At 38.3% G+C, this 257,912-nt stretch overlaps 3 protein-coding genes, 5 long non-coding RNA genes and 10 pseudogenes across 27 annotated transcripts; 13 read left to right on the top strand and 5 right to left on the bottom strand.

Moving 5' to 3' along the window:
- Positions 1-10,741: 10,741 nt before the first annotated feature.
- LOC147871293 (uncharacterized) lies at positions 10,742-15,918 on the bottom strand. Its single transcript, XR_015532479.1, has 3 exons — positions 15,865-15,918; positions 14,658-14,754; positions 10,742-12,037 (listed from the first exon to the last, which is right to left on the bottom strand). It is a non-coding gene; the product is annotated as an uncharacterized LOC147871293 (long non-coding RNA).
- An 11,342-nt stretch (positions 15,919-27,260) lies between these two features.
- On the top strand, positions 27,261-199,909 carry LOC147871278 (uncharacterized). 16 transcript variants are annotated; one of them, XM_087340026.1, is made up of 10 exons: positions 27,261-28,179; positions 30,288-30,518; positions 32,453-32,535; positions 185,491-185,664; positions 188,449-188,588; positions 191,753-192,048; positions 192,809-193,842; positions 195,790-195,908; positions 197,421-197,614; positions 198,223-199,909. In XM_087340026.1, exons 3-6 carry the CDS (start codon positions 32,489-32,491, stop codon positions 191,773-191,775), a joined length of 384 nt encoding a protein of 127 aa, XP_087196152.1. In that variant the 5' UTR covers positions 27,261-28,179; positions 30,288-30,518; positions 32,453-32,488; the 3' UTR covers positions 191,776-192,048; positions 192,809-193,842; positions 195,790-195,908; positions 197,421-197,614; positions 198,223-199,909. The 16 variants fall into 16 exon arrangements, with proteins under 16 accessions (XP_087196152.1, XP_087196155.1, XP_087196153.1 ...); XM_087340029.1 differs by lacking the exon at positions 30,288-30,518 and having other exon boundaries at positions 27,907-28,179; positions 188,461-188,588; XM_087340027.1 differs by lacking the exon at positions 30,288-30,518 and having other exon boundaries at positions 27,907-28,179; positions 188,458-188,588.
- LOC147871292 (uncharacterized) lies at positions 51,645-52,965 on the top strand. Its single transcript, XR_015532487.1, has 2 exons — positions 51,645-52,794; positions 52,852-52,965. It is a non-coding gene; the product is annotated as an uncharacterized LOC147871292 (long non-coding RNA).
- Positions 90,826-91,081, top strand: LOC147871291 (signal recognition particle RNA; annotated as a pseudogene).
- Positions 96,568-96,828, top strand: LOC147871290 (signal recognition particle RNA; annotated as a pseudogene).
- On the top strand, positions 102,328-102,588 carry LOC147871289 (signal recognition particle RNA; annotated as a pseudogene).
- On the top strand, positions 108,113-108,373 carry LOC147871288 (signal recognition particle RNA; annotated as a pseudogene).
- LOC147871287 (signal recognition particle RNA) lies at positions 113,857-114,117 on the top strand (annotated as a pseudogene).
- On the top strand, positions 119,606-119,866 carry LOC147871286 (signal recognition particle RNA; annotated as a pseudogene).
- On the top strand, positions 125,381-125,641 carry LOC147871285 (signal recognition particle RNA; annotated as a pseudogene).
- Positions 131,078-131,338, top strand: LOC147871284 (signal recognition particle RNA; annotated as a pseudogene).
- Positions 136,847-137,107, top strand: LOC147871283 (signal recognition particle RNA; annotated as a pseudogene).
- LOC147871282 (uncharacterized) lies at positions 138,155-143,424 on the bottom strand. The gene is made up of 3 exons (XR_015532480.1): positions 143,211-143,424; positions 139,777-140,016; positions 138,155-139,379 (listed from the first exon to the last, which is right to left on the bottom strand). It is a non-coding gene; the product is annotated as an uncharacterized LOC147871282 (long non-coding RNA).
- Positions 144,238-144,498, top strand: LOC147871281 (signal recognition particle RNA; annotated as a pseudogene).
- LOC147871280 (brefeldin A-inhibited guanine nucleotide-exchange protein 1-like) lies at positions 153,880-187,633 on the bottom strand. Of its 5 annotated transcripts, XR_015532484.1 has the most exons (8): positions 187,277-187,625; positions 186,921-187,068; positions 185,454-186,827; positions 182,606-182,765; positions 182,011-182,287; positions 160,376-160,509; positions 159,372-159,525; positions 153,880-154,530 (listed from the first exon to the last, which is right to left on the bottom strand). XR_015532484.1 is itself a non-coding variant. In XM_087340036.1 (6 exons), the coding sequence occupies exons 2-4, from the start codon at positions 187,035-187,037 to the stop codon at positions 185,609-185,611; spliced, it is 276 nt and encodes a 91-aa protein (XP_087196162.1). In that variant the 5' UTR covers positions 187,038-187,068; positions 187,277-187,619; the 3' UTR covers positions 179,152-182,287; positions 182,606-182,765; positions 185,454-185,608. The 5 variants fall into 5 exon arrangements, 3 of the variants coding, with proteins under 3 accessions (XP_087196162.1, XP_087196163.1, XP_087196164.1); XM_087340036.1 differs by lacking the exons at positions 153,880-154,530; positions 159,372-159,525; positions 160,376-160,509 and having other exon boundaries at positions 179,152-182,287; positions 185,454-185,644; positions 186,705-186,827; positions 187,277-187,619; XR_015532483.1 differs by lacking the exons at positions 153,880-154,530; positions 159,372-159,525; positions 160,376-160,509 and having other exon boundaries at positions 179,152-182,287; positions 185,454-186,747; positions 187,277-187,633.
- On the bottom strand, positions 190,928-192,813 carry LOC147871279 (uncharacterized). The gene is made up of 2 exons (XR_015532485.1): positions 192,505-192,813; positions 190,928-191,990 (listed from the first exon to the last, which is right to left on the bottom strand). It is a non-coding gene; the product is annotated as an uncharacterized LOC147871279 (long non-coding RNA).
- On the bottom strand, positions 199,658-201,636 carry LOC110838892 (uncharacterized). The gene is made up of 2 exons (XR_015532486.1): positions 201,503-201,636; positions 199,658-200,935 (listed from the first exon to the last, which is right to left on the bottom strand). It is a non-coding gene; the product is annotated as an uncharacterized LOC110838892 (long non-coding RNA).
- On the top strand, positions 200,114-204,916 carry LOC147871277 (uncharacterized). Its single transcript, XM_087340019.1, has 4 exons — positions 200,114-201,766; positions 201,857-201,952; positions 202,651-202,775; positions 203,205-204,916. The coding sequence occupies exon 1, from the start codon at positions 200,114-200,116 to the stop codon at positions 200,783-200,785; it is 672 nt and encodes a 223-aa protein (XP_087196145.1). The 3' UTR covers positions 200,786-201,766; positions 201,857-201,952; positions 202,651-202,775; positions 203,205-204,916.
- The last annotated feature ends 52,996 nt before the right edge of the window (positions 204,917-257,912 follow it).

The following is a 257,912-nucleotide window of genomic DNA, read 5'->3' as shown; positions in this document are numbered from 1 at the left end:
TCAGGTTTCCCAAATAGTGGTCCCAACCAACCAGATGGCTTACCGAACCCGAAGGTTCATCACCGAATTAACCAAAGCCCTCCACCGGACCCTGTCCTGGGCCAACAAAATCCAGTCTCCTTCGACTCCTATCTCCCATAGATCCCGCCTGAGATTATCCTCCCATCTACGTCTAGGTCTCCCCAGTGGTCTCTTCCCTTCAGGTTTCCCAAATAGTGGTCCCAACCAACCAGATGGCTTACCGAACCCGAAGGTTCATCACCGAATTAACCAAAGCCTTCAACCGGACCCTGTCCTGGGCCAACAAAATCCAGTCTCCTTCAACTCCTATCTCCCATAGATCCCGCCTGAGATTATCCTCCCATCTACGTCTAGGTCTCCCCAGCGGTCTCTTCCCTTCAGGTTTCCCAAATAGTGGACCCAACCAACCAGATGGCTTACTGAACCCGAAGGTTCATCACCGAATTAACCAAAGCCCTCCACCAGACCCTGCCCTGGACCAACAAAATCCAGTCTCCCATAGATCCCACCTGAGATTATCCTCCCATCTACGTCTAGGTCTCCCCAGAGGTCTCTTCCCCTCAGGCTTCCCAACTAGTGGTCCCAACCAACCAGATGGCTTCCGGAACCCGAAGGTTCATCACCGAATTAACCAAAGCCCTCCACCAGACCCTGCCCTGGACCAACAAAATCCAGTCTCCCATAGATCCCACCTGAGATTATCCTCCCATCTACGTCTAGGTCTCCCCAGAGGTCTCTTCCCCTCAGGCTTCCCAAATAGTGGACCCAACCAACCAGATGGCTTACTGAACCCGAAGGTTCATCACCGAATTAACCAAAGCCCTCCACCAGACCCTGCCCTGGACCAACAAAATCCAGTCTCCCATAGATCCCACCTGAGATTATCCTCCCATCTACGTCTAGGTCTCCCCAGAGGTCTCTTCCCTTCAGGTTTCCCAAATAGTGGACCCAACCAACCAGATGGCTTACTGAACCCGAAGGTTCATCACCGAATTAACCAAAGCCCTCCACCAGACCCTGCCCTGGACCAACAAAATCCAGTCTCCCATAGATCCCACCTGAGATTATCCTCCCATCTACGTCTAGGTCTCCCCAGAGGTCTCTTCCCTTCAGGTTTCCCAAATAGTGGACCCAACCAACCAGATGGCTTACTGAACCCGAAGGTTCATCACCGAATTAACCAAAGCCCTCCACCAGACCCTGCCCTGGACCAACAAAATCCAGTCTCCCATAGATCCCACCTGAGATTATCCTCCCATCTACGTCTAGGTCTCCCCAGAGGTCTCTTCCCCTCAGGCTTCCCAAATAGTGGACCCAACCAACCAGATGGCTTACCGAACCCGAAGGTTCATCACCGAATTAACCAAAGCCTTCAACCGGACCCTGTCCTGGGCCAACAAAATCCAGTCTCCTTCAACTCCTATCTCCCATAGATCCCACCTGAGATTATCCTCCCATCTACGTCTAGGTCTCCCCAGAGGTCTCTTCCCCTCAGGCTTCCCAACTAGTGGTCCCAACCAACCAGATGGCTTCCGGAACCCGAAGGTTCATCACCGAATTAACCAAAGCCCTCCACCGGACCCTGTCCTGGGCCAACAAAATCCAGTCTCCTTCGACTCCTATCTCCCATAGATCCCGCCTGAGATTATCCTCCCATCTACGTCTAGGTCTCCCCAGAGGTCTCTTCCCCTCAGGCTTCCCAAATAGTGGACCCAACCAACCAGATGGCTTACCGAACCCGAAGGTTCATCACCGAATTAACCAAAGCCCTCCACCGGACCCTGTCCTGGGCCAACAAAATCCAGTCTCCTTCAGCTCCTATCTCCCATAGATCCCGCCTGAGATTATCCTCCCATCTACGTCTAGGTCTCCCCAGAGGTCTCTTCCCCTCAGGCTTCCCAAATAGTGGACCCAACCAACCAGATGGCTTACCGAACCCGAAGGTTCATCACCGAATTAACCAAAGCCCTCCACCGGACCCTGTCCTGGGCCAACAAAATCCAGTCTCCTTCAACTCCTATCTCCCATAGATCCCGCCTGAGATTATCCTTCCATCTACGTCTAGGTCTCCCCAGTGGTCTCTTCCTCTCAGGCTTCCCGACCAACACCCGGTGCACACCTCTTGCCCCATCCATGCGCGCTACATGTCCCGCCCATCTCATTCTTCTCGACTTAATCACCCTGACAATACTGGGTGAGGAGTACAGATTTTTAAGCTCATCATTATGCAGTTTTCTCCACGCCCCATCGTCTTCTCTCCTAGGCCCAAATATCCTCCTCAACACCCGATTCTCAAACACCTGCAGTCTGTGTTCCTCCCTCTGAGTGAGAGACCATGTTTCGCACCCATACAAAACAACAGGCAAAATTACTTTAATTTCCAGGTTCTTAGAAATCAGACGGGAAGACAAAATATTTTGAAATGAAAAGAAGCAAGCATTTCCGGAATTTTAACATTGTTTATAATATTTTTATTGTAATTATACGTTTCAGTTTAGACCTGTTTGATATCATAGATGAATTTTTATAAATCATTTTAAATAATTGTGATTTCTCTGCGAATAAAAGGATAAGCCATTTGCTAGGTTTCGTACGACCGGAAATCAGTTTCTGGTACGGGCGTTTCATACTGAACAGTAGTCGTTAACCATCCATTCTCTTCAAAGGACCCTGGTAACTTCCTCGTTAATAGAATATTCTTGCCGGAGCATGAAGACGATAATTTAACTTCAGCCGTCTTCAAGATCCCAGAGCAGTTCTGGATTTTAAATCCAAATCTTGTCGAAAGCTTGGTAATGTTATGCACGTACATGCAGGCCTATAAATATAAAAGAATACTAATGAATTCCTATAGGAGTCGTAAATATTTCGTAAACTATTATGTTTATTCTTAGACACGTATTAAAATATATTTGCATGTGTGCAAACTGGGGAACATAAATTTGTGTTCCTTAGGGATTATTTGTTCTTATGAGAGATGGAGTAACAAGAGGAGGGGACATTTTCAAAATGTAAAGCTTTATTATTTTTGATATTAGCCCATTAATCTTATCGTAGAAGTTGCTTAGTGTCCGCAGTGACCGCGCGGTCTGAGGCGTGGGCCTTGTATGGCTTGGTCGCTGGGACCGTGGGTTCGAATCCCACTCAAGCCATGGATGTTTGTCCGCGTTTTTCTGTGTTGTGCTGTCCTGTGTACAGGCAGAGAGAGGCCTTGAGAAGGGCCGATTCCTCGTCCAAGGAGTCCTACCGAATGTCTATAGATCGAGCCAACGAAAAATTGGGACCCGCAGTGCTCAGGCACTTGAAGAACGGGTCGTTCCCTGTATCCCAGTATCCAGAAGTTGATTAAGGATGTTGGCATGGAAGTTATATATTTCAGGGTTAGAAGGAATTAAAAATTAATGCAGAATTTTTAACAGCCACTTTTGAAACTTAGCGTAGATGGGAGAAGAATAATATGTATTGGGTCTTCGATATGTAGGGAATGAATTTTCAGAATTGATTCACATGACTAAGTATAGGTTGCAATGGCGAACCTTCTAGAGATTATCTTGACTAAGTATATTCAGTATCAAAAGATAACTGAAAACTAAAATGTTACATGTATTAATTTAGGATTTAAGTCAAAGCGACATTTATGTTGTCTTACCAGGTTTATAATTTAGTAATCCATTCGCATAATGTGTCGGCTATGGGATGGAATACGTTTATCGTTATAACTATTAACACATTGAGGTGTTTTAAACGTTACAGAATGAAAGTCCGAAATAATTTGACAGAATATGTTATGTAACTATTAGGAATTTTCGTGATAAACTTGAGAGATTTGAACCTTTGTTAATATATTATAATTTTTTGTTTATCTTAGTATGCGAATTAGTTAATGCGATTTTTAAATAAAATTTGCAAGTCATATTTAAACAACATCCAGTACAGCTCATTAATCGAAAGGCGAGACCGACGGTGATCTCATAAAGTCCTTGTAATAGTTGCGCAGATTGGTCTGCATGAGAAGAAACGACCTTCGTGTGCATTATTCGGTGGTCAGCCCATGAGACCATGATGGAATGCATCCAGTATGCTACATACTGTTGCGTGTTTTCCCGCGGCTGGCCATGTGTTGCAACCGCAGTGTAATTATTAGCCCACGTAACAGAACCTCCGCTCTTCACACCTTTGGTATCAGTGGCATAATTCCACTTCACTAATATCAGAAACACTATATTTGAAAATTTGCTATTATCCGTCGATTCTTTGGAGTATCACTGTCACTAATTGCTTGTACGTACAATATCACTTCTTATGATTGATATTCAACACAATAAAATCTGTGCAACTGTTGTTACTAAAAGTTACTTTGTAATTCCATTCATAACAATTTACAAAATTTAAATATATTGCTTAAATTAGCCTGTTTTATAAGCTTTTAGGATACAGCTAAGATAACAGCGTTTGTTAATCATGTACTAAGTTACATGCATTATAATATTTGCTTTGGAAAAAATGAATATCAGATATGCTGTAGTATTTTAATATCTAGCTTGTGATTTTGCTTTGGATAAACCTGTAGTCCTGTAAATCTCATTAGTTCGTAATTAAATTGTATATATTAGTGGGACAATAGTAGCCGTAAAAAATTGTATGATGTGAGTTCTGTGTTGTATTTACTCGCTTGGGGTACTCTGTTTGTATCCCAACGGTACATGAAATTGCTATGTCCTTGAAGCACGAAATTTAATGACGGATACTATAGGAAAGGGATGGATGGGTTTCTAGTCGTAATAATAAACTCTGTGTAGCTGTTAGAAATAATTCTATGAGACTGTGTTTTGCGAAAAAATCCTAGTGTTAGACGGATAAAGTCTTCTGTGTAGAGAACTCAAATTTACAAGTGAATGAATAATTAAATAAATAAATTTTTGCTTTTTTAATGTAAAAAATGATCTCATGCAGTTAAATTTTGAAATGTTGAGGATAAATCTGTCTAGATTTTTTTTTCACAGTTCTATCTTGACATTCGTTTGTAACGATTGACAAAAACTACAAATAATCTCATAGACTGTAATGGGCGTCCTGGTCGGTTATCGAATTGGGAATTTCTGTAAACCCAGTAAGAAGAGTCAGATTTTAAAAGTACTTAATTAATTTACATTTGTAGACTATGTGACAAGAGTTGTATCAACTGTCGGAAATTTGTAGCATCAACGAGACTTTGGAGAAGAAATTAATTTTGCGTGAACACACCGAGGAATACCACCGTGTCAGATTTGACAGCGATGAACAACTGATAAGGTTATTATAATGAACATAATTTTTTTTTTTGGAATATCTCTTACATATTTATCGTGACCAGTTCACTTCGACGTGAAAATTATTGCCAAATATCATTACATCCACAAAGTATTTTAGAAATAATTTCGCAGCGCACCTTGTGTCAATGTTCACAAAGAATGTTTTAACATAGTAGGAAGTGGAGTGTCATAAGCGTTTACACGTGTGGTTAACTTTATACTGTTGTTGTATCCCGGGGGATCGGCCAGTCCCGCAGGATTCCAGTATTCCCGAGCGGCTAGGAATGATGGTCGGCGATGGTAGGTTTGAATACACAGCTTAAAAGATGACTGCCTAGTCTGACGAGAAGACGTTCGAAAGTTGATGATTTATTTAATAATACAGATGAATACAAGAAAGTTGGCTATGTATAAATGCATAGACCAGCAGAGTTTCCTCCTGACGAGTAAAATGAAATGTCTAATGTGTCTTCGAAATGCACTGGATATAAGCAAATCTCCATATCGCCCTTGTGACGTCAGTGACGGCTTTTTACATGCAAGCTGTAACGTCGTCCCAAGGCGTGGTTCTGGATCCAATTAGAGGACACGATAACCCCCGGGGACCGCGACCCTTTGCCCCTGTCAAAGTTCGGGCGTCCTGACCTCGGCAGGCCTTCTCTGTCTGTGAATATAATTGGAACCCTTTTCAATAAACTTATCTGAAGCAGACACCATAATGGCTTCCTGTCGCCCCTACTTACAACAGCTGGAAATGGAAAGTCTTGGTTTCTGTACAAAGTATACAATATAACTATTACACTTTATCTAGTAACCTACTGATTGTACCTTATAATTAATCATATATGTGCTATATGTGATTATCATGATTCCCGTAATTAGCTTATAGGTATACAACACTGTGATATCCGTTTTGGAGCATTTCTTTGTGTTTCAGAGGGTGAAACACAGCTGAGGTTTCACGGCGACATAGTTTCACCATGATATATCATGAGCACCACCTGGTAACACGATTGTGAATTAGTCACCCATGTCAGTGTGGTTATAGGAATTAATTAGAAGCAAGCCTACGATACATGTGCAGACATTTAATAATGTGTTATTTGCCATAGCTTCCTCGTTATGCAAACATGCCTTGTGTAACGAAAGCTCTCACAATCGTTAATTATATGTTATCGAGACGAAACAAGTTTAAACTCAAGGAAAACACTTATTGAAATCATTGTAATTCAGATATTGTTTTAATTTCGTATGATCTCAGAATTTCACGTAAATTTTTACGGTACAATACAAAACTAAATATAACTTAACTCTCATAATTACACACAAAATTAAGGATAATATGTTTTCATAATTACTGACATCATGGAGCACAGTACGTTTTTGAGAAGCTGATACTCGCTCAGTTAGTAAAATAAATTTATCTGCGTTTATGTGGCATATATGTCCATTAAAAGTCACCGCCATTGGATACTACTCTGAACCAGATGAATTCAGTCCTTTAGATCCAGTTTAATGTTGTTTTGTCATCCAGGAGTGGACTCTCTTGTGTCCGCTGAGCGTCCCGCCAATTTCAATCTCGTTTGTTAGGCTGCTCCTAACAATTCTTAGTGAAGACATATAAAGCTCCACATTTCTCATTTCCTAACTCTTGCATCCTGTCTCTTATAAATCATCCATTTTGTTGATACACCATTCTGGCATCATACGCTCGAAATAATTTTTCTAAATAGTTTTAGGGAGGAATTTCTTTATTTACTAAATTCAATTTATATCGTACGAAGCTTACGACCGAGGTATATTTAAGTTTCCCCACTAATTTTTTTAGGCTGACTGTAAGCCAGTGGATGTCGGTTCCTGTTTCCATGGAGTTGACCACGTCCATATAGAGTCGATAAGTACACTCACAACTTTACCTCCGCCCATCCGTAACGTGGTTTTTGTGCACAGGGCAACTTCACTCTTTACATTTAAATTCAGGCTATTGTTTTCTAGTTCCTCAGTTTAACGATAAATCCTGGCAAATCTTTATTGTTCGTGAGCATGAGTTCTTATGTACATGTACACAATAGAAGCTTAGTTGTAAGCTACTTAAATGCTTATGAGAACATTTTTGGGAAAGCAAGAGATAATGAAGATGTTTCAAAACAAAAGCTTAGAGAATTTCAGCTCCCAAGGGGAATGAAGAGAATTATGAGTCGAGATGCCTAATAATAATTCGATTAAATCAATCAGATATATGTTTGGATCGATTCCGCTGTACTGTAATTATTGTTTACTGCTCGGATCAAATACTTTAATCACAGTATTAAATACGTTGTCCGGGTTGTATTTCTTTGAAACTTGAAAGCAGTATAATTTTCCTTGTCATTTGGTCGCTGGCCGAAATGCAGCAAGTCCAGCCTCTGGACAGGCTTTATTCAGGTGGTATTTACCCAAGCCGGATGAAATGGTTATACCGCCATGACTTGGTTGTCAGAGCCTCGTTTGTGGTAACAGGGTGCACCGCGAGAAGGTGAGGTTGACAGTAAGGTAGGAGAGGATATAGGAGAATCCCAAACCAACTTTTGAACTACAGACCGAATAGAATGACAAGTCTGGGAAGACCATGAAAAAGATGGAATGAAACCGCAAGAGGCCACTTGGCCTTATATTTGATGAATATGGTGATGATTAAATAAGTTTATGTAATAAAACATTTCCTTTATGCATTTTCAGTTAACCGATAACCGATTACCCAATTTATGTTCTGTTCCATGGTTGCTAACATAAGAGGTCTGTAGTTAATTACTTATTTTAAGTATATATTAAATTAAATCTTGTCCGTCTAATCACAATAAAATTCTTTTTAAATATTAAAATATTACAATAATTAACATTAAAAAAATATTTAAAATATCAAATGATGTTCTTTATCGAAATATTCGATTTACATTAGATCATCATTTTTCCACGACATGTTTCAGTTCCTAAAAGAACCATCCTCAGGTGTATACAATATATAAAGATTCAAATCAATAAACGACTCAAATACAACTTCTATATATTATTTTAGCGTACATTTTTTATCAGATTTTACCAGATATCAAACGATGTTCTTTTCCAGATTTTTATTCCATTTTAATAACATATTCGATGTTGTTCTGTATATGTACGTCGTGCTCAATATGACTTTAGTGTGGGTCAACGTTTTGTTGTTTTGTGTATCAGCCTGTAATGTAAATAATATAAAGGCTACTTATTTTAATCTGAAGTCGATAATATTGTAGAGGTTTAACTTTGAAATATTTCAATTTATAATAGCAGGCAACTCAGAAATGTTTTATACCATATTAGCTGAACGTTACTGATGTAACTTTGCGGCCATGTTTTCAGTACTAGAATATTAATTTTTTTCGTTTTAAAAAAACTTCTAACATATTTATTTTGTAATAAACGTAAACCACATCTGTTGTTCAATAAAAAAATGAAACCCATCCTCTGATTTTAAAGAAGAACATGATTTAAGAGAGTCAGAGAACGAAATGCTGTGGAGACTGTTGGACTTACGAGGAAATAAGTTATAAAAGGATGCAGAAAGTTATGTAAGTTAATGAAGAATTTCGTAATTTGTTCTCATCTCGAAATTATTACTGATAAAATCAATAAGGATGAAATTAATGAGATATAGAGCACATATTGGAATATGAGTTACTAATATATGTCGTTATTGATTAATTACGCGATGAAGACGTATGACGAACCCAGGCACTACTACGTACTTGCTGCTTCTCTCTCTCTCCCCCCAGAATGAGCCCCAGTTACTCATTAAGTTAGAGGCTGAATGATACCCAGGGCGGTCAGGACCTAATAGAGAAATCTGTGGAATATTTACATATGAAAGCCGCAAAGGGATGCTCTATTAAACAAGATAATTAATTAATCTAAAGTTTCAATAAAAGCGAAGAATTCTTAACCATGATGGCATAAAAAGACTATTTAAGTCGGTTCTAGACAAAGTAACAGTGCTTTGACAGTCTGGCGACGATCATAAAAGTTTAAATACTTTATAACAGTGTACTCTGAGTCGGTTAGCTCAGTCATTATAGTGATTGACTACGGGCTAGACGATTAGGGTTCGATCTCCGAATTGTTTCATAGTATTTAGGCGTTGCATTCTGCGCGTCGGTCTGTGTATATTGGTGTGTTTTATGACATCAGAGCTTAGAAGGAATCAAATTAATATCGAGCTACAGATAATTCCGTTTTCCTAACACTGCAAATAACAATAAGTCGCAAAATCTTCGAATCTGGTTGGTGGTTTCTACAGAAGCAAAAGTTTTATCGTATAAACGAATCAGATCGAACAATGATTAGAGTCATTAAATTTCCTGGGTCTTTATACATTATTTTATCATTCGTTTGTTCCGCTGTGCGAATTATGAAGTTCAGATCCTCAGGGGAAGCAAACCGAAGCCCCTCTCACGTCCTTAGGGAGTCCTAAATTCCTTACTCAATCTGCGTAAGGTAAATGCCTACGTATAATCGTATTTCGTCTCTCTTGGAGACTATTTTCCTTCAAGTTTTATAATAGGCTAGGTAACACCACACGAAGCATCGCCCGACCTAAATCCATTCCGTTTTAACGCTAGAATTTCACCGGTGCTTGAGAACCAGATCACGAGCGAGTTATAGGCGCGCTGGTGAAGACCACGTGACAATCACTGCGCGCGCACCGTCATGCTTTGTCTTCCCGGCCGTTCCGAGCACCGACCAGGCCGTGCCGAGTGCAACTATCCACAGCACGAGGGAGATCAGCAAGCAGGTAGCCTGGTCCCTGCTGTACATGGCCATTGTTAGGTTCCAATGTGATGAGTGAGTGACTGAGAATAATCATGAAGAATGATCGTAACACATGGGTGTTGCGCAACAGTATTTGTATCCAGCTAATGGATCATGCTCGGAGCCAGATTAATCCAATCCTGTCACGACCAATTTCTCCAAGAAACGTTTTAATAGTGTACTCCAGTCTACTTCTGTGATCATTCCTTTATATCTACTCTCACAAGTACTCTGTAATTTTGAAAGTAACAGGGCTACGCTCAGGCTTCTGAAAGAAAAAATGTGCAATAAAAGTTGCTCCTTCTGTTCCGGAGAATTTTCTTGTCGGTGGACGTCAGGTAGTTTGGCGTTGCTAGTGGCCTGTCCGAGTACGAGCACGTGACCTCGAATGCCAGTTCCCATCAGGCAGCGCGCAACAGAGTATCGGATACGTTACCCAGCAGCTCTGAGGATGAGAGCAGAGATTGTTCTCGAAACGTTGTATGAAGATGTGGTTCATTCAGCCACCTGACGCGGCTTGTAACCCGAGAATCTTTCATCAGCTTCAGTCGCCGCGAAAGCTTCACTTCATACATTAGTGTAGTACTTCCTTACATTGCGTTCTTCAGTAGCTACTGTAATGAGTCTCAGGGACAGAGTTTGATCCTAGTGCATGAACAAATATTCTACAAAACTTTGCGAAAAGAAATAATAATCTCAAAGGCTTCGAATGAGAGGCTAAAATAAAAATTGAATTAATAATCTTCGTATGGAAACCTCTTCGTGTCCGAGACACGGGAAAAATAGGTCATTTTAGACGAGGAGTAGACTGTCTTAAACCAGTTTCGAAAGTCGAACAGCCGATGAATATTTATGAGATCAGCCATGTTTCCCACACTTGAACCCTGACCCCCCACGTTCGACGACAGCTACGCCGAGACTCCCATCAGTGGCGCCTGTCGTCTACATGTTTCTTGTCACCATTCGGGGATCGCGTCTATCTGCAACAAGTCTTCAGCATTCTTCTACAACGAAAAGAGTTTGAAGTTAAAACTGCTGCATTGTTTCTACTGCAGTTGGAAACTTACACAAAACTGGGGAAAACAAAAATAAAAATGTGAGCGGGTCCTTAAAAATGTAATGTAAAATGCGTGTCATAACTCAGAATAACTATGGATTTATGTAAAGCGTTTGAACCCGAAGAGAGAGAGAGAAGATGGGTGGGGGGGGAGTAGCATTAGACACTACTGTTATAAATGGGGGGCATAAAGTTGATTTGAGGTTACGAATGTTCCCAGACAGTGCCCGCTCGTCCTTCTGGTATGGATAGGTTTAGTAAGGTCAAGGGATTTAGAAGGAGACAGGATGGGTTAAGAAATGGAGTAGGGGGGGAGTTGGTTGGGGTCTTTGCGTTAATTTTGAATTTTGATATTGGCCTTGGAAGGGTGTCGCTAGGGAAAATATTTATTTTGATGTGGGGGGAGGGGCTATTATGGAGCGGAATTTTTATGTTAGCACTGGGAGGACTGCATGGGAGACATGCAGAGCAATGTGGAATTTGAGTACCAACTCAGCATTTGCTCTAGTACCGAGGAAAGACCATGGAAAACCATGGTCCAGTTGGCCGGTCGCAGGACCTTCCGGATGCGTTCTGACTTCTAGCCAGCAGTCAGGCATTTAAGCCCTGTCCGCGCTCCTCCTTTATTAAAAATTGATACTTTTTAATTTTTTAACATAGATATGTTTTGGATAGGAATCGACCAACTTGGTTAGCTGCTTATCCAATTACAAAAAAGTTTACAGTCATTCCAGAAATAACTTTTCCATTTTCTTGCCGCGGTCGTCTTGAGTCTTTTGGCTCACGGTCAGTCCAGCGTAGGGGATTGGTCGATGTGACAACCTGTGGACTGGACACTCCGGGGTACCTGAAACAGACTGGTGTTGTTCTGTATTCTGAATTACTTTTAAGAATTCGGTCCGTACCGCGAAGAAAACACGTCACTTCACCATTAAAAAGATCAACTGTTTAACCTTTTGAAGTCAAAGCTCATCTAAATATTACGTATTTAAGAATTCGGTCCATACCGCGAAGAAAACACGTCACTTCACCATTAAAAAGATCAACTGCTTAACCTTTTGAAGTCAAAGCTCGTCTAAATATTACGTATTTAAGAATTCGGTCCGTACCGCGAAGAAAACACGTCACTTCACCATTAAAAAGATCAACTGCTTAACCTTTTGAAGTCAAAGCTCGTCTAAATATTACGTATTTAAGAATTCGGTCCGTACCGCGAAGAAAACACGTCACTTCACCATTAAAAAGATCAACTGCTTAACCTTTTGAAGTCAAAGCTCGTCTAAATATTACGTATTTAAGAATTCGGTCCGTACCGCGAAGAAAACACGTCACTTCACCATTACAAAGATCAACTGGTTAACCTTTTGAAGTCAAAGCTCGTCTAAATATTACGTATTTAAGAATTCGGTCCGTACCGCGAAGAAAACACGTCACTTCACCATTAAAAAGATCAACTGGTTAACGCTGTTTAAGGAAATAATCGCTGTTTATTCCGAGAATCATAGTTCGTCTGAATAATATTTAAGAATCCAGTCCGTACCGCGAAGAAAACATGTCACTTCACCATTAAAAAGATCAACTGGTTAACGCTGTTTAAGGAAATAATCGCTGCCATCTAAGTAATGATTAAAGATTCAGTCCGTAGCGCAAAGTAAACACAACACGTCACCGTTAGGTAACGATGTTTGGGTAAATGATATCTGTTTTCTATGAAGTATGCAAAACCCATAAATTTATTCCGTAGTGAAAATTCAGAGTTATTGAAGATTTCTGTCTTCTGGGTTGTTGCGCTGTGTAGTCTGATGACGGAGGCAGTGTGACCTCTGAAACGTTGGTTAACATCGACCAGACTACACAGCGCAACAACCCAGAAGACAGAAATCTTCATACTCATCACCCTGATGACGGAGGCAGTATGACCTCAGAAACGTTGGAGGACATCTACCAGACTACACAGCGCAACAACCCAGAAGACAGAAATTTTCATACTCATCACCCTGATGACGGAGGCAGTATGACCTCAGAAACGTTGGAGGACATCTACCAGACTACACAGCGCAACAACCCAGAAGACAGAAATCTTCATACTCATCACCCTGATGACGGAGGCAGTATGACCTCAGAAACGTTGGAGGACATCTACCAGACTACACAGCGCAACAACCCAGAAGACAGAAATTTTCATACTCATCGCCCTGATGATGGAGGCAGTATGACCTCCGAAACGTTGGTTAATATCGACCAGACTACACAGCGCAACAACCCAGAAGACGGAAATCTTCATATTGAACGTTGTGAAAACCTCAAATCTTCAGAGTTATTGATTGTTAAAGTACGTGGTGCATATATTTACCAGTGCACCTGAAATTTTTAAAAATATAAACAATGTGTTGACTAGCACAAGAATCAAGTGCGAACATTTTCATATAAACTCACACGTTGAGCGTTTTCAATGAAATAGTATTTTATAAGTGAGCGAGCCGAGATTAGAGAGGCGACCGATCGGACGTGTTTGTATGTGAATGACGTCTCTTGCTGTCTTTTCGATTCTGTTGTCAGTTCATCAGTGGTAGGTCTGAATGCTCTCCTAAACAAATTCCAACCTGTACTTTTACTCACAACAGAGCGCGACAAATACACAAAATCCTTTTTGCTAATCATCGAATTTCCACAGACTCAGATTTCAGTTTCTTATGACAGCGAGTAATGAGATGATTGTCTTCTGGATTGTTCCGTTTAGTCAGGTAAATGTTTAACGATGTTTTAGGAGTGTTTGCTGCCGCCATAATTGGGACGATGAAGTGTTACCGTTTTGGTGCGGATCACATGCAATATTTTGTTTAGCCTACACGCGACTCATCAGAGACGGAGAAGTTGCCGCTGCATCACGGCGCTCCGTATGTGGACTATAGGTCAGCATGTTTGTGCCTTAAGTTTTGAACAGACTGTTGAAATATCGTGCACCACAAAATACAATTTGGAGAGCACATTTTGAAAATATGATTTGATAATATGTGGCTTTAAATATCTCTTTGCCCCTTTATTGTAGATACAGACTGATTTAAAAATACTTGAAATGCATTAAAGATAACATCGATGGTGGGTAAGTTTTTCTGTTTATCTTTTCTATGTCGAATAAACATTGTACGTTAACTCATGTACATTCGGCATACACGATATTTTGGGAGTTTGCATTACTTTCGTCTCCGGATTAAATAACAAAAGTGTCATTATAGGGACAAATTATTTATAATTTAAGATGAATTTAGGATGTTGGACTCGAATTGGGGACAATTAAAATATAATATAATTTAAATAATATAAAATATAATATAATTTTTAAATAAAATATTTGTCTTTAAAATGATGGCTTATCATCCTAACAAAGTATTAGAGTCAAGTCCCAGAACGTCGTGTATATCAAATATACAACTGAAATTAGAGTGCCCAACACAGTGTTGTCGTACCTGTCTCTTTATTTCCTTTGCTTGGGCGTTTTGTCGTAGCTTAACTCAGCCAGGTTCTTTGGGTTTTCAACAGTTCTTCAGCCTCTCCATGAGGACCCTGTAAATGCGCTTAGGATTAGGCAACTCCCACTTCCTCACAAATTCTTTCAACTACAATTAAAAAATTTCAAATAAAAAATATTAGTAATATACCGTTCTTTCCTTCATTTTATCTTTTGCTGTTATATTTTATTTTATTTGTGACCTTTCTTTAAATGTATATTTAAGAATCTACTTTTACTATGTGGACTGGATTAGACTGCCTGAGGATTGGATCAAGTGGCGAACTCTTATAAACAATGTAATGAACCTCCGGGTTCTGTTAAGGGCTGGGAATGTATCGAACATTTGAGCAAATAAAGCTTTTAAAGGCGTTCTGTGTTACACAACATTGCTTATTTTCATTTTCTTCTCCTTCTGCGTTTCACATCTATTTTTGATATAAATTCTTTCAGTATCTGCTCCTAAAATAAATATCGGTAATCCTTATGCGTCCCAAAATTTAGATTAACTACTGACTCCAGTGCGTTCAATTTCTTTTAAATATAACTAGATCTTAATTCTTTCCCAGAGCGTCTGATTTTTAGATGTAAAGTGTACCAGGACAGATTGACCCATGTTTCTTCTAATTACTGGGTTACTGGGAACGACCCGTTCTTCAAGTGCCTGAGCACTGCGGGTCTCATCTTTTTTGTTGGCTCGATCTATGGACATTTGTTAGGATTCCTTGGACGAGGGATAGGCCCGTCGCAAGGCCTCTACCTGTACTCAGGACAGCACAACATCCATGGCTTGAGTGGGATTCGAACCCACGGTCCCAGCGACCAAGCGGCACAGGGCCCACGCCTCAGACCGCGCGGCCACTGCGGACCCCTATGTTTTAGACACCGACCACAAATCTGTGAAACATTCCGAAACGTCGTGAAAAGAGAGAACTTTGGATATACTATTAAAAAGACATAAAAACAACTAGGATCGTGATCGTGATTAATTAGTCAAATAATTAGTCTTACAAGTAACGAGTTATTGACCGCGTACATAGGTAATTAGTTACCTGGACTGGTGTTTATTCAGCTAGATATAAAGTTAGGGAGTCTGAATTTATTAGTCATGTGTGCAGTTCTTAATCAAGTAGTTACTTAACTAATCAACAAATCTTGTACTTAACCCGTCATGTAGAGTATTCATGATTCAGTCTTACAGTTGTAAGACTTGAGGTTCTCACAGCGGTGAGTCTGAAGATTTCTGTCTTCTGGGTTATTGCGCTGTGTAGTCTGGTCGATGTTAACCAACGTTTCAGAGGTCATACTGCCTCCATCATCAGGGCGATGAGTATGAAGATTTCTGTCTTCTTTGTTGTTGCGCTGTGTAGTCTGGTCGATGTTAACCAACGTTTCAGAGGTCATACAGCCTCCATCATCAGGGCGATGAGTATGAAGATTTCTGTCTTCTGGGTTGTTGCGCTGTGTAGTCTGGTCGATGTTAACCAACGTTTCAGAGGTCCTACTGCCTCCGTCATCAGGACGATGAGTATGAAGATTTCTGTCTTCTGGGTTGTTGCGCTGTGTAGTCTGGTCGATGTTAACCAACGTTTCAGAGGTCCTACTGCCTCCGTCATCAGGGCGATGAGTATGAAGATTTCTGTCTTCTGGGTTGTTGCGCTGTGTAGTCTGGTCGATGTTAACCAACGTTTCAGAGGTCCTACTGCCTCCGTCATCAGGGCGATGAGTATGAAGATTTCTGTCTTCTGGGTTGTTGCGCTGTGTAGTCTGGTCGATGTTAACCAACGTTTCAGAGGTCCTACTGCCTCCGTCATCAGGACGATGAGTATGAAGATTTCTGTCTTCTGGGTTGTTGCGCTGTGTAGTCTGGTCGATGTTAACCAACGTTTCAGAGGTCCTACTGCCTCCGTCATCAGTGCGATGAGTATGAAGATTTCTGTCTTCTGGGTTGTTGCGCTGTGTAGTCTGGTCGATGTTAACCAACGTTTCAGAGGTCATACTGCCTCCATCATCAGAGTATGAAGATTTCTGTCTTCTGGGTTATTGCGCTGTGTAGTCTGGTCGATGTTAACCAACGTTTCAGAGGTCATACTGCCTCCGTCATCAGGGCGATGAGTATGAAGATTTCTGTCTTCTGGGTTCTTGCGCTGTGTAGTCTGGTCGATGTTAACCAACGTTTCAGAGGTCCTACTGCCTCCGTCATCAGGGCGATGAGTATGAAGATTTCTGTCTTCTGGGTTGTTGCGCTGTGTAGTCTGGTCGATGTTAACCAACGTTTCAGAGGTCATACTGCCTCCGTCATCAGGGCGATGAGTATGAAGATTTCTGTCTTCTGGGTTCTTGCGCTGTGTAGTCTGGTCGATGTTAACCAACGTTTCAGAGGTCATACTGCCTCCGTCATCAGGGCGATGAGTATGAAGATTTCTGTCTTCTGGGTTATTGCGCTGTGTAGTCTGGTCGATGTTAACCAACGTTTCAGAGGTCATACTGCCTCCGTCATCAGGGCGATGAGTATGAAGATTTCTGTCTTCTGGGTTCTTGCGCTGTGTAGTCTGGTCGATGTTAACCAACGTTTCAGAGGTCCTACTGCCTCCGTCATCAGGGCGATGAGTATGAAGATTTCTGTCTTCTGGGTTGTTGCGCTGTGTAGTCTGGTCGATGTTAACCAACGTTTCAGAGGTCCTACTGCCTCCGTCATCAGGGCGATGAGTATGAAGATTTCTGTCTTCTGGGTTCTTGCGCTGTGTAGTCTGGTCGATGTTAACCAACGTTTCAGAGGTCCTACTGCCTCCGTCATCAGGGCGATGAGTATGAAGATTTCTGTCTTCTGGGTTGTTGCGCTGTGTAGTCTGGTCGATGTTAACCAACGTTTCAGAGGTCATACTGCCTCCATCATCAGAGTATGAAGATTTCTGTCTTCTGGGTTATTGCGCTGTGTAGTCTGGTCGATGTTAACCAACGTTTCAGAGGTCATACTGCCTCCGTCATCAGGGCGATGAGTATGAAGATTTCTGTCTTCTGGGTTGTTGCGCTGTGTAGTCTGGTCGATGTTAACCAACGTTTCAGAGGTCCTACTGCCTCCGTCATCAGGGCGATGAGTATGAAGATTTCTGTCTTCTGGGTTGTTGCGCTGTGTAGTCTGGTCGATGTTAACCAACGTTTCAGAGGTCCTACTGCCTCCGTCATCAGGACGATGAGTATGAAGATTTCTGTCTTCTGGGTTGTTGCGCTGTGTAGTCTGGTCGATGTTAACCAACGTTTCAGAGGTCCTACTGCCTCCGTCATCAGTGCGATGAGTATGAAGATTTCTGTCTTCTGGGTTGTTGCGCTGTGTAGTCTGGTCGATGTTAACCAACGTTTCAGAGGTCATACTGCCTCCATCATCAGAGTATGAAGATTTCTGTCTTCTGGGTTATTGCGCTGTGTAGTCTGGTCGATGTTAACCAACGTTTCAGAGGTCCTACTGCCTCCGTCATCAGGGCGATGAGTATGAAGATTTCTGTCTTCTCGGTTGTTGCGCTGTGTAGTCTGGTCGATGTTAACCAACGTTTCAGAGGTCCTACTGCCTCCGTCATCAGGACGATGAGTATGAAGATTTCTGTCTTCTGGGTTGTTGCGCTGTGTTGTCTGGTCGATGTTAACCAACGTTTCAGAGGTCCTACTGCCTCCGTCATCAGGGCGATGAGTATGAAGATTTCTGTCTTCTGGGTTGTTGCGCTGTGTAGTCTGGTCGATGTTAACCAACGTTTCAGAGGTCATACTGCCTCCATCATCAGGGCGATGAGTATGAAGATTTCTGTCTTCTGGGTTATTGCGCTGTGTAGTCTGGTCGATGTTAACCAACGTTTCAGAGGTCCTACTGCCTCCGTCATCAGGACGATGAGTATGAAGATTTCTGTCTTCTGGGTTGTTGCGCTGTGTAGTCTGGTCGATGTTAACCAACGTTTCAGAGGTCCTACTGCCTCCGTCATCAGGGCGATGAGTATGAAGATTTCTGTCTTCTGGGTTGTTGCGCTGTGTAGTCTGGTCGATGTTAACCAACGTTTCAGAGGTCCTACTGCCTCCGTCATCAGGGCGATGAGTATGAAGATTTCTGTCTTCTGGGTTGTTGCGCTGTGTAGTCTGGTCGATGTTAACCAACGTTTCAGAGGTCCTACTGCCTCCGTCATCAGGACGATGAGTATGAAGATTTCTGTCTTCTGGGTTGTTGCGCTGTGTAGTCTGGTCGATGTTAACCAACGTTTCAGAGGTCCTACTGCCTCCGTCATCAGTGCGATGAGTATGAAGATTTCTGTCTTCTGGGTTGTTGCGCTGTGTAGTGTGGTCGATGTTAACCAACGTTTCAGAGGTCATACTGCCTCCATCATCAGAGTATGAAGATTTCTGTCTTCTGGGTTATTGCGCTGTGTAGTCTGGTCGATGTTAACCAACGTTTCAGAGGTCATACTGCCTCCGTCATCAGGGCGATGAGTATGAAGATTTCTGTCTTCTGGGTTGTTGCGCTGTGTAGTCTGGTCGATGTTAACCAACGTTTCAGAGGTCCTACTGCCTCCGTCATCAGGGCGATGAGTATGAAGATTTCTGTCTTCTCGGTTGTTGCGCTGTGTAGTCTGGTCGATGTTAACCAACGTTTCAGAGGTCCTACTGCCTCCGTCATCAGGACGATGAGTATGAAGATTTCTGTCTTCTGGGTTGTTGCGCTGTGTTGTCTGGTCGATGTTAACCAACGTTTCAGAGGTCCTACTGCCTCCGTCATCAGGGCGATGAGTATGAAGATTTCTGTCTTCTGGGTTGTTGCGCTGTGTAGTCTGGTCGATGTTAACCAACGTTTCAGAGGTCATACTGCCTCCATCATCAGGGCGATGAGTATGAAGATTTCTGTCTTCTGGGTTATTGCGCTGTGTAGTCTGGTCGATGTTAACCAACGTTTCAGAGGTCCTACTGCCTCCGTCATCAGGGCGATGAGTATGAAGATTTCTGTCTTCTGGGTTGTTGCGCTGTGTAGTCTGGTCGATGTTAACCAACGTTTCAGAGGTCATACTGCCTCCATCATCAGAGTATGAAGATTTCTGTCTTCTGGGTTATTGCGCTGTGTAGTCTGGTCGATGTTAACCAACGTTTCAGAGGTCATACTGCCTCCGTCATCAGGGCGATGAGTATGAAGATTTCTGTCTTCTGGGTTCTTGCGCTGTGTAGTCTGGTCGATGTTAACCAACGTTTCAGAGGTCATACTGCCTCCATCATCAGGGCGATGAGTATGAAGATTTCTGTCTTCTTTGTTGTTGCGCTGTGTAGTCTGGTCGATGTTAACCAACGTTTCAGAGGTCCTACTGCCCTCGTCATCAGGGCGATGAATTCATACATACGTACTTAGTTACTCAGTTGATTACTTAATCAGTTAGTCACGTAGTTAGTTGGTAGTTTAGTAAATCAGTTATGAGGTTAGTTAATCAGCCAATAATATCGTCAGTCAGCTAGTCAGTGAAGTAGCTACAAATTCTTTTCTCATTACACTTGAACTCCGCTAATTTAGTGTGGTTTTTAAATTAATGTAGTATTGAAGCTTCTCTGCTAACTCAACTGTTAGTAAAGCAGACCACGAGTACGTGAACCACGTGAAATGTGTGCTTCTCCATTACAGTCGCTGTGATGTAATATGCATAAGGCCTGTTAACCAGAAATCTGTTGCAGTGGAATTGTCTGCTTCTCGCTGTTTCGTTTCTCTGATTTAACTGCCTCTCGGAACTACGCATCTCATGTGAAAAATTTAATTTCGGATTAATCTTTCTCTTTCAAGATTAAGTTTTAGTATGAAGGTGTCTAAATGAATATTTGGTCTCTTTACTAGTTTGTTTCTAATGCACTAGTCATAATGAATGCTTAAATATAAAATTAAATTTTCTTTTTTAGGCAATACGCCATGATCCCTTATAAGGAATATTTCGAAAAATCCAAGAGTATACGTACATTTTAAATCACATAAATAATTTGTTAAACTTCTGATAAAATTTGGTATTTAGTTATGGACATTGGGCGACAGAGACAGAAGAAGGACTGAGAAATTTAAAATAATTTGCTCGATATAAACAGACAAATAAAAACAAAGTAATTGAAAAAAAATTGTTACAGCGTATAGGAGGCGAAGATCAGAGAATGTGGATAAAATTAGTAAAGATAAATAGCCCGGTGTGGTATGGAATTATAAACCTAAGAAGAAAAATGAGACCCTGACAATGGTGTAAAGTGGATCATAGGCCGGTGCAGGTACTCATTTTTTAAATTTAAGAGTATCTGAAGAATACGAAACGCAAAACTATCAGTGTGCATGGTTTAGGGCGTTGTCGATGTACTTAATTTTGTCTTGGTGTGTACTGGAAATACAACGGGATTAAATTTCTCAATTCTCGAAGCACAGTTATGGTACCATCATTGTGTTTTACTACAAAGTATTTCTGCTGAATGCTCCATATACTAAATACTTATTTAATAATCGAGTAATGATAATTATTTGAGCTCAGAGTAAATCTCACAGAAGTGTTTCTGTGAGAAATTTGACAAATGAATTACCATGGAAACCAGATGCAAAGGAACGATCGGGTAATTTAATTTGCAGTGTGTTTGTATTGCTGTGTACTGTACCATCAGGCACCTCTGGCCCCTGATAACCTATCGAGGGCAGGACTTTAGATGCGAGTAACTACAGCGTGAAGTTTCCATTTTCCTCTCAATGATAGGATGAGAGTAAAGATAAAATTGTTGCCCAGTAAAGGGGACGTGCGACTTACCGGGACATTCGAACCTAGGTCGGGGGTGGTGGGTCATTTCAACCTAGTCGGCTGTCAGGGGAAGGCAATGCGGTTTCGAACCCGAGACATGAATGAATAGACTAACAAGCGCTTCAACTCTGAACCATTTACATACTCCCAATATCATAATTTAGTCGAATGTGAAATAACAGGAGTTTATAGCAGAGAAAATCGATCATGAATACTAGGTTGAGATTTGGAAGAAGTTTATTGTAATCTGTGACAAGATTCTGTACCGGCATTGCCGTATAGAAACGGACAAATCCAGCAAAACACAAAAATCTGTCTTTTGTAACATTTTTCGTGTTTTTAATACCTCCAGGAGAATGTTGAGTAAGCAAATCAGATATGATGTTTTCACGGCGGTGAGTCTGAAGATGGCTGTCTTCTGGGTTGTTGCGCCGTGTAGTCTGGTAGAATATTACCGACGTTTCAGAGGTCTAACAGACTACACTGCGCAACAACCCAGAAGACAGCCATCTCCTTAATCAAATGAAGCAAAATATATGTCCTTTTCTTTTTCCACCTTCTTCATGTCTCATTCGTTATTCTGCTCATGTACCCGAAATTCGTTAATGTTAGAAGGATAATAAATGAACAAAAGTTACATTTACAAAGAAGCTAACTGGACTTAGTCTGTATTCTTTTATCAAAATGTATGAGATAGTCTTCAGTAGGGGATCCACGGTGACAGAAATGTTGTGGAACACTGAATTAAGATACAAAGACAGGCGTACAAATGACTTTTATAAATCACTCAGTATTGTGCCAGTCCGGGTCTGTGGTTCAATTCCCGAACGGACTGAGCCTTGAGATGAAAGGTAAACCAGGCTTCGGCATGTTGATCTGGCTTATAAGAAAAACGAAGAAGGTGTAATTACATGATTTCTGGAACGCCTTACTTCACCTAAATTAGACTGAATGATTAATTTTGGCTTTGTGGAACACATTGAGTTGAAGGAATGTGGCCCACATGGCCACTTGCGGGTCACCCTCCTCGGCCTCCCTTCTGTACCAAGGGAGCCTGAAGTAGAAAAAAAAAGGGGGCAAACATAAACCAACAAAGAAAATACTTAAGCCAGCCCACACATGGTGTGCATCCCTTCCAGATGCGGGGTGATGACTGCATTACGACCATCGCATCATTGCGATGGACCAATTGACTTTGAGCTCAGCTTAAGGCGCGTTCCCGCCGTTGTGGAGGAACTAATCAGGTCGCAGCTGTTAAGCCAAATTCAATGACAAATTACGTAATGCAGGGGTATTTAAGCGCAACCGTGGTTGCGGGGCGCAATCAAAAGTTTTGGTCCTTCAGTCGTGCGGGGGTGTTTTTCTTAACAAACGTACGAAGGAACAAAGGAACAGCCGAGCCATCCAGCTGCCTCCGTGAATAGTGCTTAGGATATATATGTTCCTGCGCGTATTAAGGAAAAATAAAGTGTCGTCCATCAGTGCAACACAGAAAACCTGCTCCACCTTCGAATTCCCGTATATTCCCAGGGAGTCGGAAACTCGTGCTCACCGACAACCTCACACCATCATCAACAATCCCTTTCTGTATCTTTACACATCCCACGTCAAGAAGCTGTAACCATATGAGCAAACCAGGCTACGACTACGAGTATACTAAACAAGCAGTGTGACGTGTGGTGGAAGGAAAGGGGACGGTTACAATATATTGTTGAAGTTGTGATATTTCTTGTACCTCCATTCCTTTTGTAAGACAATTCAGGATGAACTTTAAAAGTATAATGAGAAAGAGGTGTCGGAAAGCAGTGGTCCCCTCTTTCCACATGTCCTTCTAGTCTCGACATTTAAATGTTAACCGAGTCGGCATTACAACCACGCCTATCTAATGGTTTATGCTGGACTCAATTGCACGTCTGTGACATTATCTGTATTTGGGGGAATATAATACGACGCGCGTCCACAAAGTAAGTTTCCCACTCGTCCCACAGCTAGCAAACCTTATATTGATCGAAGCGACTGTGCGTACGTGATAGAGCAATGACGTAGCATGGCGCATGCACTAACGGCACTTCCCGCGTTTTCACAGTAGCATCGTTGCAGCTGTTGAAGATGGAGGTTCTTATTCCAGCTCCCGCCGACTGTGAAGTGCGGTCAGTGATAACGCTAGGCCGCACACGGCTCGACGGACAGCAAGTCTCCTGCAGGAGTTCAGCTGGGAGGTGTTTAATCATCCACCCTACAGCCCGGACCTCGCTCCCAGTGATTTCCATCTTTTCCTACACCTCAAGAAATTCCTGTCCGGTCAGCGTCAGCGTTTTGAGAATGACAGAGAGGCGATGATGGTCGTCACACAGTGGTTCCAATCCCAGGCGGCAGACTTCTACGACACAGGTATTCAAAAGTTGGTCCCACGGTATGACCAATGTCTCAATTCCGGTGGCGAATATGTTGAAAAATAGCTGGACACTTGCTGTATCTGTTGCAATAAATATTTCCATGAAATTGTGTTTTGGAGTATGTAATGATTACATTTTTTTCTCTGTACGAAAGTTGTTAAACTAACCTCTTCACACAACTACATGAACGTGGTAATGGAAAGGGAATCTTTGGCAGATTAATGCTTTGTGTTTTCAAGAATAATTTCTTGGCATTATCTGAAATTTACGCTAGTGGGTTTGTAATGATTCAAATATACGAGATTATGGAGATAGGATTTCTTACAAAAGTGCTCTGAAATAATAAATGCGCATGCACATTTCGTCGTAGGCCAATAACTGGTAGATTTTTGAGCACTTACGAGCGGTTCTTTATTAGTAATAGCCGAAATAACTGTTTGTATTACACAATTGCCTTTAAATTAATTTTACATTTGTGGAAAATGTAAATATCTCTAAGGTTATAATGGAAAAATTAAGGTTTCTGTATATAACTTAGAGGCCATAACATTAGTTATCCTAATATTTTAATATTTTCCGTCAAATCACAATTTTTAATAAGATAATAAAATGTAAAATATTTACAAGTTGGAACGTTCCAACTTGTAAATCGATCATTCGATACGGAACGAGAAATGATATTTTAAATATTTTACATTTTATTATCTTATTAAAAAATGTGATTTGACGGAAAATATTAAAATATTAACTTAATTCACAATATGACGCAAATATACTATCTTATTAGTTATCCTATTAACGTGTATAAATTAAATTATGTAATGAAATACATTAGTATTGACAAGGCTGGTGATAAATCTGTGTCTGAAATCATATAAAAATTTACATAATAATTTTTCTTTTCAGTATTTAAAATATATCTTCTTCCTTAAAAATTGCCGAAGCATATTCGAGTTATCTTCTGCGTTTGCCGTTTATAAAACTTTATAACGACGTAAGCAGTACACTTTAGCCCCTTAACAGATACTGCATTAAAAACAACCTAATTATTCTTAATTATCATTTAATTTAGATCGTCAAAATGATGTACTACATTAGAAATCTTTTACATTATTTGCCGCCGTAAGAGCCAAAGAAGACTGCATTCATTAGGTCTGTATTTTATATGGCGGCCTAGCGACGGTACAGCGATTCAGATATCGCTTAAAATATTATATGGTCTCCTAGTTGCAGCCGGGCAGGTAGATTGGAAGAAATTTTAGGGAGATCAAAGCTTGTACACGAAAATGAAGTGTATGTGTACTTATTTAATAATAGCACAACTAATTGTTATTTTAGAATGGGTTTTATTTGTTTGATAAAAATGAGAAAACAGAACTGTTTCTTTGCTTTCATAGGTTTTCATTTATAGATTCATACAGTGATCGACCTATCGAATGACCCCATACCATGTTTTTCTTTTTGTGCTCAGAGTGAAAGTCTCAGCGTTTGATGCAATTGGCTCAACTTTGCATCATAAAAATGCTAATTAGAACTAATAGGAAGCATTAAGTATCATTCCTCTCTTAAGATTTGCAATAAAGTATCGAGTTGAAATCAAGATTTATAAATGCAGTGGTAACAGAATTAGGACTTGGTTATGTGCGCTTTTCAGGCATTTTCCAGCATTTTTGATTTTTCGAAAATTTTGAAATTTTTCAAAATTCTTTGAAAAATTTGGAAAATATTTGAAAGTGAAATTTTTAAAAAAATTTACATTTTGTTTGCTTTTTGAATAATTTCCTGCATGTTTTGATTTTTCGAAAATTTTCAAAATTTTGAAAAATTTCAAAATTTTCGAAACATCAAGAAATGCTGGAAAATGCCTGAAAAGCGCACAAAACCCAAACATTTTGAAAAATTTGAAAGTGAGTTTTCAAAAAATTTACATTTTGTGCGCTTTTTGAATAATTTCCTGCGTATTTTAATTTTTCGAAAAATTTTCAAAATTTTGAAAAATTTCAAAATTTTCGAAAAATCAAAAAATACTGGAAGATGCCAGAAAATTGCACAAAACCAAAATTTTATTTGAAAAATTTGAAATTGAAATTTTAAAAAAAATACGTTTGGTGCGCTTTCTGAATAATTTCCTGCATATTTTTATTTTTCGAAATTTTTTCAAAATATTGTAAAATTTCAAAATTTTCGAAAAATCAAAAATGATGGAAAATGCCTGAAAAGCGCACAAAACCAAAATTCTTTGAAAAATTTGGAAAATATTTGAAAGTGAAATTTTTTAAAAAAATTACATTTTGTTCGCTTTTTGAATAATTTCCTGCATATTTTGATTTTTCGAAAATTTTCAAAATTTTGAAAAATTTCAAAATTTTCGAAAAATCAAGAAATGCTGGAAAATGCCTGAAAAGCGCACAAAACCCAAAAAATTTGAAAAATTTGAAAGTGAGTTTTCAAAAAAATTACATTTTGTGCACTTTTTGAATAATTTCCTGCATATTTTAATTTTTCGAAAAATCAAAAAATGTTGGAAGATGCCTGAGAATTGCACAAAACCAAAATTTTATTTGAAGAATTTGAAATTGAAATTTTTAAAAAAAGTTTGATGCGCTTTTTGAATAATTTCCTGCATATTTTGATTTTTCGAAATTTTTTCAAAATATTGTAAAATTTCAAAATTTTCGAAAAATCCAAAATGCTGGAAAATGCCTGAAAAGCGCACAAAACGAAATTTTTTTGAAAAATTTGGAAAAATTTGAAACTGAAATTTTTCAAAAAAATTACGTTTTGTGCGCTTTTTGAATTATTTCCTGCATATTTTGATTTTTTAAATAATTTTTCAAAATTTTGAAAAATTTCAAAATTTTCGAAAAATCAAGAAATGCTGGAAAATGCCTGAAAAGCGCACAAAACCCAAAAAATTTGAAAAATTTGAAAGTGAGTTTTCAAAAAAATTACATTTTGTGCACTTTTTGAATAATTTCCTGCATATTTTAATTTTTCGAAAAATCAAAAAATGTTGGAAGATGCCTGAGAATTGCACAAAACCAAAATTTTATTTGAAGAATTTGAAATTGAAATTTTTAAAAAAAGTTTGATGCGCTTTTTGAATAATTTCCTGCATATTTTGATTTTTCGAAATTTTTTCAAAATATTGTAAAATTTCAAAATTTTCGAAAAATCCAAAATGCTGGAAAATGCCTGAAAAGCGCACAAAACGAAATTTTTTTGAAAAATTTGGAAAAATTTGAAACTGAAATTTTTCAAAAAAATTACGTTTTGTGCGCTTTTTGAATTATTTCCTGCATATTTTGATTTTTTAAATAATTTTTCAAAATTTTGAAATTTTTCTTCAAACTTTTTCTAACCTGATGCTTTGCAGAACCGGACTCTGTCTCTGAGGAACGCGGTCGTTACCTCACACGGCCTCTGATGCGCAGTCTCTGAAAAGACCGGGTGTGGCACTTGGAACTTTTAAAGGCCCGTTTCTCTTCCCAAATAACCTTCTCGGAACCCGTTGCTGCCCGCCATCCCGCTGTCATGGACCAACGTCGGAGAGTGAAAAGTGTCAGAACGAAGAACAGAGTTATTGCATTAAATTAAATTAACATTCCTGAAGATTAAGGCACGGAGAAGAAAACTATGACCCACGGGCCGAATGCGGCCCGAGAAGAAATTCAGTCCGAATCTTACGTTGCTTGGATTTTATTAACCACACGATCTGCTATGACATTTACTTTCTACGTTTGCCGTTTAGGGAGCGCATAGATTCATGAAAGCAGTCAACATGGCTAATATTGTGGGCACTGTTGGTTTTATAATTACATGACATCCACATGCATAATATTTATGTCAAATGTTGTGTCAGTGTGATTTCCATACAGCACCCCTGGAGGTGAAATCCGTAATCTACGACGAATAGCCAACGCGTCTTAATTTAGTTGCACCGTACGCCAGCGCCATCTGTGCCGTGGTATGGCAACTCGAAGAACCACGCGATTACCCATCATGCATTGCTAGAGAGAACGAAGTGGTTGCAGATTTGTTGTTGGCTGTTAGTAGAGAACGCAAGGTCAGGTTGTTCGTACATACCACGACCTATAAAGTGCTCGCCTTGGATTAAGTTTTGTGTGATACGCTTGTGGGTGGATAAACTTGTGTGATGGCAATACTTCTATTACCCGAATGTTTGATATTATGTGCAGTGTTTGTAACTTAATAATAGAATTAAGCGTGTGTATTTGTGGCTGTAAGCTGGACCCACTTTTCTAGTAAACCTGTCACCAGTGACATTGGAGCAGATTGCAAAACGAAGGTAGGAACTCATTTTTAAGTAGAGTGTGATGTGTGTTAATTCGCCTTGTGTCGGTCCACACCAAGACTATCAAAATAAAAGCCAGAGAGCCAAACGCATTATATTTTCCGTATATTATGAGAGTAATTTGCAATTACCTATGTGTTTTGAAATCAAATTCAGTGATTTTAAACGAAGCTCAAAGGTCTGATTTTTATGGCAGACCAATTTTTTACTACCATGAAGGTACAAAGATGGCTGTCTTAAATTTTGTTTTCGTGACTATTCAGAATAACTCCCCCTAGCAGAAGGACAGCAAGATATGTTGAAACGCTACTGAAGTGTACTAAACGTTTACTTTAAGCCTGCTGATGCAAACACGGTCTAATATTACTCAGTAGTTTTATTTCCACAGAGTCATTAACGAAGTTTTCGAGACATATTTCATGCTGCTCTAACACGAGTAATCTTTGAGTGCGTGTAACGTATTACAAATATTTTAATACCAATATTTGCATGATTTTATACCAACTTTAATAAAAATCCCGTCAGTTAAGAGAGGGCAGACTGGCACGTGAGCATTATAAAAAAATTGAAAGTGGAACCACGGTTCCCTATTTAACGTTGAAGAACGTTTAACTGTATAAGGTATATTTGTACTGAAATACAATTCTAATGTATACCTTTACGTCTTATCTATACGTGACGTCATCCGCCGACAGCTAATCTAAGTGTTGCCAACGCACTCACTAGAACCGTTCTTTGTCACGAAATAAATGGGCCAAAACGCCTAAATCGTGAGAGTTAGCTGAAATCTGTTTGCAAATTTGAAAAGCTCGTGTTTATTTACGTATTTCACTCGCAATATGTCTGGATCTAACTCTTACGCTTTAGACGTGGCAAGCGGTTGAATTTAAGGAACGAGGGTATAGTTATTACGTGTTTTGGGTAATTATTTCAACAATGTGTAAAATATGCATTATGGAATAAAGTAAACATCATTATTGGCGTTTGAATAAGTTACACACCAGCGTTACAGTTTCTGTCGAGTGTATAGCGTGATTTTATAAACGTTAAAAAACTATAAATGTCATGACAATAACCGTCTAGCAGCCCAGTACAGTGAAGTTTGTAGCCGAGTTTCGAGGTTTGACGTAGCAAAACGAAACATTTGCAACGCTGTCAATGGCCCTGAGCTATTCTTGGCTCTGCAGTGAATGCACGTGCGGTAAGTAGGTCACTCCTGGAGTGCGGGGGGCGGGGGGGGGCCTCACCTGTAATCTGTGTGTTAAGGAAGAAAAAGTTGTTTATTCCTTGTTCTATCTGGTTGAGAACAACCGCGTTACTTGATTTTACGTCGCGGAAGTTGTGATTATCCAGACCGACTGTCATTTGTCAAGTGATCAGTCAGGGAAACAGGCAACATGGGGGGTGGGGGGGGGGGGGGAGTAGTTTATTTATTACAGGGATTATAATTTTTTTAAAGATATTTAATTGCATAGAGATTTAAATTATTTTGAGGTTTATTTCGTTAATCGAGCCATACTAAGTTTTCGATACGGTGTCTTAATGGTAAATAAATCGTATATACTTTGCGCCAATATTAAAACGATCCCAGAGGCCGGGAGGTGGTGCGGTCGTAGGATAAGAGTAGCAGTTAAGACAAAAAAAACCGATTAACCAAAACGTATATTTAATAAAAATTAAATAATCATAGAAATAAAAGGAACAATCATCCCAGGGCTCAGTCCTCGGTTGGGTATACGAATAGACACGTCAAAACAGACCTGCCTTCAACCTTTCGCCTCGATGGCGCGCTGCTGTCTCGCGCATGCGCTGTGGCGCGAATTTTAAATATACGTACCAACTTTGAGCAATTTTTTTTTCGCATCAGCAGCTGGAATTTTGTGTACAATCATTACTAGACGAGCAAAATTTCAGGTGAGGTTTCGGCACGACCAACCTAACCATTCCCTTGTGTGAGAGAACATTATTAAGCGTGGTATCGCACTAGGGTAGCAACGGGAGGCCATGGCACAGCTGCGAGCATCTCGGCCAAACTCAAGTGTATTATTTATTAATTTGGTAGTCGTGTACATATATCGCATCTGGCATCCGTCTTGCTGCAGCGCCTCCAACTTGGCAACGCTGCCACGGCGAAGGCCGAATCAACATCACACGACATGAGGCCAGTCCATTGTCGTCTGTGTGTATTTCTACTTCTTTCAAACATGGACCATCACTATGGGATTCATCTGCTATTGAATACGCAAACCGGGACTTGAAAATAAGAAACTGGGAAGATATTGTGGAAATATTTGGAGGAGGAGATTTATCTACAGTAGAAAAGAAAGAATTAGGTAAGAAGTGTTTCTATGGCTTCATTTGTGGGGCCGCTTTCCAATATGGCAACTTGATTTTTAATTTTTTGTTTTGTTTAGCAATCTATATATCTATCTATATATCACCACTTTAACAGTATATGTAATAATGAAAAATAATAATGTAATTCTGTTCACGATTGCAAAATTTGTGTGAACAGAAATAACTCCTATCTGCGTTGTCACATTGATGCAGTGGTTCAGGGTTGTCCATAATCCCCCCTCTGCATTGTATTCATGCTGTTTGAACGTGGAATTAATTGTTTCTGCAAGAATATCACTGGAGCCAACACTCGTCTGAATAATATTTTGAAATGCAGCCCCTGTAGCAAAGAAAACGTCTCACCAGATTCTAGGCTGTGAAGATGTCGATTTTGATGTTCTCCGTCCGAATTTGTTGGTAGATGGCGATGTTTCGGAAGTCAAGTTTACGAACTTCTTTGCTCAGTGCGTCTGAATATCGCGTTACGTAATCGAACTGATAAATATTTGTGTGTGTATATACAGTGGCCTGAATTTCAGCTGAAGAGCTTTAGATTCTGTTCTGCAAAGAGCACGAATGACCATCGCTGCTTTTGGAGCTTACTGCCCCTTGTTGTCCCCCCAAAGGTCCTCCCCCTCTCTCTCTTGCTTTCAGTTCTTTCAGGGGATTCTCTTTTCCTCAGTGGAATAGAAAGATACGTCCCGTAGGATTCAGTCTTTTAACCAGCACCTGCCAGACCTTCTTCAGCGATGCCAGATTTCAACATACGCGCATCGTGCGGACCGGACTGAACGTATTTCAGATCGGGATTGCGCTACACCAAAATCACTTGTTTTACGTGAGCATTTGTTGATTTGTTTCAGTAGGGGGCCCAGTAATTCCACAGAAAGTTTAGATATGGGCCGTCTTGTACTCTTTGCTTCGTTTCGCGTGAAATGAGGTTTGTTTTTTCAGATAAGTGGGAAGCGTTGGTGCAGTTATGATCCCTTGTTAGTCGAGGTGTATCATTTGCGTTAGACGTTGAAACTTCGGAATTTTTAGTGTGGATTTTCTTCCGTCTAGTTTCAAACAAGGAACCCTCATTCAAAAGGAGCAGTGTGCGACATGTTTTACTTTATTTCCCTAAATGTTGAGGAGGGCCGGGCCCTTCTCGAGGTTTAGTCCCCGCGATTAATACGGTGTCCGCCAGGGATAGAATTATGATGTTGGTACTTTGTTTATAATCTCAGGACAGCATTCAGTTGTGCCATGTTGCCGGACCTCACCAAACCGCCCCTTTAAATATTAACCGCTCCGTGGACTCAGTTAAATACAACACATTCTAGTCCTTCACACCTTTAAAGCACAGTGGTAACTATATGTACCACAGCTCACTAAACTCCGTATTTTGTCCACATCGTATACCTAAAAGATTGTCAAAATAAACACAGATTATTTCTTTAAAAGTTGCTCTTTGTAATGGTGAAGTGTCGTGTTTTCTTCGCGGTACGGCCTGATTCCTTAAGTATTAGTTAGATGAGCTCTGGTTTCAAAGGGTTTGGTAATTATCTTTTTGCTGAAATCAGCTTCAGGAACGAAGTCACAACCTTCTGATATATTAAATATTAAGTCTATGACATATTATTTTACTGTTAGCTTTCAGAATTAAAATAGACACTGACGTGTCATCATGCTTAATAATTCTTGATATTTATTTGTACTAAGAACCACAGCCAGAAACCTTACTTATGTAAATGAATAAACGTGTGTGGAGAGTCGAATGATGTCATAAATGATGTGTGTTATCGTCAGTTGTCCGATTGAGGGGAGAGACTATTTTGAATTACATAGGAAAATACTTAGACAATCCACACAAGACGAAAAAGCCGTCGATAAGTCATCTTGACGTATTCAGATCTTGTAATAACACGCCCGTACGTGCGTTTTGCAGAGGCCAGGATGGGAGGAGACTCCACGGATTGGGATCATGAATTATCCTCCAGTCTGCAGTCGTTACCTCCAACAACCTCCAGGGTGAGTTTGTATTATTATTATTATTATTATTCCTCTTGGTAATGTTTATAAAAATTGTAAATGTTACTGTGTTTCTTTTGTCATTGTATTTCTTCTCCGTCACAATGTTCAGCGTGAGAACAAAAGTGGATTATGTAGTCTGTTGTAACCAGAAGGATATAATTTGAAATGGCCGTCGAAGTCTGAAGATTTCTGACGGTGATGCCTTGTTCTTTTAAACTCTGTGTGCATTGCCTAAATGATAAAATTATAAAACTGAAGCATCTGGCTTACGTGATTCAATCTGAAGACGGAATCACAATCCAGCATATATATATATATATATATTGTTATAAGCTGGTCTCTGAGTTCTCGTACAGGAATCTTACTTGTACAAAGTATGAATTTTAAAGCAAATTTCTGTTAGCTGTGAATTTAAATCGTTTCTTAGAACGTTATTAACTAACGGTTCCTTATTTCCATGGAGAATATTCTTCTTATTATTATTATTATTAACTACCGAAGTACAAATTCATGTGACGTTTCTGCCCTTTGGAAAGTTCTATGCACATGTAATATTAATATGTGGGTTCAAGGTACAGTATGCGAAGCTTATTTGTGTTCTCATTATCCTTGGTTCGTATTATTTTGAAAATTTCACTTCTGCTGCTATTTTGTCATCAGAGAAAAAAACCTAGGCATTAATTGTCACATTAGAGAGAAAATTAATTTTAATTCGTTACAATTTCTTGAAAATCAGGATCTATCAAGTATACCTAAATCATTTTATTTTCCAAATATTTTTTAAACCATATACTGAAATTCTCAAGAATTGAAACAGTCGTTTACAGATTATGTTGGATGTACTCCACACTATTAAGAATTAGTAGGAATTTTAAGTACTTGAAACGTAATTAACGAAGTCAGTGAGAGACGTTTGTAATGAGTGACCGAGTCAGGTTAATTTGGGGTGTATTAATCCAGATTTACAATTTCCTTAAACGAACCAGTTCATGGGCTGGTGAATTGTTTTTAAAATTGTTACAATCTCGCATCCAAAGTTGTGTTTCCGCAGTTCGGACTCGAATCGTTGTGTAAGCACTAATTTTTGTCTCCTGGATGACTTTCGTTTTGCATGGGTGCAAAACCTGATCTCTCATTTTAAAAAGAGGAATGTAGACTGAGAGTGTTTGATCCCAAGAGAAAGGAAGTGACTGGAGAATGGAGACAATTACAAAGTCAGGAGCCTACGTATTTCTAGGCCGACCCTTCAACAAGATTTCCACATTACATCAAGATCAGGAGACTAATATTTAACATTTCGATAGAAAGAGCATTATTTTAATATTTTAATATATTTTAAATATTAAATATTAATTGTAGTAATAATATTTTAATACTCAATAAAATATTTTATTGTGATTAGACGGTTAAAATTAAACAATTATAATTTATCACAATATGACGCAACATTATCATGTCTTGCTGTAAGAATTTAAATTTATATCGATTATACACCTGAAGATGGTTCATTGAAAACCGAAACATGTGAAAAAGATGACGCTCTAATTTAAAAATCGAACATTTCGATAGAAAGAGCATCATTTTAATATTTTAATATATTTTAAATATTAAATGTTAATTGTAGTAATAATATTTTAATATTCAATAAAATATTTTATTGTGATTAGACGGTTAAAATTAAACAGTTATAATTCATCACAATATGACGCAACATTATCATCTCTTGCTGTAAGAATTTAAATTTATATCGATTATACACCTGAAGATGGTTCATTGAAAACCGAAACATATGAAAAAGATGGCGCTCTAATTGTAAATCGAACGTTTCGATAGAAAGAGCATCATTTTAATATTTTAATATATTTTAAATATTAAATGTTAATTGTAGTAATAATATATTAATATTCAATAAAATATTTTATTGTGATTAGACGGTTAAAATTAAGATATTATAATTCATCACAATATGACGCTACATTATCATCTCTTGCTGTAAGAATTTAAATTTATATCGATTATACACCTGAAGATGGTTCATTGAAAACCGAAACATGTGAAAAAGATGGCGCTCTAATTGTAAATCGAACATTTCGATAGAAAGAGCATTATTTTAATATTTTAATATATTTTAAATATTTTAAATATTAAATGTTAATTGTAGTAATAATATTTTAATATTCAATAAAATATTTTATTGTGATTAGACATTTAAAATTAAGCAATTATAATTCATCACAATATGAAGCTACATTATCATATCTTGCTGTAAGAATTTAAATTTATATCGATTATACACCTGAAGATGGTTCATTGAAAACCGAAACATATGAAAAAGATGGCGCTCTAATTGTAAATCGAACGTTTCGATAGAAAGAGCATCATTTTAATATTTTAATATATTTTAAATATTAAATGTTAATTGTAGTAAAAATATATTAATATTCAATAAAATATTTTATTGTGATTAGACGGTTAAAATTAAGATATTATAATTCATCACAATATGACGCTACACTATCATCTCTTGCTGTAAGAATTGAAATTTATATCGATTATACACCTGAAGATGGTTCATTTAAAACCGAAACATGTGAAAAAGATGGAGCATTAATTGTAAATCGAACATTTCGATAGAAAGAGCATCATTTTAATATTTTAATATATTTTAAATATTAAATGTTAATTGTAGTAATAATATTTTAATATTCAATAAAATATTTTATTGTGATTAGACGGTTCAAATTAAACAATTATAATTCATCACAATATGACGCAACATTATCATCTCTTGCTGTAAGAATTTAAATTTATATCGATTATACACCTGAAGATGGTTCATTGAAAACCGAAACATGTGAAAAAGATGGCGCTCTAATTGTAAATCGAACGTTTCGATAGAAAGAGCATCATTTTAATATTTTAATATATTTTAAATATTAAATGTTAATTGTAGTAATAATATTTTAATATTCAATAAAATATTTTATTGTAATTAGACATTTAAAATTAAGCAATTATAATTCATCACAATATGAAGCTACATTATCATATCTTGCTGTAAGAATTTAAATTTATATCGATTATACACCTGAAGATGGTTCATTGAAAACCGAAACATGTGAAAAAGATGGCGCTCTAATTGTAAATCGAACGTTTCGATAGAAAGAGCATCATTTTAATATTTTAATATATTTTAAATATTAAATGTTAATTGTAGTAATAATATTTTAATATTCAATAAAATATTTTATTGTAATTAGACATTTAAAATTAAGCAATTATAATTCATCACAATATGAAGCTACATTATCATCTCTTGCTGTAAGAATTGAAATTTATATCGATTATACACCTGAAGATGGTTCATTTAAAACCGAAACATGTGAAAAAGATGGAGCATTAATTGTAAATCGAACATTTCGATAGAAAGAGCATCATTTTAATATTTTAATATATTTTAAATATTAAATGTTAATTGTAGTAATAATATTTTAATATTCAATAAAATATTTTATTGTGATTAGACGGTTAAAATTAAACAATTATAATTCATCACAACATGACGCAACATTATCATCTCTTGCTGTAAGAATTTAAATTTATATCGATTATAAACCTGAAGATGGTTCATTGAAAACCGAAACATGTGAAAAAGATGGCGCTCTAATTGTAAATCGAGCATTTCGATAGAAAGAGCATCATTTTAATATTTTAATATATTTTAAATATTAAATGTTAATTGTAGTAATAATATTTTAATATTCAATAAAATATTTTACTGTGATTAGACGGTTAAAATTAAGCAATTATAATTCATCACAATATGACGCTACATTATCATCTCTTGCTGTAAGAATTTAAATTTATATCGATTATGCACCTGAAGATGGTTCATTGAAAACCGAAACATGTGAAAGAGATAAAGCTCTAATTGTAAATCGAACATTTGGATAGAAAGAGCATTATTTTAATATTTTAATATAATTTAAATATTTTAATAATTAATTTGTTAATTGTAGTAATAATATTTTAATATTCAATAAAATGTTTTATTGTGATTAGACGGTTAAAATTAAACAATTATAATTCATCACAATATGACGCAACATTATCATCTCTTGCTGTAAGAATTTAAATTTATATCGACTATACACCTGAAGATGGTTCATTGAAAACCGAAACATATGAAAAAGATGGCGCTCTAATTGTAAATCGAACGTTTCGATAGAAAGAGCATCATTTTAATATTTTAATATATTTTAAATATTAAATGTTAATTGTAGTAATAATATTTTAATATTCAATAAAATGTTTTATTGTGATTAGACGGTTAAAATTAAACAATTATAATTCATCACAATATGACGCTACATTATCATCTCTTACTGTAAGAATTTAAATTTATATCGATTATACACCTGAAGATGGTTCATTGAAAACCGAAACATGTGAAAAAGATGGCGCTCTAATTGTAAATCGAACGTTTCGATAGAAAGAGCATCATTTTAATATTTTAATATATTTTAAATATTAAATGTTAATTGTAGTAATAATATTTTAATATTCAATAAAATGTTTTATTGTGATTAGACGGTTAAAATTAAACAATTATAATTCATCACAATATGACGCAACATTATCATCTCTTGCTGTAAGAATTTAAATTTATATCGATTATACACCTGAAAATGGTTCATTGAAAACCGAAACATATGAAAAAGATGGCGCTCTAATTGTAAATCGAACGTTTCGATAGAAAGAGCATCATTTTAATATTTTAATATATTTTAAATATTAAATGTTATTTGTAGTAATAATATTTTAATATTCAATAAAATATTTTATTGTGATTAGACGGTTGAAATTAAACAGTTATAATTCATCACAATATGACGCAACATTATCATCTCTTGCTGTAAGAATTTAAATTTATATCGATTATACACCTGAAGATGGTTCATTGAAAACCGAAACATGTCGTGAAAAAGATGACGCTTTAATTGTAAATCGAACATTTCGATAGAAAAGCATCATTTTAATATTTTAATATATTTTAAATATTTTAAATATTAAATGTTAATTGTAGTAATAATATTTTAATATTCAATAAAATATTTTATTGTGATTAGACGGTTAAAATTAAACAATTATAATTCATCACAATATGACGCAACATTATCATCTCTTGCTGTAAGAATTGAAATTTATATCGATTATACACCTGAAGATGGTTCATTTAAAACCGAAACATGTGAAAAAGATGGAGCATTAATTGTAAATCGAACATTTCGATAGAAAGAGCATCATTTTAATATTTTAATAATTAATTTGTTAATTGTAGTAATAATATTTTAATATTCAATAAAATATTTTATTGTGATTAGACGGTTAAAATTAAACAATTATAATTCATCACATTATGACGCTACATTATCATCTCTTACTGTAAGACTTTAAATTTATATCGATTATACACCTGAAGATGGTTCATTGAAAACCGAAACATATGAAAAAGATGGCGCTCTAATTGTAAATCGAACGTTTCGATAGATAGAGCATCATTTTAATATTTTAATATATTTTAAATATTAAATGTTATTTGTAGTAATAATATTTTAATATTCAATAAAATATTTTATTGTGATTAGACGGTTGAAATTAAACAGTTATAATTCATCACAATATGACGCAACATTATCATCTCTTGCTGTAAGAATTTAAATTTATGTCGATTATACACCTGAAGATGGTTCATTGAAAACCGAAACATGTCGTGAAAAAGATGACGCTTTAATTGTAAATCGAACATTTCGATAGAAAAGCATCATTTTAATATTTTAATATATTTTAAATATTTTAAATATTAAATGTTAATTGTAGTAATAATATTTTAATATTCAATAAAATATTTTATTGTGATTAGACGGTTAAAATTAAACAATTATAATTCATCACAATATGACGCAACATTATCATCTCTTGCTGTAAGAATTGAAATTTATATCGATTATACACCTGAAGATGGTTCATTTAAAACCGAAACATGTGAAAAAGATGGAGCATTAATTGTAAATCGAACATTTCGATAGAAAGAGCATCATTTTAATATTTTAAATATTAAATGTAAATTGTAGTAATAATATTTTAATATTCAATAAAATGTTTTATTGTGATTAGACGGTTAAAATTAAACAATTATAATTCATCACAATATGACGCTACATTATCATCTCTTACTGTAAGAATTTAAATTTATATCGATTATACACCTGAAGATGGTTCATTGAAAACCGAAACATGTGAAAAAGATGGCGCTCTAATTGTAAATCGAACGTTTCGATAGAAAGAGCATCATTTTAATATTTTAATATATTTTAAATATTAAATGTTAATTGTAGTAATAATATTTTAATATTCAATAAAATGTTTTATTGTGATTAGACGGTTAAAATTAAACAATTATAATTCATCACAATATGACGCAACATTATCATCTCTTGCTGTAAGAATTTAAATTTATATCGATTATACACCTGAAGATGGTTCATTGAAAACCGAAACATGTCGTGAAAAAGATGACGCTCTAATTGTAAATCTAACTTTTCGATAGAAAGAGCATCATTTTAATATATTTTAAATATTAAATGTTAATTGTAGTAATAATATTTTAATATTCAATAAAATATTTTATTGTGATTAGACGGTTAAAATTAAACAATTATAATTCATCACAATATGACGCAACATTATCATCTCTTGCTGTAAGAATTTAAATTTATATCGATTATAAACCTGAAGATGGTTCATTGAAAACCGAAACATGTGAAAAAGATGGCGCTCTAATTGTAAATCGAGCATTTCGATAGAAAGAGCATCATTTTAATATTTTAATATATTTTAAATATTAAATGTTAATTGTAGTAATAATATTTTAATATTCAATAAAATATTTTACTGTGATTAGACGGTTAAAATTAAGCAATTATAATTCATCACAATATGACGCTACATTATCATCTCTTGCTGTAAGAATTTAAATTTATATCGATTATACACCTGAAAATGGTTCATTGAAAACCGAAACATATGAAAAAGATGGCGCTCTAATTGTAAATCGAACGTTTCGATAGAAAGAGCATCATTTTAATATTTTAATATATTTTAAATATTTTAAGTATTAAATGTTAATTGTAGTGATAATATTTTAATATTTAATAAAATATTTTATTGTGATTAGACGGTTAAAATTAAACAATTATAATTCATCACAATATGACGCTACATTATCATCTCTTGCTGTAAGAATTTAAATTTATATCGATTATACACCTGAAGATGGTTCATTGAAAACCGAAACATGTGAAAAAGATGGCGCTCTAATTGTAAATCGAACATTTCGATAGAAAGAGCATCATTTTAATATTTTAATATATTTTAAATATTAAATGTTAATTTTAGTAATAATATTTTAATATTCAATAAAATATTTTATTGTGATTAGACGGTTAAAATTAAACAATTATAATTCATCACAATATGACGCTACATTATCATCTCTTGCTGAAAGAATTTAAATTTATATCGATTATACACCTGAAGATGGTTCATTGAAAACCGAAACATATGAAAAAGATGGCGCTCTAATTGTAAATCGAACGTTTCGATAGAAAGAGCATCATTTTAATATTTTAATATATTTTAAATATTAAATGTTATTTGTAGTAATAATATTTTAATATTCAATAAAATATTTTATTGTGATTAGACGGTTAAAATTAAGCAGTTATAATTCATCACAATATGACGCTACATTATCATCTCTTGCTGTAAGAATTTAAATTTATATCGATTATACACCTGAAAATGGTTCATTGAAAACCGAAACATATGAAAAAGATGGCGCTCTAATTGTAAATCGAACGTTTCGATAGAAAGAGCATCATTTTAATATTTTAATATATTTTAAATATTAAATGTTATTTGTAGTAATAATATTTTAATATTCAATAAAATGTTTTATTGTGATTAGACGGTTAAAATTAAACAATTATAATTCATCACAATATGACGCAACATTATCATCTCTTGCTGTAAGAATTTAAATTTATATCGATTATACACCTGAGAATGGTTCATTGAAAACCGAAACATATGAAAAAGATGGCGCTCTAATTGTAAATCGAACGTTTCGATAGAAAGAGCATCATTTTAATATTTTAATATATTTTAAATATTAAATGTTATTTGTAGTAATAATATTTTAATATTCAATAAAATATTTTATTGTGATTAGACGGTTGAAATTAAACAGTTATAATTCATCACAATATGACGCAACATTATCATCTCTTGCTGTAAGAATTTAAATTTATGTCGATTATACACCTGAAGATGGTTCATTGAAAACCGAAACATGTCGTGAAAAAGATGACGCTTTAATTGTAAATCGAACATTTCGATAGAAAAGCATCATTTTAATATTTTAATATATTTTAAATATTTTAAATATTAAATGTTAATTGTAGTAATAATATTTTAATATTCAATAAAATATTTTATTGTGATTAGACGGTTAAAATTAAACAATTATAATTCATCACAATATGACGCAACATTATCATCTCTTGCTGTAAGAATTGAAATTTATATCGATTATACACCTGAAGATGGTTCATTTAAAACCGAAACATGTGAAAAAGATGGAGCATTAATTGTAAATCGAACATTTCGATAGAAAGAGCATCATTTTAATATTTTAAATATTAAATGTAAATTGTAGTAATAATATTTTAATATTCAATAAAATATTTTATTGTGATTAGACGGTTAAAATTAAGCAGTTATAATTCATCACAATATGACGCTACATTATCATCTCTTGCTGTAAGAATTTAAATTTATATCGATTATACACCTGAAAATGGTTCATTGAAAACCGAAACATATGAAAAAGATGGCGCTCTAATTGTAAATCGAACGTTTCGATAGAAAGAGCATCATTTTAATATTTTAATATATTTTAAATATTAAATGTTATTTGTAGTAATAATATTTTAATATTCAATAAAATATTTTATTGTGATTAGACGGTTAAAATTAAGCAGTTATAATTCATCACAATATGACGCTACATTATCATCTCTTGCTGTAAGAATTTAAATTTATATCGATTATACACCTGAAGATGGTTCATTGAAAACCGAAACATATGAAAAAGATGGCGCTCTAATTGTAAATCGAAAATTTCGATAGAAAGAGCATCATTTTAATATTTTAATATATTTTAAATATTTTAAGTATTAAATGTTAATTGTAGTGATAATATTTTAATATTTAATAAAATATTTTATTGTGATTAGACGGTTAAAATTAAACGATTATAATTCATCACAATATGACGCTACATTATCATCTCTTGCTGTAAGAATTTAAATTTATATCGATTATACACCTGAAGATGGTTCATTGAAAACCGAAACATGTGAAAAAGATGGCGCTCTAATTGTAAATCGAACATTTCGATAGAAAGAGCATCATTTTAATATTTTAATAAATTTTAAATATTAAATGTTAATTGTAGTAATAATATTTTAATATTCAATAAAATATTTTATTGTGATTAGACGGTTAAAATTAAACAATTATAATTCATCACAATATGACGCTACATTATCATCTCTTACTGTAAGACTTTAAATTTATATCGATTATCCACCTGAAGATGGTTCATTGAAAACCGAAACATGTGAAAAAGATGGCGCTCTAATTGTAAATCGAGCATTTCGATAGAAAGAGCATCATTTTAATATTTTAATATATTTTAAATATTAAATGTTAATTTTAGTAATAATATTTTAATATTCAATAAAATATTTTATTGTGATTAGACGGTTAAAATTAAACAATTATAATTCATCACATTATGACGCTACATTATCATCTCTTACTGTAAGACTTTAAATTTATATCGATTATACACCTGAAGATGGTTCATTGAAAACCGAAACATATGAAAAAGATGGCGCTCTAATTGTAAATCGAACGTTTCGATAGAAAGAGCATCATTTTAATATTTTAATATATTTTAAATATTAAATGTTATTTGTAGTAATAATATTTTAATATTCAATAAAATATTTTATTGTGATTAGACGGTTGAAATTAAACAGTTATAATTCATCACAATATGACCTAACATTATCATCTCTTGCTGTAAGAATTTAAATTTATGTCGATTATACACCTGAAGATGGTTCATTGAAAACCGAAACATGTCGTGAAAAAGATGACGCTTTAATTGTAAATCGAACATTTCGATAGAAAAGCATCATTTTAATATTTTAATATATTTTAAATATTTTAAATATTAAATGTTAATTGTAGTAATAATATTTTAATATTCAATAAAATATTTTATTGTGATTAGACGGTTGAAATTAAACAATTATAATTCATCACAATATGACGCAACATTATCATCTCTTGCTGTAAGAATTGAAATTTATATCGATTATACACCTGAAGATGGTTCATTTAAAACCGAAACATGTGAAAAAGATGGAGCATTAATTGTAAATCGAACATTTCGATAGAAAGAGCATCATTTTAATATTTTAAATATTAAATGTAAATTGTAGTAATAATATTTTAATATTCAATAAAATATTTTATTGTGATTAGACGGTTAAAATTAAGCAGTTATAATTAATCACAATATGACGCTACATTATCATCTCTTGCTGTAAGAATTTAAATTTATATCGATTATACACCTGAAAATGGTTCATTGAAAACCGAAACATATGAAAAAGATGGCGCTCTAATTGTAAATCGAACGTTTCGATAGAAAGAGCATCATTTTAATATTTTAATATATTTTAAATATTAAATGTTATTTGTAGTAATAATATTTTAATATTCAATAAAATATTTTATTGTGATTAGACGGTTAAAATTAAACAGTTATAATTCATCACATTATGACGCTACATTATCATCTCTTACTGTAAGACTTTAAATTTATATCGATTATACACCCGAAGATGGTTCATTGAAAACCGAAACATATGAAAAAGATGGCGCTCTAATTGTAAATCGAAAATTTCGATAGAAAGAGCATCATTTTAATATTTTAATATATTTTAAATATTTTAAGTATTAAATGTTAATTGTAGTGATAATATTTTAATATTTAATAAAATATTTTATTGTGATTAGACGGTTAAAATTAAACAATTATAATTCATCACAATATGACGCTACATTATCATCTCTTGCTGTAAGAATTTAAATTTATATCGATTATACACCTGAAGATGGTTCATTGAAAACCGAAACATGTGAAAAAGATGGCGCTCTAATTGTAAATCGAACATTTCGATAGAAAGAGCATCATTTTAATATTTTAATATATTTTAAATATTAAATGTTAATTTTAGTAATAATATTTTAATATTCAATAAAATATTTTATTGTGATTAGACGGTTAAAATTAAACAATTATAATTCATCACAATATGACGCTACATTGTCATCTCTTACTGTAAGACTTTAAATTTATATCGATTATTCACCTGAAGATGGTTCATTGAAAACCGAAACATGTGAAAAAGATGGCGCTCTAATTGTAAATCGAGCATTTCGATAGATAGAGCATCATTTTAATATTTTAATATATTTTAAATATTAAATGTTAATTTTAGTAATAATATTTTAATATTCAATAAAATATTTTATTGTGATTAGACGGTTAAAATTAAACAATTATAATTCATCACATTATGACGCTACATTATCATCTCTTACTGTAAGACTTTAAATTTATATCGATTATACACCTGAAGATGGTTCATTGAAAACCGAAACATATGAAAAAGATGGCGCTCTAATTGTAAATCGAACGTTTCGATAGAAAGAGCATCATTTTAATATTTTAATATATTTTAAATATTAAATGTTAATTTTAGTAATAATATTTTAATATTCAATAAAATATTTTATTGTGATTAGACGGTTAAAATTAAACAATTATAATTCATCACAATATGACGCAACAATATCATCTCTTGCTGTAAGAATTGAAATTTATATCGATTATACACCTGAAGATGGTTCATTGAAAACCGAAACATGTCTTGAAAAAGATGACGCTCTTATTGTAAATCGAAAATTTCGATAGAAAGAGCATCATTTTAATATTTTAATATATTTTAAATATTTTAAGTATTAAATGTTAATTGTAGTGATAATATTTTAATATTTAATAAAATATTTTATTGTGATTAGACGGTTAAAATTAAACAATTATAATTCATCACAATATGACGCTACATTATCATCTCTTGCTGTAAGAATTTAAATTTATATCGATTATACACCTGAAGATGGTTCATTGAAAACCGAAACATGTGAAAAAGATGGCGCTCTAATTGTAAATCGAACATTTCGATAGAAAGAGCATCATTTTAATATTTTAATATATTTTAAATATTAAATGTTAATTTTAGTAATAATATTTTAATATTCAATAAAATATTTTATTGTGATTAGACGGTTAAAATTAAACAATTATAATTCATCACAATGGGGGAGGGCACGATCCCAGTGGACAATTTTATATTTTTCTATGGAAAGGGGAATGACAATCATCAGTTGGGGATGGGTTTTTTTGTTCATAGCAGAATTAGGGCAAAATTTAAGAGAGTAGAATTTGTTAGTGACAGGTTGTCTTACGTAATTTTGGAAGGACGTTGGTGCGACATCATTGTCCTTAATGTTCATGCCCCAACTGAAGACAAAAGCGATGATATCAAGGATAGGTTTTATAAAGAATTGGAATCAGTATTTGATACATTTGGCAAGTATCACATGAAAATTCTGCTAGAAGATTTCAATGCAAAAATTGGGAGGGAGGATATCTTCAAACCCACAATAGGCAGCGAGAGTCTCCATGCACTTAGTAATGATAACGGTGTTAGAGCAGTAACCTTTGCTACGTCAAAAGATTTAATTGTAAAAAGTACAAAATTTCCACACCGTGATGTTCATAAATACACTTGGACTTCTCCAGATGGCAGAACACACAATCAAATAGATCATGTTTTAGTAGATAAGAGAAGGCAGACAAATGTAATTGATGTGAGATCAGTCAGAGGAGCAGATTGCGACACTGATGATTATCTGGTGGTAGCAAAAGTGAGGGAGCGGCTTTCAGTAAGTAGACGAACTAAACAAAGTTTTGACACAGAAAGATTTGATTTGAAAAAATTAAGTGAGGGAGAGGCAAAGGAACAATATCAAGTTGAAATTTCGAATAGGTTTCAAATTTTAGAGACAAATGAGGATAATGAAAGTGTGGACATCAACAGGGAGTGGGAAAATGTCAGAAACTGCATCAACATTTCAGCAAAAGAGAAACTAGGATACTACAGGAGAAAGCAAAATAAACCGTGGTTTGATGAAGAATGTTCAAAATTAATAGATCGAAGGAAGCAAACAAAATTTCAATGGTTGCAGAACCCAAACAAAACAAATGCGGATAATCTATGTAACGTGAGACGTGAGGCTAGTAGAACCTTTAGGACTAAGAAAAGGGAATACCTGAAGGGCAAAATTGCTGAACTTGAGACAAATAATAAGGGAAAAAAACATCAGAGACCTGTACAGAGGCATTAATAACTTTAAGAAAGGATATCAACCCCAGACCAATTTGGTAAAGGATGATAGTGGCTATTTGCTTGCAGATCCAATAAAAATTGTGAATAGGTGGAAAAATCTCTTTAGCGAGCTCTTAAATGTTCATGATACTGGTGATATTAGACAGTTTAAAATGCATACAGCTGAACTGTTGGTGCCAGAACCTAGCTTAGATGAAGTGGAACTAGCCATTGGGAAGTTGAAAAGTTATAAATCTCCAGGAATTGATCAGATTCCAGCAGAATTAATTAAATCAGGTGGCAAAGGGTTGCATATGAGGATCCATAAGCTTATTCAGTTAATTTGGGATAAGCAAGAGATGCCACAACAATGGAAGGAATCCATAATTATTCCTATTCATAAGAAGGGGGACGAGACTGAGTGTGGTAATTACCGAGGAATTTCGCTGCTATCAACCTCATACAAAATTCTATCCAACATTCTTTTGGCAAGATTAACCCCATATGCGAATGAAATTATTGGGGATCATCAGTGTGGGTTCAGACGAAACAGATCAACGATTGATCAGATCTTTTGCATTCGTCAGATACTAGAGAAAAAATGGGAGTTCGGTGGGACCGTACATCAGTCATTTATAGATTTCAAAAAAGCCCATGACTCTGTGAAGAGAGAAGTGCTATATAATATTCTTATTGAATTTGGTGCACCAAAGAAGCTAGTGGGTCTAATACAAATCTGCTTAAATGAAACCTGTAGCAAAATTCGAGTAGGTAAATATGTATCTGAGACATTCCTCATCAAGAACGGTCTAAAACAAGGAGATGCTTTGTCTCCCTTGCTCTTTAACTAGAATACGCCATCAGGAAGGTCCAAGGTAGGCAGGAGGGTTTGCAATTGAATGGGACACATCAGCTATTGGCATATGCTGATGATGTTAATTTATTTTGGGACGATATGAATGCAATAAAGAGGAACGCAGAAGTTTTACTAGAGGCTGGTAGACAAGTGGGGCTGGAAGTCAATTCAGAAAAAACTAAGTACATGTTAGTATCTCGTCATCAGAAGACAGGCGAGCAAAATTATCTTAGGGTGGCTAATAAATCCTTTGAAAGGGTTACAAAGTTCAAATATCTGGGAATAACAATAACAAATCAAAACGATACTTGTGAGGAAGTTAGGAGGAGACTAAATTCCGGAAATGCTTGCTACTTCTCAGTCCAAAATATTTTGTCTTCCCGTCTGATTTCTAAGAACCTGAAAATTAAAGTATACAAAACAATAATCCTGCCTGTTGTTTTGTATGGGTGCGAAACATGGTCTCTCACTCAGAGGGAGGAACACAGATTGCAGGTGTTTGAGAATCGGGTGTTGAGGAGGATATTTGGGCCTAAGAGGGAAGACGATGGGGCGTGGAGAAAACTGCACAATGACGAGCTTAAAAATCTGTACTGCTCCCCCAGTATTGTGAGGGTGATTAAGTCGAGAAGAGTGAGATGGGCGGGACATGTAGCGCGCATGGATGGGACAAGGTGTGCACCGGGTACTGGTTGGGAAACCTGAAAGGAAGAGACCGCTGGGGAGACCTAAACGTAGATGGGAGGATAATCTCAGGCGGGATCTATGGGAGATAGGAGTTGAAGGAAACTGGATTTTGTTGGCCCAGGACAGGGTCCGGTGGAGGGCTTTGGTTAATTCGGTGATGAACCTTCGGGTTCGGTAAGCCATCTAGTTAGTTAGTTAAACAAGACTGGGTGGTATTAAGCATGAACCTCTGATACGTCGGTAAATGTCTAACAGACACGGCGCAGCATCCCAAAAAACATAAGTCTTCTTATTCTCCGCGTTAGAAACTTAAATTTTGTGGAGAAAGTAGCGATATCACATATTTTTAAAAAGTTGTATATCATAAACTTGCTGTGGATACTCCATTTTCCAGTCTCCGGATAACAAGAGGAGGAAAAAGGACGTATTTGAACTTTGCTGTCGTGTCGTAATTCAATGGAAGAGTACGTCTTGGGACGCCGTAATCCCTCAGCTTATCGATGAGACACGCATATTTTGTGGAAACAGTTCATTAAAGTGTTTACTATGGCCAACCATTTGGTCCATCCTGAGCTAGACGAATCCACTCAGTATCCTGTTTATTTAAAATCGATTATATTACGCGCACGTTTAAAATGTTGTATATATTTCTCATTTCCCCCACACGTAATCGTCATTTTATTAAAATTGAATTTGTTGAAATATTTTCTTTGTTATTTTTAAAATTTGTATAATGTAATTGTTTGATGCTCGGGGTCAGAGGTCTGATAAAACCGACTGAAGAATATCGATTTATAAAAGTCCACATCTGTGCATGTAAAACATTATCAGCAGCAGCAGCAGTAGTATCAGAATAATCTTCATTTACATGCATTTATAATATTAATCTTTTTTTATTATAGAGCAATATGATAAAGAGAGAGACGCATTATGTCATATGGCATGTAGGAAAGTAATATATTCTAAAATTTTTGTATTAATTATTACTCAGTTCAGAAATCGTTATTAGGCTGCAATCTAAACTTTTCAAAGTTGTTTGCTAAGATAATCTTTTGGGCCCAAACCATATTATCTTGGTACACAAAGGATTTTTATTATAATCAAGACAGTTGTCTTTTAGTTTCTAAAGGATACGACTTGCTGAATTACAGTTCTTTGCTTTAAATCAACAGTTTTTAAGAACTGGCCCGAGGTAACTTAATCCATATCAACGTGGAATATGATTTATTTCCACAATGAAAGTCAGTCTACAAACGTTTCTGCGCCCTAATGTTGAATGTCACGCTAATTTGAATTTAAAAGACGTTTGCAGGAATGGAAGGGCGAGTTTGAAGTTGGGGTGATCCCAAACTCTTTGAAAGACAAACAGACACAGAGCATGCGCACGCTTGCCAACACATTTTATATCATTCCTTTTATGTTTCTTTTTCGTGTCCTCTCACCCTAGAGGGAAACAAGTTTGTTATTTTAGGATTTGGTTTCTTTGAGATGAGAGAGTTGGTAAGAAAACAGTGCTATAAACTTGATTGATTCTCATAAAATCTTAGCTTTCTTTCCGCAAGAATATTTTGATGTCTGGAATTGTGTGTGCATTTATGTAGTTCTGATCCTGTGGCTTTTTGGTATTGTATTTTTTACACTTGCGTTTTCTGTTTTCAGTGAATTATGTCAATTTAATTGAAGTTAGACTGGAAATTTCCATTTTAGTGCACATTTTGGGGTTATAGGTAAGTCTTTTTGGATAAATATTTTGGAAATTTTATTACAGACGTCCAGTTTCGTAATGAAGTGGACAACTCTGTTTCCATTTATATGTCAAATATTCGAAATTACAAGCTTTATTGTACTATTATTGAACGGAACACGAATAAAAATGCAGAAAATCAATTTATTTTTCTTCTGAATTATTCAACATTTGATAGTGAAATTAATTACTCCCCAATATCACCCATCAATCTTAGCAACTTTTGTTTCGTCCCTAAGCTCATATCGACCAGGGTTCGATTTCTGATAGGGTCAATGACTTATTTTTATCTTAGCTCAGTCGGGATAACGATGACTACGGGCTGGACTACCGGGGTTCGCTCCCCGACGTGGGCAGAGGACTTTTCCTCTAGCCTCTGCGTTCAGACCGGCTCTGGGGCTCACCCATCCTCCTATCCAATAGGTACCAGGGTCCCTTCCCGGGGGTAGAGCTCGGCCGGGGCGTGACCCTAACCACTCACCCTTATCTAGTGCCGACGTCAAGAATGAGTAGAAGCGATACCACCTCTCCCCTGTGCGTTTACATGGCGCGTAATTTTTTACCGAGTCCATGCCGACTTTGGGACTTCAACGGGTATTTGGGGATCTTTTATTTTGGGTAGAGTCGCCAGAGTGTGAAGGCGACTGTCTAGTACGAACGTTAAGAATACATGGACCTTTGCCGCCACTTTTCCATACATCCTTATGATTTGGTGTTTAATTAAGCACAGAGATACCTTTGAGTCTACTAGAGGAACAAATAGTCCGCACTGTACTTGCAACCAAAAACATAAATTAGAATTGGTTTCAATTATTATTACATTATAATTGATTTTGTAATTTTTTTATTAGATTCCTGTACACGCTGTGGTACAAGTACTCACTGTCAGTACTTTTTTTTTATTTTTGCACTTTTGCAGAACTCGTTTCTCCTTAAATTCCTGGGAGAGGACTTAGCACTATCAAAAGCCTTCCTTTAATTACATTTAGCCCTGAGCAGATCCTTTTATATGCCTCAGAGGCTTTTGGAAAGAAAGTTATCTGCCTTCACTGTGCTTCACCGTTTCTACTTCATCTTACGGAAGTCTGCATCATTTTTGAACTTAATTTGCAGTCATTAATCATGTCGCAGATTTCATGACACTTTTGGAAATGAGAAAAGTTATTTCTTCTCTTTTTATATTTTACGTTATTTTTATGTTTTGAAGTCATTCGTTTCGCAGAATCCTTTACAGTCTGAAGTAAGGTTAGTTGTGTGAAACAATGAAAGAAGGTCAGTTAATTTGTTATGTAGGCTATAAAGTTTCGCAGAGAACGAATAAAGTATGGACCAGAACTTAAGCTGCAGTTTCTCTTGGTAAAGCTGTCATTCACTGAACTGTCAGTCAATTGCCTGATTGGAGCAAAGCTTTGGCTGCAAAAATTCTCAGTAGATTTAAGTATAAGGCTCGTTTGTAAATGAATTATCAAGCCGTATCCTCCTTTTCAGAGATCAAATACGATGGAAAGGCAATGTCGGGGCAAATTGTGTAGAGCCATTAGATTTGATGCACGCAGTTTTCAGAATGAAGGCCCCGCGTCGTTTCCTGTAACATCTGAAGCCACTATGAGGTCACATGAACTGAGTCGAGATAGGTGACGTCATGTTTCGTGCCTTAATTGTTAAAGTCTGCTTAAACCGATATTTGCACAGCAAACAACCGTCCATAACAATCCTCTGCAAAAATATTAAAATATTTTTTCGTAATTGATCTTTCTTGTAGCAGTCAAATCAGTCGCGCTTCATCGTTTCCTGCACAAATTAATCGCGGCTGTAAGAGTTGAGTGTGAGAGCCAAAAAACCCCTCATTTTAAAAACTTACTTTGGTACTGAGTGTTTAAAAGCGCCACGGACCTGGACGGATACCTTGGCTGACACACATGCTGCCTTTATTGTTACTGGTTTACAGTCATAAAGTTTTAACTGCAGGTACGCATCATCGAAGCTTCAAGCCAGAAGTCCTTACTGCCTGCATCAACAGGGCGATCTTCCTGATAATGGTGATGCCGATTGACCTCTAAAACGTTGTTTAACTTCTACCAGACTACACGGTGCTACAACCCACAAGACAGCCATCTTTGTACTATACTCCGTGAGAACCTAAAATCATCCTCTGAGGTACATAATTTGTACATTTACCAAATAATATTATGGCGATGACATGATTGGCGCGGAATGTAGCAAGTAAAGTATTTATTCGGGAAACCTGAAGGTACAATACCATGTGTGATATGTGTTATAGGTGTGAAGTTAATAATTAAATTGATATTAAGGATATAATATATGAGGGTTTGGACAAGATTTATCTGGCTTAGGTTTCTGATCTGATCTGTTGTGAATTGTTTCATAAAACTTAAAACTGAATAAGGCGGGAAATTTTTTGACGAGCTTGTGAGTATTAGCTTCTCTAGGAGGACTCTGCCCCATGGAGGTGGTAGACTCAGTCTAACACTTACGAGAATTAAAAATAATTATATTAGCTTGCTACATTTCAGATAGGCTGAACAGTTTAAATTTCATGCATATTTGGGGTTCAGAAAATATATCCTTCACCCACAATACTCACAACACTCACAACGTACCTCAAGAACATCTAATTCTCATCACATACGGAAACAGGCATTTTTAGTCAAACATTCCCTTTAAAGATTAACGTCTAGTCTTGTGTATGGATAGAATATAAAGTTAGAGTCTCAAAGTTTAGGAATGTTTTTAAATATGATTTGATCAGCGGTGTGACTCCAGTTTAACAAGGGGCTTACTGTATTTTCTTATTCATTTTGGAATTTTGAAGAAGGGACAGGCAAATATATCGATATGTGGATATATGTGTATCGATATTTTGATACTGATGTATCGCCTAGGTATCTTATATTTTCTGTGCCAAGGGGTCAGATAAAATGAACAAAATTATCAACGGGTTTGTGTGAGCCCCCCGGTTACACACGTCTGGATTTTAATTTAGAATTCGTTGTAATTTTATTTTTTTTCATACGTGTATCGATAGTTTTCAGGTAAACTTAGGCCTATAGTCTTTGATTACCGGAAGCCAGGAGACGAATAGTCTGACTGGAATTGCCCTTGCATCCGGTCAAGTGCGTGTTTTGAATTAATTTGGCCTTTTAGTCAGGTAGAATGTTTGTGTGTACTTATCCTGGATCTCAATTGTATTTCATACTATCCCACATTCTTAATGTGTGAGATTTTTGGTTCTCACGGCGACGTGTATGAACTTTGCTGTCTTCAAGGTTATTTACCGTGAAGTATGATAGAAGGTTTCGGAGGTACTTGCTGCTTCCATCATCAGGGAGTTCTTATGTTGGAAGCAGCAGGTACTTCTGAAACGTCGGTGAACTTCTACCAGACTACACAGCACAGCGACCCAAAAGATATTCATATTGAATGTGATGTAGACTTACTACTCATTAAACTCAACATAAGCCATTTATGTAGACTTTGGATAAACGTTTGATTTAGTTATGAGGGAAGTGTTCTATTTTATTCTATTATTGAATTCCGTGAACCAATTAAGCTGGATGGACTCTTTAAAATGTTTGTAAATCAAAAGTGTATTCCGCATATTTAAACACGTCTGATGAAATTTCCTATTCAGAATGGTTTAGAATAGGAAACGAAGAGTTTGTATGCCGATGATGGATTTTTCCCCTGAGAACGTATATATCAGTAATAAAAATGTAGAATCGTTGTTAGATGCTTTTAAAGAAGTTGGTATAGAAGTAAACGCAGAGAAAACTAAGCTTAAGAGTGATGTGAGAAATGTGTAGAAACTTTTAGTCAGGAAATCTGAATGAAGTCGACCTAGTCGTAGATGGGGAGATAATACTAAAATGGATCTTAGGAAATAGAATGTAAAGATGTGGACTGGATTCAGAATTTGGATCAGTGTCGGGGTCTTGTGGACACTGTAATGAACCATCGGGTTTTATAAAGGTCTAGAATTCTTTTAACCAGCTGAGTGATTGTTAGCTGTTCAATATAAACCCCGCTTCATTGGATTGTTTCAGGTAAATTACATATTACGTATACTTAATAACATTTAGGTTGAAGAGTTTCTGAGAAATGTGAGAGCTGTTTTCAACGTAAGCCTTAGGCGTATTAAAATGTCGTTGAAGCACTTTCGTCTCAAGTTGAAGTACTTACTACCATCCATTCACTTGGTCTTTGCTAGTACACGTGTTCTGCATTTATTAAGACAGAGAATATTATGTAAATTCTTCTTGACTTACAGGTATGTAGAATCGTTATGTGGTCGGTTGAAAGTCGTGTTCTTTATTAGACGAGGACGTCGGTATCTAGACAAAATTAAAAGCAATCGTGTCATCTGTCTTCATAATTGTCTACCAGCAGTAATTGGCTTGTAGACTTGAGACTTTCTGTTAAGTACACAAGTGATTAATCGTTTAATATGAAAGAGTGGAGTTTGTATGGAGCTGTTCCTTAGAAATCTCTGAACGCAAGAAAACTTGAAATATTCTGTCAGTATGGAGATACTACCTACAGCATTGATTTATACACGAAAGACGTATGTTTCTGATAAGGGGGCTTATTCAAAATTCTCATGTTCTAGTAGAAAGACAATAAATAACAAAAATGTTTCTCCATGAATTTTTATTCTGGGTACAAGATGGTTAGCTTCACACCCCGGCTAGAACCCCGGTACCTACTGTATAGGAAACCGATCTGGACGTGGCGGGAAGATAGAAATCCTGTCCTGTCCGAAATCGAACACCGGACGTTCTGTCCTGACTATAGCAAGAGTCTTTATACTGACAAAAGGTGGGAAAGTAATGCGAACTCACGTTCATCTGATATGGCGCAGAGCGTGATGATCTTGTTTCATACCCACAGATCAAATGTAGATTGAAGATGGCTGTCTTTCTGGGTCGTTGCGGCGTGTAGTTTGGTAGAAGTTTACCGATGTTTCAGGAGTCCTTGCCCTGATGATAGAGGCAGCAAGCATCTCTGAAACGTTGGCAGATTTCTACCGGACTGTTGTTTGTTCATCAGGATAAAACTCTTGACAATGATAGTGTTGACCCAAGCAGAAGTCTGATGACAGTAAATCTGTGGATAAAATTTATCATGTTGAACTTATTCGTTAAAACGCTACGTTATGAGAGTTGAAGAATTATATTTTTTAATAAAGTCCAGATGCTCTTCCGCATTGCCTAGGTCGAAACTTTTCTCCTGCAACCCAGGTGACAGTCGTCTTAGCCTGACTGAGGTGATATATTCGTGTCGGTTAACTGTGGATTTTTCTAGCCGTCTCGACGTGACGGTACCCTCAGTACCCTATTGTGAAACACCCTTGATTTATATATTTCGTTTCTCATAATTGCGCCTGGCGATTCTTAACCCTTTTCAGACTCCCAACGAGTACAGCGCCATGACAGTTTATTAAAAACGACATTAAGTTAGGATATGTGGTTTAAACAAATTCACATGTTACTCAGTGTTTATCGGAATTCTACCATGGAAAATCGCTACCAGGGGAAATGGATTTCGAATAGATGGATCAGTGTTGAAGGGTTTGAGTTTTTCACGGCGATGAGTCCGAAGACAGCTATCTTTGGATCAGTGTTGCTTGAACACTTGAAAAGGGAGCTTATAAGGGGAAATCAAGTGGAAAAAAAAAGTTTCGAACACGTTAAATATAAGTGTTATTTTCTGTTTCTGTTACACAGTGTGGAACCGGAACAATTTTTACAGGTTTATTTTCCCATTCATATGTTTAATGTTGCTTAAAATGGAAGTAAAGAAAATTTTGATGTTTTTCTGTATCATCTGAATAACGTTACAGTATGTAAAAGTGGTTGAATTCCTAAACATTAGAAATTGAAATTACTTATTTCACGAAAACCTTACATGAAACAGAATTCTTTATTCCAGATTCGGAATCAGATAGAGATTACAAAGAACGTCAAATACTATTCAGGAATCAGGAAGGACAACAGGTAAAATTGTAATCTGCCGTCATTACATACCAGGCACTGCTTTAGTTTGAATACTTTTTGAGTATCAGTGTTTCTTTTTCTATTTGCATTCAACCCTCCAGTTGTTTGTCAGACGCCATACTACCTGTACTTAGTTTTTGATTTGACGTTCGACAATCTGTACAGTCGCTCACAGTTATAAGTAGACCTGCTGTTATTTATTTACGATATCAATAAAGAGTGTTTTCTGATGTAGGTAACTATTTTGGATCGTAGAGTGATAGAATATTACAAATATGTACACTGGCCGTACAAAACACGTAGGCGGACCACGGGTTAACAACCCCACGTCCAGGGCGTCATTTCGGTTCCGTCACCGGGCCTTGTTGTGCTGTGTTCTAGTTGCAGGGTTTTACCCTAGGTTCGCTGCAGTTCCTTATAGCCGCGGGGCTCAGTCATTTGGCTCCCAGTGTTAAAGCTCGCACTCGAAGAAATTAAAATGAAAATGACTAGCTTCTTCGAGGATGTTGCACCGTGTAATCTTGCAAGGTTACAGAGTTACTGCCTCCATCAATAAGAAACCAAATTGTTTCTTTGATACAGAAGTCAAGTGAGAATCAGATGAACCGAAGATATGAATAGAAACTGTTGAAAACAACTTTCTTCCAAGTAGTTACGAATAATAAGATGTCCTTCGTTGATTCTTTCTAAATACCGAGTTACCCTCCTCTCTTTGAGAAGTTCGCCTGCAATTCACAAGGGAGCAGCAGTTTCTAAGCCAGGCGACCTGTTTTACCCAGCTCTCCCCTACAATTACATAAAGTAAATCCAGCCCACGTTAGGAGGAAGACACGATTACAAGGGGTGACGTAACTTAATGCCGACAGATACCCACCGGGGCACAGTAAGAAATGAAGTTTTCATAAGACTATTGAAAAATATATGGCATTGGTCTATTGTTATACTAATTATGTTCCAGGTAAGTAACCAAATAGGAAGAAATGACTGTCGTTATTAAAATATAATATTTTAGTCGACTTCAGACTTGCCGTTCTGAAAGTTTTGTGCTTTTTCCAGATTATATTTTTTTTATAATTGGCCTCTACATCTTTAGCTCGCGTTATTTCGACTGACAAGACGAATAGTCTAAATAACTCTATAGAATGTTACAATTCTTTCCTTTCATATTTTGTCTGCTTTATAAGATGTGAAATAAATTATCTTCTTGTCCTCATTTTACGGAATAACACGATCGCAGACAATGCTAATTGGAATACAGTTCAAATGTTCAAACCTGGTGTTGCTTGAATTACATTGTTTCCATTAAAGAGTTCCAGTTTTTAAAATGTAAATATTTATTTAATGTTAACAAAAACTTGACTTTTCAATTGACAGTGTAAAATGCTTATTTTGGATATATTTTTTTTATATTATAACACACAAAACACATTTGTAATGTATCATGTTGCTTTGTGTTGGTTTCTCACCGCGGAAACGCGAAGTCAAGCTGGCTTTCAACACGCGTATGTTTATAAAATTGTAATTGGTGAATGAAATGATAGGGCATTAATTGAATAATTAACGTCATGATATGAGGAAAGGTAGCTCATAATCTTTTCTCGCTATATTTTATTAACAGTAATTGCTTGCAGTGGAATATCAAAAACCTAATTTCACTCTGTCATTTAATTGTGTAAAGTACTGGATGAATTATATTTAAGACAATATAGGATTATTTTTTCTAATAAGTGAACAGATTTAATATCTTGTCTGTTATTACTTTATACCTGAAAAGAGTTTCTTCACGTTAGTTTATACATATTACATTAACCGCGCGGTCTGAGGCATCTTGCTTCGGACTGGCGATACGGAATGCTCGCTGGTTCGAGTCTCGGGGAAAGAAATTTCTCATGAGCTTTCGTCAGTGTATGGGACCGGTGCCAACCCAGCATCGTGAGGAAATTGGGGAGCTACAATCCGGTCATGAAAGCTAGCAATGGCTGGGGGTTCGTCGTGCTGACCACACGTCACCCTGCGTCTGGTTGGTTGATCGTTTACCTCTGCTTAGGCATGTGAACGCCAGCTAGTCGGCCTTGGCTCTCAGAGGGCTGTACGCCACGGATTATTATTATTATTATTTGGAAGTATGTAGTTCTTTTGTTTTTTCTGTCTCGATACATAATGTGAGCTCTCTGTACTTGGATCCCTCTCTTACGGAGGCAAATGATAAATATCGGATGACTCCGAGCTGTTTTGTGGTTGACGAGGTGTGCGATAGCCCGTACTTAGCAGCACGTAATTTTGCCCCCCGTCTTGGAGTCGCAAGCTTTATTTCTGACCCGGCACGTGACTAGTCTTGTAATAGTCAGCTTATTTGTTAGTCACAATTGTTTTGTTATTATTCAGACAAGTATTTAAATTTGAAGTATCAGTACCGGTTTGTGTAGTAAAAACTTTATTGGAATCTGGAAACCGAAGCGACAGCATTGAAACATTTTGTTACTTTGGCGACGGACCGTAACTAGATCTTTCATCCGTTGTAGCTCTTTTATCAGATTACGTCTACAGTGCAGTTGACGACATGGACCCGGCAGGAGATGAGTGTTTGTTTGTTTGTCTTACTGAGAGTTTGGATGATGTGACTACACAGGACATTCTTAACGACAGGAGAGTTTCCGGATTGAATCTCCGGTTAGTACTGCGTGTTCCACGTGATAATTGCAGTATTTCAGAGAGCCACTGAATTTGCTTGTTCTAATTTTAATTGATACAGAGGTTCTGTTTTAAAGACGATAGAACTGAAATTTACTACGGTTGGTTTAGATGTTTAATATTTGTTTGTTTGTTTGTTTGTTGCCCGGAAAAATGTGATTAAAACATTTTTTATACAACTTTCCTTTTCAAGGAAGAATGTGGGTAATGAGATCACCATTCTGTCTGTGTAAGTCTATGTGTTCCATTTTAATTTTGAACTGATTTTCATCAAATGTATTATAAACATTGCCCTCGTCTTGTTTGATTTGATTACCCAATTAATATTTGGTAAAGAGCATAAGTTATGGAGCTCCGCATGATATCCGGTTGTTTCTTAGTTCATAGGACCAAAAATTCTTCTCAGAACTTTCTTCTCAGACAGCTTAAATCTGTGTTCTTCCCTCAGGGTGCACAAGAAACTCCACACCCATACAAAACCATTGTCTTTCGCTCTACAAGGAAGAATACATTTTAAAAACATCCATCTCTAGGAATGTTGAAAGTGTGTGTGTGTGTGGGGACCATTGAATACGTATAGCCATAACTAACGTCTATCATCAGGAAACCATATATTCCGCCCACATCTTTGTGAGCTGATCTGAATAATACAACATAAGTCCTTAGCGCTTACACACGTCAGGTGATATACTTACTCACACAAACATAAATTATATCATTTTTATATTATTGGGTATTGTTCTCTCAGTTAATACATTAGTGCCGTGCTGTGTTTTTGGACAATCCTTGGTTTGTCATTTTGGTCATTCCTATTTCTAGTGGTTCCCTGCATGTAGTTGGATGCGTGACTTAAATTTGTACACTGTACTCCTGCATAAATAACTTGTGTAGTTGATAAGTTTAATGATATTTGACAACCAATAAAAGTATCGCTTGCTCTCGTTTTGCGTTCTTTTATGTGATTCTCTGTCAGATATTTTCCTTTGTTCTACAACCACGTTTTTCATCAATTTATTACTGAATAACAGCCATTATACGAGTTATTATTAACTGTTATTGAAATACATATCCCAAGGCCTCTTTTATGCTAAATTATAGCTGAAAGTAACCATTAATTTGGTACGTATTAATCATATCACTTTTATTACTATTACACAGCGAAACTAATCTTTATTTGTTCTTGTTTGTGGCATGCGTTAACCCGTGGTTGTAATATTTTTTTCTCCATAGAATGTTGGATAATGGCTGTGGTGTGCTTTGACTAACAGCCGGAGGACAAAATGGTGACTAATTACGCCACTGATTAACGTTGCATTAGTATCGGGTCGTGACACGAGTTGCGACGTATCCGATTCTTGTGTTACGAATAGTCTGGCAAACCCATTTACACGTGTTCACTGAGGGCTTGGAAAATGCGCTTACCGTCGGTTGCTGTGTGTAGATTCTCTGCAAGTTCCATTTCAAGGCTGCGTCAGAGTTCAGAGATGTTTCCACCGCGCACTCACTCAGTTCTGATGCATGTTTGCCATTTCTGTCTAGTGTAGAGACCCGGTGTGTATTTTCGCCAGTCACTTTTTTTTACACTACGTGTTATCGAATAATTACGTGTTTCGGACAAGCGCCCGTCTTTTGTCATGAACACGTAATATTTTGGAAAATATATGTTGGCTAAGAAGAATTATAGGGATTTGTGGTTCTTGAAAACATGATTACAGTAACTGCCTAGACAAAAACAACCTCAAGATTAGCGCATGCGCACGAAACGTACTGAGGCATACATTAAGTAAGTGTTCCCTACAATTCGTGTTGTGTATCTTTCAATATCCTTCGCTTATGATCCGGGCATCGTTTGTTTAGATAGGCTTTTAACACCGTTCCATGTAAATTTTTCACCTTGATAGAATTTCCTTGTCCTATTTTTTTTTCCCCCTTTGCAGAGTATAGCTTTGCAGATTAAATTTAAAGAGATTTAAGCCATGAAAGTGCAGAAGAATGACACTGTCAAGAGGTTATCCTGTTAAGAGAATGGCTTTGGGCTTCCAACTTTTCACTCTCTAAATGGTTCGAAGGTAATACAGGGAGTTCTGAAAGTTTCTCTACAGTAAAAACTAAATATTTACCTACACTTAGAATTATTTACGAAGAGTGATTGGAAGTGTTGTCTAACTTGTAAACACTACTCGATACGCCGAACTGTAACGAATGAGTACTACCAACGGTGACAAGAAATAACAATGTTACCAATCTCTGCATGTTGTAGGCCCGCAACTAGATAACTCTTTTCTTCTGTTTTTGAACATTGTGTAAAAGGCGAAGAATTCACGGTGGCTTGGTTGCGTGAGTCTTTGTCATTACATATAACACAGCACAACATACCTGAGTCTCGCCATATCACACGCCCTTATGATCCCTTGCTATAACTGTCTTTATATCCTATTACACCCACAAAGCCATTCTTTATTTTCTCATGTAGATGCTATTGTCCTGTGATGCGCTTATATGTCGTTGATATGAAGACTGTGCTGCTGTGTGTTTACTGTCTTACGGGACACTCGGAAACTAAATTCAGGTGGAGGTAACCCAGTGGTGGTGTTTAGTGGATAGCTTGTTTGGTCGTCGTGTTATAGTTGAAAGCCATGTTAAGAATGTTGAACCATAAGCGTAGTTCAGTGCGACAAGCTTGTCATTCACATGATTTATGATTAATTTAACTGAATTCAAAATAGAAGATTAGTCTGTAACATTTGTATCGTGGTTCTTTAGCGAACAGTGACAGATAAAAATTACAAACAATAAAGATCAGTTTACATCTTTTCGCACAATATGCTTCTATGTTACTTTATATTGGTAATTGAATAAATAATCCGGGCAGTTGATTGAGGCTCTTATCTGGATTGGGGGTTCGTTATAATAGCTATACTGTTCAGAAATATTATATAGGACCTCAGTGTTGAATGTATTTTTAGGGTGATAAAAGTGTAAATTATTTATTTTAAGCGATAAAAATTAGATTTGAGCTCGATGTGAAATAAAGTTTAGAGGCCTGATTGATTTTATACACTTTGTTCAAACAACGCCTAAAAAAGTGACTGAATATTAAACACTTTTAAGTGGTTGGTAAACATATGTAATGAAAAATATTAATCATCTGTTTGGTTAATTTGATTTTTCGATGAAATGGCACAGACTCGAACCTGAATGATGTGTTGCATTTGTCGGTACTAGATGGTGTGCTGTATTAAAGGAACCAGCGCACAACGTGCTACGTCAATGGTACCCGGTGGTAATAAAATTAATCTTGTTCAAAAGTGGTTTTTCTAATTCGTCCTACCCTGCAGAAGGTGCTTTGACAATGAACGCACATTAAACATCGAGCCACGTATCACAACATAGGAACTTAATTTGGATTTTAAATCTCAGTGGTAACTATATGTACCGCTATATTATAATGCAGGAACTTTGAATTTTTCCGAGGCTATGTGTGTGTTTAGTATGCTTCTCAGACTAAAGAGTAATCATTTTCTTAAACAATGTTAACCATAAAACTTTGCCCACCTTGTAGTGCAGGGGTGGCCAACCCGCGGGCCGCATGTGGCCCGCCTTGAACATTTTTCCGGCCCGCGAGATTCATCACACTTTTACAAAATATATTTATTTTATAATGGCCAAAGTAGTGAAAACCAATGTATTAAAAAAATACATTATTTGTGCATCCATATATTCAAAAATTATCTGTCGAAATTATGAGAAAAAATTAACTTTGATTTTAAAATAATATTCTTGCGAATATATAGTGTATCTAAATCTAATATGGGGATATATAATTTTATATGTGGCCCGCGGAGTTATGATGCATTTCCAAAGTGGCCCGAAAGATCATTTGGGTTGGCCACCCCTGGTGTAGTGTATTAGAATATAAAATAAGCAAACCATTAACACTATAAATGACACTAGTGCCAAACACGTTTCGACCTCAAGAGGTCATCATCAGTGGCAAAAGGGAATTAATTCACATAATCAAAAATGGTTTTAAAAAATCTAGTGTCATTTATAGTGTTAATATTTGTTTGCTTATTTTATACTCTAGTGTTAGTGTTAAAGTGTTGAATTTTGTACTTTAGACGCGTTGTGTTTTCTTAGAGGTAGGAACTGAACATCTAAATCTTATTTGTGTAAACTTTGGATAGATATGCTGGTTTGTGGTCTTGATAAAATTGCTGGGACGTTCTGGCATGTTCCAGGTTGAAAGAGATGGTCATGAATCGTTGCTAAATTGCGTAGAGATAGGGAAATAAACAAAATATTGCATTCCGTTGTATGTGAAGCCTTTTAAAGTCTCTCCTTTTAAGTTTTTTTTTAAAATAACATTTTGTGATCGAAATGAAATAATTCTCTTTAATACTGGAGCAAACCGTTACGTATTTTGCCTGACTCCTATACTACATAATAATTGTTCTAAGTTTGTAGAAAGATCTTCTCCGTATAGACTTATTATAATCTGGGAGATAGGGTCTTACAGTGTCCTTGTATTTCTGCTGACCATTGTATTTCTGACATTTGTCTTCTTGAGAAAATTTCCAAGGGGATTTACTGCCTCAATAAAACGCCAGGAAGCCGCCATACATCGGGTATGGCTTTGTAGGTATGAAGGTCACTAGGTGACCGTCTGATGTCACTACGGTCTCTCATTTTCTGAAGTGAAAAATTGTGTAATTATGATGACTGAACTGACATATGTTACTGGTCATTACATCGTGGACCCTCGTAACGAGCTGGTTCCAGCCTGTTTCCGGGGGAGGTGATGTGAAGTGATGTACTAAGGTTTGGGGTCCGGAGAGAGAGAGAGAGAGAGAGAGCGACCAAACCTACAGTTGTAGCACCGCGGATTCTCCGTGCACAGACGTCGGAAAATTGCTGTCTCTCATTATATTCAGTAATCGGAAATGAAATAAATAAATGTTGATAATGTGTCCATCTTGTTCATGCACGCACGCACACATAATGGACGACCAGACGCTGTGTGTGTGTGTGTGTGTGTGTTCATTGCCTCATAATTTTGGAACAGCTGGTCCAATTTAAACAATATTTCCAGTTCGTCAGCTGTGATCTAAGTAAGGAAGAGGGAAGTTTGTAGTTTCATCATGGGTGAGAATTATTTGTACAGGATTTTTAATTTAATTTAACACGAACTGCCCCTCTCCCACCCTTACCCTTCTCCGTGCGACTTCGATTCTCGACGCTTGTCATTATTTGGGTTTTTAGTTATTTTCATCTGTACATCCAACGCTTCGTTTTTAGAACGAGAGAATCGTTTTTCAGGTCAAGGAATCCGCCTTGTTTTATGGGACACAGAATAATTACTGCAGTAATTGGCCTTATCCTGAACTGATTGAACCCCCCCCCCCTGACATCTTCACGCCTTCATTGAGATCTATTATAAAATTGTTCTCTGTGTTCAGATTTCCGTAGTGGTCTTTGAGCTTCGAGTTTCTTAGACTATATTTTTGTGTACATTTCTCATTTACCAGGAGCTGGATTAGTAATTTGTAAAATAGGCCACTCACTTTTCTCCACAGGCATCCAAATTTATCATTTAGTGTATTTTCTTATTCGTCTCAGTATTTCGGATTTTGGTAAGGAGTTAAACGAATACAAATTACGTTCCACTTGATCCCTTCCTGCTGAGAATCAGAGATGTAGTGTATGCGATTGGTGTCTTGACTGCAGTTTCATACGACAAGATCTCATGGTGACATACGTGTACATTAATAACACGTTCTACTATATGTTCACTTAATACAAGCATTTCGCTTAGAATGATTGAAGAATGTAATTTTCCCTATATTTGTTCAGATATGGGTATTTATCTGAATTATATTAGTGCTTATTATATTATTAATAAACATTTATTTCTATACGTGTGCCAATGACGGTTTTACAGAGGATGCAGTGATAAAAGTACGAACGTTTTTACAGAGTGTGTCAAAGATTGTACGTAAAAATGTAAAGCTGTCCCACTATACGCCATGTAGGCGTTTGGGGGAAGAGTAAGCTCCTACTTACTCTCAGCCTTGGCACTAGAAGGGGGTGAGTGGTCAAAAGAAAAAATAAATCGAATAGCTCATTGATGTTAGAATAATTTATTTCGTGTCTCATTATCAAACCAACTCGACTGAACAGAGTTCTTGAGAAGCAAAAATAATCTGTAAATTTCCCGCTTTCTTTGGAATGATAAGATTTATTACCGTATTCACAAGAGTCCATCACTGATCTAGGATCTTTTATATTCCCCCATCTTTGCTTTGGTCTTCCCAGTTGTCTCTTACCTTTTTTTTATTAAATGCCTGTAAGGAATGAAAAATAAGTACTTGAAATCTGACCTCGAGATACGATTGAGGAACGTTTGTAATGCCTGTCTTATCCGTTAACCCTAATTAATAAATCCCACGTAACCAATTTGTATTTTCATTCTCTGAACTCACTGAGTTTCCCCATCTGTGTTGGCTCACATTTATAAACCTGTGTTACTTGGCAACACTCTATATATCACAGTGACAAACCAGTAGTTATGAACATTAATATTAACCTCGATTAAAGGGGAGATAATGGGCTGAGTCAAGCGTTTTACATGTGAAGTGCTGGGCGTGTAGGGGTTCGAGGGTATCTTGTTCAACACCCTCTTAAATAACAAAAAGGAATTACGTGGGTGGAGGGATACATCAATGGTAAGAGGAGGAACACGTAAAGAAAAATCACTTTGTGTGCGTGTAAGTTTAACAGCATAAGTGATTTGTGTTGGAGTACACACGAACTCTGACGCATCGGGGACTCGTTTGTGGTATGAAATGACGTAAAATCGAATGCAGTGTGAAGGTAAAAAGAAAATGAGCAGTTTTGAGCGTTACAATAACAGATTCGCTATTGACTTTCGGAAATTTCTGGGAAGGGGGGGGGAGGAAATTAACATTCTGTGGTACTTTCAGAAAATGTAACTGCAGTTTCAACCGACATAAATGTTTTTATTTTCATGCGTGTACGGTCGATTGCCAATGTTGCATCATGTTCAGGAGGAAATAAATTCGAGCCTCTACCGAATCACCGGCCATCGTGACATTTATTGTTTCCCTAAGTCGTTTCAGAAAATATTAGAGTGAGTGTATGGAAATAGGCTAGACAGCTTCCTTCCACGTAGTTTCCAATGTAAAAACTTACTATCATCCGGTAATACTAACGCCTTATTTGTTTAACAATAAATAATTAATATTTGCATTCACGTAATAAGTGTTTCTTGTTATTTGTGATAGAGTATTTCTATTTGAAGAGTAAATTATATATCAAGAGAGTTATAAAGTTGTCTTTGTTGTTGTTATCGATATAAGAATATCGAAAGTACTGGAGCGTGATGAGTCGGGATTGGTCAGTCGTGTTGGCTGGGCGACCTGGGTTTGATTCCTGGCATGGGATGGTCGTTTTTCCCTTTACAACCGCGTCCAGACCGTCTCTGATACACGCCACCTGTCCAGTGTCTACCCGCCACTTCTCCGGAGCTAAAGTGGCCGGAGATCATTTCTTAGTCTCCATCTATAGTCTCTCATACTTCTTCACGGCTTTGCGTTTTTAGGTACAGTGAGACGTTTGCTATAAAATTTATGTAGTATGTGTGAAGTAATTCGTTGGAAATTGGTTCCATTTAGTTATGTTAACATTGAATAAAAATTTACTTGGATATTATCCATCGTCTAGTATATATAAAACGTAAAACGACGTTTCGGAGATGGGGCTCTATCTCCGTCTTCAGGTTCCTACTCAGTTCGGCCCACTAGATAGAGCTAATCCCTATCTCCGGACAAATTAAAAAGTGAAAGTCCCAGAATAAAAAGGCATTACCACACCGTGGGACGTAAAAGAATAAATAGTAGAAATAAAATTCGTTAAACACGATAAAACCAAAAGACAAAAGCTCACAACAAGTGGGAATAAATACACATGAATATTAACTTGAAACTCGATGCCCACCTTGGATTTCTTGAGAGATGACAGGTATCCAAATAGGAGATAAGTCCAAACTAGGCTGGCTGATAGGATTGGCGAGTAGTGCCATGTGTGCAGCCTCCTTGTATTTTCTGTAGATGGTATTGGGTTCAGTTAATAATACTCTGGCCCCATCCAAGTAAATTTTTATTCAATTGACTCTTCACCATCGTCAAGAAGTTTTAGATTTGATATATGCTAACATTCTTTTGGCTGAAGTAAAATTGATTATTTATAAGGCTCAAACGTTCACACAGATGATTACGGTATGGAAATGTGGTCCTAAAATAAGTGTATGACGCGCGGCTTTTAAATGTGACGTCATTTCAGAATGCAGTACGCCACGCATTGGTGAAACGGAGCTAGCCGTGTGTTAAGGCTGTGACCGGGTTGTTCTTTTGTTAAATCTTACGTGGTACCGCCTGATTCGACTTCTAATGGTTAAGTGAAGTGTTTTCTTCGCGGTACGGTCTGGATTCGTAAATATTATGAAGACGAGCTTTGGCTTCGAAGGGTTAACCAGCTGATTTTTTGTAATGGTGAGGTGTAGTGTTTTCTTCGCGGTACGGACTGAATTCATAAATAATATTCAGACGATCTTCGGCTTCGAAGGGTTAACCAGCTGATTTTTTGTAATGGTTAGGTGTAGTGTTTTCTTCGCGGTACGGTCTGGATTCGTAAATATTATGAAGACGAGCTTCGGCTTCAAAGGGTTAACCAGCTGATTTTCGTAATGGTGAGGTGTAGTGTTTTCTTCGCGGTAGGGTCTGGATTCGTAAATATTATGAAGACGAGCTTCGGCTTCGAAGGGTTAACTGCAGATTTTTTGCGTCACGCCCAACCAAGCCATGTTTTGCACCTTATCTCTTATATTTATTCAGTCGGAGAGACGGGAATTTGACGCTTTGCGCGGTTCATTTTAAGTTTTAAGTCTTTCTCATAACGTGATCTATATCTTCGGTTAACAGTTGGTTTAAACATTCAAAGCCGCCTAAATATTATTACAGAATTGAGCCCGTACCGCAAATAAAACATAACAAATCGTCATTGCAAAAATAAACTAGTAAATGCTTTTAAAGGAAACAATCGCTGTTTACATTGAGATTCAGACGAAATCTGTAAAACAAAATGCAGTTACTGGTACCTACGAGTGTCAGAGGGCTTTACAGGTTTAATTTTGTATCATATTGTTAATTAGGTTTTCTTTGCCACGTTTGGTTTGTGTATCAAGTTTACATCCTCGCGTCATCCAGCTCTATAAACTTTTTAATAATATCCTGTAATCTGCTTGTGCGTCTTAAAACAGAAATGTTCCTGTCATGTTCCGATTAAGATTTTGCATAATTTTTCATCTCCCACATGCCGTGTTATTTTCCTTAATTTTCTAACGGGAGCTCTGCACAAAACGTAAAAATATTCTGACACTGTGTATGAAGATGACTCTTATCGGTTGTTACGTCGTGTAATCTGGTAGAAGTTTAGTGATATTTTTTCAGGGGAGTTGCCGTGATACTGGAGGCACCAAGCATGTCTGAAACGTCGGTATACTTGTACCAGACTACACTACGCGCTATTCCATGACGCATTCATCTCCATCTGTTTGTGGTAGCCGATAGATTTGTAAGACATACCTGAAGATTATGGATTTCGGTTATTTAACTTCATTGAAATACTGTGAGAAAGTTCAGGTACATTTGTTCCTGCTACTAATGCTTTTTTTTAATATTCCTTACCCTGATAAGATTTTAAACGCTGTCATCAGCAAGTTTCTGATAACGTATTGAAATAGAGACACGGATTTCAGGTAATTACATCATTGTTACTTCAAATATTGATTATATTCGTCTCTTCTGTTTGGTTTCCGTCTTTCGACTCTCGACTTAGAACTTCCGTTTCGTGGTCTTTGTTTCGTTTTTGATTGTCAGAATGTGATTCTCGTGGACCCAGGGGGATACAAGAATACAGTTTAATATCTGTGTCATTATATGAAGGCAAAGGTGTAAAAAATATGATATTTAATACCCTTCTGTCTTTATTTCTTTATTCAGGAGAAATATCGTCTCACTAGCTTCATTTTCTTTAACTTAAATTTTTTGAAACACCGTGTAAACTTTATTTTTCGCGTTGAAACACCATTACTTTTCTGTACCTTCTATTTTGTTTTCACACAATTTTCACTACTGTGAAATATCTATTTGGTGTTCGGCTACATGTTTCGACTAATAATTGGTCATCATCAGGTCTGTAACTTGTACTTAATTTCGTGCACATTTGATTAAATATGAGATGGTTCTATATTAACCCTTTGAAGCCGAAGATCGTCTGAATATTATTTATGAATTCAGTCCGTACCGCGAAGAAAACACTACACCTCACCATTACGAAAATCAGCTGGTTAACCCTTTGAAGCCGAAGCTCGTCTTCATAATATTTACGAATCCAGACCGTACCGCGAAGAAAACACTTCACTTAACCATTAGAAGTCGAATCAGGCGGTACCACATAAGATTTAACAAAAGAAAATCCCGGTCGAAGCCTTAAAGTGTTAATTAATGCGCGTATGTTTATATATATATATATATATATATATATATACACATGATTTGTTTATTTTTGGATTATGATTGATTGTGTGCGCCAGAGCTGTGTTCAGTAGCTATTCCATTGTTTCTCTGAAGTCGCTGTGTCCGCTGCTTCGTATGTCGTTGCGTCGTTTCATACCATAACAAGGTAAGGAGCGACGGTCACAACATTACACAGACCACACAGCGACTTGGGAAAAACAATGGAATAGCTGCAGAACACACCATTGGCATAGAATCAACCGTCATGAATAAATCGTGCGCGTAGATATTTTAAAAGATTTTTAAACATTTTAGTTAAAACATTTTGTATTGCATCGAACGTACAAAACATGTAGTCTAACACAAAACGGACATTTCTCAATCCTGAAAATTGGGCATAAACAAAAGAGAGTTATGTTTTTAAGTGGCGGTGAAAACACATGAGGATAATATAGTCCAGAGCAGTTGGAATGTTTACTTGCGTGGTGATGAACAACAGATGGGTATCTGGGAGGTCACGTCAGTACAGACGTGAATTATCAAAGACTGATTTGGAAAGAATCTGATTCATAACGTAATTAAGCTAAAAGGTAAAGTTGTCGTTTTGCTTAAATTAAACATTACACAATGTAGACGTAAGGGGCAGTGGAGGAATAGCTCCACGCTTTCGAAACTAATGGTGTTGAGTGGTTAGCTTTACGTCCCAGCCAGCTTTTACATTGTAAAGAACGCCGGTACCCATTTGATGTCAGGCTGGGTGGGCACGTTGTGACGAAGATAAAAATTTTGCCCTGCTGGGAATCGAAATCCGACCATCCAGTTAGTAGTCTGTCACAATACCAACCGAGGTATTAAAATACGGAAAGCGCTGCTTAAAAGCTATTATTAGCTTCTAAGAAGGACTTTTATCAATTGAGGTAATAGCATAATTGTTCGTAATTAATCTGAACGTTTATACGGCGCCATTTTGATGTGTCTGAGTAAAAAAAGTCGTTACCGAAGCACGTTCTTAAACCAGATGTAATTTTGAGCATCCAAATGGGAATTGCTTATTTATTTGTGTTTTTCATACAAGTGCGTTCATGGAATAGCTTTTCTAATTCATTCTTTGATTTCGTTCGCCCAGAGCAGACAAAACAGATTATGGTAGAGTGATTAAGTCACAGGTTCAAATTGTAGACCGCGCATTTCGACATTTTTAGTATAGTTTACATCAGGGGTGGCCAACCCGCGGGCCGCATGTGGCCCGCCTTGAACATTTTTCCGGCCCGCGAGATTCATCACACTTTTACAAAATATATTTATTTTATAATGGCCAAAGTAGTGAAAACCAATGTATTAAAAAAAATACATTATTTGTGCATCCATATATTCAAAAATTATCTGTCGAAATTCAGTAATTTAGAGTTAGACAAATACAACAAAATTTTTGAAATATATTCATCTCCCTTTCATGTTAAAATCGAGTCGGCCCCAGAATATCTCCAAATGGAACTGGTTGACTTACAGTGCAATATTGAATTAAAACACATTTTTGAAACATCAGAATCAAAAATAGATTTTTATAACACTTACGTCACAAAAGAGAAATTTTCCAATTTGAGAAATCTGGCACAAAAAGTTGTTAGCGCTTTTGGTTCAACTTACACCTGTGTATCGTTTTTTTCGAAAATGAAATTGACCAAACACAAAACACGCTCAAACATAACGGACGCTAACCTGCAACACCAATTACGATGTGCAAATACCCAAATTGAGATCGATTTGCAAAAGCTAAGTGAAAGAGTGGAGAAACAAATATCGCACTAGTAAAATAAATATTTTTTAATGATTTCATTATTTTTATTTCATTCATATTTATATATTTTTTATATTTAATTTTTAGTGCTATATATTTCTTTACAATGTACGCTTAGTATCATTATTATTATTATATTATCTATGTTTACATGTAAGAATAATAGTAAACACAATAATAATAACTCATTATGTTTCAATTTTTCACTCCAAAAAATTTCTATAGTGTGTCTAAATCTAATATGGGGATATATAATTTTATATGTGGCCCGCGGAGTTATGATGCATTTCCAAAGTGGCCCGAAAGATCATTTGGGTTGGCCACCCCTGGTTTACATGATTGTAAACTTGCGTCGTGAAGCTTGTTTTAAGACAGGTGGGTCTTCTTAGGAGTAATTTACTTACGTCTTGACGGAGTATAAACCCGATAAGACGGGGTCACATGTCTGGGTACATGAACACGCAACCTTCCCTGTCTGAGAGAATTTAAAAGGGACTGAGGACAAGGTTATGGAGATGGTTGTCTTCTGAGTTGTAACTCCGTGTAGTCTGGTGGTTTACTAGTATTTAACGTACGTGCTGCCTTTATCATCAGGGCTATGATGCCCCATCATCGTTATTATTTCCGTAAACAGGATTAACCACTCGATCTTTGTAACGGAGATAGATGGTATTTTATTTGCGGTGAGAACTGAGTTATGAAATATTGTTTAGATGAGCTTCAGGCTGGAAAAGGGTTAGTGTTAGATTCTGTATATGTGCATATACAAAGGATGAAGTAGCAGCTACTGCATAGACCGATGTCTTGATATTTTGTATTCTGTATAATACCGTAATCCCTGTGTCTCTTTGCTCCATTTGTTGCTGTCTTTTATCTACTGCCTTCACTCTGTCTGTTGCACACACTTCATTTTCGTCTTATAAAAAGGGTTGTCCAGCGTGATATTCGACAAATAGCGAATTTTGAATTGCCACCTTTTCATATATTTATCCAAGCAATTAGCACAAGGATGGCCGTGCTTGGAGCGTGTGAAAATCTGTTCTTGTCGCAAAATATCTCCGAGCTTCGTTGTCCGTTACACGTACATACGATGATGGCCAGGAGGGAGGGTAAGCGATAGCGCATGCGTATTTCCCCCCTCTTTACATTTCCATGTTTCCTTCCCCTTCATACTGTGACCCAGTTCAGGCTCGCAGATATTTTGTGTCCAGAATAAATCTCCATCAAACGAATTCTATGACATGTCAGAACTCAGCATTAACTGTGAGTCAGGAAGGGTTATCAGTGACAGTATAAGAAGAAGAATGGCTTGCATAACCAATTATTTATTTAATTTTCTTGAATGATGCCAGGTAACTTTTCTGTCCATCAGATGTGACTGTGTTTTGGAGACCAGTTTGCTTCAGGTACTGATTCCACAATAAATCGAAAATGGAATGTTTCCTACCAGACTCAAAGCCAGCGAAAGATTTTCCGTCGATTGAATAATCGATTGCGGTAACGCAGGCATTCCCCCGCAGTCTCTGTATGCTTTGAAATGTCGTCGATGAATGCTGATCCAGTGCACCGAAATTTCAGAATTTCATGTGCTGTGGTTTTTATTTTCTACTTTCGACGTATAGACCACGTTATTTATCATTTATCCTGTTACAAAAAGGAAACTGGAAATAACTTTGTGTAACACGCTCTGTAGTGCTGTCCAAAAATTTCTGCGTTGTACGCAAGGTTTGAGCAGTATTCTGGAATAGCAGTAGAAGGAAAACTCGCATGTCCTTGCTTTCCCGAGCCGTTGTATAAGCCAGAGAGGAAAATGGATATTATGAGCTTGATTTACGTGACGCGTGGTAACTCATTGGCCACCCCTGTTACAGGACAATGTGGCGCCGCACAGAAGACGCCAACAGCTGACTTCGAGTAAAGCGAATATTGGGATGGGAGTAAGTGGGGTGAGGAAACACAAACACAGGATAACAGTAACAGTGAACATGTTTTGCGATACGTGGATGATATTGAAGAATATTGTAATAAGAAATATATGAAATCTCATATTCTGTCTTCAAATTTGCGAAAGGATTCTTTGGATATAAAATACGTTGTACTCTCTTTCGTTTTCTTTATTTTATTGAACGAAAGCTGAACAGACCTTTGTATTTTTTTGTTTTTTTATCTTAATTTAAAATTTCAACTCACAAAGACGTGCATTATTGAAAATTCAGTGTGGCAGTCTTGCCTATGGGAGTAATTCTGCACGTAAAATACGAAACATTGCAAAGTATCGATTTATTATTGTTCCCGGAAAATTCCATAAATCATTCCTTTAGAAATGTGACACAGTTAAAATGTATTTGGAAGACAGTGATAAATTATAATTACATTTACGAATAAATGAATAGGAGATTAAATATGGACAGTGTTTGTCAACGCTACTACTGTCTAGCATTGAAAATATTAAAATATAGACCAAACTTAGATGTTTCGTATGAGTAAAGGAAATCACTGCCCAGTCTTTTGTGTATGCAGCTGACACGACCATTCCATGAAATAATTCTGATCTATCAGTACTCGTTAAAAATTCCCGACTAATTGTATAAGTAGCAACTGAGAAAGAACAAGATGCAGTCAGAGGGGAAAATACGTATGTTTCTAATAGCTCCCCTCCATCCACAATGGCAGTTACTAGGTGAGCGTATACGGTGTAATGCATAAAACGATCTGTGCCAACAAGTGCTAGGATACCATGTGGTATAATGCATGAAAAAATATTAGTTTTGTATTAACATACACGGCCATATCAGTAAACCGCAGATCAAATGTGAGATGTCATTTTTTTTACGTCAGGAGCTTAATGTGTCATGTGATTCTTTATGAAGTTCAACAAAGATGTGTGTAGAATATTAAGCTGACATAACGCGCAACGTTTCGGAGGAAATTATCGCGTTCATCTCCAAACTAGAACACGGAGAAGTGATATTGTACTCCGAAACGTCGGTATTTACCTTCAACTGTACACGACGTTGCAACACAGAAGACCACATTTGATATTGCCGCTGTGAGAACCTCAAATGGAAGGTAATACATAGTTTTAGTCATTAAACAAGGAATTGTAAGATTTGAGGTTTTCACAGCGGTCAGTATGAAGATTTCCGTCTTCTCGGTTGTTGCGCTGTGTATTCTGGTAGATGTTTAACAACGTTTCGGAGGTCATACGGCCTCCATCTTCAGGGCGATGAGTATGAAGATTTCTGTCTTCTGGGTTGTTGCTCTGTGTAGTCTGGTCGATGTTAACAAACGTTTCAGAGGTCATACTGCCTCCGTCATCAGAGCGATGGGTATGAAGATTTCTGTCTTCTGGGTTGTTGCGCTGTGTAGTCTGGTCGATGTTAACCAACGTTTCAGAGGTCATACTGCCTCCATCATCAGGGCGATGAGTATGAAGATTTCCGTCTTCTAGGTTGTTGCGCTGTGTAGTCTGGTCGATGTTAACCAACGTTTCAGAGGTCGTACTGCCTCCGTCATCAGGGCGATGAGAATGAAGATTTCTGTCTTCTGGGTTGTTGCGCTGTGTAGTCTGGTCGATGTTAACCAACGTTTCAGAGGTCATACTGCCTCCGTCATCAGAGTATGAAGATTTCTGTCTTCTTTGTTGTTGCGCTGTGTAGTCTGGTAGCTGTTTAACATCGTTTCGGAGGTCATACTGCCTCCATCTTCAGGGCGATACTTGAAGTTTTCTCAGCGATGAGTATGAAGATTTCTGTCTTCTAGGTTGTTGCTCTGTGTAGTATGGTAGCTGTTTAACATCGTTTCGGAGGTCATACTGCCTCCATCTTCAGGGCGATACTTGAAGTTTTCTCAGCGATGAGTATGAAGATTTCTGTCTTCTGGATTGTTGCGCTGTGTAGTCTGGTCGATGTTAACCAACGTTTCAGAGGTCATACTGCCTCCGTCATCAGGGCGATGAGTATGAAGATTTCTGTCTTCTGTGTTGTTGCGCTGTGTAGTCTGGTCGATGTTAACCAACGTTTCAGAGGTCATACTGCCTCCGTCATCAGAGTATGAAGATTTCTGTCTTCTGTGTTGTTGCGCTGTGTAGTCTGGTAGCTGTTTAACATCGTTTCGGAGGTCATACTGCCTCCATCGTCAGGGCGATACTTGAAGTTTTCTCAGCGATGAGTATGAAGATTTCTGTCTTCTGGGTTGTTGCGCTGTGTAGTCTGGTCGATGTTAACCAACGTTTCAGAGGTCATACTGCCTCCATCATCAGGATGAATTGTGCATTGTCAGTTATCACTCAGTAAGATGTGTGATACAGCAAATTGAATCGGTCATTTACAAAACCACACTTGTCCACAAAACCTGCGGTCGAAGTAACTTTAAAAGAAACATATCAGCAAGCACAATGTTTCCCTACAATAATAGGCTTATATAACATATTTTCATACAGTTACAATTCATTAACACCTCTTTCTTCTATTTTAATATTTTCCGTCAAATCACAATTTTAATAAGGTAATAAAATATAAAATATTTAAAATATCATTTCACGTTCCGCATCGAATGATCGATTTACAAATTGGAACGTCTCTTACGACATGTTTCGGTTATATTTAACCGTCCTCAGGTATAAATTAGATTGGTAAAATTTAAAACTCGAATTACAGTCATTTACAATGTTATGCAATATTTTTTTTAATAACCCCATCTTCAATGTCCTCCAGATCCTTGACCCCAACCATAACAACCTCCTTTCACCTACGCAATCCACGAGCAACCGCAATTCAGTATTAAACCTCGACCCGACACAGTAATACTTCTAGATGTCTTCCACCAGACACGTCATGTCTCTATCAACTCATCAGGTCTGATGAGGTGAAGTTCCATGTGAGAAGAATTTGAAGTAACATTTTTATTTTTTATTAAATTAATAAATTTTACTTATACATTCTACTATTTATTTACTTCAATCATTTTGTTTTCTATATTACTCCATATTTATTAATGTTTTATTTATTTAAATCATTGCTTTACAGACTAATATTGAACATCAGATGAACCACGCCATATAAAAAACAATACCTTCGTTCTAATATATAAGAGTAATCTGATAAGAACATGTCAATAAACTGCATAAAGAGACGTTCCAATTTGTAAATCGATCATCGATGCGGAACGTGAAATTATATTTTAAATATTTCATATTTTATTATCTTATTAAAATTGTGATTTGACGGAAAATATTAAAATATTAACCTAATTCACAATATGACGCAAATATGCTACCTCTTTCTTCGACAATTGTAGGCAGAAGTTTATTTGTACCTGTTTTTGCAAATATCCACAAAATACTGAAGTAACATAGCATGACTTAAGTGGTCACATGTTTTTGTCACTGCTGGAGTAATCTATTTAAATCACTGTAGGTTTTAGTGGTTTCTTTATGGTCAAAGCCTTACAATATAACACGAGTCCAGGACTCGTGTTGCTTTGACAGGAAACCGACTGTATGTGTATATAAGGCTTCTCTATACGCGTAGTAAATGCAAGGACGGATGTGGTTCTGGTGGAAAAAGACGCATTTGTAATTCGTGATTGCCATGGTAACATTCCCTCAATTATCTCAAAAAGCTGACGTATGGAAATGACCGATTTTATTCAAAATTGTTCAAAATACTATATTTTAATGTAAGCCCAGGTGAAGAACGTGTAGACTCCACAACCCGAATTATAACCTTTACCTTCGCCATGGTGTACCATCCAAGAATTTCCGTGACGGACACGGGTAATACAATGTACTGTTATTTGTAGATGACGTAAAATGCACGTTCGTCTTGAAATACGAAAACAGTTAAGACCCGATAAAATGTGAAGCAAACGCCATTACGAGTTTCTTTATAAGAAAAGTTCAAAACATGTTTTCTCGCGTAAGTTGTTGAGAATGACCTTACGTCCAAATTTCTTACGTAGCAGGCCTACAATTTACATTACAGTATTCCGCCCATACCCTGTTTTACGACCCGATCTCACGCCGTTAGCTTCAATCCTGACTTTTATGATATTAGGCAAAAATACTAGCTGTCATGTTGGTAGGAATTCTTGATCACGTGTTATTATTTTGAAATACTGTAACTCCATGAAACAGAGTCCTTAGTCTTTTATTCATTAACTTGTTCACTCTGTCCTTGAACCTTATTGTTTATCTTGTTCAGAATAACCCGCCATTGGGCACTGCCTCAAACCGGTATATTTAACTCCAGATTCTAACAACCTGTTATAAAAATTCATTTTAATATTATCCTCCTATATACGCCGAGGTCTCCGAAGTGGTATGTTCCCTCCACGTTTTTCGGCCTCCCCCCCGCATATCCTTCATCTGACCACCAACATTTGTGTGTAGAGTATATTATTCCATCACAATTAGAGCTAAAGTTACAGAATACACACACAAAGTAAGACAAGTAATAAATAATACAGTTTTCCGTACTGACGTTTTTAATCTTACAATTTTTACATACGTATTAAAGGGGGAGAATGATTATGCTCTTTGGAACTAGACGATAATATTTCAGTCTTTTTCTGATGCTCTTCATTAATGTAATCTTGATTTATAATTGAATTTCCCAAATGTTTGAAGTTCGACGCTTTTAATGAATAATTTTTTTAGCTCCGTTTATATTATGATGAGTTGAAGTTCTTTTAAACTGGTAATCTTTATATTCAATTCATTTTATTTATTTAAGTGTTTGCCAACAGCAAGAAGCCAATAACAGGCAAGCACTGATAATACACACAATAACAATAACATAATGAAAAATATTACACAGATTAACTAAACATATACATGTACAGTATTAAATATAACAGACAAACCCAAAATAGAAACAATATTATACGCAAGACGATGGGGCATGGAGAAAACTGCAAAATGAGTTTAAAAATCTGTACTGCTCCCCCAGTATTGTCAGGGTGATTCAGTCGAGAAGAATGAGATGGGCGGGACATGTAGCGCGCATGGATGGGACAAGAGGTGTGCACCGGGTACTGGTTGGGAAGCCTCAGGGAAAGAGACCGCTGGGGAGACCTAGACGTAGATGGGAGGATAATCTCAGGCGGGATCTATGGGAGATAGGAGTTGAAGGAAACTGGATTCTGTTGGCCCAGGACAGGGTCCGGTGGAGGGCTTTGGTTAATTCGGTGATGAACCTTCGGGTTCGGTAAGCCATCTGGTTGGTTGGGTCCACTATTTGGGAAGCCTGAGGGGAAGAGACCGCTGGGGAGACCTAGACGTAGATGGGAGGAGAATCTCAGGCGGGATCTATGGGAAATAGGAGTTGAAGGAGACTGGATTTTGTCGGCCCAGGACAGGGTCCGGTGGAGGGCTTTGGTTGATTCGGTGATGAACCTTCGGGTTCCGGAGGCCATCTGGTTGGTTGGGACCACTATTTGGGAAGCCTGAGGGGAAGAGACCTCTGGGGAGACCTAGACGTAGATGGGAGGATTATCTCAGGCGGGATCTATGGGAAATAGGAGTTGAAGGAGACTGGATTTTGTCGGCCCAGGACAGGGTCCGGTGGAGGGCTTTGGTTAATTCGGTGATGAACCTTCAGGTTCCGCAAGCCATCTAGTTAGTTAGTTATTATATACAGAGAGAAAAATAAATGAAGAAATATATTATTAATATTGTTTATTCTATTCCGTGGATTGTGTATAGAAACTGCGTACAGACTTTGACAAAGCGTCTGCATGTGAAGTTTGTAGTGAAGACGGAATGATGCCTTGAAGGCAGAGAGGTGTAAGTACCAAAATTATATTATTGTCATTCAGAGCCAGTTTTGCATGAAGCCTTCCACCCCTTCTGTACAATTTCCCTCCACCATTAGATTTTCATGAAACAATAAAGCTGACAATGTAAGGGAAGTTGTGGTACGCTTTCTCTTTCCGTCCCATAGGACTGACGATAGGCGTCTTTTATGTAGGCGCCCAACCATCCTCGATATTGCTGTCCCTTCATGTCATGTTTTACATTTAGGTCCCCGTCTCAATTACTGTCTTACGCGCTCCGCTAGCCAGAAAACTGTCGCTTTGATTAGGAAACGTCACAAGGACTTGATCCTTTGTGAGGCTGGCCACACACGCTGCTTGCACGCCAATTTGTCCGCGTTCGTGGGATTGAGGATGGAGGCAATATATTCTTCCGAAACGTTGAAAGATGGCCGTCATCTGGGAATTTGCGCCGTGTAATCTGGTAGATATTTACCAACGTTTCGGAGGTATTTTCTGCCTCCATCATCAGGGCGGTGAGTACACGGCGATACAACCCAGAAGATAGCCATCTTTATACTCGCTGCCGTAAGAAATTTAAATACCATTTTATAGTCGTATATAAGCTGTAAAATGTGGAGAAATCGTTCTTCAGGGAGTCTGAAGGGACGAGGCGACGAGGAAGACGTAGGTGGAGGATAATATTAAAATGAATTTGAAGGGAAAATGGAAGGGGTGTGTTTCTCTTCTTCATGAACATGGTAATGAAAATTTGGATTCGAAAAAAAGACGGGGAATTTTTTAACTAATTGAGCGACTATCAGCTTTTTACTGAAGGTTTCGTTTTTGGGGATAGGTAGTAGAAATTGTGTTATGGCCACAGGAAATGTCTTTGGTTCACATAGTACGTGCGCTTGTTTTCCTTCTACCCATAAGATAGTGACGTAGGCGAAACGCACGGTTTGGTCCCTTCTACTGTAACTAAAGAGTTTGGTGGACGTGGGAGGGCGGATTTCTTATCACAGGCAACGTTTTGTTTCCATTTTCAGTAGATTTTTCTTTACGTTATCGTGTCTTCAGCGCATGAAAGAACAACTAACGCTTTGTACGAACTTTTGTTGTGATATCTTACATTTTTGTTGACGTGCCGGAGTCTGTGAAATTCCAAGAGAACGCAAAGAACAAAGTCTCCTACAAGCGTTATCAGTAATTTGATTCTGGGCAGACTTGACTTGACTTTGTTCCAATGAATGCTCGACCAATGAATGTCTAGGGAAGGGGCCGTTTTTTCTGATGAAAGTCTGATATTGAAGACAGATGATGGACGTTACCACAGTATGTGGCGGGGGAGGGGGGGTGAAAAATAGAGGGAGGAAGGAGCAAGGACTGTCTTGCAAATGATTGAAGACCTACACATTCTCTGTCACACTGGGCTTATGTTTTTTTTTTGTGTTTAAAACGTGTCGTTCATTTTTGTGTGTGTTACATTTCGTATTCCTGACACTGTGAACGTGAACGTCACTGAAGACATGTAACCCGACACTGTTCATTGTGTATTTTGTTCGGCTGTCATATTTCTATGATTTCTACATCTTATTTCATTTTTGTAAAATAGTTTATCAAGATACCGCGTGTAGTTTGCCACAATCACGTTTAAAAGTGTATTTAATTTTCTCTTAACTGTTTAAATCAGGGGTACCAACCCGCGGCCCGCCTTGAACATTTTTCCGGCCCGCGAGATTCATCACACTTTTACAAAATATATTTATTTTATAATGGCCAAAGTAGTGAAAACTAATGAATTAAAAAAATACATTATTTGTGCATACATATATTCAAAAATTATCTGTCGAAATTATGAGAAAAAATTAACTTTGATTTTAAAATAATATTAATATTAATATTAATAATAATATGGGGATATATAATTTTATATGTGGCCCGCGGAGTTATGATGCATTTCAAAAGTGGCCCGAAAGATCATTTGGGTTGGCCACCCCTGGTTTAAATCACAGTGAAATATATGTATGTACCACATTGAAATAAACTTCATATTGTCCACAGAGTATAATGGATTCCATATGATTCTCAGAATAAACATCGATTTTTTTCCATAGACATCATTGACCTGTTACATTTGTAATTGTGGCGTGTTGTGTTTTGTTTGAGGTAGTGTCTGGATTTTTAATTCAAAAAGGCAACAACGCACAGGTATCATGATGAAAGCCATCGCTAAGGTAGGAAGTTTCTGCGACCGAACAACTCGATCAAGGTTTTCCATAGTTTTTTATGTAAAATTTCGTGCCTATAATGCAGTCCTCGCAATATTAACATAATAATTCCGCCCTAAAATTGCTTTCCATGTTAACTTCAAAAGTTTTTTTCCCAAAGTTGATATCAGAGTTCAAAATGGTGTACGAATAAAGTTTGAACCCGCTAAAAATCTCTTCTTGATACAGTTTTCGCCTTTTACTTGTACTTACCTTTAGTAGAAGGACGAGCGGGTACTGCCTGGAAACCTTCATAGCCGTAAATTGATCTATCTTGCCGTGTCAAATGTGTCTTCAACTTCTCCCAGTTTTATTCTGTCTCCCGTTTATCACTGTGTTAAAGTGTTAAAGGGATAGTGTCGTCATGGCTTTGCAGGCCACAAGTACCAGTATCAAATATGTCCCTCTACATTCTCTTCGAGGTCCTGGTTAATTACGTCATTGAGATCGAGACCGAGAAGTATTGAAATAAAACTAGAATAAATTACAGACCATCTTGAAAGATATTTATTATTAATATCCATGTGAGGAATACGAGCGACGAATCATTAATTTTTTGATAATTAAGCTTGTTTGTTTGTTTGTTTGTCGTCAGTCTTTCGATTGCTTTGATGCGGTCCTACGTTTTCGCCTATCTTGCGCCAGTCTCTTCATTTACAGCTCACAGCTTCAAAAAATTGCGTCACATGTTCCAATCTTTGTCTCCCCCTACAATTCCTCCCTTCAACTGTTCCTTCCATTACCAAATTAACCAATCCTGGGTGCCTCAGAATGTGTCCCACCGTCCTCTCTCCTCTTCTCGTAAGATTTTTCCTTCGCCTATCCTGTCTAAGACCAGCTCATTTCGGACTTTATCAATTAAGCTTACTGTCTGGGATATTTGCTTGGCAGGAACAAATTGCTTTCTCATATGTGATGTTTATTTTAAATGGGACTTTTAAGTGAAGAATATTTAAATGGATTTGTATTGTTTTACCAAAACGTTCCTCTCTCATATGCTAATGAACTAACAGAATGAATGATATAAAACATATAAAAACCAGCTCTATTCTCAAGGACTTTATTTTATGGATTACATAATTCATTCCTTCAGCGCACTGTAATCGCGTTTTGTTTTAAGTTTAAAAGAGCGCCATATTTGAACTTTGACGCAAGTCAATTTAATCCTCTCCCTCGCGTCCTTTTTCCTTTCAGATTTTTTAAATATTATGCTATAATCAAAGAGAATATTTTCCAAGTGGCCATACCGTCCTGGCTGAAATTTGTCATATTTTACTCAGTACCTCCACGCAGGCACCGATATAGTACTTTGAGTTAGGCCCCTACCTTCTACGTTCTTTCGTGTTCCTGTGTTTTCGCTGGTTATCATATCATCGCTTGCTTTCTTTAATCTTACATGACTGTAACAGAAACTATATACACGTTGTTTCTATGTACAAAGTCTGAAACGGAGAACTGTTGAAGTAATAGCACGCGCGTGCGCACGAACACACACACAGGTACAGTTAAGTGACATCTCGAGTGTCCGGAGGTCAGCTGACGGTCGTGTCATCGTTTTATGTCGTTTACGCATGACTCAACTTCGTAGCCACCTCGTCGCTCAAAGGAGTAAAGTCCCCGCCGTTTATGGAATCTTCGTGTTCACAAGAACCACGGGCAGCTTCCTGAGCTGTATGAATCCAATCAGCAGCTCCCCACCATATTTCTTTTCGAGCATTTTTTTTTGTTTTAGCTCAGAATAACGTCGAATGACAAGAAGATTAAGGAAGCGTTTATCGGACTGAGATTTGAACCTGGGACATCTCAAATTTGATAGAATACTAACCAGTACGCCGCTACGTTCCGTAGGATTCGTTTTAATATTATTCGAAGTCTCCTAAGGGACCCTTCAACTCTCTGACCATGACTTTGTTTGAATTGTGCTCATTTCCCCATGTGTGTTACATGGTCCGCCCATCTCATTTTCATTGATTTTTACATATTACAATACTTGGTGATGTTCCACCTGATAAGGCTCTTTTAATGAAGTAGATTAAGCGGAAATTATGTCTGATAAGCGAATAGCATTTGGAATTTCATGAGAAGCTGAGATGGAATGATCAGTTAAAATTTACAGTGCTACTTAAGGTTCTCACGGTGGCAAATAAGATTATTACGGCCTTCTGGTGTACTGCGCCCCGTACTCTTATAGACTTGACCGACCGACGTTTCAGAGTCGCGTACTACTGCCTACGTTATTACGGCTATCATCGGGCCATTGCCTCGATGATGGTGGAAATAAATACCTTTGAAACTTCGCTGAACTTCTACGAGACTTCAATGCTCAATATTAGAGATATTTCTCAGATGTTCTAAAACACAGGTTCTGATTAAATGTTCCAGCGTGTGTTTATTTAGGTTCTAGTAGTTTGTATTGAGATAAATACCTCTCGACATCTCCGCTTCGCCTCGTCCACGGCTTTCTGCGCGAGTTATTTGCTAAGCTGCGCGTTTGTGACGCTGCCTTAGTAAGCCGGCATCTCAAGGCCGGCAACTCTAATTAATTAACCCTTTGAAGCCGAAGATCGTCTGAATATTATTTATGAATTCAGTCCGTACCGCGAAGAAAACACTACACCTCACCATTACGAAAATCAGCTGGTTAACCCTTTGAAGCCGAAGCTCGTCTTCATAATATTTACGAATCCAGACCGTACCGCGAAGAAAACACTACACCTCACCATTACGAAAATCAGCTGGTTAAAAGACGTTTTATTATTTCAAATGTCTCCGCGGGCAACAAATAAAGAAGCAGGGATTGGGGAGGTGACTAGTACAAAATTTTGTTTGGGGAACGCGAGTGGAAGAAGCCACGTGGAGGACCTCGGAGCTGATGATGGATGTCATATTAAGTGGATCATAAATCCGGGTTTCGTGAATCCCGGAGGGACAGTTGCGTCTTGAGGAAGGACTCTGCTCGGTGGAGCTTGAAGGTCCTTTAGTTCACATCAGAATTGTTGCTAGGAGCACACTAAAAGACGACGGCCCTGATGACGGAGGCAGCAAGGACGTCCGAAACGTCGGTAAAATTCTACGAGACTGCACGGCGTCATCTTCAGAGTCACCGCCGTGAAAGCCTCGAACCTAAGCGTCTTAACCTTCACGCATTTAATCGTTTTGCGTTCCAGCGTCTTTGACCGTTGAACTTTGTGAATTGGAACCTCGGAGCGAGTCAGTTACCAGACGTTTGACGGAATTGATGGGAGCAGGTCGCGTACAGTGCACTCCAAATAAAATATCACCACGTTATGTAGCACGGGAAAGTCGATTTCATTAAACTACACATCACTAGAAAATTAACACCGCGGAGAGTATTAGATAATTTTATCTTCTGTCCTCTTCCAATTCTTCCACTCCTCACATATCACTCGATTCATCAACTACCGCTGCGGTTGTCCACTCCATTATCTTCGATTACGCCTTCTTGCTCATAATAAATCTGTTCTAGTCTTTCCACATGCCGACATACATTCTCCCATTCCTCTTGCCCAATTTCTTCGACTCTCTGGCGACACAGACGCTCGACGTCCTTAATTTTAAATGTCGTGTTCTTGCTTGCAACCCATTGTCTTACATTTGCCGAAATAAGTTCAGTGGGGTTTAAATCGGGAAGTCTCAGCACAGGACGTTCTTTGTCTGCTAAAATCTGACCAATCACATATTGTTCGTTCTTTGGCTTAATTAATTTGATTAAATCGTACAGTTGTCACAAAATACGACGAAGATTTTCAATAGCCAGGCTTCAATTTCGTCCGTCTTTGAGTGAGACGTCGGTGGTTTGTCTGTCTGAGTGTTGTGATACGAGGCGATGTCAATGGCCAGAACGGAGTTTGGTTTTAAATTTGGTATTAGCAATGTTTTCAACCAAGGGGCAGAATTTTTACTGTGACAATTTCTCGGCTCTGACTGCGTAATGTTTTGGAACGAGCAGGTGGCGTGTTGTCAACCCAGCGCAGTCACAAGACAGCAATTATCGGGCTTCTGCACTGACCGACGGAAACTCCTTCCTTCCTTCATTGAGAGGGCTCTCCCTGTAAGGTCAGCGGCCATGGTCGGTGGATCCTGTTCTAGAAGTTATAATGCTGTTACGCGTTTGGAGTTTTTGTGCGCCTGAGGAAGCACACGGCATGAGGTAAAGCTACGGGGCGGAAAGACGCTTCAGAAGTGGGGCGTGACAAAGAAACGTCGAGGCAGAGCAGATCGATCGGTGTTCGGGAGAACCCGAAGATTGATCGATGTGAGGCCGTCGCTTGTGCCGGTCTTGCAGGCATTTTTGCTTTGCTGTCTCACCTTTTATTTACGAAGTTACGGAAATTCGTTAAACTTTTTCGATTCCGTTCACGTGTATCGGAAAGCGAACAGTTTTCCTCCGTGTCGGCGAGTAACATCAGAGACCGGAAGAGTGCATTCCGTCACAAAGGAATTTCTGTGGCGGATTTGTTCGGAAACCTGATGTTAGTTCATTTATGCCTTGACAGATCGGAAAGTTGGATTTAGCCGCAAGATGGCTGTCTCGTAGAAGTTTACCGACATTTCGTAGGTCCTCGATGACTCCGTCATCAGGGCGACGGGGAAATTGTTCAGCGGGACACGTGACATTGATGATCGTCGTGAAAGTGCCCGGAGCCGTGCCGGAGGATTCGACGTCTTAAGTGACGTCTGAGGCAACCGGATTATTTGTGTATGGAACGCGTCAAAAACTGTTATCTCGTTTTCTATCAAAAACGCCAAAGATCAGGATATATAACGCAATAATTTTGCCTGTTGTCTGGTATGGTTGTGAAACACGGTCTCTTACTTTCAAGGAAGAACGTAGATTACATTTGTTTGAAAATAAAGGCGCTCAGGAGGATATTTGGACCTGAGAGAGATGACATAAATAGGGAATTTAGAATATTAACATAACGAATTGTAAACATAGCACAGTGAGGATAGTTAAATGTAACAAAGCTCCGATGGGCTGGACATATAGCACGCATGGGGAGAGGCTAAGGGGTGGTAGGGAATTCTTCTGGAAAATGACCACTGGGCAGTCCAAGAAGAAGATGGAAGGATAAAATCAAGATGAATCTTAGGGAGTCGGCCGTGAGGATGGCAAATGGACGGAGTTGGCTCAGGATCGTGTCTGATCGCGGGCTTTGGTGTTGTCGGCGTTGGACCTGCGGGAGTTAGTTATATTATGGTGAAGATGAACGTAAATATTGGCGAAGAACACGCGGTTAACATCTCCACAGTGAATCACCGTTCATCGCTTGTGCAAGCGTCGGGGAGTTTCTTTATGACAGTTTATTTCTCTGGTTATTGATAGAATTTCTGCGAAACTTCCGACATCTCCGGTGGGCGTTTTTGCGCTGATTCAATATAATTTTGTGCGGCGTGCTGACCGCGTCCCGCTGCTTCCTCGGAAACGGCTTCTTCCGCAGTTGGCGAAACGCGAAGTCTGTTACACGATTAGGACTTGTTCCCATGTCTGGCCGTTTTCAATTCCCGAGGTCAAACTCAGCGTCGTTACGCGAATTATGCGTGAATTTAAATGACGCTGGTCCGAACTCCCCGGGGTGAAATGTTGCAGTGGCCTGTGAAAGAATCGAGCTTCGAGAAGTTCTCTGATGACGAGCTGAGTGACAAGCGGTCGATAACTGCTAACATCTGCCTTACCAACATCGCAAATGGCTCCGTTGACATGTGTACGTGCTCTTCGGAAATCCATCTTATTTGATCCGTTCCGTGTCTGGAGTCTTACTCAACTTCCTGTGGCGCCTGACGGGAAGTTGAGGCACCGAAGAGGGAAGTGTGTTGGGGAGACGTCGTCAGTCGATCCAGCGCCGTTTAAATGCGGTTCTCTTTCAACAGTAAACCAGCTCTGACTTCCTCTCTACCGAATGACTTTCGAAACTCCAGGTGAACAAATTTCGAAAAAACCTTTTGATATTATTTGTTGCATAACCTAAAAATACGATGCTCCAAATATTTTGATAAATACAGCGCACAAAAGTGTTTTCGCTCCGTCAGAATGCGATTTACTTTGGAGAAACGCACGTCTTTACAATTCGAATACGAAAAACATCTTTAAGAAAATATCGTGTTTTCGCTCCTTTTCTCGCGTGATGGTTGACTTCTTCGAATTTCTATTAGTGTCACTGCCGCGTTCTTGCAGTCGATGTCGAATGAGAAGCCATTTTACTGTCCTGCAGTAGCGACTGACTCCATAATAGACGGGAGAGGCAGTCATTAACTTTGAAAGGAACGAGGTAATTAATGCTCCTTCAGTTTTCAGGGACACACAGCGTCGTCCTTATTAAGACTGCGACATCCTGAACGCCGCGCTGCAAAGAAATCTCAAGGTGCAGTGGTTAGCACTCCTCCTCCCACATGGATCGCACTCAGCTAGGTTCTTGGTCCGTAGAGTCGATATTCCGATGTTTCTGTGCAAGTGTCACGACCACGTCCACTTTTTACTCGACGTAACACAAATTAAGAAGCAAAATTATTACCTTCCGCGGCGTCCACTTCTACACCCCCTCGCCCCTCTTTACCAGCGTCAATTAGAGCTTCTGTGTTTTATTCAGGCACTCCCAGCAGATTTACGTCATCAGCGCAGACCCATTGAATTTTGGTCTCGCCTGGTTCACTTGGACATTGCTAATTGCATGTTCTGACTCAAGGTTAAAAAGCAATGGAGATAAAGCATCGCCTTCTTTTAGAGCGTCTTGAATAGGAAACTGTCAGACATGTTTACCCGTACGGACTTTTCTATGGGGTTCATTTAAACACATTTTAATGAACCTGAATCACTTCATGGCTCTGCCAAACTCAATGAGAATATTTGAGAATGCTTCTCTCCTAACTGAATTATAGCCTTCCACTTTCCTGTGGAAATATGAGGTACTTGAAAGACTTTGCAAGCTTCAGTCTGAAATCAAGGGATTCGTGGATGGTGACGGTTCAGAAAGCTGATGAACCAGCGACATAATGCTCACATTAATTATCAAATCTTCCCGTATTCTGAGAGAAATTACCCACCAAGAAGAAGTACAGTCACAACTAAAAGCTTCCCAGCTCCTCTCGTGTTCTCGGTAAGTGTAAGCGACTGGCGCGAGTTTTGTTGATCTTGATCTGGGTTGGGCGCCATCGGTGCATGAGCCGTGAAGTAGAACCAGCCACGCCCCCTCCTTTGACGATCATGGGCCTCAGGCACTACAGTTGCATTTTATTTCGAATCCGCAGGTTAGGTCAGGTCAATAATTCTGCCTGTTGTTTTGTATGGGTGCGAAACATGGTCTCTCACTCTGAGGGAGGAACACAGATTACAGGTGTTTGAGAATCGGGTGTTGAGGAGGATTTTGGGCCTAGGAGGGAAGACGATGGGGCGTGGAGAAAACTGCATAATGACGAGCTTAAAAATCTGTACTCCTCCCTCAATATTGTCAGGGTGATTAAGTCGAGAAGAATGAGATGGGCTGGGCATTTAGCGCGCATGGATGGGACAAGAGGTGTGCACCGGGTACTGGTTGGGAAGCCTGAGGGGAAGAGATCACTGGGGAGACCTAGACGTAGATGGGAGGATAATCTCAGGCGGGATCTATGGCAGATAGGAGTTGAAGGAGACTGGATTTTGTTGGCCCAGGACAGGGTCCGGTGGAGGGCTTTGGTTAATTCGGTGATGAACCTTCGGGTTCGGTAAGCCATCTGGTTGGTTGGGTCCACTATTTGGGAAGCCTGAGGGGAAGAGACCCCTGGGGAGACCTAGACGTAGATAGGAGGATAATCTCAGGCGGGATCTATGGGAGATAGGAGTTGAAGGAAACTGGATTCTGTTGGCCCAGGACAGGGTCCGGTGGAGGGCTTTGGTTCGTTCGGTGATGAACTTTCGGGTTCCACTATTTGGGAAGCCTGAGGGGAAAAGACCTCTGGGGAGACCTAGACGTAGATGAGAGGATAATCTCAGGCGGGATCTATGGGAGATAGGAGTTGAAGGAGACAGGGTCCGGTGGAGGGCTTTGGTTAGTTCGGTGATGAACCTTGGGTTCCGTAAGCCATCTAATTACTAATTAGTTAGGTGGGTGTCGTATTTTACACAGCCCCCCGGTATTTGCCACCGGAAGGACGCATTGGGTTACCGCCGTAGCCACGCGTCGTCATTTTTATTGCGACAGGAAATACCAAGGTTCATCTCGGATGAGCTCGCGTGGCCATATAAGGTGTAGTGCCTAGCGTAAACCACGATGACGCCTGTCAGAATCGTACCATTCGGGCAATGTGCATAAAAAAGGGTTAAGAGCCCGCCAGTTCTTGTGGAGACGAGATGTAAAAAGACACCTTGTCGCCCAGATGTTCGTAATTCTTATCTTCTGCGAGTAACGTCTGGCCACTGCATTCAACTAATTGGCCGGAACGTGTCTGGTTGTATTTTGAGTTTTACTTGAGTTTAATTAATTTGATTTATGTGCCCTAATTACTTTCCTGGGTTAACTAATCATCGTTTGCTTTATCGTTACTCGTGTTATTAATTATTGTTTTCTTGGACTGTGACTAATTAGTGGGCAAGGCAAACTCTCTTGTCGCCTCCCTTAAAATTCATGTACAGAACAGTAATTATAGTGTAGCTAAGTCGGTTTGCACGTTCTCTGTCCTGAGGACGTGCAACGGCCGAATTGGCCACGGCGACGGAGGTAATTAAGTTCGTCGATTATCGTAGTTACGTACAGACACAAATATTGGTTAAAACATCTCAGATTCAATTCGCAATCGGCCTTTGGTTGACACATTGCACTTGGTGAGTTTCACTGAACTACGTTGGTAACACTTGATTTGCGTTTTCATTTTCACACGTTGGCTGTCGTGCCTGCCCTCCTCCTGCGTTCCTCAGGCCACTTATGCGTGAAATACACGAAGCATTTGCGTCTCCTGCCTTCCTATTAAAATCAGAATTGTTGATAGGAAAGACAAAAAACTTGGTCTTCGTAGTTGATGATCGTAACATTACAACAAATGTTGAACTGAGCCGTCATCCACTCTCACGCGCATGCGCCACCAACTCACAGCCACGCATGCGCGCGCATACAAATTACAAACCAATTAAAGGTGCAAGGCATGTTTCGGATGAATGTGTAGGTCTCGGACGCAATAATGGAAGGTTATAAATTTTTTATTGGCAACAGATGGCTTTCTAACGACGCACTGTCAATTAAATTACGTATTCTCGTTGCAAATAAGTTTGACGTTTTGTATTCTCGTCATATGATCAGCCAAATCAGGAAATGGCAATGTCGTGTCATCAGTCAGCCTGCAAGTTTGGTTTCAGTGATTGCTTGTTAAAAACACCTTCCAATTTCCCATTTAGATCCGAGATCACGTACGCTGATGGTGGTATATTTATAGTAAGACTAGAGCAGGGCGTTCCTTTCGGAGCGCGTTCTCTAATCTGATATTCTACGTCTTTACGTCGATGTTCTTGTTCAGTCAACCTTCCACGTCTCTCTCCACCCTTGCAAATCTTCGTCTTAAAATCGATCATAATAGTTTTCGTAATCGTAATATATCGAATGAGTATCAGTTTACTTTGTTGAAGTTGTTGGAGTCGGTACTTCAAATACTTGATGACGTCTTCTTTCGCTTTTCTGATGTTTTAAGCCAACTGTCAGTCGATAATCAAGAATGCGGTCTGCTGCTTCTGGAGCAGTGATCATGCGACTGGCTTGATATTTTTTGATTTCTTTGTTGTGAAGCGTTATTTGTTTACTCGGCATTGTTGTGTTTCTATACCAACACAACAATGCAGAGTATAAACAAATATCTGTTGACATTGTTGATTGATGACGTAATTTATTGACGACGACGAAATCACAAATTTTTATAGTAAAATAAAAAAAAGATATTTCAGCTACCACAGACCCATCTTAAGCGTAACTAATTCAGGTTAAATAAGCAAAGTCTTAATCAAACTTATCTCAATTGTAAAGCATGTATGAAGGAAATATTTAGCAGAAAGCCAGTATATAAACTTCCTTTCCGTAAAGACGTATTTACGTCAAATTCTCCGGAACCGTGGTTCCACTATCACTTTCTTTTTTTTTCTTTTTCTTTTTTTTTGGGGGGGGGGGGTGTCTACTCGGTCGTGACTCTGCGTATGCACTTTCGGTGCCCACAACGAAGCTGAAAGCCAGGGCTGGGGCTCCGACGTGCTGGGAGTGGTGACGAACTCCTGTAATCCAACTACTTAGAGGCTAAGTGTTGAGAAATGACTTGAGGTTGGGAGTTCTGGTGTTTTGTGTCCCACAGCTAAGCTCGGTATCAATATGGACACCCTGGGGGAGCCCGGGGTGGCCAGGTTGTTTAAGGAGGGGTGGATCGGGCCAGAGAGGAAACTCACCCGTATGATGCTGTAATGGGATCGCGCATGAAGACTGGGAGCTGCTTTAGAGCAGACCGGAAGTCACCTGTGATCGGAGCTACCGGCACCTGTACTACGACAACCCCGGCCCTGGGATCTTTTTTTTTTGGGGGGGGGAGGATGAGCCATGTCTCATGGCTCGAGTAGCCTATCTGCTCTCTCGAAGTTCTTTGGAGTCGGCGGCTTCGAGACCCAGATGAGACAGCAGGGCAGACAGTCTGTGTGTGTGTGTCCGCCGGGCAGAGAACGACTCAGCTTGGAGACAGATAGGTCTGATATTTTTTGGGTTGTAACCCCCTACCGGAGCCTGAGCCTTGGGAGTTTGTTCTCCTTTTGAATTTATATATATTTTTATTAAATATCCCTTGTTGTTTAATCGGGGGTTCATTTATTAAGTTTTTTGGCTTAACCGCTATTACCATCCCACAACCGTACCACCTCCCGGCCTGGGATAATTTGGTCCAGTCACGAGAGCCAGTAGGGCTGAATTGCCACCTCACAGATTTTGCAATTATGGAGAAGAATGTTCATTCCAAATTAAAACAAATATATTCTGCAGAGAACTTGTGAGACCTACTGATGTTTTAATACTCCAATTTATATGATGAACTATCATTATTTATAAATTAACAATCATTCCATTTATTTAACTATTTCCATGCATAATTTATCAAATTTAACTTTAAATTCACATAATCTGTATGTATGCTTTTTAACCTATGAAAAAGCATTTTTTAAATATATATCATAATAGAAAATTTCAAAGCCTAACTCCACTAATCAAACATAAAAATGAAAACTAAAAACTAAAAGGTAGATTTCCTGTTCCACATTCTAATAAATATGAAATCTGAATATTCTTCAAACATGGCCACTCTCCAGCAATAAAACTTGGTTTCTGGAGACCACAGCCCAAAATTGGAAGAAATCTGTACAATATTTATGACAATGGAAATAAAACAATTATATCAATTATTTATTTTAATCCGTCTGATCACAATATAATTTTATTTAAAATTTATTATAATTAAGATAATAAAATATCATTCATATTCCTTATCGATTGATCGATTTACATTTCGGAACAAACAAACAAACAAAACAATTACTTCTTTAAAACAGGGAAGGAAAACCCTGACAGAAAACCAAGGGTTGAAGGGGCTGCATAGGAAAAGAGAAACCAATCCTTCTAAGGGAAAGAACCCGGAATAAAAACTTCTGGAGGACTATGGGGGTTGGACATCGGGCTAAGAACCCAATTCTGGAAGAAGCTGACACACTGAAAGGGCCGTAGTGGTAAAGAAGAAGAAGAAGGACATGTATGAATATCGAAACTTTCATTAGGTTTGTACGTCTTCCTCCTCTGTGTGTGTGTGTGCGTGTGCGCGCGCGCTTGGGTGTGTGTGTGGCGTGTGGGGCGTCTGGGGCGTGGTGTGGGGGTGGTGTCTTGTCGTGTGGTGTGGTGTGGTGTGGTGTGGTGTGGTGTGCAGTCGTGTAGTGTCGTGTCGTGTGGTGTGCTGACGTGTCGCGTGGTGTGTCGTCTCGTGTGGCGTCGTCTCGTGTGGCGTCGTCTCGTGTGGCGTCGTCTCGTGTGGCGTCGTCTCGTGTGGCGTCGTCTCGTGTGGCGTCGTCTCGTGTGGCGTCCTCTCGTGTGGCGTCGTGTCGTGTGGCGTCGTCTCGTGTGGCGTCGTCTCGTGTCGTGTGGTGTCGGCCCACACCACAGTACACCACACGACACGACAGCACACGACGACACGACACGACGCGACACGACTGCAGAACACACCACACAACACACCAAACCACACGATACAACACGACAGGACACCAGGCCCCACACGCCCCACGCCCCACGCCACATACACACACCCAAACGCTCGCGCGCGCACGCAGACACACACAAAGGAAGAATACATACAAACAAAATGAAAGTTTCGAATTTCTTCATTACATGTGCGCTTCTGCTCCAACCTCTTCTTCTCTAGCACTACGGCCCTTTCAGTGTGTGAGCTTCTTCCAGAATTGGGTTGGTAGTCCGATGTGCACCCCCCCCACCGTCCTCCATAAGTTTTTATTCCGGGTTCTTTCCCTTAGAAGGACTGGTTTCTCTATCCCTATGCAGCCCCTTCTACCCTTGGTTTTCTGTCAGGGTTTTCCTTCCCTTAGCCTTTGGGGATTCCTCCCCTACCCACAAGGCAGTGGGGGCACTGAGCTCATGTGGTATTTGATGGGTGTAGCCTGCCACCAGCTACACTCCCACGCTCTCCGGTCTTGCCGCCTCGGTCCGGGACTGCCCCTTATTCGCAGCTAACCCTCATATCACTATCCGCCACCTGTCGCCCGCCCAGTACCTGAGGCTCGCCCTGGATTACGACTGAAATAAACAAACACGACGTTACGGATACGGATCCTACACATCTCCGTTACACTTTTTCGCCGAATGACCCTTCCGTGTAGACGTATTTACGTCAAAATCATTGCTTTATATTATGGAACTCTTAAGGTTCATTGTCGTGTTCAGATCATCCACCTACCTAAAGTCAATTGAATCTGTTAAATTTTGTGCGGTACATGTCTTAACCATCTCATACTCCTTGAATTAATCACTCTAAAATGTTAAATTGAATCATAAGTATGAAGTTCCCCATTGAGTAAGAAACTAAACTAACCCCCCCCCCCCCAAAGGGGTGGTTAGTTTTGTGTCTTATCCAAGTGTTTTAACCCTTGAATGCGCAGTATGACTTGAATGAGTATTCTTATCAGTATCAGATTACCTTGTTGGTGTTAGTACGTCTTCTCTCACTTTTCTTCATTTCTTAAATAGTTTTCTGTCGCTGTTCGGAGACGATGTGCTGCTTGTAGAGCAGTGATCATGCGACTGGCTTGGTATTTGTTTATTTATTACGTTATTTGTTTACTCGGCATTGTTGTGTTTCTATACCAACACAACAATGCAGAGTATAAACAAATATCTGTTGCCATTGTTTGAAGACGTCACCTTCTGTCACCGGGATCTAAAAGACACACAATTGAAAATATATAAATCACTTTTATATTACTGTTAATTAAATTAAGCAATGAAGCTATAACACACCCATCACAGTTTCTAGAGTTCACCTCAGTGAACAATACAAAACACATACGGATGTGTTCAAGGTCGTATTTTTCTGTGTTCATTGTACACGTTTTTCAGATTCTGTAATACTACAGATTCAGAAATATAAGATATGAAATGTTGACAGAGGAACTACGGTTCCGGAGAATCTGACGTAAATACGTCTCTATAATGTAATGTAATGTAATAATTCTTACATAAGATAAGTACCTGTGATATTCTAAAACGTTTTTACCAGCACAAAATTATCTATTCTACGACGCACTTATTCTACAGCCGATTCACAGCTCAGTTCTTTCCGCAATAACGAAAGCGGATTGTTGACGGCAGTAATGTAACACAACAATGCCGAGTAAACAGATCACGTAGCAATTAGTTTCTTAGGTAACATAACCATTGTTATGTTACCTGGGAAACGTCAAACTTCATTGATATGTTACCTGGGAAACGTCAAACTTCATTGATATGTTACCTGGAAAACGTCAAACTTCATTGATATGTTACCTGGGAAACGTCATCTGTTTATCAACAAATAAACAACAATGGTTACCTACATAGTTACCTTACATTACATTACATTACATTCATCTACCACAGACCCATCTTAAGCGTAACTAATTCAAGTTAAATAAGCAATGTCTTAATCAAACTTTACTCGATTGTAAAGCAAGTGTGACGTATTTACGTCAAATTATCCGGAACCATGGTTCCACTGACAACTTTTTACATGCAAAACAAATTAATTAGAATAATGGCCGGTGTCAAAAGCAGGGTATCTTGTAGAAAATTATTTCGTAAATTTAATATACTTCCACTTGCAAGTGAATTTATACTCTGCTGTCTATCATGTGTGGTGGAAAACTTAGATAAATTTAAAAGAAATACAGATGTACATAATTTAAATACAAGATGGAAACGTGATCTCTATGTGCCAAATCCTAACCTTACTAAATATCAAAAAGGAGTCTACTATACAGGTATCAAGTTGTTTAATAATCTTCCAACAGTTAAAAGTCTAAGTTATTATATAAAGGTATAAGCCTGCATTGAAATATTACCTCTTCACTCACTCTTACTATTCCGTAGATGCTTTCATCTCTGCTGAACATTTTTAAGCTTTATGTATAGCTATAATCTATACGTAAAGCAAGTTTTGCATTTCTTTTTAAAATTTAAAATTCTGAGGTTTTTGTATATTAATTTGTTAAAATCTTGAGTAAGAAACTAAACTAACCCCCCCCCCTTCGGAGGGTTTTTTTTGTGTCTTACTCAAGTCTTTTAACCCCTTCCTTTCATTGTATTTATCGCCTAAATATAATTTAAACACAGAGGCGTCAGTTTTCGTAAGCAGTTTGACTTGAATGAGTATTATTATCAGTATCAGATTACCTTCTCTCACTTTTCTCCATTTCTTAAATAGTTTTCTGTCGCTGTTCGGAGACGATGTGCTGCTTGTAGAGCAGTGATAATGCGACTGGCTTGGTATTTTTTGATTTCTTTGTTGTGAAGCGTTATTTGTTTACTCGGCATTGTTGTGTTTCTATACCAACACAACAATGCAGAGTATAAACAAATATCTGTTGACATTGTTTGAAGACGTCATTTCCTGAAGGCAACGAAAATCACAAATTTTTATAGTAGAAGACTAGAGCAGGGCGCTCCTTCCGGAGCGCGTTCTCTAATCTGATATTCTACGTCTTTACGTCGCTGTTCTTGTTCAGTCAACTTTCTACGTCCATCCCCACCCTTGCAAATCTTCGTCTTAAAATCGATCATAATAGTTTTCGTAATCGTAATATATCGAATGAGGATCAGTTTACCTTGTGAAGTTGTTGGAGTTGGTACTTCAAATACTTGATGACGTCTTCTTTCGCTTTTCTGATGTTTTAAGCCAACTGTCAGTCGATAATCAAGATTGCGGTCTGCTGCTTCTGGAGCAGTGATAATGCGACTGGTTTGATATTTTTTGATTTCTTTGTTGTGAAGCGTTATTTGTTTACTCGGCATTGTTGTGTTTCTATACCAACACAACAATGCAGAGTATAAACAAATATCTGTTGACATTGTTGATTGATGACGACGAAATCACAAATTTTTATAGTAAAAATAAAAAAAAGATATTTCAGCTACCACAGACCCATCTTAAGCGTAACTAATTCAGGTTAAATAAGCAAAGTCTTAATCAAACTTATCTCAATTGTACAGCATGTATGAAGGGAATATTTAGAATAAAGCCAATATATAAACTTCCTTTCCGTAAAGACGTATTTACGTCAAATTCTCCGGAACCGTGGTTCCACTATCACTTTCATTTTTTTTTTTGTGGGGGTGGGGGGGTTGTCTACTCGGTCGTGACTCTGCGTATGCACTTTCGGTGCCCACAACGAAGCTGAAAGCCAGGGCTGGGGCTCCGACGTGCTGGGAGTGGTGACGAACTCCTGTAATCCAACTACTTAGAGGCTAAGTGTTGAGAAATGACTTGAGGTTGGGAGTTCTGGTGTTCTGTGTCCCACAGCTAAGCTCGGTATCAATATGGACACCCTGGGGGGAGCCCGGGGTGGCCAGGTTGTTTAAGGAGGGGTGGATCGGGCCAGAGAGGAAACTCACCCGTATGATGCTGTAATGGGATCGCGCATGAAGACTGGGAGCTGCTTTAGAGCAGACCGGAAGTCACCTGTGATCGGAGCTACCGGCACCTGTACTACGACAACCCCGGCCCTGGGATCTTTTTTTTTTGGGGGGGGGGGGAGGATGAGCCATGTCTCATGGCTCGAGTAGCCTATCTGCTCTCTCGAAGTTCTTTGGAGTCGGCGGCTTCGAGACCCAGATGAGACAGCAGGGCAGACAGTCTGTGTGTGTGTGTGTCCGCCGGGCAGAGAACGACTCAGCTTGGAGACAGATAGGTCTGATATTTTTTGGGTTGTAACCCCCTACCGGAGCCTGAGCCTTGGGAGTTTGTTCTCCTTTTGAATTTATATATATTTTTATTAAATATCCCTTGTTGTTTAATCGGGGGTTCATTTATTAAGTTTTTTGGCTTAACCGCTATTACCATCCCACAACCGTACCACCTCCCGGCCTGGGATAATTTGGTCCAGTCACGAGAGCCAGTAGGGCTGAATTGCCACCTCACAGATTTTGCAATTATGGAGAAGAATGTTCATTCCAAATTAAAACAAATATATTCTGCAGAGAACTTGTGAGACCTACTGATGTTTTAATACTCCAATTTATATGATGAACTATCATTATTTATAAATTAACAATCATTCCATTTATTTAACTATTTCCATGCATAATTTATCAAATTTAACTTTAAATTCACATAATCTGTATGTATGCTTTTTAACCTATGAAAAAGCATTTTTTAAATATATATCATAATAGAAAATTTCAAAGCCTAACTCCACTAATCAAACATAAAAATGAAAACTAAAAACTAAAAGGTAGATTTCCTGTTCCACATTCTAATAAATATGAAATCTGAATATTCTTCAAACATGGCCACTCTCCAGCAATAAAACTTGGTTTCTGGAGACCACAGCCCAAAATTGGAAGAAATCTGTACAATATTTATGACAATGGAAATAAAACAATTATATCAATTATTTATTTTAATCCGTCTGATCACAATATAATTTTATTTAAAATTTATTATAATTAAGATAATAAAATATCATTCATATTCCTTATCGATTGATCGATTTACATTTCGGAACAAACAAACAAACAAAACAATTACTTCTTTAAAACAGGGAAGGAAGACCCTGACAGAAAACCAAGGGTTGAAGGGGCTGCATAGGAAAAGAGAAACCAATCCTTCTAAGGGAAAGAACCCGGAATAAAAACTTCTGGAGGACTATGGGGGTTGGACATCGGGCTAAGAACCCAATTCTGGAAGAAGCTGACACACTGAAAGGGCCGTAGTGGTAAAGAAGAAGAAGAAGGACATGTAATGAATATCGAAACTTTCATTAGGTTTGTACGTCTTCCTCCTCTGTGTGTGTGTGTGCGTGTGCGCGCGCGCTTGGGTGTGTGTGTGGCGTGTGGGGCGTCTGGGGCGTGGTGTGGGGGTGGTGTCTTGTCGTGTGGTGTGGTGTGGTGTGGTGTGGTGTGGTGTGCAGTCGTGTGGTGTCGTGTCGTGTGGTGTGCTGACGTGTCGCGTGGTGTGTCGTCTCGTGTGGCGTCGTCTCGTGTGGCGTCGTCTCGTGTGGCGTCGTCTCGTGTGGCGTCGTCTCGTGTGGCGTCCTCTCGTGTGGCGTCGTGTCGTGTGGCGTCCTGTCGTGTGGCGTCGTGTCGTGTGGCGTCGTCTCGTGTGGCGTCGTCTCGTGTGGCGTCGTCTCGTGTCGTGTGGTGTCGGCCCACACCACAGTACACCACACGACACGACAGCACACGACGACACGACACGACGCGACACGACTGCAGAACACACCACACAACACACCAAACCACACGATACAACACGACAGGACACCAGGCCCCACACGCCCCACGCCCCACGCCACATACACACACCCAAACGCTCGCGCGCGCACGCAGACACACACAAAGGAAGAATACATACAAACAAAATGAAAGTTTCGAATTTCTTCATTACATGTGCGCTTCTGCTCCAACCTCTTCTTCTCTAGCACTACGGCCCTTTCAGTGTGTGAGCTTCTTCCAGAATTGGGTTGGTAGTCCGATGTGCACCCCCCCACCGTCCTCCATAAGTTTTTATTCCGGGTTCTTTCCCTTAGAAGGACTGGTTTCTCTATCCCTATGCAGCCCCTTCTACCCTTGGTTTTCTGTCAGGGTTTTCCTTCCCTTAGCCTTTGGGGATTCCTCCCCTACCCACAAGGCAGTGGGGGCACTGAGCTCATGTGGTATTTGATGGGTGTAGCCTGCCACCAGCTACACTCCCACGCTCTCCGGTCTTGCCGCCTCGGTCCGGGACTGCCCCTTATTCGCAGCTAACCCTCATATCACTATCCGCCACCTGTCGCCCGCCCAGTACCTGAGGCTCGCCCTGGATTACGACTGAAATAAACAAACACGACGTTACGGATACGGATCCTACACATCTCCGTTACACTTTTTCGCCGAATGACCCTTCCGTGTAGACGTATTTACGTCAAAATCATTGCTTTATATTATGGAACTCTTAAGGTTCATTGTCGTGTTCAGATCATCCACCTACCTAAAGTCAATTGAATCTGTTAAATTTTGTGCGGTACATGTCTCAACCATCTCATACTCCTTGAATTAATCACTCTAAAATGTTAAATTGAATCATAAGTATGAAGTTCCCCATTGAGTAAGAAACTAAACTAACCCCCCCCCAAAGGGTGGTTAGTTTTGTGTCTTATCCAAGTGTTTTAACCCTTGAATGCGCAGTATGACTTGAATGAGTATTCTTATCAGTATCAGATTACCTTGTTGGTGTTAGTACGTCTTCTCTCACTATTCTTCATTTCTTAAATAGTTTTCTGTCGCTGTTCGGAGACGATGTGCTGCTTGTAGAGCAGTGATCATGCGACTGGCTTGGTATTTGTTTATTTGTTACGTTATTTGTTTACTCGGCATTGTTGTGTTTCTATACCAACACAACAATGCAGAGTATAAACAAATATCTGTTGCCATTGTTTGAAGACGTCACCTTCTGTCACCGGGATCTAAAAGACACACAATTGAAAGTATATAAATCACTTTTATATTACTGTTAATTAAATTAAGCAATGAAGCTATAACACACCCATCACAGTTTCTAGAGTTCACCTCAGTGAACAATACAAAACACATACGGATGTGTTCAAGGTCGTATTTTTCTGTGTTCATTGTACACGTTTTTCAGATTCTGTAATACTACAGATTCAGAAATATAAGATATGAAATGTTGACAGAGGAACTACGGTTCCGGAGAATCTGACGTAAATACGTCTCTATAATGTAATGTAATGTAATAATTCTTACATAAGATAAGTACCTGTGATATTCTAAAACGTTTTTACCAGCACAAAATTATCTATTCTACGACGCACTTATTCTACAGCCGATTCACAGCTCAGTTCTTTCCGCAATAACGAAAGCGGATTGTTGACGGCAGTAATGTAACACAACAATGCCGAGTAAACAGATCACGTAGCAATTAGTTTCTTAGGTAACATAACCATTGTTATGTTACCTGGGAAACGTCAAACTTCATTGATATGTTACCTGGGAAACGTCAAACTTCATTGATATGTTACCTGGAAAACGTCAAACTTCATTGATATGTTACCTGGGAAACGTCATCTGTTTATCAACAAATAAACAACAATGGTTACCTACATAGTTACCTTACATTACATTACATTACATTCATCTACCACAGACCCATCTTAAGCGTAACTAATTCAAGTTAAATAAGCAATGTCTTAATCAAACTTTACTCGATTGTAAAGCAAGTGTGACGTATTTACGTCAAATTATCCGGAACCATGGTTCCACTGACAACTTTTTACATGCAAAACAAATTAATTAGAATAATGGCCGGTGTCAAAAGCAGGGTATCTTGTAGAAAATTATTTCGTAAATTTAATATACTTCCACTTGCAAGTGAATTTATACTCTGCTGTCTATCATGTGTGGTGGAAAACTTAGATAAATTTAAAAGAAATACAGATGTACATAATTTAAATACAAGATGGAAACGTGATCTCTATGTGCCAAATCCTAACCTTACTAAATATCAAAAAGGAGTCTACTATACAGGTATCAAGTTGTTTAATAATCTTCCAACAGTTAAAAGTCTAAGTTATTATATAAAGGTATAAGCCTGCATTGAAATATTACCTCTTCACTCACTCTTACTATTCCGTAGATGCTTTCATCTCTGCTGAACATTTTTAAGCTTTATGTATAGCTATAATCTATACGTAAAGCAAGTTTTGCATTTCTTTTTAAAATTTAAAATTCTGAGGTTTTTGTATATTAATTTGTTAAAATCTTGAGTAAGAAACTAAACTAACCCCCCCCCCCCTTCGGAGGGTTTTTTTTGTGTCTTACTCAAGTCTTTTAACCCCTTCCTTTCATTGTATTTATCGCCTAAATATAATTTAAACACAGAGGCGTCAGTTTTCGTAAGCAGTTTGACTTGAATGAGTATTATTATCAGTATCAGATTACCTTCTCTCACTTTTCTCCATTTCTTAAATAGTTTTCTGTCGCTGTTCGGAGACGATGTGCTGCTTGTAGAGCAGTGATAATGCGACTGGCTTGGTATTTTTTGATTTCTTTGTTGTGAAGCGTTATTTGTTTACTCGGCATTGTTGTGTTTCTATACCAACACAACAATGCAGAGTATAAACAAATATCTGTTGACATTGTTTGAAGACGTCATTTCCTGAAGGCAACGAAAATCACAAATTTTTATAGTAGAAGACTAGAGCAGGGCGCTCCTTCCGGAGCGCGTTCTCTAATCTGATATTCTACGTCTTTACGTCGCTGTTCTTGTTCAGTCAACTTTCTACGTCCATCCCCACCCTTGCAAATCTTCGTCTTAAAATCGATCATAATAGTTTTCGTAATCGTAATATATCGAATGAGGATCAGTTTACCTTGTGAAGTTGTTGGAGTTGGTACTTCAAATACTTGATGACGTCTTCTTTCGCTTTTCTGATGTTTTAAGCCAACTGTCAGTCGATAATCAAGATTGCGGTCTGCTGCTTCTGGAGCAGTGATAATGCGACTGGCTTGATATTTTTTGATTTCTTTGTTGTGAAGCGTTATTTGTTTACTCGGCATTGTTGTGTTTCTATACCAACACAACAATGCAGAGTATAAACAAATATCTGTTGACATTGTTGATTGATGACGACGAAATCACAAATTTTTATAGTAAAAATAAAAAAAAGATATTTCAGCTACCACAGACCCATCTTAAGCGTAACTAATTCAGGTTAAATAAGCAAAGTCTTAATCAAACTTATCTCAATTGTACAGCATGTATGAAGGGAATATTTAGAATAAAGCCAATATATAAACTTCCTTTCCGTAAAGACGTATTTACGTCAAATTCTCCGGAACCGTGGTTCCACTATCACTTTCATTTTTTTTTTTGTGGGGGTGGGGGGGTTGTCTACTCGGTCGTGACTCTGCGTATGCACTTTCGGTGCCCACAACGAAGCTGAAAGCCAGGGCTGGGGCTCCGACGTGCTGGGAGTGGTGACGAACTCCTGTAATCCAACTACTTAGAGGCTAAGTGTTGAGAAATGACTTGAGGTTGGGAGTTCTGGTGTTCTGTGTCCCACAGCTAAGCTCGGTATCAATATGGACACCCTGGGGGGAGCCCGGGGTGGCCAGGTTGTTTAAGGAGGGGTGGATCGGGCCAGAGAGGAAACTCACCCGTATGATGCTGTAATGGGATCGCGCATGAAGACTGGGAGCTGCTTTAGAGCAGACCGGAAGTCACCTGTGATCGGAGCTACCGGCACCTGTACTACGACAACCCCGGCCCAGGGAGCATTTTTTGGAGGGGGGGGGAGGATGAGCCATGTCTCATGGCTCGAGTAGCCTATCTGCTCTCTCGAAGTTCTTTGGAGTCGGCGGCTTCGAGACCCAGATGAGACAGCAGGGCAGACAGTCTGTGTGTGTGTGTGTCCGCCGGGCAGAGAACGACTCAGCTTGGAGACAGATAGGTCTGATATTTTTTGGGTTGTAACCCCCTACCGGAGCCTGAGCCTTGGGAGTTTGTTCTCCTTTTGAATTTATATATATTTTTATTAAATATCCCTTGTTGTTTAATCGGGGGTTCATTTATTAAGTTTTTTGGCTTAACCGCTATTACCATCCCACAACCGTACCACCTCCCGGCCTGGGATAATTTGGTCCAGTCACGAGAGCCAGTAGGGCTGAATTGCCACCTCACAGATTTTGCAATTATGGAGAAGAATGTTCATTCCAAATTAAAACAAATATATTCTGCAGAGAACTTGTGAGACCTACTGATGTTTTAATACTCCAATTTATATGATGAACTATCATTATTTATAAATTAACAATCATTCCATTTATTTAACTATTTCCATGCATAATTTATCAAATTTAACTTTAAATTCACATAATCTGTATGTATGCTTTTTAACCTATGAAAAAGCATTTTTTAAATATATATCATAATAGAAAATTTCAAAGCCTAACTCCACTAATCAAACATAAAAATGAAAACTAAAAACTAAAAGGTAGATTTCCTGTTCCACATTCTAATAAATATGAAATCTGAATATTCTTCAAACATGGCCACTCTCCAGCAATAAAACTTGGTTTCTGGAGACCACAGCCCAAAATTGGAAGAAATCTGTACAATATTTATGACAATGGAAATAAAACAATTATATCAATTATTTATTTTAATCCGTCTGATCACAATATAATTTTATTTAAAATTTATTATAATTAAGATAATAAAATATCATTCATATTCCTTATCGATTGATCGATTTACATTTCGGAACAAACAAACAAACAAAACAATTACTTCTTTAAAACAGGGAAGGAAAACCCTGACAGAAAACCAAGGGTTGAAGGGGCTGCATAGGAAAAGAGAAACCAATCCTTCTAAGGGAAAGAACCCGGAATAAAAACTTCTGGAGGACTATGGGGGTTGGACATCGGGCTAAGAACCCAATTCTGGAAGAAGCTGACACACTGAAAGGGCCGTAGTGGTAAAGAAGAAGAAGAAGGACATGTAATGAATATCGAAACTTTCATTAGGTTTGTACGTCTTCCTCCTCTGTGTGTGTGTGTGCGTGTGCGCGCGCGCTTGGGTGTGTGTGTGGCGTGTGGGGCGTCGGGCGTGGTGTGGGGGTGGTGTCTTGTCGTGTGGTGTGGTGTGGTGTGGTGTGGTGTGGTGTGCAGTCGTGTGGTGTCGTGTCGTGTGGTGTGCTGACGTGTCGCGTGGTGTGTCGTCTCGTGTGGCGTCGTCTCGTGTGGCGTCGTCTCGTGTGGCGTCGTCTCGTGTGGCGTCGTCTCGTGTGGCGTCGTCTCGTGTGGCGTCGTCTCGTGTGGCGTCCTCTCGTGTGGCGTCGTGTCGTGTGGCGTCCTGTCGTGTGGCGTCGTGTCGTGTGGCGTCGTCTCGTGTGGCGTCGTCTCGTGTGGCGTCGTCTCGTGTCGTGTGGTGTCGGCCCACACCACAGTACACCACACGACACGACAGCACACGACGACACGACACGACGCGACACGACTGCAGAACACACCACACAACACACCAAACCACACGATACAACACGACAGGACACCAGGCCCCACACGCCCCACGCCCCACGCCACATACACACACCCAAACGCTCGCGCGCGCACGCAGACACACACAAAGGAAGAATACATACAAACAAAATGAAAGTTTCGAATTTCTTCATTACATGTGCGCTTCTGCTCCAACCTCTTCTTCTCTAGCACTACGGCCCTTTCAGTGTGTGAGCTTCTGCCAGAATTGGGTTGGTAGTCCGATGTGCACCCCCCCACCGTCCTCCATAAGTTTTTATTCCGGGTTCTTTCCCTTAGAAGGACTGGTTTCTCTATCCCTATGCAGCCCCTTCTACCCTTGGTTTTCTGTCAGGGTTTTCCTTCCCTTAGCCTTTGGGGATTCCTCCCCTACCCACAAGGCAGTGGGGGCACTGAGCTCATGTGGTATTTGATGGGTGTAGCCTGCCACCAGCTACACTCCCACGCTCTCCGGTCTTGCCGCCTCGGTCCGGGACTGCCCCTTATTCGCAGCTAACCCTCATATCACTATCCGCCACCTGTCGCCCGCCCAGTACCTGAGGCTCGCCCTGGATTACGACTGAAATAAACAAACACGACGTTACGGATACGGATCCTACACATCTCCGTTACACTTTTTCGCCGAATGACCCTTCCGTGTAGACGTATTTACGTCAAAATCATTGCTTTATATTATGGAACTCTTAAGGTTCATTGTCGTGTTCAGATCATCCACCTACCTAAAGTCAATTGAATCTGTTAAATTTTGTGCGGTACATGTCTCAACCATCTCATACTCCTTGAATTAATCACTCTAAAATGTTAAATTGAATCATAAGTATGAAGTTCCCCATTGAGTAAGAAACTAAACTAACCCCCCCCCAAAGGGTGGTTAGTTTTGTGTCTTATCCAAGTGTTTTAACCCTTGAATGCGCAGTATGACTTGAATGAGTATTCTTATCAGTATCAGATTACCTTGTTGGTGTTAGTACGTCTTCTCTCACTATTCTTCATTTCTTAAATAGTTTTCTGTCGCTGTTCGGAGACGATGTGCTGCTTGTAGAGCAGTGATCATGCGACTGGCTTGGTATTTGTTTATTTGTTACGTTATTTGTTTACTCGGCATTGTTGTGTTTCTATACCAACACAACAATGCAGAGTATAAACAAATATCTGTTGCCATTGTTTGAAGACGTCACCTTCTGTCACCGGGATCTAAAAGACACACAATTGAAAGTATATAAATCACTTTTATATTACTGTTAATTAAATTAAGCAATGAAGCTATAACACACCCATCACAGTTTCTAGAGTTCACCTCAGTGAACAATACAAAACACATACGGATGTGTTCAAGGTCGTATTTTTCTGTGTTCATTGTACACGTTTTTCAGATTCTGTAATACTACAGATTCAGAAATATAAGATATGAAATGTTGACAGAGGAACTACGGTTCCGGAGAATCTGACGTAAATACGTCTCTATAATGTAATGTAATGTAATAATTCTTACATAAGATAAGTACCTGTGATATTCTAAAACGTTTTTACCAGCACAAAATTATCTATTCTACGACGCACTTATTCTACAGCCGATTCACAGCTCAGTTCTTTCCGCAATAACGAAAGCGGATTGTTGACGGCAGTAATGTAACACAACAATGCCGAGTAAACAGATCACGTAGCAATTAGTTTCTTAGGTAACATAACCATTGTTATGTTACCTGGGAAACGTCAAACTTCATTGATATGTTACCTGGGAAACGTCAAACTTCATTGATATGTTACCTGGAAAACGTCAAACTTCATTGATATGTTACCTGGGAAACGTCATCTGTTTATCAACAAATAAACAACAATGGTTACCTACATAGTTACCTTACATTACATTACATTACATTCATCTACCACAGACCCATCTTAAGCGTAACTAATTCAAGTTAAATAAGCAATGTCTTAATCAAACTTTACTCGATTGTAAAGCAAGTGTGACGTATTTACGTCAAATTATCCGGAACCATGGTTCCACTGACAACTTTTTACATGCAAAACAAATTAATTAGAATAATGGCCGGTGTCAAAAGCAGGGTATCTTGTAGAAAATTATTTCGTAAATTTAATATACTTCCACTTGCAAGTGAATTTATACTCTGCTGTCTATCATGTGTGGTGGAAAACTTAGATAAATTTAAAAGAAATACAGATGTACATAATTTAAATACAAGATGGAAACGTGATCTCTATGTGCCAAATCCTAACCTTACTAAATATCAAAAAGGAGTCTACTATACAGGTATCAAGTTGTTTAATAATCTTCCAACAGTTAAAAGTCTAAGTTATTATATAAAGGTATAAGCCTGCATTGAAATATTACCTCTTCACTCACTCTTACTATTCCGTAGATGCTTTCATCTCTGCTGAACATTTTTAAGCTTTATGTATAGCTATAATCTATACGTAAAGCAAGTTTTGCATTTCTTTTTAAAATTTAAAATTCTGAGGTTTTTGTATATTAATTTGTTAAAATCTTGAGTAAGAAACTAAACTAACCCCCCCCCCCCTTCGGAGGGTTTTTTTTGTGTCTTACTCAAGTCTTTTAACCCCTTCCTTTCATTGTATTTATCGCCTAAATATAATTTAAACACAGAGGCGTCAGTTTTCGTAAGCAGTTTGACTTGAATGAGTATTATTATCAGTATCAGATTACCTTCTCTCACTTTTCTCCATTTCTTAAATAGTTTTCTGTCGCTGTTCGGAGACGATGTGCTGCTTGTAGAGCAGTGATAATGCGACTGGCTTGGTATTTTTTGATTTCTTTGTTGTGAAGCGTTATTTGTTTACTCGGCATTGTTGTGTTTCTATACCAACACAACAATGCAGAGTATAAACAAATATCTGTTGACATTGTTTGAAGACGTCATTTCCTGAAGGCAACGAAAATCACAAATTTTTATAGTAGAAGACTAGAGCAGGGCGCTCCTTCCGGAGCGCGTTCTCTAATCTGATATTCTACGTCTTTACGTCGCTGTTCTTGTTCAGTCAACTTTCTACGTCCATCCCCACCCTTGCAAATCTTCGTCTTAAAATCGATCATAATAGTTTTCGTAATCGTAATATATCGAATGAGGATCAGTTTACCTTGTGAAGTTGTTGGAGTTGGTACTTCAAATACTTGATGACGTCTTCTTTCGCTTTTCTGATGTTTTAAGCCAACTGTCAGTCGATAATCAAGATTGCGGTCTGCTGCTTCTGGAGCAGTGATAATGCGACTGGTTTGATATTTTTTGATTTCTTTGTTGTGAAGCGTTATTTGTTTACTCGGCATTGTTGTGTTTCTATACCAACACAACAATGCAGAGTATAAACAAATATCTGTTGACATTGTTGATTGATGACGACGAAATCACAAATTTTTATAGTAAAAATAAAAAAAAGATATTTCAGCTACCACAGACCCATCTTAAGCGTAACTAATTCAGGTTAAATAAGCAAAGTCTTAATCAAACTTATCTCAATTGTACAGCATGTATGAAGGGAATATTTAGAATAAAGCCAATATATAAACTTCCTTTCCGTAAAGACGTATTTACGTCAAATTCTCCGGAACCGTGGTTCCACTATCACTTTCATTTTTTTTTTTGTGGGGGTGGGGGGGTTGTCTACTCGGTCGTGACTCTGCGTATGCACTTTCGGTGCCCACAACGAAGCTGAAAGCCAGGGCTGGGGCTCCGACGTGCTGGGAGTGGTGACGAACTCCTGTAATCCAACTACTTAGAGGCTAAGTGTTGAGAAATGACTTGAGGTTGGGAGTTCTGGTGTTCTGTGTCCCACAGCTAAGCTCGGTATCAATATGGACACCCTGGGGGGAGCCCGGGGTGGCCAGGTTGTTTAAGGAGGGGTGGATCGGGCCAGAGAGGAAACTCACCCGTATGATGCTGTAATGGGATCGCGCATGAAGACTGGGAGCTGCTTTAGAGCAGACCGGAAGTCACCTGTGATCGGAGCTACCGGCACCTGTACTACGACAACCCCGGCCCAGGGAGCATTTTTTGGAGGGGGGGGGAGGATGAGCCATGTCTCATGGCTCGAGTAGCCTATCTGCTCTCTCGAAGTTCTTTGGAGTCGGCGGCTTCGAGACCCAGATGAGACAGCAGGGCAGACAGTCTGTGTGTGTGTGTGTCCGCCGGGCAGAGAACGACTCAGCTTGGAGACAGATAGGTCTGATATTTTTTGGGTTGTAACCCCCTACCGGAGCCTGAGCCTTGGGAGTTTGTTCTCCTTTTGAATTTATATATATTTTTATTAAATATCCCTTGTTGTTTAATCGGGGGTTCATTTATTAAGTTTTTTGGCTTAACCGCTATTACCATCCCACAACCGTACCACCTCCCGGCCTGGGATAATTTGGTCCAGTCACGAGAGCCAGTAGGGCTGAATTGCCACCTCACAGATTTTGCAATTATGGAGAAGAATGTTCATTCCAAATTAAAACAAATATATTCTGCAGAGAACTTGTGAGACCTACTGATGTTTTAATACTCCAATTTATATGATGAACTATCATTATTTATAAATTAACAATCATTCCATTTATTTAACTATTTCCATGCATAATTTATCAAATTTAACTTTAAATTCACATAATCTGTATGTATGCTTTTTAACCTATGAAAAAGCATTTTTTAAATATATATCATAATAGAAAATTTCAAAGCCTAACTCCACTAATCAAACATAAAAATGAAAACTAAAAACTAAAAGGTAGATTTCCTGTTCCACATTCTAATAAATATGAAATCTGAATATTCTTCAAACATGGCCACTCTCCAGCAATAAAACTTGGTTTCTGGAGACCACAGCCCAAAATTGGAAGAAATCTGTACAATATTTATGACAATGGAAATAAAACAATTATATCAATTATTTATTTTAATCCGTCTGATCACAATATAATTTTATTTAAAATTTATTATAATTAAGATAATAAAATATCATTCATATTCCTTATCGATTGATCGATTTACATTTCGGAACAAACAAACAAACAAAACAATTACTTCTTTAAAACAGGGAAGGAAAACCCTGACAGAAAACCAAGGGTTGAAGGGGCTGCATAGGAAAAGAGAAACCAATCCTTCTAAGGGAAAGAACCGGGAATAAAAACTTCTGGAGGACTATGGGGGTTGGACATCGGGCTAAGAACCCAATTCTGGAAGAAGCTGACACACTGAAAGGGCCGTAGTGGTAAAGAAGAAGAAGAAGGACATGTAATGAATATCGAAACTTTCATTAGGTTTGTACGTCTTCCTCCTCTGTGTGTGTGTGTGCGTGTGCGCGCGCGCTTGGGTGTGTGTGTGGCGTGTGGGGCGTCTGGGGCGTGGTGTGGGGGTGGTGTCTTGTCGTGTGGTGTGGTGTGGTGTGGTGTGGTGTGGTGTGCAGTCGTGTAGTGTCGTGTCGTGTGGTGTGCTGACGTGTCGCGTGGTGTGTCGTCTCGTGTGGCGTCGTCTCGTGTGGCGTCGTCTCGTGTGGCGTCGTCTCGTGTGGCGTCGTCTCGTGTGGCGTCGTCTCGTGTGGCGTCCTCTCGTGTGGCGTCGTGTCGTGTGGCGTCGTGTCGTGTGGCGTCGTCTCGTGTGGCGTCGTCTCATGTCGTGTGGTGTCGGCCCACACCACAGTACACCACACGACACGACAGCACACGACGACACGACACGACGCGACACGACTGCAGAACACACCACACAACACACCAAACCACACGATACAACACGACAGGACACCAGGCCCCACACGCCCCACGCCCCACGCCACATACACACACCCAAACGCTCGCGCGCGCACGCAGACACACACAAAGGAAGAATACATACAAACAAAATGAAAGTTTCGAATTTCTTCATTACATGTGCGCTTCTGCTCCAACCTCTTCTTCTCTAGCACTACGGCCCTTTCAGTGTGTGAGCTTCTTCCAGAATTGGGTTGGTAGTCCGATGTGCACCCCCCCCCCGTCCTCCATAAGTTTTTATTCCGGGTTCTTTCCCTTAGAAGGACTGGTTTCTCTATCCCTATGCAGCCCCTTCTACCCTTGGTTTTCTGTCAGGGTTTTCCTTCCCTTAGCCTTTGGGGATTCCTCCCCTACCCACAAGGCAGTGGGGTCACTGAGCTCATGTGGTATTTGATGGGTGTAGCCTGCCACCAGCTACACTCCCACGCTCTCCGGTCTTGCCGCCTCGGTCCGGGACTGCCCCTTATTCGCAGCTAACCCTCATATCACTATCCGCCACCTGTCGCCCGCCCAGTACCTGAGGCTCGCCCTGGATTACGACTGAAATAAACAAACACGACGTTACGGATACGGATCCTACACATCTCCGTTACACTTTTTCGCCGAATGACCCTTCCGTGTAGACGTATTTACGTCAAAATCATTGCTTTATATTATGGAACTCTTAAGGTTCATTGTCGTGTTCAGATCATCCACCTACCTAAAGTCAATTGAATCTGTTAAATTTTGTGCGGTACATGTCTTAACCATCTCATACTCCTTGAATTAATCACTCTAAAATGTTAAATTGAATCATAAGTATGAAGTTCCCCATTGAGTAAGAAACTAAACTAACCCCCCCCCCCCCAAAGGGGTGGTTAGTTTTGTGTCTTATCCAAGTGTTTTAACCCTTGAATGCGCAGTATGACTTGAATGAGTATTCTTATCAGTATCAGATTACCTTGTTGGTGTTAGTACGTCTTCTCTCACTTTTCTTCATTTCTTAAATAGTTTTCTGTCGCTGTTCGGAGACGATGTGCTGCTTGTAGAGCAGTGATCATGCGACTGGCTTGGTATTTGTTTATTTATTACGTTATTTGTTTACTCGGCATTGTTGTGTTTCTATACCAACACAACAATGCAGAGTATAAACAAATATCTGTTGCCATTGTTTGAAGACGTCACCTTCTGTCACCGGGATCTAAAAGACACACAATTGAAAATATATAAATCACTTTTATATTACTGTTAATTAAATTAAGCAATGAAGCTATAACACACCCATCACAGTTTCTAGAGTTCACCTCAGTGAACAATACAAAACACATACGGATGTGTTCAAGGTCGTATTTTTCTGTGTTCATTGTACACGTTTTTCAGATTCTGTAATACTACAGATTCAGAAATATAAGATATGAAATGTTGACAGAGGAACTACGGTTCCGGAGAATCTGACGTAAATACGTCTCTATAATGTAATGTAATGTAATAATTCTTACATAAGATAAGTACCTGTGATATTCTAAAACGTTTTTACCAGCACAAAATTATCTATTCTACGACGCACTTATTCTACAGCCGATTCACAGCTCAGTTCTTTCCGCAATAACGAAAGCGGATTGTTGACGGCAGTAATGTAACACAACAATGCCGAGTAAACAGATCACGTAGCAATTAGTTTCTTAGGTAACATAACCATTGTTATGTTACCTGGGAAACGTCAAACTTCATTGATATGTTACCTGGGAAACGTCAAACTTCATTGATATGTTACCTGGAAAACGTCAAACTTCATTGATATGTTACCTGGGAAACGTCATCTGTTTATCAACAAATAAACAACAATGGTTACCTACATAGTTACCTTACATTACATTACATTACATTCTTCTACCACAGACCCATCTTAAGCGTAACTAATTCAAGTTAAATAAGCAATGTCTTAATCAAACTTTACTCGATTGTAAAGCAAGTGTGACGTATTTACGTCAAATTATCCGGAACCATGGTTCCACTGACAACTTTTTACATGCAAAACAAATTAATTAGAATAATGGCCGGTGTCAAAAGCATTGTATCTTGTAGAAAATTATTTCGTAAATTTAATATACTTCCACTTGCAAGTGAATTTATACTCTGCTGTCTATCATGTGTGGTGGAAAACTTAGATAAATTTAAAAGAAATACAGATGTACATAATTTAAATACAAGATGGAAACGTGATCTCCATGTGCCAAATCCTAACCTTACTAAATATCAAAAAGGAGTCTACTATACAGGTATCAAGTTGTTTAATAATCTTCCAACAGTTAAAAGTCTAAGTTATTATATAAAGGTATAAGCCTGCATTGAAATATTACCTCTTCACTCACTCTTACTATTCCGTAGATGCTTTCATCTCTGCTGAACATTTTTAAGCTTTATGTATAGCTATAATCTATACGTAAAGCAAGTTTTGCATTTCTTTTTAAAATTTAGAATTCTGAGGTTTTTGTATATTAATTTGTTAAAATCTTGAGTAAGAAACTAAACTAACCCCCCCCCCCCCTTCGGAGGGTTTTTTTTGTGTCTTACTCAAGTCTTTTAACCCCTTCCTTTCATTGTATTTATCGCCTAAATATAATTTAAACACAGAGGCGTCAGTTTTCGTAAGCAGTTTGACTTGAATGAGTATTATTATCAGTATCAGATTACCTTCTCTCACTTTTCTCCATTTCTTAAATAGTTTTCTGTCGCTGTTCGGAGACGATGTGCTGCTTGTAGAGCAGTGATAATGCGACTGGCTTGGTATTTTTTGATTTCTTTGTTGTGAAGCGTTATTTGTTTACTCGGCATTGTTGTGTTTCTATACCAACACAACAATGCAGAGTATAAACAAATATCTGTTGACATTGTTTGAAGACGTCATTTCCTGAAGGCAACGAAAATCACAAATTTTTATAGTAGAAGACTAGAGCAGGGCGCTCCTTCCGGAGCGCGTTCTCTAATCTGATATTCTACGTCTTTACGTCGCTGTTCTTGTTCAGTCAACTTTCTACGTCCATCCCCACCCTTGCAAATCTTCGTCTTAAAATCGATCATAATAGTTTTCGTAATCGTAATATATCGAATGAGGATCAGTTTACCTTGTGAAGTTGTTGGAGTTGGTACTTCAAATACTTGATGACGTCTTCTTTCGCTTTTCTGATGTTTTAAGCCAACTGTCAGTCGATAATCAAGATTGCGGTCTGCTGCTTCTGGAGCAGTGATAATGCGACTGGCTTGATATTTTTTGATTTCTTTGTTGTGAAGCGTTATTTGTTTACTCGGCATTGTTGTGTTTCTATACCAACACAACAATGCAGAGTATAAACAAATATCTGTTGACATTGTTGATTGATGACGACGAAATCACAAATTTTTATAGTAAAAATAAAAAAAAGATATTTCAGCTACCACAGACCCATCTTAAGCGTAACTAATTCAGGTTAAATAAGCAAAGTCTTAATCAAACTTATCTCAATTGTACAGCATGTATGAAGGGAATATTTAGAATAAAGCCAATATATAAACTTCCTTTCCGTAAAGACGTATTTACGTCAAATTCTCCGGAACCGTGGTTCCACTATCACTTTCATTTTTTTTTTTGGTGGGGGGGGGGGTCTACTCGGTCGTGACTCTGCGTATGCACTTTCGGTGCCCACAACGAAGCTGAAAGCCAGGGCTGGGGCTCCGACGTGCTGGGAGTGGTGACGAACTCCTGTAATCCAACTACTTAGAGGCTAAGTGTTGAGAAATGACTTGAGGTTGGGAGTTCTGGTGTTCTGTGTCCCACAGCTAAGCTCGGTATCAATATGGACACCCTGGGGGGAGCCCGGGGTGGCCAGGTTGTTTAAGGAGGGGTGGATCGGGCCAGAGAGGAAACTCACCCGTATGATGCTGTAATGGGATCGCGCATGAAGACTGGGAGCTGCTTTAGAGCAGACCGGAAGTCACCTGTGATCGGAGCTACCGGCACCTGTACTACGACAACCCCGGCCCTGGGATCTTTTTTTTTTTTGGGGGGGGGAGGATGAGCCATGTCTCATGGCTCGAGTAGCCTATCTGCTCTCTCGAAGTTCTTTGGAGTCGGCGGCTTCGAGACCCAGATGAGACAGCAGGGCAGACAGTCTGTGTGTGTGTGTGTCCGCCGGGCAGAGAACGACTCAGCTTGGAGACAGATAGGTCTGATATTTTTTGGGTTGTAACCCCCTACCGGAGCCTGAGCCTTGGGAGTTTGTTCTCCTTTTGAATTTATATATATTTTTATTAAATATCCCTTGTTGTTTAATCGGGGGTTCATTTATTAAGTTTTTTGGCTTAACCGCTATTACCATCCCACAACCGTACCACCTCCCGGCCTGGGATAATTTGGTCCAGTCACGAGAGCCAGTAGGGCTGAATTGCCACCTCACAGATTTTGCAATTATGGAGAAGAATGTTCATTCCAAATTAAAACAAATATATTCTGCAGAGAACTTGTGAGACCTACTGATGTTTTAATACTCCAATTTATATGATGAACTATCATTATTTATAAATTAACAATCATTCCATTTATTTAACTATTTCCATGCATAATTTATCAAATTTAACTTTAAATTCACATAATCTGTATGTATGCTTTTTAACCTATGAAAAAGCATTTTTTAAATATATATCATAATAGAAAATTTCAAAGCCTAACTCCACTAATCAAACATAAAAATGAAAACTAAAAACTAAAAGGTAGATTTCCTGTTCCACATTCTAATAAATATGAAATCTGAATATTCTTCAAACATGGCCACTCTCCAGCAATAAAACTTGGTTTCTGGAGACCACAGCCCAAAATTGGAAGAAATCTGTACAATATTTATGACAATGGAAATAAAACAATTATATCAATTATTTATTTTAATCCGTCTGATCACAATATAATTTTATTTAAAATTTATTATAATTAAGATAATAAAATATCATTCATATTCCTTATCGATTGATCGATTTACATTTCGGAACAAACAAACAAACAAAACAATTACTTCTTTAAAACAGGGAAGGAAAACCCTGACAGAAAACCAAGGGTTGAAGGGGCTGCATAGGAAAAGAGAAACCAATCCTTCTAAGGGAAAGAACCGGGAATAAAAACTTCTGGAGGACTATGGGGGTTGGACATCGGGCTAAGAACCCAATTCTGGAAGAAGCTGACACACTGAAAGGGCCGTAGTGGTAAAGAAGAAGAAGAAGGACATGTAATGAATATCGAAACTTTCATTAGGTTTGTACGTCTTCCTCCTCTGTGTGTGTGTGTGCGTGTGCGCGCGCGCTTGGGTGTGTGTGTGGCGTGTGGGGCGTCTGGGGCGTGGTGTGGGGGTGGTGTCTTGTCGTGTGGTGTGGTGTGGTGTGGTGTGGTGTGGTGTGCAGTCGTGTAGTGTCGTGTCGTGTGGTGTGCTGACGTGTCGCGTGGTGTGTCGTCTCGTGTGGCGTCGTCTCGTGTGGCGTCGTCTCGTGTGGCGTCGTCTCGTGTGGCGTCGTCTCGTGTGGCGTCGTCTCGTGTGGCGTCCTCTCGTGTGGCGTCGTGTCGTGTGGCGTCGTGTCGTGTGGCGTCGTCTCGTGTGGCGTCGTCTCGTGTCGTGTGGTGTCGGCCCACACCACAGTACACCACACGACACGACAGCACACGACGACACGACACGACGCGACACGACTGCAGAACACACCACACAACACACCAAACCACACGATACAACACGACAGGACACCAGGCCCCACACGCCCCACGCCCCACGCCACATACACACACCCAAACGCTCGCGCGCGCACGCAGACACACACAAAGGAAGAATACATACAAACAAAATGAAAGTTTCGAATTTCTTCATTACATGTGCGCTTCTGCTCCAACCTCTTCTTCTCTAGCACTACGGCCCTTTCAGTGTGTGAGCTTCTTCCAGAATTGGGTTGGTAGTCCGATGTGCACCCCCCCCCCCGTCCTCCATAAGTTTTTATTCCGGGTTCTTTCCCTTAGAAGGACTGGTTTCTCTATCCCTATGCAGCCCCTTCTACCCTTGGTTTTCTGTCAGGGTTTTCCTTCCCTTAGCCTTTGGGGATTCCTCCCCTACCCACAAGGCAGTGGGGGCACTGAGCTCATGTGGTATTTGATGGGTGTAGCCTGCCACCAGCTACACTCCCACGCTCTCCGGTCTTGCCGCCTCGGTCCGGGACTGCCCCTTATTCGCAGCTAACCCTCATATCACTATCCGCCACCTGTCGCCCGCCCAGTACCTGAGGCTCGCCCTGGATTACGACTGAAATAAACAAACACGACGTTACGGATACGGATCCTACACATCTCCGTTACACTTTTTCGCCGAATGACCCTTCCGTGTAGACGTATTTACGTCAAAATCATTGCTTTATATTATGGAACTCTTAAGGTTCATTGTCGTGTTCAGATCATCCACCTACCTAAAGTCAATTGAATCTGTTAAATTTTGTGCGGTACATGTCTTAACCATCTCATACTCCTTGAATTAATCACTCTAAAATGTTAAATTGAATCATAAGTATGAAGTTCCCCATTGAGTAAGAAACTAAACTAACCCCCCCCCCCCAAAGGGGTGGTTAGTTTTGTGTCTTATCCAAGTGTTTTAACCCTTGAATGCGCAGTATGACTTGAATGAGTATTCTTATCAGTATCAGATTACCTTGTTGGTGTTAGTACGTCTTCTCTCACTTTTCTTCATTTCTTAAATAGTTTTCTGTCGCTGTTCGGAGACGATGTGCTGCTTGTAGAGCAGTGATCATGCGACTGGCTTGGTATTTGTTTATTTATTACGTTATTTGTTTACTCGGCATTGTTGTGTTTCTATACCAACACAACAATGCAGAGTATAAACAAATATCTGTTGCCATTGTTTGAAGACGTCACCTTCTGTCACCGGGATCTAAAAGACACACAATTGAAAATATATAAATCACTTTTATATTACTGTTAATTAAATTAAGCAATGAAGCTATAACACACCCATCACAGTTTCTAGAGTTCACCTCAGTGAACAATACAAAACACATACGGATGTGTTCAAGGTCGTATTTTTCTGTGTTCATTGTACACGTTTTTCAGATTCTGTAATACTACAGATTCAGAAATATAAGATATGAAATGTTGACAGAGGAACTACGGTTCCGGAGAATCTGACGTAAATACGTCTCTATAATGTAATGTAATGTAATAATTCTTACATAAGATAAGTACCTGTGATATTCTAAAACGTTTTTACCAGCACAAAATTATCTATTCTACGACGCACTTATTCTACAGCCGATTCACAGCTCAGTTCTTTCCGCAATAACGAAAGCGGATTGTTGACGGCAGTAATGTAACACAACAATGCCGAGTAAACAGATCACGTAGCAATTAGTTTCTTAGGTAACATAACCATTGTTATGTTACCTGGGAAACGTCAAACTTCATTGATATGTTACCTGGGAAACGTCAAACTTCATTGATATGTTACCTGGAAAACGTCAAACTTCATTGATATGTTACCTGGGAAACGTCATCTGTTTATCAACAAATAAACAACAATGGTTACCTACATAGTTACCTTACATTACATTACATTACATTCATCTACCACAGACCCATCTTAAGCGTAACTAATTCAAGTTAAATAAGCAATGTCTTAATCAAACTTTACTCGATTGTAAAGCAAGTGTGACGTATTTACGTCAAATTATCCGGAACCATGGTTCCACTGACAACTTTTTACATGCAAAACAAATTAATTAGAATAATGGCCGGTGTCAAAAGCAGGGTATCTTGTAGAAAATTATTTCGTAAATTTAATATACTTCCACTTGCAAGTGAATTTATACTCTGCTGTCTATCATGTGTGGTGGAAAACTTAGATAAATTTAAAAGAAATACAGATGTACATAATTTAAATACAAGATGGAAACGTGATCTCTATGTGCCAAATCCTAACCTTACTAAATATCAAAAAGGAGTCTACTATACAGGTATCAAGTTGTTTAATAATCTTCCAACAGTTAAAAGTCTAAGTTATTATATAAAGGTATAAGCCTGCATTGAAATATTACCTCTTCACTCACTCTTACTATTCCGTAGATGCTTTCATCTCTGCTGAACATTTTTAAGCTTTATGTATAGCTATAATCTATACGTAAAGCAAGTTTTGCATTTCTTTTTAAAATTTAAAATTCTGAGGTTTTTGTATATTAATTTGTTAAAATCTTGAGTAAGAAACTAAACTAACCCCCCCCCCCCTTCGGAGGGTTTTTTTTGTGTCTTACTCAAGTCTTTTAACCCCTTCCTTTCATTGTATTTATCGCCTAAATATAATTTAAACACAGAGGCGTCAGTTTTCGTAAGCAGTTTGACTTGAATGAGTATTATTATCAGTATCAGATTACCTTCTCTCACTTTTCTCCATTTCTTAAATAGTTTTCTGTCGCTGTTCGGAGACGATGTGCTGCTTGTAGAGCAGTGATAATGCGACTGGCTTGGTATTTTTTGATTTCTTTGTTGTGAAGCGTTATTTGTTTACTCGGCATTGTTGTGTTTCTATACCAACACAACAATGCAGAGTATAAACAAATATCTGTTGACATTGTTTGAAGACGTCATTTCCTGAAGGCAACGAAAATCACAAATTTTTATAGTAGAAGACTAGAGCAGGGCGCTCCTTCCGGAGCGCGTTCTCTAATCTGATATTCTACGTCTTTACGTCGCTGTTCTTGTTCAGTCAACTTTCTACGTCCATCCCCACCCTTGCAAATCTTCGTCTTAAAATCGATCATAATAGTTTTCGTAATCGTAATATATCGAATGAGGATCAGTTTACCTTGTGAAGTTGTTGGAGTTGGTACTTCAAATACTTGATGACGTCTTCTTTCGCTTTTCTGATGTTTTAAGCCAACTGTCAGTCGATAATCAAGATTGCGGTCTGCTGCTTCTGGAGCAGTGATAATGCGACTGGTTTGATATTTTTTGATTTCTTTGTTGTGAAGCGTTATTTGTTTACTCGGCATTGTTGTGTTTCTATACCAACACAACAATGCAGAGTATAAACAAATATCTGTTGACATTGTTGATTGATGACGACGAAATCACAAATTTTTATAGTAAAAATAAAAAAAAGATATTTCAGCTACCACAGACCCATCTTAAGCGTAACTAATTCAGGTTAAATAAGCAAAGTCTTAATCAAACTTATCTCAATTGTACAGCATGTATGAAGGGAATATTTAGAATAAAGCCAATATATAAACTTCCTTTCCGTAAAGACGTATTTACGTCAAATTCTCCGGAACCGTGGTTCCACTATCACTTTCATTTTTTTTTTTGTGGGGGTGGGGGGGTTGTCTACTCGGTCGTGACTCTGCGTATGCACTTTCGGTGCCCACAACGAAGCTGAAAGCCAGGGCTGGGGCTCCGACGTGCTGGGAGTGGTGACGAACTCCTGTAATCCAACTACTTAGAGGCTAAGTGTTGAGAAATGACTTGAGGTTGGGAGTTCTGGTGTTCTGTGTCCCACAGCTAAGCTCGGTATCAATATGGACACCCTGGGGGGAGCCCGGGGTGGCCAGGTTGTTTAAGGAGGGGTGGATCGGGCCAGAGAGGAAACTCACCCGTATGATGCTGTAATGGGATCGCGCATGAAGACTGGGAGCTGCTTTAGAGCAGACCGGAAGTCACCTGTGATCGGAGCTACCGGCACCTGTACTACGACAACCCCGGCCCTGGGATCTTTTTTTTTTTGGGGGGGGGGGGAGGATGAGCCATGTCTCATGGCTCGAGTAGCCTATCTGCTCTCTCGAAGTTCTTTGGAGTCGGCGGCTTCGAGACCCAGATGAGACAGCAGGGCAGACAGTCTGTGTGTGTGTGTGTCCGCCGGGCAGAGAACGACTCAGCTTGGAGACAGATAGGTCTGATATTTTTTGGGTTGTAACCCCCTACCGGAGCCTGAGCCTTGGGAGTTTGTTCTCCTTTTGAATTTATATATATTTTTATTAAATATCCCTTGTTGTTTAATCGGGGGTTCATTTATTAAGTTTTTTGGCTTAACCGCTATTACCATCCCACAACCGTACCACCTCCCGGCCTGGGATAATTTGGTCCAGTCACGAGAGCCAGTAGGGCTGAATTGCCACCTCACAGATTTTGCAATTATGGAGAAGAATGTTCATTCCAAATTAAAACAAATATATTCTGCAGAGAACTTGTGAGACCTACTGATGTTTTAATACTCCAATTTATATGATGAACTATCATTATTTATAAATTAACAATCATTCCATTTATTTAACTATTTCCATGCATAATTTATCAAATTTAACTTTAAATTCACATAATCTGTATGTATGCTTTTTAACCTATGAAAAAGCATTTTTTAAATATATATCATAATAGAAAATTTCAAAGCCTAACTCCACTAATCAAACATAAAAATGAAAACTAAAAACTAAAAGGTAGATTTCCTGTTCCACATTCTAATAAATATGAAATCTGAATATTCTTCAAACATGGCCACTCTCCAGCAATAAAACTTGGTTTCTGGAGACCACAGCCCAAAATTGGAAGAAATCTGTACAATATTTATGACAATGGAAATAAAACAATTATATCAATTATTTATTTTAATCCGTCTGATCACAATATAATTTTATTTAAAATTTATTATAATTAAGATAATAAAATATCATTCATATTCCTTATCGATTGATCGATTTACATTTCGGAACAAACAAACAAACAAAACAATTACTTCTTTAAAACAGGGAAGGAAGACCCTGACAGAAAACCAAGGGTTGAAGGGGCTGCATAGGAAAAGAGAAACCAATCCTTCTAAGGGAAAGAACCCGGAATAAAAACTTCTGGAGGACTATGGGGGTTGGACATCGGGCTAAGAACCCAATTCTGGAAGAAGCTGACACACTGAAAGGGCCGTAGTGGTAAAGAAGAAGAAGAAGGACATGTAATGAATATCGAAACTTTCATTAGGTTTGTACGTCTTCCTCCTCTGTGTGTGTGTGTGCGTGTGCGCGCGCGCTTGGGTGTGTGTGTGGCGTGTGGGGCGTCTGGGGCGTGGTGTGGGGGTGGTGTCTTGTCGTGTGGTGTGGTGTGGTGTGGTGTGGTGTGGTGTGCAGTCGTGTGGTGTCGTGTCGTGTGGTGTGCTGACGTGTCGCGTGGTGTGTCGTCTCGTGTGGCGTCGTCTCGTGTGGCGTCGTCTCGTGTGGCGTCGTCTCGTGTGGCGTCGTCTCGTGTGGCGTCGTCTCGTGTGGCGTCCTCTCGTGTGGCGTCGTGTCGTGTGGCGTCCTGTCGTGTGGCGTCGTGTCGTGTGGCGTCGTCTCGTGTGGCGTCGTCTCGTGTGGCGTCGTCTCGTGTCGTGTGGTGTCGGCCCACACCACAGTACACCACACGACACGACAGCACACGACGACACGACACGACGCGACACGACTGCAGAACACACCACACAACACACCAAACCACACGATACAACACGACAGGACACCAGGCCCCACACGCCCCACGCCCCACGCCACATACACACACCCAAACGCTCGCGCGCGCACGCAGACACACACAAAGGAAGAATACATACAAACAAAATGAAAGTTTCGAATTTCTTCATTACATGTGCGCTTCTGCTCCAACCTCTTCTTCTCTAGCACTACGGCCCTTTCAGTGTGTGAGCTTCTTCCAGAATTGGGTTGGTAGTCCGATGTGCACCCCCCCACCGTCCTCCATAAGTTTTTATTCCGGGTTCTTTCCCTTAGAAGGACTGGTTTCTCTATCCCTATGCAGCCCCTTCTACCCTTGGTTTTCTGTCAGGGTTTTCCTTCCCTTAGCCTTTGGGGATTCCTCCCCTACCCACAAGGCAGTGGGGGCACTGAGCTCATGTGGTATTTGATGGGTGTAGCCTGCCACCAGCTACACTCCCACGCTCTCCGGTCTTGCCGCCTCGGTCCGGGACTGCCCCTTATTCGCAGCTAACCCTCATATCACTATCCGCCACCTGTCGCCCGCCCAGTACCTGAGGCTCGCCCTGGATTACGACTGAAATAAACAAACACGACGTTACGGATACGGATCCTACACATCTCCGTTACACTTTTTCGCCGAATGACCCTTCCGTGTAGACGTATTTACGTCAAAATCATTGCTTTATATTATGGAACTCTTAAGGTTCATTGTCGTGTTCAGATCATCCACCTACCTAAAGTCAATTGAATCTGTTAAATTTTGTGCGGTACATGTCTCAACCATCTCATACTCCTTGAATTAATCACTCTAAAATGTTAAATTGAATCATAAGTATGAAGTTCCCCATTGAGTAAGAAACTAAACTAACCCCCCCCCAAAGGGTGGTTAGTTTTGTGTCTTATCCAAGTGTTTTAACCCTTGAATGCGCAGTATGACTTGAATGAGTATTCTTATCAGTATCAGATTACCTTGTTGGTGTTAGTACGTCTTCTCTCACTATTCTTCATTTCTTAAATAGTTTTCTGTCGCTGTTCGGAGACGATGTGCTGCTTGTAGAGCAGTGATCATGCGACTGGCTTGGTATTTGTTTATTTGTTACGTTATTTGTTTACTCGGCATTGTTGTGTTTCTATACCAACACAACAATGCAGAGTATAAACAAATATCTGTTGCCATTGTTTGAAGACGTCACCTTCTGTCACCGGGATCTAAAAGACACACAATTGAAAATATATAAATCACTTTTATATTACTGTTAATTAAATTAAGCAATGAAGCTATAACACACCCATCACAGTTTCTAGAGTTCACCTCAGTGAACAATACAAAACACATACGGATGTGTTCAAGGTCGTATTTTTCTGTGTTCATTGTACACGTTTTTCAGATTCTGTAATACTACAGATTCAGAAATATAAGATATGAAATGTTGACAGAGGAACTACGGTTCCGGAGAATCTGACGTAAATACGTCTCTATAATGTAATGTAATGTAATAATTCTTACATAAGATAAGTACCTGTGATATTCTAAAACGTTTTTACCAGCACAAAATTATCTATTCTACGACGCACTTATTCTACAGCCGATTCACAGCTCAGTTCTTTCCGCAATAACGAAAGCGGATTGTTGACGGCAGTAATGTAACACAACAATGCCGAGTAAACAGATCACGTAGCAATTAGTTTCTTAGGTAACATAACCATTGTTATGTTACCTGGGAAACGTCAAACTTCATTGATATGTTACCTGGGAAACGTCAAACTTCATTGATATGTTACCTGGAAAACGTCAAACTTCATTGATATGTTACCTGGGAAACGTCATCTGTTTATCAACAAATAAACAACAATGGTTACCTACATAGTTACCTTACATTACATTACATTACATTCATCTACCACAGACCCATCTTAAGCGTAACTAATTCAAGTTAAATAAGCAATGTCTTAATCAAACTTTACTCGATTGTAAAGCAAGTGTGACGTATTTACGTCAAATTATCCGGAACCATGGTTCCACTGACAACTTTTTACATGCAAAACAAATTAATTAGAATAATGGCCGGTGTCAAAAGCAGGGTATCTTGTAGAAAATTATTTCGTAAATTTAATATACTTCCACTTGCAAGTGAATTTATACTCTGCTGTCTATCATGTGTGGTGGAAAACTTAGATAAATTTAAAAGAAATACAGATGTACATAATTTAAATACAAGATGGAAACGTGATCTCTATGTGCCAAATCCTAACCTTACTAAATATCAAAAAGGAGTCTACTATACAGGTATCAAGTTGTTTAATAATCTTCCAACAGTTAAAAGTCTAAGTTATTATATAAAGGTATAAGCCTGCATTGAAATATTACCTCTTCACTCACTCTTACTATTCCGTAGATGCTTTCATCTCTGCTGAACATTTTTAAGCTTTATGTATAGCTATAATCTATACGTAAAGCAAGTTTTGCATTTCTTTTTAAAATTTAGAATTCTGAGGTTTTTGTATATTAATTTGTTAAAATCTTGAGTAAGAAACTAAACTAACCCCCCCCCCCCTTTCGGAGGGTTTTTTTTGTGTCTTACTCAAGTCTTTTAACCCCTTCCTTTCATTGTATTTATCGCCTAAATATAATTTAAACACAGAGGCGTCAGTGTTCGTAAGCAGTTTGACTTGAATGAGTATTATTATCAGTATCAGATTACCTTCTCTCACTTTTCTCCATTTCTTAAATAGTTTTCTGTCGCTGTTCGGAGACGATGTGCTGCTTGTAGAGCAGTGATAATGCGACTGGCTTGGTATTTTTTGATTTCTTTGTTGTGAAGCGTTATTTGTTTACTCGGCATTGTTGTGTTTCTATACCAACACAACAATGCAGAGTATAAACAAATATCTGTTGACATTGTTTGAAGACGTCATTTCCTGAAGGCAACGAAAATCACAAATTTTTATAGTAGAAGACTAGAGCAGGGCGCTCCTTCCGGAGCGCGTTCTCTAATCTGATATTCTACGTCTTTACGTCGCTGTTCTTGTTCAGTCAACTTTCTACGTCCATCCCCACCCTTGCAAATCTTCGTCTTAAAATCGATCATAATAGTTTTCGTAATCGTAATACATCGAATGAGGATCAGTTTACCTTGTGAAGTTGTTGGAGTTGGTACTTCAAATACTTGATGACGTCTTCTTTCGCTTTTCTGATGTTTTAAGCCAACTGTCAGTCGATAATCAAGATTGCGGTCTGCTGCTTCTGGAGCAGTGATAATGCGACTGGCTTGATATTTTTTGATTTCTTTGTTGTGAAGCGTTATTTGTTTACTCGGCATTGTTGTGTTTCTATACCAACACAACAATGCAGAGTATAAACAAATATCTGTTGACATTGTTGATTGATGACGACGAAATCACAAATTTTTATAGTAAAAATAAAAAAAAGATATTTCAGCTACCACAGACCCATCTTAAGCGTAACTAATTCAGGTTAAATAAGCAAAGTCTTAATCAAACTTATCTCAATTGTACAGCATGTATGAAGGGAATATTTAGAATAAAGCCAATATATAAACTTCCTTTCCGTAAAGACGTATTTACGTCAAATTCTCCGGAACCGTGGTTCCACTATCACTTTCATTTTTTTTTGTGGGGGGGGGGGGGTTGTCTACTCGGTCGTGACTCTGCGTATGCACTTTCGGTGCCCACAACGAAGCTGAAAGCCAGGGCTGGGGCTCCGACGTGCTGGGAGTGGTGACGAACTCCTGTAATCCAACTACTTAGAGGCTAAGTGTTGAGAAATGACTTGAGGTTGGGAGTTCTGGTGTTCTGTGTCCCACAGCTAAGCTCGGTATCAATATGGACACCCTGGGGGGAGCCCGGGGTGGCCAGGTTGTTTAAGGAGGGGTGGATCGGGCCAGAGAGGAAACTCACCCGTATGATGCTGTAATGGGATCGCGCATGAAGACTGGGAGCTGCTTTAGAGCAGACCGGAAGTCACCTGTGATCGGAGCTACCGGCACCTGTACTACGACAACCCCGGCCCAGGGAGCATTTTTTGGAGGGGGGGGGGGAGGATGAGCCATGTCTCATGGCTCGAGTAGCCTATCTGCTCTCTCGAAGTTCTTTGGAGTCGGCGGCTTCGAGACCCAGATGAGACAGCAGGGCAGACAGTCTGTGTGTGTGTGTGTCCGCCGGGCAGAGAACGACTCAGCTTGGAGACAGATAGGTCTGATATTTTTTGGGTTGTAACCCCCTACCGGAGCCTGAGCCTTGGGAGTTTGTTCTCCTTTTGAATTTATATATATTTTTATTAAATATCCCTTGTTGTTTAATCGGGGGTTCATTTATTAAGTTTTTTGGCTTAACCGCTATTACCATCCCACAACCGTACCACCTCCCGGCCTGGGATAATTTGGTCCAGTCACGAGAGCCAGTAGGGCTGAATTGCCACCTCACAGATTTTGCAATTATGGAGAAGAATGTTCATTCCAAATTAAAACAAATATATTCTGCAGAGAACTTGTGAGACCTACTGATGTTTTAATACTCCAATTTATATGATGAACTATCATTATTTATAAATTAACAATCATTCCATTTATTTAACTATTTCCATGCATAATTTATCAAATTTAACTTTAAATTCACATAATCTGTATGTATGCTTTTTAACCTATGAAAAAGCATTTTTTAAATATATATCATAATAGAAAATTTCAAAGCCTAACTCCACTAATCAAACATAAAAATGAAAACTAAAAACTAAAAGGTAGATTTCCTGTTCCACATTCTAATAAATATGAAATCTGAATATTCTTCAAACATGGCCACTCTCCAGCAATAAAACTTGGTTTCTGGAGATCACAGCCCAAAATTGGAAGAAATCTGTACAATATTTATGACAATGGAAATAAAACAATTATATCAATTATTTATTTTAATCCGTCTGATCACAATATAATTTTATTTAAAATTTATTATAATTAAGATAATAAAATATCATTCATGTTCCTTATCGATTGATCGATTTACATTTCGGAACAAACAAACAAACAAAACAATTACTTCTTTAAAACAGGGAAGGAAAACCCTGACAGAAAACCAAGGGTTGAAGGGGCTGCATAGGAAAAGAGAAACCAATCCTTCTAAGGGAAAGAACCCGGAATAAAAACTTCTGGAGGACTATGGGGGTTGGACATCGGGCTAAGAACCCAATTCTGGAAGAAGCTGACACACTGAAAGGGCCGTAGTGGTAAAGAAGAAGAAGAAGGACATGTAATGAATATCGAAACTTTCATTAGGTTTGTACGTCTTCCTCCTCTGTGTGTGTGTGTGCGTGTGCGCGCGCGCTTGGGTGTGTGTGTGGCGTGTGGGGCGTCTGGGGCGTGGTGTGGGGGTGGTGTCTTGTCGTGTGGTGTGGTGTGCAGTCGTGTAGTGTCGTGTCGTGTGGTGTGCTGACGTGTCGCGTGGTGTGTCGTCTCGTGTGGCGTCGTCTCGTGTGGCGTCGTCTCGTGTGGCGTCGTCTCGTGTGGCGTCCTCTCGTGTGGCGTCGTGTCGTGTGGCGTCGTCTCGTGTGGCGTCGTCTCGTGTCGTGTGGTGTCGGCCCACACCACAGTACACCACACGACACGACAGCACACGACGACACGACACGACGCGACACGACTGCAGAACACACCACACAACACACCAAACCACACGATACAACACGACAGGACACCAGGCCCCACACGCCCCACGCCCCACGCCACATACACACACCCAAACGCTCGCGCGCGCACGCAGACACACACAAAGGAAGAATACATACAAACAAAATGAAAGTTTCGAATTTCTTCATTACATGTGCGCTTCTGCTCCAACCTCTTCTTCTCTAGCACTACGGCCCTTTCAGTGTGTGAGCTTCTTCCAGAATTGGGTTGGTAGTCCGATGTGCACCCCCCCCACCGTCCTCCATAAGTTTTTATTCCGGGTTCTTTCCCTTAGAAGGACTGGTTTCTCTATCCCTATGCAGCCCCTTCTACCCTTGGTTTTCTGTCAGGGTTTTCCTTCCCTTAGCCTTTGGGGATTCCTCCCCTACCCACAAGGCAGTGGGGGCACTGAGCTCATGTGGTATTTGATGGGTGTAGCCTGCCACCAGCTACACTCCCACGTTCTCCGGTCTTGCCGCCTCGGTCCGGGACTGCCCCTTATTCGCAGCTAACCCTCATATCACTATCCGCCACCTGTCGCCCGCCCAGTACCTGAGGCTCGCCCTGGATTACGACTGAAATAAACAAACACGACGTTACGGATACGGATCCTACACATCTCCGTTACACTTTTTCGCCGAATGACCCTTCCGTGTAGACGTATTTACGTCAAAATCATTGCTTTATATTATGGAACTCTTAAGGTTCATTGTCGTGTTCAGATCATCCACCTACCTAAAGTCAATTGAATCTGTTAAATTTTGTGCGGTACATGTCTCAACCATCTCATACTCCTTGAATTAATCACTCTAAAATGTTAAATTGAATCATAAGTATGAAGTTCCCCATTGAGTAAGAAACTAAACTAACCCCCCCCCCAAAGGGTGGTTAGTTTTGTGTCTTATCCAAGTGTTTTAACCCTTGAATGCGCAGTATGACTTGAATGAGTATTATTATCAGTATCAGATTACCTTGTTGGTGTCAGTACGTCTTCTCTCACTTTTCTCCATTTCTTAAATAGTTTTCTGTCGCTGTTCGGAGACGATGTGCTGCTTGTAGAGCAGTGATCATGCGACTGGCTTCGTATTTGTTTATTTATTACGTTATTTGTTTACTCGGCATTGTTGTGTTTCTATACCAACACAACAATGCAGAGTATAAACAAATATCTGTTGACATTGTTTGAAGACGTCACCTTCTGTCACCGGTATCTAAAAGACAGATACAATTGAAAATATATAAATCACTTTATATTACTGTTAATTAAATTAAGCAATGAAGCTATAACACACCCATCACAGTTTCTAGAGTTCACCTCAGTGAACAATACAAAACACATACGAATGTGTTCAAGGTCTAAAATTTGGGTTTGTATTTTTCTGTGTTCATTGTACACGATTTTCAGATTCCGTAATACTACAGATTCAGAAATATAAGTTATGAAATGTTGACAGATGAACCACGGTTCCGGAGAATCTGACGTAAATACGTCTCTATAATGTAATGTAATGTAATAATTCTTACATAAGATAAGTACCTGTGATATTCTAAAACGTTTTTACCAGCACAAAATTATCTATTCTACGACGCACTTATTCTACAGCCGATTCACAGCTCAGTTCTTTCCGCAATAACGAAAGCGGATTGTTGACGGCAGTAATGTAACACAACAATGCCGAGTAAACAGATCACGTAGCAATTAGTTTCTTAGGTAACATAACCATTGTTATGTTACCTGGGAAACGTCAAACTTCATTGATATGTTACCTGGGAAACGTCAAACTTCATTGATATGTTACCTGGAAAACGTCAAACTTCATTGATATGTTACCTGGGAAACGTCATCTGTTTATCAACAAATAAACAACAATGGTTACCTACATAGTTACCTTACATTACATTACATTACATTCTTCTACCACAGACCCATCTTAAGCGTAACTAATTCAAGTTAAATAAGCAATGTCTTAATCAAACTTTACTCGATTGTAAAGCAGGTGTGACGTATTTACGTCAAATTATCCGGAACCATGGTTCCACTGACAACTTTTTACATGCAAAACAAATTAATTAGAATAATGGCCGGTGTCAAAAGCAGGGTATCTTGTAGAAAATTATTTCGTAAATTTAATATACTTCCACTTGCAAGTGAATTTATACTCTGCTGTCTATCATGTGTGGTGGAAAACTTAGATAAATTTAAAAGAAATACAGATGTACATAATTTAAATACAAGATGGAAACGTGATCTCTATGTGCCAAATCCTAACCTTACTAAATATCAAAAAGGAGTCTACTATACAGGTATCAAGTTGTTTAATAATCTTCCAACAGTTAAAAGTCTAAGTTATTATATAAAGGTATAAGCCTGCATTGAAATATTACCTCTTCACTCACTCTTACTATTCCGTAGATGCTTTCATCTCTGCTGAACATTTTTAAGCTTTATGTATAGCTATAATCTATACGTAAAGCAAGTTTTGCATTTCTTTTTAAAATTTAAAATTCTGAGGTTTTTGTATATATTAATTTGTTAAAATCTTGAGTAAGAAACTAAACTAACCCCCCCCCCCCCCTTCGGAGGGTTTTTTTTGTGTCTTACTCAAGTCTTTTAACCCCTTCCTTTCATTGTATTTATCGCCTAAATATAATTTAAACACAGAGGCGTCAGTTTTCGTAAGCAGTTTGACTTGAATGAGTATTATTATCAGTATCAGATTACCTTCTCTCACTTTTCTCCATTTCTTAAATAGCTTTCTGTCGCTGTTCGGAGACGATGTGCTGCTTGTAGAGCAGTGATAATGCGACTGGCTTGGTATTTTTTGATTTCTTTGTTGTGAAGCGTTATTTGTTTACTCGGCATTGTTGTGTTTCTATACCAACACAACAATGCAGAGTATAAACAAATATCTGTTGACATTGTTTGAAGACGTCATTTCCTGAAGGCAACGAAAATCACAAATTTTTATAGTAGAAGACTAGAGCAGGGCGCTCCTTCCGGAGCGCGTTCTCTAATCTGATATTCTACGTCTTTACGTCGCTGTTCTTGTTCAGTCAACTTTCTACGTCCATCCCCACCCTTGCAAATCTTCGTCTTAAAATCGATCATAATAGTTTTCGTAATCGTAATATATCGAATGAGGATCAGTTTACCTTGTGAAGTTGTTGGAGTTGGTACTTCAAATACTTGATGACGTCTTCTTTCGCTTTTCTGATGTTTTAAGCCAACTGTCAGTCGATAATCAAGATTGCGGTCTGCTGCTTCTGGAGCAGTGATAATGCGACTGGCTTGATATTTTTTGATTTCTTTGTTGTGAAGCGTTATTTGTTTACTCGGCATTGTTGTGTTTCTATACCAACACAACAATGCAGAGTATAAACAAATATCTGTTGACATTGTTGATTGATGACGACGAAATCACAAATTTTTATAGTAAAAATAAAAAAAAGATATTTCAGCTACCACAGACCCATCTTAAGCGTAACTAATTCAGGTTAAATAAGCAAAGTCTTAATCAAACTTATCTCAATTGTACAGCATGTATGAAGGGAATATTTAGAATAAAGCCAATATATAAACTTCCTTTCCGTAAAGACGTATTTACGTCAAATTCTCCGGAACCGTGGTTCCACTATCACTTTCATTTTTTTTTTTGGTGGGGGGGGGGGGTCTACTCGGTCGTGACTCTGCGTATGCACTTTCGGTGCCCACAACGAAGCTGAAAGCCAGGGCTGGGGCTCCGACGTGCTGGGAGTGGTGACGAACTCCTGTAATCCAACTACTTAGAGGCTAAGTGTTGAGAAATGACTTGAGGTTGGGAGTTCTGGTGTTCTGTGTCCCACAGCTAAGCTCGGTATCAATATGGACACCCTGGGGGGAGCCCGGGGTGGCCAGGTTGTTTAAGGAGGGGTGGATCGGGCCAGAGAGGAAACTCACCCGTATGATGCTGTAATGGGATCGCGCATGAAGACTGGGAGCTGCTTTAGAGCAGACCGGAAGTCACCTGTGATCGGAGCTACCGGCACCTGTACTACGACAACCCCGGCCCTGGGATCTTTTTTTTTTTTGGGGGGGGGAGGATGAGCCATGTCTCATGGCTCGAGTAGCCTATCTGCTCTCTCGAAGTTCTTTGGAGTCGGCGGCTTCGAGACCCAGATGAGACAGCAGGGCAGACAGTCTGTGTGTGTGTGTGTCCGCCGGGCAGAGAACGACTCAGCTTGGAGACAGATAGGTCTGATATTTTTTGGGTTGTAACCCCCTACCGGAGCCTGAGCCTTGGGAGTTTGTTCTCCTTTTGAATTTATATATATTTTTATTAAATATCCCTTGTTGTTTAATCGGGGGTTCATTTATTAAGTTTTTTGGCTTAACCGCTATTACCATCCCACAACCGTACCACCTCCCGGCCTGGGATAATTTGGTCCAGTCACGAGAGCCAGTAGGGCTGAATTGCCACCTCACAGATTTTGCAATTATGGAGAAGAATGTTCATTCCAAATTAAAACAAATATATTCTGCAGAGAACTTGTGAGACCTACTGATGTTTTAATACTCCAATTTATATGATGAACTATCATTATTTATAAATTAACAATCATTCCATTTATTTAACTATTTCCATGCATAATTTATCAAATTTAACTTTAAATTCACATAATCTGTATGTATGCTTTTTAACCTATGAAAAAGCATTTTTTAAATATATATCATAATAGAAAATTTCAAAGCCTAACTCCACTAATCAAACATAAAAATGAAAACTAAAAACTAAAAGGTAGATTTCCTGTTCCACATTCTAATAAATATGAAATCTGAATATTCTTCAAACATGGCCACTCTCCAGCAATAAAACTTGGTTTCTGGAGACCACAGCCCAAAATTGGAAGAAATCTGTACAATATTTATGACAATGGAAATAAAACAATTATATCAATTATTTATTTTAATCCGTCTGATCACAATATAATTTTATTTAAAATTTATTATAATTAAGATAATAAAATATCATTCATATTCCTTATCGATTGATCGATTTACATTTCGGAACAAACAAACAAACAAAACAATTACTTCTTTAAAACAGGGAAGGAAAACCCTGACAGAAAACCAAGGGTTGAAGGGGCTGCATAGGAAAAGAGAAACCAATCCTTCTAAGGGAAAGAACCCGGAATAAAAACTTCTGGAGGACTATGGGGGTTGGACATCGGGCTAAGAACCCAATTCTGGAAGAAGCTGACACACTGAAAGGGCCGTAGTGGTAAAGAAGAAGAAGAAGGACATGTAATGAATATCGAAACTTTCATTAGGTTTGTACGTCTTCCTCCTCTGTGTGTGTGTGTGCGTGTGCGCGCGCGCTTGGGTGTGTGTGTGGCGTGTGGGGCGTCGGGCGTGGTGTGGGGGTGGTGTCTTGTCGTGTGGTGTGGTGTGGTGTGGTGTGGTGTGGTGTGCAGTCGTGTGGTGTCGTGTCGTGTGGTGTGCTGACGTGTCGCGTGGTGTGTCGTCTCGTGTGGCGTCGTCTCGTGTGGCGTCGTCTCGTGTGGCGTCGTCTCGTGTGGCGTCGTCTCGTGTGGCGTCGTCTCGTGTGGCGTCGTCTCGTGTGGCGTCGTCTCGTGTGGCGTCCTCTCGTGTGGCGTCCTGTCGTGTGGCGTCGTCTCGTGTGGCGTCGTCTCGTGTGGCGTCGTCTCGTGTCGTGTGGTGTCGGCCCACACCACAGTACACCACACGACACGACAGCACACGACGACACGACACGACGCGACACGACTGCAGAACACACCACACAACACACCAAACCACACGATACAACACGACAGGACACCAGGCCCCACACGCCCCACGCCCCACGCCACATACACACACCCAAACGCTCGCGCGCGCACGCAGACACACACAAAGGAAGAATACATACAAACAAAATGAAAGTTTCGAATTTCTTCATTACATGTGCGCTTCTGCTCCAACCTCTTCTTCTCTAGCACTACGGCCCTTTCAGTGTGTGAGCTTCTGCCAGAATTGGGTTGGTAGTCCGATGTGCACCCCCCCACCGTCCTCCATAAGTTTTTATTCCGGGTTCTTTCCCTTAGAAGGACTGGTTTCTCTATCCCTATGCAGCCCCTTCTACCCTTGGTTTTCTGTCAGGGTTTTCCTTCCCTTAGCCTTTGGGGATTCCTCCCCTACCCACAAGGCAGTGGGGGCACTGAGCTCATGTGGTATTTGATGGGTGTAGCCTGCCACCAGCTACACTCCCACGCTCTCCGGTCTTGCCGCCTCGGTCCGGGACTGCCCCTTATTCGCAGCTAACCCTCATATCACTATCCGCCACCTGTCGCCCGCCCAGTACCTGAGGCTCGCCCTGGATTACGACTGAAATAAACAAACACGACGTTACGGATACGGATCCTACACATCTCCGTTACACTTTTTCGCCGAATGACCCTTCCGTGTAGACGTATTTACGTCAAAATCATTGCTTTATATTATGGAACTCTTAAGGTTCATTGTCGTGTTCAGATCATCCACCTACCTAAAGTCAATTGAATCTGTTAAATTTTGTGCGGTACATGTCTCAACCATCTCATACTCCTTGAATTAATCACTCTAAAATGTTAAATTGAATCATAAGTATGAAGTTCCCCATTGAGTAAGAAACTAAACTAACCCCCCCCCAAAGGGTGGTTAGTTTTGTGTCTTATCCAAGTGTTTTAACCCTTGAATGCGCAGTATGACTTGAATGAGTATTCTTATCAGTATCAGATTACCTTGTTGGTGTTAGTACGTCTTCTCTCACTATTCTTCATTTCTTAAATAGTTTTCTGTCGCTGTTCGGAGACGATGTGCTGCTTGTAGAGCAGTGATCATGCGACTGGCTTGGTATTTGTTTATTTGTTACGTTATTTGTTTACTCGGCATTGTTGTGTTTCTATACCAACACAACAATGCAGAGTATAAACAAATATCTGTTGCCATTGTTTGAAGACGTCACCTTCTGTCACCGGGATCTAAAAGACACACAATTGAAAGTATATAAATCACTTTTATATTACTGTTAATTAAATTAAGCAATGAAGCTATAACACACCCATCACAGTTTCTAGAGTTCACCTCAGTGAACAATACAAAACACATACGGATGTGTTCAAGGTCGTATTTTTCTGTGTTCATTGTACACGTTTTTCAGATTCTGTAATACTACAGATTCAGAAATATAAGATATGAAATGTTGACAGAGGAACTACGGTTCCGGAGAATCTGACGTAAATACGTCTCTATAATGTAATGTAATGTAATAATTCTTACATAAGATAAGTACCTGTGATATTCTAAAACGTTTTTACCAGCACAAAATTATCTATTCTACGACGCACTTATTCTACAGCCGATTCACAGCTCAGTTCTTTCCGCAATAACGAAAGCGGATTGTTGACGGCAGTAATGTAACACAACAATGCCGAGTAAACAGATCACGTAGCAATTAGTTTCTTAGGTAACATAACCATTGTTATGTTACCTGGGAAACGTCAAACTTCATTGATATGTTACCTGGGAAACGTCAAACTTCATTGATATGTTACCTGGAAAACGTCAAACTTCATTGATATGTTACCTGGGAAACGTCATCTGTTTATCAACAAATAAACAACAATGGTTACCTACATAGTTACCTTACATTACATTACATTACATTCATCTACCACAGACCCATCTTAAGCGTAACTAATTCAAGTTAAATAAGCAATGTCTTAATCAAACTTTACTCGATTGTAAAGCAAGTGTGACGTATTTACGTCAAATTATCCGGAACCATGGTTCCACTGACAACTTTTTACATGCAAAACAAATTAATTAGAATAATGGCCGGTGTCAAAAGCAGGGTATCTTGTAGAAAATTATTTCGTAAATTTAATATACTTCCACTTGCAAGTGAATTTATACTCTGCTGTCTATCATGTGTGGTGGAAAACTTAGATAAATTTAAAAGAAATACAGATGTACATAATTTAAATACAAGATGGAAACGTGATCTCTATGTGCCAAATCCTAACCTTACTAAATATCAAAAAGGAGTCTACTATACAGGTATCAAGTTGTTTAATAATCTTCCAACAGTTAAAAGTCTAAGTTATTATATAAAGGTATAAGCCTGCATTGAAATATTACCTCTTCACTCACTCTTACTATTCCGTAGATGCTTTCATCTCTGCTGAACATTTTTAAGCTTTATGTATAGCTATAATCTATACGTAAAGCAAGTTTTGCATTTCTTTTTAAAATTTAAAATTCTGAGGTTTTTGTATATTAATTTGTTAAAATCTTGAGTAAGAAACTAAACTAACCCCCCCCCCTTCGGAGGGTTTTTTTTGTGTCTTACTCAAGTCTTTTAACCCCTTCCTTTCATTGTATTTATCGCCTAAATATAATTTAAACACAGAGGCGTCAGTTTTCGTAAGCAGTTTGACTTGAATGAGTATTATTATCAGTATCAGATTACCTTCTCTCACTTTTCTCCATTTCTTAAATAGTTTTCTGTCGCTGTTCGGAGACGATGTGCTGCTTGTAGAGCAGTGATAATGCGACTGGCTTGGTATTTTTTGATTTCTTTGTTGTGAAGCGTTATTTGTTTACTCGGCATTGTTGTGTTTCTATACCAACACAACAATGCAGAGTATAAACAAATATCTGTTGACATTGTTTGAAGACGTCATTTCCTGAAGGCAACGAAAATCACAAATTTTTATAGTAGAAGACTAGAGCAGGGCGCTCCTTCCGGAGCGCGTTCTCTAATCTGATATTCTACGTCTTTACGTCGCTGTTCTTGTTCAGTCAACTTTCTACGTCCATCCCCACCCTTGCAAATCTTCGTCTTAAAATCGATCATAATAGTTTTCGTAATCGTAATATATCGAATGAGGATCAGTTTACCTTGTGAAGTTGTTGGAGTTGGTACTTCAAATACTTGATGACGTCTTCTTTCGCTTTTCTGATGTTTTAAGCCAACTGTCAGTCGATAATCAAGATTGCGGTCTGCTGCTTCTGGAGCAGTGATAATGCGACTGGTTTGATATTTTTTGATTTCTTTGTTGTGAAGCGTTATTTGTTTACTCGGCATTGTTGTGTTTCTATACCAACACAACAATGCAGAGTATAAACAAATATCTGTTGACATTGTTGATTGATGACGACGAAATCACAAATTTTTATAGTAAAAATAAAAAAAAGATATTTCAGCTACCACAGACCCATCTTAAGCGTAACTAATTCAGGTTAAATAAGCAAAGTCTTAATCAAACTTATCTCAATTGTACAGCATGTATGAAGGGAATATTTAGAATAAAGCCAATATATAAACTTCCTTTCCGTAAAGACGTATTTACGTCAAATTCTCCGGAACCGTGGTTCCACTATCACTTTCATTTTTTTTTTGTGGGGGTGGGGGGGTTGTCTACTCGGTCGTGACTCTGCGTATGCACTTTCGGTGCCCACAACGAAGCTGAAAGCCAGGGCTGGGGCTCCGACGTGCTGGGAGTGGTGACGAACTCCTGTAATCCAACTACTTAGAGGCTAAGTGTTGAGAAATGACTTGAGGTTGGGAGTTCTGGTGTTCTGTGTCCCACAGCTAAGCTCGGTATCAATATGGACACCCTGGGGGGAGCCCGGGGTGGCCAGGTTGTTTAAGGAGGGGTGGATCGGGCCAGAGAGGAAACTCACCCGTATGATGCTGTAATGGGATCGCGCATGAAGACTGGGAGCTGCTTTAGAGCAGACCGGAAGTCACCTGTGATCGGAGCTACCGGCACCTGTACTACGACAACCCCGGCCCAGGGAGCATTTTTTGGAGGGGGGGGGAGGATGAGCCATGTCTCATGGCTCGAGTAGCCTATCTGCTCTCTCGAAGTTCTTTGGAGTCGGCGGCTTCGAGACCCAGATGAGACAGCAGGGCAGACAGTCTGTGTGTGTGTGTGTCCGCCGGGCAGAGAACGACTCAGCTTGGAGACAGATAGGTCTGATATTTTTTGGGTTGTAACCCCCTACCGGAGCCTGAGCCTTGGGAGTTTGTTCTCCTTTTGAATTTATATATATTTTTATTAAATATCCCTTGTTGTTTAATCGGGGGTTCATTTATTAAGTTTTTTGGCTTAACCGCTATTACCATCCCACAACCGTACCACCTCCCGGCCTGGGATAATTTGGTCCAGTCACGAGAGCCAGTAGGGCTGAATTGCCACCTCACAGATTTTGCAATTATGGAGAAGAATGTTCATTCCAAATTAAAACAAATATATTCTGCAGAGAACTTGTGAGACCTACTGATGTTTTAATACTCCAATTTATATGATGAACTATCATTATTTATAAATTAACAATCATTCCATTTATTTAACTATTTCCATGCATAATTTATCAAATTTAACTTTAAATTCACATAATCTGTATGTATGCTTTTTAACCTATGAAAAAGCATTTTTTAAATATATATCATAATAGAAAATTTCAAAGCCTAACTCCACTAATCAAACATAAAAATGAAAACTAAAAACTAAAAGGTAGATTTCCTGTTCCACATTCTAATAAATATGAAATCTGAATATTCTTCAAACATGGCCACTCTCCAGCAATAAAACTTGGTTTCTGGAGACCACAGCCCAAAATTGGAAGAAATCTGTACAATATTTATGACAATGGAAATAAAACAATTATATCAATTATTTATTTTAATCCGTCTGATCACAATATAATTTTATTTAAAATTTATTATAATTAAGATAATAAAATATCATTCATATTCCTTATCGATTGATCGATTTACATTTCGGAACAAACAAACAAACAAAACAATTACTTCTTTAAAACAGGGAAGGAAGACCCTGACAGAAAACCAAGGGTTGAAGGGGCTGCATAGGAAAAGAGAAACCAATCCTTCTAAGGGAAAGAACCCGGAATAAAAACTTCTGGAGGACTATGGGGGTTGGACATCGGGCTAAGAACCCAATTCTGGAAGAAGCTGACACACTGAAAGGGCCGTAGTGGTAAAGAAGAAGAAGAAGGACATGTAATGAATATCGAAACTTTCATTAGGTTTGTACGTCTTCCTCCTCTGTGTGTGTGTGTGCGTGTGCGCGCGCGCTTGGGTGTGTGTGTGGCGTGTGGGGCGTCTGGGGCGTGGTGTGGGGGTGGTGTCTTGTCGTGTGGTGTGGTGTGGTGTGGTGTGCAGTCGTGTAGTGTCGTGTCGTGTGGTGTGCTGACGTGTCGCGTGGTGTGTCGTCTCGTGTGGCGTCGTCTCGTGTGGCGTCGTCTCGTGTGGCGTCGTCTCGTGTGGCGTCCTCTCGTGTGGCGTCGTGTCGTGTGGCGTCGTCTCGTGTGGCGTCGTCTCGTGTCGTGTGGTGTCGGCCCACACCACAGTACACCACACGACACGACAGCACACGACGACACGACACGACGCGACACGACTGCAGAACACACCACACAACACACCAAACCACACGATACAACACGATAGGACACCAGGCCCCACACGCCCCACGCCCCACGCCACATACACACACCCAAACGCTCGCGCGCGCACGCAGACACACACAAAGGAAGAATACATACAAACAAAATGAAAGTTTCGAATTTCTTCATTACATGTGCGCTTCTGCTCCAACCTCTTCTTCTCTAGCACTACGGCCCTTTCAGTGTGTGAGCTTCTTCCAGAATTGGGTTGGTAGTCCGATGTGCACCCACCCCACCGTCCTCCATAAGTTTTTATTCCGGGTTCTTTCCCTTAGAAGGACTGGTTTCTCTATCCCTATGCAGCCCCTTCTACCCTTGGTTTTCTGTCAGGGTTTTCCTTCCCTTAGCCTTTGGGGATTCCTCCCCTACCCACAAGGCAGTGGGGGCACTGAGCTCATGTGGTATTTGATGGGTGTAGCCTGCCACCAGCTACACTCCCACGTTCTCCGGTCTTGCCGCCTCGGTCCGGGACTGCCCCTTATTCGCAGCTAACCCTCATATCACTATCCGCCACCTGTCGCCCGCCCAGTACCTGAGGCTCGCCCTGGATTACGACTGAAATAAACAAACACGACGTTACGGATACGGATCCTACACATCTCCGTTACACTTTTTCGCCGAATGACCCTTCCGTGTAGACGTATTTACGTCAAAATCATTGCTTTATATTATGGAACTCTTAAGGTTCATTGTCGTGTTCAGATCATCCACCTACCTAAAGTCAATTGAATCTGTTAAATTTTGTGCGGTACATGTCTCAACCATCTCATACTCCTTGAATTAATCACTCTAAAATGTTAAATTGAATCATAAGTATGAAGTTCCCCATTGAGTAAGAAACTAAACTAACCCCCCCCCCCAAAGGGTGGTTAGTTTTGTGTCTTATCCAAGTGTTTTAACCCTTGAATGCGCAGTATGACTTGAATGAGTATTATTATCAGTATCAGATTACCTTGTTGGTGTCAGTACGTCTTCTCTCACTTTTCTCCATTTCTTAAATAGTTTTCTGTCGCTGTTCGGAGACGATGTGCTGCTTGTAGAGCAGTGATCATGCGACTGGCTTCGTATTTGTTTATTTATTACGTTATTTGTTTACTCGGCATTGTTGTGTTTCTATACCAACACAACAATGCAGAGTATAAACAAATATCTGTTGACATTGTTTGAAGACGTCACCTTCTGTCACCGGTATCTAAAAGACAGACACAATTGAAAATATATAAATCACTTTATATTACTGTTAATTAAATTAAGCAATGAAGCTATAACACACCCATCACAGTTTCTAGAGTTCACCTCAGTGAACAATACAAAACACATACGAATGTGTTCAAGGTCTAAAATTTGGGTTTGTATTTTTCTGTGTTCATTGTACACGATTTTCAGATTCCGTAATACTACAGATTCAGAAATATAAGTTATGAAATGTTGACAGATGAACCACGGTTCCGGAGAATCTGACGTAAATACGTCTCTATAATGTAATGTAATGTAATAATTCTTACATAAGATAAGTACCTGTGATATTCTAAAACGTTTTTACCAGCACAAAATTATCTATTCTACGACGCACTTATTCTACAGCCGATTCACAGCTCAGCGCTTTCCGCAATAACGAAAGCGGATTGTTGACGGCAGTAATGTAACACAACAATGCCGAGTAAAGAGATCACGTAACAATTAGTTTCTTAGATAACATAACTTCATTGTTATATTACCTGGGAAACGTCAAACTTCATTGATATGTTACCTGGGAAACGTCAAACTTCATTGATATGTTACCTGGGAAACGTCATCTGTTTATCAACAAATAAACAATGGTTACCTACATAGTTACCTTACATTACATTACATTACATTCATCTACCACAGACCCATCTTAAGCGTAACTAATTCAATTTAAATAAGCAATGTCTTAATCAAACTTTACTCGATTGTAAAGCAGGTGTGACGTATTTACGTCAAATTATCCGGAACCATGGTTCCACTGACAACTTTTTACATGCAAAACAAATTAATTAGAATAATGGCCGGTGTCAAAAGCAGGGTATCTTGTAGAAAATTATTTCGTAAATTTAATATACTTCCACTTGCAAGTGAATTTATACTCTGCTGTCTATCATGTGTGGTGGAAAACTTAGATAAATTTAAAATAAATACAGATGTACATAATTTAAATACAAGATGGAAACATGATCTCTATGTGCCAAATCCTAACCTTACTAAATATCAAAAAGGAGTCTACCATACAGGTATCAAGTTATTTAATAATCTTCCACCAACAGTTAAAAGTCTTAGTTATTATATAAAGGTATTCAAGCCTGCATTGAAATATTACCTCTTCACTCACTCTTACTATTCCGTAGATGCTTTCATCTCTGCTGAAATTTTTTAAGCTTTATGTATATCTATAATCTATACGTAAAGCAAGTTTTGCATTTCTTTTTAAAATTTAAAATTCTGAGGTTTTTGTATATTAATTTGTTAAAATCTTGAGTAAAAAACTAAACTAACCCCCCCCCCCCAAAGGGATGGTTAATTTTGTGTCTTACTCAAGTCTTTTAACCCCTTCCTTTCATTGTATTTATCGCCTAAACATAATTTAAACAAAGAGGCGTCAGTTTTCGTAAGCAGTTTGACTTGAATGAGTATTATTATCAGTATCAGATTACCTTCTCTCACTTTTCTTCATTTCTTAAATAGTTTTCTGTCGCTGTTCGGAGACGATGTGCTGCTTGTAGAGCAGTGATCATGCGACTGGCTTGGTATTTGTTTATTTATTACGTTATTTGTTTACTCGGCATTGTTGTGTTTCTATACCAACACAACAATGCAGAGTATAAACAAATATCTGTTGCCATTGTTTGAAGACGTCACCTTCTGTCACCGGGATCTAAAAGACACACAATTGAAAATATATAAATCACTTTTATATTACTGTTAATTAAATTAAGCAATGAAGCTATAACACACCCATCACAGTTTCTAGAGTTCAACTCAGTGAACAATACAAAACACATACGGATGTGTTCAAGGTCGTATTTTTCTGTGTTCATTGTACACGATTTTCAGATTCTGTAATACTACAGATTCAGAAATATAAGATATGAAATGTTGACAGAGGAACTACGGTTCCGGAGAATCTGACGTAAATACGTCTCTATAATGTAATGTAATGTAATAATTCTTACATAAGATAAGTACCTGTGATATTCTAAAACGTTTTTACCAGCACAAAATTATCTATTCTACGACGCACTTATTCTACAGCCGATTCACAGCTCAGTTCTTTCCGCAATAACGAAAGCGGATTGTTGACGGCAGTAATGTAACACAACAATGCCGAGTAAACAGATCACGTAGCAATTAGTTTCTTAGGTAACATAACCATTGTTATGTTACCTGGGAAACGTCAAACTTCATTGATATGTTACCTGGGAAACGTCAAACTTCATTGATATGTTACCTGGAAAACGTCAAACTTCATTGATATGTTACCTGGGAAACGTCATCTGTTTATCAACAAATAAACAACAATGGTTACCTACATAGTTACCTTACATTACATTACATTACATTCATCTACCACAGACCCATCTTAAGCGTAACTAATTCAAGTTAAATAAGCAATGTCTTAATCAAACTTTACTCGATTGTAAAGCAAGTGTGACGTATTTACGTCAAATTATCCGGAACCATGGTTCCACTGACAACTTTTTACATGCAAAACAAATTAATTAGAATAATGGCCGGTGTCAAAAGCAGGGTATCTTGTAGAAAATTATTTCGTAAATTTAATATACTTCCACTTGCAAGTGAATTTATACTCTGCTGTCTATCATGTGTGGTGGAAAACTTAGATAAATTTAAAAGAAATACAGATGTACATAATTTAAATACAAGATGGAAACGTGATCTCTATGTGCCAAATCCTAACCTTACTAAATATCAAAAAGGAGTCTACTATACAGGTATCAAGTTGTTTAATAATCTTCCAACAGTTAAAAGTCTAAGTTATTATATAAAGGTATAAGCCTGCATTGAAATATTACCTCTTCACTCACTCTTACTATTCCGTAGATGCTTTCATCTCTGCTGAACATTTTTAAGCTTTATGTATAGCTATAATCTATACGTAAAGCAAGTTTTGCATTTCTTTTTAAAATTTAAAATTCTGAGGTTTTTGTATATATTAATTTGTTAAAATCTTGAGTAAGAAACTAAACTAACCCCCCCCCCCTTCGGAGGGTTTTTTTTGTGTCTTACTCAAGTCTTTTAACCCCTTCCTTTCATTGTATTTATCGCCTAAATATAATTTAAACACAGAGGCGTCAGTTTTCGTAAGCAGTTTGACTTGAATGAGTATTATTATCAGTATCAGATTACCTTCTCTCACTTTTCTCCATTTCTTAAATAGCTTTCTGTCGCTGTTCGGAGACGATGTGCTGCTTGTAGAGCAGTGATAATGCGACTGGCTTGGTATTTTTTGATTTCTTTGTTGTGAAGCGTTATTTGTTTACTCGGCATTGTTGTGTTTCTATACCAACACAACAATGCAGAGTATAAACAAATATCTGTTGACATTGTTTGAAGACGTCATTTCCTGAAGGCAACGAAAATCACAAATTTTTATAGTAGAAGACTAGAGCAGGGCGCTCCTTCCGGAGCGCGTTCTCTAATCTGATATTCTACGTCTTTACGTCGCTGTTCTTGTTCAGTCAACTTTCTACGTCCATCCCCACCCTTGCAAATCTTCGTCTTAAAATCGATCATAATAGTTTTCGTAATCGTAATATATCGAATGAGGATCAGTTTACCTTGTGAAGTTGTTGGAGTTGGTACTTCAAATACTTGATGACGTCTTCTTTCGCTTTTCTGATGTTTTAAGCCAACTGTCAGTCGATAATCAAGATTGCGGTCTGCTGCTTCTGGAGCAGTGATAATGCGACTGGCTTGATATTTTTTGATTTCTTTGTTGTGAAGCGTTATTTGTTTACTCGGCATTGTTGTGTTTCTATACCAACACAACAATGCAGAGTATAAACAAATATCTGTTGACATTGTTGATTGATGACGACGAAATCACAAATTTTTATAGTAAAAATAAAAAAAAGATATTTCAGCTACCACAGACCCATCTTAAGCGTAACTAATTCAGGTTAAATAAGCAAAGTCTTAATCAAACTTATCTCATTTGTACAGCATGTATGAAGGGAATATTTAGAATAAAGCCAATATATAAACTTCCTTTCCGTAAAGACGTATTTACGTCAAATTCTCCGGAACCGTGGTTCCACTATCACTTTCATTTTTTTTTGTGGGGGGGGGGGGGGTTGTCTACTCGGTCGTGACTCTGCGTATGCACTTTCGGTGCCCACAACGAAGCTGAAAGCCAGGGCTGGGGCTCCGACGTGCTGGGAGTGGTGACGAACTCCTGTAATCCAACTACTTAGAGGCTAAGTGTTGAGAAATGACTTGAGGTTGGGAGTTCTGGTGTTCTGTGTCCCACAGCTAAGCTCGGTATCAATATGGACACCCTGGGGGGAGCCCGGGGTGGCCAGGTTGTTTAAGGAGGGGTGGATCGGGCCAGAGAGGAAACTCACCCGTATGATGCTGTAATGGGATCGCGCATGAAGACTGGGAGCTGCTTTAGAGCAGACCGGAAGTCACCTGTGATCGGAGCTACCGGCACCTGTACTACGACAACCCCGGCCCAGGGAGCATTTTTTGGAGGGGGGGGGGGAGGATGAGCCATGTCTCATGGCTCGAGTAGCCTATCAAACATAAAAATGAAAACTAAAAACTAAAAGGTAGATTTCCTGTTCCACATTCTAATAAATATGAAATCTGAATATTCTTCAAACATGGCCACTCTCCAGCAATGAAACTTGGTTTCTGGAGACCACAGCCCAAAATTGGAAGAAATCTGTACAATATTTATGACAATGGAAATAAAACAATTATATCAATTATTTATTTTAATCCGTCTGATCACAATATAATTTTATTTAAAATTTATTATAATTAAGATAATAAAATATCATTCATGTTCCTTATCGATTGATCGATTTACATTTCGGAACAAACAAACAAACAAAACAATTACTTCTTTAAAACAGGGAAGGAAAACCCTGACAGAAAACCAAGGGTTGAAGGGGCTGCATAGGAAAAGAGAAACCAATCCTTCTAAGGGAAAGAACCCGGAATAAAAACTTCTGGAGGACTATGGGGGTTGGACATCGGGCTAAGAACCCAATTCTGGAAGAAGCTGACACACTGAAAGGGCCGTAGTGGTAAAGAAGAAGAAGAAGGACATGTAATGAATATCGAAACTTTCATTAGGTTTGTACGTCTTCCTCCTCTGTGTGTGTGTGTGCGTGTGCGCGCGCGCTTGGGTGTGTGTGTGGCGTGTGGGGCGTCTGGGGCGTGGTGTGGGGGTGGTGTCTTGTCGTGTGGTGTGGTGTGGTGTGGTGTGGTGTGGTGTGCAGTCGTGTAGTGTCGTGTCGTGTGGTGTGCTGACGTGTCGCGTGGTGTGTCGTCTCGTGTGGCGTCGTCTCGTGTGGCGTCGTCTCGTGTGGCGTCCTCTCGTGTGGCGTCGTGTCGTGTGGCGTCGTGTCGTGTGGCGTCGTCTCGTGTGGCGTCGTCTCGTGTCGTGTGGTGTCGGCCCACACCACAGTACACCACACGACACGACAGCACACGACGACACGACACGACGCGACACGACTGCAGAACACACCACACAACACACCAAACCACACGATACAACACGACAGGACACCAGGCCCCACACGCCCCACGCCCCACGCCACATACACACACCCAAACGCTCGCGCGCGCGCGCAGACACACACAAAGGAAGAATACATACAAACAAAATGAAAGTTTCGAATTTCTTCATTACATGTGCGCTTCTGCTCCAACCTCTTCTTCTCTAGCACTACGGCCCTTTCAGTGTGTGAGCTTCTTCCAGAATTGGGTTGGTAGTCCGATGTGCACCCCCCCACCGTCCTCCATAAGTTTTTATTCCGGGTTCTTTCCCTTAGAAGGACTGGTTTCTCTATCCCTATGCAGCCCCTTCTACCCTTGGTTTTCTGTCAGGGTTTTCCTTCCCTTAGCCTTTGGGGATTCCTCCCCTACCCACAAGGCAGTGGGGGCACTGAGCTCATGTGGTATTTGATGGGTGTAGCCTGCCACCAGCTACACTCCCACGCTCTCCGGTCTTGCCGCCTCGGTCCGGGACTGCCCCTTATTCGCAGCTAACCCTCATATCACTATCCGCCACCTGTCGCCCGCCCAGTACCTGAGGCTCGCCCTGGATTACGACTGAAATAAACAAACACGACGTTACGGATACGGATCCTACACATCTCCGTTACACTTTTTCGCCGAATGACCCTTCCGTGTAGACGTATTTACGTCAAAATCATTGCTTTATATTATGGAACTCTTAAGGTTCATTGTCGTGTTCAGATCATCCACCTACCTAAAGTCAATTGAAGCTGTTAAATTTTGTGCGGTACATGTCTCAACCATCTCATACTCCTTGAATTAATCACTCTAAAATGTTAAATTGAATCATAAGTATGAAGTTCCCCATTGAGTAAGAAACTAAACTAACCCCCCCCCCCAAAGGGTGGTTAGTTTTGTGTCTTATCCAAGTGTTTTAACCCTTGAATGCGCAGTATGACTTGAATGAGTATTATTATCAGTATCAGATTACCTTGTTGGTGTCAGTACGTCTTCTCTCACTTTTCTCCATTTCTTAAATAGTTTTCTGTCGCTGTTCGGAGACGATGTGCTGCTTGTAGAGCAGTGATCATGCGACTGGCTTGGTATTTGTTTATTTATTACGTTATTTGTTTACTCGGCATTGTTGTGTTTCTATACCAACACAACAATGCAGAGTATAAACAAATATCTGTTGCCATTGTTTGAAGACGTCACCTTCTGTCACCGGGATCTAAAAGACACACAATTGAAAATATATAAATCACTTTTATATTACTGTTAATTAAATTAAGCAATGAAGCTATAACACACCCATCACAGTTTCTAGAGTTCACCTCAGTGAACAATACAAAACACATACGGATGTGTTCAAGGTCGTATTTTTCTGTGTTCATTGTACACGATTTTCAGATTCTGTAATACTACAGATTCAGAAATATAAGATATGAAATGTTGACAGAGGAACTACGGTTCCGGAGAATCTGACGTAAATACGTCTCTATAATGTAATGTAATGTAATAATTCTTACATAAGATAAGTACCTGTGATATTCTAAAACGTTTTTACCAGCACAAAATTATCTATTCTACGACGCACTTATTCTACAGCCGATTCACAGCTCAGTTCTTTCCGCAATAACGAAAGCGGATTGTTGACGGCAGTAATGTAACACAACAATGCCGAGTAAACAGATCACGTAGCAATTAGTTTCTTAGGTAACATAACCATTGTTATGTTACCTGGGAAACGTCAAACTTCATTGATATGTTACCTGGGAAACGTCAAACTTCATTGATATGTTACCTGGAAAACGTCAAACTTCATTGATATGTTACCTGGGAAACGTCATCTGTTTATCAACAAATAAACAACAATGGTTACCTACATAGTTACCTTACATTACATTACATTACATTCATCTACCACAGACCCATCTTAAGCGTAACTAATTCAATTTAAATAAGCAATGTCTTAAACTTTACTCGATTGTAAAGCAGGTGTGACGTATTTACGTCAAATTATCCGGAACCATGGTTCCACTGACAACTTTTTACATGCAAAACAAATTAATTAGAATAATGGCCGGTGTCAAAAGCAGGGTGTCTTGTAGGAAATTATTTCGTAAATTTAATATACTTCCACTTGCAAGTGAATTTATACTCTGCTGTCTATCATGTGTGGTGGAAAACTTAGATAAATTTAAAAGAAATACAGATGTACATAATTTAAATACAAGATGGAAACGTGATCTCTATGTGCCAAATCCTAACCTTACTAAATATCAAAAAGGAGTCTACTATACAGGTATCAAGTTGTTTAATAATCTTCCAACAGTTAAAAGTCTAAGTTATTATATAAAGGTATAAGCCTGCATTGAAATATTACCTCTTCACTCACTCTTACTATTCCGTAGATGCTTTCATCTCTGCTGAACATTTTTAAGCTTTATGTATAGCTATAATCTATACGTAAAGCAAGTTTTGCATTTCTTTTTAAAATTTAAAATTCTGAGGTTTTTGTATATATTAATTTGTTAAAATCTTGAGTAAGAAACTAAACTACCCCCCCCCCCCTTCGGAGGGTTTTTTTTGTGTCTTACTCAAGTCTTTTAACCCCTTCCTTTCATTGTATTTATCGCCTAAATATAATTTAAACACAGAGGCGTCAGTTTTCGTAAGCAGTTTGACTTGAATGAGTATTATTATCAGTATCAGATTACCTTCTCTCACTTTTCTCCATTTCTTAAATAGTTTTCTGTCGCTGTTCGGAGACGATGTGCTGCTTGTAGAGCAGTGATAATGCGACTGGCTTGGTATTTTTTGATTTCTTTGTTGTGAAGCGTTATTTGTTTACTCGGCATTGTTGTGTTTCTATACCAACACAACAATGCAGAGTATAAACAAATATCTGTTGACATTGTTTGAAGACTTCATTTCCTGAAGACAACGAAAATCACAAATTTTTATAGTAGATAGACCTGAGCAACGCGCTCCTTTCGGAGCGCGTTCTCTAATCTGATATTCTACGTCTTTACGTCGATGTTCTTGTTCAGTCAACCTTCCACGTCTCTCTCCACCCTTGCAAATCTTCGTCTTAAAATCGATCATAATAGTTTTCGTAATCGTAATATATCGAATGAGTATCAGTTTACTTTGTTGAAGTTGTTGGAGTCGGTACTTCAAATACTTGATGACGTCTTCTTTCGCTTTTCTGATGTTTTAAGCCAACTGTCAGTCGATAATCAAGATTGCGGTCTGCTGCTTCTGGAGCAGTGATCATGCGACTGGCTTGATATTTTTTGATTTCTTTGTTGTGAAGCGTTATTTGTTTACTCGGCATTGTTGTGTTTCTATACCAACACAACAATGCAGAGTATAAACAAATATCTGTTGACATTGTTGATTGACGACGTAATTTATTAACGACGACGAAATCACAAATTTTTATAGTAAGAAGATTTTCCAAACTCTGCAGCTGTGTCGAGGTCATGCCTTGCCCAAACGAAGTCGTTTAGTTAGGTTTGTCTCTTCGGATTTCTTTCGTTGGCCTTGATTTTAAATCGATAGGAGGGCACTCATCCACTGATTCAGATCAGAATTTAGCAAAGATCTGGCCGTGGTAGATCGCACATTCGCTCTTTGGGCCTGTGGCCCGTAGCTTGAGATACTGTTCCATTAAACCACTTTTCAGTCTTGGGGAGCAGCTCCGGCCATTTCTGAGGGGTTTGGTGGCAGTGGATTTTGCGTAACCACAGCGTTTCGACCTTTCTTAGCGCGATAAAAGTTGGTGAGATGCGTGAGTGGAGACAATGACTCGGTTTTCAAGTTCAGTACGGATAATTCTTATTACACAGACTCTTCAGAATATTATTCCGGGCTAGGTACGGGGCCAGATCCCTAAGTTTGCGTCCTATCGAAGAATCTCTATCCAGGTTAATGGCCTTCACCAACAAGCCTTCCTGCATCTCGCGTTCGCTCAGGCGAGGAAATTACTAGCGCCACTGGCTTGATTAATCTTATTTGCATCGTCCGTCTGGCTTCTCGATGAGAAATGACAAAGCTTTGTACAACCCTAAGGACTTCTTGAGACGTGCTGCTCAAATAGGAGAGCCGTGTACGTATTTCCTGGAATCGGGATTCAAAACAACGTGAAAAGAGCACCGGATAAGCCGAAAAACATCCACGGAGTCGATGCAGCAGCTCGGCCATCGGAGCGTAGCGTGATTGGTCTGGGTTCGTAGCCCGGTTCACACAGCGTTCGTCTACGAAGATGCGGGGAGCCTTTCCCTGAATATCGTCATAATCGTGAGTGGATTTAAGTGGCATGACTTGGAATATTCGAGAATTCCATCTCTCATCGTCTGTTCCATTTGGGTCCTAACTGAAAGTCTCACTGAAAATGGCATTGCTCTCGTATGCGAGACACAGAATGAGATTGCTGTGGCATCCCCCGGTTCTGAATGTGTGTTGATCCTCGGTGCTTGAACTGGTCCATCCTCCTCTCATCGAATGAATCAATATCGATAAGTCGATTCACTGGATTCTCATTACGCCTATAAAAGGGAATCTGCCCTATCAGAGCCATGTAATGAATAAACAATGCATCAGTGTTAGAGTAAATTAATGTGGAATTAACTTAAATTGTGTTGATCCTCAGTGCTTGAACTGGTCCATCCTCCTCGTCCATTGCTGATTCTTACTTTATGCAACGCGAAAAAGAAATTTCCAATTTTCGTACTCAGTTATTTGCTTAGACGCCAGAGAAACGTCAGCTTCGAGACGAGCGGCGTACATCCACCCCCTCCCCTCCCCTCCCCTCCCCTCCCCGGCGCTAAAACTTCAATTTCCTCAGACGCCGAGGTAATTCGCCGATGTCACAGCAAACCCGCTAGAGCGTGCCCCAGGCGCTGAGGCCGGTTGAGCGTCTGTTCGCGACGCTTGGGAATAATTCGTACCCGTTCGAACGACGTGAGTGCGAAAAATAGAATTTGCTCTTTTCCGAGTCGCAAATCAGTGCCTAACTCGAATACGCCGTAACCCACAGACATAAGGAGATTGCATTTGAATGTATGAGAACATCCACTGCTCCTGCACTTGAAGTACAGGCAACACGCAGCACTTCACGTAGTTTTCCGCAGGCGCAGGCGTTTGAAGCGATAAGAATTCAGAGCCTTTTAAGACGGTCGTAATTCGTAAACGTGGGAGCTCGACTGAAGCTTCGAGCTTAAGAGAAATGTGATTCCTGCTAGCGGATGCCAGTGGCCCTCATATGAAAAACGAAGGACATTCATTTAAATGAGCCGAGTTTATTTGCCCAAATCTTACAATAAGTAGATACATAAATGCTACTCATCAAAGTAATTGATTCTGAAATTATTGCTACTGGGACGAAATTACGAAACCTCGTCCATTTTATCTTGTGCCTGTGTTACGAAGGAGAACTTCAAATCATAAAACAAAACACGATCCTGCCCCCGTGTGCGTTAATGGCCGCGTACCAATGTCCTTACTGACGCGAACTTGGATTCATTTGTAGCTCTGTCCAGTTTCATGAAATTCGTATTTCTCTCCAAATAGTGCCCTTTTTTTTATTGTTATTAAATCGAGGATGTGGACTGAGGACAAAACGAGAAAAGTCCTTCTTGTGGTCACTAAGGTAGTTCAAGGCCTGTGACTTCGCTCACAAAAGTACGCTGAGAATTCCCATCCAGCTTCTTTAATATCATTTTCATGTGATCTGACGTCAGCGTCAGAGTGTTCCAGTTGGTCTGTCCCCTTCTGGTTTTACGAATAGGATTTTCTCATGGTTTCTAACTAATTCTCCGTCTAATTATCATTTATTTCGTCATCTTAATAAAATTAGGGACCTCGTTATTTTGTAGTAGTCTCCGACCTCCTGCTGATTTATTCCTCACAGGCCCAAGCCAGTTTAAGAGACGAAGTTCCGAAGAAGACGACAGATAAATTATGGTCCATGAGATGCCGGAAGATAAGGTTTCAGAAGCGCATTCCCTGACTGTCGATTAAACTAATTTGTCTCGTTCCATGTGGAACGTCAAGACATTATTTAACACTCGCAAACTAAGATCCTTGCATGTCTGATGGGATTTTACGGGCTTCTTAGAATATACACGCACGTGTCGCATTTGCAAAAATTCTGTTTTAAACTGTTCACCTGCAGTTTGCTCAAGTGCAGAATTCTCTTCTGTTACTCATGCCGAAGCAACTGGAAATGGGTTCCGAAATCGTCGATCGTCTTACTCGAAGGCCGTAAAGCACGCGCGATCCAGCAAGCTTTTGTTAACGAGCAGAAAGCATCGTCAGTATCATTCATTCGCGTTTTCACTGGCGAGGCTAGAAGTCAGGTCTTCTTTTTTGTGTTTCCGATATTTGTTGTTAATTGGCATCGTGATTTGAAACTGGCTGTAGACAAGCAGACGTAACCCCCCCCCCCAAAAAAAAAATAAACACGTACTTAGAAGAGTTTTATCTCCAAAAGTTTACCATTTATTCATATAAACATGGTTCATTATGTTATCCCTTAAATGTTCTGCTCTTAAAACCGGATATCTGTAATAAAACTTTGAGAGTCGCTGAGTTTCAGCCACGGATCTTATTTGGCTCAACACGGACTCAGTTGGAGATCGAACGCGAGATTCAGATAATGCAACTTTGCTGTTAATATACCTCCTGAATTTCCTGACTTGTTGATTAATGTAACGGAGACCGGAAGTTTTTCTGAATGAAGCCGTTAATCTCATTATGCAGTACAGATTTTGTGTACGCGTAATTTTGTGTTCTGAACAGACTTAAGTCGTTGATGAACTGCGTTAGCGAACGCAGAAGTGAATTCGCTCTCTACTTTGCCAATCTGTGACCCTCCAGTCTCCGCCTGACATCTCTCTGATAAATTGTTCCCCTCTGGCAGGTAAATCACTGCTGTGGTTCCGATATCACGGGGATTTATCAGGGTTAATTTGCGGCACGTTCGCACTCAATATTCTGGTGTTGTTACGAACACGAGATATGTGCTGGATGTGCGCATGCGCGTTCGAGGTAATGGACATCAAAACAGTAATGACTGCGCGAATTCGACCCTTTATGACGACACAGATCATTTACCAATGCCAAGGCGTCTAGAATAAACGACGCCCTCAATCTTTGATCTCCATTTCCTTGCTGGAAAATTCTCGCGTTTCTCAGCTCTTAAAATGACAAAGTTCGCGAGTATGTAGAAATTCAGGCGTCGTGTTTCTTTGGAACGTGGCGTCAGGAAGGCTCGCGAAATTTGTGCGTAAAAACGGGATTTTTGTTTGGCTGAGGGTCAGGACAAAGGAGATCCATCTGGATAATTCTGGCTGAAGGTCTCCGTTATCGGGGGTAGGCATTTTGAAAGAGAGTCCCAGAATACGACTGATCGCAATTCTTTGTGAAGGCGAGAGAAACAAAGCGTTGGACATGTGCACGGGCAATACGGGCATATATCGCTCTTTGTGAGTGGACCAATCAGCGCAAAGGAGGTCTCCTGAAAAACACCCGTTTAGAGGCCGAAACTACGTTGTTGCAACTTCGCACCTGGTAACCTTTTCTGGTGTTCAAGGAAGGTTTGGATTTGTACGGACAGCGAAGTCTGCAAATGACGGCATTTCACGAGTCCTCGGATTGTTTGCATGGAAATACATGTTAAAAAAAAAACAATTAGCATTCACTGGAAACCAAAGTTTGTCGCGCAGAGCGTGGCAACACTGAATGTTTCATGTCTCCTTGCTTGTTTCTCGCAACGTTTGATTCCTTCGACGTCAGAGTGCACGTGAGTGATGCAGGCCTCAGCCTCAAATTGTGCTGGAAAACATTTTTATGTTCCGTGACCTTCGTTGACCTTTTAACGACACACAGTTTCGGTTTTATTACTCTCAAGGACAACTGAGAACTGTGCTTGGACTAGACGACATGCACCCCGCATCCATTTCCACTTTGCCGGCAAGGAAGCCCACTGAAGCGAAATTTGACGCTGAAGCCGAAACACGCTCCAATGGGTCTCGCCCACTTCATGTGGGTATCGAATTCTCTTCCGCCACATCCGGGATTTTGAGGTCAGGACAGAAGCCTTTGAACGATTGGAATCCGGCCAAAGCCTGTCCAAAATTTCCTCGGCGTTTTCAGGAAATTCAAGTGACCGGAAAAACTAACGTCGCTGTACCAACTGCTAGATTATGAAGCGGCGAATCAAATGAATTGATGTTTATTTGAAATGAACTCGAAGCGATCGCGGATTTAATCAGGACTAGAAAATTGTCCGTGCAGAATGACGAGAAAACCGAACACATCATTTGGGAATAATTTTATTAAAGAGTGTAACGAAGAACATGTACAGTTTAAACCATCGTTTGTCCTTGCTCAATTGCGAAAACTGCGAGCGTCTGTTTTCTAGTTGTGTAGAATTACATGGAAGTGTTAACAGTTTCTTTCCTTGAACACAGAATTTAATATGGCTTAATTTTGCAGTCTCGACCAAAATCATACGTCGAGGTATAAAGTAACTGCACAAAGAACGCCGTGCGCAGAGTAGGCCACGGTTAAAATGAATGTCGTGTAGATCGGTGCCATGCATTCTTGATCGTGGAGATCTTTCAGTAAGGATAGCCGATGTTGCAGGGTCCATCCAAATACGCAAACACAAAGTAAGGTTTAGATCTGGCCCACACGTTTTTCATTTCCCAAACCGCATAACTGATATAGACTAAATTTGGTATTGGAGCCTACATTAAGAGTGGTCAGGTGAAATACATTTTGGCTTGTAGTTTCGGCTTCAAAGTTTTTACGTTGACATAAAATTGGTCTTCACGAACTTCGCGCTGTCTGGACTTTCATCGCTTGGCGTGGCGACGCATCGTTTACGACGTGATTCTGAGTGACTCCAGGCATCGTACTTGAGTCTTGGGAAACGTAACTGGAGCTTCTAAAGTCGGCCTTTCTGGAAGTAAAACAGGTTGGCTGCAGTCAGATTGGCGATTAACAATGTTTTACGGAATGCGACAAAAATCCTGTTGTCTCCCCCCCCTCGCCCCTTCCGGCATCGCCACTAGTGCGGTGATAATGTTCGCTAACAGAAAGTGCTTTGGATGCAAACGGGAATCCAGATAAATTCTTTGGATTATGACAAAGTGCGTTTCGCGGTGTCTGTACGAGTTTCAAACGGACTTGGGAAAAGTCACGTTTCTCTTCAAATTAGGCGGACGTACACGTAGCCCTCGATTTGCGCCGATTCAGAATAACGCCGGTTTTGAAACCAGAAAGCTAAAAAGTGAAAAGAATATATTTTACTATTATTTATAACGTTTTACAATATATCTCGTAATTCTTATATCGCTGATTTTGAATAAAAAAAATGCATTTACGTAAGTTTCGTTAACGCGAATTTGCTCCAATGAGATCGATGAATCGGTAAAAGTTGTTTGTGAAATGCAAACTTTTTCTCTTGTGCTAGGGCGAAGAGGAGTGTTGTGGCATCCATGAAATTTTGAAAGAAAGAAAGAAAGAAAGAAAGAATGAAAGAAGAAATCACGACAGTCCACACTACACGCCTTTTTTAAAAAAACATGACGATCCTGAACCAGGGACTTCGTCAGAGAACTCACGCCCCTTCATCACGCCATATTTTTTAAATTACCTTTATTTTATTTACGTTATTTCAGAGCTTTAAATGCAATGCCATTATTTTACTCGTCAATGTTTTGGTGCTGGGAACGCGTGTCATTGACTTCCCATTGATTTACATTATAAAATCGTTCCAATTTACACCGATTCGTCCAGGAACGCATCCCCGACGTAAACCTGTACTTGTGTTTTATGCACGTGGGATAAATAATTTCAATTAACGGACGGAAGAGGAAAGCCAAATGCGGACAAATGAAGATCAGATTACGAATTCATTGTAGCGAATTATTTAGCGCTCAGTTTGCCCCCCCCCCCCCCCCCCCCCCCCCCCCCGCATGTCCGCTTTGGCCATGAGCGCTGGGCAGTTACGAGATCGTTGCGTAACTTCGTCATTCCTTTCTTGTGACACAATCCTCGGGGTCACGTCGTTGACCTAACAAGTGTCTCGAGCTCTTGTTTTCCGACGCTAGTCGCTTTCTGCATTCAATTCCATGATCCAGCAAATGTGAAAAGACGGACACAATCTTATGCATTGTAATTAATTATTTCCAATTAATCAATGATAATAACTGTATTTTCCTCGTAACTTAATACATTCTCTTCATACGAATATAAACCCATAATTTCAAATGTTACTTACGAATTCTGAAGGCCCTCAGTGCTTGTTTGCTGTTTTAAAACGCGCTGATGCGACCATCGGCCTTTCTCTCACGCATATCGATGCGAAATTTTCTTTTGGTTTTTGTTAAATCTGCCGGCTCACCACAGAACAAATCTTTTTGTGTGGAATTTGCAGACTTTGATATGAAACTTTTTTAAGGGTTTATAAGTTACCAATCGACGACCGGTTTAGGAGAAAATTGATTAAGTTCGATTTAAGCTTCATGCAGAGTTGTCGTATTTGACCAATACGAAAGTAGGAAAGCCAAAATAAAACTCGCTTAGCCCCCCCCTCCCCCCCTCACACACACTCACACATTTTTATGAAAATCTTTTGCGTATTTTTTTAGTAGGACGAACAAGCTGCGAGCGTAGCATCCCGCAGATACAATGCGCTAACTCAGGCGAACCCTTCGCCATTAGTACTAAAATAATTAGAAAAAGGCTAGCAGGGATGGGAAAAAGCAAATCAATAGGGCCTGACAGCATTTCTGGGGAAATTCTAAAACTGGGTGGGGAAGCCATGATTCCATACCTGGCGCGATTATTGGACGTAACAATTAATAATGCCACTATACCAAGGGACTGGAAAAAAGCCATAGTGGTTCCTATTTACAAAGGAGGTGATCGATCATTGGTCACAAATTACAGACCGGTCAGTTTAACATCGGTGGTCTGCAAACAAATGGAACACGTTATAGCATCTTGTAAATACTTGGGAATTATCTTAAGCAGCGATTTAAGCTGGGCTGATCAAGTAAATTATACGGTGAAAAAAGCCTGGAAGGCACTTCATTTTACAATGCGTGTTCTCAAAAAGGGGAACAGTAACACTAAAAGTCTAGCCTACACATCACTAGTGCGTCCGATTCTGGAATATGGGGCGGCGTGCTGGGATCCTTACAGGGAGGGGCAGATAAATGCGTTAGAACGGGTGCAAAGGAAAGCATGTAAATTTGCATATCACAGGAGCGATTCGAACTGGGAAACCCTGGCACAGCGTAGAAAGATAGCACGAATATGTGCTCTCTTTAAGGCGTACACGGGAGATCGGGCATGGAAAGCTATAGGTGACAGATTGCAAAGGCCATACTACCTGAGCAGAGTCGATCATATTCGGAAAGTTAGGAGCAGAAAACAAAGAACAGATATCGGAAAATATTCCTTTGTAAATATTACCATCCAACTCTGGAACCAGCTACCTGCTGAGGTTTTAGGAACTCTCTCCTGTAAACCAAGTACGTTTAGGAAGAAGGTTAGGAAAGTGATAAATGAGGTGAAGTGAAGGGAATAGATGGGTGGGTGCAGTAAATTGGGGTGAGGATGGGAAGGCTTCATAAGTGTAGTGAAGTGAAGAGAAGGTCCTGATGAAACGTGTGATTCATTACTGTTACTGACTTATGTCTAGTTGGTATTAATTTTTAAGTTATGTACTTTAGGTTATACGGTTTTGTAATATTATGAGTTGTTTTATTTTGAGTGTGGTGTGTTGTTTTGTTGTGTCTTATTGTTCTTGTTGTGCCTTATGTTTTTTGTGCCTCATTGTTTTGTTGTCTTATTGTTTTTGTTGTGTCTTATGTCTTTTTGTCTTACTGTTTTGTTGTGTCTCATTGTTCTGTTGTTTCTTATTGTTATTGTTTTTGTTGTGTCTTATGTCTTTTTGTCTTACTGTTTTGTTGTGTCTCATTGTTCTGTTGTTATTATTTTTGTTGTCTTATGTTTTTTTGTGTCTTATTGTTTTGTTCTGTCTCATTGTTCTGTTGTTTCTTATTGTTTTTGTTGTCTTATGTTTTGTTGTGTCTTATTGTAGGACCACTGCCACCGGGTAAAAACCCATTTGCAGTCAAATAAATAATAATAAAAATAATAATAATAATAAAAAAATAAAAATGTACGCTAGCATAATGTATGAAAATTGTATTTGAATTATTTATCGTTTTGAAGCTTTATATAATTATATACACCTGAGGATGGTTCTTTTAGGAACTTAAACATGTCGTGAAACATGAAAAATGATGGTCTAATGTAAATCGAATATTTCGATAAAGAACATCATTTAATATTTTAAATATTTTAAATGTTAATTATCGTAATATTTTAATATTTAATAAGAATTTATTGTGATTAGACGGACAAGATTTAATATATACAATATAATATAGTTCACAGCTAATTTTTATGATAATTTTAGTTCTGTCCTCCCATCCATATCTAGGTTTTACTGCAGATAAATTTCCTTCAGTTTTGGTTTGGTCTCCTTCGACTTCAGTTCTACGTGCTACGTTCTCCGCTCATTTTTAATGAATTGTGGACAGTGCAAATTATTTTGAAACTCTTCGCTTATGTTTCTTCTAGCCTGTTGCATTATTCCATTCACGCTCAAAAAAACCATCAGAAGTCATGGGAGCCACATTATATCTTCGAAAGACTCTTATCGAGTCTGTGCTATGATGACAAACCAAGTTTCACATCCTTACAAAAGTACACGAATTAACTCTAATTTATTACATCATCCCGGAATTCAATTCGTTTTAATTCTCCTTTGAAAACTGTTGTTATTTATTTTACTGATACTGCAATTAATAATAGTTGTCTTTAAACGAAAATTTAGTCAAGCGTCCTGGTTACAAAAGAACAGAACACATTCCAATAATTTATTTTTTATAAAGACCAGAAAAACACGTTGTTGCTGGAAAGTTCCTCCTCCTTCTGATGAGACTAAAGTAAGAGTGAAGATTTTAAGGTGGTAAGTGGTAAACCTTTAGACACACCGGTCGCAGTCTATTAGCCAGCAGTCTAACAAGCAATGAAGTATGGTTGAGGATTTGCAGTTTTCACTGCGGTAAGTCCGAAGAATGCTGTGTCCTGGGTTGTTACGCCTTGTAGACTGACCTGATGACGAAGGCAGCAGGGACCTCTAGAACGTCTGTAAACCTCTACCACACTACACGACGCTACAACCCAGAAGATTCAATTCAATTCAATTCATTTATTAAAGTCACCATCAAAGTAATATAACAGCGCCTGAAGTCCCTAGCATCAACTTTGTTTGCCCGTCCGTGTGGAACATATCCAAAAAAGGTTTAACAGAGCTTCTTGTTATTATATATTTGATAATTTTACTAAAGCTTGCTGAAACATTTAGGTTTATTTTAAAATAAAAAAAACATTAACTGACACGTTACGCAGAATCCTACATACAATTATGTTGCGTGTGAGTGACTGGGCGGGGAATCCTCAGCCAGTCACACAACCATGACAGGGAATCCTCCACATTGTCTACATCGTCCAGCCAGATTGACGCAAGACAGCCAACACACGCAGGTCACTGAGTCTGATAAATCCTGACATAACTCGCGCCATTTGCAATAATAAAATTCAAACGTAGGCGACAGAATTACCGTATACGCGTACATTTCGCAACTTGCTTCTCTTATTTGCACTTAAGTTAAATTTGGCGAATTTACATTTACATTTATCCGTGTTCCAGCGACTCACCTCTACAGAACCCATTATTTCAGCTGTGATGAATTTTCTCCTTCCGTCTCTAAGTCACCAATCATTAAAACTTTCTCTGACACCATCTTCCTGCTGCCTTTATAAATTCTTCAATGTCGATCTCGTCTTGAGACACTCTGCTCGTTCCGAAACACTGAAAATATGGAAGTGAATGTTAATTAGTGACTCAGGTTTCCTAATGTAACCGGAAGTACATAATTTAAACCTCAGTAGGGTTACAGAGGATCTTAGTTTAAAGTTTATTGGTTTTTATCATTATCTTGAGGCGAATTCCAGAAGAGGACCCCAACATATGTCAGAAAATCTCTGTTAAAATCTGTAACTAACCTTCTTTTCATTCACAATCTTCATACCTCATTCGACTTTTACATTTTATATTCGGTTGAAAGGTCGTCATTATGCCAGCAAAGATCAGTAGATGCCCTGGACCTCACAGTAGAATTTACGTTCATACCTCCTACCGATAAATTTCTATTTTTTTTATTTTATTTAGTGTTCTGTCTGACGACAGGTCCATATGAACAGGACACTTCCATCCTTTTCTCGGACTGGGACCTGTTCATATACGTTCTTGGCAGATGATCCAGAAGTGGTTTGCCATTGCCTTCTTCTGTGTGTGAATGGAGTAATTGTTGGGATGCCACGGAGGAAAACTCCGTGATGCCTAGACCACGGCCTTGCCCAACACAAGTTATAAATTCAGGCACCGCCGGGAATCGAACCCGAGACCCCAGGATTACAAGGCCAGCGTTCTAAGTTCTATTAGTGAGAATTAATTCGATTTTCCCCAACATATGACAATAAAACAGTAGTTTCAATTCGGGAAAAGGTTTCCAAGTGATTTTATTAATGCTTGAGAAATAACTAAAAGAATTACTGATAATTATGATAATAAAATAATAATAACAATCCGCATAACGTAATATTTCTGGTGCTTTTGGCAGAGTATTAGCTTTGACCTTTGCGAACAGCGTCGGGGTTACCTTCGGGTCAGCGACGTTTGCTTGAGTGAGTTGTCTGGTGCCCGTCGGGGTGGATGGAATAATCAGTGAATAATCCTCCGGGGTGTCCCTCAAGTAATTTCTAAGCTGACTGGGGATCCTCGATGCAGTAATTCCTTGTTCAAAAACAAATGAAATTGTTTTTATAAATACGTTATCTATTTTCATTTAAACTACAAATGGATATGTCGACAAATTTTTATGAAAACCGCAATGTAGAATTTCATGAAAATCTGTTCAGATGTTCTCACGTTTATACCTGCGAACAAACAGAAATACAGACAGACAGACACGGCGAAGGTAACAGGCGCATTTAAAATTAATTCTAAATAATCATGGCGTAAACATTTTATCTCCCTTCTATGAATTGATTATTTCTTTAAGAGTTTTGCAAACTAATAAAAATTATAGGTCTCTGGACTAGGTACTTTTAAATTAATACGTAAAAAAAATTATCGACAAGAACATTTGTTAGTATATCTTCACTGAATTATTCATAGAAGAATCGCCCTAACTTCGCAAAATACACCCTTCTACGTAAATATATAAACTAACATGTAGAAAATTAAAGTTATTTTCTTTAAACATGTATTAAATCATTTCGTGTTCTGTCTGTTTTTATTAGCGTGCTTCTTACGACTGTTTTGGACGAATCAAATGTGGGCGGTTGGCCGCTGTATTTAGAACAGCACGCAAGACCAAATAAAGTGATTTTATCTACCTAGGGGAATAAAGAATATGCACGGGGAATTGAGGGGGATTATAAGAACAGCGTACAACTCATAATCTGTCTGTAAAGAATACGTTGACAATGATATTTGATCGAGTGGTTACATTAATAAAAACATTACCCATATATAGGAAACGAGTTCATGAAATGACAAAAGGAATTAGTAAAGAATGAATTAAATTAAAATACGCTTTACAGAAGAGTAATACAGAGTGTCTGAAAAAGATGTATACGTATGAATGAAAGAAAAACATTTTAATAAACTAAATTATTACATGCGTTAGCATTGGCAATTAGTTTATCCACGAATATAATATAGGTGTTACAAATAACCACCGTCAGCTTCGTGGCACATTTTACAAAAGTAAACAACTGACTGACAAGAGGTCACTAAAGTTTCTGCTTTGAATAATTTGTTTTGGGACAGCCTGTATTTAAAATACTTTAAATGTACGTAAACAAAATGATCCTATTCGGTGAGAAACGAAAGATATTTTAAAGTTGAGACAGCCAAAGGAATACAAACTGAGGAATTAAGAAGACAAGGAAACATAGCAAACGACTAATACAAAGAGAAAATTATTGAGTGCACGTTAAAGTGACAGTAGAGAGAAGAACAGAGAACGGAAGAAATGTAAATCGTTAATGAAAATAACCAGAGAAAGCACCGAGGATTGAAGTTTAAAATAGATTACAGGAAGAGTAAGGAATGCAATGCATATAGAACACGCGAAGGAAAATCTCACTTCGAGCTTTCCTGTGGGTTGGGTAATGTTCGGCAACTGGTCTTCTGCGGAACACTGGTGTGCCGCCACAATTTGTCAGGTATTCTGCGATTTTTTATACAAAAATACAATAAATAACTTATTTCACAATGAGAAGTCATAATACACAAACACATTGGTTCATCATGGATGCCTCTGTTCAACAGGTTTCATGATTTGTTGTCATTTGTCTGCATTCTTTCAGGGCAAGAATTTGTATCTACATAAATATTTATCGCATAATCCTCTTCGTGGTGCGTCATTCTGTGGTGTGCCGTGATGTGTCCATGACACATTATGGTGTGCCGCGGGTGAAAAATTATTGAGGAACATTGTGGCACTTCCATGGTTACATCACGTCTGTGGAAACTGTCGTGATAGTACAGCGTTCTATTGTCTAATCATTCATTCTGGACATAAATCACGTTAGATTAATAAGAAATAGAGCAGACTTGTCAAATTCAGTCTCTACTAAGGGCAGTTTAATAATAAATTGTGTTCTGGGGCTATCATATGGGTGAGAAAATCATAATAGCCTACTTTAAATAATTCCAAACTTAAGCTACTTTTTCGTTCTTTTTAAATTCCCACAGGCACACACAAATGTGAATTTAGCTGAAACTCAATTCCACTTGATTTAATTTAAATATAGTACATATAGCCTATTTAATGACTATGAAAAAGGCTATGTTAGTGAACTTTTGTTGACTGAATAATAGTCCAAATATGTTGCTCAAAAATAACACTGAAGCAAAGTATTGAATAAACAACTTTCCTCGATATGTTGTCTAAAAGTAACTTTATTAAAATTATAATTTTTCGATGAACACAGACTAAGATTCTACAGTACACGTTTACATTTAATGTGAGGAAAACATCGCAACATATCTTAAACTGAATCAATCATTTGCAAGATTAATGACTTCACTTTTAAATTGTGCTGTGTTTCTTTTCAATAAATATGGGAACTTTTAGAAACAATGCAAGTCAATAAATATCTTCAGCTTATAAATAGATGCAAAGGATGTTGCCGTAATAAAACTTTATAAAAATTAGATATTTTTTCTTTATTCTTGGGGTAAATAAGTCAAGTCAAAATAAAGTGTTTTTGCAGTAATTCTTTTTGTTTTCTCGAAATTGTTTTTGTTGTCACATGTGTTTTAAAATGACGAATTCAGTTAAATTTACATGGTCGTTAGATTCGTACATAGAATGAGCTCTGTATTTTACGAAATGTCTTTATCTGAAGTTTTTTTTTTGTATTCGTCCAAAATGCAGTGGCTGGACATGCGTTTGTGAACGTAGGGTTATTGTATTAATATCATTTTCACTGAGACTTCAACCCCAAGATACATAAAAATTGTTATTAGTGTGCCTACAGGTTATATGAGCACGAAACTATTGGCTCATGATGCGTGTATATGATATTGTGTTTTACTTTTCTTTGTGAGAGATTTCTGTGGACTCATGATAATTTGTAAATGACTGATTACATTTAATTTAATTATTTTGTGAATTTGGAAGGAAAGAGATACCTGCTGTCCGATTTAATTTCTTTAACTTAATCTGATATTTCTGTGGAGGCTCTGGATAAATTTAAGAAAAGCTCGTAAAAATATTTATTCGATCTGAAGACTTTCTTAATACGTGTCAGACTTTTACTGAGAAGAGAAATTAGATTGCCCTGCAATAAATTTAAACTCATAAAAGAACCTAAAATATTTCCAAACTTTTATAGAAAAGCTGAGCCAATTCGTTACTAATAAAATCGCGTAGGGAAACCAGTGAAACTTTGCGCTTAGATCAAAGTCTCGTTTGGATCACGGAAGATTCCGTGGGATTGATAGCTAAAGTTAAGATCCGCGCGTTACCGGACGGTTCGTGACGTAGATGAGAGCGCACCTGAGGTTTTCGCTCTAATCCCGCTTCAGCGTTAGAGTTCACCCACATTCCTAAAACTTTGACCTTATCATAAAATTAGAGCTCAGACTGTCTGGAGTAAGAAATGGGCCTCAGTGATTTCAAGAAGTTGGTCACGTCACCCGAGACGAGGCCCTATATATCAAGTAGGCGTTTGCAGGATTCGCTGCACTGCCCGGAGAGTTCGGATCCTAGAACCGGTACTCCGTGCCGATCCGACCGAAACGTGCGACAAAGTTTGAAGTATATTTACGTTTTCACATCAAATACGACTTTACTCTTTAATTATTGTGTTTTGGTGTAGTTAGTAGACGAAAATATTGCGGAATAGATAAAGGTCTATGAAGCGTTGAAATATACTGATATCACAAAGGCAGTGACCGACTCATTGAGGCGGGAGACAGTAAAAGTTATGATTTTACAAACTATTTTAGTCCACAGGATATAATAACGTGTCGAAAGCAACACTAGACGCGACTTTCGGGATGTAGAGGATCAGGAATATCCCGCAGAGACAGGAGTGGCGCTGTTTAATAAGTGAAGGAACTACGGCGGTGGAAAATCGTACAGTTTTCGGGGCGAATCCGTGCGTTCCATGTTTATTACAAGTAAAAGTCATAGAAATTAGAGTGAAGGAAGGGTTAGCAGATGAGAAGGATTGTGCCGTCCATTCTAAACGATGTTTCACAGTGGTGGTACTATTTCGCTCGCTGTATCTCGGCAATGTCTTTGGAATACGTAGTTATTTCCCTCTTGTCTGCAAGAGTGTGACGTGATCTCGTGTATTTACACGTCCAGAGCGCGCTGGGAAGAATCTTAAGTTACAACATTTAGTAACGTAAAATACATTTTTATCGTTATTATTACTGCTATTGGCTTTTAAGAACTATGCTCATACACGTATTTGACAGATCAGGAGTCTATTAACCAAATGTTTTGTTTCTTAATGCTTCCAGTGGAATTTTCGTTGGTTACTCCTGGGTAATGCCTGGAGTGTATTTTTAAATCGGGCGTAATGGGCTCCTTCCAAATCCTTACCTCCTCAGCATTAATAATCAGCTCGTATCCTAACTTATTCGGAGCCACGTATTACATTTGGAATTAGACCCCTGAAACCAAAACTGGTGAATTAAAAATTGCGCTATGGATTAGATTTAGAGCCATTTACATGTGATTCACACATGTACTTATCTTTCTTGAAGATTCTTGTGTTTAAAAGTTTTTTCGGAAGAAAATTATGCTTTTATTATTACCAACACTTTTTTTCAAATTATATTATTCCTTTCCTTTCGGATCAAAGCACCATGCATCACAACTTAAGACGCAGCGCAATACGAAAACTGTCTGTAATATGTATGCATTTTCCATTAGATGTGAGTAAAACAGAGTTTTCTGTTAACACTATTATTTTCATTAATTCATTTTTAAACTCTCATTACTTTTATGTTTTCTGCTTGTATAATTGTTATTTACTGTTATTTTAAGGGAGTTTATTGCTTTCGATTAATGTTTAAACTACAGAGGCAAGACCTACCATGACTGTATGTGAGTATTAACATTAGGGTAAGCTAGAATAATAAAAAATAATTATGACGAAAGGACTAGCTAAAGTAGTATATATTGTAACGACTAATTTTGGAAACCACAACAGGAACGAGTATTTTAAACACTTGCTTTCTGAAATAACAAAGACACGAAGCTCGAAGTCTCATTCTCTCTTTTGTCTGCCGCTCATGGAGCAAACGGCAGGTTCATGCTAAGTGCATTTAAAATTAATATTTACGTAGAAGTTAACTGAAGTTAAATTGCTCGTAAAATTGTTGATTTGTTTATACTGCATAATTAATTTTAGACTGAAGACCTGTTTTGAGAAGGAATCATAGCTCGAATACGTTGAAATCAAGTTAACTAAATCCGATTACGTTAGCAAAAACATTTTGGGTTAGAATAAAAGTTTTCTCTTCTGTTCAAATTCTACTTGAATCTAAATGTGTATGTGTGTGTGTATGTGAAAGAGGCTTATTCTAACCGGAAAAACTTATATCCACTATTTTATCCCAACGTTCTACCTGCCTTTTTAAAAAGTTTTGTGACCTTTCCTTACTTATTTCCTTTCGCTTTCTTTCATCTGTCTCCACGTACAGCCTCCCTTGTTGCACACTGCAACTCAGTAACTCAAAACTTCCCCATAATATTTTTTACCGTACACTGAAATGATTCTCATTCCTTCCCCTCCATGGCCTGCATCTATTAGACGGTGGGAGCCAATTGCTTATTCCTCTCTGCCACACTCCTTCTGCTATTCTTTACCAAACCACCTAAGCCCCTGCAGGAATGCCCTCTGAAGCTACTACGTTGACCTATCAGTATAAGAGATGATAATGTTGCGTCATATTGTGATGATTATAATTGTTTAATTTTAACCGTCTAATCACAATAAAATATTTTATTAAATATTAAAATATTATTACTACAATTAACATTTAATATTTAAAATATATTAAAATGATGCTCTTTCTATCGAAATATTCGATTTACAATTAGAGCATTATATCGATTATACACCTGAAGATGGTTCATTGAAAACCGAAACATGTCGTGAAAAAGATGATTCTCTAATTGTAAATCGAATATTTCGATAGAAAGAGCATCATTTTAATATATTTTAAATATTAAATGTTAATTGTAATAATAATATTTTAATATTTAATAAAATATTTTATTGTGATTAGACGGTTAAAATTAAACAACTATAAGTTTAAATAAATCAGGTACATATCACTCTTCATACTAGGATCCTTTAAAATTACAGAAAAACGTTGATCAGATTCTCAATTTAAACACGAAACTATCTTTGTGGCTATGGAGATTGCTGTTTTCTGGGTTCTTGAGTCGTGCAGTATCTTTGAAGTTTAACGACGTCTCAGAGAAACTTGTTACCTCTGGAATGTCGATAAAGTTGTACCAGACTTCAAGCCGTAAATCTCAGAAAATAGACGTCTTCATAATCGCCACCATGAGAACCTGAAATCCCACATTTTTGAGACGAATTTAACATAATGAAAGAAGAGATGGGTGAGTCATGTACCATATGGGGAGACGATAACAGAATACAAAAATTTTGTTGGGAAACCTGACGAGAGATGTCATAGATATCTAGCCGTTGAGATAATACAGAATTGGACCCAATAAATAAGACGGCGTGTTCTGTATTCATCTGGCTTAAGGTAGGTACCAGTGTCGTCTCTTGTGAACACGGTATTGACATTTATGGTTCCACAAAGGCATGGAATTTCTTCACTTAATTATCAACTATTCCTAGGAATGATTGCTCTCAATGTATTTAACTACACAGACATTTTTACTTGTTTACTCAAAATATCGTTTCTAAGACAAAAACTTCATGGTCAGTACATCGCAAGTGGACACAGGGATGAGAAAATATCTCTTTAAGTTTGATTTTTACTTAGTTTATATATTTCTCTGAACCCTATATGTAATGTTGAGCTACGAATGGGTCATAACTTTAAAGGACAAATTAAATAGTTACGGAAAGAAGCGGGAAAATGTTGCTATAATCTGTGTTTAAAGTATTGAGCCAAAGTTTCAATTTGCCACGAATATTTCAATCAAGTTAGAAATTCACAAAAATGGCACCCGATACGTCCCGAATTCAAGTCTAGAACGTTTCTACTAAATCATATTCTCCCTTGTCGAGGATCACAAGAAGCTTATTTCACGGCGTCTACAAAAATTCTCCGCTGTAAATAAATTCGCCAAATTTGCTATCAGTTCTTTGTCGACACATTTCAATTCATTTTAAATCGGACAACAATAATATTCGCTTTCACGTGAACACAGGCTTTAATTTCTGAGCGCGAAATGACTTGTCGGAGCTCCTCCAACTGCAGAATGTGTTGGTTAGGTAGTTTTTCTCCTGCAATAAAATGGACTATGCTGGCTCTGGTGTTAATAAATCATTTGCTACCTACCCAGAAGTTGATTAAAGTTTTTTAATTTCATCAAATTATGATTATTAAATGGATCCAAAGTGTGAACTAAGAATAGACTTACAGATAACAAAATTATCGCATACCTGTACAGAATTATGATAATTTATTTAGAATGTTACGTGGACGTCTGGGAAAACATTGTCCGTGGTTTCGCTTTGTTGTGAATCTGTTTGCTAACCACAGAATCAACAGTGTGGTTAATTTATAGGTGGGCGTGATTCCTATTACAAAGGGAATAATATTCAATATTTGTTTTGTGTTGAAAAATAATATAGCCAAGTTCATTAATATACCTGCACTATGTATCCAAGTAAGAATGCAAACCATATGTTAATTGGCTTTCGGGTTTGTTGGTATTTTCATGGTCGTCTCTTTGGCTGTTTAACAGAACCGCAGACAGATGTACCGGTAACATTACTACTGAATACTGAGGCTGAAAGTCAAATTACGATATGTTAACTGCTAGGCTAGGTCAGAGCGAGTGTACAGATATCCTCGTCTGTCCTCTTCATGATCAACATCATTGGTTAGTTGGTCGGTTGGTTATATTATAAAGCTGTATCAACTGATGAAGTTATCAGACGAACAGGAACACAAGAATTATAAATACATTAAAACAAATAATGAATTAGCTAATTAAAATACGAGGCATGGAACAAATAATTAAGGATAAGAGAATCAGAAGGAAAGAAACTTATTTAAGGCAGACAGATGAAAGATTCAGCAACAGGTGGACAGCTAGTGGTTATTTTGAACATAGGTTTTAAATTACCAAATTTGCATTTATTTTCTTAATTCCTTATCATTAAAATTTTATTTCTGTATTTTTCGTTGTTGTCAATACATTGTTCTTAAGACGTGAAAGTCTCCTATTACAAACAGGAGGTAGTGATCTGAAACACGATTAAATAACGGAGTATTAATATTGTAGTAGTAATTATTTGCATTAAAAAGAGTATTTCAAATGACAGCAAACTTTACACTCACCGCTGTGAAAACCTCAAATCTTACAAGAGTAATTTCACTTAACAGTAAAATTATTATACAGCAACGTTTACTTAGGGATCATTTTCTTCTCACAGTTGAGTAACCTCTTATAAATTGCTATGATACAAATACTTACCCTCGACAACATTTGAAAGGAAGACATTTACATCAACTATGAACAATTCTACGTGTACGCGGGGTGTGCTTGTCAAAAACTTTAAAACAAATAAATTTTAAATAGCTGTAAGTCAAATTACATGACTTTCCGGACAATATACAATATATTAGCATCTTCTACTTGTTTGTTCTCATAAAACATATCGTAAAGTTAATGTGGCTGCCAGCTGGGTTTGTTCACCGTGTAGTCTGATTACCGACGTCTGAGAGGTTTGTCTGTCCGGGTCGAATGTCGGCTACCTTTACCGACTATCCTGACTGAGATTGTCCTCAGAATTTTGAAGATATTTCCTCTGCAGTCCATAAAACATGAAATTTCCTCGTCATTTGAAATATTTATCTTAGCCTATGTAGCAATCACGATTTAGTAGCACGTATCCACGATATGCTAAATTTGAAACAGCAAAACTGAATAACCTAACAACTAATCATATGAACAGGAAGTATATTCTCACATACCCTGTTCAACAAGTCCCGAGTCGCTGGACGACACATCTGTTTGAATTCCAGTTGGAAGTGTACAAATAACTGGCTGTACAGTGTTTGAAACTGGTTTGGTAAACGTTATTACAGAAATTGGTAATTGAGCGATAAATGATATAACATTTGCATTCGTATATGGAAACAAAACATTGGTTTTGTGCAATTATCTATGATTTCCTCTCTTGTCTCCTAGTTCATTTGTTACAACCTCTTCAGAAACAAGGTGTAAAAATATGGAATTTTATGTAAATCTTAAATTTTCTAATTCTCCCTTCGACGGGTAATTAGCATTCCTTCGACTTCGAGATATCTAGGGTTGCAATTTCTGCTCGCAGACCGACTGTATTCCGTCCCTTCATGAAATGCTGGAGCATCGCTTGAAAATCAAAAAAAAAAAAAATTCTTTTAAATTATTTTCAATCTTTTATTTTAAGACATACTACCAACAGACAGTTTTTAAATCTGGATCGTTTGGTCTTTGGACAGAGTATATGCCCTCTTCTTTACACCTGAAGACGAGGACAGATCCAGCCCAGTCCTCAAAACGTAGTGCTTTATAGCATCAGACGATGAACATGCCCCACAAACTAAACATAGAGACTATTGCGTTATCCCTAGAATCGATCATAATCGACTACAGATTAACTTTCGATTAAAACCGTCGTTAAATAATTAAATAATAATGTTAGTATAAATAAACGATTATAAATTTAAAACAATAATAAGTATACAGAATATGTGATGCGAAACTGTAGTTTAAATTTCGACATATATACATTGGATGTTCGCAAATAAACCATTGTCAAAATAAACGTATGGACAGTTTGGCAACGTTTCGACGGTAAATTTACATGTCAACTGACGGGAGAGACGGAGTTGTTATTTTGGACGCCCAGTACACAGAACCTGTAAGTTGTGACAACAAAAAGGATTCACAAGGGAACGAACTGGCGAGGTCCACGCCGGTGGTAATGTCGCTGCAGGGTAAAAGACCGCGATGTATCTCAAGGCGACAATCTTCGAGTTCAGCGGACTGGGAAATTAGAGTAGCCCGTCCAACACAGCAGCGTAGCAGAGAAGTATATCCTACAGGCGCATTGCTCTGGGCATTTCCTGCCTCGAGCGTTCGCTACGAAAAGCTGGAACATGTGCCCATTAGGTCGCCATGTTTGTCCGTCCATCTGTCTGCTTGTAACAATTAGAGAACTTGTCAGTGAAATGTAACGTATTTTGATAGATATTTGGGAGTTGAATTACAGTTTGACTCATCCAGATTTTAGTTAAAGATGAATTACATTAACAGGTACTTTATATGAAGACATATATGCATGATGTTCACAAATGAGAATGTTGATTCCTGTCGTGTTATTGGATAGTTCCGTGTGCTTTTGTAAAACATTCTTCACATTTCCTACATACACCTCTACATTCCCAGGGTGGAGTTCGACCGGACATCCTGAGTTGTCACAGACATTTTTTACGCAAATTTAATAATATTAACGCATAATATAAATATCGTGCCTGTATATCCGCGTATATTATCTCCTAAACTACTGAAAAGACTTTGTTAAAGTAGAGTATTAGAAGTTTAGTCTGGAAAGTGTCAGCCTAATTTAATTTTGGTTCGTGTTGTTCAATATTATTCCTAAATTTCATGGACTTGATTTATAGAACTTTTTCTCTTGTCTTAAGAAACGATTAATTGTACAAAACATTTATGCTTTTTAGCAACTTAAGACACAGATCTTGTAAAGATCTATCGCTTTAATCTGTAATACGTTTTCATAGAAGGTAGCTAACATTTAAGGAAAACGTAGAATATGTTTATATCTTAATTGCATCATGCTTGTGTTCCTCAATATAATAATTTTATTTTCCGTCCTTACACAAGCTTATAGATTGTTAAAATTACATAAAATTATAACATTTCAACATTTTTGATATTGTTACATTTTAAAATGTAACAATATCAAAAATGTTGAAATGTTATAATTTTATGTAATTTTAACAATCTATAAGCTTGTGTAAGGACGGAAAATAAAATTATTATATTGTAGAATATGTTATTGAGCCATACAGAGTGATGATTGAAGTGTGGTTATTTTTGTTGCAGAATGAAAAACTCGCAAAAAAATACAACAGTCCTTTAAACAGATCAAGGCCGATGCTTCACAGCCGTTGCGAACTCAAAAAACCAACCCGTTCTGGCATTTATCATTCAACAGCTTATTTTGCGTGTTCGGTAAGAAAGGCTGAAGTCAGCATGAATTCATTTTGCCTTAAGCCCTTCTTATCGAGCACCGAAGAAATAATTTCCGCAGTTGAGGAAACGTACTTAAATAAATGAAGATTAAATCTGTGCCCACCAGAATCACAAACTGCACAAAATTGAAGGCCCTTTAAAACAGGATGGTGAGAATTCTTATTTATTCATGCTTATTTAACAACGATGTTAGTAGCTCAGACTAACGTCGAACAGAACGATACATAAAGAAGATAGTAAAACGTATATGAAAGGAAATGGTCGTGGCCTGACTCGAGAAACTAGTCTGGAATTTGACTGGAGGGACAAAGGAAAATTACAAGAAACCACAATCAAGATCACTGGTGTCCGGGTTGAGGTTTGAATCCAGTACCTCCGAAATACGAAGGGGTACTAACCTCTCGATGTTCGGTACGATGCTGAGAAGAATATCTGGAACAAGGTCACTGCATAATGAGAAACTCTGTAATTTGTACTTTTCGCCAAACATTATGTTGATCAATTAAAGTGACAGAGTGGCTGTACATGTAGTATGCGCGATAAGCTAAATATGAGCGGGAGGATAATATTAAAATTATTTTTTTAAAAAAATATGTTTTGTGTAAAATGTACTGGGTTCAGTGGCGTGCTCTTGTGAACAGGGCAATACACGTTCGCATTATATAAAACAAAAACAAGTATTGAAGACGTTCGCAGCTATCAGTTTATCAAGATGAACTCATTTCCATGGAGTTGCCCGGTTAACCTCTGTGCTAGAAACCTCTACTACAGTAATAAGAGCCTTGTCTGTGGAAGTAGAATGTTTCACGAAATAAACAGTCATTTGTTATGAATAGTTTTAGTGATTATTAATTATGTAGCTAATGCCTTGACATTTTCCTATTGGGACTGAGAGAACTTTATGAAAATAATTATTCTAGAACTTTAGGTCACGTTTTTCTTAACAACATTGAATTGTAGTATAATGAGTCTTCATCTATTACATTGGTTCTCTACAAGTGCGTCGACAGCTTGGCGAAATAAGGTTTTGAATAGAATGATAATTATTTAAAATAAAATTATTATATTTAATTGAGTTCATTCATTAAGTAGTTAAAGTTTAAATATATTTATTTTGTACAGTCTATACACAAAAGTTTGAAGTTTATTGGTGTTGTAAAAATTATATAATATTAAAACATTTTGTTGTGTAAAATATTATATTAGCGCTCTTAATCGTAAATACGATTTTACATTATATTTTTTAGCGCTTTTATTAAAACGACATGTTTCGACGGGTAATACCGTCGTCTTCAGGTTTTATAAATTTAAAATATTTTAAAAACTATTAGATATTTGATGCAATATATTATAATGATCCGTAGTTCTGTTTGTACCTTTCCATTTTCATGGTAAGTTGCTTATTGTAGTCAGATGTTATATTTATCTGTGGAATTAATGTTTAATTATTTTCTTGGAATGAGTATGAATTGACATAGGAAATAAATAAATAATCGTATAAATATATATTAAAAATAGTAAACGAGGAACATACCAAGAGATGTTGTGTAGAGTAACGTGCGTCTGACGGCTGGTGATACGATTAAGAGCGCTAATATAATATTTTACACAACAAAATGTTTTAATATTATATAATTTTTACAACACCAATAAACTTCAAACGTTTTGTGTATAGACTGTACAAAATAAATATATTTAATCAAACACAAACATGACGCATATAAGATACAAATAGTTAAAGTTTGTAATACTTTTGTTTTACAATAATTATGCTTACAATTTACATCACTTACAAGTAAGTGTTTCTACTCAGATACAAATATCAATTTCTTATTTTACTTACAGTGTACCTCAAGACACTGATCTAATATATGCAGAAGAACTTATCTTATGCGTATGTAGATCATATTACTGTCGACTTTTAATTCAACGTGTGGGTGAAATGTAACACGCTAATCTTCCCCGACAATTAAATTTTCCCTTGTGATGGAGATAGACTTATACCATCGTCATGTCCGTGTGTATGTGTGTTTGTCCACAAATATGTCAGGCCCACCGTCATGTATTGTAGCCAACTGACATTGCTACATACACTGTAACAATTAGGACACCCCACGTTCGTAAAATGTTAATTCCTCGTTATCAAACATGTCGGTCGTGGGAATGTTCATGCGAGCAAAGTTACGGTCAGATAATATGGGTAATTAAATTTGTGCATTGCACGTAAACTAATACCACGTAGAAGAAGTGACATGTACTCCACTCGAAAGCCACAACGGTTAAAAAATAATGGCAGTAAAATACGTGAAATTCGAGTATGGTCACAATTATGTGGTAACATGTATCTACCTTCATATTTCGTCTGAAACTAAAAGTATTTTCCATTTGCCATTTTGTAGAGTTTCGCTCTCAGAGTAATTTCACCAATAAAAGATTTTGATGAATTATATTAGTAATCCGTTAGGTGGGTCACTCGTCACCACCGCGCGACACATACAGAGATTATGATTAGAGGAGAAGGCTTCCAGATATGGAATAGGGAACTCTCCTGTTGTTTCCCGCGTCTTTATTATATTTGGCCACGTGACACCCTATTTCTCCCTAGTTCATATTTTATTTCTGTATTGTAACCGCTCATCTGGAAGTAGTTAGGTTTTGTTAGTTTTTCTTTTGTGTGTGTTTCCAGTATTTCAAAACCTTTCTGTAAGATTCTAGCACCACCCGCAGAGAACAAGGGTGGACTTCAGCCCTAAGAGCTAGAAGTCATGTTTAGGCCATCTGTTTAACATCCAATCTCGACTCCGTCTACGACAGACAAAGAAGTGCCTTTAGGAGCAAGTGTGGAGGATCATGTTGGGCGGTCCGTGAGAGGTCTCTCTCTGACAGCGGGGGGTGCTTCGCACCAAGCCAGGGACCCAGGCGCCGAAGAAAATTAGGGTAGAGACTCACTCTTGTTTTAAGTCGCGATAGCGAAGGTTCTAGGACATACTGGAAACTGTATATTGTATAGAAATAAATAGTAGTGCCTTCCAACTTCAATCCGAATCATTATTGGCTGGTGTGATCAGGCCGTTAACACGACCTGAGACAAGAGCTACATCCCGACTAGCTAGCTAGCCCCTAAAAATCCTACACCCTGATAAGGCAGCTGTTACGAGGCCACGAGCAGTGGACGGTTACAATGTAGAATTCAGAACTGGGTTAATACTCTTAAAATTCGCGTCTCCAAAAAAGACCGTACCTGGTATCCTACAGTGGAAGAATGAATTACGTACTTTGACACTCGATAGAAATCCCTTTACGTATATCGACATGATGCTTCAGAAATCTGTTATTGGTTTTTGTTAATCTGTCTGTTGAAATGAAACAACCGTTCTCAATCGATAATTATCTGTTTGTATTTCCGGAAGTACGTCACTCGCATACATTTTTCTCCCCCTTCAAATTCCATGACACGCCTGTTATAGGTTATTGTTCTAATATTATCTGTGCTGAAACAGTAAATTGCAAATAACTTGAAAGAAACTGGCATTTATCTTTACGGATGAATACACGGGCATTAGTGATTATTTGCCAGCTTATCTTCCCGTTCCACTGCCTTATTGTGCCAGAAACTACTCTTCGTTTGCATTAATGGTACAGAGACTACAGATCTTCCGGCTTTTTGTGCAGCAAAACTCGGCTGAAAGTTTCGCACAGGCCCACATAATGACAATCGTCAACTTCAGAAACCTCCAGAACAGAGGAATTAAAATACGACTCCGAATTTGTATGTAACAAACAGAATCACGGCTTGTCCTTGTGTTAGAACAATAAAATGTATGTACAAAATTCCACTCGGAATCGATAGCACAAAAATCGTGCCTTCCATATATCGATTACCTTAGTTAAGTACAACTGACAGCGGAAGTTTAGTTAAAATACAACTTCCGTTCCCTCATGTTAAGTTTGGCGAGTACCTGCTAATATTTTGGACTGGAGAGCTAGCAATTCTGAGGATTCTGCTAAGAATCTACTCGTAAACTGAGCAATTACAACAAAATATTGTGAAACAGATAAAATCGCGGTGAGGAATATAAGTAAAATGATGCTAGCAGTCAGTTCTCCCGTTCCGAGTCAAACGATCCCAGGTCCTTGGTCTTCGGAACCACTGATAGGTGCCCCCCCCCCCCCACCAAATCATCCTACCGACACGGTTCCTCTGCCCCGTGTCGAAATTCGATTATTCGTCTCACGTAACCTCCCGGCAAATAACAAACTCTTTCCTCCACTATTCCCTCCTCGTCGTTTCCGCCTATTTCTTGTCATTTTACAGCCCCTAAAGCCATGTGAGAATTGTTCGGCGTAGGCTCACGCAGACCACGCTCCATCGAAATGAATCTGGAAGGATTTAATCCCACTCGAAATGTACCCCCCCCCCCCCCCCCCGCCTGCCCAGTGTTCACTTCACCCCTGTCCCTTCTATAAGGGACGGGGTATAAAAATCGTCCATAATGCAACCTGCTACAAACCAGCAGAGATTTAATTAATTTAACTAATTGAACTCGTGTCCATTTTCCCTGTCAGATACCACGTTCCACATATCTGGTACGAATATGGAAGGTAATTAAGAGAAAAGGCGAATTCATCAGCCGCATGTTGAAGATGTTTTGGGTACAGCAAGAAGTGTATCGGAGAAGCCGTGAAAATTACAACTATTAACGTTTCTACGCTTGGCAATGTTAATTTCGACATGCAAGTCTGTTTCTCAACATGTACGGCCTCCTGACGCAGCTCTGAATACATTTTCTTCATGTGTTTTAAAATATAAATTCCTTAGTAAAGAGCCCAAAAATTTTCACGTCAGTCAAGACTGACATACACTTAATATAATTTAACATGAATCTTGAATAAATTGTTAGAGGCACAATATGAATTAAGTTTCTAATGTAAGATTCTTTTCATAACAAATACCATGTTTAACTTCGGCTTTCATGGATAAGTCGAATCAAATTTAGTAGGTTTTTCAGCGTATCGACAAGCACTGTAGTTACCGTCTTCATGATAAATGTATTTTTTCGGGCTTATGAAGCCTTTATATAGGTCTGTATAAGGGAATCCTAACCTATCCCGAAGGCATACACCATAAAGACAGCACTTGAAATGTCTCTCGAAACGTTAGAAAACGTTCAACACTCGATGCAGTTTATCACCTGAAGTCGAAGATGTCGCTACACCAAGTTCGATCAGAGGTAATCTAAGGACAACAAGTAGCGCCGTGTGTGATGGCTGAGTGAAGCTCCACGCGTCCGTCATTGACGCCCCCAGTCCAGACGCCCGCGGCCGCTGAACGCAAATTCTCCACCGTATTCTTGGGGCCTGGACACTGTCAGCTCCCGAATTCTCTTAACGCGTCTGGGAATGACAATCTAATTTCATACTTGAGCGGTCTGCTGTGTGGACTTACGTGTTTAGTGGGAAGTCTAAAAACGCAGAAAACTAAGGATAGACAGCGTTGAACATAAGTAATTCCACTGTAACAAATCTCACAGCCAGGTAACTCCACGTCCAGACGCCATTCTCCATAATAACAAGTCTTACTTGAATTACAACAACACAGACTTATATTTTCATGATCTTCCGGATGTCTGTCTGTCTGTCCGCTAGTAACAGGATCCAGCCACCTGACCGATTTCGTTCAAACTCGGTAAACTAACGCTTCATGACATCTTGCTAAGACATAGGATTGTGGTTCAGTTCAAGCGCCATTTTCGTTCTTGGATATGAACTTTTCGCAGATTCTGTTAAAACTAGGCTTTTGATATTCATTGTACGAATGCTAAGATTTAAAACCCTTTTTAGTAATAATTTCGTTAAGTTAATAAATTTATGTCGGAGGCTAACCAATCAGTAAGCTGTTTGTTCAGCATATCCACAGTTATCCTCCTTGACTACTGATCGTCTTATGAGACCACAGCCTCAGGGCGAGTTAAGACGTGATGACAAGGGAACAATTAACCCGAACGCCTTAAACCTATTCTGGCTAGCAACTATCTTCTTGCACTTGACATTTATACTTAGACAATGAAGATATTCACCTATGTTTCATTTTCAGTGCTAGCCTGTGAATGGATATCTTGCTGTTTTCATACACATTAATGAATAATTTAAATTATTATTGTTCTTGATGGGGAAAACTGAGACAGGTGTAGGTTGATTGCAATCGACACGAATCGTATTATTTTTAAATGTCAGACTTAATAATTATTTTCTAAACGCACTGGAAATTCGAACAAATTTAGAAATGGCTTACATTTCATTCAAGTCGACTGGATTAGACAATTAAACAAAAAATGGAAGTATTAAAAAATATATTAAAATTAGCCGTCAATCACAAATATAAAATTAATAAAAGATTAAAATATCATATCATATTAATTTTATATTTGTGATTGACGGCTAATTTTAATATATTTTTTAATACTATATAAATCACAATATGACACATCTACAATACCTTAAAAAATGGAAGGTTTCCTCAAACGCAAATACGAACTTTGCGCATACAACTCTGTACTAGGTATTTAACTAAGAACCTGTCAACATTTTGAATAATGGGTGTCATTAGCTTTCGTTGTCTTCAGCCTCTGTCTGCCAGGTGATATATCATCACACAAATTGTTTGAAGAGACAGTGTTATGTTGTTGACAGCCCACAAATAATGAAAGCGGCATTTTCTCGCAAAAAGTTTCATATGATTAATTATGCGACGGGTGTTTTTAAATGCTACAGATGGCGGTGGGTTGCTTAACAAGTCGATGTTAAACGTTGAAGCCTCAAGGCCAATAGCCCAGGCGCAAATTTTTGTAATTACGGTGAAAACGAACCGAAATTTAAATGTAACCGCTCATACCTAATGTATTTCACAAACCAGAGAAGCAATCTATTCCTCTCGGAATATTCTTCAAGCAACACTTTAAGCGACATTGGTAACTATATGTACCAACTCTCTTGATTTTAAGCTACGTCGTATTTTGTCCACATACAGTATTTACGGCTTTCGTATGAATCTCAGTACAAACGTCGATTATCATCGTAAACAGCGTCAACCAGCTGAACTATGTAATGGTGAAGTGTGGTGTTTACTTTGCGGTACGGACTGAATTATTAAATATTATTAGTCGAGCTTTGTATCATTTACTCTTTCTCCGCTATCTTTATATTTGTCCTCTTATTGATAATGTTACAGTTTAAAAGACTGGTGATTACGAATTATTTTGGATGTGGATAATCAACCGTGGCTTATTTAAGGAAAGGTCCTGGCTGTTACACAAAGAAACGCAGGAAGCGAGTGCGTGCTACATGGTCGGTCCAGTGGCCGAGACTAAAAACCGGGAATTAAAGCAGACACAGTCGGCTAGCAAGCAGATCTTAAACAAGTGCTCGGTAAATATGTATTTATTTAAACACAGATGCAAATGTAAATACATGTATACCTACATAATTCTACACAGGCAACATCCACACGCATATAAAAAAGTAAAGCTGTCCCGCTGCTCCTCATTCTTAACCTCGGCTCACATGCAAAGCATATCGTTGACTTACACTACATCAAAGCTGACCTGCTTGTTCATCTCCGCTCAGACTCTGAGGTCCTCTTTATTTCCTCGATCAAACTGCTGTACACCTCCGAGGACGCCCGGGACCGACCGCGCAATTTGTCCTGCGAGTGGGGTTACGTCCCTCTGCCGGGATCATCAGCTCCCTAATCAGCACAGGACATCCCACGCCCCCTTCACAATTACCACCGTTACGCGGCCACTTTGAGCCGATGTACTAGCAACAGTGCGTGACAGCGGAAAAATAAATGTGTAAACGTGTCCCCAGACGCAAATGTTGAACGTTGTAGTTGGAAACCAACGGCTGGAGAATGTGGAGCATTTCAAGTACTTGGGAAGCATAGTCACGACGGACGCCCTATGCACCAAGGAAGTAAAAGCAAGGATAGCCATGGCCAAGGCAGGTTTCGTCAAGAAGAGGATACTTCTCACTAGCAAGTTGGGCTTGGAGATGAAGAAGAAACTAGTGAAGTGTTACGTATGGAGCAGAGACTTGGACACTCAGGAAGAAGGAACAGAAATACCTGGAGAGTTTCGAAATGTGGTGTTGGAGAAGAATAGAGAAGATCAGGTGGACGGATCGAGTGACCAACGAAGAAGTATTGAGGAGAGTCAACGAGCAAAGAAGCATTCTGCAGGCGATTACACGAAGGAAAGCTAACTGGCTGGGACATATGAGAAGGAATGGGTTACTGAGTGATATCATCGAAGGCCAGGTTGAAGGAAAGCGAGGACTGGGAAGAAGACTGATACAGCCAACCGACGACCTTAAACAAGGAAAGAAGATGACGTTCCAGGAATTAAAGCGAAAAGCCGAGAATAGGGACAACTGGAGAGCTCTTTTTGGGAAGAGCAATGGACCTGTCGTAAGACAGCACACTGAATAATAATAATAATAATCACTTGAAATTGGTATTGTGACTTAAAACTTGATACTTCTTAAAAGCAACAAGTGTATATACACCTAACCTAACCTAACGTGTGGTATAACATGCCCCATGCTCGTCGCTTCCACAAAGATGTTTCAGGTTCCATCTATCAAAACAACATAGGAGAAGAGAAGTTTACACAGTACGTTCACATTTCCCACTAAACACATCAATAAATTCACAATATTTTTTTCAGAATATGAATCTAATAATAGCATAATATACGTGTAACATTCCTTCCAATTATAAGAATTCTTGTGAACAATATCTTGAGAAATGTTCTAAGTTACAAAGTACAATTTCCCGATCAATGCGTATTTTACTTCAGCGTCCTGTATGGGTTTTTAAGAGACGTACGCTGTTTTATCAAAACACATGCACAGCATAGCATAACACTGTTGGTTTTAAATTGGTCCAGTTGGAGATACACAGATTTAAACTAGCACTTAAAAGGTTAAGGGAGTTATAGTTACAAAATTTATTAAATATTTCAATTTCCCTTAAAAAAAACGTAATTAATTTCTGCTGCAATCTTGGCAACCTCACCGGGACACCATTTTGTTTCTGGATGTCTCACCCCAAACCACATAATAAGGGAGAAAAATACTGTAAATGGACCAACATTTTATACTTTTTATACTACGCTAGAAAACACTACACGTCGGAACATTAAAGAAGTATCATACGCCAAACAATTTCATTACTAAGAGAAATAAAATCCTTCTTTCTCTACATAAAGCTAGATTTTGATAATTTCAGATTAGATTATGAGAATGAGCAATTTCCAATCATAATTTTAAACATACTTATACTTTGCCCAAATTTTCTTAAAATAAACTCTACTGAAATAATAAATGTCCTTATTTGTTATGGAAATGAAGGGAAATCGTAAGTGTGAAACTGTAATACATCAAACATCTACTTTTTTGTTATTAATTGTTAAAACAAACTTTCTGTTAATACTGTCACTGTACCAAAGCACATGATATTGCCACGGACTGCACGTAACAGTAATGTATCAAGCCATAATTCCTCTCTTACACATGATCCAGCTGGCTGCATGTTGCCCTAGCAACCTAACCAAGCCACTAACCCCAGAATGAAGTCAGGCCGGCAGCCTATAATATGGTAATTTAAATTCCCTGTCCCTGCTGTGTGAACAAAGCAACCAACAAACATTCCCTGTGATGCCCCTTTGCCTGATGAATCATGAGTTACTTCATTGTAGAGTTCGTCAGCTCGGACCACGTAGCAACTCTGACGATCGATGCTATCGTAACAAAACTTAATAGTTTGCTTTCAAATTTCATAATTTCAAAGATAAAAAGTATTAATACCAGTGAACAATGAGGAGGAGTCTTGTGAACGAGGAAATGAATCCCACCTCATATGTTTGTAATGCAGCCAAGATGGCATTACTGGTTGTGGGAAATTAGAGGGTATAAAGGTGGTACGGCTTTTAATTGCACGACAGACATACCAAATTTAGTGATATCACAAAATGAATCTAAAATAATTAGTGGGATGTACACATGTGAACTAAAACGGTGTAATAATAACATAAAAAAAGAAAATCAGGCTAAAAAAGGCATTCCAATGTTTATAAATTCAAAAGACCATAAACTTAATTACGTATACGTAAGAGCTCAGTTTTAATTGGAATAAACTTAAATAGTTACTTGTAACGTTACGTAAGCCATCGCTATTGCAGAACGAGGCAAGAAAATTAGAACACAGAGGATTATGTTGTCACCTTTCAATAATTCTGTCATGGTGATCCACAATCATAACAGAAGCCTTGCGGACACTACTCTGATTGAAATCCTTGCTGAAGAAGTGATACTGCGTTGTTACCCAGCCCACGTACACATGAGTTGGGTCCTGTCCAGGGAAGATCCTTACACCATAGAAGTACTCGTTGATGAGTCGAATATCTCGTTGCCAATAGATTCCACTCCTGAGACAGCTGGGACAGACATTACCTTTGGACTTCTGTCTCGGATGGTAGGTGGAATAATTTTCAAGTCCGTCTGAAAGCAATTTGTTTACTCGTTAATTAATTTATATTTATTACTGAAATAAAATTAGCAGAATATGAAGTAAGGCACAACTGAATAAGAGGGCAGCTTAGCCCCCAACTGCAGAATGCCAAAAGAATTAGAGACAGTACATGAGAAATTTCTGCACAGAGGAACAAAAGTCTTAAAGTCTGTCATATCAAAATTAAACACTGAATGTAACAAGCCCTGAAGATGGATAAGGAAGCCAAAACATAACCTTTTATTAAATAGAAGTCGAATGGATATTTCATGTACCTCTTATTACAACCTTATTGTATAGAAGCTCACCTGCGAGACCCTCGCTCGTGGTGTCCGCACATGTAGTCTACTAGTGCGGCCCATGCCAACTGGTTTTCTCTCGGGACTGACGTCTCCATCCACAGCTGGTTCGGGAGTTCCTCCCTTCTTCAGACGACCATTGCTTGAATCACGTTCACGAGAGAAGAATCTATGATAAAATTTATATTTTAAAATAATTCGACAGTTCCAATTACATGTCAATTCTACTTTCAGCTCTTATTTCCTTGACTTTGTCCTTCCTATCGAAAAGCAATGACAAGATTCAGAAATATTGGTGGACAAGAAATAGACATCCTGAACCAAATAAACTTGTCAATGTTGCTCTCGAAGTACCTGCTACATAGGTCACAGTCAAGACAGGTTATTCTACGAGATGTTCTAACTGTGAGATGTTGCAAAATGTGCGACAGAAAGCAGTAGACACGGATCGAGGACGAGTCCGGCAGAGACATAGTGAGGCATTCGCCGAGGTTGGCATGCATCCCTTGGTGAGAGTTTTGAAAAAAATTTCAAAATTTTCGAAAAATCAAGAAACGATGGTAATTGTCTGAAAAGCGCAAAAAACCCAAAATTTTTGAAAAAAATTTGAAAGTGGAATTTTTCAAAAAATTTTGGTTTTGTGCGTTTTTTGATTTTTTTAAAAAATTTAAAATTTTTAAAAATTTTCGAAAAATCAAAAAACGATGGAAATTGTCTGAAAAGCGCACAAAACCCAAAAATTTTGAAATTTTTGAAAAAAATTTGAAAGTGGAATTTTTCAAAAATTTTCGGTTTTGTGCGCTCTTTGGACAATTTCCAGCGTTTTTTGATTTTTCGAAAATTTTGAAGAAATTTCAATTTTTTTTTCAAATTTCACCCCACCTGATGCCATGCAGGACAGATCGCCGTCGGACTGTGTCTGATGTACTGTGACTCTAACAAACGCGGTCTGTGCCTCACACGGTCTCTATAAGCCGAGATGCTGGATGCAACACGTAAGGCAGATACCGAGACGGGCATGGCAGGGCACAGGTGATAATTCACTGACTTCTCACCAGTAAAGCTCACGTTCATGCCCAGGGCAGCCTATATGGGATTTGTGGGGGACAAATTTGCATTCGGACTTGTTTTTCCCTGAGTTTTCCAGTTTTTACCTGCAAATATCATTTCACTGACGCTCCATTTTCATTCATGTATCATCTGGGGTTGGCCAATGGTCCAGTTAATAGCCACAGTCCCACAGAGAGACAGTCATGTCATTGTACAATATTCCCAGCTATCATATAAACATTGTTTCATGTGAACCAAATTATTTCTCTGAGAATATTTTAAGCATTCTCTTAATGTTTAATAGCACGTTTTAGTAACAATATAACATTTAATTATTGTGGGCTTCTAACACACTTTCATGCAAATTATGACAATGACTGCCATCTTCATTGCCATGAAAAACTCAAATCTCAGGCACAAATTATTATTATTCTCTATAAAATAAGCCATGTATTGTGTTGTAGGTATAGCATACTTGAAAACATGCATAATCTATGGCAGCAAAATTCACGTGTTCCATTGACGAATTACATTGCTTTTGTGCACCCATTAGACCATACGTGTCAATGACATTCAGTACTAAAACATGTTTCAAATAAACAAAATATAATTATATAATTATTTTCTAACAATTTAGGTCCCCTTTCTGGACAATGTAACTGCATGGATGCAGGGAGCATTGATAGTATTTTGGAGATTCTTAACATCTCCAACTCCAAACTAAAGCTACTTCCTCAAGACGCTCGTTGATACAGCACAGCCTAGATTTCAGATTCTCATGGTATTAAAGATGTGGAATGCAGTCATCTGGTTATAAAATCATATAGCCTTACAGGGGTTCAGAGGAACATAGCACCTCCACCTTCTGAGCAGAAATGTGTATGAATTCCATCTTTAACAAGTGATATGCTCCCCTGGGACATTATTAATTACTTATAAGACTACACGGTGTCACAACCCAGAAGACTTACATTACAAGTACATCCAACAGTGGAAACCGGTCTGTTCAATTCAAACCGTAAGCAGTTACTTTGTCTTAAAGATGTTACATCACCACAAAAGAAGATCAGATTAAGAACGAACTGCCACGAGAGCTTGAACCGACTTCCCTACTTTCAAAACAGTCAAACCTCGTACACCGTTGTAAAACCCAGATGAAAAAGGACAAAACACATTTGTTTAACAAAGAACAGAAACCTATTATGGTAAATAAGTAACAATTTCGCATATGAAATATCACCAAAATACATTTTTTGAACAGTTCTTATTAAGAGCCAAATAACAATAAAAGATGTGAAAAACAGGAATCAACAAAAGCAATAATATCAATGGTTAAATATTTTTTAAAATGCATCAGTCAAATATTATTAATATATGTTGTGTGCAGTAACTATGTAAATAAAAACAAATTTTTAAAATAAATTCAATTAGTTACAAATAATATTTTTTATATAAAATGACCACATGAGTTCTCTTAACATCATAAAGCATATAAATTTAAATTTTCAATCTTTCGGCCTATGACCGTGCCATACTGGAAATATGTTTGATATTAAACATGCTACAAAAGGCAGTTCCACATTCTTCAAATTAAAACATGTCTTTATGTGCTCGTACTGTTCTGAGACATCACATCATCAAAGTAATATAATATAATTTCATTTTGTGTTACAACAAATACTTTTCAATCAGATAATATATGCAGTAAGTGCGAAATTCAGTCAACTGCCTTTGCAAATGCAAAAGTAATTTAACCACGTTTAATAACAAATTCTTAATTATTTTCAGAACAACCACGAATACCTACCTCGTTCTAACGTACCATTCATTTGTGCATTTTCCAGTTTGTCGTATGTGACGTTCCGTGAGAGCGAGCCTCTCCTCGGACGTCCGGACGGTTTATGCTTCAGTTTGCTTGCAGAAGGTTCTGGTGATGGTCCATTCATTATAAGTTCATCTGCTTCAACACAGCATCTTCTGAATAACCACGCTGGAGGCCTAATAGAAACAGACTTGAAGTAAGCCAAGACTCTCTTAACTACAGGGTTATTACACAAGACCATATGGATAGTTCTGAAGCCACGAGTGCGTCATTAAACTCGTTACAAAGAAACGAAGGTCTTATTAATGGACAAGGCGAGTGCTGCAACCTATATCCTGCTCTGGTAACTACTGACAAGTGTGAAGACAGTTTCTTGTTCCCAGCAAATCACTCCTTGATTTGTATTTATAAAATGATTTCATTTATGACTTCTCAGCTCTATAAAGAAACAAGTGTTGATGAAATTTCACTCCTTGGTTTTCCTTCTTTCTCACTTTTCACACACTCAGTTCAATGTAATTTCTCTAGAACAGCATTTTCAGCCCAATGTGGCCATCGTCAGGTTCAATTCCCCGCATTGGGGATCATATCCATCGATTAATGTGATTCGTAGCATATAAATCACATCCTGTGTCAGTTGTTTCAAAAGGCAGTTTGATTATTAGTCATCAAAATACAACAGAAATGGTCACAGAAGATCTACTGTAAAATGACTTACGAGACATCGCTCTGTAGCTACAGAAACCAAAATTAGGTCATCGCCAACTCTCACTTTCTCACCCAAACTTGAAATTAGCTTATTATCAGTATTCATATGCTGACATAACACAATTTGATTCATCAAATGATGTACTAAATCATTACAGCATTTCCCTAGTCTTCATCTGAAACAATTAAGAATAACTCCAGCAGCTACTGTGACATGATATATAACCAAGTTCTATTATACAATAAAATCCTATCGAACTATCCACAAGCGTGGAGATGACTTAAGGAAGAACAAGAAGATGTAACTGACTCCTAGGTTGCGTTTATGGTACAGGTATAACATCGTATAAATGTTAAAATATTGAAAAAGAACACAACTGGCAACACTGTACAATGTATATTTCTACTATGGTAAATACAACTATATTTCTCAATATTTTCCTTATGCTTCCATAATCAGGGCAATGAGTGATCATCAGTTATGGATCACAACACTTAAACATTTATTTAATTTATAAATTCTATTACCTTTATCATTTGTAACTGAACCCCTTCATCTGTTTGTGGGCCACTGAAACATACACTTAAGATATTTACTGGAGTAGCTGAGACAGGAATATTTCCAGCTAAATGTCCATAAGCTATGAGTTTCTGAAATGAATAAGTTTGATTTACAAATGTATGTAGCATGAGAATAAAATCTGTACTTTGCAAAACACACAAGTTCAGTAACAAGTTATGTACCTGAAGACAATCTGCTCTGACATGCCAACTCAAATGGAAGAAAGTATTTCTCTGCTGTAATGATATTGGCTTCATCATTCTTTGGTAATGGCAAGGCAGATGATGGATTAGGGGCATCCTGACCTGCACCTTTCAGTTCGTTTCGTATCTACAATGTAAGGTTATGACAATTAATCAGGAAAATTAACCAAGATTAAGAGCTACTACAATTAATGAAAACTTGACATAAAGATATCAACTATTCAATCACATGCAATGCAAAACTACTTACAGTATAACCGCCACTTACTGTGTTCAATCAAAGTGTTTTTAAATAAATTTTGTTAATATAATTCGAAACAGTACCAGCAACTTACCAAGCACGTTTCAACTGGTAGTGGTGCGGCAACTTTATATCTTGGTCGCTGAGAGCCCTCACAATAAACATTTCTTTGGTTTAAAAGTCCTTTGCATCGTTACCTAAAAGAATAACAATAACATTCTTCAAATGTAACGTACTAAATAATATCAATCAGTTTACGACGACATTATTCTCATCAATAAACACAGGCAGCCATTTTGAACGGAACTAAAACCGTAGTGAAATTTGAAACTATTGTTCCTTAATTCGGCAAATATTCTCAATATCACACTGATAGAATTTAAGTACTGTAACATGTATGTTTTTTATAATGTGAAAACATATGTCTTAATAACACGCTTTATTATACGGTCAGATTGTCGATTTACTTTCATTACCAACATTCAAGCATGGAAGTTCCTTTCATTTTAACTAATGTTTCAATGCAACTCTTTCACAAACTAAACATTTTCTAGCAGTTATAGGCACAGTGGAATATCTGAAATTCATATAACTCAATATCTTGACTTGCAATATTTCACTTAGTGAGACATTATCCCTAAAGTATACATGCCTTCGTTTACCACGTTGGTCACAGTGGGTGGTGGCCTTACGTACGAAATAAACATTCATATTTTGAGTGTTAATTCTAAAATGATTATACATATCATTGTATAATATATAGTTACGTATGTACAGGATGAATTAAATCTTGTGTGAGGTACACGAAATCTGTCCTGGAACTGGAATTTTTTGTAACAGAATTGGCAGTACTACATAAAGTTTGTATGTGTTGACAAAATATGTCTAGAATATTACAGTGAAATTTATTGTGTTATAGTTTGAATTTAAAACACAGAACGTATTGGTTATTGTAGGTTGTACTGGAGACATGAACATTGCATAGGTCAGGAACAGAGGTGAAGGAAAAGCTTTCACCTTTTCAACTTAAGTTATGCTAGTTGTGGTTTGTTACCTTCCCCTTAAAGTTATTATGACAATTTCCAGTGTTATGAAACCTTACTTCGAAGCTTTTATGACCAAATTCTGCCTTAAGTGAACTGTCTTTCTGTTGGGTTTTATTCTAAATAAATCAAGTTATTTATTTGCTACCTTGTGACTGAATTCCCTACTGACTCATTTAGAATTGTAAACTGTGAATACTACAAATAAATTTGTCGTCCTTAATTTTACAAGAAGCCCAGAGGAGAAAGCTGTTCCAGTTGTGAAAGTTATTGCAACTCCAGAGATAAAATCAACCGAAGAGTCTGGGATTGTCCCAGAAAATGTATCCAAATCAAAGAAGACGAATGAAGTCAAGGGGGAAGGTAAGTTCTCTTCCTTTAAATTATTTAAATTTGTTCTGTAGCATCAGAATTTAATATTTCGTTACTGCCTCAGGGTATTTATATGCTAAGTCTGTAGCAGAAGCTGTGTGACTTCAATATAGAGATAGAATTTTCATTGTGGGTTTATTTGAGTCGCTATTACAAGTACATTGTTTGGTCATGCAAGGTGGCCACTCATTTAAAGTTACAGTGCCATAATTTTATGTTGAAAGTAGAAGATTTCAAGGCTTTAATGACAATTCAGTACTAATGAATAATGAATTGGACAGATGGATGAGGTATGCAAGTCTCAGTTAGGATAACCAGTCTCAGACCAAGATCTGGACCTTGGACCTCCCAAATTTGAAGCACGATTGCTAATCACTTGGCTGCAATTTTTGTATCCATTATATATGGAATTTAAATAAGAGAGATTTGAAGGAAGTGGTTTTCAAAAGATCAGATATTGTAGTAAACAAAATGTCTTTATTTTAGAACTCTGAAACTATTTGGGGAGACAGAATAAACTGCGTTAATTGTGCCCTCATCTTCTGTTAAAAGTTATTGTAATTTAAAAGTGCGCAAGGACTTATGAAGTATTACCTGGCCTACATTTCATGTTACGAGTTGACACATTTTAGTCTAGAATTTTGTTTGACAGTAATCTTTCTTCTGGTGTCAGTTTACTTTTTTTTCAGTCTTCATAAACTCTTCATTGGCACATTTCAGAATTTAAAAAAAAATATACAGACTTTTAATTCATTAATTATAATTTCTAATGTCACTTTATAATACATAACCCTAAAATATGAGGAGAGATGGAGACTTCCAGTTTCTCCAGAACTCTGTCAACTCATCCTAGCACGCCGCAGTCCTTTCCCCAGAAATGATAAACACAAGCCTTAACAAGGTGAAAGCCTTCAAACTTCAGTTTAGTTCAGTGTTTTGTACAGGAGTTTACTGTTTTTCAGATAACAGTGCCTTTAATGAAAATATTAATCGCAGTGTGGTTTTATTTGTTTGTGACAGTACTCTCACAGGAATGCTTTTACTGTCCTTGTGATAAGGACTAGATTAACAGAATGCACTGGATACCCATAGAAATCACAATTATATTTGACTTTTGGTAATTGTGATGAGTGATTTACCGTTGGATTGTTAGTACCTAGGACTGATAAAATATATTGTTGTTGATAACCTTTGGTTTTCAAACTAAAAGATGCCATTGGCTGATGAGCTGAGTCACTTATTCTCTCTGGAAATGAAAAAAAGACAAATGGCTGTCTGGATCAAATCAGGAGCCTCAGTTTCAGTTTCCAGGCTGCCCCCCTGCGGTTAGAACATAGAAATCATTTAACTACTACAAAATATAGCAAATTAAATTCATAATTGTGTGCAACAACCAAGACTTAGTATATTTTGAATGTAAATTTAAGTCATGTGAAGATATATATTTACAGATACATATATTTCTGTTTCTTGTGATGTATGCTTGTATTGTTCTGATGACAGTGTGTTCCTGTTATAAATGTTTTTGATTCATCATATTTTAAACTCTTATTGCCAAGCTGCATATTTTTAAAAAAAAACAACTGAGCTGCTTCTTTAAAATTTCATAACGATCACAAGAGACCTTTATGATTTATGAAACAGAACATAGCACACCGAAAAATATATTGTGTGATAGTGTAATTTATTAAACGAAACACACACACATTTTATTAAAATTAAATAATAAATAACAGAAAAGTAATTTTTAAGCATTAGTCACATAGGAGGCTTACAGAATCTGTCACACTGGTAGGAAAATGGGAGAATACATTTTATAAACTTAATTGTACGTGGTCCATCATCTTATTATTTACAAAGATTATTGATGGTATTAAACTTGTGTGTTACAAATGTGGTACCTTTGAAAGAAATTCTCGTTATTCTTACATGAAAGAATTTTATTTTCCAGTTACTCATCCATAAATCCATTGAGACGCTGTGATTACCAGGTTATAGAAATATGCATAAGAAGACTTTGGTATATGTTACGTAGTCATCGCAGATGTTTAATCGTGTCTCACCGTAACACCAAGGCAACTATCCCATTGTGAAAGAAATCACTGACCAGTCATTTGCGCTCCTTTAGTTATCCGATGAGACGGAAATAACTTTGGTGGTTCAGAAGCTTCGACTCTCGAGACACCCTCACACATTATCACTGGAAGCCTTTTGTTCTATATAGTTCTTATTTCTGTCAAGTAGAATGCTGTTTTCTTACGCATATTGATGGTTATAAGAGTTAATGTAGTGTATTATGTTGTAGACGTCTGGTCGTATTACAAAAAGGATAACGTTCACAAATGGTTTATTTTTATGTTGGATACAAGATTTTTTTTTTAAAAAATATGTACCTTCAGTTACGCCATGATCGCTTCCATGGACGTCTCGTCAAATTCTTTGTTCATTAATAATTTTATCATTTGGTGTTATAGTCTGAGATTCTGACAGTGTTTTAAGTAATTGACAAAATATGGAAATGCCTTCAGTTTTCTCTGTTCTCAGTGGCTTCCTTCACTAAGTTATTTAATATTTTTTTCTTCATTTTTAATGATTCTTTATCAGTTGTGAAGATTATATTGACAATGTTTAGTGAGAATTGGCAGAATGATTAAGAGGAATGAAATAAGTTTACATAATTGTATTTGTTATGTGTATTGAAACACCATTTTGCAAGGAACTTGCAGTTTTTCTGAAGAACTTACTGCCTTCCTCTCCAGACTGGAATACATTTTCACTAGTGTGCTTTAGGTGTACTCCCAATACACCAGATGAGTTTTCTAATAATACTTTAATTTTGGTGTTAACAAATTATTTCCTTAAAGTAAATTTAATCATAGTATTGAAGTGAGATATATATACTTCTTGTAGATATATTGAAGAGGAGATTTTACTTCCCAAGAATTACAGAACGTCTGCTGGAAGGCTAATAGTATGAGACGTATGAACTATGGACCAAATGTGGGTGAAGATTTGCTTTATCTGGCTTTCTCACTAATTTTTTTTCATTCTTAAGAGTTATTTTATTGTGCGAACAGATGACGGAAGTTTCACCACATATCGGAATACAAAAATAGAACAGTTTGCTAACAGAACTATTCCATTGTGTGTTACAGAATTTAAAGAAAGCAAACTTTAGCATTCTGACAGAGAGTTTTACCATGGAAAGGCACCTTAGGGCTACTGATATTGATTTTCAACTGCCATTGTTTGCCGAGTAGCTGTTGATGGTCAGGAGGTGATGTATCATGGCAGACGAGGCATTTCGGCGTATGACGTGGCGAGAGTTACCGATACGAGAAGAACATGGTGAGGCATATTCTCAGTTCCAGTGTCCGCATCGCCCACATCAAACTAAACACAAAAGCAGCATCCAAATGTCTCCGATTAAAGCCCATTAGGAGAGATACTGGTAAGTTGGTGCATACAAACACATACTCATGCATGGATGCATGAGTATGTTCTGTTACTTATTGAAGAATTGAGTTAGCTTCCTCTTGAGTATATGTCATAAGGAGACAGATAATATGAAAGGTATATAGAGAGTTACTATTGGGAACAATAATTTATGTGGGATCAGTTCATGGTACGCCTGCATCATATTTTGTCAGTCAGTTTTGGCATCGGGTTTCATTTCAGGTTCTTATGGTGATGTGTGTGAAGATGGCTGTCTTCTGGGATATTGCGCGGTAGATATTGATTTTGTAATTGTGGTTTTGTTCCGTTTCTTGTCCTACCCAAGTTTTCTATTAAAGCGTGATTTTAATTAATTTGAATAATTTGTAAATATTATAAATGTATTGTGTGTGATGTTTTATTGTAGCTGGTGGGTTGCATTGAGACTGTCATATGTCGTAAGTCTACTTACTAAATTACCAGTTGCTGATGTAAGGAGTTTGTTAGCAAGGGAAAGGTTAATTTTCTACATCAGTAAAATAACTGATGACTTTTTGAGAAGACTTCTTCTCCACAGTTACTGAGTAGAGTTTTAGTTCCATCCAGATGTGTCCAGTACGTAAAAGTGCACATAACTAAAAAAAAAACACCGTGAAACTGAACACTCATTTTGGCTTAGTGTTATATAAATACCGCATCTAATTCCAAACAATTAAATGGTAAATCCTGTAAGAACTATAATTGTCTTTTAATGTTATTTATTTGATTATTTTCAGCAGAGTCTAGAGGAGAAACCGTCACGAATAAAATATTCAGCAATCCCGTTGCTGCTGACGGCTTTACAATTTGTGGAGTGGTATTTCAGGCAGCATTTCAAACAGCAGTGCAATGGAGTGTGCTTCGACGTAGATCTACTTCAGATCCGAGATCGGTAGATGGCAGCAGAGTCTGTTACAGTACGCAAAGAATGATCATCGAATATCCCTCATTCTCCCGCGATCCCGGGATTTGTTCGCTGCTTCTCAGATGTTGCCATCCCTGCGTACGAGATAATGGCGTAAGTATTGTGTATCTCTTCTGTCCACTGCATTTCTTCTGTAATATATTGCGAGAGCGTGCAAGTTAATGTTATGTTATTTGAGTTTGTGTTGAATTTATGTGTGTCATCTTTCCCTTGTGTGGAGGACGTAAAGTAAGAACTAATTCGATTGCGTTGAAGGTCGGCTTAGTTGGCCAATTGATTATGATGTAGAGTGCCTCTATAGGAAAAATTACGTCTGTGACTGCTTGTGGAAATGCAGTAGCTGATGATTTATAGTTGTGTAAGAACTTGCTGCAATGAACAAAGTAAAAGTAAGTAGGTAGAGTGACAGGATGGAATAATGTTGATGTGGCACACTTTAAGTTCTTAGTGACGAGGTATCGGGTGTTGATAAGATGCCTCATAAGGCCATTAGGAAGACCTCAGTCCCTCGTGCGTCTAGTTGCTCTCCGAGGATGTGTACAGTTATAATTTTGGTGTGAATGCCTTGTCTGTATCAAAGAGGAGTTTGAGATCAGAGGATTAATACTGAAGAGGATGTGCTGAATGGCAACTGCCTCGTGAACTGTATCTCCCCTCTTTTATGCATATATCGTGGAGTAATATTACCAAGAGATGGCAGACCAAGTTATCTGAATATTAGTGTTTCAGAAGATCAGTTGTGTGTGTGATGGGGAACCAGCTTAGGTGGAGTTGGAGATGTGAAGAACCAGACAGAATGAAGCACCTGGAATGTTTGTGACTTGGATAAGGAAATGCAGTATTCAGGTATGTTAGGGAGTAGAGTTTATTTACATTCCATAGATCCTTATTAGGACTAAACTAAAGGATGTTGTTCATTGATGAACTTGCAGGCACTGTAAAGCAACAGACTGGAGATGCTGATGTTGCAGCTATAACTAAAGGAATTCGGACATTAAAGATCCCAAATAGGACAGGTTGTGGGACTAAAGGAATAAAAACTGTAGCAGAAACCAACTATTTATCAATTTTTCCTGTAGTGATGTTGCTTGGAACACAATTGAAGGTGTGATAGCGCACGTAATATAAACAAAAGTTTTGTTCTCACTGTAGGCAGTTTTCCACTCTAAAATGAAAAAGTTGTTTCTATCAGAAAGATTCTGATGTGTTTTTATGTTCAGTAAGACAAATATAATAGGAAGCATACTGGCAGTTTTAGTTATGTAATGTGATATCATCGAAGGCCAAGTTGAAGGAAAGCGAGGACTGGGAAGAAGACTGATACAGCTAACCGACGATCTGAAACAAGGAAAGAAGATGAAGTTCCAGGAATTACAGCGAGAAGCCGAGAATAGGGAAAACTGGAGAGCTCTTTTTGGGCAGAGCAATGGACCTGTCGTAAGACAGAACACTGAATAATAATAATAATAATAATATAGTAAAAATTTGTGTCATGGTATTAAGCTTTAGTAAGAATCCTTTACATAAGATTGAATGAAAATACACTTGTTCTAGTCACGCACAACAGACAAGTATTGCGTGCCCAGTAAGCAGTGTTATAAATTTGTGTGTAACTAATTTAAAATTGAAATTCATTAGTAAACCACTGTCAGCATAAGGAATAGCTTTCTGTTTCTGTCCACGATAATGTCACGGAGGATATTTACTGACAGACTACCGACGTCCATCTTCTGGCATTCGAAAGAACAGAGAATTTAGTAATCCAGCTTCAGAATCCTTTAAAATTTACTCGCACCATTCTGTTTTTGCTGCAAGCCTACAGAGGCGTCCCGTCATACCTGTTGTGTTACTATAATTACAATTTATATTATGTACATCCCATGTACGCTTCACAGCATAAGCCAAGCAAGGAACGTATAGTGTGAATTTGAAGCCCTTTTTAAAAAATAACGCATAGTAAGCTTATTTCTGTTATATACTCAGCTGACGGGGACCATGGTTACGCATTGTATGCATGCTACGTATTACAGAAAGGTGGAAGAAAGGTAGATGATAGAGAAGACATGGAACTCGGGAAACGTCAAGAGGGAGGCTGTCGTGACTGAAGAGGAGGCAAGAAGTGATGCTCCATACCAGTGGTTCTCAAACTTTTTTAGTGCTGAAGAACCCTTTTGGTGTTTAAATAATATCACAGAGCCTTTGAAACGAAAACTTAATGTTCTTGTGCGATTGATGTATCTGCTTGCTGGCCACGATGGAGTTGAAGACAGGACCAGTGTTGGAAACCTGCATCAGTAATTCGTTATTGTTCCCGAATATCTTGAAAACACGATTTTGCAGTTATATGGATTTTATGTTTAGTTGAAAGTAAATGTTGGTATGCAAGCTTCATTATTTGTTTTCAGGTGATGTCATAGTTATCTTTAGTAATCTTCCACCTTGTCCATAAATTTGTTGGCTCTCCGGTCTGTATTCGGTCCGTGGCCGCCTCGATTCTCCTCTTCCATTCGGTCCTCTGTTAGGTCCATCTGTCCGAGGCTTTGATTGAGGTGTAGTAAGTGATGAGTATCTTAATTTGTAAGTATTCCTTTGAGATGGCCTCCGACATGTGTCTAGCAAATCTCGTGTGAGCTGCTTTTAGTCATATTTCTTAATATCCACTTCAGTATTATATCTCATTATTGTTCTAACCAGGAAGTCTAAGTAATTACCTAGTTGGTGGGCGTGTGCTAGCATTAACAGAGTGACTGTGACTGGTTGTGCTTCAACTGGATATTTCTTGTTATGTTCCAGACAGGCGTTGTTACATCAATGGACAACATTGTTCCTTTTAAGTACCTGCAGTTGCCACAGACAGAGCAAGACAATACAATGGCCTTCCAACTAAGTATTCAACTATTTTCAATTGCCAGGTAATACACAGAATCTGTTACATGCAATATTGTATTCATATTGAATCAATATATATTCATACGAAACAATCTCTACCAAAACGTACACGGAAGAAACTACTGCTGAGCAGACGGACCGAGCTTTAACACGACTTGTGTTCATGGTTCATCAATTTGATGCGTGCTCAAGGTTCTACTAGAAGGACGGTAGATTTATCACCTCCCTAAGCACTGCAGCTTACCTTATTTGATAGAGGAGTCTCAATGAGCTGACCTCTTGCTTCTAAGCAAGCCTCGCTCCTCTTCTATGGCTCTCCGGTCCATATTCCGTCCATGGCCTCCTCAATCCTCCTCTTTCATTTGGTCCTATCCTCTGTTAGGTCCGTCTGTCCGAGGCTTTGATTGAGGTTTAAAATCATCTTCCTTTTTAAAGTGCAACCCCCAACCTGGAGGACCTGAGTACCTGTCTTAGTCTGACCTCTCCCCCCTCGACCAATCTGGGTAGGGAGGCCCTACCAGCAGCTATGCTACCGCCAACATACCAAGCAAGCCTTGCGCCTTCTAAAATTATTTCTTCACATGTGATGGAGTTGCTATCTTGAAATATTAGCAGTCTCCCTTGGAATATTGCTAGTTTTTGCAAAGAACGCAAAGTACCATCTGCACAACAGACAGAACATCGCAGTCTCAAGATTTGGATGTAAGAATTTAATAATTTGTGTAACATAATTTTGTGAGACAACAAAAACAGTCTTATGTCTTGGTAAATAGCGATACATAAAATACCAAAGGTGTTTCACACGACGTTAAGAAGAATAATGTAGTTGAATGCGTGTGTTGAGATAACGGACGACACTGCATTCAGCGTTAAAAATTGTATAAATATTTATAATTCAGGCTCTGAATATCCAGGTGTGCATTCTAAGCAATAAATTTGAGACAAATAATTGCAAATATAATATAAATAGATTATGGACGGATACCAGGTAATATGACACTGTTGTGAGACAGTGGTGATGATGGAAGCCTGTTTGTCCTGTATGCAAGGTGTGTACTGTCCTGAAAAATGTAATAGAAGCTAGTTGGTTAAATTTGTGGCTCAATACACAATCCTCACAGCTATGCAATTCTTAGAGCATTGTTACATAAAATAAGACAAGCCTTTGCAATTTCCAATTGCCTCTGGAATGTGAGTAAAATTAATTGTTTACCCACACTCCGAGACACTTCATATTACAAAGTCAGAAAATGTCAGTGGCCTGAAGTATATTTTACTTTGTGTCCATATGCAAATATTTATTTTCATTACAAAAATTCTGATATCGTGCTCAGGAAGGTCGTTGATCGATAACTTTGAAATTAAATTTTTGTGTTGGAAATTTAATTTTAAAATAATTTTTTAACTTAACTGTACTTTTCCAGCTCAAATGATAAGTTACGAAATGGTTTGAAATGATCTCAGTTCTTATTTTCTTGAATAAAGAATATTTATAAATTTAAAATGTATTTTGTTGTTCATTGATGAAATCGCAGGCACCGTAAGGCAACAGACTGGAGACGCTGATGTTGCAGCTGTAACTAAAGGAATTGAGACATTAAAGATCCCAAATAGGACAGGTTGTGGGACTAAAGGAAGAAAAACTGGACTTGTCAACGCTTCGGAACAAAATTGCCATTCATTATGATGTAGAATTTAAACCTTCACCATTTCCAAAGAGACTTTTGAGGTGTGTATAGCCCCATTATATTTTGCATATGATATGTACAGGTAAACTTTGTATGATTTTTTTATGGGATAAATAATAATAATTATGTTAACATTAGTTTCAAAATGGTTTTATTTGGTTTTACAATAATTCACTCTGATTTGCATTATTTTGGTAACTGGTAAGATTTTAATTGTAAATATTTCAGTGTACTGTTGTCTTTTTCAATTATTTTACCCACAAATCTAAGAACTAAATCAGTTTTGAAGATACGTTGCGTGTGAAAATGTGTGCGCTATAATACTAATACGTTTGAATCCAGCAAATACTGAACTTTTCTGCCTTCGTAGACTTTGGACGTCCATGGATATTTGTGTAGGTAGCAGCAAAAATGAATTTCTTCTTGGCTTTTACCTGTTGTCTATCTTGTTTAGGTCAGTTTGAATAATATTAAAACTTTTAATGACTTTTGTGTAAAAAGACCTTTTGCTACTCTGATAACTCAGAATAATATGATGTTAATTTTCTCACATTAATTTGTATGTCATTGTTAATAAGTAGGAGGCTAAATGTTATGTTTTGTATTTATACAATTTGGTAAAATCAATGCATTGCTTATATACTTACAGGTAGATTTTGATTAATCGGGTGTTGAGGAGGATATTTGGGCCTAAGAGGGAAGACGATGGGGCGTGGAGAAAACTGCACAGTGACGAGCTTAAAAATCTGTACTGCTCCCCCAGTATTGCCAGGGTGATTAAGTCGAGAAGATTGAGATGGGCCGGGCATGTAGCACGCATGGATGGGGCAAGATGTGTGCACCGGGTATTGGTTGGGAAACCTGAAGGGAAGAGACCGCTGGGGAGACCTAGACGTAGATGGGAGGATAATGTCAGACAGGATCTATGGGAGGAGTTGAAGGAGACTGGATTTTGTTGGCCCAGGACAGGGCTTTGGTTAATTCGGTGATGAACCTTCGGGTTCCTTAAGCCATCTAGTTAGTTAGTTAGTCAGTTAGATTTTGATTACAGTTTGTTATTGTCAGTGTTGGTAAAATTCATTACAATTTTAGGAGCTAGCCAAGACTTTAGGGACCAAACGTAATGTTGCTGCATTTAACAGTACATTGCAATCAGGTCTTTTCTCATTGTGATTTTGAATTAATGACTGCTGCCTCCATTATAGCATTATTTGTAGATGAATGTTGACATCGAGGATGTATTAGTTGGTACAGCTCTTCTCTGGTTTAAGAGTATTACTGTATGTAATTGCACATTATGTATGAAGCTTCATTCTTTAGGTTTCAAAATCCTAAATTTTTGTTTCTGTAACAATACATGCTCTGGTCCAGTGGTTTTGAAATTGCGGGTCAGAATGAATTGTGAGGTTGCCTTTAAAGGGTCGCAAGCTTAACCTTTTCCTCACTGATTGTTGCATTTGTAACCACACTTGGAGGATACAATCAGGATCTTTGGTTAGCGTATGAACTGTAGTGATCTGATAAGAACAGTTCCATTATTTAATAAAACTATTAATAAGGTAGTATATTTGCGTCATATTGTGATTTAGGTTAATATTTTAATATTTTCCGTCAAATCACAATTTTAATAAGATAATAAAATATAAAATATTTAAAATATCATTTCACGTTCCGCATCGAATGATCGATTTAAAAATTGGAACGTCTCTTACGACATGTTTCGGTTATATTTAACCGTCCGCAGGTATAAATTAGATTGGTAAATCTAAAACTCGAATTACAATCATTTACAATGTTATGCAGTTTATTGAAAATGTTATCAGATTACTCTTATATATTAGAACGAAGGTATTGTTTTTTATGTGGCGTGGTTCATCTGATGTTCAATATTAGTCGGTGATGAGTTGATAGAGATATGACGTGTCTAGCGGAAGACATCTAGAGGTATTACTGTGTCGGGTCGAGGTTTAATACTGAAATTCGATGCGGAACGTGAAACGATATTTTAAATATTTTATATTTTATTATCTTATTAAAATTGTGATTTGACGGAAAATATTAAAATATTGAAACTATTAATGATAAACTGTTTGCACAGCTTTATTCAGTCAGACATTTATGAAATTTTACTATACCAGGTGATCTTAAGGCAGTAAATACTAAATGTATAGTAATTGTTACAACAAAGATATGATTGAGCATTAATTCATTTACATGTGTGGATCCATTGCATGGGCTTTGTATGAACTATGTTTGTCATAAGAGATATTTTGATAGAGATAATTTGAGCTTATGTACAAATTATATAAGTTGAAATATAAACTTATGGTATGTAACATCTAGCTTTCTTGAATTTAATGACATTTCCAGGTACTAGCATTGTTAAGACCCCAAGTAGTTTGGTCTGTAATTTCAAAAATCTTGCTGTTTTATTATGCGTCGTTAGGATCTTTGTAGATTAAAGGTGTTATGCAGATTGTGTATGCTATTTTGAATTTTTATGCTTATAAATATGTCCTGTTTCTCTACGTTTCTAGTTTATGTTAGAATTTATTGAACATGATGCAGTAGAACAGGTATGTATGGGCTATCTGAATCCTGTATTTGAAGATTTATTAGACGAAGATGAAGTTAGAAAAATTCAGTGTGAAGGAGCAAGTAGACCTCTTGTAGGGAACACACCAGAAAAACCTGAGGAACGAATGGAATCTGAACCACCAGCAGAAGTAAGGCAGTATCCGGAAATTGTCATTTATGACGATACTCAGCACAGATATTTTGTGAGTGCAGTACAAGATGAAATAAGAACAGTGGAATTACCTGAAACAGATGGAATAATTATAAATAAAGGAGAAGAAAAAGATAAAAGTAGCATAGCAACTGAAACTCAAGTTATTGCAGATCGAAACCAAGGGGATATTGTGAAAACATTAGAATCTCCTGCACATTCTTCTCAAGATGCAGATGAAATGGATACATTTTGCTTGGCAAAGGACAGTATACTCTTCTCTCAAGTGTCAACGAACACACTTGTGACCAGTAATGCCAAGGTGGAGCACGTAGGCTCCGAACAAGAGGCAGATCCTTGCCAAGTAGTGGAGGTAAAGGGAATTTTAAAGTCAGTAGTCTCTTCTTTGGAACCCATTAAGCATGTGGTCTACCCCAGCAGAAGCATAGAAACAATGGTAAGAGTTTGGCCCCCATTCCGTTGAAATGTTGGAAATCGCTGAGGACGCTGAAACGAAACCTGAGGAGTCTGCACCAGAGACTGATTCTGAGTCACCTGTTAAATCAACTAATGTCCAAGGAGACACAAGGAAGATGTTGCATGATGTTCATGGAGGTGCTACTTTGACAATTATCTGTAACAAAAAAATTGCTAGATTATCACTGGAAAATGTTGAGCAAATGTTGAAAATAGTGGGTAGATCTTCACAGTTTGCTGTTATAGAAGTTGGACAAAGATCTGAACATAACACATCTACCGATCTAAAAGAATTAATTCTTAAAAAGGAAATTGAAGTGTCTAAAACATACGAAATAATTGGCAACTTTAGTGACCCAAATCCTTCATGTAACACTGCTGCAGTAGAGTTAAGATATGACTGCAAGAGTTTCTATGGGAATGACAAAGAGACTGATGATGGTGAACCTCCTCTTGAACTGAATGACAGTTCAAGCTCAGATGATGAAAGTCCATCTCTTGGTCACAGTGTGTCTGAAAATATTTTATCTGCTTTTGGTTTTGATGAATGAGAATTTAAATAAACATTCAGTTTATTGATTATAGTATATAAAGTTTATTCTGTAGTTATTCTTTAATATTATATAGAGGTTTTAACATGATCCACTGTGGATGAGCAGATGTTTTTTTCAGATTACCCTGAAAACAGAATGATTTGTTACATCACAGGAATATAGCTTTTTACCACTGTGCGTACGCTGACGGGTCTAAAGGTTATGCTGATCGATGAATGACTTGTCACACAAATCGCAGGAATATGGCCGCTGGCCATCATGTAATGTGTTCTCTTATTTTGCAGGACTGTAGCGAACAAATCGAAAGTCTTCAAAGCCTAGAAAATTTTATTCCATTGTGTGCTGATCATGCATTCGCGTTCACTGGGCGTTGACTGTGACGTCACAACATGGCGGATATGTTTCGTCAACTTTAAAATTTAGAATTAATATAGGTATATGTGCTTGCGTTTCAGATTTTCATTTATTTATATTTATTTATTTATTGAAAATGTACTACATACCGAAATCCTGTATCATTTCAGAGGGTGAATCTGTTAATTTTTTAAAAGATAAGGACAGAACCAAAGCATCTGATACAGAGTTGGATGCTGAGATAGATGAAGAAATCTCAACAGTAGGTGAGTGGGTTTTTGTAACACATAGAACAGAGGCGCTGGATACATTAGCAGTTGAGGTGGGGGAGTATAGTTTGGATATTGAAGGAATACGGGAGGTTAGATGGCCTGATGATGGAAGACCAACAAAGGGAACTACGTATTACACGAGGCTTGCCAAACATTCTTCAGGGTGTGGGCAACTTTGGCAAAATTTGTTCTGTATGCAGGCAACGTGAAGCTCAATACGTGTGTGTGTGTGTGTGTGTATATATATATATATATATATATATATATATATATATATACACTTTTATCTGCATAATTTTCTATACATTATATACAATAAAAATATAATGATGATAACGTGAAAAGTTAGTAAAAAATGCAATTCCCAACCTAGGCTAGGGTGTGTTTATTTTTAGCACATTTTACGTGGTCACCACACCAACAGGTACACACTTTAGATTCCTGGTGACAAAGTATCGGGTGTTTGTAGCATGGCTCACGATGCCACAAGGAAGACCTCAGGCCCTCGTGTGATCTAATTGCTTTCCGAGGAGGTGTACGGTTATAGATTCAGTGTGAGTGACTTGTATGTCTGAAAGAGGAGTTTGAGATCAGGGGATGTGCTTAGTGGCAAATTTCATATGAACTGTATCTGTAGTGTGTGTGGACTGGTAACAACGAAGACATGGCAGACCAATTTGTCTGAATATTAGTGTTTCAGAAGATCAGTTGTGTGCGTGATGGGGAAGCAGCTTTTTTGGAGTTGGAGATGTGAAGAACCAGACAGAATGAAGCACCTGGAGTGTTTGTTACTTGGATAAGGAAGTGCAGTATTCAGGTATGTTAGGGAGTAGAGTTTATTTACATCCCATAGATCCTTATTACGACTAAACCAAATGATGTAGAACATGTCATTTCATACAACATACATGAACCTCAGTACTTTCGACACAATTACAAGGACGTGTTTCACATGTGAATGTACATAACCTGGAAAATAAGTTTACAAATTAGTTAGTCAATGCTTTTTGGAGGAAATAATCTCTTGTTTACTGTTAAAATAATGTGAAACCTATAAATACACTCTGTGAGCAAAATGCAATTTCTTAATATTAAAGCAGATAGTACATGTAGTTACCATTGGGCTTTAGTCAGTCGTTACAGAACAAGGACTGCATTAGTACAAAGCATTTGATAAAACATTAAATGTTTCTTGTAAAAACCCCTGTATGGAACATCATTAGCGTGTACTTTTCTGCTCTGCTAGCTGGTTGGGGTGGAGACTGTAGGAAAGGAAGGTGGACCCACCAAGTCGGAGGAATTTCCCACCGGTGAACCCCGGAAGGTCGGAATCCATGATAGCGGCATTCCATGGGCAACATTACGACTGTCTGCTCCTCAAACGAGTACAGGTACGCAAAAGTAATTGTGTAAACTGTCTTTAAAAGGTCGATTTTATGGGTGCCAGACTCGGTATCTCATTTCTATTGAAAGACATAGATTATGGGGTATGTGAGATGAAATAAATAATTCTGTGACATAAGAGTGGATATAAGTGTCCTGTTATTACCTTCAGGTTTTCCAGGCAAACTTTGTGTACATTTTTCATAACTTTTCTTGTCTTATCCTTGTTTAATTGTGTCTCTTTGCCCCCTCCCTCCACCCAATAGTAATAAAAAGAGAAATCATTTGTAAATGTATGAAAGGAATGTTAAAAGATTGATTTCTGGATCACTATAATTTCAGCAGTGGCTTGTTTGACATTTCATTATAGCTGTTGAAAAAAAAATGTTACGCACTCGTCTGAATCGGAGGAATCTGGTTGGTGCCGAAATCGGTTAAACCCTCTGACATCCAGCTCTAACACTGGTGGAGTGCTGTTCAATTGTACGTGGAAGTAAATCCGCTAACTTTGAATTTTGTCTTGCGCCCAAAATTACAGAATGAAAATTACCGATTTCTTCTGATCCACTCAATTCTTTTGAACTGAAGTGAGCCATATCTTGAAGTGTCAGTATTTATTACATCCAACAACCAATCAGATTTCTATTCAGTCACTGCAACAGTACCAGTGCCAGTTGAAAATAAATAATTCTGAATCTTTATTACGCAGTTTTCTGTTCTCAGTCGTCACTTTATCTCTCTTAGGTCAAGTTATTCGGGTTCTGAACTTCATTTTGAAACATTCCTAATTTGTTTTCTTTTCCAGAGTTGTATGATAAATTTTCACCAAAGTGTTCTGTAGTGCAGATTTGTATGTGCATTATTTCAGGATTAAATTTGGGAATGTGGCAATGAAATGTCGAGACTGTAGAGCGTTGTCACCCGCAATGCAAAGAACAGGTGCCTCTGCCATGTGTGTCAGTGGATAATACCCCGACTCGTCGTGGAGGTGTGACGGGCACCATCGCTGATTACACTCCTCGTACAGCTCCCATGGTGCCATCCATCATTGTGCATTGTGTCAATGAGGTTGAGCTTTGTGGTCTTAACAAAATTAGCTATTTTTAAGATACTTGACTTTGCAGTATCGTGAGCTGGGATAGCTCAGTCAGTACAGTGACTAGCTGCAGGCTGGGCGATCGGGGTTCGATCCCCGACGGGGACCGAGGATTTTTCCTCTGGTCTGTGCGTCCAGACCGGCTCTGGGGCCCACCCAGCCTCCTCTGCAATGGGTACCGGATCCTTTGGGTCCTGTACTAAGCTACTGTTTGGCATCTTTAAGTTTGTTTTATATTTGAAAGATGTGGTCATACTTGATCTGTTTTGCCAGAATCAATATTAGTGAGCGAAAATTTAACTCACATTCAAAGTGGAAAATGCTAATCAGTCACAGAAAACTGACAATGGGTCATCCTCTAAATCTGTTGTAAGGTTATGAGATCTTCGCCTAAAAGAACTTGTATATTTCAAAGACTGCTCTGCAGTGGAAACTGTACACGATTTTGAATGCTGAAATAAATTAGGATGTAATTTTAATGAGGCTGCATTGAAAAGGTGCATTACAGTTATGGTTGGAACTCACTAATATGATGTAGACTAAAAGGGTAATATTTTGATATAGTATGTAATACATTACAGCAATTTTACTAATCACGACACAAGGAGCATGTGAACTGCTTTCCTCTGAGAATTGTAACATAATTGGTCATTTTTGTTTAAGCAGAAGTTAAACAAATTCTGATGCTGATTTTGCATTTGCATTGTGAGGAAGAGAAGTTTCTAGTGTGAACTGCCTGTTTGGTTTTTTATTCCAATTTTTGTTAAACTAAGTTAAAAATCCAAAGCAAAGCGTGTAGGTAAATGTGTAAGCCTGACATAGTAACTTCTGAAGAGGTTATTGTATTTGTCTTAACAGACACAGTTTCATAACCAAGTATCAAAGTGAAATGTGTAAAATTGCAGCGATTTATATGTATAACAACATTTATTATTAAGTAAGTGAAGTGGAAGTTAGTTCAAGAGTTAGAATCACGTGTATATCGCAATGTTGTGACAACCTGTAGACCTGTAGGTAGATTGCAATTTTTAAGAGAAACGCTGTCTCTATCTTCAGGGCTGACATGGCTATGCTGGGATGTGGAGAGATTGATACGGGATCACAGGGCCCTTATACCTGTGACCGATTAACTAATATTTTCTCGAAGACAGTGGCACATCGAGTCGGTTAATTAGTTGTAACCTCAGAAGTTATGTAGTGTCAGAAGACGTGTTACAACGATTGGGAATGATGCGTCCGGAGAGATTCTGACTCTGGCAGGCAAATATTGAACAGTAATGACTGCATATTTAATTCTAAAGACAGTTTCAAGTGTCCAAAAACAATTATGGGCTCATTACTACATGTTTGGTTTATGTACTGCAATATATTTTATATATAATTCATGAGTAAGCTTAGAACAATTGTAAAGTTTGCTTTATGTCTTGTGGTTCTTAATTATCTCCATAGCAGTAGCTGAGATAATGTAGTTGATTAGTAGTGTTTTAGTTGGGATATTAAAATTTATTATTAAGCAAAACAAATTCCACAACTAAATGTTTCGTATGAAACTAGTTGATTAGTGTTGAAGTAGTACATTCTCTTCATGAGTTATTGTTCTTTTTTCTCCTTCAACTTTTACATGTGAAACTGTTTCACTTTTAATTTCGTCAAGATTCATTTCAAGTTTCGGTGGATGTGCTGAGTGGCAACTTTCATGTGAATTGGTATCAAGGTGTCACATGAAGACATGGCAGACCAATTTGTCTGAATATCAGTGTTTCAGAAGATCAGTTGTGTTCGTGCTGGGGAAGCAGCTTATTTGGAGTTGCAGATGTGAAGAACGAGACAGAACGAAGCACCTGGAGCGTTTTTGACTTGGATAAGGAAATGCAGTATTCAGGTATGTTAGGGAGTAGAATTTATTTACATTCCATAGATCCTCCTTAGGACTAAACCAAATGATGTAGAACATGTCATTTCATACAACATACATAAACCTCAGTACCTTTGACACAATTACAAGGATGTGTTTCACATGTGAATGTACATAACCTTCAGATTTTGCATTTGATAAAACATTAAAGGTTTCTTGTAAAAACCCCTGTATGGAACATCATTAGCGTGTACTTTTCTGCTCTGCTAGCTGGTTGGGGTTGCAATCAAAACAGAGACTGTAGGAAAGGAAGGTGGACCCACCAAGTCGGAGGAATTTCCCACCGGTGAACCCCGGAAAGTCGAAATCCATGATAGCGGCATTCCATGGGCAACATTACGACTGTCTGCTCCTCAAACGAGTACAGGTACGCAAAAGTAATTCTGTAAACTGTCTTTAAAAGGTCGATTTTATGGGTGCCAGACTCAGTATCTCATTTCTATTGAAAGACATAGATTATGGGGTATGTGAGATGAAATAAATAATTCTGTGACATAAGAGTGGATATAAGTGTCCTGTTATTACCTTCAGGTTTTCCAGGCAAACTTTGTGTACATTTTTCATAACTTTTCTTGTCTTATCCTTGTTTAATTGTGTCTCTTTGCCCCCTCCCTCCACCCAATAGTAATAAAAAGAGAAATCATTTGTAAATGTATGAAAGGAATGTTAAAAGATTGATTTCTGGATCACTATAATTTCAGCAGTGGCTTGTTTGACATTTCATTATAGCTGTTGAAAAAAAAATGTTACGCACTCGTCTGAATCGGAGGAATCTGGTTGGTGCCGAAATCGGTTAAACCCTCTGACACCCAGCTCTAACACTGGTGGAGTGCTGTTCAATTGTACGTGGAAGTAAATCCGCTAACTGTGAATTTTGTCTTGCGCACAAAAGTACAGAATGAAAATTACCGATTTCTTCTGATCCACTCAATTCTTTTGAACTGAAGTGAGCCATATCTTGAAGTGTCAGTATTTATTACATCCAACAACCAATCAGATTTCTATTCAGTCACTGCAACAGTACCAGTGCCAGTTGAAAATAAATAATTCTGAATCTTTATTACGCAGTTTTCTGTTCTCAGTCGTCACTTTATCTCTCTTAGGTCAAGTTATTCGGGTTCTGAACTTCATTTTGAAACATTCCTAATTTGTTTTCTTTTCCAGAGTTGTATGATAAATTTTCACCAAAGTGTTCTGTAGTGCAGATTTGTATGTGCATTATTTCAGGATTAAATTTGGGAATGTGGCAATGAAATGTCGAGACTGTAGAGCGTTGTCACCCGCAATGCAAAGAACAGGTGCCTCTGCCATGTGTGTCAGTGGATAATACCCCGACTCGTCGTGGAGGTGTGACGGGCACCATCGCTGATTACACTCCTCGTACAGCTCCCATGGTGCCATCCATCATTGTGCATTGTGTCAATGAGGTTGAGCTTTGTGGTCTTAACAAAATTAGCTATTTTTAAGATACTTGACTTTGCAGTATCGTGAGCTGGGATAGCTCAGTCAGTACAGTGACTAGCTGCAGGCTGGGCGATCGGGGTTCGATCCCCGACGGGGACCGAGGATTTTTCCTCTGGTCTGTGCGTCCAGACCGGCTCTGGGGCCCACCCAGCCTCCTCTGCAATGGGTACCGGATCCTTTGGGTCCTGTACTAAGCTACTGTTTGGCATCTTTAAGTTTGTTTTATATTTGAAAGATGTGGTCATACTTGATCTGTTTTGCCAGAATCAATATTAGTGAGCGAAAATTTAACTCACATTCAAAGTGGAAAATGCTAATCAGTCACAGAAAACTGACAATGGGTCATCCTCTAAATCTGTTGTAAGGTTATGAGATCTTCGCCTAAAAGAACTTGTATATTTCAAAGACTGCTCTGCAGTGGAAACTGTACACGATTTTGAATGCTGAAATAAATTAGGATGTAATTTTAATGAGGCTGCATTGAAAAGGTGCATTACAGTTATGGTTGGAACTCACTAATATGATGTAGACTAAAAGGGTAATATTTTGATATAGTATGTAATACATTACAGCAATTTTACTAATCACGACACAAGGAGCATGTGAACTGCTTTCCTCTGAGAATTGTAACATAATTGGTCATTTTTGTTTAAGCAGAAGTTAAACAAATTCTGATGCTGATTTTGCATTTGCATTGTGAGGAAGAGAAGTTTCTAGTGTGAACTGCCTGTTTGGTTTTTTATTCCAATTTTTGTTAAACTAAGTTAAAAATCCAAAGCAAAGCGTGTAGGTAAATGTGTAAGCCTGACATAGTAACTTCTGAAGAGGTTATTGTATTTGTCTTAACAGACACAGTTTCATAACCAAGTATCAAAGTGAAATGTGTAAAATTGCAGCGATTTATATGTATAACAACATTTATTATTAAGTAAGTGAAGTGGAAGTTAGTTCAAGAGTTAGAATCACGTGTATATCGCAATGTTGTGACAACCTGTAGACCTGTAGGTAGATTGCAATTTTTAAGAGAAACGCTGTCTCTATCTTCAGGGCTGACATGGCTATGCTGGGATGTGGAGAGATTGATACGGGATCACAGGGCCCTTATACCTGTGACCGATTAACTAATATTTTCTCGAAGACAGTGGCACATCGAGTCGGTTAATTAGTTGTAACCTCAGAAGTTATGTAGTGTCAGAAGACGTGTTACAACGATTGGGAATGATGCGTCCGGAGAGATTCTGACTCTGGCAGGCAAATATTGAACAGTAATGACTGCATATTTAATTCTAAAGACAGTTTCAAGTGTCCAAAAACAATTATGGGCTCATTACTACATGTTTGGTTTATGTACTGCAATATATTTTATATATAATTCATGAGTAAGCTTAGAACAATTGTAAAGTTTGCTTTATGTCTTGTGGTTCTTAATTATCTCCATAGCAGTAGCTGAGATAATGTAGTTGATTAGTAGTGTTTTAGTTGGGATATTAAAATTTATTATTAAGCAAAACAAATTCCACAACTAAATGTTTCGTATGAAACTAGTTGATTAGTGTTGAAGTAGTACATTCTCTTCATGAGTTATTGTTCTTTTTTCTCCTTCAACTTTTACATGTGAAACTGTTTCACTTTTAATTTCGTCAAGATTCATTTCAAGTTTCGGTGGATGTGCTGAGTGGCAACTTTCATGTGAATTGGTATCAAGGTGTCACATGAAGATATGGCAGACCAATTTGTCTGAATATCAGTGTTTCAGAAGATCAGTTGTGTTCGTGCTGGGGAAGCAGCTTATTTGGAGTTGGAGATGTGAAGAACGAGACAGAACGAAGCACCTGGAGCGTTTTTGACTTGGATAAGGAAATGCAGTATTCAGGTATGTTAGGGAGTAGAATTTATTTACATTCCATAGATCCTCCTTAGGACTAAACCAAATGATGTAGAACATGTCATTTCATACAACATACATAAACCTCAGTACCTTTGACACAATTACAAGGATGTGTTTCACATGTGATAGTACATAACCTTCAGATTTTGCATTTGATAAAACATTAAAGGTTTCTTGTAAAAACCCCTGTATGGAACATCATTAGCGTGTACTTTTCTGCTCTGCTAGCTGGTTGGGGTGGCAGTCAATACAGAGACTGTAGGAAAGGAAGGTGGACCCACCAAGTCGGAGGAATTTCCCACCGGTGAACCCCGGAAGGTCGGAATCCATGATAGCGGCATTCCATGGGCAACATTACGACCGTCTGCTCCTCAAACGAGTACAGGTACGCAAAAGTAATTGTGTAAACTGTCTTTAAAAGGTCAATTTTATGGGTGCCAGACTCAGTATCTCATTTCTATTGAAAGACATAGATTATGGGGTATGTGAGATGAAATAAATAATTCTGTGACATAAGAGTGGATATAAGTGTCCTGTTATTACCTTCAGGTTTTCCAGGCAAACTTTGTGTACATTTTTCATAACTTTTCTTGTCTTATCCTTGTTTAATTGTGTCTCTTTGCCCCCTCCCTCCACCCAATAGTAATAAAAAGAGAAATCATTTGTAAATGTATGAAAGGAATGTTAGAAGATTGATTTCTGGATCACTATAATTTCAGCAGTGGCTTGTTTGACATTTCATTATAGCTGTTGAAAAAAAAATGTTACGCACTCGTCTGAATCGGAGGAATCTGGTTGGTGCCGAAATCGGTTAAACCCTCTGACATCCAGCTCTAACACTGGTGGAGTGCTGTTCAATTGTACGTGGAAGTAAATCCGCTAACTGTGAATTTTGTCTTGCGCACAAAAGTACAGAATGAAAAATTCCGAATTCTTCTGATCCACTCAATTCTTTTGAACTGAAGTGAGCCATATCTTGAAGTGTCAGTATTTATTACATCCAACAACCAATCAGATTTCTATTCAGTCACTGCAACAGTACCAGTGCCAGTTGAAAATAAATAATTCTGAATCTTTATTACGCAGTTTTCTGTTCTCGGTCGTCACTTTATCTCTCTTAGGTCAAGTTATTCGGGTTCTGAACTTCATTTTGAAACATTCCTAATTTGTTTTCTTTTCCAGAGTTGTATGATAAATTTTCAACAAAGTGTTCTGTAGTGCAGATTTGTATGTGCATTATTTCAGGATTAAATTTGGGAAAGTGGCAATGAAATGTCGAGACTCTAGAGCGTCGTCACCCGCAATGCAAAGAACAGGTGCCTCTGCCATGTGTGTCAGTGGATAATACCCCGACTCGTCGTGGAGGTGTGACGGGCACCATCGCTTATTACACTCCTCGTACAGCTCCCATGGTGCCATCCATCATTGTGCATTGTGTCAATGAGGTTGAGCTTTGTGGTCTTAACAAAATTAGCTATTTTTAAGATACTTGACTACAGTTTTGCTTTGTTACTTTGCAATATCGTGAGCTGGGATAGCTCAGTCAGTACAGTGACTAGCTGCAGGCTGGGCGATCGGGGTTCGATCCCCGACGGGGACCGAGGATTTTTCCTCTGGTCTCTGTGTCCAGACCGGCTCTGGGGCCCACCCAGCCTCCTCTGCAATAGGTACCGGATTTTTTGGGTCCTGTACTAAGCTACTGTTTGGCATTTTTAAGTTTGTTTTATATTTGAAAGATGTGGTCATACTTGATCTGTTATGCCAGAATCAATATTAGTGAGCGAAAATTTAACTCACATTCAAAGTGGAAAATGCTAATCAGTCACAGAAAACTGACAATGGGTCATCCTCTAAATCTGTTGTAAGGTTATGAGATCTTCGCCTAAAAGAACTTGTATATTTCAAAGACTGCTCTGCAGTGGAAACTGTACACGATTTTGAATGCTGAAATAAATTAGGATGTAATTTTAATGAGGCTGCATTGAAAAGGTGCATTACAGTTATGGTTGGAACTTACTAATATGATGTAAACTAAAAGGGTAATATTTTGATATAGTATGTAATACATTACAGCAATTTTACTAATCACGACACAAGGAGCATGTGAACTGCTTTCCTCTGAGAACTGTAACATAATTGGTCATTTTTGTTTAAGCAGAAGTTAAACAAATTCTGATGCTGATTTTGCATTTGCATTTTGAGGAAGAGAAGTTTTTAGTGTGAACTGCCTGTTTGGTGTTCCATACATTATTATAGGTTTTTTATTCCAATTTTTGTTAAACTAAGTTAAAAATCCAAGGCAAAGCGTGTAGGTAAATGTGTAAGCCTGACGTAGTAACTTCTGAAGAGGTTATTGTATTTGTCTTGACAGACACAGTTTCATAACCAAATATCAAAGTGAAATGTGTAAAATTGCAGTGATCCATATGTATAACAACATTTATTATTAAGTAAGTAAAGTGTAAGTTAGTTCAAGAGTTAGAATCACGTGTATATCGCAATGTTGTGACAACCTGTAGACTTGTTGGTAGATTGCAATTTTTAAGAGAAACGCTGTCTCTATCTTCAGGGCTGACATGGCTATGCTGGGATGTGGAGAGATTGATACAGGATCACAGGGCCCTTATATCTGTGACCGATTAACTAATATTTTCTCGAAGACAGTGGCACATTGAGTCGGTTAATTAGATGTAACCTGAGCCATGCCTCATTGCTCGAAGTGGCTTATCTCCCCTCTCTAAGTTCTTTGGAGTCGGCGGCTTCGAGACCCTGATCAGACAGCAGGGCAGAAGGACAGTCTGTGTGTGTCCGCTGGAGAGAGAACGACTCGAGGAGAAAGTCGGAAGGCAAGTCAGGGTTTTTGGGGATTGAGTTGGGCATCTGGAGTCGGATACCCAGCCGGAGTTTGAGCCCTGAAAGGTGTCTTGATTTTGTTTATCTTATATTTAAATATTTTTCATTAAATAATACTTCGATTATTCGAAGTTGTTTCATTTGGTTTTCTTTTGACTTTTCCCCGCTTTACCCTCCCCAAGCCGTACCACCTCCCGGCCTGGGAAGATCGTGGCCTCAGTAACTTAATCTGGCAATCTCCTCCTCGGGGGGGTTCAAACCTCAGAAGTTATGTAGTGTCAAAAGACGTGTTACAACGATTGGGAATGATGCGTCCGGAGTGATTCTGACTCTGGCAGGCAAATATTGCACAGTAATGACTGCATATTTAATTCTAAAGACAGTTTCAAGTGTCCAAACACAATTATGGGCTCATTACTACATGTTTGGTTTATGTACTGCAATATATTTTATATATAATTCATGAGTAAGCTTAGAACAATTGTAAAGTTTGCTTTATGTCTTGTGGTTCTTAATTATCTCCATAGCAGTAGCTGAGATAATGTAGTTGATTAGTAGTGTTTTAGTTGGGATATTAAAATTTATTATTAAGCAAAACAAATTCCACAACTAAATGTTTCGTATGAAACTAGTTGATTAGTGTTGAAGTAGTACATTCTCTTCATGAGTTATTGTTCTTTTTTCTCCTTCAACTTTTACATGTGAAACTGTTTCACTTTTAATTTCGTCAAGATTCATTTCAAGTTTCGGTGGATGTGCTGAGTGGCAACTTTCATGTGAATTGGTATCAAGGTGTCACATGAAGATATGGCAGACCAATTTGTCTGAATATCAGTGTTTCAGAAGATCAGTTGTGTTCGTGCTGGGGAAGCAGCTTATTTGGAGTTGGAGATGTGAAGAACGAGACAGAACGAAGCACCTGGAGCGTTTTTGACTTGGATAAGGAAATGCAGTATTCAGGTATGTTAGGGAGTAGAATTTATTTACATTCCATAGATCCTCCTTAGGACTAAACCAAATGATGTAGAACATGTCATTTCATACAACATACATAAACCTCAGTACCTTTGACACAATTACAAGGATGTGTTTCACATGTGATAGTACATAACCTTCAGATTTTGCATTTGATAAAACATTAAAGGTTTCTTGTAAAAACCCCTGTATGGAACATCATTAGCGTGTACTTTTCTGCTCTGCTAGCTGGTTGGGGTGGCAGTCAATACAGAGACTGTAGGAAAGGAAGGTGGACCCACCAAGTCGGAGGAATTTCCCACCGGTGAACCCCGGAAGGTCGGAATCCATGATAGCGGCATTCCATGGGCAACATTACGACCGTCTGCTCCTCAAACGAGTACAGGTACGCAAAAGTAATTGTGTAAACTGTCTTTAAAAGGTCAATTTTATGGGTGCCAGACTCGGTATCTCATTTCTATTGAAAGACGTAGATTATGGGGTATGTGAGATGAAATAAATAATTCTGTGACATAAGAGTGGATATAAGTGTCCTGTTATTACCTTCAGGTTTTCCAGGCAAACTTTGTGTACATTTTTCATAACTTTTCTTGTCTTATCCTTGTTTAATTGTGTCTCTTTGCCCCCTCCCTCCACCCAATAGTAATAAAAAGAGAAATCATTTGTAAATGTATGAAAGGAATGTTAGAAGATTGATTTCTGGATCACTATAATTTCAGCAGTGGCTTGTTTGACATTTCATTATAGCTGTTGAAAAAAAAATGTTACGCACTCGTCTGAATCGGAGGAATCTGGTTGGTGCCGAAATCGGTTAAACCCTCTGACACCCAGCTCTAACACTGGTGGAGTGCTGTTCAATTGTACGTGGAAGTAAATCCGCTAACTTTGAATTTTGTCTTGCGCACAAAAGTACAGAATGAAAATTACCGATTTCTTCTGATCCACTCAATTCTTTTGAACTGAAGTGAGCCATATCTTGAAGTGTCAGTATTTATTACATCCAACAACCAATCAGATTTCTATTCAGTCACTGCAACAGTACCAGTGCCAGTTGAAAATAAATAATTCTGAATCTTTATTACGCAGTTTTCTGTTCTCGGTCGTCACTTTATCTCTCTTAGGTCAAGTTATTCGGGTTCTGAACTTCATTTTGAAACATTCCTAATTTGTTTTCTTTTCCAGAGTTGTATGATAAATTTTCAACAAAGTGTTCTGTAGTGCAGATTTGTATGTGCATTATTTCAGGATTAAATTTGGGAAAGTGGCAATGAAATGTCGAGACTCTAGAGCGTCGTCACCCGCAATGCAAAGAACAGGTGCCTCTGCCATGTGTGTCAGTGGATAATACCCCGACTCGTCGTGGAGGTGTGACGGGCACCATCGCTTATTACACTCCTCGTACAGCTCCCATGGTGCCATCCATCATTGTGCATTGTGTCAATGAGGTTGAGCTTTGTGGTCTTAACAAAATTAGCTATTTTTAAGATACTTGACTACAGTTTTGCTTTGTTACTTTGCAATATCGTGAGCTGGGATAGCTCAGTCAGTACAGTGACTAGCTGCAGGCTGGGCGATCGGGGTTCGATCCCCGACGGGGACCGAGGATTTTTCCTCTGGTCTCTGTGTCCAGACCGGCTCTGGGGCCCACCCAGCCTCCTCTGCAATAGGTACCGGATTTTTTGGGTCCTGTACTATGCTACTGTTTGGCATTTTTAAGTTTGTTTTATATTTGAAAGATGTGGTCATACTTGATCTGTTATGCCAGAATCAATATTAGTGAGCGAAAATTTAACTCACATTCAAAGTGGAAAATGCTAATCAGTCACAGAAAACTGACAATGGGTCATCCTCTAAATCTGTTGTAAGGTTATGAGATCTTCGCCTAAAAGAACTTGTATATTTCAAAGACTGCTCTGCAGTGGAAACTGTACACGATTTTGAATGCTGAAATAAATTAGGATGTAATTTTAATGAGGCTGCATTGAAAAGGTGCATTACAGTTATGGTTGGAACTTACTAATATGATGTAAACTAAAAGGGTAATATTTTGATATAGTATGTAATACATTACAGCAATTTTACTAATCACGACACAAGGAGCATGTGAACTGCTTTCCTCTGAGAACTGTAACATAATTGGTCATTTTTGTTTAAGCAGAAGTTAAACAAATTCTGATGCTGATTTTGCATTTGCATTGTGAGGAAGAGAAGTTTTTAGTGTGAACTGCCTGTTTGGTTTTTTATTCCAATTTTTGTTAAACTAAGTTAAAAATCCAAAGCAAAGCGTGTAGGTAAATGTGTAAGCCTGACATAGTAACTTCTGAAGAGGTTATTGTATTTGTCTTAACAGACACAGTTTCATAACCAAGTATCAAAGTGAAATGTGTAAAATTGCAGCGATTTATATGTATAACAACATTTATTATTAAGTAAGTAAAGTGTAAGTTAGTTCAAGAGTTAGAATCACGTGTATATCGCAATGTTGTGACAACCTGTAGACTTGTAGGTAGATTGCAATTTTTAAGAGAAACGCTGTCTCTATCTTCAGGGCTGATGTGGCCATGCTGGGATGTGGAGAGATTGATACGGGATCACAGGGCCCTTATACCTGTGACCGATTAACTAATATTTTCTCGAAGATAGTGGCACATCGAGTCGGTTAATTAGTTGTAACGTCAGAAGTTATGTAGTGTCAAAAGACGTGTTACAACGATTGGGAATGATGCGTCCGGAGAGATTCTGACTCTGGCAGGCAAATATTGAACAGTAATGACTGCATATTTAATTCTAAAGACAGTTTCAAGTGTCCAAAAACAATTATGGGCTCATTACTACATGTTTGGTTTATGTACTGCAATATATTTTATATATAATTCATGAGTAAGCTTAGAACAATTGTAAAGTTTGCTTTATGTCTTGTGGTTCTTAATTATCTCCATAGCAGTAGCTGAGATAATGTAGTTGATTAGTAGTGTTTTAGTTGGGATATTAAAATTTATTATTAAGCAAAACAAATTCCACAACTAAATGTTTCGTATGAAACTAGTTGATTAGTGTTGAAGTAGTACATTCTCTTCATGAGTTATTGTTCTTTTTTCTCCTTCAACTTTTACATGTGAAACTGTTTCACTTTTAATTTCGTCAAGATTCATTTCAAGTTTCGGTGGATGTGCTGAGTGGCAACTTTCATGTGAATTGGTATCAAGGTGTCACATGAAGACATGGCAGACCAATTTGTCTGAATATCAGTGTTTCAGAAGATCAGTTGTGTTCGTGCTGGGGAAGCAGCTTATTTGGAGTTGCAGATGTGAAGAACGAGACAGAACGAAGCACCTGGAGCGTTTTTGACTTGGATAAGGAAATGCAGTATTCAGGTATGTTAGGGAGTAGAATTTATTTACATTCCATAGATCCTCCTTAGGACTAAACCAAATGATGTAGAACATGTCATTTCATACAACATACATAAACCTCAGTACCTTTGACACAATTACAAGGATGTGTTTCACATGTGAATGTACATAACCTTCAGATTTTGCATTTGATAAAACATTAAAGGTTTCTTGTAAAAACCCCTGTATGGAACATCATTAGCGTGTACTTTTCTGCTCTGCTAGCTGGTTGGGGTTGCAATCAAAACAGAGACTGTAGGAAAGGAAGGTGGACCCACCAAGTCGGAGGAATTTCCCACCGGTGAACCCCGGAAAGTCGAAATCCATGATAGCGGCATTCCATGGGCAACATTACGACTGTCTGCTCCTCAAACGAGTACAGGTACGCAAAAGTAATTCTGTAAACTGTCTTTAAAAGGTCGATTTTATGGGTGCCAGACTCGGTATCTCATTTCTATTGAAAGACATAGATTATGGGGTATGTGAGATGAAATAAATAATTCTGTGACATAAGAGTGGATATAAGTGTCCTGTTATTACCTTCAGGTTTTCCAGGCAAACTTTGTGTACATTTTTCATAACTTTTCTTGTCTTATCCTTGTTTAATTGTGTCTCTTTGCCCCCTCCCTCCACCCAATAGTAATAAAAAGAGAAATCATTTGTAAATGTATGAAAGGAATGTTAAAAGATTGATTTCTGGATCACTATAATTTCAGCAGTGGCTTGTTTGACATTTCATTATAGCTGTTGAAAAAAAAATGTTACGCACTCGTCTGAATCGGAGGAATCTGGTTGGTGCCGAAATCGGTTAAACCCTCTGACACCCAGCTCTAACACTGGTGGAGTGCTGTTCAATTGTACGTGGAAGTAAATCCGCTAACTGTGAATTTTGTCTTGCGCACAAAAGTACAGAATGAAAATTACCGATTTCTTCTGATCCACTCAATTCTTTTGAACTGAAGTGAGCCATATCTTGAAGTGTCAGTATTTATTACATCCAACAACCAATCAGATTTCTATTCAGTCACTGCAACAGTACCAGTGCCAGTTGAAAATAAATAATTCTGAATCTTTATTACGCAGTTTTCTGTTCTCAGTCGTCTCTTTATCTCTCTTAGGTCAAGTTATTCGGGTTCTGAACTTCATTTTGAAACATTCCTAATTTGTTTTCTTTTCCAGAGTTGTATGATAAATTTTCACCAAAGTGTTCTGTAGTGCAGATTTGTATGTGCATTATTTCAGGATTAAATTTGGGAATGTGGCAATGAAATGTCGAGACTGTAGAGCGTTGTCACCCGCAATGCAAAGAACAGGTGCCTCTGCCATGTGTGTCAGTGGATAATACCCCGACTCGTCGTGGAGGTGTGACGGGCACCATCGCTGATTACACTCCTCGTACAGCTCCCATGGTGCCATCCATCATTGTGCATTGTGTCAATGAGGTTGAGCTTTGTGGTCTTAACAAAATTAGCTATTTTTAAGATACTTGACTTTGCAGTATCGTGAGCTGGGATAGCTCAGTCAGTACAGTGACTAGCTGCAGGCTGGGCGATCGGGGTTCGATCCCCGACGGGGACCGAGGATTTTTCCTCTGGTCTGTGCGTCCAGACCGGCTCTGGGGCCCACCCAGCCTCCTCTGCAATGGGTACCGGATCCTTTGGGTCCTGTACTAAGCTACTGTTTGGCATCTTTAAGTTTGTTTTATATTTGAAAGATGTGGTCATACTTGATCTGTTTTGCCAGAATCAATATTAGTGAGCGAAAATTTAACTCACATTCAAAGTGGAAAATGCTAATCAGTCACAGAAAACTGACAATGGGTCATCCTCTAAATCTGTTGTAAGGTTATGAGATCTTCGCCTAAAAGAACTTGTATATTTCAAAGACTGCTCTGCAGTGGAAACTGTACACGATTTTGAATGCTGAAATAAATTAGGATGTAATTTTAATGAGGCTGCATTGAAAAGGTGCATTACAGTTATGGTTGGAACTCACTAATATGATGTAGACTAAAAGGGTAATATTTTGATATAGTATGTAATACATTACAGCAATTTTACTAATCACGACACAAGGAGCATGTGAACTGCTTTCCTCTGAGAATTGTAACATAATTGGTCATTTTTGTTTAAGCAGAAGTTAAACAAATTCTGATGCTGATTTTGCATTTGCATTGTGAGGAAGAGAAGTTTCTAGTGTGAACTGCCTGTTTGGTTTTTTATTCCAATTTTTGTTAAACTAAGTTAAAAATCCAAAGCAAAGCGTGTAGGTAAATGTGTAAGCCTGACATAGTAACTTCTGAAGAGGTTATTGTATTTGTCTTAACAGACACAGTTTCATAACCAAGTATCAAAGTGAAATGTGTAAAATTGCAGCGATTTATATGTATAACAACATTTATTATTAAGTAAGTGAAGTGGAAGTTAGTTCAAGAGTTAGAATCACGTGTATATCGCAATGTTGTGACAACCTGTAGACCTGTAGGTAGATTGCAATTTTTAAGAGAAACGCTGTCTCTATCTTCAGGGCTGACATGGCTATGCTGGGATGTGGAGAGATTGATACGGGATCACAGGGCCCTTATACCTGTGACCGATTAACTAATATTTTCTCGAAGACAGTGGCACATCGAGTCGGTTAATTAGTTGTAACCTCAGAAGTTATGTAGTGTCAGAAGACGTGTTACAACGATTGGGAATGATGCGTCCGGAGAGATTCTGACTCTGGCAGGCAAATATTGAACAGTAATGACTGCATATTTAATTCTAAAGACAGTTTCAAGTGTCCAAAAACAATTATGGGCTCATTACTACATGTTTGGTTTATGTACTGCAATATATTTTATATATAATTCATGAGTAAGCTTAGAACAATTGTAAAGTTTGCTTTATGTCTTGTGGTTCTTAATTATCTCCATAGCAGTAGCTGAGATAATGTAGTTGATTAGTAGTGTTTTAGTTGGGATATTAAAATTTATTATTAAGCAAAACAAATTCCACAACTAAATGTTTCGTATGAAACTAGTTGATTAGTGTTGAAGTAGTACATTCTCTTCATGAGTTATTGTTCTTTTTTCTCCTTCAACTTTTACATGTGAAACTGTTTCACTTTTAATTTCGTCAAGATTCATTTCAAGTTTCGGTGGATGTGCTGAGTGGCAACTTTCATGTGAATTGGTATCAAGGTGTCACATGAAGACATGGCAGACCAATTTGTCTGAATATCAGTGTTTCAGAAGATCAGTTGTGTTCGTGCTGGGGAAGCAGCTTATTTGGAGTTGCAGATGTGAAGAACGAGACAGAACGAAGCACCTGGAGCGTTTTTGACTTGGATAAGGAAATGCAGTATTCAGGTATGTTAGGGAGTAGAATTTATTTACATTCCATAGATCCTCCTTAGGACTAAACCAAATGATGTAGAACATGTCATTTCATACAACATACATAAACCTCAGTACCTTTGACACAATTACAAGGATGTGTTTCACATGTGAATGTACATAACCTTCAGATTTTGCATTTGATAAAACATTAAAGGTTTCTTGTAAAAACCCCTGTATGGAACATCATTAGCGTGTACTTTTCTGCTCTGCTAGCTGGTTGGGGTTGCAATCAAAACAGAGACTGTAGGAAAGGAAGGTGGACCCACCAAGTCGGAGGAATTTCCCACCGGTGAACCCCGGAAAGTCGAAATCCATGATAGCGGCATTCCATGGGCAACATTACGACTGTCTGCTCCTCAAACGAGTACAGGTACGCAAAAGTAATTCTGTAAACTGTCTTTAAAAGGTCGATTTTATGGGTGCCAGACTCGGTATCTCATTTCTATTGAAAGACATAGATTATGGGGTATGTGAGATGAAATAAATAATTCTGTGACATAAGAGTGGATATAAGTGTCCTGTTATTACCTTCAGGTTTTCCAGGCAAACTTTGTGTACATTTTTCATAACTTTTCTTGTCTTATCCTTGTTTAATTGTGTCTCTTTGCCCCCTCCCTCCACCCAATAGTAATAAAAAGAGAAATCATTTGTAAATGTATGAAAGGAATGTTAAAAGATTGATTTCTGGATCACTATAATTTCAGCAGTGGCTTGTTTGACATTTCATTATAGCTGTTGAAAAAAAAATGTTACGCACTCGTCTGAATCGGAGGAATCTGGTTGGTGCCGAAATCGGTTAAACCCTCTGACACCCAGCTCTAACACTGGTGGAGTGCTGTTCAATTGTACGTGGAAGTAAATCCGCTAACTGTGAATTTTGTCTTGCGCACAAAAGTACAGAATGAAAATTACCGATTTCTTCTGATCCACTCAATTCTTTTGAACTGAAGTGAGCCATATCTTGAAGTGTCAGTATTTATTACATCCAACAACCAATCAGATTTCTATTCAGTCACTGCAACAGTACCAGTGCCAGTTGAAAATAAATAATTCTGAATCTTTATTACGCAGTTTTCTGTTCTCAGTCGTCACTTTATCTCTCTTAGGTCAAGTTATTTGGGTTCTGAACTTCATTTTGAAACATTCCTAATTTGTTTTCTTTTCCAGAGTTGTATGATAAATTTTCACCAAAGTGTTCTGTAGTGCAGATTTGTATGTGCATTATTTCAGGATTAAATTTGGGAAAGTGGCAATGAAATGTCGAGACAGTAGAGCGTTGTCACCCGCAATGCAAAGAACAGGTGCCTCTGGCATGTGTGTCAGTGGATAATACCCCGACTCGTCGTGGAGGTGTGACGGGCACCATCGCTTATTACACTCCTCGTACAGCTCCCATGGTGCCATCCATCATTGTGCATTGTGTCAATGAGGTTGAGCTTTGTGGTCTTAACAAAATTAGCTATTTTTAAGATACTTGACTAGAGTTTTGCTTTGTTACTTTGCAATATCGTGAGCTGGGATAGCTCAGTCAGTACAGTGACTAGCTGTTGGCTGGGCGATCGGGGTTCGATCCCCGACGGGGACCGAGGATTTTTCCTCTGGTCTCTGCGTCCAGACCGGCTCTGGGGCCCACCCAGCCTCCTCTGCAATGGGTACCGGATCCTTTGGGTCCTGTACTAAGCTACTGTTTGGCATCTTTAAGTTTGTTTTATATTTGAAAGATGTGGTCATACTTGATCTGTTTTGCCAGAATCAATATTAGTGAGCGAAAATTTAACTCACATTCAAAGTGGAAAATGCTAATCAGTCACAGAAAACTGACAATGGGTCATCCTCTAAATCTGTTGTAAGGTTATGAGATCTTCGCCTAAAAGAACTTGTATATTTCAAAGACTGCTCTGCAGTGGAAACTGTACACGATTTTGAATGCTGAAATAAATTAGGATGTAATTTTAATGAGGCTGCATTGAAAAGGTGCATTACAGTTATGGTTGGAACTCACTAATATGATGTAGACTAAAAGGGTAATATTTTGATATAGTATGTAATACATTACAGCAATTTTACTAATCACGACACAAGGAGCATGTGAACTGCTTTCCTCTGAGAATTGTAACATAATTGGTCATTTTTGTTTAAGCAGAAGTGAAACAAATTCTGATGCTGATTTTGCATTTGCATTGTGAGGAAGAGAAGTTTCTAGTGTGAACTGCCTGTTTGGTTTTTTATTCCAATTTTTGTTAAACTAAGTTAAAAATCCAAAGCAAAGCGTGTAGGTAAATGTGTAAGCCTGACATAGTAACTTCTGAAGAGGTTATTGTATTTGTCTTAACAGACACAGTTTCATAACCAAGTATCAAAGTGAAATGTGTAAAATTGCAGCGATTTATATGTATAACAACATTTATTATTAAGTAAGTGAAGTGGAAGTTAGTTCAAGAGTTAGAATCACGTGTATATCGCAATGTTGTGACAACCTGTAGACCTGTAGGTAGATTGCAATTTTTAAGAGAAACGCTGTCTCTATCTTCAGGGCTGACATGGCTATGCTGGGATGTGGAGAGATTGATACGGGATCACAGGGCCCTTATACCTGTGACCGATTAACTAATATTTTCTCGAAGACAGTGGCACATCGAGTCGGTTAATTAGTTGTAACCTCAGAAGTTATGTAGTGTCAGAAGACGTGTTACAACGATTGGGAATGATGCGTCCGGAGAGATTCTGACTCTGGCAGGCAAATATTGAACAGTAATGACTGCATATTTAATTCTAAAGACAGTTTCAAGTGTCCAAAAACAATTATGGGCTCATTACTACATGTTTGGTTTATGTACTGCAATATATTTTATATATAATTCATGAGTAAGCTTAGAACAATTGTAAAGTTTGCTTTATGTCTTGTGGTTCTTAATTATCTCCATAGCAGTAGCTGAGATAATGTAGTTGATTAGTAGTGTTTTAGTTGGGATATTAAAATTTATTATTAAGCAAAACAAATTCCACAACTAAATGTTTCGTATGAAACTAGTTGATTAGTGTTGAAGTAGTACATTCTCTTCATGAGTTATTGTTCTTTTTTCTCCTTCAACTTTTACATGTGAAACTGTTTCACTTTTAATTTCGTCAAGATTCATTTCAAGTTTCGGTGGATGTGCTGAGTGGCAACTTTCATGTGAATTGGTATCAAGGTGTCACATGAAGACATGGCAGACCAATTTGTCTGAATATCAGTGTTTCAGAAGATCAGTTGTGTTCGTGCTGGGGAAGCAGCTTATTTGGAGTTGCAGATGTGAAGAACGAGACAGAACGAAGCACCTGGAGCGTTTTTGACTTGGATAAGGAAATGCAGTATTCAGGTATGTTAGGGAGTAGAATTTATTTACATTCCATAGATCCTCCTTAGGACTAAACCAAATGATGTAGAACATGTCATTTCATACAACATACATAAACCTCAGTACCTTTGACACAATTACAAGGATGTGTTTCACATGTGAATGTACATAACCTTCAGATTTTGCATTTGATAAAACATTAAAGGTTTCTTGTAAAAACCCCTGTATGGAACATCATTAGCGTGTACTTTTCTGCTCTGCTAGCTGGTTGGGGTTGCAATCAAAACAGAGACTGTAGGAAAGGAAGGTGGACCCACCAAGTCGGAGGAATTTCCCACCGGTGAACCCCGGAAAGTCGAAATCCATGATAGCGGCATTCCATGGGCAACATTACGACTGTCTGCTCCTCAAACGAGTACAGGTACGCAAAAGTAATTCTGTAAACTGTCTTTAAAAGGTCGATTTTATGGGTGCCAGACTCGGTATCTCATTTCTATTGAAAGACATAGATTATGGGGTATGTGAGATGAAATAAATAATTCTGTGACATAAGAGTGGATATAAGTGTCCTGTTATTACCTTCAGGTTTTCCAGGCAAACTTTGTGTACATTTTTCATAACTTTTCTTGTCTTATCCTTGTTTAATTGTGTCTCTTTGCCCCCTCCCTCCACCCAATAGTAATAAAAAGAGAAATCATTTGTAAATGTATGAAAGGAATGTTAAAAGATTGATTTCTGGATCACTATAATTTCAGCAGTGGCTTGTTTGACATTTCATTATAGCTGTTGAAAAAAAAATGTTACGCACTCGTCTGAATCGGAGGAATCTGGTTGGTGCCGAAATCGGTTAAACCCTCTGACACCCAGCTCTAACACTGGTGGAGTGCTGTTCAATTGTACGTGGAAGTAAATCCGCTAACTGTGAATTTTGTCTTGCGCACAAAAGTACAGAATGAAAATTACCGATTTCTTCTGATCCACTCAATTCTTTTGAACTGAAGTGAGCCATATCTTGAAGTGTCAGTATTTATTACATCCAACAACCAATCAGATTTCTATTCAGTCACTGCAACAGTACCAGTGCCAGTTGAAAATAAATAATTCTGAATCTTTATTACGCAGTTTTCTGTTCTCAGTCGTCACTTTATCTCTCTTAGGTCAAGTTATTCGGGTTCTGAACTTCATTTTGAAACATTCCTAATTTGTTTTCTTTTCCAGAGTTGTATGATAAATTTTCACCAAAGTGTTCTGTAGTGCAGATTTGTATGTGCATTATTTCAGGATTAAATTTGGGAATGTGGCAATGAAATGTCGAGACTGTAGAGCGTTGTCACCCGCAATGCAAAGAACAGGTGCCTCTGCCATGTGTGTCAGTGGATAATACCCCGACTCGTCGTGGAGGTGTGACGGGCACCATCGCTGATTACACTCCTCGTACAGCTCCCATGGTGCCATCCATCATTGTGCATTGTGTCAATGAGGTTGAGCTTTGTGGTCTTAACAAAATTAGCTATTTTTAAGATACTTGACTTTGCAGTATCGTGAGCTGGGATAGCTCAGTCAGTACAGTGACTAGCTGCAGGCTGGGCGATCGGGGTTCGATCCCCGACGGGGACCGAGGATTTTTCCTCTGGTCTGTGCGTCCAGACCGGCTCTGGGGCCCACCCAGCCTCCTCTGCAATGGGTACCGGATCCTTTGGGTCCTGTACTAAGCTACTGTTTGGCATCTTTAAGTTTGTTTTATATTTGAAAGATGTGGTCATACTTGATCTGTTTTGCCAGAATCAATATTAGTGAGCGAAAATTTAACTCACATTCAAAGTGGAAAATGCTAATCAGTCACAGAAAACTGACAATGGGTCATCCTCTAAATCTGTTGTAAGGTTATGAGATCTTCGCCTAAAAGAACTTGTATATTTCAAAGACTGCTCTGCAGTGGAAACTGTACACGATTTTGAATGCTGAAATAAATTAGGATGTAATTTTAATGAGGCTGCATTGAAAAGGTGCATTACAGTTATGGTTGGAACTCACTAATATGATGTAGACTAAAAGGGTAATATTTTGATATAGTATGTAATACATTACAGCAATTTTACTAATCACGACACAAGGAGCATGTGAACTGCTTTCCTCTGAGAATTGTAACATAATTGGTCATTTTTGTTTAAGCAGAAGTTAAACAAATTCTGATGCTGATTTTGCATTTGCATTGTGAGGAAGAGAAGTTTCTAGTGTGAACTGCCTGTTTGGTTTTTTATTCCAATTTTTGTTAAACTAAGTTAAAAATCCAAAGCAAAGCGTGTAGGTAAATGTGTAAGCCTGACATAGTAACTTCTGAAGAGGTTATTGTATTTGTCTTAACAGACACAGTTTCATAACCAAGTATCAAAGTGAAATGTGTAAAATTGCAGCGATTTATATGTATAACAACATTTATTATTAAGTAAGTGAAGTGGAAGTTAGTTCAAGAGTTAGAATCACGTGTATATCGCAATGTTGTGACAACCTGTAGACCTGTAGGTAGATTGCAATTTTTAAGAGAAACGCTGTCTCTATCTTCAGGGCTGACATGGCTATGCTGGGATGTGGAGAGATTGATACGGGATCACAGGGCCCTTATACCTGTGACCGATTAACTAATATTTTCTCGAAGACAGTGGCACATCGAGTCGGTTAATTAGTTGTAACCTCAGAAGTTATGTAGTGTCAGAAGACGTGTTACAACGATTGGGAATGATGCGTCCGGAGAGATTCTGACTCTGGCAGGCAAATATTGAACAGTAATGACTGCATATTTAATTCTAAAGACAGTTTCAAGTGTCCAAAAACAATTATGGGCTCATTACTACATGTTTGGTTTATGTACTGCAATATATTTTATATATAATTCATGAGTAAGCTTAGAACAATTGTAAAGTTTGCTTTATGTCTTGTGGTTCTTAATTATCTCCATAGCAGTAGCTGAGATAATGTAGTTGATTAGTAGTGTTTTAGTTGGGATATTAAAATTTATTATTAAGCAAAACAAATTCCACAACTAAATGTTTCGTATGAAACTAGTTGATTAGTGTTGAAGTAGTACATTCTCTTCATGAGTTATTGTTCTTTTTTCTCCTTCAACTTTTACATGTGAAACTGTTTCACTTTTAATTTCGTCAAGATTCATTTCAAGTTTCGGTGGATGTGCTGAGTGGCAACTTTCATGTGAATTGGTATCAAGGTGTCACATGAAGACATGGCAGACCAATTTGTCTGAATATCAGTGTTTCAGAAGATCAGTTGTGTTCGTGCTGGGGAAGCAGCTTATTTGGAGTTGCAGATGTGAAGAACGAGACAGAACGAAGCACCTGGAGCGTTTTTGACTTGGATAAGGAAATGCAGTATTCAGGTATGTTAGGGAGTAGAATTTATTTACATTCCATAGATCCTCCTTAGGACTAAACCAAATGATGTAGAACATGTCATTTCATACAACATACATAAACCTCAGTACCTTTGACACAATTACAAGGATGTGTTTCACATGTGAATGTACATAACCTTCAGATTTTGCATTTGATAAAACATTAAAGGTTTCTTGTAAAAACCCCTGTATGGAACATCATTAGCGTGTACTTTTCTGCTCTGCTAGCTGGTTGGGGTTGCAATCAAAACAGAGACTGTAGGAAAGGAAGGTGGACCCACCAAGTCGGAGGAATTTCCCACCGGTGAACCCCGGAAAGTCGAAATCCATGATAGCGGCATTCCATGGGCAACATTACGACTGTCTGCTCCTCAAACGAGTACAGGTACGCAAAAGTAATTCTGTAAACTGTCTTTAAAAGGTCGATTTTATGGGTGCCAGACTCGGTATCTCATTTCTATTGAAAGACATAGATTATGGGGTATGTGAGATGAAATAAATAATTCTGTGACATAAGAGTGGATATAAGTGTCCTGTTATTACCTTCAGGTTTTCCAGGCAAACTTTGTGTACATTTTTCATAACTTTTCTTGTCTTATCCTTGTTTAATTGTGTCTCTTTGCCCCCTCCCTCCACCCAATAGTAATAAAAAGAGAAATCATTTGTAAATGTATGAAAGGAATGTTAAAAGATTGATTTCTGGATCACTATAATTTCAGCAGTGGCTTGTTTGACATTTCATTATAGCTGTTGAAAAAAAAATGTTACGCACTCGTCTGAATCGGAGGAATCTGGTTGGTGCCGAAATCGGTTAAACCCTCTGACACCCAGCTCTAACACTGGTGGAGTGCTGTTCAATTGTACGTGGAAGTAAATCCGCTAACTGTGAATTTTGTCTTGCGCACAAAAGTACAGAATGAAAATTACCGATTTCTTCTGATCCACTCAATTCTTTTGAACTGAAGTGAGCCATATCTTGAAGTGTCAGTATTTATTACATCCAACAACCAATCAGATTTCTATTCAGTCACTGCAACAGTACCAGTGCCAGTTGAAAATAAATAATTCTGAATCTTTATTACGCAGTTTTCTGTTCTCAGTCGTCACTTTATCTCTCTTAGGTCAAGTTATTCGGGTTCTGAACTTCATTTTGAAACATTCCTAATTTGTTTTCTTTTCCAGAGTTGTATGATAAATTTTCACCAAAGTGTTCTGTAGTGCAGATTTGTATGTGCATTATTTCAGGATTAAATTTGGGAATGTGGCAATGAAATGTCGAGACTGTAGAGCGTTGTCACCCGCAATGCAAAGAACAGGTGCCTCTGCCATGTGTGTCAGTGGATAATACCCCGACTCGTCGTGGAGGTGTGACGGGCACCATCGCTGATTACACTCCTCGTACAGCTCCCATGGTGCCATCCATCATTGTGCATTGTGTCAATGAGGTTGAGCTTTGTGGTCTTAACAAAATTAGCTATTTTTAAGATACTTGACTTTGCAGTATCGTGAGCTGGGATAGCTCAGTCAGTACAGTGACTAGCTGCAGGCTGGGCGATCGGGGTTCGATCCCCGACGGGGACCGAGGATTTTTCCTCTGGTCTGTGCGTCCAGACCGGCTCTGGGGCCCACCCAGCCTCCTCTGCAATGGGTACCGGATCCTTTGGGTCCTGTACTAAGCTACTGTTTGGCATCTTTAAGTTTGTTTTATATTTGAAAGATGTGGTCATACTTGATCTGTTTTGCCAGAATCAATATTAGTGAGCGAAAATTTAACTCACATTCAAAGTGGAAAATGCTAATCAGTCACAGAAAACTGACAATGGGTCATCCTCTAAATCTGTTGTAAGGTTATGAGATCTTCGCCTAAAAGAACTTGTATATTTCAAAGACTGCTCTGCAGTGGAAACTGTACACGATTTTGAATGCTGAAATAAATTAGGATGTAATTTTAATGAGGCTGCATTGAAAAGGTGCATTACAGTTATGGTTGGAACTCACTAATATGATGTAGACTAAAAGGGTAATATTTTGATATAGTATGTAATACATTACAGCAATTTTACTAATCACGACACAAGGAGCATGTGAACTGCTTTCCTCTGAGAATTGTAACATAATTGGTCATTTTTGTTTAAGCAGAAGTGAAACAAATTCTGATGCTGATTTTGCATTTGCATTGTGAGGAAGAGAAGTTTCTAGTGTGAACTGCCTGTTTGGTTTTTTATTCCAATTTTTGTTAAACTAAGTTAAAAATCCAAAGCAAAGCGTGTAGGTAAATGTGTAAGCCTGACATAGTAACTTCTGAAGAGGTTATTGTATTTGTCTTAACAGACACAGTTTCATAACCAAGTATCAAAGTGAAATGTGTAAAATTGCAGCGATTTATATGTATAACAACATTTATTATTAAGTAAGTGAAGTGGAAGTTAGTTCAAGAGTTAGAATCACGTGTATATCGCAATGTTGTGACAACCTGTAGACCTGTAGGTAGATTGCAATTTTTAAGAGAAACGCTGTCTCTATCTTCAGGGCTGACATGGCTATGCTGGGATGTGGAGAGATTGATACGGGATCACAGGGCCCTTATACCTGTGACCGATTAACTAATATTTTCTCGAAGACAGTGGCACATCGAGTCGGTTAATTAGTTGTAACCTCAGAAGTTATGTAGTGTCAGAAGACGTGTTACAACGATTGGGAATGATGCGTCCGGAGAGATTCTGACTCTGGCAGGCAAATATTGAACAGTAATGACTGCATATTTAATTCTAAAGACAGTTTCAAGTGTCCAAAAACAATTATGGGCTCATTACTACATGTTTGGTTTATGTACTGCAATATATTTTATATATAATTCATGAGTAAGCTTAGAACAATTGTAAAGTTTGCTTTATGTCTTGTGGTTCTTAATTATCTCCATAGCAGTAGCTGAGATAATGTAGTTGATTAGTAGTGTTTTAGTTGGGATATTAAAATTTATTATTAAGCAAAACAAATTCCACAACTAAATGTTTCGTATGAAACTAGTTGATTAGTGTTGAAGTAGTACATTCTCTTCATGAGTTATTGTTCTTTTTTCTCCTTCAACTTTTACATGTGAAACTGTTTCACTTTTAATTTCGTCAAGATTCATTTCAAGTTTCGGTGGATGTGCTGAGTGGCAACTTTCATGTGAATTGGTATCAAGGTGTCACATGAAGACATGGCAGACCAATTTGTCTGAATATCAGTGTTTCAGAAGATCAGTTGTGTTCGTGCTGGGGAAGCAGCTTATTTGGAGTTGCAGATGTGAAGAACGAGACAGAACGAAGCACCTGGAGCGTTTTTGACTTGGATAAGGAAATGCAGTATTCAGGTATGTTAGGGAGTAGAATTTATTTACATTCCATAGATCCTCCTTAGGACTAAACCAAATGATGTAGAACATGTCATTTCATACAACATACATAAACCTCAGTACCTTTGACACAATTACAAGGATGTGTTTCACATGTGAATGTACATAACCTTCAGATTTTGCATTTGATAAAACATTAAAGGTTTCTTGTAAAAACCCCTGTATGGAACATCATTAGCGTGTACTTTTCTGCTCTGCTAGCTGGTTGGGGTTGCAATCAAAACAGAGACTGTAGGAAAGGAAGGTGGACCCACCAAGTCGGAGGAATTTCCCACCGGTGAACCCCGGAAAGTCGAAATCCATGATAGCGGCATTCCATGGGCAACATTACGACTGTCTGCTCCTCAAACGAGTACAGGTACGCAAAAGTAATTCTGTAAACTGTCTTTAAAAGGTCGATTTTATGGGTGCCAGACTCGGTATCTCATTTCTATTGAAAGACATAGATTATGGGGTATGTGAGATGAAATAAATAATTCTGTGACATAAGAGTGGATATAAGTGTCCTGTTATTACCTTCAGGTTTTCCAGGCAAACTTTGTGTACATTTTTCATAACTTTTCTTGTCTTATCCTTGTTTAATTGTGTCTCTTTGCCCCCTCCCTCCACCCAATAGTAATAAAAAGAGAAATCATTTGTAAATGTATGAAAGGAATGTTAAAAGATTGATTTCTGGATCACTATAATTTCAGCAGTGGCTTGTTTGACATTTCATTATAGCTGTTGAAAAAAAAATGTTACGCACTCGTCTGAATCGGAGGAATCTGGTTGGTGCCGAAATCGGTTAAACCCTCTGACACCCAGCTCTAACACTGGTGGAGTGCTGTTCAATTGTACGTGGAAGTAAATCCGCTAACTGTGAATTTTGTCTTGCGCACAAAAGTACAGAATGAAAATTACCGATTTCTTCTGATCCACTCAATTCTTTTGAACTGAAGTGAGCCATATCTTGAAGTGTCAGTATTTATTACATCCAACAACCAATCAGATTTCTATTCAGTCACTGCAACAGTACCAGTGCCAGTTGAAAATAAATAATTCTGAATCTTTATTACGCAGTTTTCTGTTCTCAGTCGTCACTTTATCTCTCTTAGGTCAAGTTATTCGGGTTCTGAACTTCATTTTGAAACATTCCTAATTTGTTTTCTTTTCCAGAGTTGTATGATAAATTTTCACCAAAGTGTTCTGTAGTGCAGATTTGTATGTGCATTATTTCAGGATTAAATTTGGGAATGTGGCAATGAAATGTCGAGACTGTAGAGCGTTGTCACCCGCAATGCAAAGAACAGGTGCCTCTGCCATGTGTGTCAGTGGATAATACCCCGACTCGTCGTGGAGGTGTGACGGGCACCATCGCTGATTACACTCCTCGTACAGCTCCCATGGTGCCATCCATCATTGTGCATTGTGTCAATGAGGTTGAGCTTTGTGGTCTTAACAAAATTAGCTATTTTTAAGATACTTGACTTTGCAGTATCGTGAGCTGGGATAGCTCAGTCAGTACAGTGACTAGCTGCAGGCTGGGCGATCGGGGTTCGATCCCCGACGGGGACCGAGGATTTTTCCTCTGGTCTGTGCGTCCAGACCGGCTCTGGGGCCCACCCAGCCTCCTCTGCAATGGGTACCGGATCCTTTGGGTCCTGTACTAAGCTACTGTTTGGCATCTTTAAGTTTGTTTTATATTTGAAAGATGTGGTCATACTTGATCTGTTTTGCCAGAATCAATATTAGTGAGCGAAAATTTAACTCACATTCAAAGTGGAAAATGCTAATCAGTCACAGAAAACTGACAATGGGTCATCCTCTAAATCTGTTGTAAGGTTATGAGATCTTCGCCTAAAAGAACTTGTATATTTCAAAGACTGCTCTGCAGTGGAAACTGTACACGATTTTGAATGCTGAAATAAATTAGGATGTAATTTTAATGAGGCTGCATTGAAAAGGTGCATTACAGTTATGGTTGGAACTCACTAATATGATGTAGACTAAAAGGGTAATATTTTGATATAGTATGTAATACATTACAGCAATTTTACTAATCACGACACAAGGAGCATGTGAACTGCTTTCCTCTGAGAATTGTAACATAATTGGTCATTTTTGTTTAAGCAGAAGTGAAACAAATTCTGATGCTGATTTTGCATTTGCATTGTGAGGAAGAGAAGTTTCTAGTGTGAACTGCCTGTTTGGTTTTTTATTCCAATTTTTGTTAAACTAAGTTAAAAATCCAAAGCAAAGCGTGTAGGTAAATGTGTAAGCCTGACATAGTAACTTCTGAAGAGGTTATTGTATTTGTCTTAACAGACACAGTTTCATAACCAAGTATCAAAGTGAAATGTGTAAAATTGCAGCGATTTATATGTATAACAACATTTATTATTAAGTAAGTGAAGTGGAAGTTAGTTCAAGAGTTAGAATCACGTGTATATCGCAATGTTGTGACAACCTGTAGACCTGTAGGTAGATTGCAATTTTTAAGAGAAACGCTGTCTCTATCTTCAGGGCTGACATGGCTATGCTGGGATGTGGAGAGATTGATACGGGATCACAGGGCCCTTATACCTGTGACCGATTAACTAATATTTTCTCGAAGACAGTGGCACATCGAGTCGGTTAATTAGTTGTAACCTCAGAAGTTATGTAGTGTCAGAAGACGTGTTACAACGATTGGGAATGATGCGTCCGGAGAGATTCTGACTCTGGCAGGCAAATATTGAACAGTAATGACTGCATATTTAATTCTAAAGACAGTTTCAAGTGTCCAAAAACAATTATGGGCTCATTACTACATGTTTGGTTTATGTACTGCAATATATTTTATATATAATTCATGAGTAAGCTTAGAACAATTGTAAAGTTTGCTTTATGTCTTGTGGTTCTTAATTATCTCCATAGCAGTAGCTGAGATAATGTAGTTGATTAGTAGTGTTTTAGTTGGGATATTAAAATTTATTATTAAGCAAAACAAATTCCACAACTAAATGTTTCGTATGAAACTAGTTGATTAGTGTTGAAGTAGTACATTCTCTTCATGAGTTATTGTTCTTTTTTCTCCTTCAACTTTTACATGTGAAACTGTTTCACTTTTAATTTCGTCAAGATTCATTTCAAGTTTCGGTGGATGTGCTGAGTGGCAACTTTCATGTGAATTGGTATCAAGGTGTCACATGAAGACATGGCAGACCAATTTGTCTGAATATCAGTGTTTCAGAAGATCAGTTGTGTTCGTGCTGGGGAAGCAGCTTATTTGGAGTTGCAGATGTGAAGAACGAGACAGAACGAAGCACCTGGAGCGTTTTTGACTTGGATAAGGAAATGCAGTATTCAGGTATGTTAGGGAGTAGAATTTATTTACATTCCATAGATCCTCCTTAGGACTAAACCAAATGATGTAGAACATGTCATTTCATACAACATACATAAACCTCAGTACCTTTGACACAATTACAAGGATGTGTTTCACATGTGAATGTACATAACCTTCAGATTTTGCATTTGATAAAACATTAAAGGTTTCTTGTAAAAACCCCTGTATGGAACATCATTAGCGTGTACTTTTCTGCTCTGCTAGCTGGTTGGGGTTGCAATCAAAACAGAGACTGTAGGAAAGGAAGGTGGACCCACCAAGTCGGAGGAATTTCCCACCGGTGAACCCCGGAAAGTCGAAATCCATGATAGCGGCATTCCATGGGCAACATTACGACTGTCTGCTCCTCAAACGAGTACAGGTACGCAAAAGTAATTCTGTAAACTGTCTTTAAAAGGTCGATTTTATGGGTGCCAGACTCGGTATCTCATTTCTATTGAAAGACATAGATTATGGGGTATGTGAGATGAAATAAATAATTCTGTGACATAAGAGTGGATATAAGTGTCCTGTTATTACCTTCAGGTTTTCCAGGCAAACTTTGTGTACATTTTTCATAACTTTTCTTGTCTTATCCTTGTTTAATTGTGTCTCTTTGCCCCCTCCCTCCACCCAATAGTAATAAAAAGAGAAATCATTTGTAAATGTATGAAAGGAATGTTAAAAGATTGATTTCTGGATCACTATAATTTCAGCAGTGGCTTGTTTGACATTTCATTATAGCTGTTGAAAAAAAAATGTTACGCACTCGTCTGAATCGGAGGAATCTGGTTGGTGCCGAAATCGGTTAAACCCTCTGACACCCAGCTCTAACACTGGTGGAGTGCTGTTCAATTGTACGTGGAAGTAAATCCGCTAACTGTGAATTTTGTCTTGCGCACAAAAGTACAGAATGAAAATTACCGATTTCTTCTGATCCACTCAATTCTTTTGAACTGAAGTGAGCCATATCTTGAAGTGTCAGTATTTATTACATCCAACAACCAATCAGATTTCTATTCAGTCACTGCAACAGTACCAGTGCCAGTTGAAAATAAATAATTCTGAATCTTTATTACGCAGTTTTCTGTTCTCAGTCGTCACTTTATCTCTCTTAGGTCAAGTTATTCGGGTTCTGAACTTCATTTTGAAACATTCCTAATTTGTTTTCTTTTCCAGAGTTGTATGATAAATTTTCACCAAAGTGTTCTGTAGTGCAGATTTGTATGTGCATTATTTCAGGATTAAATTTGGGAATGTGGCAATGAAATGTCGAGACTGTAGAGCGTTGTCACCCGCAATGCAAAGAACAGGTGCCTCTGCCATGTGTGTCAGTGGATAATACCCCGACTCGTCGTGGAGGTGTGACGGGCACCATCGCTGATTACACTCCTCGTACAGCTCCCATGGTGCCATCCATCATTGTGCATTGTGTCAATGAGGTTGAGCTTTGTGGTCTTAACAAAATTAGCTATTTTTAAGATACTTGACTTTGCAGTATCGTGAGCTGGGATAGCTCAGTCAGTACAGTGACTAGCTGCAGGCTGGGCGATCGGGGTTCGATCCCCGACGGGGACCGAGGATTTTTCCTCTGGTCTGTGCGTCCAGACCGGCTCTGGGGCCCACCCAGCCTCCTCTGCAATGGGTACCGGATCCTTTGGGTCCTGTACTAAGCTACTGTTTGGCATCTTTAAGTTTGTTTTATATTTGAAAGATGTGGTCATACTTGATCTGTTTTGCCAGAATCAATATTAGTGAGCGAAAATTTAACTCACATTCAAAGTGGAAAATGCTAATCAGTCACAGAAAACTGACAATGGGTCATCCTCTAAATCTGTTGTAAGGTTATGAGATCTTCGCCTAAAAGAACTTGTATATTTCAAAGACTGCTCTGCAGTGGAAACTGTACACGATTTTGAATGCTGAAATAAATTAGGATGTAATTTTAATGAGGCTGCATTGAAAAGGTGCATTACAGTTATGGTTGGAACTCACTAATATGATGTAGACTAAAAGGGTAATATTTTGATATAGTATGTAATACATTACAGCAATTTTACTAATCACGACACAAGGAGCATGTGAACTGCTTTCCTCTGAGAATTGTAACATAATTGGTCATTTTTGTTTAAGCAGAAGTGAAACAAATTCTGATGCTGATTTTGCATTTGCATTGTGAGGAAGAGAAGTTTCTAGTGTGAACTGCCTGTTTGGTTTTTTATTCCAATTTTTGTTAAACTAAGTTAAAAATCCAAAGCAAAGCGTGTAGGTAAATGTGTAAGCCTGACATAGTAACTTCTGAAGAGGTTATTGTATTTGTCTTAACAGACACAGTTTCATAACCAAGTATCAAAGTGAAATGTGTAAAATTGCAGCGATTTATATGTATAACAACATTTATTATTAAGTAAGTGAAGTGGAAGTTAGTTCAAGAGTTAGAATCACGTGTATATCGCAATGTTGTGACAACCTGTAGACCTGTAGGTAGATTGCAATTTTTAAGAGAAACGCTGTCTCTATCTTCAGGGCTGACATGGCTATGCTGGGATGTGGAGAGATTGATACGGGATCACAGGGCCCTTATACCTGTGACCGATTAACTAATATTTTCTCGAAGACAGTGGCACATCGAGTCGGTTAATTAGTTGTAACCTCAGAAGTTATGTAGTGTCAGAAGACGTGTTACAACGATTGGGAATGATGCGTCCGGAGAGATTCTGACTCTGGCAGGCAAATATTGAACAGTAATGACTGCATATTTAATTCTAAAGACAGTTTCAAGTGTCCAAAAACAATTATGGGCTCATTACTACATGTTTGGTTTATGTACTGCAATATATTTTATATATAATTCATGAGTAAGCTTAGAACAATTGTAAAGTTTGCTTTATGTCTTGTGGTTCTTAATTATCTCCATAGCAGTAGCTGAGATAATGTAGTTGATTAGTAGTGTTTTAGTTGGGATATTAAAATTTATTATTAAGCAAAACAAATTCCACAACTAAATGTTTCGTATGAAACTAGTTGATTAGTGTTGAAGTAGTACATTCTCTTCATGAGTTATTGTTCTTTTTTCTCCTTCAACTTTTACATGTGAAACTGTTTCACTTTTAATTTCGTCAAGATTCATTTCAAGTTTCGGTGGATGTGCTGAGTGGCAACTTTCATGTGAATTGGTATCAAGGTGTCACATGAAGACATGGCAGACCAATTTGTCTGAATATCAGTGTTTCAGAAGATCAGTTGTGTTCGTGCTGGGGAAGCAGCTTATTTGGAGTTGCAGATGTGAAGAACGAGACAGAACGAAGCACCTGGAGCGTTTTTGACTTGGATAAGGAAATGCAGTATTCAGGTATGTTAGGGAGTAGAATTTATTTACATTCCATAGATCCTCCTTAGGACTAAACCAAATGATGTAGAACATGTCATTTCATACAACATACATAAACCTCAGTACCTTTGACACAATTACAAGGATGTGTTTCACATGTGAATGTACATAACCTTCAGATTTTGCATTTGATAAAACATTAAAGGTTTCTTGTAAAAACCCCTGTATGGAACATCATTAGCGTGTACTTTTCTGCTCTGCTAGCTGGTTGGGGTTGCAATCAAAACAGAGACTGTAGGAAAGGAAGGTGGACCCACCAAGTCGGAGGAATTTCCCACCGGTGAACCCCGGAAAGTCGAAATCCATGATAGCGGCATTCCATGGGCAACATTACGACTGTCTGCTCCTCAAACGAGTACAGGTACGCAAAAGTAATTCTGTAAACTGTCTTTAAAAGGTCGATTTTATGGGTGCCAGACTCGGTATCTCATTTCTATTGAAAGACATAGATTATGGGGTATGTGAGATGAAATAAATAATTCTGTGACATAAGAGTGGATATAAGTGTCCTGTTATTACCTTCAGGTTTTCCAGGCAAACTTTGTGTACATTTTTCATAACTTTTCTTGTCTTATCCTTGTTTAATTGTGTCTCTTTGCCCCCTCCCTCCACCCAATAGTAATAAAAAGAGAAATCATTTGTAAATGTATGAAAGGAATGTTAAAAGATTGATTTCTGGATCACTATAATTTCAGCAGTGGCTTGTTTGACATTTCATTATAGCTGTTGAAAAAAAAATGTTACGCACTCGTCTGAATCGGAGGAATCTGGTTGGTGCCGAAATCGGTTAAACCCTCTGACACCCAGCTCTAACACTGGTGGAGTGCTGTTCAATTGTACGTGGAAGTAAATCCGCTAACTGTGAATTTTGTCTTGCGCACAAAAGTACAGAATGAAAATTACCGATTTCTTCTGATCCACTCAATTCTTTTGAACTGAAGTGAGCCATATCTTGAAGTGTCAGTATTTATTACATCCAACAACCAATCAGATTTCTATTCAGTCACTGCAACAGTACCAGTGCCAGTTGAAAATAAATAATTCTGAATCTTTATTACGCAGTTTTCTGTTCTCAGTCGTCACTTTATCTCTCTTAGGTCAAGTTATTCGGGTTCTGAACTTCATTTTGAAACATTCCTAATTTGTTTTCTTTTCCAGAGTTGTATGATAAATTTTCACCAAAGTGTTCTGTAGTGCAGATTTGTATGTGCATTATTTCAGGATTAAATTTGGGAATGTGGCAATGAAATGTCGAGACTGTAGAGCGTTGTCACCCGCAATGCAAAGAACAGGTGCCTCTGCCATGTGTGTCAGTGGATAATACCCCGACTCGTCGTGGAGGTGTGACGGGCACCATCGCTGATTACACTCCTCGTACAGCTCCCATGGTGCCATCCATCATTGTGCATTGTGTCAATGAGGTTGAGCTTTGTGGTCTTAACAAAATTAGCTATTTTTAAGATACTTGACTTTGCAGTATCGTGAGCTGGGATAGCTCAGTCAGTACAGTGACTAGCTGCAGGCTGGGCGATCGGGGTTCGATCCCCGACGGGGACCGAGGATTTTTCCTCTGGTCTGTGCGTCCAGACCGGCTCTGGGGCCCACCCAGCCTCCTCTGCAATGGGTACCGGATCCTTTGGGTCCTGTACTAAGCTACTGTTTGGCATCTTTAAGTTTGTTTTATATTTGAAAGATGTGGTCATACTTGATCTGTTTTGCCAGAATCAATATTAGTGAGCGAAAATTTAACTCACATTCAAAGTGGAAAATGCTAATCAGTCACAGAAAACTGACAATGGGTCATCCTCTAAATCTGTTGTAAGGTTATGAGATCTTCGCCTAAAAGAACTTGTATATTTCAAAGACTGCTCTGCAGTGGAAACTGTACACGATTTTGAATGCTGAAATAAATTAGGATGTAATTTTAATGAGGCTGCATTGAAAAGGTGCATTACAGTTATGGTTGGAACTCACTAATATGATGTAGACTAAAAGGGTAATATTTTGATATAGTATGTAATACATTACAGCAATTTTACTAATCACGACACAAGGAGCATGTGAACTGCTTTCCTCTGAGAATTGTAACATAATTGGTCATTTTTGTTTAAGCAGAAGTGAAACAAATTCTGATGCTGATTTTGCATTTGCATTGTGAGGAAGAGAAGTTTCTAGTGTGAACTGCCTGTTTGGTTTTTTATTCCAATTTTTGTTAAACTAAGTTAAAAATCCAAAGCAAAGCGTGTAGGTAAATGTGTAAGCCTGACATAGTAACTTCTGAAGAGGTTATTGTATTTGTCTTAACAGACACAGTTTCATAACCAAGTATCAAAGTGAAATGTGTAAAATTGCAGCGATTTATATGTATAACAACATTTATTATTAAGTAAGTGAAGTGGAAGTTAGTTCAAGAGTTAGAATCACGTGTATATCGCAATGTTGTGACAACCTGTAGACCTGTAGGTAGATTGCAATTTTTAAGAGAAACGCTGTCTCTATCTTCAGGGCTGACATGGCTATGCTGGGATGTGGAGAGATTGATACGGGATCACAGGGCCCTTATACCTGTGACCGATTAACTAATATTTTCTCGAAGACAGTGGCACATCGAGTCGGTTAATTAGTTGTAACCTCAGAAGTTATGTAGTGTCAGAAGACGTGTTACAACGATTGGGAATGATGCGTCCGGAGAGATTCTGACTCTGGCAGGCAAATATTGAACAGTAATGACTGCATATTTAATTCTAAAGACAGTTTCAAGTGTCCAAAAACAATTATGGGCTCATTACTACATGTTTGGTTTATGTACTGCAATATATTTTATATATAATTCATGAGTAAGCTTAGAACAATTGTAAAGTTTGCTTTATGTCTTGTGGTTCTTAATTATCTCCATAGCAGTAGCTGAGATAATGTAGTTGATTAGTAGTGTTTTAGTTGGGATATTAAAATTTATTATTAAGCAAAACAAATTCCACAACTAAATGTTTCGTATGAAACTAGTTGATTAGTGTTGAAGTAGTACATTCTCTTCATGAGTTATTGTTCTTTTTTCTCCTTCAACTTTTACATGTGAAACTGTTTCACTTTTAATTTCGTCAAGATTCATTTCAAGTTTCGGTGGATGTGCTGAGTGGCAACTTTCATGTGAATTGGTATCAAGGTGTCACATGAAGACATGGCAGACCAATTTGTCTGAATATCAGTGTTTCAGAAGATCAGTTGTGTTCGTGCTGGGGAAGCAGCTTATTTGGAGTTGCAGATGTGAAGAACGAGACAGAACGAAGCACCTGGAGCGTTTTTGACTTGGATAAGGAAATGCAGTATTCAGGTATGTTAGGGAGTAGAATTTATTTACATTCCATAGATCCTCCTTAGGACTAAACCAAATGATGTAGAACATGTCATTTCATACAACATACATAAACCTCAGTACCTTTGACACAATTACAAGGATGTGTTTCACATGTGAATGTACATAACCTTCAGATTTTGCATTTGATAAAACATTAAAGGTTTCTTGTAAAAACCCCTGTATGGAACATCATTAGCGTGTACTTTTCTGCTCTGCTAGCTGGTTGGGGTTGCAATCAAAACAGAGACTGTAGGAAAGGAAGGTGGACCCACCAAGTCGGAGGAATTTCCCACCGGTGAACCCCGGAAAGTCGAAATCCATGATAGCGGCATTCCATGGGCAACATTACGACTGTCTGCTCCTCAAACGAGTACAGGTACGCAAAAGTAATTCTGTAAACTGTCTTTAAAAGGTCGATTTTATGGGTGCCAGACTCGGTATCTCATTTCTATTGAAAGACATAGATTATGGGGTATGTGAGATGAAATAAATAATTCTGTGACATAAGAGTGGATATAAGTGTCCTGTTATTACCTTCAGGTTTTCCAGGCAAACTTTGTGTACATTTTTCATAACTTTTCTTGTCTTATCCTTGTTTAATTGTGTCTCTTTGCCCCCTCCCTCCACCCAATAGTAATAAAAAGAGAAATCATTTGTAAATGTATGAAAGGAATGTTAAAAGATTGATTTCTGGATCACTATAATTTCAGCAGTGGCTTGTTTGACATTTCATTATAGCTGTTGAAAAAAAAATGTTACGCACTCGTCTGAATCGGAGGAATCTGGTTGGTGCCGAAATCGGTTAAACCCTCTGACACCCAGCTCTAACACTGGTGGAGTGCTGTTCAATTGTACGTGGAAGTAAATCCGCTAACTGTGAATTTTGTCTTGCGCACAAAAGTACAGAATGAAAATTACCGATTTCTTCTGATCCACTCAATTCTTTTGAACTGAAGTGAGCCATATCTTGAAGTGTCAGTATTTATTACATCCAACAACCAATCAGATTTCTATTCAGTCACTGCAACAGTACCAGTGCCAGTTGAAAATAAATAATTCTGAATCTTTATTACGCAGTTTTCTGTTCTCAGTCGTCTCTTTATCTCTCTTAGGTCAAGTTATTCGGGTTCTGAACTTCATTTTGAAACATTCCTAATTTGTTTTCTTTTCCAGAGTTGTATGATAAATTTTCACCAAAGTGTTCTGTAGTGCAGATTTGTATGTGCATTATTTCAGGATTAAATTTGGGAATGTGGCAATGAAATGTCGAGACTGTAGAGCGTTGTCACCCGCAATGCAAAGAACAGGTGCCTCTGCCATGTGTGTCAGTGGATAATACCCCGACTCGTCGTGGAGGTGTGACGGGCACCATCGCTGATTACACTCCTCGTACAGCTCCCATGGTGCCATCCATCATTGTGCATTGTGTCAATGAGGTTGAGCTTTGTGGTCTTAACAAAATTAGCTATTTTTAAGATACTTGACTTTGCAGTATCGTGAGCTGGGATAGCTCAGTCAGTACAGTGACTAGCTGCAGGCTGGGCGATCGGGGTTCGATCCCCGACGGGGACCGAGGATTTTTCCTCTGGTCTGTGCGTCCAGACCGGCTCTGGGGCCCACCCAGCCTCCTCTGCAATGGGTACCGGATCCTTTGGGTCCTGTACTAAGCTACTGTTTGGCATCTTTAAGTTTGTTTTATATTTGAAAGATGTGGTCATACTTGATCTGTTTTGCCAGAATCAATATTAGTGAGCGAAAATTTAACTCACATTCAAAGTGGAAAATGCTAATCAGTCACAGAAAACTGACAATGGGTCATCCTCTAAATCTGTTGTAAGGTTATGAGATCTTCGCCTAAAAGAACTTGTATATTTCAAAGACTGCTCTGCAGTGGAAACTGTACACGATTTTGAATGCTGAAATAAATTAGGATGTAATTTTAATGAGGCTGCATTGAAAAGGTGCATTACAGTTATGGTTGGAACTCACTAATATGATGTAGACTAAAAGGGTAATATTTTGATATAGTATGTAATACATTACAGCAATTTTACTAATCACGACACAAGGAGCATGTGAACTGCTTTCCTCTGAGAATTGTAACATAATTGGTCATTTTTGTTTAAGCAGAAGTGAAACAAATTCTGATGCTGATTTTGCATTTGCATTGTGAGGAAGAGAAGTTTCTAGTGTGAACTGCCTGTTTGGTTTTTTATTCCAATTTTTGTTAAACTAAGTTAAAAATCCAAAGCAAAGCGTGTAGGTAAATGTGTAAGCCTGACATAGTAACTTCTGAAGAGGTTATTGTATTTGTCTTAACAGACACAGTTTCATAACCAAGTATCAAAGTGAAATGTGTAAAATTGCAGCGATTTATATGTATAACAACATTTATTATTAAGTAAGTGAAGTGGAAGTTAGTTCAAGAGTTAGAATCACGTGTATATCGCAATGTTGTGACAACCTGTAGACCTGTAGGTAGATTGCAATTTTTAAGAGAAACGCTGTCTCTATCTTCAGGGCTGACATGGCTATGCTGGGATGTGGAGAGATTGATACGGGATCACAGGGCCCTTATACCTGTGACCGATTAACTAATATTTTCTCGAAGACAGTGGCACATCGAGTCGGTTAATTAGTTGTAACCTCAGAAGTTATGTAGTGTCAGAAGACGTGTTACAACGATTGGGAATGATGCGTCCGGAGAGATTCTGACTCTGGCAGGCAAATATTGAACAGTAATGACTGCATATTTAATTCTAAAGACAGTTTCAAGTGTCCAAAAACAATTATGGGCTCATTACTACATGTTTGGTTTATGTACTGCAATATATTTTATATATAATTCATGAGTAAGCTTAGAACAATTGTAAAGTTTGCTTTATGTCTTGTGGTTCTTAATTATCTCCATAGCAGTAGCTGAGATAATGTAGTTGATTAGTAGTGTTTTAGTTGGGATATTAAAATTTATTATTAAGCAAAACAAATTCCACAACTAAATGTTTCGTATGAAACTAGTTGATTAGTGTTGAAGTAGTACATTCTCTTCATGAGTTATTGTTCTTTTTTCTCCTTCAACTTTTACATGTGAAACTGTTTCACTTTTAATTTCGTCAAGATTCATTTCAAGTTTCGGTGGATGTGCTGAGTGGCAACTTTCATGTGAATTGGTATCAAGGTGTCACATGAAGACATGGCAGACCAATTTGTCTGAATATCAGTGTTTCAGAAGATCAGTTGTGTTCGTGCTGGGGAAGCAGCTTATTTGGAGTTGCAGATGTGAAGAACGAGACAGAACGAAGCACCTGGAGCGTTTTTGACTTGGATAAGGAAATGCAGTATTCAGGTATGTTAGGGAGTAGAATTTATTTACATTCCATAGATCCTCCTTAGGACTAAACCAAATGATGTAGAACATGTCATTTCATACAACATACATAAACCTCAGTACCTTTGACACAATTACAAGGATGTGTTTCACATGTGAATGTACATAACCTTCAGATTTTGCATTTGATAAAACATTAAAGGTTTCTTGTAAAAACCCCTGTATGGAACATCATTAGCGTGTACTTTTCTGCTCTGCTAGCTGGTTGGGGTTGCAATCAAAACAGAGACTGTAGGAAAGGAAGGTGGACCCACCAAGTCGGAGGAATTTCCCACCGGTGAACCCCGGAAAGTCGAAATCCATGATAGCGGCATTCCATGGGCAACATTACGACTGTCTGCTCCTCAAACGAGTACAGGTACGCAAAAGTAATTCTGTAAACTGTCTTTAAAAGGTCGATTTTATGGGTGCCAGACTCGGTATCTCATTTCTATTGAAAGACATAGATTATGGGGTATGTGAGATGAAATAAATAATTCTGTGACATAAGAGTGGATATAAGTGTCCTGTTATTACCTTCAGGTTTTCCAGGCAAACTTTGTGTACATTTTTCATAACTTTTCTTGTCTTATCCTTGTTTAATTGTGTCTCTTTGCCCCCTCCCTCCACCCAATAGTAATAAAAAGAGAAATCATTTGTAAATGTATGAAAGGAATGTTAAAAGATTGATTTCTGGATCACTATAATTTCAGCAGTGGCTTGTTTGACATTTCATTATAGCTGTTGAAAAAAAAATGTTACGCACTCGTCTGAATCGGAGGAATCTGGTTGGTGCCGAAATCGGTTAAACCCTCTGACACCCAGCTCTAACACTGGTGGAGTGCTGTTCAATTGTACGTGGAAGTAAATCCGCTAACTGTGAATTTTGTCTTGCGCACAAAAGTACAGAATGAAAATTACCGATTTCTTCTGATCCACTCAATTCTTTTGAACTGAAGTGAGCCATATCTTGAAGTGTCAGTATTTATTACATCCAACAACCAATCAGATTTCTATTCAGTCACTGCAACAGTACCAGTGCCAGTTGAAAATAAATAATTCTGAATCTTTATTACGCAGTTTTCTGTTCTCAGTCGTCACTTTATCTCTCTTAGGTCAAGTTATTCGGGTTCTGAACTTCATTTTGAAACATTCCTAATTTGTTTTCTTTTCCAGAGTTGTATGATAAATTTTCACCAAAGTGTTCTGTAGTGCAGATTTGTATGTGCATTATTTCAGGATTAAATTTGGGAATGTGGCAATGAAATGTCGAGACTGTAGAGCGTTGTCACCCGCAATGCAAAGAACAGGTGCCTCTGCCATGTGTGTCAGTGGATAATACCCCGACTCGTCGTGGAGGTGTGACGGGCACCATCGCTGATTACACTCCTCGTACAGCTCCCATGGTGCCATCCATCATTGTGCATTGTGTCAATGAGGTTGAGCTTTGTGGTCTTAACAAAATTAGCTATTTTTAAGATACTTGACTTTGCAGTATCGTGAGCTGGGATAGCTCAGTCAGTACAGTGACTAGCTGCAGGCTGGGCGATCGGGGTTCGATCCCCGACGGGGACCGAGGATTTTTCCTCTGGTCTGTGCGTCCAGACCGGCTCTGGGGCCCACCCAGCCTCCTCTGCAATGGGTACCGGATCCTTTGGGTCCTGTACTAAGCTACTGTTTGGCATCTTTAAGTTTGTTTTATATTTGAAAGATGTGGTCATACTTGATCTGTTTTGCCAGAATCAATATTAGTGAGCGAAAATTTAACTCACATTCAAAGTGGAAAATGCTAATCAGTCACAGAAAACTGACAATGGGTCATCCTCTAAATCTGTTGTAAGGTTATGAGATCTTCGCCTAAAAGAACTTGTATATTTCAAAGACTGCTCTGCAGTGGAAACTGTACACGATTTTGAATGCTGAAATAAATTAGGATGTAATTTTAATGAGGCTGCATTGAAAAGGTGCATTACAGTTATGGTTGGAACTCACTAATATGATGTAGACTAAAAGGGTAATATTTTGATATAGTATGTAATACATTACAGCAATTTTACTAATCACGACACAAGGAGCATGTGAACTGCTTTCCTCTGAGAATTGTAACATAATTGGTCATTTTTGTTTAAGCAGAAGTGAAACAAATTCTGATGCTGATTTTGCATTTGCATTGTGAGGAAGAGAAGTTTCTAGTGTGAACTGCCTGTTTGGTTTTTTATTCCAATTTTTGTTAAACTAAGTTAAAAATCCAAAGCAAAGCGTGTAGGTAAATGTGTAAGCCTGACATAGTAACTTCTGAAGAGGTTATTGTATTTGTCTTAACAGACACAGTTTCATAACCAAGTATCAAAGTGAAATGTGTAAAATTGCAGCGATTTATATGTATAACAACATTTATTATTAAGTAAGTGAAGTGGAAGTTAGTTCAAGAGTTAGAATCACGTGTATATCGCAATGTTGTGACAACCTGTAGACCTGTAGGTAGATTGCAATTTTTAAGAGAAACGCTGTCTCTATCTTCAGGGCTGACATGGCTATGCTGGGATGTGGAGAGATTGATACGGGATCACAGGGCCCTTATACCTGTGACCGATTAACTAATATTTTCTCGAAGACAGTGGCACATCGAGTCGGTTAATTAGTTGTAACCTCAGAAGTTATGTAGTGTCAGAAGACGTGTTACAACGATTGGGAATGATGCGTCCGGAGAGATTCTGACTCTGGCAGGCAAATATTGAACAGTAATGACTGCATATTTAATTCTAAAGACAGTTTCAAGTGTCCAAAAACAATTATGGGCTCATTACTACATGTTTGGTTTATGTACTGCAATATATTTTATATATAATTCATGAGTAAGCTTAGAACAATTGTAAAGTTTGCTTTATGTCTTGTGGTTCTTAATTATCTCCATAGCAGTAGCTGAGATAATGTAGTTGATTAGTAGTGTTTTAGTTGGGATATTAAAATTTATTATTAAGCAAAACAAATTCCACAACTAAATGTTTCGTATGAAACTAGTTGATTAGTGTTGAAGTAGTACATTCTCTTCATGAGTTATTGTTCTTTTTTCTCCTTCAACTTTTACATGTGAAACTGTTTCACTTTTAATTTCGTCAAGATTCATTTCAAGTTTCGGTGGATGTGCTGAGTGGCAACTTTCATGTGAATTGGTATCAAGGTGTCACATGAAGACATGGCAGACCAATTTGTCTGAATATCAGTGTTTCAGAAGATCAGTTGTGTTCGTGCTGGGGAAGCAGCTTATTTGGAGTTGCAGATGTGAAGAACGAGACAGAACGAAGCACCTGGAGCGTTTTTGACTTGGATAAGGAAATGCAGTATTCAGGTATGTTAGGGAGTAGAATTTATTTACATTCCATAGATCCTCCTTAGGACTAAACCAAATGATGTAGAACATGTCATTTCATACAACATACATAAACCTCAGTACCTTTGACACAATTACAAGGATGTGTTTCACATGTGAATGTACATAACCTTCAGATTTTGCATTTGATAAAACATTAAAGGTTTCTTGTAAAAACCCCTGTATGGAACATCATTAGCGTGTACTTTTCTGCTCTGCTAGCTGGTTGGGGTTGCAATCAAAACAGAGACTGTAGGAAAGGAAGGTGGACCCACCAAGTCGGAGGAATTTCCCACCGGTGAACCCCGGAAAGTCGAAATCCATGATAGCGGCATTCCATGGGCAACATTACGACTGTCTGCTCCTCAAACGAGTACAGGTACGCAAAAGTAATTCTGTAAACTGTCTTTAAAAGGTCGATTTTATGGGTGCCAGACTCGGTATCTCATTTCTATTGAAAGACATAGATTATGGGGTATGTGAGATGAAATAAATAATTCTGTGACATAAGAGTGGATATAAGTGTCCTGTTATTACCTTCAGGTTTTCCAGGCAAACTTTGTGTACATTTTTCATAACTTTTCTTGTCTTATCCTTGTTTAATTGTGTCTCTTTGCCCCCTCCCTCCACCCAATAGTAATAAAAAGAGAAATCATTTGTAAATGTATGAAAGGAATGTTAAAAGATTGATTTCTGGATCACTATAATTTCAGCAGTGGCTTGTTTGACATTTCATTATAGCTGTTGAAAAAAAAATGTTACGCACTCGTCTGAATCGGAGGAATCTGGTTGGTGCCGAAATCGGTTAAACCCTCTGACACCCAGCTCTAACACTGGTGGAGTGCTGTTCAATTGTACGTGGAAGTAAATCCGCTAACTGTGAATTTTGTCTTGCGCACAAAAGTACAGAATGAAAATTACCGATTTCTTCTGATCCACTCAATTCTTTTGAACTGAAGTGAGCCATATCTTGAAGTGTCAGTATTTATTACATCCAACAACCAATCAGATTTCTATTCAGTCACTGCAACAGTACCAGTGCCAGTTGAAAATAAATAATTCTGAATCTTTATTACGCAGTTTTCTGTTCTCAGTCGTCACTTTATCTCTCTTAGGTCAAGTTATTTGGGTTCTGAACTTCATTTTGAAACATTCCTAATTTGTTTTCTTTTCCAGAGTTGTATGATAAATTTTCACCAAAGTGTTCTGTAGTGCAGATTTGTATGTGCATTATTTCAGGATTAAATTTGGGAAAGTGGCAATGAAATGTCGAGACAGTAGAGCGTTGTCACCCGCAATGCAAAGAACAGGTGCCTCTGGCATGTGTGTCAGTGGATAATACCCCGACTCGTCGTGGAGGTGTGACGGGCACCATCGCTTATTACACTCCTCGTACAGCTCCCATGGTGCCATCCATCATTGTGCATTGTGTCAATGAGGTTGAGCTTTGTGGTCTTAACAAAATTAGCTATTTTTAAGATACTTGACTAGAGTTTTGCTTTGTTACTTTGCAATATCGTGAGCTGGGATAGCTCAGTCAGTACAGTGACTAGCTGTTGGCTGGGCGATCGGGGTTCGATCCCCGACGGGGACCGAGGATTTTTCCTCTGGTCTCTGCGTCCAGACCGGCTCTGGGGCCCACCCAGCCTCCTCTGCAATGGGTACCGGATCCTTTGGGTCCTGTACTAAGCTACTGTTTGGCATCTTTAAGTTTGTTTTATATTTGAAAGATGTGGTCATACTTGATCTGTTTTGCCAGAATCAATATTAGTGAGCGAAAATTTAACTCACATTCAAAGTGGAAAATGCTAATCAGTCACAGAAAACTGACAATGGGTCATCCTCTAAATCTGTTGTAAGGTTATGAGATCTTCGCCTAAAAGAACTTGTATATTTCAAAGACTGCTCTGCAGTGGAAACTGTACACGATTTTGAATGCTGAAATAAATTAGGATGTAATTTTAATGAGGCTGCATTGAAAAGGTGCATTACAGTTATGGTTGGAACTCACTAATATGATGTAGACTAAAAGGGTAATATTTTGATATAGTATGTAATACATTACAGCAATTTTACTAATCACGACACAAGGAGCATGTGAACTGCTTTCCTCTGAGAATTGTAACATAATTGGTCATTTTTGTTTAAGCAGAAGTGAAACAAATTCTGATGCTGATTTTGCATTTGCATTGTGAGGAAGAGAAGTTTCTAGTGTGAACTGCCTGTTTGGTTTTTTATTCCAATTTTTGTTAAACTAAGTTAAAAATCCAAAGCAAAGCGTGTAGGTAAATGTGTAAGCCTGACATAGTAACTTCTGAAGAGGTTATTGTATTTGTCTTAACAGACACAGTTTCATAACCAAGTATCAAAGTGAAATGTGTAAAATTGCAGCGATTTATATGTATAACAACATTTATTATTAAGTAAGTGAAGTGGAAGTTAGTTCAAGAGTTAGAATCACGTGTATATCGCAATGTTGTGACAACCTGTAGACCTGTAGGTAGATTGCAATTTTTAAGAGAAACGCTGTCTCTATCTTCAGGGCTGACATGGCTATGCTGGGATGTGGAGAGATTGATACGGGATCACAGGGCCCTTATACCTGTGACCGATTAACTAATATTTTCTCGAAGACAGTGGCACATCGAGTCGGTTAATTAGTTGTAACCTCAGAAGTTATGTAGTGTCAGAAGACGTGTTACAACGATTGGGAATGATGCGTCCGGAGAGATTCTGACTCTGGCAGGCAAATATTGAACAGTAATGACTGCATATTTAATTCTAAAGACAGTTTCAAGTGTCCAAAAACAATTATGGGCTCATTACTACATGTTTGGTTTATGTACTGCAATATATTTTATATATAATTCATGAGTAAGCTTAGAACAATTGTAAAGTTTGCTTTATGTCTTGTGGTTCTTAATTATCTCCATAGCAGTAGCTGAGATAATGTAGTTGATTAGTAGTGTTTTAGTTGGGATATTAAAATTTATTATTAAGCAAAACAAATTCCACAACTAAATGTTTCGTATGAAACTAGTTGATTAGTGTTGAAGTAGTACATTCTCTTCATGAGTTATTGTTCTTTTTTCTCCTTCAACTTTTACATGTGAAACTGTTTCACTTTTAATTTCGTCAAGATTCATTTCAAGTTTCGGTGGATGTGCTGAGTGGCAACTTTCATGTGAATTGGTATCAAGGTGTCACATGAAGACATGGCAGACCAATTTGTCTGAATATCAGTGTTTCAGAAGATCAGTTGTGTTCGTGCTGGGGAAGCAGCTTATTTGGAGTTGCAGATGTGAAGAACGAGACAGAACGAAGCACCTGGAGCGTTTTTGACTTGGATAAGGAAATGCAGTATTCAGGTATGTTAGGGAGTAGAATTTATTTACATTCCATAGATCCTCCTTAGGACTAAACCAAATGATGTAGAACATGTCATTTCATACAACATACATAAACCTCAGTACCTTTGACACAATTACAAGGATGTGTTTCACATGTGAATGTACATAACCTTCAGATTTTGCATTTGATAAAACATTAAAGGTTTCTTGTAAAAACCCCTGTATGGAACATCATTAGCGTGTACTTTTCTGCTCTGCTAGCTGGTTGGGGTTGCAATCAAAACAGAGACTGTAGGAAAGGAAGGTGGACCCACCAAGTCGGAGGAATTTCCCACCGGTGAACCCCGGAAAGTCGAAATCCATGATAGCGGCATTCCATGGGCAACATTACGACTGTCTGCTCCTCAAACGAGTACAGGTACGCAAAAGTAATTCTGTAAACTGTCTTTAAAAGGTCGATTTTATGGGTGCCAGACTCGGTATCTCATTTCTATTGAAAGACATAGATTATGGGGTATGTGAGATGAAATAAATAATTCTGTGACATAAGAGTGGATATAAGTGTCCTGTTATTACCTTCAGGTTTTCCAGGCAAACTTTGTGTACATTTTTCATAACTTTTCTTGTCTTATCCTTGTTTAATTGTGTCTCTTTGCCCCCTCCCTCCACCCAATAGTAATAAAAAGAGAAATCATTTGTAAATGTATGAAAGGAATGTTAAAAGATTGATTTCTGGATCACTATAATTTCAGCAGTGGCTTGTTTGACATTTCATTATAGCTGTTGAAAAAAAAATGTTACGCACTCGTCTGAATCGGAGGAATCTGGTTGGTGCCGAAATCGGTTAAACCCTCTGACACCCAGCTCTAACACTGGTGGAGTGCTGTTCAATTGTACGTGGAAGTAAATCCGCTAACTGTGAATTTTGTCTTGCGCACAAAAGTACAGAATGAAAATTACCGATTTCTTCTGATCCACTCAATTCTTTTGAACTGAAGTGAGCCATATCTTGAAGTGTCAGTATTTATTACATCCAACAACCAATCAGATTTCTATTCAGTCACTGCAACAGTACCAGTGCCAGTTGAAAATAAATAATTCTGAATCTTTATTACGCAGTTTTCTGTTCTCAGTCGTCACTTTATCTCTCTTAGGTCAAGTTATTCGGGTTCTGAACTTCATTTTGAAACATTCCTAATTTGTTTTCTTTTCCAGAGTTGTATGATAAATTTTCACCAAAGTGTTCTGTAGTGCAGATTTGTATGTGCATTATTTCAGGATTAAATTTGGGAATGTGGCAATGAAATGTCGAGACTGTAGAGCGTTGTCACCCGCAATGCAAAGAACAGGTGCCTCTGCCATGTGTGTCAGTGGATAATACCCCGACTCGTCGTGGAGGTGTGACGGGCACCATCGCTGATTACACTCCTCGTACAGCTCCCATGGTGCCATCCATCATTGTGCATTGTGTCAATGAGGTTGAGCTTTGTGGTCTTAACAAAATTAGCTATTTTTAAGATACTTGACTTTGCAGTATCGTGAGCTGGGATAGCTCAGTCAGTACAGTGACTAGCTGCAGGCTGGGCGATCGGGGTTCGATCCCCGACGGGGACCGAGGATTTTTCCTCTGGTCTGTGCGTCCAGACCGGCTCTGGGGCCCACCCAGCCTCCTCTGCAATGGGTACCGGATCCTTTGGGTCCTGTACTAAGCTACTGTTTGGCATCTTTAAGTTTGTTTTATATTTGAAAGATGTGGTCATACTTGATCTGTTTTGCCAGAATCAATATTAGTGAGCGAAAATTTAACTCACATTCAAAGTGGAAAATGCTAATCAGTCACAGAAAACTGACAATGGGTCATCCTCTAAATCTGTTGTAAGGTTATGAGATCTTCGCCTAAAAGAACTTGTATATTTCAAAGACTGCTCTGCAGTGGAAACTGTACACGATTTTGAATGCTGAAATAAATTAGGATGTAATTTTAATGAGGCTGCATTGAAAAGGTGCATTACAGTTATGGTTGGAACTCACTAATATGATGTAGACTAAAAGGGTAATATTTTGATATAGTATGTAATACATTACAGCAATTTTACTAATCACGACACAAGGAGCATGTGAACTGCTTTCCTCTGAGAATTGTAACATAATTGGTCATTTTTGTTTAAGCAGAAGTTAAACAAATTCTGATGCTGATTTTGCATTTGCATTGTGAGGAAGAGAAGTTTCTAGTGTGAACTGCCTGTTTGGTTTTTTATTCCAATTTTTGTTAAACTAAGTTAAAAATCCAAAGCAAAGCGTGTAGGTAAATGTGTAAGCCTGACATAGTAACTTCTGAAGAGGTTATTGTATTTGTCTTAACAGACACAGTTTCATAACCAAGTATCAAAGTGAAATGTGTAAAATTGCAGCGATTTATATGTATAACAACATTTATTATTAAGTAAGTGAAGTGGAAGTTAGTTCAAGAGTTAGAATCACGTGTATATCGCAATGTTGTGACAACCTGTAGACCTGTAGGTAGATTGCAATTTTTAAGAGAAACGCTGTCTCTATCTTCAGGGCTGACATGGCTATGCTGGGATGTGGAGAGATTGATACGGGATCACAGGGCCCTTATACCTGTGACCGATTAACTAATATTTTCTCGAAGACAGTGGCACATCGAGTCGGTTAATTAGTTGTAACCTCAGAAGTTATGTAGTGTCAGAAGACGTGTTACAACGATTGGGAATGATGCGTCCGGAGAGATTCTGACTCTGGCAGGCAAATATTGAACAGTAATGACTGCATATTTAATTCTAAAGACAGTTTCAAGTGTCCAAAAACAATTATGGGCTCATTACTACATGTTTGGTTTATGTACTGCAATATATTTTATATATAATTCATGAGTAAGCTTAGAACAATTGTAAAGTTTGCTTTATGTCTTGTGGTTCTTAATTATCTCCATAGCAGTAGCTGAGATAATGTAGTTGATTAGTAGTGTTTTAGTTGGGATATTAAAATTTATTATTAAGCAAAACAAATTCCACAACTAAATGTTTCGTATGAAACTAGTTGATTAGTGTTGAAGTAGTACATTCTCTTCATGAGTTATTGTTCTTTTTTCTCCTTCAACTTTTACATGTGAAACTGTTTCACTTTTAATTTCGTCAAGATTCATTTCAAGTTTCGGTGGATGTGCTGAGTGGCAACTTTCATGTGAATTGGTATCAAGGTGTCACATGAAGACATGGCAGACCAATTTGTCTGAATATCAGTGTTTCAGAAGATCAGTTGTGTTCGTGCTGGGGAAGCAGCTTATTTGGAGTTGCAGATGTGAAGAACGAGACAGAACGAAGCACCTGGAGCGTTTTTGACTTGGATAAGGAAATGCAGTATTCAGGTATGTTAGGGAGTAGAATTTATTTACATTCCATAGATCCTCCTTAGGACTAAACCAAATGATGTAGAACATGTCATTTCATACAACATACATAAACCTCAGTACCTTTGACACAATTACAAGGATGTGTTTCACATGTGAATGTACATAACCTTCAGATTTTGCATTTGATAAAACATTAAAGGTTTCTTGTAAAAACCCCTGTATGGAACATCATTAGCGTGTACTTTTCTGCTCTGCTAGCTGGTTGGGGTTGCAATCAAAACAGAGACTGTAGGAAAGGAAGGTGGACCCACCAAGTCGGAGGAATTTCCCACCGGTGAACCCCGGAAAGTCGAAATCCATGATAGCGGCATTCCATGGGCAACATTACGACTGTCTGCTCCTCAAACGAGTACAGGTACGCAAAAGTAATTCTGTAAACTGTCTTTAAAAGGTCGATTTTATGGGTGCCAGACTCGGTATCTCATTTCTATTGAAAGACATAGATTATGGGGTATGTGAGATGAAATAAATAATTCTGTGACATAAGAGTGGATATAAGTGTCCTGTTATTACCTTCAGGTTTTCCAGGCAAACTTTGTGTACATTTTTCATAACTTTTCTTGTCTTATCCTTGTTTAATTGTGTCTCTTTGCCCCCTCCCTCCACCCAATAGTAATAAAAAGAGAAATCATTTGTAAATGTATGAAAGGAATGTTAAAAGATTGATTTCTGGATCACTATAATTTCAGCAGTGGCTTGTTTGACATTTCATTATAGCTGTTGAAAAAAAAATGTTACGCACTCGTCTGAATCGGAGGAATCTGGTTGGTGCCGAAATCGGTTAAACCCTCTGACACCCAGCTCTAACACTGGTGGAGTGCTGTTCAATTGTACGTGGAAGTAAATCCGCTAACTGTGAATTTTGTCTTGCGCACAAAAGTACAGAATGAAAATTACCGATTTCTTCTGATCCACTCAATTCTTTTGAACTGAAGTGAGCCATATCTTGAAGTGTCAGTATTTATTACATCCAACAACCAATCAGATTTCTATTCAGTCACTGCAACAGTACCAGTGCCAGTTGAAAATAAATAATTCTGAATCTTTATTACGCAGTTTTCTGTTCTCAGTCGTCACTTTATCTCTCTTAGGTCAAGTTATTCGGGTTCTGAACTTCATTTTGAAACATTCCTAATTTGTTTTCTTTTCCAGAGTTGTATGATAAATTTTCACCAAAGTGTTCTGTAGTGCAGATTTGTATGTGCATTATTTCAGGATTAAATTTGGGAATGTGGCAATGAAATGTCGAGACTGTAGAGCGTTGTCACCCGCAATGCAAAGAACAGGTGCCTCTGCCATGTGTGTCAGTGGATAATACCCCGACTCGTCGTGGAGGTGTGACGGGCACCATCGCTGATTACACTCCTCGTACAGCTCCCATGGTGCCATCCATCATTGTGCATTGTGTCAATGAGGTTGAGCTTTGTGGTCTTAACAAAATTAGCTATTTTTAAGATACTTGACTTTGCAGTATCGTGAGCTGGGATAGCTCAGTCAGTACAGTGACTAGCTGCAGGCTGGGCGATCGGGGTTCGATCCCCGACGGGGACCGAGGATTTTTCCTCTGGTCTGTGCGTCCAGACCGGCTCTGGGGCCCACCCAGCCTCCTCTGCAATGGGTACCGGATCCTTTGGGTCCTGTACTAAGCTACTGTTTGGCATCTTTAAGTTTGTTTTATATTTGAAAGATGTGGTCATACTTGATCTGTTTTGCCAGAATCAATATTAGTGAGCGAAAATTTAACTCACATTCAAAGTGGAAAATGCTAATCAGTCACAGAAAACTGACAATGGGTCATCCTCTAAATCTGTTGTAAGGTTATGAGATCTTCGCCTAAAAGAACTTGTATATTTCAAAGACTGCTCTGCAGTGGAAACTGTACACGATTTTGAATGCTGAAATAAATTAGGATGTAATTTTAATGAGGCTGCATTGAAAAGGTGCATTACAGTTATGGTTGGAACTCACTAATATGATGTAGACTAAAAGGGTAATATTTTGATATAGTATGTAATACATTACAGCAATTTTACTAATCACGACACAAGGAGCATGTGAACTGCTTTCCTCTGAGAATTGTAACATAATTGGTCATTTTTGTTTAAGCAGAAGTGAAACAAATTCTGATGCTGATTTTGCATTTGCATTGTGAGGAAGAGAAGTTTCTAGTGTGAACTGCCTGTTTGGTTTTTTATTCCAATTTTTGTTAAACTAAGTTAAAAATCCAAAGCAAAGCGTGTAGGTAAATGTGTAAGCCTGACATAGTAACTTCTGAAGAGGTTATTGTATTTGTCTTAACAGACACAGTTTCATAACCAAGTATCAAAGTGAAATGTGTAAAATTGCAGCGATTTATATGTATAACAACATTTATTATTAAGTAAGTGAAGTGGAAGTTAGTTCAAGAGTTAGAATCACGTGTATATCGCAATGTTGTGACAACCTGTAGACCTGTAGGTAGATTGCAATTTTTAAGAGAAACGCTGTCTCTATCTTCAGGGCTGACATGGCTATGCTGGGATGTGGAGAGATTGATACGGGATCACAGGGCCCTTATACCTGTGACCGATTAACTAATATTTTCTCGAAGACAGTGGCACATCGAGTCGGTTAATTAGTTGTAACCTCAGAAGTTATGTAGTGTCAGAAGACGTGTTACAACGATTGGGAATGATGCGTCCGGAGAGATTCTGACTCTGGCAGGCAAATATTGAACAGTAATGACTGCATATTTAATTCTAAAGACAGTTTCAAGTGTCCAAAAACAATTATGGGCTCATTACTACATGTTTGGTTTATGTACTGCAATATATTTTATATATAATTCATGAGTAAGCTTAGAACAATTGTAAAGTTTGCTTTATGTCTTGTGGTTCTTAATTATCTCCATAGCAGTAGCTGAGATAATGTAGTTGATTAGTAGTGTTTTAGTTGGGATATTAAAATTTATTATTAAGCAAAACAAATTCCACAACTAAATGTTTCGTATGAAACTAGTTGATTAGTGTTGAAGTAGTACATTCTCTTCATGAGTTATTGTTCTTTTTTCTCCTTCAACTTTTACATGTGAAACTGTTTCACTTTTAATTTCGTCAAGATTCATTTCAAGTTTCGGTGGATGTGCTGAGTGGCAACTTTCATGTGAATTGGTATCAAGGTGTCACATGAAGACATGGCAGACCAATTTGTCTGAATATCAGTGTTTCAGAAGATCAGTTGTGTTCGTGCTGGGGAAGCAGCTTATTTGGAGTTGCAGATGTGAAGAACGAGACAGAACGAAGCACCTGGAGCGTTTTTGACTTGGATAAGGAAATGCAGTATTCAGGTATGTTAGGGAGTAGAATTTATTTACATTCCATAGATCCTCCTTAGGACTAAACCAAATGATGTAGAACATGTCATTTCATACAACATACATAAACCTCAGTACCTTTGACACAATTACAAGGATGTGTTTCACATGTGAATGTACATAACCTTCAGATTTTGCATTTGATAAAACATTAAAGGTTTCTTGTAAAAACCCCTGTATGGAACATCATTAGCGTGTACTTTTCTGCTCTGCTAGCTGGTTGGGGTTGCAATCAAAACAGAGACTGTAGGAAAGGAAGGTGGACCCACCAAGTCGGAGGAATTTCCCACCGGTGAACCCCGGAAAGTCGAAATCCATGATAGCGGCATTCCATGGGCAACATTACGACTGTCTGCTCCTCAAACGAGTACAGGTACGCAAAAGTAATTCTGTAAACTGTCTTTAAAAGGTCGATTTTATGGGTGCCAGACTCGGTATCTCATTTCTATTGAAAGACATAGATTATGGGGTATGTGAGATGAAATAAATAATTCTGTGACA

Source organism: Zootermopsis nevadensis, unplaced genomic scaffold (genome assembly GCF_977971745.1).
Source record: "Zootermopsis nevadensis isolate Lab colony 2312 unplaced genomic scaffold, Znev_1.0 Znev_ptg000060l, whole genome shotgun sequence".
NCBI lineage: Eukaryota > Metazoa > Arthropoda > Insecta > Blattodea > Termopsidae > Zootermopsis > Zootermopsis nevadensis.
The sequence above is the reverse complement of the archived record's forward strand: the minus strand, read 5'-3'. Positions and strand labels throughout refer to the sequence as shown.

Bases quoted from the DNA above. Each gene is read 5' to 3' on its own strand.
- LOC147871278 (XM_087340020.1), top strand. From the start codon at position 29,344: ATGGCCCTGAGCTATTCTTGGCTCTGCAGTGAATGCACGTGCG. The intron at 29,387-30,287 runs GTAAGTAGGTCA...GTCTTGCTGCAG, and splicing joins CTGCAGTGAATGCACGTGCG to CGCCTCCAACTTGGCAACGC. The intron at 32,536-171,580 runs GTGAGTTTGTAT...TTTTTGTTGCAG, and splicing joins TACCTCCAACAACCTCCAGG to AATGAAAAACTCGCAAAAAA.
- LOC147871280 (XM_087340036.1), bottom strand. From the start codon at position 187,037: ATGCCCCTAATCCATCATCTGCCTTGCCATTACCAAAGAATGATGAAG. The intron at 186,828-186,920 runs GTACATAACTTG...TATTCATTTCAG, and splicing joins TCAGAGCAGATTGTCTTCAG to AAACTCATAGCTTATGGACA. The intron at 185,645-186,704 runs GTAATAGAATTT...TGTTTCTATTAG, and splicing joins TTCAGTTACAAATGATAAAG to GCCTCCAGCGTGGTTATTCA.
- LOC147871277 (XM_087340019.1), top strand. From the start codon at position 200,114: ATGTTAGAATTTATTGAACATGATGCAGTAGAACAGGTATGTATGGGC.